General features: G+C 42.4%; 4 protein-coding genes, 2 long non-coding RNA genes and 1 pseudogene across 8 annotated transcripts; 4 read left to right on the top strand and 3 right to left on the bottom strand.

The window, feature by feature from the left end:
• Positions 1–17,772: 17,772 nt before the first annotated feature.
• LOC144466491 (uncharacterized) lies at positions 17,773–31,288 on the top strand. Its single transcript, XM_078173551.1, has 5 exons — positions 17,773–18,127; positions 18,462–18,617; positions 18,735–18,837; positions 19,436–19,443; positions 30,995–31,288. The coding sequence occupies exons 1-5, from the start codon at positions 17,783–17,785 to the stop codon at positions 31,286–31,288; spliced, it is 906 nt and encodes a 301-aa protein (XP_078029677.1). The 5' UTR covers positions 17,773–17,782.
• LOC144466570 (uncharacterized) lies at positions 21,683–23,101 on the bottom strand. The gene is made up of 2 exons (XR_013493181.1): positions 21,906–23,101; positions 21,683–21,873 (listed from the first exon to the last, which is right to left on the bottom strand). It is a non-coding gene; the product is annotated as an uncharacterized LOC144466570 (long non-coding RNA).
• A 20,368-nt stretch (positions 31,289–51,656) lies between the features above and the next one.
• On the top strand, positions 51,657–54,114 carry LOC117253135 (uncharacterized). Its single transcript, XR_004501369.2, has 3 exons — positions 51,657–51,838; positions 52,293–52,471; positions 52,614–54,114. It is a non-coding gene; the product is annotated as an uncharacterized LOC117253135 (long non-coding RNA).
• Positions 54,115–103,241: 49,127 nt separating this feature from the next.
• ddhd1b (DDHD domain containing 1b) lies at positions 103,242–187,065 on the bottom strand. Of its 2 annotated transcripts, XM_033619731.2 has the most exons (13): positions 186,188–187,065; positions 171,708–171,884; positions 171,244–171,372; positions 165,592–165,739; positions 165,382–165,491; positions 134,290–134,396; positions 133,266–133,522; positions 131,088–131,160; positions 127,031–127,180; positions 126,674–126,738; positions 124,881–125,059; positions 105,698–105,955; positions 103,242–104,013 (listed from the first exon to the last, which is right to left on the bottom strand). In XM_033619731.2, the coding sequence occupies exons 1-13, from the start codon at positions 186,921–186,923 to the stop codon at positions 103,829–103,831; spliced, it is 2,574 nt and encodes an 857-aa protein (XP_033475622.1). In that variant the 5' UTR covers positions 186,924–187,065; the 3' UTR covers positions 103,242–103,828. The 2 variants fall into 2 exon arrangements, with proteins under 2 accessions (XP_033475622.1, XP_033475623.1); XM_033619732.2 differs by lacking the exon at positions 171,244–171,372.
• LOC144466580 (uncharacterized) lies at positions 106,098–108,809 on the top strand (annotated as a pseudogene).
• An 810-nt stretch (positions 187,066–187,875) lies between the features above and the next one.
• Positions 187,876–218,209, top strand: cgrrf1 (cell growth regulator with ring finger domain 1). Of its 2 annotated transcripts, none has more exons than XM_033618932.2 (6): positions 187,876–188,013; positions 189,899–190,035; positions 192,345–192,522; positions 196,768–196,915; positions 201,659–201,766; positions 213,669–218,209. In XM_033618932.2, exons 1-6 carry the CDS (start codon positions 187,988–187,990, stop codon positions 214,002–214,004), a joined length of 933 nt encoding a protein of 310 aa, XP_033474823.1. In that variant the 5' UTR covers positions 187,876–187,987; the 3' UTR covers positions 214,005–218,209. The 2 variants fall into 2 exon arrangements, with proteins under 2 accessions (XP_033474823.1, XP_033474822.1); XM_033618931.2 differs by having other exon boundaries at positions 187,886–188,091.
• Positions 218,210–223,876: 5,667 nt separating this feature from the next.
• On the bottom strand, positions 223,877–257,597 carry psmc6 (proteasome 26S subunit, ATPase 6). Its single transcript, XM_033619405.2, has 14 exons — positions 257,441–257,597; positions 256,879–256,958; positions 254,179–254,218; positions 253,365–253,417; positions 240,936–241,003; positions 236,776–236,890; positions 236,434–236,521; positions 232,977–233,038; positions 232,723–232,846; positions 232,077–232,138; positions 225,762–225,882; positions 225,607–225,687; positions 224,363–224,434; positions 223,877–224,282 (listed from the first exon to the last, which is right to left on the bottom strand). The coding sequence occupies exons 1-14, from the start codon at positions 257,556–257,558 to the stop codon at positions 224,164–224,166; spliced, it is 1,203 nt and encodes a 400-aa protein (XP_033475296.1). The 5' UTR covers positions 257,559–257,597; the 3' UTR covers positions 223,877–224,163.
• Between the last annotated feature and the right edge of the window lie 30,761 nt (positions 257,598–288,358).

Here is a 288,358-nt window from a genome sequence, read left to right as displayed (position 1 = left end):
CCACCATTTTTACTGTAATTTATACTTGTTACTGAAGTTACAGTAAGTTACACTGGAAATTCAACTTCACTTTTAAGCTTGCAAACTTGTCTTGTAACAGTTAAGTTCACCTTTTCCTTGATCCACAGTTGGACTGTCACTGTACAGTCACATTATTTAATTAATCCGTTTTATCACATTCTTTTATATGTATCTTCCTTGTGTTGTTGATACAAAAAAACATTGTTGAAATTAAATCATTTTTCAGTAAAGGTATCAATGGAGATCATGTCTGAGTTTGTTTATGGTTTTTATGGTGCATATCTGGTCTAAATTTAAACAACAGCTAACATGTATAGTATTGTAATAATGCAGAAACACATTGATGGCTTTGCTAGAATTTGTAATTAATTACAACACTATTTCTGTGTTAGTTTTAACAATATAAATGATAGAACAAATGTTGCTGTCCTTGAACATTTGACAATGAAGGATAAAACAACAGATATTACAGTTTGTGTTTATATTTTTTCTGACATTTATTATGACACTGCAAAACACTAATTCACCAAACTGTCCTATTGGATAATTTACGAGGCATTTGGTAAATCTGAAATAAACCAGACAAGAGCATTCTGTAGTTACTGAAAAATGCACTCAGTACTGTTAAATCATGGTGGGTTTATTTAAAAAAATCTCTAATTACAAAGGCATTAAACACCTTTTGAATGGTAATTATTGTAATTTGGAATAAAACTAATGTACATATGGTGTACCACGCTGACATCTTGTAGGTCTTGATCAAATGAAAAACATACACGGACATGCAGTATGAATTACCGAACCCAACTGCTTTGAAATTAAAATCGTTAATTGTCATTAATTGTCAAATTTTCATTACACACAACAGAGTTTGTATGCCTAATGCATATTCCATACACATCTATAACAGGGATCACATTTTGCCCTTGGGTGCACTTCTGGTTTGGCCATTTCCAGCTGACCCAGGTCTTCCTCCTGTTGGCACTGGTCATTCAGGTTGTAATAGTGTGGATACCTTTCAAATACAATAAAAGCCAAACACATTTGTTAAGACATGGTGGATCACACTGAATCATATACATATCCCAGCTTGATAGGATAGGGTCATGAATGTCTGCTTCAGCTGAAGACTAACTACCTTGTACAGTATGGACTTGCAGAATTAGGTGATCAAAACTCCCAAATGAAAAAATAGTCCTCTAAACACTGTATTTTACATAATAATGATCAATTAATTTAAAATCATATATTAAATATTAAATCAGTAAGTTGTTTGATTCTTTGAGGTATAAAAAAGGGTCTTTGTACCCTGAGGTTGGCGCTGAAGTGATGAGTCTCAAAATGTTTACAGCACAGACGTGAAGCCTTGTTAGGAGTCCAGTTCTGTCTCTCATGCTGAGCATCCACTGGCCACCTGGTCCACTGGATTACCTAGAGGACAACTTTACACAGAAAAATAGATATGTAAATTAATATGTGTGTGTGTGTGTGTGTGTGTGTGTGTGTGTGTGTGTGTGTGTGTGTGTGTGTTAGGTTACCTCCCTCATAGACTTTTATTTATTCATTTATTTTTTTACATGAAAACATTACCACTTAAACTTCCTTATGTCCAACAGTTAACCACTTCATTTTAGCGTCAAAGAGGTGGTGGAGATCACAGTCTTTGTATTCTATCTGTTGCATTTACACTTATTTTTCATATGTGACAGTCAAATAGCCTACATAGTATTTTCATACCACATTCACTGATGTACAGTGTTGGGAACGTTACTTTAAAAAAGTAATAGGTTATAGTTACTCGTTACTTTCCCCGAAAAGTAACTGAGTTAGTAACTGAGTTACTGCACTATAAAAGTAACTAATTACCTGGAAGAGTAACTGTAGCGTTACTTTTTTATAAGATGCTAAAATATGTCAAATTGCTTGGACACCCCCCCCCTTAATGGAACTGTATGTAATGAAACTCAACTGTAATGAAACTCAACAATGAATATGTTAAATGAATGAAATTGACACTTAATAGAATAAATCATTATTATAAAACATTGTATACTTATCTATACTACACTGCATTGTTGTGTGGGACAACGAGCCATTTTAGTTTCACTGACAGTGCTGGTATGCTGGACAAGATCTGAATGATGAGTACAGAATCTGCATCTGCACAATGCCTTTGAATCGTCCCCTCTTGAAGTCGAGTCTTTTAATCTTCTCTCTTTCTACGAATCTTTATTATATTCTTTCCATATTTCGCCACATGTTAGCGAAATAGATAAAGAACCTCCATATGTAGCACAATTTAAATTTGAAAAGTTTCATTGACTGTCACCTGTGTGTATGCGGAGAAGGAGAGGGGCGGAGGGAGCGGAGCTGTGGAAACATCCTGCAGTCTGACATAGGCTACTATCATGCGTTTAAATAACTTATTAGACGGATAGAGAAAGGCAACGTTTAGAGAGCAAGCCCACAACCCGTGACTACCAATATTTGTAAGCGACTTTACAAAAAAAACAAGCTCAAAGTTGCAGCTGATAAGCGGACCTGACAACCCTGCTTGTGTGCTTGTGCATACCTGCCCTACTCTGCCTCTGATTGGTTTAAGATAAAATTTTACTCTCCCTAAGCCAATCATCATTACTTATGCGGTTGTCTCTCCCTCCCTTCCCCCTCACCTGCCCTCACCAAAGAAAAAGAAAAAACTTTAGAGTTCCGCTAAGAAAGGTCTTGCTTGGGTGAAAGCCGCTTCAGTGAACTAAGGTAAAGCCGAGTAACAGCACGTTTTATTGTGATTCAAGGATTCAAGAAAGTTTATTGTCATTACCAAAACATGTTGGTACATGAAGGCAACGAAAATTTTACTCAGGTCCCGGTGAAGGAAACAAAGATAAAAGCAACAGTAAATCACTAGAGTAGAGAAAAAAAACTAAGGCACTAAAAATAACATTGCAATAGATATCAATAAATAAAAACATAAATAAGTGTGTAAAGGTAGTGTGAGGATGTAGCACCATAATTGCACATGCCCATTAAGTGCATAGTTGAAAGAAAATAAATTCAAAACATAAATAAAACAAAAAATGTAAACAAAATATTAAAAAAAGGACCAGCAGCATTTAAAACCAGCAGCATTAAAAGTTCAAGAGTCTCACAGCTTCTGGAAAGAAGCTGTTTTTCAGCTGGGTGGTTCTTGCCTTTATGCTGAGCAGCCTTCTTCCTGAGGGGAGGTGGGCAAACAGTCCACTGGCAGGGTGGGTGGAGTCCTTCGTGATGCAGAGGGCCTTCCTCCTGCACTTGGTGGCACAGATGTCTGACAGGGTGGGTAGGCTATTGTCCACGATCTTCTGGGCAGTCTTCACCACCCGCTGCAGAGCCTTCCTGTCTGCAGCAGAACAGTTTCCGTACCACACTGTGATGCAGGAGGTAAGGATGCTCTCCACCATACACCTGTAGAAGGATGTTATGGCTGAGCTGCCAAGTCCAGCCTGTTTCAATTTCCTCAGGAAGTAGAGGCACTGGTGAGCCTTCTTGATGATGCTGGCTGTGTTGTTGCTCCAGCTGAGGTTGTCTGTGATGTGCACTCCCAGGTACTTGAAGCTGGAGACCACCTCGACAGCTGCTCCTCTAATGCAAAGGGGAGGGAGGGTGTTGTCACCCCTCCTGAAGTCCACAATCATCTCTTTTGTCTTGCTCACATTAATGCAGAGGTTGTTTGCTCTGCACCAATCCTCCAGATGTTCCACCTCCTGCCTGTACACTGACTCGTCATTGTGGGAGATTAGTCCCACAACTGCTGTGTCGTCGGCAAACTTAACGATGTGGTTACTGGTGTAGTTGGCTGCACAGTCGTAAGTCAGCAGGGTGTACAGGAGGGGGCTCAGGACACAGCCCTGGGGGGGAGCTGGTGTTCAAGATGACAGGGGAGGACGACATGTTGTGGACTCTGACAGTCTGTGGCCTGTTGGTGAGGAAATCAAGGACCCAGTTGCACATGGATGAGCTCAGACCGAGTATTGCCAGTTTATTAACCAGAGTTTGAGGGATGATTGTGTAAAAGGCTGAACTGAAGTCCAGGAAAAGCAGCCTGACATAAGTGTCCCTGCTCTCCAGGTGGGAGAGAGCCAGGTGGACAACAGCCGAGATAGCATCATCAGTGGAGCGGTTCTGTCTGTATGCATACTGGTGGGGGTCCATGCTGGGGTCAAGATGGTCTTTTATGTGGGCCATGACCAGCCGCTCAAAGCACTTCATCATGATGGGGGTGAGTGCTACCGGGCAGTAGTCAGCTCAGTCCATAGGGACTTGGGTTGGGAACTGGAGGGTCACCTGTTCAAGTCCCCGTCCGGACCAAAAAATATGGAGTGTGGTCTGGTAGCTGGAGAGGTGCCAGTTCACCTCCTGGGCACTGCCTGAGCAAGGCACTGAACCCCCCAACCGCTCGGAGCGCCTGTCATGGGCAGCCCACTCTGACATCTCTCCACTTCGTGCATGTATAGGTCCAGTTTGTGCATGTGTGTGTTCGGACCTGTGTGTAATTGACAAACAGAGTGAAAAATTGAATTTCCCCTCGGGGATTAATAAAGTATGTAAAATTTAAAAAAAATTATTAAAATTAAATTAGTCGTTGAGGCAGGACACATTCGCACTCGTTGGGACAGGGATGATGATAGAAGTCTTGAAGCATGTTGGTACCCTTGCCTGAGAAAGTGATGTGTTAAAGATATCCTTCAGCACCTCAGAGAGCTGGTGTGCACAGTCCTTCAGGACCCGGCCCAGGATGTTGTCCGGCCTTGCGGGGGTTGGCCTTCATCAGGGACCTCCTCACCTCCGTTGTGGTCACACTGAGGGGCAGCTCACTTGTTGGTAGGGTGAACCTGGTGCAGGGAGTGGCGTTGAACGCCTCGAAATGGGCATAGAAGGAGAAGAACCGTAAACTACCGTGGCAAATAGTGTGGCCTGCATCTAACGGTTAAATGTTCTACCGCTGCAGAGCAGACTGTTAATGAGGGAACAGTTCGTGCACCAACCTTTATTGATGTATACACAGAGGGCCCCTCCTCACGATTTCCCTGACAGCTGGTTGCAGTCCGCTCTGAACAGCTGAAGCCTGTCGAGCTGAAAAGCAGAGTCCGGCTTGTTGCAATTCAACCGCGTTTCCTTCAGGAGAAGTACACAACAGTTCCTCAACTCCCTGGAGGAGTTCAGTCACAGGCGCAGCAAGTCCATTTTGTTGTCCAGTGAACAAACGCTGGCCAGGAAAAGTGATGGTATCCCACATCTGTTAGTGCTAGCCTTTAGCCTACCTAGCAGGCCGCCCCTCTTGCCCCTCTTCTGCCTGTGTGCACACCACTTCCTCCTGCCTCTGAGCTGCAGTACCCTACTGCGCCAGTCTGCCATCCTAAGGAGCTCCAGCCTGCCCAGTGCTGCACTGAGTTTAGGTGCAAGCAGAGATGGGCAAGAATACATCAAATTGTATTTTGATACAAAATACCCCTCAAATAAATATATCAAAATAAAATACAAAATACTGGTGCCAGAAAATGTATCAAAATAAAATACATGTATTTTGTATTTTCAAATACAGAAAATACTTTTTTTTTTTTTTTTTTTTTTTTTTGGCAGCGACCCGCAGCTCTATAGGTCACTCTGACGGTCGGTTGGTCTGCAATTAGAGACCACAAGTAACTATGCCAGAAATAACAACCATGATTCTTCCATTAATGGCGTGATAGTAGCAAATTTGGTCGCAGCTATTGCAAATTTGTGCTTGTTAGGAACCTCGGCTGAAGGACGTCGTCCGTGGAGGACCCTATTGAAATTGCGCTGCTTATTATTATTATTATTATTATTATTATTATTATTATTATTATTATTAGGGCCCGAGCGACGACAAAGTCATCCGCGGAGGATCCTATTGAAATTGCGCTGTTTATTATTAGGGCCCGAGCAGGTCTGGACCTGCGAGGTCCCTATTGTTTTTTGAATGATTATTAGGGCCCGAGTGACAACGAAGTCGTCCGTGAGGACCCTACTGAAATCGCACTGTTTATTATTAGGGCCCTAGCGACGACAAAGTCGTCTGTGAGGACCCCATTGTAATCGTGCTGTTTATTATTATTATTATTATTAGGGCCCGAGCAACAACGAAGTCGTCCGTGAGGACCCTATTGTAATCGTGCTGTTTATTAGGGCCCGAGCGACGACGAAGTCGTCCGTGAGGACCCTATTGTAATCGCCTCTGAAGCTTGTTTAACCTACATGTATGACACTCGGCAGGCTTATGTAACACTCAGAGACATACAAAAAAGCCTCTTGGAGGCATGCTCTAAACCCAACAGGAAGTCGGCCATTTTGAATTTACTGTGCAATTTTGGTGCATTTTTGGCCATTTTCAGGGGTCATAAATGAACAAACTAGTCCTAGAGATTTAATCTGATCGACTTCAAACCTTGGTCTGTCCCATCCCAAGACCTTGAAGATGAAAAGTTATCAAAAGCTTGAGTTTTCGTCAATGCGTGTGACGGTGGGATGGCGTCAAAGTTAGGGGTCTCGCCACTAAACAGGATGTAGTTTATAACTCCAGCACACATGGTCCAATCTTGCCCAGACTTCACAGGATTGATGACAGTCTCACCCTGAACACGTCTACATGTCAATAATTAGAGATAAACATAGCGCCCCCTACTGGCAACGGGAAATGTCATGTTTTAGACTTTAATGTACATCTCCTACAGAATTGACCAGATCCACCTCAAACTTGGTCAAAAAAGTCATAAGACGTTGATGACGCTTTATTGTGGAAACTGTGAGTCTTTGTCGAAGGGTGTGGCCACGGCCTGGCGGCGAACTTTGATGTTTTGCTGTGATGATAAACGTTGCTGTAACTTGACTCCACATGGGAATATCTTGCCAAAACTTCACACATATGATGACAGTCCAGCCCTGAACACATCTACAGAGGAATTTTGAATCACTGCCATAGCGCCACCTACTGGCAACAGAACGCTACTTTGTACATTCTTTGATGTTCCTCTTCTAGCAGGTTAATCAGACCCACGTCAAAATTGCTGATCTAAGTCGTTGTGTATGTAAGCGTGACTACGTTGTGACCAAAAGTTATCACAGGATTTGCCCAATGTTGAATGGCGCGCCCGCTGCCGAGTGTTGAATCTTGAGGTCTCGCCATGAAAAACAAAATTGCTGTAGCTTTGGCATAAATGGTCCAATCTCCACCAAACTTCACATGATTCATATTAGTCCCGCCCTGAACACATTTTCATTACCATATTGCCTGATACTCATAGACCCACCTAGTGGCTATAGGAAGTAGGTTTCATCAAACACTTATTTTTCGATTTATCTGAAAGTTACATGCTGTGGTGTATATTTGATGTACAAAAACATGATGTACAATTAGTGCGCTCTCCAACTCCCTCTAGTGGAAAGAGGAAGTGATACAAAATGTGAAATATGTCATTCCAGCACTGTATCAAGGATATGCAGAGTCACTCCTGCATGCGATGTCTAACTTTGACAGAAATGAACTGACGCGTCAGAAAGCGTCCTGCCAGCCCCCCCCCCCCCCCCCGAGTTACGTGGAGGTGTGTGGGCCCATTCATCGCTGCTTGCAGCTTTAATTATTATTATTATTCTTTACCCGACTTCGTGCCCCAATTTTGTCCCTTTCCCAAATTTGAAAATGCTTCTAACTTTCCACATTCGTCCGGCCACATCCGAAATTCGATATTTTTGGGCGGTTGCACATGGTCAGTGCGAAATGCCGAATTAGCGCCCCCTACAAATTTTCAAAATACCCTCCCCATTGGCGTTAGTTTGTTGTAGGCAAACAAAATTTGGTACACACATGTATCATACCGAGACGCACAAAAAAGTCGACCATTTTGTTTTGAATTTTTTCATTACGGCGATTTCCACAACTTACATATGAACGAACTTGTCCTAGGGATTTCGTCCTATCGACTTCAAAGTTGGTACAGATCATCCTGAGAACATGCTGATCAAAAGTTTTTAAAAGCTTTTCTCTATGTCAAGGGGTGTGGCCGCTAGGGCGTCACAAATTTTGGCGACTTTTCATTTTCTTGCCATTGAATTTCGAAAGGCTCTCCCGCCCACATACTTGATCCCAGCAGATTTAAACTTGCTGGACATGATGATGGCTCCGCCCCGAACCCCCCGATATGTTAATATCCCACCTTACTTATAGCGCCCCCCCAGTGGTAACAGGAAGTGATCGGTTTTTACTTTAACATGTACTAATGCCACAAACTTGACCGCATCAACTTCATTCCACTTCTAATGCATGCAGAACAAGTTGGTGAAGCTACCTTATGAATGCTGTGAAGCTACGTTTAATGGTGTCCATGTGGCGGCGTGGTGACTATTGATCCCTCGCCACTAAATATGTTTGGCATTTTGATGTCTTCAGCAACCTCATCTCCTCATGAAAATTGATACACAGGTCAAGAATGGCGAGCTCTTCCATCTGATAGGGGCGTCGCCCATGGGGGGGAAAAATGCCTCTATAGCGCCCCCTTGAAATTTTCAAAAACCCTTCCCCATAGGGTTTTTTTTGTGGAGTAGGAAGATGAAAATTGGTACACATGTGTATGTTGTCCAGACGCACATAAAAGTCGCTGGCACCAATGGTCTACTCCAAACAGGAAGTCGGCCATTTTGATTTTGACTTGTCATTTTGGCGTGATTTCCACATGTTGTATTTTAACAAACTAGTCCTAGGGATTTCATCCAATCGACTTCAAATTTTTTACAGATCATCCAGAGACCATGCTGATCAAAAGTTATTAAAAGCTTTTCTCTATGTCAAGGGGTGTGGCTGCTATGGTGCCTCCCTCGCCACCAAATACGTTTGGCTTTTTGATGGCTTCAACGACCTCATCTCCTCATGAAAATTGATACACAGGTCAAGAATGGCGAGCTCTTGCGTCTGATAGGGGCGTCACACATGGGGGGACAAAATGCCTCGATAGCGCCCCCTTGAAATTTTCAAAAACCCCTCCCCATAGGGTTTTTTTTTTTTGGAGTAGGAAGATGAAAATTGGTACACATGTGTATGTTGTCCAGACGCACATAAAAGTCTCAGACACCAATGGTCTACTCCAAACAGGAAGTCGACCATTTTGATTTTGACTTGTCATTTTGGCGTGATTTCCACATGTTGTATTTTAACGAACTAGTCCTCGGGATTTCATCCAGTTGATTTCAATTTTTTTTACAGATCATACAGAGGCCATGCTGCTCAAAAGTTGTGCTCTGCATGTCTGTCGGTCAAAGGGCGTGGCTGCTATGGCGCTGCCATTTTTGATCCATCGCCATGCATATTCAAGCAGCTCTCTCCCACATAATTCATCCAAACTGCTTCAAAATTTCTGTACATGATAAGAGTCCCGACCTCAATGCCTCCATATGCTCGTAGGCAATCTCGCTCATGGCGCCCCCTTGTGGAAACAGGAAATGCCATCTTTTACACTTACAAACACCAACCTCAAGCTCCTGACCTGATGAACTACATTTTGTGGCCACATGACGATCAAGTTGATGAATCTCCACAGTGACACACATGTCCTGTCATGTTGCAGGCTGCGGCAGTGGCGACTTTTCATCCTTCGCCACGGAACATCAGCTTGATGTAAATCCTTCATATATTGTCCGATTTGCTCAAAATTTCACATGTGTGATGACGGTCCACCCCTGAACGCACCTGCCCACATCTGGTTACGCTTGTAGCGCCACCTGGTGGATGAAGGAAACATTGCATTTTTTCGCTCCTGCCAGATTTTTTCTCCCTTCTCGCTTCGCGCCACAGCCCCCACGTGCCTCAGGCCCCGTGGTTATATGGGGGAGCGAGGGCCCGATCACAGCTGCTTGCAGCTTTAATTATTATTATTATTATTATTATTATTATTATCATTATTATTATTATTATTACGACATTTCGTGTCCCAATTTCGCCCCTTTCCCAAATTTCAAAATGCTTCTAACTTTCCACATTCGTCCGGCTGGATCCGAAATTTGATATTTTTGGGCGGTTGCACATGGGTCACGCGAAATGCCAAAATAGCGCCCCCTACAAATTTTCAAAAATCCCTCCCCTTGGGGTTAGTTTGGTACGCACATGTATCATACCGAGACGCACAAAAAAGTGTCTTGACGTCATGGTAAAATCCCAACAGGAAGTTGGCAATTTTGTTTTGAATTTTTTCGTTATGGCAATTTCCACAACTTAAATTTGAACGAACTCCTCCTAGGGATTTTGTCCGATTGACTTCAAATTGGCTAAAGATCATCCTGAGAACATGCTGATCAAAAGTTATTAAAAGCTTTTCTCTATGTCAAGGGGCGTGGCCGCTAGGGCGTGACAAATTTTGGCGACTTTTCATTTTCTTGCCATTGAATTTTTAACGGCTCTCCCGCCCACATACTTGATCTCAGCAGCTTTAAACTTGCTGGACATAATGATGGCTCTGCCCCGAAGGCTCCAACATGTTAATATCCCACCTTACTCATAGCGCCCCCTGGTGGTAAGAGAAAGTGACCAGTTTTTACTTTAACATGTACTAATGCCACAAACTTGACCGCATCAACTTCATTCCACTTCAAATGCATGCAGAACAAGTTGGTGAAGCTACCTTATGAACGCTGTGAAGCTACGTCTAATGGTGTCCATGTGGTGGCGTGGCGACTATCGATCCCTCGCCACTAAATATGTTTGGCTTTTTGATGGCTTCAACGACCTCATATCCTCATGAAAATTGATACACAGGTCAAAAATGGTGAGCTCTTACATTTGATAGGGGCATCACCCATGGGGGGGACAAAATGCCTCGATAGCGCCCCCTTTTAATTTTCAAAAACCCCTCCCTATAGGGTTTTTTTTGGAGTAGGAACATGAAAATTGGTACACATGTGTATGTTGTCTAGATGCACATAAAAGTCTCTTGCACCAATGGTCTACTCCAAACAGGAAGTCGGCCATTTTGATTTTGACTTGTCATTTTGGCGTGATTTCCACATGTTGTATTTTAACGATCTAGTCCTAGGGATTTCATCCAGTCGACTTCAAATTTTTAACAGATCATCCACACGTGTCCTGTCATGTTGTAGGCTGCCGCGGCGGCAGTGGTGACTTGGTATAAATCCTTCATGCATTGTCCGATTTGCTCGAAACTTCACATGTGATGAGGGTCCACCCCTGAACGCACCTGGCCACATCTGGTTACGCTCATAGCGCCACCTGGTGGATGAACGAAACATTGCGTTTTTTTTGCTCCTGCCAGGTTTTTTCTCCCTTCTCGCGTCGCGCCACATCCCCTGCGTGCCTCAGGCCCTGCGGTTGCATGGGGGAGCGAGGGCCCGATCACAGCTGCTTGCAGCTTTAATTATTAGGGCCCATACCCCAAAACTCACCAAACTTGGAATATAAGTCACACCTGGCGAAAAATTTTATAATCTATTGTCGTCCTGAATTTCCACCACTAGGTGGTGCTATTATTAAGGAAAGTGCGTTTTGGCTCATAACTCCCATATACTTTGTCGCACATTCAAAAACCTTATATCCACGCGTTCATTGAATTGTGGTAAATCTTGTGGTATAGGCCACGCCCATTCCCGCCTACCGTTTTTTTCCGCAAATTCACAAAATGTCGCAAACCTACTTTTTCGAACTCCTCCCAGGCAATTTCACCGATTGGCATGAAACTTTGCACACAGCATCTGTGGACCTTCCCGACAAAAAGTTATTAAAAGAATTTCGATTTTCCAAACGATACTTAAGTTATTGAATGCCAACTTCCTGCAGATTTCGTTCTAAACAGGAAGTGCTGCATATCTCCACATTGGTGTATCTGAATGACATGAAACTCCACTTCCCCATGAGCCCCTGAGGCTCTCTGCAAAATTTCGAGTGATGACCGCAAGGTGGCGCTCTTTAAATTGAAGTATTTTATATCTCAACATCAGTTGGGCGGATTAACACGAAACTTGGTATAGTTATTGTCAATGCCCTCCTGAGGATATCTGACAAAGGACTTACTGATCCACCACTAGGTGGCGCACTGGTGGCCGTCTAATTTAATATTTGGCACTGTGTCAACACCATACACTGAAAAAAGTGAACATGGGCTACCATTCATGGAAGGAGGGACTTCTATTTGAACTGACCCAATATAACTATGTTTCTGTCTTTTCTTTGGTTTAATGTATTGTATCACTTTCATTAAATGTAAATCAAGGCCTCCTTGGTTCAAAGTTATTGACTGACTCTGAATCAAACAGTAATTTTCCATTCAAGTGCAAACGTTGCATGTCACGTGATGACACGTATGCACGTGATGTGCGTAGTGACGTCACCAAACTGGCGAGTTCAAGTTTGGATTTTCCGCCATCTTCCTTTCTCGCATGAAAACGCCACGGAAGAAAAGAGAAAGAAATCGGTAAGAAATATAACAGGACCGTTGAATATGTATATATTTTTCTACATCACTGTTACACAAACGAACTTTACGTCGTTGTTTATCACACAACGTCGATTAGCCGTGACTGTTTGGTACGACATTGACACATTATTAGCTAACGTTAGCTAGCAGAGCTATCCAGGTTTGCTAACTTCAGTAGGAATCATAATTTGATATCTTGTCGTTTTCGATGCATGCTATGGTAATGTTATTTATTAAAGGTTGGGTCTGGAGTTTTGTCCGTTTCTGTTTGTAAACACAACATTCAAACTGGGCCCCTCCTCTGGGCTCAACTGTGTAGCCTCCTGCTCCAGACAGCAGTAGTAGCGGCAGTGGTTGTCAGGACCACGTAGGAAGTGGGGTGCAGTCCGGATGGGGCACTGGGGCCGTGGGCTGGTGCCCGGCCGTCGCTGACAACGGGAGCCTCCAGTTTTATGCTCTAACGGGCAGGAGGGCTGTTGTGGTGAGCTGGGAAGCGGGTGTTAGGAGCAGATGCTAACCGCTACCGCTAGCCGAAGTTAGCATCGAGCTAGCTCACCACGGCGGCCCTCATACTTGTTATCAGTCTTGGTTGTCGGTGACGGCCAGGTGTCCGTCCGCGGCTCCGGTGCTTCGCTCGGACTGTGTTTCTTTTCTTTGCGGGTGTCACTGCCCGATTTCCGAAGCTGCCCGATTTGCGATTAACGCGACCATAACAGTGTTTGCTGTTACATTAAATGGCAGGCTGGAAGTGGGGGAAAGACACACAGAGTGTTTGCATGTGTTTCAATGTTACTTTGTTCTCATTAACAAATGTCTCCCTTTCTTCTAGGCCTGAAATGATTGCACATAATCAAAAGCAGCAACTTTTAATTGGTAAGTGGTCATATTTGAATGCCATTTGAACTATGCAGTTGAGTATCAGATGTAAGGTTATGTTCATGATTATTATAAGATATGTATTATTCTTGTTCATCACCTGTGATAGGGAGTTTTATTTTATGCGACTGAATCCAAAGGGGAATTCGAGCTGTCAAAGCAAATTTGTGTGGTAGTGGAATTCATGGGCAGGGTGATATGGTTGAAAACAATAGAAAAAAATCAAAAGGAATTTTTGTATATCACACAATATGGTTAATGTATGCAGTCACATGTTAAATAAACATACCACATGGTAATATCCTGTGTGATGTAAAAGAAAAATCAAAATTTCAAATAGTCCTTAAAATGTTTCATACCTCATTTTGTCAGTTCAAGTGGTAATCACGAGGATTTGCCTACCATCAAAGACAAAATTGTATCCAAATATTACTATATAATCATGAGGACTCTACAGAAAGATGATGATATTTTGTAATATATATTTATAAATTGAGTTTTCAGTATCACCTCATACCAACAAATGTAATTTGGGTCTTTTTTATGTACCAACCCACTCCCCCTCCCCCTTTCCAGTAGTCTGCTGAATGTGGAGATGTAAAGACTGTGGTGTCACCAAATCACGAAGATCAGAACTTCTGAAGCATTACAAACTTCAGCATAGACATTGCAGCTTTGGTCTTTAGAGCACATATTCAACCTGCCCTTGTTCTTTTACTACCTGGAATGCCCTTAAGAGCCATTTGTCAAGAAGCCACTCTCGACTGAACCCACAAAAAGATCAGCAGACAACTTTGAGATGCCTTTTATGTGAATACAAGCAAATTTCAACTCTTAAAGACTACTTGCAGCACTTAGGACAGCATCTGAAAAATCACGAGACTGTAAACTGTATTTTTCAAAGTTGCTCGTACAAAACAAATGGTTATGGATCATTCAGGACTCATAGGTACAGAAATCACAGGTCATCTTCTGTAAGTGATTTAAAACCTGAAATTGCTGCGAGGGTACAGCCAATCCACCATTCCTCTGAAGACAGTAATGCCAATGATTCACACGAGGATGTTTCAGAGGATGAAGTAACTAGTTCTGTCTTGATACACACGGTACTGAAGATTTGTCCAATGCTATAGTGCGCAAAATTGCTTCAGTGTTATTGAAATTAGAGCATGTTTTCCTGGTCCCTAGTGTGGCTATTGATGACCTTTTGCAGGAGCTGCACTATTTGATAAATGTAGTTTCAGTCCCTGTCACCTATGACACTATAATGCAGCTACTGCAGGAATGTAACTGCCAAGTTGACATAGCAGTTGTACAGGAGTTGGCCTCTGTGCTGTGTAAGTCAAATCCCATTCAAACTGCAGTTGGAGATAAAGGTCCTCTCTCTACATCTTGGAAACGAAAGGCATACTACAAAAATCATTTCAGCGTTGTAGAACCCTTAATGGCATGATGATGGCAGTTTTGTGAGATCATTCAGATGATCATTCTCCAAGAGAAGCCACTTTTTGTTGTCAGACGGCTTGATGCGTGGTACACTGAACATTACAGAGCCTATATCCTGACTACATCTGCTAGGGGAATCCAACTTCTTGAACACCACAGTCTTACAGACCCATACCCACTGGCTGACTACATGATTCGGGGGAGGCGCCTGGTGGTTCCAAAAAGATATATCCACGTTTAAGGTTACATTATGACCAATGTTTTATGATTTAAAATGTGCGTTAGATTATACAGTGGAAATTACTCTGAACTCTGCAATTAATTTTATTTCTGGCATTACTGCATGAATGATCTAAAATAGGCTTTTCATGACTTGAAATATCTTATTCTCTTTCTCTCTCTCTCTCCTCCAGAATTTCACTTGTAGCTCCAAGAAGACAGCAACTTCAATCTGCGACCTTTTGTCAGCCTTCTGAAGGTAGATATAAATATATATACTGTATATACTGCTACTACAGAAAGCCAGTCTGACTTGAAGTAATCTTATTCTCTCTCCGTCCCTGTCCCCTCTCTCTCTCTCCCTCCCTCCCTCTCTCTCTTCTCCAGAATTTCACTCCAAGCTCAAGAAGTCAGCATCCTCCCTCTGCAACCTTTTATTTTGTCAGCCCCTTTCTAAGGGTAGATATACAGTATATAATAATTAAATGCCTGCTCTGCACAGCAGAGAAGGCATATATTACTATCTCCCAGGACAGACTTTATTTTGTAATCTTCATCTTCCGCCAAATTTCGGCGCGTAACTAGTCCCGCAGCTTTAAGAAAACCCCAACGAATCATATATCAAAACGTGCGCCCCGTCTGGGAATGGTGTGCTATGACTTTTCTAGGCAATTCGCGTTACCATGGCAAAATAAATCGCAAAAAACCGACATCGCTTATAATGGGAAATCCCACCTGCGAGGTCTCAAAAAGTCCCAAAAGTCACAAAACTCACCCGACTTTGAAGCCACGTAACTTCGCCATACTCTCACCTAGAAAGGTCATTCAAAGTTTAAACGGGTCACACAACCCTCGACATTTTTGGGTCTGATCAGCATTTTGACAGGTGCTATGGTTTTCGGACAATCACAGCTTAAGTTTCATTAAGTTTTTGGCCAGTTTCAAAATTTATAATGAGTGTGTATTGCACGGGATTTTCGTGGCTAGAGCAGGTGATGTCATCGCTAGAGTGAGAAGAGGGGAAAAAAATCCATCAAAAATCTCTGGAAAAACTGTGCCAGCGGCCACAAATTTCACCGCACACACATGAAACTTGCCACAAATGTAGCCACGCTTGTTCACACGCTCACACTACGAAATCTAAGCCAAGACACTAACACAGTGGCTTTGACAGTCACCAACTGCCGACAGTCACCTCGAAATTTCTCCATAGGGACCCATACAAAATGAAAACAGGATTTTCAAAAGCGGTCCTTGTGTTTAACTCGCGACCCTGACCACAGTGTTGGCTCCACGAAAAAACAAAACACATCACTGCATTCCTCAGACTTTCATCTCTCTCACGACATATTAACTGCGGTGATAGGATGTACGGCTGAGGTGTGGTCAGCAGCAGTTCAAGAGGCATTTTTCAGGTTAACTCCCATTCAGATACACAGAGAACCAGACACGCGCGCGGAGCGCATGCTCGCTCACACACACACACACACACACTCATCCATGTAAAGAAGCACATAGACTCACAAATACACACAGATACACAACACACATTCACACAACACACATACAAATAGATGTACACAGACACACAAGCACACAAAAACACATCCACAGAGACACACACACACAGACAATTACACACGCGCGGGAGCGCGTGCATCCACACACACACACACACTCATCCATGTAAAAAAGCACATAGACTCACAAACACAGACAAACAGCCCCACCAACACAAAAATACACACTAAGAAAGACTGTACACAGACATACAACACACACACACAAACACATGGACACACACAAACACATATACACACAGCACACAACACACAGCACACACAAATACATCCACAAAAACACACACACACACAAACATCATCACCATCATCAACGCACCACCGTGAGCATGAAGACAGCATGGCGGTGGCAGATGCACAGAGGAACAGGCATATATTGCAGTTTCTTCAGAAATTGTCTGGTATGTGTATACTGTTAATACTCAAAGCCAGTCTGACTTGAACTAATCTTATTCTCTCTCTCTTTCTCTCCCTCTCTCTTACTCTCTCAGACTCTTGAGCATGGCTGGAAAGAAGTCTGCAAAGCTGTTGGTTTTTCTGAGTCTAGACAACAAAAGAAAATTGTTGCTGCCAAATGGGATTCCAGAGTCTGTGGAGGAGCTTGTTGATGATGTGAGGAGAGCTTGTGGATTGAGTGGGAACTTCAGGATCCAGTACCAGGACAAAGACTTTGGTGATACATTTGTAAATTTAACATCTACTGGAGAACTTCAGGATCTTGGCATCATCAAAGTAATCCCTTTGCCTGATGAAGACACAGCTCCTGCACAGACAGCTGTTCATGTCAGCCTCAGTAGTGATGACGCCTTTTCCACTTCTGGTGAAACTGATGACACGGTGATCCTCTCCACAACCTCTTCTAGTCCTTCTTCAAGGACCAAGCAGTGGCCCAAAGAGTTTCCCATTCCATGCTTTTCATATGACACTGAAGTCCAGTTAGAGAGAGGAAATGCTGCTTTCAAGGCAAATGGAACAAGGTTGAAAGTCAGTCCTAGGATGAAGTCAGACATTCTGGAAAAGGTGTCTGATGAGATCTACAAGTATAAAGCTTACCTGAAAAGCTCAGACTTATGTGAGGTTTCAGAGGCACTGATCAAGAAGCACCCCTGCTTGGCAGAGCCAGGATCTTGGAATGGCTGCTATGGCTGAACACAGAGACTTAAAACCAGGATGGGAAAGCTCCGTACCCAACTGAAGGGACTTGGATGCCCCGAGCTTGCTGTCAATGCTCTAAAGACCAAAGCTGCAGATGACGCCCATCCAGCAAAAAATGTCAAGCGACCTAAACGTGGTGAGGCCAACCATGTGCCGTCCTGTCCAGCTGGCGTGACAGCAGACAATCTTGAGATGGAGCGGCAGGTACTTTTGAAGGACGTGAAGAAACGGAACAACGGGAGGATTATCCGAGAAAAAATGGCCAAGACATTTGCCCTTCGTAGACAAGAAATTGTGGAAAAACAGCCCAGGGTGGAAGAACTCCAGGAGCGATGGCCAGCGATGTTTCAAGAAGAAGAGGTATCAGTTGAATCACTGTCATAATCTGTTAATGCTATATTTTTGTGAGTGTGTTGTACTCTTGTTTTGCTATGAAACTATGTCCCTGAAAAAAAGAAATTTCAGCATTTACAGACAGTAGACATTAGACACTGGAATAGGCTCACTGGTCACTCTTACAGAGCTTCTGTATTCCTGTGCGAGAATCTGACAGAATCTAGAATCTATCATCTCTCAGCACTCCATCCAGTCCAGAGTCCAGTCAGGCAAACAACACTATATTTTCCTGATCTTTTTGCCCTTTGCCAATCATATGCCTTAACATGAAATGTGTTGTCTAATTTGTATATTTCAGATCAATGCTGAATTCCTACGGATCACAACGGTACCTCTACAAGCACGATTCTTGGCCAGTTTGGATAAACAGAGCAGTCAGCTTCTTCAGGTCATTAGGAGAAAAGGTGGAGCTGTCGGTGAGAAAACCAGGGACATCCTTAAACCTTTGGATCAGGTATGAAATGCATATGTATTCCATTTGATTTCCTCTTTTATCAGTTCAGTTCTGTCTGTCGGTGAGTTGAAAGCTGATACATTTATTATCTTTTGATATGTGTCTTTGTTGCTACAGAGTGTGGACTTGAACATCAGAAGAGAGTGCCTCCTGAAGTCCCTCGTGATGTACCTGGGTGAAGATGTGAGCCACCTGATCAAAGAGTACCAGGTACAGTCAGGTCCATAATTATTTGGACAATGATACAGTTGTCATCATTTTGGCTCTGTACACCACCACAATGGGTTTTAAATAAAACAATGAATACCTGCTTAAAGTGCAGACTCTCAGCTTTCATTTAAGGCTTTTTTCAAAAATGTAGTATGAACCGTGTAGGAATGACAAGCATTTCTTCACACAGTCCCCCAACTTTAAGGGCTCATAAGTATTTGGACAAACTGACATAATCATCAATTAAACAGTCAGTTTTAATACTTGGTTGCAAATCCTTTACAGTCAATGACTGCCTGAAGTGTTGGACACATAGGCATCACCAGATGCTGGGTTTCTTCCCTGGTGATGCTCTGCCAGCCCTTTACTGCAGCCGTCTGCACTTCCTGCTTGTGTTTTGGGTGTTTTGCCCTCAGTTTTGGCTTCAGCAAGAGAAACGCATGCTCAATTGGATTCAGGTCAGATGATATGACTTGGCCATTGCAGAACATTCCACTTCTTTGCCTTAAAAATGTCTTTGGTTGCTTTTGCAATATGCTTCAGGTCAATGTCCATCTGCACTGTGAAGCATCGTCCAATGAGTTTTGAAGCATTTAGTTGAATCTGAGCAGATGATGTAGCCCCAAACACTTCAGCTTTCATCCTGATGCTCTTGTCAGCAGTCACATCATCAATAAATACAAGAGAACCAGTTCCACTGGCAGCCATACATGGCCATGACATAACAGTACCTCCACCATGCTTCACTGATGAGGTGGTGTGCTTTGGATCATGAGCAGTTCCTTCCCTTCTTCCTTCTCTTGTCTTCCCATCATTCTGGTAGTTGATCTTTGTTTTATGTCCATAGTATGCTGTTCCTGTAGTGTAATGTACTGATTTACTGAAGACATATACTGTACCTTTTAGTTGACCTTTAAAAAGATATGTGTTGAAGCAATATAATCTGTGCAACTGACAAATTACACACTGGTTTAATATTTCATGTATTCTTATGACACACACACACACTTATTGAGCACTTAAGCATTGAGCACTTAAGCATTGTGGTGGAGAAGTACCTAGGACTCACTGTGAATCATTTCTAAAAATAGCATGAGGATGGGTTCAGAAAACACTAGTGGAAAATTAGGGGAATTACAGCTTGTCCTGAGAATGACCCTAGAGGGGGAAGGACTAAAAAGTGCTGAGTCAGCAGAAGTATGACACCATTATGGTGGAGAAAAAGTGACTCAGCAGAGGTGGGATATCGTTACGATCAGAGCCAAGTGGGAAGGATTAAGGGAAAGAAATGACTCAGCAGAAATTCTACGATAAAAGAGTGAGCGCAAACAAAGAAATTTCAGCCTTGCTCCGGAGCTTGGCTCATTTGGGTTGTGATGTGTTTGTTGCCTGCGAGCACATTAAACTCAGTTGCATCTGATTCTACGTGTCTCCAGTGATTTTTTTTGATCTCTGAGTTTTTGATATCTAATGGAAGATAAAGAAAGTCCGTTTGAGAGGAAAAGAGCGAGGTCGCGAGCTAACTGGCCCGGCTCGGGACCTTGACTTTTTTGCTTCTACATTATTTGGCGAGCCAGCGTAGGAGGACGAGGAGGTCGGATCCTGAGATCGGGGGGCGCTTGGCTGCACATCAGACGTACAGGTGGCCACCAGATAAGGTAAGCAGAGCCTTTTTTCTGCCTAAACCGGGTGCGTCTGAGGTGCAGTTGGGAGCCGCCCAGGTCGGAGGTATTTGACAAATTCCTCTCCTAAAGAACCTAAAATGTGATGTAAAAATTACTAACTAATAACACAACATTGGAACATAGCTGATATATTGCTGGAGACAACTGAATCTAATGCAACACAGTGTATGTGTGTGTGTGTAAGTTAGAGAGATAAACATGGTGAGTGAGTGAGTGAGTGTGTGTATGTGTGTGTGGAATGTGGGGAGTGAGCTAGAGAAACCAAGCAGGCAAAAGAAAGAGTGAACGTGTGTGTGCTGAATGTATGGTAACAAATGTAGTGAGGAATGTAGTAAGAGTAAAGTATTTAAAGTATTAAAAGTATTTAAAGTATTTAAAGAGACAAAAGTGCACAATAAGAGAAGAAAAGAGTCAGAGATACTCAAAAGCATATCCGTGGTTACCGCTATTGACTTGACAAACGCATCCTTTAAATCTGTGAAGGCAGGGGCGTTGAGCCAACCAATAGGCTGCTCGGGCGGAATGCAAAAATAAGAGAGTCAGAGGTACTCAAAAGCGAATCCGTGGATACCGCTAGCGACTTGCCACGCACACCTTTAAGCCTGTAGGGGCAGGTGTGTGTGAGTCAACCGTTGGGACAGCTTAGACGGAGAGCTTAGGGAATAGAGATTAAGAAAAGGCCTAAAGTAAAAAGCTTCTGTGGATACCGCCGTTTTGAGGAAAGTGACCTCCCAGTCAAGAAGGAGGGGGAGTCACCGTAGACAGAACGGGACTGAACGGGCAGAACGCTTAAAATGTTGCAACCAAAGAGATAAAGGAAAAGTAAAAAAGACAAAAAACAAGTCAAAACAGTTAACAGATCGATCAAAAGTGTAAAATTGTAAAAACCTAACTGTAAGCTATAAAGTTGCTGTACATACATTGTAGTATATTTAGAAGTAAGTTGTAGTAAACACAGTATAATCTATTTAGAGTAATGCACGAAGCGTTGTATAAAGTGTTGTAAATACAGTAAAGTGTTAAATAAAATGTAACTGTAAAAAGACTGACAAATCATTGGGAGACTGACTAAACAGAGAGCACAAAAGGAGGGGGTGAGGCATGCAGCCAGCACAGAGTGAGGAACACAGCCAATAGAAGTGGGCTTATACAAAAAACAAAGCTTTGTTAAAATTTGATAGTTTGGTTCTGACCTCTATTGGGTTAAAGGTCATTACAAAGAAAAAAAGACATTTTGGGGCCTGAATGTTTTATCATAATCTGGTATCTGTGTGTTTGTTTTATGTGATTTGTTTCAAAGTTTTGTTACATGAGGTAGTTATTAACAGTGTCTCAGTGAAACAAAACCAGACAAGGGTAACCTAACGGTGTCAACAAATTGGGGACTGGAAACCTAACGGTGCCAACAAAAAGTCCACGTTTCACTGATTGAACCAGTTGCTCGGGTGAACTCCATACAAACTGGTTGGCTGTTAAGGGGAGAATAAAAAAGAAATATCTGTTATTTTAATTTAATTTTATAGATAAATAAAATAAGTGATAAGTATAGTTTCATAAATGAATAGAATAAGCAATAAAATTATAAATAATTTATAAATGATAAGTAGGTTTAGTTTATATGTATAGTTTTATAATAAATACAATAAGTAATAAAATAAAGAAAAAAGAAGTTGAGATCAAGCTGTTAAGAGTTGGATGGAAGAGGGTGACAGCAGTAGTAATGAAATTTGGGCCGAAGAATATTGCATGACTGATGGTTCAGTGGACACTAGAGGCATAAAAAACACATTTTGGGTTGGAAAGAAGCTACATAGACAGCGAAGGGGGTGAGCAGATAGAGAGAATCAAACTAAGCTGTTAAATAAATCAAGTACACAGGCTCCCTGCTGCAACATTGTGAGATCACATTAGGCTGTCTGATAAGGCCTCGCTGCTGCAACATTGGGAGATCAAATTAGGCTGACTTCACTGGTACAACATTGTGGACCAAAGATAACACAAATAGGGAGAGTAATAAGGCAAACACATAAATTTCACCAGTGACAGGTTAAGAGGTGAGGTTATACATAACTCACATCAGAACACCTGAAATAGATGGAAGAGGGAAATGAAGGGGAAGATGAGATTATAACAGAGAGTCATTGCGTCACTGAGGGTCCAGTAGAATTCAGGGGCATAAGAGCGCAATTTTGGCTGGAGAAGAACATACTTTGACAGTAAAGGGGTAGAACATTGGCAAGACGAGCAGGAGATCAAACAAAAACTTTGGCAGGTCACCAAATTTGTTAACTTGAAGAGAGTAAAAGAGTTATTTCCAGGTGTCCCGTGGGAAGTGATTTTGCGCAGACTGTGGGTTCCTTACTCATTAAATCCGCTGCTGCAGAATTTGTGTGATAATCATAAGGACGCGCCAGTAGCTTCACTCCCTCTACACCAGATAAGAAACGAGGTCACGAAGGAGAGACACATAATCCATGGCTGCGGATTGTTGTTGTGCCCAGAAAAGTTGATTTGGGAGACATGAACATTTGGCTGTTTAACCAAAGCCCCCCTAGGAGACAGGTCACATAAATTAGAATATAATCTCTGAAAAAGAAATAATAATAATAATAATAATAATAATAATAATAATAATAATAATATAACAATAAAAAAAAAGAAACTACCGTTACAGTAGAGGACATTATTAGCACTGATAAGCACAAAAGAAACAGACGAGCAACAAGAAATTCCAAGAGCTGGCACAGTGAAACAAGGCTTCAAGGAAAGATGGAAAAAAGGGTCTGACACCCATAGAGATAGTGATGACATAACATCCAGGTAGGAGAAACTGAATCCAGCGCTGTGTGACTAAATGGCACAAAAAGAACATCAGGAAAAACAAAAATAAATAAATAAATAAATAAATCAAAAATCTGGAAAAAAAAAAAAAAAAAATTGTTGGCCTAAGGATGGAACCTTCAACCTGGCATGTTGCGACGAGGTGGATACAGAACTAAATACATTGAGGCAAAAGACACTAAGGTGAGTTATAAAAAAAAGAACAATAGGGTTAAGGAAAGGGAGGTATTAGGGTGGTTTAGACAAGCAGGGGGTAGGAAGCGAATGTTGCAAGTAGTCAAGTCAAGTCAAGTCAACTTTATTTATAAAGCACATAAAAAAACAACTCACATTGACCAAAGTGCTGAACATATAAAAAATAGAAAATGAAAAATACAGAGGAAACACAATAACAAAAAAACCAAAGCCATAGCAGCAACATACATAAATACATAAATCAAGGCACAAATAAGCACAGAGTAGGAGATTAAAATATCATGTCAGAAGAATACAAATGTTTTTGAGAAGAGATATGTTTTGAGCCTAGATTTAACCGAGCCAAGGGAGTGCAGCAGGCATCCACAGGACCCACGGGCACTGATGGATGTGAGACCCATAGCCCCACCCCTACCAGCATCACCACCACCATACCCACAAGACACATCACCATCAGAGACGGGACAATACCCACTGCGCTCGGTGGGGGAGGCAAGAGCAGCAACAACAATGGAAGGCCAAGTGGAGGGAAGGTTCACAGTGACCTTGGCCAGGGATACGAAGGCCGAGAGCAGATGAAAGAAGACGCTCCCCACACGCAGAACACTGACAATCCAGTGCCACTCATTACCACTCCAGAGGTCCCCGAGGTGGCGGGGTCGAGTTGGACCTAGGGGAGGACCGGCAGGCCGAGGAGGATGGAGAGGGGGACTGAGCTTTCCTCCAAGACCCCAGCCACCGCAACAGCAAACCTATCAGCGAGCCGCACCCTATCAGCAATCAGGCTCCCAGGAAATGAACACAGGATTTCCAGGAGTGAATCCTGCAGCATCTAACCAGCTATGCTGGGGTTGTTACCAGCCTGGCCACCGACACAAAAACTGTTTGGTCAACCCATGGGAAGGTCCAGCAGAAAATTTGCCGAAAACGAGACAGGGTGCCCATGGTAGGGTTGCCCGGAGAAGCCTGAGGGGGAAGTAATGTCACCAGTCATTTCATTACAGCCACACGACGAACCAACTGTACCTGTTGTCACCCACGAACAAGCATATCCTTTTATGGTGGACACAGGGGCTGCCTATTCATGCCTAGGAAAAGAGGGCTCTGAACTCCCCCTCTCTAAGTCATCTATCAAGACCATAGGCTTCTCTTTGAAATCACAAGTCATACCATTGACAGAGCCCGTTCCAATGCTTATCGCAGGAAAAGTCAAATTTGCACTCCTACTCTACTCAGCTCATACACCAGTGAATCTTCTAGGCAGAGATATATTGTGCCCTCTCAAAGCTAAGAACATGTGTGCTCAAGATGGACTATATTTAGATTTCCCTGAGGAACCTCCACAAAGCATGATGCCACAGCTGCCCCGTGAACGCCACAGAGACACAATAGGCGTTGGGCTACTGCCTCCAACTGACACCAGAAGAGCCGCACCTTAAACGGACATGGACTCAGTGGGAACCATGGGTCAGGTTACATTTTGACACAGCACATAGTCCCACTCTGCCACTGCATTGCACACTCGTGTATGATGCAGACCAGACTCATGTAGATTGTCAAGAATGCAGGAACACAGTGCTCAAAAAAAAAAAAAAAAAAAACATGCCTGATCATTAGTGAAGACATGTATTCAGCACCTCAAGGTGTGGCGGCAGCCGTCCGCCTCCCAGAAGAATTAGCAGGATGGTTTCAGGTGCCAAATTCTGCACCACACATTACACTGATGATAGCAGAAGGTTATGAGTCTCATCATTTGGGTCTAATGGTCGGATGTGCACTGCAGGTGCGAGAGTGGTTACCCAACAAGAACAAATACATCCACATTTCAGATGACAAACAATACATTAGAATCTCAACTAAGACAGGTGATAAAGCAGTCACAGATAAGGTACTTGTAGATGGTACTACTCCCACACAGATGGCAGTCACAGAAGAACACGCACGGTTCCACCACAGCTATGGACAGCACATAAAACAGACGTAGGCTTGATAAAATCAGCGCAACCTATTCATATCACACTAAAACCACACGCTAGCCTACCATACCAGAGGCAGTATCCTCTGTAGCGGCATGCCATTGACGATATCCAACCCACAATTGAAGGCTTGGTAAAAGCCGGAGTTCTGGTCAAAACTAGAAGTCCCTGCAACACGCCCATTTTTCCAATCAAGAAACCAAATTCCTCAGAAGAGCAGCTAATGCAGTGGTGGAAACAGAGACGCCACATGTGCCAGATTCACACACGTTGCTTTCAAACATACCATCCGACACACAGTGGTACACAGTTATCGATTTGTGTTCAGCCTTTTTCAGTGTACCGCTACACCCAGACTCTCAATATTTGTTTGCATTCACTTATGAAGGTCAGCAATATGACCTAGCTAATTTGAACGTGCCAAGCACTGTATTACAACATGCATATGATTTGCTTGTCTGTAGCTTTTCAAAAGAACAATGTCAAAAAGATTCCATTGCAGTGCTCACAGCATTAGCAAAGGGGGGGACACAAAGGTCCGTAAAAACAAATTGCAGTTCTGCCAGCAGTCTGTAGACTACTTGGGCAGACAGTCGAGTGGGGATAAAAAGTGCATTGCCCCATCTCAAATAGAGGTAGTAAGGCACCTCAACCGCAGGCGGTGGGCCAAATGCTGTCTTTTCTCAGCATGACAGGATACAGTCGGCCATGGATTTGTGACTATGCTATAAAAACTGCTCCACTCAGAGCTTTACTAAGAGCAGTAGGACAGACAAACAACACAGCACAATTGACATGGACAGAGGAAGCTGAGGGTGCATTCCAAATCTAAAAAATAGACATGCAGTCAGCTCCAGCGTTAGGGACTCCTAACTATGCTAAACCTTTTCATCTCTAGGTAGCAGAAAGATCAGGCTTTGCATGTGCCGTCCTGATGCAAGACATGCCCACAGGCCAGGTGTACGGGCTGTGAGGTAATCCTATCAGCCCCTGAATTTAACATTCAACGCTGTTCCACCATCAACCCCGCCACTAAACTGGTGCTGCCAACAGATGGTAAGCCACATGATTGCATTCATGACACAGAGACATTTATGCGTACTAGAGAAGATTTGCACAATCAACCTATCCCAGCTGATCTCACATTGTTTGTAGATGGCTCATGTTTTCGTGACACCACTGGTAGCCATGCAGGCTACGGGATTGTTCAACTTCACAACAATGACCACACCTTTGAGACACTACAATCACATAAACTTGCTCAGCCATGCTCAGCCCAACTTGCAGAGATAAAAGCTTTAACAGCAGCATGTAAATTGGCAGAGGGACAATCACTAAATGTATACACAGACTCAGTATACACCTGTGGTGTGTGCCACGTCCATGCTAACATATGGAAACAAAGAGGATTCGCAGAGCTGACGGCACTCCTGTAACACATGGAGCTGCCATCCTCGACCTGATAGAAGCCATGTTCCTTCCCACAGCTCTAGCAGTAATTAAAATGTCCAGCCCACCAAAACACTGATACATTGATAGCCAAAGGCAATAACTTTGCAGATGAACAGGCAGCAATAGGGGCAGTAATGACACCCTTACTAACCATACAAGACTGTGAACCCCTCACAACCATGCCCTCCCTCATAGCAGCTCAAAACAGAGTTACTGAGGCCGAAAAACGTCTATGGGTAAAAAGATACAATATCATTGGACAATGGTAGCCATTTTGTGTCTAACGTCATACAAGAGACACTGAAACAACTAGGGATCAAACAAAAATTTGGCTGCGTTTACAATCCCCAATCACAGGGAGCTGTAGAAAGAGCAAATGGTATTTTAAAAACCAAAATAGCAAAAATAGTAGTAGATAGTGGAAATAAGCTTAATTGGGTGGATGCTTTACCGCTTGCACTAATGTCTATGCGTTCACAAGCCAGCTGAGTCACGCATCTAACACCGCATGAAATGCTTACGAGCCGGCTCATGCCGCTACCATACTTAAGAGGTCCCCATGAGGGACCGTCCCTGGAACAATTACAAGGCGAAATGTTTGACTATTTACGAAGTCTAACCCGTATCCATAGGGCTATCTCCCAGCAGGTGAAAGGCACCACAGAGGACAGAAGGGTCGAAATCCCAGAAGACCTTCAACGCATACTTCCTGGAGAGTGGGTGTACGTCAAGGTGTTCAAAAGGAAGTGGGACCAGCCACGCAGAGAAGGTCCATACAAGGTCATATTAGCTACACCAACTGCCTTGAAAGTTGAAGGTAAGGACGTTTGGTTCCATCTTAACCACTGCTGCAGAGCTAACAACCCAGAGAGGGTGTCGACAGAGAGCACCTCAGAGGAAAACACCCCTTTCCTCAGTCGCCACCTGGTAGCCACAGGGCTGAGGATGAGGGCCCAAGCGCAGAGAGAACAGAGAGAGAGAGAGAGGGAGAGCCGATTCAGGGTAAGAAATAACCAAATAATTGGCAATAGATTCAGGAAAAATCTTGCTGTTACCAAACCCATACTAACAATCGACTGATTAACATATATAGGTTATCTATACCACAGGGCAATTAGGAGGAAAAGGAAGGAAGTGAATTGAACTAAACAATGTCCTTTCTAACACACAGATTGGTGCAGAGCATGGCCAGCATGTGGAGATCCCTGTATCCAAAGCAGCAGAATCCAGGGTTGGCCTACCAAGAGCGCCCAGCCATGTCAGAGGACCAGCCCCCATTTGAGCCCAGGCTAGGGATGACCTACAGCGGCAACTGGTCAACCACCACGTGCTGCAACAGAAGATTGAGATGCTAAGGGGATCAGGTGGCGTCCTACCGGCGCCTGCGGATGACTGGCACATCCGCCTATGTGCCCGACGGACAGTAACTTGGCAGCATTAACAGCAAAGATAACTATGTACCTTGCTTACTGTACTCTGTATATGTGAAGTTATCATGCATTCACTGAAGAAAATACCAGTAACGACTGTAGTAACAACCACTGTATAAGAATGTCATTATGATTAATCATGCAACAAGAAAAACAAAGACATTATTAGGCTAGCTCTTATACTCTATATACATACGAATTATTCGAGGTGATAATCATGAATTGTGTGTGATACCTACGGATGACAAAATGTGTGACAGATACTGCTGATAATCAATGAAGTATGACTTATGTGCAGCTCTACTGATGTTGATCACTGGAAAATGATTCGTGTGTGATAATAGCCAATCTAAATCTTAATGGTATGGGACTATAAAGTCCCAAAGGGGGGATATATATATTTTCTCCCCCTTGCTGTGATTTAAGATATTATATGGGACTATGGAGCCCCAAAGGGGGGAATGTAGTGTAATGTACTGATTTACTGAAGACATATACTGTACCTTTTAGTTGACCTTTAAAAAGATATGTGTTGAAGCAATATAATCTGTGCAACTGACAAATTACACACTGGTTTAATATTTCATGTATTCTTATGACACACACACACTTATTGAGCACTTAAGCATTGTGGTGGAGAAGTACCTAGGACTCACTGTGAATCATTTCTAAAAATAGCATGAGGATGGGTTCAGAAAACACTAGTGGAAAATTAGGGGAATTACAGCTTGTCCTGAGAATGACCCTAGAGGGGGAAGGACTAAAAAGTGCTGAGTCAGCAGAAGTATGACACCATTATGGTGGAGAAAAAGTGACTCAGCAGAGGTGGGATATCGTTACGATCAGAGCCAAGTGGGAAGGATTAAGGGAAAGAAATGACTCAGCAGAAATTCTACGATAAAAGAGCGAGCGCAAACAAAGAAATTTCAGCCTTGCTCCGGAGCTTGGCTCATTTGGGTTGTGATGTGTTTGTTGCCTGCGAGCACATTAAACTCAGTTGCATCTGATTCTACGTGTCTCCAGTGATTTTTTTTTTTGACCTCTGAGTTTTTGATATCTAATGGAAGATAAAGAAAGTCCGTTTGAGAGGAAAAGAGCGAGGTCGCGAGCTAACTGGCCCGGCTCGGGACCTTGACTTTTTTGCTTCTACATTCCACAACTGTACAGGCTTTTTAGATGGTTTTTGACAAACTCTAATCTGGCCTTCCATTTTTAAGGCTAACCAATGGTTTGCATAAACTCTCTGTATTTATTCTAGTGAAGTCTTGTCTTGCTTACAAGAGCAGCAGGATGAAAGCTGAAGTGTTTGGGGCACCATTATCTGCTCAGATTCAACCAAATGCTTCAAAACTCATTGGACGATGCTTCACAGTGCAGTTGGACATTGACCTGAAGCATATTGCAAAAGCAACCAAAGACATTTTTAAGGCAAAGAAGTGGAATGTTCTGTAATGGCCAAGTCATATCATCTGACCTGAATCCAATTGAGCATGCGTTTCTCTTGCTGAAGCCAAAACTGAGGGCAAAACACCCAAAACACAAGCAGGAAGTGCAGACGGCTGCAGTAAAGGGCTGGCAGAGCATCACCAGGGAAGAAACCCAGCATCTGGTGATGCCTATGTGTCCAACACGTCAGGCAGTCATTGACTGTAAAGGATTTGCAACCAAGTATTAAAACTGACTGTTTAATTGATGATTATGTTAGTTTGTCCAAATACTTATCAGCCCTTAAAGTTGGGGGACTGTGTGAAGAAATGCTTGTCATTACTACACAGTTCATACTACATTTTTGAAAAAAGCCTTAAATGAAAGCTGAGAGTCTGCACTTTAAGCAGGTATTCATTGTTTCATTTAAAACCCATTGTGGTGGTGTACAGAGCCAAAATGACGACAACTGTATCATTGTCCAAATAATTATGGACCTGACTGTAAGTCAGCAAATCATGGCAATGCACTGAGATCAGGCTGTTTTCTGTTAAATGAAACTGTTGGCCCTGGGCGTTTGATCAGACTAATCAATAACTATCCAGGAGAATAGCACCAAGGGTCTTTCCCTCTCCTTGCTGTCTTTCTCTCAATTCAGTGTGCTTTATTGGCATGCCAGTTTACAAACAAACAATATTGCCAAAGCATGTAACAAATGAATCAGCAATTAACCAACATTCTAAAAAGTTATTCTCATGCCCCTCCATATATCGTGCTGATCTGCCTCCACTGTCCACTTCAGTGTGTCTGTGTTTGAGGAAAAATAAACCAGCAAAATATAATGTTAGCCATTAGAAACAGAACTTGCACATTGATATATTCTTCTTAATATTTGTCATCCAACTGTCCCCATTTCTCCCTCTCTCTTTCTCTAGCTCTCTTTGATATTTAAAATTAAAATGTGATCACAGGAGTGCACTTATATATTATGGAGGTTACTGGAGGTTATATATTATATACTACTTGCATGATTTATTGTCTGAGTGTCAGTAATCTTAATCATTATTGAATTTATTGAATGAATAATCCCCCCTCCCCCCTCCCCGGGGACAATAAACTAAACTAACTTAATTGTCTGATTTCAGGTTGTCCAAAAGGAAGAGGCGGAAACAGAACTCGAACATACCACCATGGCCATCTTTGTCCTCCGGGATGGTGACGCTCTCTCCCCTCCAGAGGACATTGGCCTTGTCATCGATGGTGCGGAGGTACTAAACGACTTGTCCTCAATTGCATCGGCTTATGCCATGCTATTTGGCCTGATGTATGCACTCAACTTGAGGTATCCAGTTGAACTCAAATATACCTTTGAGACCTTTCAAAAAATCGGCATGGATATTGAAAGTAGGCAAATGTCAAGAAGGGTTCAGAACCTCTGTGCTAAGCTGCAGGAGTGAGTATCAAGCTTCCCTTGTGGGAAAATATGTGAACTAGCTAAAACTGTCACATTGTTAGTTATGAGCCTTGGTAATCATCACAGATGATTACTTGTTGCTGTTGCAAGAGAAAACATTGTTATTCAGGTTTGCCAGGTTCAGATTTTGTGTGAAATCATCGTGGCCATTTTTCTTGGTTTTAAAATGGACCATGTGTTTCTTGGGATTTAAATGGCACTAGTTTTATAAAGGAGACTAGACTTTTGCCTTGTTAGATGCTGATGCATTTTATATGGTGGTTGGTGGTTGTTTGTGTCTGTAGGTAGTTGTGTGCGTGTGCAAGTAGGTGTGTGTGTGCGTGTGCGAGTAGGTGTGTGTGTGTGTGTGTGTGTGTGTGTGTGTGTGTGTGTGTGTGTGTGTGTGTGTGTGTGTGTGCGCGTGCGTGCATGTATGTCTGTGAGTCTGTGAGCAGGTTGCTGTGTGTGTGTGTGCTAAATGCATGCAGCCTAAATGCACTACCACCATTAAATGAATGGAGTGCCGGACCCAATGTGAATCCAGCCTTACTGCCACCAATTCTCACATCTGTTCTGAGGGATGAGGAACCTTTTGTTGGAGCTGTTTGTTGGGCTTTTGAAAGTCTTATTTATTTTTATACAGTTTTAATATTTTATATAAAGAATAGCCTACCTCACCTCAAAACCATTTTGAGCTGTGCTTTTGAAAAACTGGAGCTGTTTGTTGGGCTTTTGAAAAAGTATTTAATTTTATATTTACATTTTATTTTTTTATAAAGTTTTTATATTGTATCTAAAGAATAGCCTAGCTCACCTCAAAACCATTTAAAAAGGTTTGAATACCGTGATGTGAGAAATTTAATAAAAGAAATGTGAAAATTGAACTGTGTGTCTTTCCATAATTTCATCCAACTTGGAGGAAAGTAATTCAATTACTTGTGACAAGTTGACGCAACTTCATTAGTTTTTGTGAAAGTGAAAAAATACATTGTATTCATACAGCATATTACTTTGTAGTTCTGTAAGATTTTGGCTCAAGTCAGGGTGAAAAAATAAGTTAATGCAAAGCGTAAAAAAATAAAATTGCAAGTAGAAATTATGATTTCACTGTATTTGAAAACTTTCAATGGTTTTAATTAATTTTTTGAATTAACATTACTACATTATTTCCTTTGTTCAAACTATTTTTTTTAATTTGAGAAAAACTAAACCAACTTGCTGTAACAAGTTGAAATTATGAGTGCATTATATTTGAAAACTTTCATTGGTTTTAATTGACATTACATTACACATTTGCTTTGTTCAAACTGATTTTTTTGATTTGAGAAAAACTAAAAAAATTAGGTGTAACAATTTTTTTACTTTGATCCAAAGTAACACTTTCTACAGTGTAACACTCATGGAAATAAAATTGATAGGGGTGGTATAGACTGGCTCCTGTAACTCACACACCAAAAATGACCAGCAGGTGGCGCTATTTTCAATGCAAAAGCATTTTTGGCTAATAACTCCCACATAATATGTCGCACATTGTTAAACCTTCTATTTACGTGTTCTCTGAATTCAGCTGAATTGTGTGGTGTAAGCCACACCCACTTTCGCGGTAACTTTCCATTCGCTAAATCGTGACAAATGAAAACGTACTTTTTCAAACTCCTCCTAGGCGATTTGACTGATTTGCACCAAACTTTGCATGTAGCATCTGTGGACCCTCCTGAAAAAAAAGTTATTAAAAGAATTTTGTTTGACCAAAAAACGCCCAAAATATAAAACAACAAATTCCTGCACATTGTGTTCAAAACAGACAGTCTTTCATATCTTATCACTTGTCTCTTATCACAACACTTTTGCTAATTGTGTTTCATTGCCTGATGAGGGTTTGTGCAAAATTCGGTGCAAATCGGCCAATAGATGGCGCTCTGGTGGCAGTCTAATTAGTGTGAATGGAAGTAAATTGGAAAATCTTCAAATCCTCTTCAAAACTCATCGACTTTCAACCTCTTCTTTTGCCTCATACTTTGAGCTAGAGACACCATGTCAACTTTTAAAGAGTCAGAAGACCTTGAACTATTGGGCATGTATTCAGCTTCTACCTGAGTCTCACCGATGTGAAGTGGATTGCGCTGGTCTCTCCTCTTCCTTGGGTTGATAATCATCTCCTTAGTCTTCACTGCGTTTAAGGAGAAATTATTTGTGTGGCACCAGGACACCAGCTGAGCCACCTCCTCTCTGTAGTCTATACATTAGTAGCTTTAAACAGTCATAAAAATATTGGAAAAATACATACGTGGGTTGTGTGCCTACCTGTATACTGGAAATGTAAGTAAGAGATAATGTTTATTTTTTTATTTATTACAGTTGACAAGACATCTAGGTGCACGCCCTCCGACGGCAGCATGCCCCGACATGCGTGGACTGCGAGGGCCCGTTCATCGCTGCTTGCAGCTTTAATTTCTTTCTTCTTATTTATTTTTTCTTTTATTTTTCTTCTTCTTTTTTTAATCACATCGGGATGGGGGTGAGGGAGGTGAGGGGGTCTGTGGGCGATCTGTTGGGGATGGGGGGCTCTGCTTTTAACATGTAAAGCACTTTGTGCTACATTTTATTGTATGATAAGTGCTCTATAAATAAAGATTATTTGATTGACTGACTGATTGATTGATAATAGTCCCAAAATCCCATCTGCATCCTGTTTATTTTGCCATGGTACACGATTTGATGACCACACACACACACACATACAAACAATAGAGATAGTGGCGTTTGGATTTGGTTGCAGTAGACGGACGGCAATTTGAAATGGAATGAAGCCCACAGACGGCGGACAGTACAAAACAGTAGTCGAATGCGCCACATCCGCCCAAGCACAATGCTCTTATAGCCCTACGCTATCAAAAGCTGGCAAAATACATTTATTTTATTTTATGGCCTTGACATTAACCTGTCATATTGTTGAGTTTTCAAGGACACTTTTGTGTTTTTGTGTGTATACAGAAATGTTAAAGATATCATTGAGGAAAACGAGGTTGACGTGACGTTGTTGAACCAGGGAATCTGTGTGTCCACCACGACAATGCAACCTAATTGACTTTACATTGGCATTGTTTCTAAAGCTCATATGGTTTTGCTATACAGTTTAAAAAAATAAATGAATAAATAAAGGTAAAGTCACCTTAGATTACATTATAACACATTCATGATTTCATCATCTTAGAAATTTCATCTTAAAAAATCCTTAATAGGTTATTCGAAGAGACTCCTGTTCAGGATGATCCTGACTATGTCCATGTCAAATTTCATGTGATTTAACTGTAGAATTTTTGAGAATTGAAACAGAAAGTTAGCTCAAAAATATGTCATTCATATTTACCTCATTTATTTCTCATATTCCCCCAGATTTCATGTGGTTGGAGACAATGTCGAAAGTATGATGTTGTTTGTTGTAATGCTCTATGTCACATTTAGTGTGAATATGTGTTGTTATAATATCAAAGGTTAGGCTGTAAAGGGTGTCAGTGTATAGTGTTTTAAAATAATACTCCATGTGCCCCTTTTTAACTTTGAGCACCTGCCCCTCTACAGCCTTTGGGTCCTATGGGTCCAACAAACAGCTGCTCAGCAATGTGGAGCCAAACCATTATAATTTTTTCTGAACTTAACCAACTTCTTCTTACACCTTTTAAAACTTCTTCTTTCCCTTTTTGAACATGAACAATGTTATCTAAATTGGTCATTTGTTGTTTATATGTTGCTAAGGATTCCGTTTTTGTTTAATTGCTTATACGTTTGATTTTGTGTTTTTTTAACTTGTTCAATAAATTGACCTTAAAAAGCAAAGGGGAGATTAACGTGAAAACCAGGCATTTTGCTGACGTTTTATCAAGTGTACTTGTATTTTACATACACCATCCCACACCATACACCATCCCAGAACATTAACAACAGATGCAAGAGGATACCTAGTGCATCATCTTGTTGAAAGTCCACTGACAGAACAGCAGTAATTAATGTGTTGGGATGAGAATGCATGTGCATAATGTCCAAAAAAAAAAATGCAACTCTTCTCTATAAATTCACAAGTGCCTCCAACTTTAACAAAACAGATGAAGACAAGCATTCTTTTATTTGAGATAAAGTATACAAAAACATACAATATCATTTTTTATTCAGATGACTGACAGGACAGGATGACGGACAGAAATTTAAAATCAAATGGTAATGTCTTGAGGCTTTCCTTGTAAAAGAGACCTTGAGGTCTGAGATAACCTGTTTAAATGATGGTTATATAACATAGCTAGCCTGCACTGCAAAGATCATACAGCTCCACATTAGAGGGAAAGTGTGCATGATAAAATCCTAACACCCATACAATGTGAATGGCATTGCTGTTTAAAAGCCAGTACTCAGCTGACAGCAACCAGCCAAACAATCACAGAGTTTAATTTCCCTGAGAAGCCAGGCTAGTCAGATAAAAGGAAATGTCACATTAAATTACACTCATCGATTAAGTATTAAAATAAAACAAATCTGAACCATATATAACTGAGCTGACGCTAAGCAGAGAGCTTTTTCATCTAATGGAGTTCAGTGAGAGGTTTATCGAAGATGCTTCCCCCGAGAGGGAAACGGCAGACAACAGTCCATCATTACTCAGCAAGCACAGGCCTGGGAATTCAAAGCAAAAGGGACTGTATCACTTAATAATACACTGCATTAATGAAGTGAGTCACTTGCAATAATGGCTGTGGGTTTTATAGCAAAATAAGGCCAACACCAAAATAAAACCTGATGAAATAAATGAATTTAGACAATTTTTATTATTTCAGACACTCTCCAGCAGGGTACTGGCAGAGAAAAGGGTCACTCACAGTGACAAACCTAAAAAGAATTATCACCTGACTTACGGTTTCCAAGTTTGAAGGTGGGTCACTGTCAGCCGGTATTGATCCATCCTGAGCTTAAGTTTGGAAGTGTGTCCTGCTGTGATACTGTACCTTCATTGAAAAGGATTTTTCTAGTTGTTATATTGTTGTATTGTATTATTGTATTTTTGTCAAAAATCCTAAAATAAAATAAAATTTAGGAAAAAAAAACCCAGAAAAGAAACAATCAGACGATAAAAGATCAAGTTAATCCACTTGGTCTTCACATCCTTAAATGACTGAAGTAAATGAAGATTTTTCTGTTAGTTATTGTTGCCAACAACATAACAAATAGCATGCTTTGGTCCCGCCATGTTGCAAGGTCTGGGATAGTGAAGATGAGGCAGAGAATGGGGTAGACTCAGCAGTTACTCTGTAGGTGGCTATCGTCACCTTGCTGGAGAAGGTGGAGGTGGATCTATCACGGAGTATGACTCATATCCAGCATCAAATCTGAACTGCTCGTTTTCACCAAGTGGCAACCTCCAGGGCTGACAAGTGAGGCCAGTGCAGAAGGGCCAAAAACTGCAATGCATCTGCTGGCCACTGGGGGCTGGTTGCAAAACAGAGCAAATCCTCATTGACTCCCATGGTAAAATGCACACATTTACAGCTACAATAAACATGTTTACAGCCTGGTGCAAAAAAAAAAACGGTTTTGATCTCTATGGCTTATTTCATCATTTATGACGAATGTACGGAGGTTGAATATTTTATATCTATCCCGTTGAAATGTTGTTTTGGCTTGAAGTTCTGCATAATCAAGGGCACGGTCACTTTGACTGACAGACTGTCTGCTCAGACTCACTGCAGGTCACTCAATTTGACCTCCTTGCTATGTGTAAGGTGTGGGAGCCTGGCGGAGATTTTTTTGTGCACATACCGGACAAATGAAAAGGCTTGCTGTGTATATAATTGTACCAACTGACCATTCAAGACACCAGGGAGTTTATCAAGACCTACAAGATATCAGTGTGGTACAGTTTATGTACATTAGTTTAATAAATAACGACAGTTATCATAACTACAGTTATAATAACTGAAAAAAGTGTTTAATGCCTTTGTAATTTCTGATGATATCGCCTGTGATTAAACAGCACTGAGTGCACTTTCAGTAACTACAGAACACTCTTGTCTGGTTTATTTCAAAGACTTATAATAGCCCTGTAAACAATTAAAAATTCTAGCAAAGCCATCAATGTGGAAAAAATACTAAAATACTATACATGTTGGCTATTGTTTAAATTTAGATCAGATATCCACCATAAAAACCATCAACAAACTCAAGACATGATTTTCATTAATACTTTTATTGAAAATTGAAAACTGCTTGTGAAAAAGATACTGCAGTGAAAAAGATACTGCAGCAGTTCCTACATGAAGGAAAGGTGTAAAATGTACAGGAGCCATTATTCATTATAAGTCCTTGTGTGTTGGACAGTTAAATTTTAGCAGGCACACTATGCAATAGGCTTGTGCTAATAACATTAGCATGTTGTATTTGTGGTGAAAATGTGTTCAGCAAAAGACAAGTGTTTTGTCTGTGAATCCTGTGAGGTATAATGAAGCTAATTTGTGTGTTTGAAATTTTCTCGATTAAGCTACGTTGAACCCTTTCATGCATGAATTATGACAACCTTAGTCAGGATGTTTTCATTACTTTTCAGGTATGAAAAAAAAAATGAACTTCATTACTTCATTATTTGATCTGTTCAGTGGATATATCTTTTTACAACCTTATTTAGAACCCTACTTTACTACTACTACTACTACTACTACTACTACTTTACGTTGGTGCCGGGTGCACCAACAAGGCTTATGCCTGGTCTTAAGTTAAGTCAGTTGTTACTTGGTGTTCTAAGTCAGACCTAATAGTTACGCCGGTTGCACCATCTAGGCTTAAGCCTTCTTCCCACTAAGACCGGGCGTAAATCTTACGCCTTGTCAAGATCAGGTTTAGGTCAGAAATTCAGACAAAACTGAAGTTATTGTTCTTGGCCCCAAACAACTCAGAGACTCTTTATCTGATGACATAGTTTCTCTAGATGGCATTGCTCTGGCCTCTAGCACTACCGTAACAAACCTCGGAGTAATATTTGATCAAGATTTGTCTTTTAATTCTCATTTAAAAGAACCCTCACGGACTGCATTTATTCATCTGCGTAATATTGCAAAAATTAGGCCTATCCTGACCCGAAAAGATGCAGAAAAATTGGTCCACGCTTTTGTTACCTCTAGGCTGGATTACTGTAACTCTCTATTATCAGGTAGCTCTAGTAAGTCCTTAAAAACTCTCCAGCTAATTCAGAATACAGCAGCATGTGTACTAACAGGAACTAAGAAACGAGATCATATTTCTCCTGTTTTAGCTTCGCTGCACTGGCTCCCTGTAAAATCCAGAATTGAATTTAAAATCCTACTGTTAACTCATAAAGCTCTAAATGGTCAAGCTCCGTCATATGTTAGAGAGCTCATAGTCCCATATTATCCCACCAGAACTCTGCGCTCTGAGAACGCAGGGTTACTCATGGTCCCTAAAGTCTCCAAAAGTAGATCAGGAGCCAGAGCCTTTAGCTATCAGGCTCCTCTCCTGTGGAATCATCTTCCTGTTACGGTCCGGGAGGCAGACACCGTCTCCACATTTAAGACTAGACTTAAGACTTTGCTCTTTGATAAAGCTTATAGTTAGGGCTGGCTCACGCTTGCCCTGTACCAGCCCCTAGTTAGGCTGACTTAGGCCTAGTCTGCCGGAGGACCCCCTATAATACACCGGGCACCTTCTCTCCTTCTCTCTCTCTCTCTCTCTCTCGCTCTCGTATTCTATTACTGCATCTTGCTAACTCGGCCATTCTGGATGTCACTAACTCGGCTTTTTCTCCGGAGCCTTTGTGCTCCACTGTCTCTTAGATTAACTCATATCGCAGCGGTGCCTGGACAGCGTGACGTGTGTGGTTGTGCTGCTGCCATGGTCCTGCCAGATGCCTCCTGCTGCTGCTGTCATCATTAGTCATTAGTCATACTTCTACTGTTATAATAAACATATGACTATTGTCACACATGTATACTGCCAGATATTAATACATACTTTCAACATATTGCACCACAGTAGCCAGAACTATAACTATAATATTATTACTTTCAATAATGTTGTTGTAAGCTACTGTCATTACCTGCATCTCTCTCTCTCTCTCTCTCTCTCTCTCTCTGTCATTGTGTCATACGGATTACTGTTAATTTATTATGCTGATCTGTTCTGTACGACATCTATTGCACGTCTGTCCGTCCTGGAAGAGGGATCCCTCCTCAGTTGCTCTTCCTGAGGTTTCTACCGTTTTTTTTCCCCCGTTAAAGGGGTTTTTTTGGGGGGAGTTTTTCCTTATCCGCTGCGAGGGTCATAAGGACAGAGGGATGTCGTATGCTGTAAAGCCCTGTGAGGCAAATTGTGATTTGTGATATTGGGCTTTATAAATAAAATTGATTGATGCCTTCCATCAGGCTGTCATCCTGGTATTCGATCGACTTTTGTGACAGTGTATCAGCCACCGGTATAGTTTAGTTTAGTTAGTTTAGCTTATTTACTTTATTAATCCCCCTGAGGGGAAATTCAATGTTTTCACTCTTGCTTGTCAATTACACACAGGCCCGAAAGCCACACACATGCACAAACAGGACCTATACATGCACAAAGTGGAGAGATGTCAGAGTGAGGGGGCTGCCCTTGGTGAGGCACACCTGAGCGGTCTTGCTCAAGGGCACCTCAGCAGTGCCCAGGAGGTGACCTGGCACCTCTCCAGCCACCAGTCCACGCTCCATATTTTGGTCAGGATGGGGACTCGAACAGGCGACCCTCCGGTTCCCAACCCAAGTCCCTATGGACTGAGCCACTGCCGCCCCATATGTCCTTTCCGGGGCAGTGGATAATGTGAATGTTGTACTTTTGCAGCTGCAATATCATCCTTTGCAACCACGGTGGTGCTGCTGCCAGCGGTTTCCGCAGTATCGCTTCCAGCGGTTTGTGGTCCAATTCCACAGTCACTCTCCGACCGTACATGTACTTGCAGCCGAAGAGTACTGCGTACAGTTCTTTTTCTATCTGTGTGTAATTCACTTCTGTGCTGTTGAGTAACTTGGATGCATAGGCAATCAGTTTGCCGTCTTGGAGCATGACAGCAACGAGGTCACTCTTTGAGGCGTCCACTTGGAGTGTCAGCTCTTTTTGTGGATCAAGGTATGCAAACACTGGGTGGTGTGTTATGAGTTTCAACAGCTGTCGCAGTGGTGCATTTACCTCAGAGAGCCGCGGTGCGAATCGGGCCAGATAGTTGATCATCCCGAGTATGGTTTCTAGTTCTGCTTTGCTCTGTGGTGGCTGCATTCCTTGGACCGCCTTTACTTTGAGTGGGTCTGGTCTGATGCCTTCACGTGAGAGCTTGTGTCCAAAATAGCTGACCTCTGGAACACAGATACGGCACTTGTCGGGGTTTAGCTTTACCCCCCTCTCTCTTGTGCGGTGCAGCATGGCTCTCAGGTTGTTGTCGTGTTCCTCTTTGGTTTTTCCAGTAACCAGGATGTCCAGAACTATGGCAGCTACTCCATCAAGACCTTCATACGTTTTGTCCACACGTCTCTGAAACTCATCTTGGGCTGAGCTTATCCCAAACGGCAGCCTGAGAAATCTGTACCTGCCGAACGGTGTGTTGAATGTTGTCAGGAGTGATGATTCGGGGCTCAGTTTTATGGCCCAGTAGCCTGATCTAGCGTCAAGAATGCTTAAGTATCGGGCTCCTGCGAGATTTGTGATGACATCCTCTAATGTAGGCAGGGGTAGTGTGGCCTTTGGATTGTCTTGTTGAGGTCTCTGGGGTCCAGGCACACTCTTAACTTGTCCTTTTGGGGTTTTTTTCAACAACCACCAAGCCGTTAACCCATTCAGTGGGTTCTGTCACTTTGCAGATAATGTTGCTTTCCTCCATCTCGTCGAGCTCTTTTTTCAGGCGGCTGTGCAGTGCGATGGGGACTCTGCGTGGTGGGTATACGACAGGTGTCGCATCAAGGTCGATGCAGAGGTTGCACTCTCCTGGGAACTCTCCTATGCCCTGGAACACATCTGCGTACTCCTTCAGCATGCTCTGTGAGTCATTGTCTGGATCTTGTTTAGTCTCACTCACCTCCATTACCACTTTAATCAGGTTCAAAGGGTCAGGATCAAACTGGCTCTCAGTCCGAGGATGGGTGGAGCTTTGGTGTCAATGATGTATAAATCCAGCATCATTGATTTTTTCTTGTATTTACATTTCAGCTTGCACATGCCTTTTGTGCTCAGTATTTGTCCTCTATAGGTGTTGAGCTTGTGTTTGGGTGGCTGGAGGGCAGTGTCTTTAAACAGTTTGTTGAACATGTGTGTTGGGAGGGCATTTACTTGTGCCCCAGTGTCTATTTTGAATGTCACTTTTTGTTTTGATGGGCCAACCTCAATGTCTGCATAGAGTTGTTCATCACTTTCGTCTATGTTTTCAGTTGTGAGGGCGTCGATGTACAGTATTTCTGGGTCATCTGCCTCGTCCACTCTGATGTTCTGCACAGATCTCCTGTGAGGTTTTGTCTCTGCTGGGAATTTTGTTTTGCATGCTTTTGCAAAATGATTTAGTTTTTTGCATTTCAGGCATTGCTTCCCTTTAGCTGGGCAGACTTCTTTTGGGCTGTGGGGTCCTCCACATTTGCTGCATTCCTTGTTTGCTGCATTAAACTCCCTTTGTTTAGCAGGTAAGGTGCCATTTTGCCTTCTTGCTTCTGTTTTTTTGTCCACTGAGTGTGGTCTCTGCTACTAACCATTTCTTTTAGCTGCATTTGTGCTAACTCATGTGAGCGGGCGATATCTATAGCCTTGTCTAACGTGAGCTCTGCACCTTGGCTGAGCAGCTTCTCACGGACATGTGGGGAGTTAGTGGCGAACACGATGCGTTCTCTGATCATTTCGTCGCTGTTTGGGTAACCACAGTCCTTTACTAACAGTTTTAGCTCCGTAACAAAATGTTCAAAAGACTCACTGTTGCCTTGCATTTTCTCATGGAAACAGTACCTGGCGTATATCGGGTTGGACCTTGGTGTGAGATACTCTATGTACTTATGGTAGTACGTCTTTAGAGTCTTGGCTTCGTCTTCTGTGAGCGTCCAAGTATTGTATACATCTCGCCCTTTCTCCCTGATCCACAAAAGAACATAACTGCACTTTTCCTTCTCGTTTTTGTCACACAGGGGGCCCGCGAACATCAGCTCTGCGTGCTGTCGGAAGCGCCGCCATGCCTCCGGCAGGTTCGGTGAATCTCAGTCCATCCTGGGTGCTGCTACGCCGTACGTCTCCATATCTTTGTTGGCAGGTAGGAATACGAACCTCTACTCTGACGCCATGTTGTGTTTGCCCTCTGGCAATCTGGTAATAAAGATATTAACACCAACTTACCCGGTCTGGCGTAACTTTATTCCGGCATCTTGAATCTCATATCAGTAACAACAGGACTCCAATACGTCACCATACTAGGGTGTCCAGGAATGTACACACCGTGCGAACTTTGCATATAAGGATGTTACATCATCCACCATCTGTACAACGAGTGGGCATTTAGACGGGAGAGAGTAATTAGGGACAGAAGCAATCTATTGGATGTATAATGACGAGGAGCTGATTGAGAGGAGCTGCCACTGGATTTACAGTTTTTACATTTACCTGCAGGGGAATCCTCCCCAAATACGTCAACAATGATGTCACTGTAAATTGAGGTTTTCGGGGGAGGACCCCCGCCAATTGGATGATTTTTTTTTTTTGCCTTGCTGAGGAGATCTTTCCACTTCTTCCTAATGTCAGCCTCTGTACGAAGGCAGCCAAAGTCTGAACACGTATTGATGTGCCCCATTATCTCCATGTCCATACTGACTGTTTTTTCTTATTTGTGATGACGTTTGACTGCTTGGCAGAAATATCAAACATAGTGAATGCCGTCGCATTCACACCAATTTACTTTGATTCCTGATGGTAGAAACTGCTTCATCTTGTTAGTATGGATTTCTGAACGGTTTTAGAATGCAAAATGATGGAATTTTATAAGTAAAAAATATTATGATTAATCAAAATTAACTATTAAAATTCAGTGATTAATTGCAATTTAAAAAATGAATCCTTGACAGTTCTAGTTACAAGCCTATGTGGTATCTATAGAAACATAATAGACACATAATATGTCAGTGTAATCCACACGTATTCATTTCAAACAGTCAATACAAGCAGTGTTGTCATGGTAGCTGATGAGATGGGTGTACTAGGTTGATAGGTAGATTACCAAGGAGGAAGTGGGTATACTCTGCTATATCGTCCAGTGCAGTGGCGGCTGTTGGTCTTTCAAGGAGGGGAAGCTCATTTTCGGCCTACATCATAAAATGTGTCCATTTATACGTAAATTCTACCCTCTATTCCTTTTCAAGAAAATGATCAGTGACCCTGTTGTACCAACTAGGCATCTTTTCCAGGGACTTGACCAGTGTCCTTTCAATGGCCATTTTATTTGTCACAGCACTTCCAGTCAGCCAGCTTACTTTGTCATACCAGGATAGCTGAAAAGACCTGTTACTTTTCCCCACCCTTTGCACCAAATCAGTCTGAGGTGTTGATCTGCCCTGCTGTTTAATTCTAAGTTTCTCCTCGTAAGGAAGACTATCAAAAGGCTTCACCAAAATCCGGTCGACAATATTCAAATTGTCTGCCATTATATGCAGCTTGCTAGCTCGCTCGCTAGCTGGGGCTGCTGCGCGAGGCTAGTATGACCGCCTGTGAGTGCTCTGGGACGGTGGAGGGGCTCACAGTAGCACCCACTGCTCGTTGGGGACAGTAACTGCAGAGCGACAGAAGTCAGAGTCTCCAAACATGAGTACAGTCTCCAATAACACCAGAAAAAGATGCTAGATTTGTCGCTAGTTGTTTTTAACAAAGAAAAAGTCACTAAGAGGATTGGAAAAGTCTCCAGATCAACTCGGAACAACGGAATGAAACTTGAAATATGCTCCGGTGGTGGTTTATATTTCAAGATCGCTGATTCGCTCATTTCGCTGTCAATCAAAAAGGGATTCAGCCTCAGACAGATCATCCAATCATCATGCAGAAGCCCAGCGTCCAGGCCAGCCGAGGCCAGCCCACTGCCCCACAGACCCCCAGAGACGCTGCGCGTCCGATGGGTGGGACAAAACCAAGCATTTATCCAATGACTGTCTAGTTTCGCTGCAGTGGAACAACCCACTCTATGCTTCCCCACTGAAGTCTTTGGACGCTGAGTTTCGACACTGTTTAATGCACTGTGACGCTACGGGAATGAATGAGAAGAAAGTCACGTCAGTGACCTGTGATAAGTAGCTGATTCTGAACAAAAGTTGAACGCGTTCTAGCGCATATTTAGTCAATGAAATGTAAACACAACAGTACATATTTGACCACTTATTTTTTGACATTTTAGGGGAAGCTGAGCTTCCTTTGCAGTCTTAGAGCAATCGCCACTGGTCCAATGGCTTTTTGGCTGATCGGAGGGTAGACTGTAAATGGACAGAAAAAGAGGTATACACTCTATATGATTTTTGTTTTATTTTGTGTCATGCACACAAACATGTGCCCGACCCTCATGGGTTCACAAGACACCATCACAATGACTTTTCAGTGAGAAATCCAAAGTACATGTTATTTTACTGCTCAATCCTGAAACAACATATTCGATCCCAGGCCCGGCAAATAAAGTTCAGCCGCAAAAAAGGTTCCCCTCCTGAAACAAAACTTAAATTTTCATCCAACCAAAAGAAATCAACAAAAATAGAGGTCATTTTTCTGAAAAGTACATGTCTTACATGTCTTCATGTACGGAAAAGTAAAACAAAATGAATCTCATTCTGAACTTCATCTAAGTAACACAACAAATATTATGTCCCCCTCTGGGGTGGCGTTAAACCTTCCAGTCTCTAAGGCTTATATTAATGTTAATGATCGCAGCTGTGCACACAAAGATCTTTTTGTTTTGTTTAGATTATACTCCACGTAAGGTTCCACACTGTAGCTATTTTTTTATGAGACAATAAGTTCATAGTTTTGGTTTCTACTAATTGTCAACAGACCATTTTTCTCTAACCGTGCAGAACATTTCACTCCTAATCTCCTGAATATCACAGGTTAACCTGTTCTGGAAAATAAATGAAAAATTGTTCAAATGCAACAATGATTTCAATTCATTCAACTCAATTAAATATCTTTTTAGTGAGTCTCTAATCAGACATCTTCACAAGTCTGTTCCAAAGCCAATTTTAAGCCAATTATCTGACATTTATGTCTAATGTTTGGAGGTCACATAACACCACTAATGCATATACCCTCCACTACACCACTGAACTCAAGGAGTGTGCATGTGTATGTGTGTGTTTTGTGTTTGACTAATTTGTCTTCGTTAGCAGAGTAGGTCCTGAGTGACTGTTGTCCTTTTGCCCTTTAGCTCAGTGTTGCAGTCTCAAAAGCTGAATAAACATCCGTGATACCACTTAACAAAGGAACCGGGCCACATTAGAGAGGTGTGTCAAAGTCAAAGCCAGCAGCTCTCGCCTGCAGGAAAGATAGAGGCCCGAACAAATCAGTCCGAAAAGCTTGTGGGCTAGGGGGGTGGGTAGTGGCAGGGGAGATAGACAAAAGGGGATGGAAAAAAAAAAGGAGAAAGACAAAATAACCGTTTTTCTATAACAAGACCAAAGCAGCACAACTGGCAACAAAGGAGCTCTTAAATAAATTAACTCAATTCCCCAGCGCGCCTTTAGAGGGGAAATTCACCAAACCTGTTCTACAGCTTTAATATTGTGTATTGATTAGCTGCAAATTTAAATAACAGTGAACTCTCTGAGGGGTTTCAAGCTATGTTGAGATGGGCCTTATAGCATCTGCTTTCCTGTCTTTTCTGGCTCTGGCTCTGGCTCAGGGAACTGTATCTGACATGCTGATGTAATGGATGCTGACTTTGCTGCCATGTTAAGTTGAATTAAAAGAGGCAAGAGGCTTTTCATGGCAGGGGAAAGTCTTAGTGAAATGATGACCAATATGGATGTCAGCATTGTATGTAAAAGTATGATTTTAAGAGGAAAAAGCACAAAAATTGCAAAAAACACAGAAACAATTAATACGTAGTACAATGTGAAGAAACTCCAGCATGTACTCCGAACGCTGTGGCACTTTCATGGACCTCATAACCTGAGAACAGAGTTTTCTCTTTCTCTCTTTGAAGAAAATGCTGATCCAGCAGACTGTACCCTACACAGATAGGCAGATCACCCTGGCACATTCAGAAAGACACATGCTGGTCTTTGCTGCTAGAACCCCAAGAGCTCACAAACTCACAGCCAAACAAAATAAAAAAAAAAAAAAAAAAAAAATGAAGCAACACTTGATGAGAAATATGGCCAAGCTCTGAACAGATACAGCTAAACTGATAGATATTCAGATGGATGCAACAAATTGTGCTGCATGTCTCCCTGCCTCTCTGTGATTCGCTCTGCTTAAGAGAGGGGATGCTGTGACTTTGCAGCAAAACTTGCTCATTCAGGTGATGCTTCAGCAGATCACTGCTCTCTCTGCCAGGGCCTTAATTGAGTTCTCTATAGGCTGTCCCACTGTGTACAAACAGCAATGCTGCCGGTGATACAGAGGAGCTACAGAGATGCAATAGTAAAACAACAGGGATTACATGGTGCAAAACTAATATACTGTAGCATGGTGTGTCAGCGTACATCTGCAGGTATAGCTCACTCTGCTAAGTATAGTTTTTTTATTAACCAGCAAGATACTTTTACATGCTGAGCTAGGTACGCCTTTGTGACTTCTAACTTTTATGCTTTCATTCACAGTATATGTTGTCTGAATGGTAACACTTTATTTTTGGGGTCAGGTAATATTGTAATAATATCCAAGTACGTTTCTGTAAAGAACTGAGTAATGTGGTACTAATTATGGTATAGGAAAAACTGAGACAATATTATGAGACACTGTGCATAGTAACTAGTGATGGCAGAATGAAGCCTCATGAAGCATTTTCTTTATTTTCTGAGCCCACTAGATGGCGCTTTTTGTTCAACAAAAGGTTTAAAACACACTGAATTGCTATTCTTTGAGCCTCTCTCTTCAAACCAAGAGTGCCATCTAATTGGCTCAGAAAATAAAGAAAATGCTTCATGAGGCTTCATTTGGCCATCACTAGCTACAGTTCCTCACATTAAGCTGGGTTCTCTGTTCTTGAATTACAAATCCAGTGGAGGAAAAGCCTCTTTCACCAGCTGTGCTTGATGCCAGGATGGTGAAAACATTCCGTGCAATCACTGCCAGGTTTGGAAACATTTAGCATGCTCCTTCCACCGCCATAAAACCTCAAACCTCACCTCCTTGGGTGTCTTGAACTTAATGTAAGCTGCCACCTCATCCTCGGGCTGCAAAGTTTCATTGCTGGAGTCCTCCTTGCGATGACGAATGTGAAGACGGGGTCAAAGGTTTGATTTGTGTTATTGACTTTCAAAATAAAAGGAACTGTAGCTTGATAATCCTGATTTAGATGTCAAAATATTACACAAATACTTTATTCTGAAAAATAAAAACTATATTTATGTTCTCACCCGCTGCATGCAGGTAATTTTTATCCATGCCTGTACCCATGAATTTATATATATTATTTTATTTTATGTTATTTTATTTTGTTCATTCATTCCATTTATTTATTTATTTTTACACAGCTTTTCACAGGTTATCCACAGGTACCTGACCCAGTGCAGGATTCTAAATCACTGACAAACAAGAAACTGGGGAAAGATTAATATTTCAGCAGAAATAATTTCACTTTATTTTGGATTCACACAATTAATTTGTATTGTTTCATACAGTAGTACTGACTTTATTATTGATAGCACTTGAACCATTATTTCATTTATATACTTCACGTGTGCATTTGATTTTCTTTTATATGTCCCTTTAGCCTCAACAGAGAGTAAGTAGAGCTGTGGTGATGTGGCAGACGCAGCTGTGGAGAGTGATGGTGTAAGGTGCTGTGCAAAGTCTTAACTATGATGTCGAGAGAGGATTGGCAGACAGTGCATCCACATATATTCATGTAGACATTGAGTATAAATACTGTCTGTATATTTTGTGTATTAGTAAGACCTGAAGCAACCTATGTTTGCTGTTATTGGAGGGGGTGTTACAGGCGAAAGATGGGTGCGCCCTTTTTCTGTGCTGATTTCCTGTGTTTCTTTTCTGTGTGCCTCTTGAGAGGCAATTTCACACAGAGAGTACAAGCCAAACAGGATGAGAAGTGCTGCCTCATACAGTCATGTATTGATCGGTGATTCATCTTAAACAAACAAGAGCAAGGAATCCTGTGTGGGCCTTTGTTCAACATGTGCCTGTGGCACCGAACAGTACAACTGTGCATGTATGATCTGTATCTGCATCTGTGCTAACAAGTTCCAGTTTGTCTCTCTGCATCCTTTAGGCTGGACAGCTGAGGATCCTATTGGAGACAGCTGATGAGAGAAAGGCCACAGGTTTTGTTTTGACATCAGAGGGACATATATGAAACAGGAGTGTTGGGGTTGATGATTCTCTCTCAGAAAATGTTGAGAGTCAAACTTTTAATTTTCTGCATTCTGGTAATTTTTTATGCACCATTTTGTGCATTTTCTTAATTCATTGTGGAAATGTCTTAAATTTGTCAGAATAAAAGTCCTCTTTCAAAGTTTCATTAACGTGGGGACAAATGCACATGATCTTAATATTTAGGGAGACATGTCCCTATCATCTTTCCTGAAATTTCTGCAAACATGTTGAGAGGACAAAACGGTATGAAAAAGCCATGACGCATGAGAGGAATACAGGTTAAGACTGTCATCTAGTGGTGATGCTGAAAATTACCTCTAGGATAGACGTGACCAAGTGGACACAAAGTGTTGGTTGCACTGCAAGAGTCCTTGAGACAAATCATGTATTTGCATGTAATGATGAATCTCAAGCAGCAAAACATAATTTCTGCATTAAAACACAGAACCTGAAAAGCCAGAACTATGAACAAGCCAGTTAAGAACATACAGCAAATAAATAACACTTAGCGCGAGGCTCATTTTTTCTGTGTTGGTAGAGACAATCAGGCAGGCAATCAGGCAAACCGGTATGGAATAAAGCAGGTCCCAAAGATAAAAGAAAGCTGGTTGTGGAACAGGTACGTAGACAGGAGGAGATATTAAGGGGTGCAAAGGTAGTGGCCCAGGCTAAGCAGGGACAGTGGTTGAATTGGGAAAGTGTAGAGAAGAGGAGGCTTAGTTGGAGGGACCTGTGGAATATGGAGGAGAATCGTATTAGATTAATGGTAAGGGCTACATACGATGTGTTACCAACCCCCCAGAACCTAAAACTGTGGGTAAATGGGGACCCATCATGCCCACTGTGTTCAGGTACCACAACCTTAAAGCATATTTTGTCAGGCTGTAAAGTTAGATTGTCACAAGGCCGGTATACATGGCGACATAACCAGGTGTTCAAAAGTTTAGCTGCAGGCATCGAAGGGAAATAAAGACAGGCAAATTCAGAAGGTTTTAAGAATAGGAGTTTAGCAATTCATTTTGTCCGTGAAGGGAAGAAATATAGAAGTGATAAGTTAGTGAGGAGGCAAGGGTGTGGCCGCCTAGTAGGTGATTGTGTTGCACTCTGGAAAACAGGGATAAATAATCACACAAGTGATGCAGTGTTTCCTCAACCAGAGCTTTAGTGAAGTGAGGCAAATCATATTTTACTACAATACTTTCATTGAAACAGAGTACATCTGCACAAAAATACATCTGCATATACTGTATAAGTATGTTTACAGCTCAAATAATGTGATTAAATGCCACTTTTTTTAAACTGCACATTAATTTAACAATCTAAACCTGCAGTCTTTTAATACACAAATTGCATAATACAACAACTGAATTACAAACAAACTAAATTATTAATAAAATAAAATACAGCATTCCTCAAACGTAGTTTACATTTTCCCTATTAGTTCATTCTCCTCAGTAAATCTGATGAAAAGTAGCTTAGTGAACTCACACCCTTTTCTTATACAAAAGTTGCTAATTAAACAAATAAACTTGAACAAATCAAGTAACTACATAAACAGGATATAAACTGTGCAAAATACATTCACTTTTGTGCATATACACACGTAAACAATGAAGACACTTAGTGTATTTATACAAGATGGCGGCAGTCTCGCTCGCTCGTACTTACTTTTAAATACCCAGTAAACATAGTTTTAACCTACTCAAGCATCATATAAATGTTCTCCTCACAGTCAAAACGTCTTATAAATTTATCGGAAACAGTTTCACAGTTCACACGATCGACCACATACCTGGAAAACAGGGATAAATAATCACACAAGTGATGCAGTGTTTCCTCAACCAGAGCTTTAGTGAAGCGAGGCAAACATTGCGCGCGATATCCCTTGTATGAGGGCGCAGACAAAAATAATCGATCCCCGATCCTGACAGATCTAGACCTCCCTAGTGGAAGACAGAGATTATTATAGCTTAGTTTTTAACTGTAACAAATAAAACAAACAATGAAATGAATAAGAGATTATGTAATATTTTAACCCCTTCTTAAACATCTTATGAGTTTACAGTTTTTAAACCATTTTTTAACTCTTCACATTTACTGTTTTTTAACTCATATTTATAGTGACTTTATGGTCTTTTTAATCACATCTCAGCCCTTTTTTTAATGAATTGTTTCTTTTACCTATATGAGCTTTTTAACTTCAACAGGATTTTAACTTATTGCAGATTAATATTACCTTTTTTAAACTATTACAATTGTGATTGGGAAATGCAAGTAGATTTGGGGGGAAAGCTTGTTGTTCCCCAGGAAATAGTTTGTACCAATCAGAGGCCTGACATAGTGTTGTGGTCAGTCAGTCAAAGGATAGTTTAATTCACTGAGCGAACAGTTCCTTGGGAAGACTCAGTGGAAGAAGCCTATGAAAGAAAAAAAGCTTTGGTATGCAGACTTATGTTGGGTACACATTACAGGATAATCGGGCCAATTTTTGATCCGATCTCCCCCTTCCGATCAAAGCCAGCAAAAGCTCGACTGTCTGATGTTTCCAAACGACATTGTGTCTGATTTTCCTGTGGTGTGGGGTGTGTTAAGAGTGATTTTGTCCAGTCTGATCCGCTCGGAGGGCCTCGGAAGGAGAGATCGTAAATAATGAACATGTTTAATATTTGCAACCAGAAATCCTGTAGTGAGTGAGGTGTTCCAAGAGGAGCCGAGCACGTACAGTGTGTAATGTCACGTGTATCGGACCAACAGCCAATCAAGACGCGAGCTGAGTCAGCTGACTGACAGAAGAGGAAGTGAAAACAAACATGAGACATGGCACCGATGAAGACCAAAGTCTCTTGGACCTCCGAAATGGAGGACCAACTTGTTGACTTGTGGCAACAGCATGAATGCTTGTATAACGTTTCACCCAAAACTTACCGCAACAGAACAGACAAAGAGAAGAGTCGGACCGAAATTGCTACTGCAATGGATGTACCCGGTAAGTAATCGCTAACAGCTAACTTACCACATTTAGCATCATCATAACATTGGCTTCAGGATAGATTAGATTGTGTATGTGTCTTCACCTATGAATCAAAATCAAATTCTAAATTATTCAACCCCTTCATGGTTGTGAGAAGGGTGAAACGGTTCATTAAAAAATCCGTCCCTAACCCTAATTTTCATTGGGAGTTGAATACTTTTAATTGCAACTGCACATGCCAGCAGTTTGAAAAGATCAAATAGCTCAGCGTTTTAATATCAGTTATTTTGTGTGTGTGTGTGTGTGTGTCTGAATAAAAGAGAAATTTACAATAAGATTACAGTATGTGTGTGTGTTTGTGAATAAAAGAGAAAATTACAATAAGATTACAGTGTGTGTGTGTGTGAGAGAGAGAGAGAGAGAGAATAAAAGACAAAATTGCAATAAGATTACAGTATTTCTTGCTCAGTAATTGCAGTGGAAGAAGTAAAGACGAGAAGCACTACATTGAGAACCCAGTATTCAAAGCTCCTGAAGTCCAAACCCAGTAGGAGTGGGGAAAAACCATTAACAAGCAAGCAAAAATGGTTGCTGAAGGCTTCGATGTTTCTGAAGCAACTTGTCACTCAACAGGCAACTGAGAGCAGCGTAAGTGGTATTACCAAATTTTTTGTTGTTGACTCGAATCATTATTGTTACTATTATTATTATTGTTATTATTATTATACACTGTGTTTTTAGTCATCCCGTTATCTATATGTGGAGGCATCACATTATCCTTTTCTTACAGCTTCACCAATCAGTGAAAGAAGCCCTGGCTGCTGAGGACCCCACCAGTGATCTAGATGATGAGTTGGCGACATCTTCAGACTTCACTGTGGAGGTGTCAGCAAGTGCATCCAGCAGTTTGAGGAAGAGCATCATGCTCGAAATGTCACGCAAAATAAAAAATTGCATACAGGAGCTCTTTTGGTGTGCGGATCGCTTTTTTATTTTTTCACGCTTTTGATACTTTGTGATCCAGCACCCAATCCAGTGGGCTTCAGGGATGTGCGTGTCCTAGTTTTTAATCATAGCAAGTGCATCTCAACCAAATACTCCTCTGAATGATGATGAGAGTCTCACACCTCCCACCCATACCAAGAAGCGAAAGAAAAGCCAATCTGCTGATTTAATTGAATATCAGAAAGTCAAAATGTTGCAGCAGATGTCTACCACTTTTCTGGCAGGTAGTAGCAGGCCTGTGCCAGATAGTGACACTACTGTACCTTTGGAGCACAAGTAACTGAGGAGTTGAGGGCAATTAAGGCTCGTCAGGCTAGCCATAGGGCAATGCTAGATGGTGATGAGGAAATAAGACTGTACGGTTTTGGCTGGGTTTACCAAAGGATATTGTTCCGTTTTAGCCAGTCTGTTCTAAATTTGTTGGTATTTCATGGCTGCATTTGCACCTGTGTGTTCTGTTTTTGTGTATGTAAATAGGTGTGTGCCACAGCCCGGCGGTGATTGGCGGATTGATTAGGTCCTGGTTCCTGATTGGCTGCAGCCAAGATGGCGGTTGCCGGTGAGCTAGCAGGCATACCTCACCTTCCTCCTCTCCCAACCGGCCACACATTATTGTAGTGAACCATCATTTTGTATAGATTGTTGAATCGTAGGGGTGGACTGCCAGTTTTGTTCCTCACACTTTTATCCTGTTTATTTAGTTTGGGAGGTAAGCTTTTTGTCATTTGTTTCTTATTATTTGGTTAGGTTATTTACTTACTCCCTGGACAGGATTGTTTTTGTTTCTTATTTTGGCCTTAGTCCACCCTGATGTTATTATTTCACTAAATTCTGTTATTTAAATATTGTTATACATTTGCATTATTGATTGTTCCACATGTTTGTGTTATTGTGGCTACTTGGGACTTGGGGAAGATGGGCCTTTCATGTTGTGTCTCAGACACCCCTAGACTGGGCATAACAACATGTCAGTTTCAAGACACTAGCACTTTATTTGTGAGTCATTGTTTTTTGTTATACTTGAAAATACTTAGGTTAACATTTTTGAAGAATTGTATGAGCAAAGGGAACTTGATATGTCAGTTCAATGCTAACTGAAGCTCTTCATTTACATTTATTTAAGTTCATTTCAAATTCAGTACCTGTTTTGCAGCTTTGAGATTTTCAGGAGACGCTGAATGTTATCTTCAAATGTTACATTTTATAAATGAACAAGAAAAAAATAGCTGGAAATATTTTTTATTCAGTATTTTTATTTACAAAAAGTATTTACAAAAAATAAACAAGCTCAGGTGAGTTGAAGTGTCACTGTCTTTTTTTCTTTAAATGTTTACATTCTCTGAATGAACAAGGGAAAAATGCTGGAAATATTTTTTTCTTCAGTATTTACAAAAATATAACAAGCTCAGCTGAGTTCGAGTCAATTTCTTTTATCTTCAAAAATTTTTTTATATTTTCTGAATGAACAAGGGAAAATGCTGTTGATATTTCTTCAGTGTTTACAAACTAAAACAAGTTCAGTTGAGTTAAAGTGTCGATTTCTTTTTTTAAAATTAACACTAAAAGTAACAACACAATTGTGTCAGTGCTTTAGAGTATGTCAAAACCTCAACTAAGGAAAAAAAAGAACAAAATATTTTAGCTCTTCAAACTGAAGAGCTAACAGGCTAAATGAAGTTATCCTGCCAGGGAACCTGGCCTGCAGGTGTAACAAAATATCTCTTCAGTTTGTCTCTGACTGCTTTGGCAGCCATGGAGTTGTTGCCACTTCTCCCAGGTTGAAGAGGGAGCATAGCTCCCAGGCCATCATTCATCCAGGAACCCTCCATGAGCCTGTGGTCTGCGCCTTCTGTGTCGGCCAAGCCTGGAGTTGTGTATGTCTCGGACCGAACCTCGCACAAGTAGTTGTGGAGACATACGCATGCCAGAACCATCTTTTGCACCTTATCAGGGTTGAGCATAATTGTGGAGAGGAATACTCTCCACCTGTTAGCAAGTATACCAAACCCATTCTCCACCATTCTGCGTCCGCAAGAGAGTCGGTAATTGAAAACTCTCTGCTCATGGTCCATCTGGCGAAAAGAGTATGGCTTCATGAGGTCGATGCGCAAAGGATATGCATCATCCCCTATAAACATAAAAGGGACTTCCATGTCAGAGCCTGGGAGCAATTTTGCTGCAGGAATACTGAGGAGATTCTTGTCAAGCGCTTACTCCTGCATCAGATGCTCTGCCCTGTGCTCCCACGCTGACGTACTTGAATTGGTACTTGGCATCAACTACAGCCATCAGCAACACAGAGAAATGTCCTTTGCAGTTCCGAAAGGTGCTTCCACTATGTGCTGGTGGCTGTATACTGATGTGCTTTCCATCAATAGCACCTGGGGAAACTGCCATCTCTGAAGAAACTCTTCTGCAATATCCAGCCATTCCTTTTCATTTTCACCCAATTATTAAAAACACTGAATAACATTTAATAACTTTCTCAAAGGCTAATATGAAAAGAAAGTGATGTTACATTTAATATGAGTTACGCATTAACTCTGTCAGTGATTCTTTTTATGACTGTAGCTGTGTATTTTTTCCCGGAAGTTTTCTCCCCTGTTGTCGTGGTGAATCATAGTATCGGAGCTCCATTGATGATGGCTTTATCACTAAGATGCTCAAGTCAAAAATGTCTTATCTTTTGACTGCTTGTCTCTGATATCTCCTAACAGTTTTCCAAGAGATTTCTGATATTTACTTTGAAACCGATGCTATATTGCTGCATACTCTGTAGTTCTTATGCACAGAGCGTGGCTGGCAGTGAATGCTTGAAAGACATAGCAACAGTAACCAAGGCAGCGGGGCTTAGCTCATGTTATCCAATGACATTCCGTTTGGAGCTTCCACCTTGTTCCCCGGCGCTGCGTTGTGGTTGTTTGTCCCTCTTCACCGAAGGACACGGCAGTCATTACGGTAAGTGGTAGGAGCTTGCTTGTAGCGTAGTCATTTTGTGAATGTTGCTCGTGCTTCTGACATTATATGTGGGTTTGTATGCTATGTAAACTATATGTGTACCTACATTATATCAATTGGAATATATCGTCACTAGCTCAGCTCAGTAAGATATCGTAGCAGTTCGTTAGCGTAGCCGTTCGTTAGCAAAGCGGCTAGTTAGCGTAGCGGCTAGGTAGCGTAGGACTTACTTAGCCCCCAGCATCCTTCGACTCAGCAGGAGAGTGCGGTATTTTAGGTGTTGCGTCAGCTCACACTGGTTGTTTTTAAACTGTGGAATATTCAGTGATTAAATTGCAATGCTTTGCCATTAGCTTAGTTTAGTAAGCTAGCGTAACTTAGCGGGTAGTTAGCGTAACGGCTATTTAGCCGCCATTGTTCTCTGACTCGGCCAGAGAGTGATGTGTTGTAACTTAGGGGAGAGGGGTGTCAAACGGAACATTTTTTCATATTTCCCTCTCTGCACAGAGATGCATTTATATATAGTAACCACATTTTCATAGTGAACCCAACCATGTTTGCAAAGTTTGGATGAATGAGTCGCACTCAATCTAGCAGGAAACGAAGCTCATCTGCCTGTTTGCCTCCGCATGCAGGGATGAACAGATCCACGGTAGAATTAACCGCAAAACACGTAAATAACTTCATATTACTGGCGTGTAACACTCATTAATGCTTAAGCTGAGTCCTCTGGGAAATGAGAATGTCCAATTGAAATAATCTTCTCATGTTTAATGTCTGAAAATGAATTACATTTGTCCAGTACTCTGTGATATAGCCTACTGTGTTTAACAAAGCATGTTCCAATGTAATTAAAGCTTTATGTGTTTGTGGACATAATTGATTTAATAATACAAGTAGACAGTATTTGAAGAAGAAGTTAGAATGCAGTGTGGTCATGAAACTGTTTGGCCTTGTCAGTCAAAAAAGTGTATCAGTTGTGTGTTTGTGTGTTTGTGTCAGCTACTGTCAATGTCAAATCATTAGTAAATTATCAGTTTGATTTTAATATGCTTAATAACTGGGTCTTTATACTTTTAGATGCCCCGTGGCAAGTCCTACCGTCGCTCTGAGGTGGCTAAGTGGAGGATGTCGGAGCGACAGTTGGCCTCCAGTGACGCTGGTGCATGTATGTGGCGTGCCTTCTTGAAATCAACTTTTCATGTATATCCTTGCTGTATGACTGAGTTGAACTCCTAACTTTGTGTATTTTTATAGTCCTGAAAAGCTCACATATTGATGTGATTGATGATTAGAAGTTTTAGTTGTGTGTTTTCAGCCTAAAAGAAATCCTGTCTTTTGTTCCAGCTTGTTCTTCTTGTAGGGGCGTCCCATCTGCACTCCCTTGCAGATGGGATTGTGCTGATGCCAGAGGATTGCTACACCTTTGGCATCATGTCCACTCCAGGGGCGTGCGCTGACCAGCTCAGGACTGAGGATGAAAATGCTGTTCTTCCTTGGATCTCTGATGCTGTCTGTGTCATGGCCCCTAGGAACAACCTGACGGCCAGCAAGACGCCTAAGCAAGGAGGCATAGCTTTTGGCCAATACCTGGCCACTGTCTACAGCGTCTGGCCGACTGCACAGGTAGGTTATTCATGTATTCTTTTTAATGAGGCTGATGTGTTCAGGTCAATATGATTTTGTCATTAACCATTATTATTTTGTTTAGGTCTTCGCTGGGACCTTGTCCCACACTTGACAGTCCCGGGGGATATCCAAGAGTTTTTCCGGCATGACGCCGCATGTCAGCACGTCTCGGTATGTTTGAAAATAATGATACATGGTTCTAAACAGTTTTATGAAGGCTTATGAGAATTATATATTTTACATATAATTTCTAATATTATACCCATTATGGTTTTCTAATAAGAAAGTTGACATTGCCTTTTTAAAATGTGTTTTTTCGTTTGTTTCTGTTCTTGTTCCTTTTTTTTTAAGGTGTGAAATATTTTCACCACGCTGACCGCTTCCCCCTGAACAACCGCAAGCTGTGGAGCTGTGAAGGTGTAAGTAGAATATATTATTTTCATATCATAAATAGAAAATTATTCAACACAGTATGTTTGACAGTAAAAGTCACATTTTTCAAAATAATATTTAAATTTTTTTTTTTGTCATTGTTTTGTGTTTGTAGGTGCACCCCAGTGACGACATGGGGATGCCTATTCTCGTGGAGTCGCTGTTGGCTGCCACCAAACAGCACCTGGAGATACCAGCACCTAAGTCACAGGTGTTGCGCCCGGTGTCTCCCAAGCCTCTGCCAAAGATGGTTCCACGTGTGATTGAGGTGGGGGCCCCTCCTGAGTGGACGTCTGTACAGTCGGGCAGGAAGGTAAGAGACTGAACTTTGTAAATATGTTTCATGAAATAAAAATAAGGTTGTGAATTGATCCACTTTTTTTTTTTTTTTGCTTTTTGTCATTACAGAGGAACCACTCTGAACATAAGCATGGCTCTGGTTCATCACAGAGATGAGTGGTTCATCATGTAGTATGTGATCTTTCATTTAACCATGATATTTACATAACAGTGATAGTTTGTGTGCATGTCTGTCAACACTGCCTTGCGAGAGTGTTTCATTCATATTGTATATGGATTACGCTTATGTAATATCACATAGGATAGTGTTGGGGTAGTTCCTAGGGGGTAGTCTAGCTGTTCTTAAGTGCATTCACAAGACACCCGAAGAAGCCCATAGAGATACTGTTTGTGTGTCAGAGGATAGTCAGGTGTCTGGTTATGGAAAGTTCAAAGAGACAACTCCGTAGTTCTGGTTGGAGGAGGGTTCCTTGGGGGTAGTCTAGCTGTTCTTTTAAGTGCATTCAATGGCACAAGACATGTTCCTGATCAAATATGTAATGTAATTAATGTATGTAATAATTTGCAATAAAATTGTATGATGTTTTACACCCTGGTTTCCCATCTCACTTAAATACTGAACCATGATACTGAACTGGTACATGGTAATGAATGGGACAGTTTCATCATCAGAAATTGTAAGAATGTTGTAATTTAAGAGTAAAAGTCAAGGAATGAGTTGTTTATATGTAGTCATTGCTTAATAGTAAGACAAAAGTAATTAAGTGGTAATCATGTAGAGTTTCAGTAGTAATTCAAAAGGGTTTGTGTAGAAATAAAAAGTAATTCAATAGTGATGAGTAGTGATAAAACACTACATACGCAGAAGGATGTAGTAATTCCATAGGGATTGTGAAGGCATACAGCAGTAAATGTGTAAGCATTGTGTAGTTATTCAATGATAAATGTGAAGGAATGAGTAGTGATTATATAGTAATTTCCCAAAATCCAATAGTGAGACAGAAGTGATTAAGTGATAATCATGTACAGTTTCAATAGTAATTCAAAAGGTTTGTGTAGAAATGAAAAGTAATTCAGTAGTGATAAAACACTACATACACAGAAAGATGTAGTAATTCCAAAGGGATTGTGAAAACATACAGCAGTAAATGTGTAAGCATTGTGTAGTTATTCAATAATAAATGTGAAGGAATGAGTAGTGATTATATAGTAATTTCCCAAAATCCAATAGTGAGACAGAAGTGATTAAGTAGGGATGTGCAGGGATTTGAATAGGCATCATGTAGTAATTGTCAGTAGTGATCAGTAGTGAAATCACCCAATACATTACTCATTACTATTCAAATCACTACACAAATCACCACACAGCTCAATAGCAATCAAGTAGTGAAACAGTAGTTTATGTGTAAGTATTTAGTAGTAGTGATGAGTAGTGATTCAGTAGTGTTTTTTCATGAGAGCTCTCTGGAATCTGGCAATATAAGAACCATGATGCTGGGACATTGTGTCACTTCACAGCTGTCCAAAACATGTGGTTTGTGCCAGGCTGACATGATTGGCAGTATTTTTTCATTATTGCAAGAAATTCCATTGACTCATTCACAAGTCAAAAATGTGTTTTATCTGAAAGAAACATGCAATATTTACATCTAAGATAATAGAAAAATAGTCAACCAAGTGCAATGATGTCTTCCAAGATAATATTTGTTTTTCAGTTTCAGTTATATATTGGGGGGACATTTTGGGCATTGGTTGGGGGGCACGTGTCCCCCTCAATGTATATGGTGACTACTGCCCTGTCAGCATTTATAATTAGGCTACAGTTGTCTGGGTGCACTAAGGTGAAGTGGCTGGTCTTGTCATACAAAGTTTGATGGAGTGTCAACTGGACAGTATGGAGGTATTTGCATCTTGAAAGCTGAACTACAAATGTGGATAGACAGGGAGAAACACACGCAAGCCTAAGACGTGGTAAGATACCATATTATTCACTATATGAAGTGACTGATAACAAGATCTGTATAATGGATTGTAAAGAAATTCGTCAGGTTTTTATTTTGTAGACAATCTGGATTTATAGCATAATGGGATGACAGCACAATGATGTGTGTGGTATCACTGGAAAGCTCTGCTCCTGCGCTTTCATGTGATATGTGTGGCATTTCTGTGCGAGCCTGCATTCGCCAGTAATCCATCCAAGAGTAATATGTGTGCAAAGCTGTATTTATCATTTTTTTTCGCTGTGAAAACACTGGACTACTGACAAGTGCTTGGCTACAATTCCGCTGTTTCACGTGATATGCGTGGCTTCTCGCTATGACGAACAGTTGCGGAGAAAATCCACAGAGAAGAACAGATGTGAATTTGGACGCACTATGTATCGTTCAGGCCCATAGGGTTAATTACAGGTTATATCATCAGAACCATGAATAAAGTAGGCTACTTCATATCATATGAGAGACGGTACTGAAAATATCTTGGACTGTTTTTACTTACTTAATTACTCCTCTTCATCCCTTATGGGACATAAGGCTTCAATGAGCTCTCTCCATTGTATTCGGTTCTTGGCAGCATGTTGCGCCTCTCCCCATGAGAGGTTCATCTGTTCCAGCTCCTGTGTCACAGTTCTGCGCCAGGTGATTTTGGGCCTCCCAGGTTTTCTTTGCCTGGTGGTGTCCATCTTATGGCAGATTTTGTGATCCGATCCTGCTCCATTCTCAACACGTCCTAGCCATCTCAGGCGTCTGTGTGTAATTTCCTTGGTGATGCTCCGGCTACCTGTTTTCTTGTACAGTTCATGGTTGTAGATTTTATTAGGCCAAAAGATCTGGCATATCTGTCTGAGGCATCCATTGTGAAAAACTTCCAGTCTCCTCATGTCTGTTTTGACCTCTCGCCAGCTCTCTGCACCATACAGCAGAACAGACTTGACATTGCTGTTATACACTAGCATCTTTGTTTTAAGGCTGTATTGCTTGGACCTCCAGATGGAACAGAGTATGGAAAAGGCAAACCGGGCCTTTCCCAGCCTTGCGTTGATGTCTTTTTGTGCCCCGCTGTCCTTACTGACGAGGCTCCCAAGGTACGTGAAATCTTCCACAAACTCAAGCGGTTCCCCGTTCACAAGGATGGGTGCTGTGGGGGTGGAGTTCACATACATCACTTGGGTTTTGGAGGTGTTGATGTTGAGTCCAACCTGTCTGACAAAGTTCTTAAGTCTGTCTGTTTTAACCTGCATGTTGGGGTAGTTGGTTCAAAGGAGAGTAAGGTCGTCAGCAAAGTCAAGAGCTTCCAGCTGGGAGAACAGGGTCCACTGGATGCCTCTAGGTCTATCTGCTGTGGTGTTTTTTGTGATCCAGTCAGTGGTGACAAGGAAGAGTGAAGAACAATAAGACCATTGGACCAGTCTTCAGGGATGGTGTCGCTCTTTCAGATGTTTTGAAAGAGGTCTGTCAGAACTCGTGTTGATGTGGGAATATCAGCCTTCAGCATCTCAGCATGAATAGCATCTATGCCACATGCCTTACCACCCTTAAGGGCCTAGATGGAGGTTCTGACCTCAGCAGAGTCAGGGGGGCTGGTGTTGATATCCAGGATATTGTCTGTTGTTGTGATGTTGGTTGTTCTGGCTCAGGGAGGTTGAGCACTGAAGTGTTGAACCCATCTGGCTGCTTGCTCACGCTCTGATGTACAGATGTTGCCATTCTTTTCCCTAACATGGGTAGTTTGGCTTGTACATTTGTCGCAGAGTCGCTTGGTTATCTTGTAGACTGTGCCCAGGTTACCATATGCTGCAGTCTTCTCAGATTCGCTTGCCAGGTTTTCAACATAGCCCCTCTTGTCTCTCCTGGCGCTCCTCTTCACCTCTCTGTCCTTGTTTTTATAGGCCATCTTGGCTTTCTCAAGGAGTCGTTGGGACTTGTTGTTCAGTGTCTTTGCCTTCAGCTGTTTCTTCTCTTCAATTTTCTGCCAAGTGTTTGCTGAGATCCATTCTTTGGCCCCTTTCTGTTTGAAGCCCAGGACTTTTTGTGCTGTTTGTGAGTAGATGGTCTTGATAGCATCCCATTTGTTGTTTATGGAGGGTTCCTCTTCCACTGCAGTGGCAGCAGAATCTAGTAGGTTAAAGCAATTTCTAAGTTTCAACACAAACTCTTTGTTATTTCTTGGGTACTGGAGTTTGCCAATATCCAATTTCTTCTGTTGCTGGCCTTGTGGGACTGACTTCATCAACTTGCGCGTGATGGTGGCAGCGATTAGATAGTGTTCGCTGTAGGCATCTGAACCCTGGTATGCTCTAACATGATGAAGTGACCTGCGCCATTTACCGTTGATGATAAAGTGGTCTATTTGGTTGATAGTCCTAACATCAGGTGACTTCCATGTGAGCTTGTGGATGTTCTTGTGTGGGAAGAAGGTACTGCTGATGACCAAGTTGTTATTTGTGCAGAAGTCAACAAGGCGTTCTGCATTGTTGTTTCTTTCACCACATCCATGGGTGCCCATTGTCATCTTGTAGTTGGAATTGTTAGTTCCCACTTTGGCATTCATGTCGTCACTTATAAGAAGCATGTCATGCTAGGGTACCTCAGAAACTGCCATTTGTAGTTGGACTGTGAGGCAGTAAAATGTCAGTTGTGTGGGATGAAAACTGATTGATTGATTGATTGATTGACTTCTTTATTGATAATGAACACGTATCAGTACATACACAGGAACACCATTATCAAAAGGATAAAAAACACAATAAAGCTGGAAGCTTATTTCCATTGTGGTCCTTAGGGTGATTGAGTGTTGAGTGTACTGATGGGTGAAATGTTTGGATGCGTGTGAGTGAGTAAAGGTAAGGGTGCATTTCAACGCTGCATCTGTCGACACTGTGGAATAAGCGTGGGTGTGCCTTCCACGCAGGGGCAGGAGAACACAAGGACATACATCCAATACAATACAATACAATACAAGATCGGCAGTTCAGGAGGCAGAGGCAGCTCTTAAGCATGCAGAGATTGTAGGTAATATTCAGTTTGGCCGGGGAGGCCTGGGGCTTGGCTCAGGCAAACCGGTATGGAATAAAGCAGGTCTCAAAGATAAAAGAAAGCTGGTTGTAGAACAGATACGTAGACAGGAAGAGATGTTAAGGGGTGTAAAGGTAGTGGCTCAGGCTAAACAGGGACAGTGGTTGAATTGGGAAAGTGTAGAGAAGAGGAAGCTTAGTTGGAGGGACCTGTGGAGTATGGAGGAGAATCGTATTAGATTCCTGGTAGGGGCTACATACGATGTGTTACCAACCCCCCAGAACCTAAAACTGTGGGTAAATGAGGATCCATCATGCCCATTGTGTTCAGGTACCGCAACCTTAAAGCATATTTTGTCAGGCTGTAAAGTTAGCTTGTCACAAAGCCGATATACATGGCGACATAACCAGGTGTTGAAATGTTTAGCTGCAGACATCGAAGGGAAATGAAGACAGGTGAATTCAGAAGGTGTTAAGCATAGGAGTTTAGTAATTCAGTTTGTCCATGAGGGAGAGAAATTCAGAAGGAATAAGTTAGTAAGGAGGCAAGGGTGTGACCGCCTAGAAGGTGCTTGTGATTGGGAAATGCAAGTAGATTTAGGGGGAAAGCTTGTTGTTCCCCAGGAAATAATTTGTACCAGGCAGAGGCCTGACTTAGTGTTGTGGTCAGTGAGTCAACGGATAGTTTATTTCATTGAGCTGACAGTTCCTTGGGAAGACTCAGTGGAAGAAGCCTATGAAAGAAAAAAGCTTAGATATGCAGACTTAGGAGCAGAAGCTGAGCAGCGAGGATGGAAGACTAGGATTTGTCCAGTGGAAGTGGGGTGTAGGGGATTCATAGCAAGATCAGCTGTCTCGCTCCTGGGGGAACTCGGAGTGCGGGAACAGAGTTTGAGGAAGACAGTGAGGGAGATGAAGCAATTAAATGTAGCCAGTGGATCTATAAGAGAAGAAATAATGTCAGTTGGGGGCCAGCAGTGGGAACTACTAAGCAGGGCACATAACTCCTTGAGATCAGGTGGAGAGATCCACTTCCTCTCAGGAGGAAATCCAGGAAGAGGAAGGTTATTTAAGTGTGGGAGTGGCCTATTTGAATCCATTTTGTTTGAGGCCATGCGGCAAGGTGAGTGTGCTTGCTGATCCTGTAAGTTCATTTAGCTCCTTTAACTTTAGCTTATATTGTAGTTATGCTATGTAGCATGTGAAATAGAGTATGGTGAATGTGCTAGGAAAGGTAGTATCAGCCCTGTTTCTACCTGGAGCTCGCATGTACGGAGCCTGGGTTTGGTTGAAGGTGGCAGTGCTGTTTGGGCTGAGAAAGTCATGTGTAAGTAAGGTAAAGGAGGTTATTGGGTTGGTGCGGGGAGGGGACCAACTAGACGAAACACTGGTGATAGGAGGTTCCCACCCGATGACCCCAAAGACATGCTAGTTATCACTGCTCACTGGTTTGTATAGTTAAGCCTTGCCATATTAGCTCATCATAGGGTTTAGGTTATTCACTGAGTGTTGATCCTTTCTCTAGAGCACAAACTTCTTGTGTTTATTTGAACTCAGAACTAGCCCAGCTAGTGACTGCTGTGAATAGGGCAGCTGACAACAAGGGAAAGACCATGTGACCACTTGGAAAGACAGCTGACAGGAGGGAAAAGACCCCAAAGGTGCTGGCATGGGGTAGCAACCCATAGTAGCAGTGGTGAGGCCTAGCAGCCTTACTACAACCAAAATTAGCTACAGTCAACATAGGAAAAATACCCCAAGAGTCAGTGAGAGCAGGGGTGGAAGATGACTCACAGGTGGATCACACGGTAACAGACATTGGAACGGACATGACTATGCATTGGATCTATGACTCAGTGAATGATAGGGGCACGGACCTATCCACCAGGGCTAGAATTAGCAGCACTCAGAGCAAGGCGAGCGCATCGGTAGAGGATAAAAGTAGCACAGTTGAGAATAATATGCTTCAGGTTTGTTCTTGTGGCTGGCAGAAAGTAACATCAGTAAAAGGCCTCAGAACTCATCAGGGAAAGAAGAAGTGTGTGGCAAAGAAAGGGCAGAGTAGGCGCATTGATCAGTACTTCCTAAGAAGTCAGTCAAGTCAGTCGGATGAAGTCCAGCGGCAGGTAGAAAACCACAGTTCGCAGGATATCAGTAACACTGCCACTGAGGAGGAGGAGGAGGAGGGGGTAGTAAGAGAGGATGCAGGTGACACTGAGGCCAGTGTGCCAGTCAGAGAGAGAACCATGGAGCAAAAGGTTAGAGTTAGATGGCCTAGGGCAAATGACAGTAAAGAATGGGAGATAGTTAATAGAGATTTGTCAGTAATCTTAAGTAGGCTTAGAGGAAATGCAACAGAAAGGTTAGAAAATGGGAGATATAATTTACTCATATGGCGTAGAGAGGTTTGGGTTGCATGAGAGAAAGAGGAGTGAGAGGGTACAGTCAGGTAAGTCTAGGCGGCAAAGAGAAATGGAGGAGCTAGTCAAGGAAAGGAGACAGTTAAGAAAGGTGTGGAGAAAGGCTACAGAAGAAGAAAGGGAGGGAATTAAGGTGTTGCAAGAGGAGTTGAGAAGCAGGCTAGCAGTTCTTAGAAGGGCAGAGCATCTCAGGAAAAAGAGGAGGAAGGAGGAACATGTAAGGACAGGTTTTTTCAGGGACCGTTTTAAGTTTGTTAAAGGATTGTTCAGCCAGGAAAAGGGAGGGCAGCTTAAAGCATAAAGGCTAGAGGTTGAAGAATATTTGAGAAATACATATTCAGATTTAGAGAAGAATAGGATAGTAGGTTTCCCACCCGATATCCCTCCATTAGAAGGGATAGAGCATGAGATGGATGTCAGACCACCTAGGTGGAAGGAAGTTCAGGAGGTGGTCAGGCGTGCAAAGGCTTCTTCGGCCCCAGGGCCTAATGGAGTCCCCTACCGGGTTTATAAAAGTGCGCCTGATACTCTTAAATTTTTGTGGAAACAGCATAAGAAAAGTTTAAAGAATAGTTTGGGAGAAACAAATTATACCAAGAGCATGGCGTAGGGCAGGGGGTGTCCTCATTCCTAAGGAGAAGGAGTCTGTGGACCTTAGCCAGTTCCGGATGATTTCTCTCTTGAATGTGGAGGGGAAGATTTTCTTTAGTGTAGCTGCGCAGAGATTAGCTAGCTACTTAGAAAGGAATAGCTTAATAGATACCATGGTGCAGAAGGCAGGAATACCAGGTTTTTCAGGGTGTTTAGAGCATACTAGCATGATCTGGCACCAGATTCAGGCAGCGAAGATTAAGAAAAGGGACCTGCATGTAGTATTTTTAGATCTTGCAAATGCGTTTAGTTCAGTACCGCATAGCCTCATTTGGAGTGCGTTTGACTACTTCAAAGTGCCACAGGTAGTTGTTAACTTAGTGAAAGCATATTTTCAGGATATTAGGTTGTGTCTAAGTACAGCAGGTTTCACAACAGGTTGGCAGAGGCTAGACATAGGCATCATGGCAGGGTGTACAGTTTCTCCATTAGCATTTACTATGGCAATGGATGTAATCATCAGGGCTTTTAAGTGGGTGGTAGGTGGGGAGAGACGACAGAACGGGTTGCATTTTTTTTTTTTTGTGATCAATTTTTTTATTGGCCATTTTTTCCTTTTTTAAAACAAAAAACACAAGAAAACGAACATTAATACAAGACACAAAAACAATAAGGATACACCAATGACAAAAAAACACAAAAACCACAAACACTTATATGAGCATACACACACATACTAACACCCCCCCCCTCCCCAAATTCAAATTTAACCCAGAAAAATCATTTAATAACAAAATAACTGGAGAAAAAGAAATAGCAACATCCAGCACCACTGACAAGCTCCTAGCAACCCTTTCCCAAAATAATGATACTGCAGAGCATTCCCAGACCATATTAATAAAAGTACCAGGGGTACCCAAGGAACATAAATCACAGTTGGGGTTTTGAGATAATTTCATGAGAAATCGTTTCCGGGTAGTGCAATATAATCTGTGTGCATAATTATAATGAATCATTTGATGATTGGGGTTCCTGGAAGAGAGAGAGGTATTAGACCAGACCATTTTATTCCAATTGATTGCACCGGATGAAATAGAAAGATCTTGATGCCAGCAATGATGTACTTGCAGGGATTTTTCTGCAGCCTTATTAATAAGTGAGTAAAAACTAGAAACCAAGCCCTTAGTGGCTTTAACTGTACAAATTTTGTGGATGGGATGGGTCTTAAACTCCTCTCCCCAGGGGACCCCATATGCACGTAAAGCACTACGAAGTTGCAAATAAAAAAAGAAAGAGTTGCCAGGTAGGTTATAATGAGATTGGAGATCCTGGAATGCCCGAAGCCTATTATCCTCCAAAATGTCAGAAAGAGTGTGAATGCCTTTAACACTCCATTGACAGAAAGAAAAAGGACGATTTTCTATACGGAGAGAAAAATTATGAAATAATGGTATATGAGGATGAAACTTCAGGTATTTATTAGTGTGTGATTCTACAATTCTCCATGTAACAATAAGATGAGAAATTATAGGTCCGAATTTAGATTTACAAGCCTTAAGAGGGATGTTAGAATAAATCACATCTTGAAGCCTGTGAGGACTTACTAACTCCTCTTCTATTGAACGCCAAGACACCTGGGCCTCTGGGTTAAGCCAGGTATAAAGAGCCCTAAGCGTGAAGGACCAGAAATAAAATTTAAAATTAGGAATGCCTAGGCCACCAGAACTTTTTAGTCTCTGTAAAATAGACATTTTGAGGTGTGGGCGTTTCCCTTTCCAAACATATTTTGTAATTAATTTTTGTAATTTTTTTCCAGTAACCAGCAGGGGGTGATATAGGAAGCATGGAACTACAAAAGTTGATTCGAGGTAATATAGTCATCTTAATAGAGGAGAGCGGATTTGGCCCAATTGATTTTGTATCCAGATATATTGCCAAAGTCATCAAAAATAGACAAAATATATTAAGTTGACTGTGCTGCATCTCCTAAAAAAAGCAATATATCATCTGCATAAAGAGAAATATAGTGATCAGTGTTATGTGCTGTAATGGGAGTATGAGTAGACTGACGCACTGCCTGGGCTAGGGGTTCTAGAGAAAGTGCAAATAACAAAGGAGACAAAACACAGCCTTGTCTAGAGCTTCTAGAAACTGGGAATAAGGAAGAACATAAGTTACTGGTCATCACCATTGCCGTGGGAGAGCAATATAAAGTTTGAACCATTCTAATAAACTGGGCTCCAAACCCCATGTGTTGCAGAACTGACCATAAGTAATGCCATTCCAAGCGATCAAAACCTTTCTCCGCATCAAGGGAGAGTACATCACATGGGGTTTGGCTACCAGAGGCAGCGTCAATAATATGTAAGAGTCTACGAATGTTGTCTGATGATAAGCGGGATTTTATAAAACCAGTCTGATCAGGGTTTATGAGCTTATGCATAAGAGGCTCCAGTTGAAGGGCTAACACTTTAGCAAATAATTTCACATCCGCATTCAAAAGAGAAAGCGGGCGATAATTGGCACAATCATTTGGGTCTTTCCCCTTTTTAAGGAGTAATGTGATAGTAGCTGTGTTAACATCTCTTGAAAAAGAACCAGTATTTAATGCATAATTAATCATATTCAAAATTAAATGACCAAGTTGAGGCCAGAAAGTTAATAAAAATTCAGGGGGAATCCCATCAAAACCTGGTGATTTACCTTTGTTCATACTACGTAATGCAGCTTCTAATTCATCCAATGTTATAGGTTTATCAAGGGACAAGACGTCACTGGGCAATAACTTAGGTAGATGAAGGTTGCTAAAAAATATATCAGAATTGGAAGAATCATGTGCAACCTCAGAGCTATATAACTTTGAAAAAAACATGCGAAAGGTGGAATTGATTTGTACAGGATCAGACACTAATTCTCCTTGTGGTGTTTTAATAGAAGAAATATTTGCAAAGTTCTCGCAGGCCCGGAGGCTCAAGGCAAGTGATCTACTAGGACGTGCACCTTCAAAGTAGTGATTTATCATTTATCATTTATTCGGATCTCCATTAGCTGTGACCAAGCCACAGCTATTCTTCCTGGAGTCCACCGCAGACACTGTATTTTATACATTACAATCACATTAACAATGACCACAACACAAAAACAACAGTAACAACACAACACAACACTCAAGACATGTAATGCACAGAACACACTGTGCCTTACAGTACGTAGTCACATTACAAACTAACCCAACAACAATCAAAATAGTACAATACCAACATTCAAGACAACACAACACAGGACCTAGTTCTAGTTAACAATATTCACAGAATGTAGAGGTAAATGACCATATTATGTACAAATAAAGACCAGACAACATCTTGTATTATATGGATTAATAGTACTTCATATTTAGCCAACAAACCTTTTATGATTCCTGATTTAGGTGGCTGCATCCGCTAAACATTAGCAGATGCAGGAAGCTGGAAGCTAGGAGATGGTTTTTCAGTAGGATTTTGAACCAAGTTTTGTTATTTTCTTGAATAATATGTCCAGGCAGATTGTTCCATGTAACCATGGCTCTGTACACTACCGTTCTTTTCAACGTATTTGTTTTCACCTTAGGTAGTTTAAATCTGCCTTCAGTAGCATGCCTGGTGTTATAATCATGTTCATCAGAACTGAAATGTAAATAATTATATAATACCCTTGGTAATTTAGTCACGGAAATATTCCTAAGGAAATTAAGCAATGAAGCAATACATCTGTCTTTTACCTTTAACCAGGACAGACAGTTGTGCATTTCATACACACTGGCTCTGTATGAACACCGAAGTAAACAACGTGCTGCCTTATTTTGAGCGATTTGCAGTTTCTTTATATGTGATATAGCAGCGCTTGACCACACCTCTGAGCAGTAGTCCAGATGAGATAAAACAAGTGTTTTAATAACATTTCCCATTACATTTGAAGGTAAAAAACTCGAGCATCTCCTTATAACAGAAAGACCTCTTCCCATCTTACTGACCACTTTATCAATATGCTTAGACCACGATAATTTACTGTCTATTATTATACCCAGAAGTTTGGTCTCTTGAACTTGTTCAACTATCACATCTTTTACATACAAACTTAAATTCGACTCATTCATTAACAGATTTTTTGTTCCAAATACAATGCTTTTAGTTTTAGAGACATTAAGAACCAATTTATTTGCTGTTACCCATTCAACTACTGACTGCAATTCCTTGTTCACAACACTTTCAAGTTCATCAGCTGTGGATTGCGCCACATATATTGTTGAGTCATCAGCATACATGGCTATCTTTGCATTTTTTAGGGTAAGAGGTAAGTCGTTAGTAAATATGGAATATAATAATGGACCCAAGCAGCTTCCCTGTGGAATTCCACAGCTAATTGATTTTACATCAGAAAAACTTCCATTAAAGCAGACTGTCTGTTTCCTATTTGTTAAATAGCTCTCCAAACAGAGTATTGCAGTCGGACTGAAACCATAACATTTCCGTTTTTGTAGTAATAAATTATGATCAATTATATCGAAAGCCGCACTGAAATCTAACAGCACAGCTCCTACAAAGTTCCTGTTGTCAATGTCTCTGAGCCAATCATCTGTCATCTGAGTCATGGCTGTAGCAGTGGAATGTCCTTCTCTATAAGCATGTTGAAAATCTGTGTTCAAATCATTAACTGAAAAATAGCAATGTATTTGGTCAAAAGCAATTCTTTCCATGATTTTACTCAAAGCGGGCAGCAGGCTAATAGGTCTACTATTAGGGCAACAAAATGGTACAGTTGCATTCTTCGGTAATGGAATAATTTTTGCAGTTTTCCATGCTGATGGATAGACATATTTTGCTAAACTTAAGTTTAACACATGGCAAATTGGAGTAGCAATCAAGTTTGCTACCAATTTCAGTAGTTTTGAATCCATATTATCTACACCTGGTGGTTTGTCTTTACATCCGAGAAGCAACTTTTCCACATTGCTCACAGTTACTTTAGTAAATTCAAATGTGCAATTTTTGTCTGCCATAATTTGATCTTTTATCAGGGCATAAGATTGTATGTTATTTGTTTGGCCCATCTCATCCCTGAGTTTGTTTACTTTATCATTAAAATAATTATTGAGGTGATTAGCAATATCTAATGGTTTGGTTAGAAAATTTCCTTCTGATTCCATAAATGATAGAAAAGATTTAGATTTCCTACCCATAATATCATTTAGAATATTCCACATTTTTTTTACTATCATGCTTAATATTATTTATCACATTTTCATAATACACTCTCTCTCTCTCTCTCTCTCATTGTGTCATGCGGATTACTGTTAATTTATTATGCTGATCTGTTCTGTACGACATCTATTGCACGTCTGTCCGTCCTGGAAGAGGGATCCCTCCTCAGTTGCTCTTCCTGAGGTTTCTACCGTTTTTTTTCCCCGTTAAAGGGTTTTTTTGGGGGAGTTTTTCCTTATCCGCTGCGAGGGTCATAAGGACAGAGGGATGTCGTATGCTGTAAAGCCCTGTAAGGCAAATTGTGATTTGTGATATTGGGCTTTATAAATAAAACTGATTGATTGATTGATTGATCAATCCAAAGGGCTCTGACATTTCTAACAGTTCTCTTTTTCACAGGTGCATGTTTGTTAATTATTTCCACAAATAGTTTATTAAAAGCTTCAACAGCATCATTTGGATCATCCATCATCAACACACTATCCCAACAAATATCTCTAACATCCTCAATAAAATGATCCTCATTAAAGTGTTTGTATGATCTTTTAACAATGATTTTGGGTCCAGCTTTAGGAACCTTTGTTTTCCTCACGATTCCTATTAAATTATGATCACTACAACCTATTGGGATTGATATGACTTTGGTGCAGAGCTCTGCTGAGTTAGTGAAAATGTGATCTATACAGGTTGACGTTTTAGATCCATCTCTTTTTAAGCACACTCTAGTTGGCTTAGTGACTACTTGTGTTAAACCACATGCATCTGTGAGAAGCTTGTTTTTCAGTGGACAATGTAAGGAATACCAGTCAATGTTTATGTCTCCTAGGAAATACATTTCATTAGCCTGATCACATACTTTATCTAACATATAACACAATTTATCTAAGTAAGAGGAATTAGCATTGGGTGGCCTGTAACAACAGCCCACCAATAGGGGCTTCAAATGGGGGATATGTGCTTGAAGCCATAATGCTTCTACCTCTGTTGACATTAGGTCCACCCTTACTCTCACAGGTAAGTGATCTTGAATATAGATGGCGACCCCACCATCATTTGCATTCCTGTCTTTTCTATATATATTGTATCCTTGTATACTTAATTCAGAGTCTTCAAATGTAGAGTCCAGATGAGTCTCCCATATTGCCAAAACATGTATGTTGCCTTCTGATAAGATATTTGAAATATCAATTAATTTGTTTCTGAGGCTACATATGTTTATGTGGGCCACCTTCAACCCTTTCTTGGGTAGTTTAGCTAAAGTCAACATTCATACTAATTTAATATTATCATCATGTTGTCATTTATTAACTGATCCGTCTTAACGCTACAATCTCTACAACCATCCTTCAGATGACACCTAGGCCCACACATACTTAAAAACACAAACACCCACCAACAACTCACATATACATTCACACACATGAAACATCCCACACACCCAAAGTACCAATTGTCTGTGATTGTTGTAAAAGAACAGTCACATAGAGTCCTGTCCTCCCCAGAAAAATAACAAAAAAAAAAAACAAAACTGAGAAACCCCTTCAACATATGTTTAGTAATTCAAATAATTTAATGGGCCGCCTGATGCCTCGGCCAGCATTATATTGTCACGTGACAAAAAAAATAAATAAATAAAAATTCGCCCAACCAGCAGCGTCAACAGTCTGGGTCACATGACCAGGAGCTAAACAACCAAAACAATACTCAGGTGGCTGCTCTTAGCCCAGGTAAAGGATTAAAAGAAAACAAAAGAAGAAAAAGAAGGAAAAAGAAGGGGGCAATAATTAGCCTACCGGAATTATCATGTCACTTAGCAGGAACGTCTGTCCTCGTCAGCATTGTTCAATAGTCAGCTTATCCTCCTCCTGTTTTAGCCTACATCTTGTCTTTGAGAAAGTCCTCCAACTTGACAGGATCTTCAATTAAGTTGTGTTCATGGCCTTTGGATATTTTTATAGTAGCCGAATAGATTAGGAAGACGAGGAAACCAGCCTGGCGAGCCTTTTCCATGACAGGATAGCAGGATTTGCGTCGGATCCTCGTTGCCACACTGTGGTCCGCCGAGAAGCGGACCTCCTTCCCCTCCATCCTCAGCGGTGAGTCCCTTGCTGCTTTAAGCATACGAGCTCTATCTGTATATCTTAGACACACAAAAATCAACACTCTTGGCTTGGACGTAGCGTTCCCCCGAGGGGGTCCAATCCGATGAGCTCGCATGATCTCCGGCGGGGTGTCTCTCAGTGTGGGGAACCACAGTGACAGCTGCGTGTTGAGATACTGTGTGGTGTTAGGGCCCTCTTTTCCCTCCGGGAGCCCATGAACGCAAATGTTGTTTCTCCTGCTGCGATCTTCTAGGTCTGCTAACTTTTCCTCAACTGCCCTTAATGATTTTGTCAATGAAATAGATGTGCGCTCTACCTTTTCAGTGCGCTTTATCAAAGTTGTATGGTCTGCTCTGAGTGCACTGGTTTCCTCCTTGAGCGATGATATGTCCGACAGGAGGGCATCAAAACGTTGCTCAAGACAAATAAATCTTTCCTTGGAGATAGCCTCAGCCTTGGAAAAATGTTTCTCCAGTGCAGCATCTATCAGCATTGACAGTGATTCAGTCGATTCCATTGTTAGCGTGCCCTCTGATGTCGGTGGCTGTAGGCCTACGCTGTTTTTGGTTCCACGCGGCATGAGCAAACAAAATTTCCTCTGAATCACAAGTCACTCCAAAGTGTTCAAGAGAACTGTTACAACTTTAGACAGATAATCCGGAATAAAAAAAACACTAAACCATAATTACTCAGATTGCATTGGAGAGGGGAGATCAGTACGCAGCCACACCTAAGCAGCCATATAGTAGTCAGTTGGTGTGGTCTGAGGTGAACGATAAATAAGAAACTCTGCACGCTGCCTGAGCAAGAAATTCAGCTCATTTCTTATTGAATTCCGTTGTACCAACAAGTCCGGAGTCACATTAGAGTGCATAATTTCTTCAAGATGCAGAAGATTTTGTTCTAGTTCATAAATCCTGCTATATCGAGTTTTATTTAAATTGGATGCAAATGCAGTACAGTTACTTCTAATAAAACCTTTCACTGCATCCCATAAAACTCTAGGATCGTACAGAATGTTCATTAAATGATATAAATTCAGCTAAAACGGATTGGAATTGGTTTATAAAATTGATGTCCTGTAAAAGGGAAGTGTTAAAGCGCCAGCGAGGTGCATGGTTTATTTGTGGAGTCAAATTAGCCCTACAAATTACAGCTTTATGATCCGAGAGAACAAGAGGGATCATGTCAATACGGACGTTATCAAGAAGGTTTTTCGAGGCGAAAATAAAATCTATTCTAGAAAAAGAATGGTGTCTGGATGAAAAAAACAAAAAAATCTTTGACCAATGGATTAAAATCACGCCATAGGTCGATCACTGCAACATCATCAGCCCATTTTCTCAAAGCTGTGGACGCTGACCTCTGGTCACTACTCTCTGCTGAGGCTGTCCTATCTATTGAATGTTCCCATACAGCGTTAAAATCTGCACCAATAATTAAACGATATTCTACCAGATCGAGCAACAATTGGGTTAATTGTGCATAGAAATTATTGTCAAATGTGTTAGGAGCATACAGTCAGGTCCATAATTATTTGGACAGTGATACAGTTGTCATCATTTTGGCTCTGTACACCACCACAATGGGTTTTAAATGAAACAATGAATACCTGCTTAAAGTGCAGACTCTCAGCTTTCATTTAAGGCTTTTTTCAAAAATGTAGTATGAACCGAGTAGGAATGACAACCATTTCTTCACACAGTCCCCCGACTTTAAGGGCTCATAAGTATTTGGACAAACTAACATAATCATCAATTAAACAGTCAGTTTTAATACTTGGTTGCAAATCCTTTACAGTCAATGACTGCCTGAAGTGTTGGACACATAGGCATCATCAGATGCTGGGTTTCTTCCCTGGTGATGCTCTGCCAGCCCTTTACTGCAGCCGTCTGCACTTCCTGCTTGTGTTTTGGGTGTTTTGCCCTCAGTTTTGGCTTCAGCAAGAGAAACGCATGCTCAATTGGATTCCGGTCAGATGATATGACTTGACCATTGCAGAACATTCCACTTCTTTGCCTTAAAAACGTCCTTGGTTGCTTTTGCAATATGCTTCAGGTCAATGTCCAACTGCACTGTGAAGCATCGTCCAATGAGTTTTGAAGCATTTAGTTGAATCTGAGCAGATAATGGTGCCCCAAACACTTCAGCTTTCATCCTGCTGCTCTTGTAAGCAAGACAAGACTTCACTAGAATAAATACAGAGGGTTTATCACAAGATGCAAACCATTGGTTAGCCTTAAAAATGGAAGGCCAGATTAGAGTTTGTCAAAAACCATCTAAAAAGCCTGTACAGTTGTGGAACAGCATACTATGGTCAGATAAAACAAAGATCAACTACCAGAATGATGGGAAGACAAGAGAAGGAAGAAGGGAAGGAACTGCTCATGATCCAAAGCACACCACCTCATCAGTGAAGCATGGTGGAGGTACTGTTATGTCATGGCCATGTATGGCTGCCAGTGGAACTGGTTCTCTTGTATTTATTGATGATGTGACTGCTGAGAAGAGCAGCAGGATGAAAGCTGAAGTGTTTGGGGCTACATTATCTGCTCAGATTCAACCAAATGCTTCAAAACTCATTAGACGATGCTTCACAGTGCAGTTGGACAATGACCTGAAGCATATTGCAAAAGCGACCAAAGACATTTTTAAGGCAAAGAAGTGGAATGTTCTGCAATGGCCAAGTCATATCATCTGACCGGAATCCAACTGAGCATGCATTTCTCTTGCTGAAGCCAAAACTGAGGGCAAACCACCCAAAACACAAGCAGGAAGTCCAGACGGCTGCAGTAAAGGGCTGGCAGAGCATCACCAGGGAAGAAACCCAGCATCTGATGATGCCTATGTGTCCAACACTTCAGGCAGTCATTGACTGTAAAGGATTTGCAACCAAGTATTAAAACTGACTGTTTAATTGATAATTATGTTAGTTTGTCCAAATACTTATGAGCCCTTAAAGTCGGGGGACTGTGTGAAGAAATGGTTGTCATTCCTACTCGGTTCATACTACATTTTTGAAAAAAGCCTTAAATGAAAGCTGAGAGTCTGCACTTTAAGCAGGTATTCATTGTTTCATTTAAAACCCATTGTGGTGGTGTACAGAGCCAAAATGATGACAACTGTATCATTGTCCAAATAATTATAGACCTGACTGTATATGGATGCAAAAGCAATTTTTTTATTGGCTATTATGGTTTTAATAAAAGTTATTCTACCCTCTGAATCTCCCCCTGTACCTAAATTTCTAACTTGAAGGTTACAACGAGCTACTATAAGTACACCTTTAGTTTTATTAGAAGAGGAAGAGGATGATAACACATGTTAATGATTATTCTGCAATCTATGCACATCCTTCTGTACCAAATGAGATTCGATGACCATGGCTATATCCACTTTCTCCCTGCTAAGAACATCCAAGAAACTGGTGCGTTTATGTGGTAGATTAAGGCCTGGGGCATTAAAGGAAAATAAAGTCAGCCTAGTCATTCAAGATGCCATAAACAAAAAGTATAATGGTGGTCAAGAGTCCTGTCCTTTCCCATCCCACCCACCGCCCCCTTCCACCCATACAACCCACACATACTCTCCACATACACACAACATAACAGCACAAACCGCAAAGACAAAGAGAAAAAAAAACACTAAAGCAGCAAATAGACAGTAAAAACCAGACAACACACAGAAGCAAGACAAAAACAGGCAAAAACAAACAACCTGACACGGTAAAGCACAAGGCTTAAATACCATGAAGGCAAAAAAGAAAGAAGGCGAGCCTAAAAAAAAGTCAATGGCCATTAATAATCAGCTTCTCACAAAGATAGATAAATGCTATTGTCAAGAGGAAGAAAAAAAACAAATTTACCAGCATATTTGTCATTTGTGAAAGCATTTAATCAAAAACAAAGAAGCAAGAGTGTGCACAGTTAGGCATATGCCAGAACTAGATTCAAAATAATTTAGCTATGATCAACAGCCCTTATGCTAAATTAGAGAAGTGAGGAAAAAAAAGGGAGGAAAAGACAATTTAAATGTCTTGTTCTTCTTTTTTTGTAGATAACCAAAACCCAAAATACCCATTAACATCGAGCTGCGCAGGAGGGACGAAAATAATGGGCTAATAATAATTGTCCAAAACGGCTCGGGTAAGTCCAGTATAGTAGTTTATGTCCACAAAAAGAAAAAGAAAAAATAATAATCCACTTACCCCAGGCTGCATAGGAGGAGGGAAAAAAAACCTCACTTCTTCCGATTGACCGGGATAAACCAGTAAAGAAGTCCAAACATATTAGGCTACTTAACTCGAGCTGCACGGGAGGAAAAGAGACGCAATTGTCCCACCTGCTCAGGTTAATCCAGAAAAGTTAGTCAATGTCCGGAAATATGGACTTCATTGAAACCGTGGCCGTCTTCACATTATCAAATTTATGGATTTTGTCCTCGATCCAAACCCATAGTGTAGCTGGATCCCAAACCCGGGTCTGGATACCTTTGTCGTGAAGCTGTTGCCGCAGCGGCCAGAATTCACCCCGAAGCCGTCTCCACCGAGCTGACATGTCAGTGGTAATTCTGACAGGTTGATCCTGGTACTTCAGCTCTTGGGATTTAGCAGCTTCCAGGATATCTAACTTCTTTTGGAAGTGAAAAAGTTTAAATATTACCGCCCGGCGCTTGTTGGATTGCAGTGGAGGGCCTATTCTATGAGCTATTTCAATATTGTGCACCTGGATTGGAAATGACAGGAGGTCGGTGAGGAAATTGGCAAGAAATGACACCATACTGTTGCCGGCTTCACTCTTCTCTGGTAAATTCAACAACCTCAAATTGTGCCATCTTGATCGATTTTCCAGTCGGTCGATTTCAGTGAGAGCCTCCTGTAAATCCTTTTCCAGTGTTTGAATGCGTAATTCATACTTGTCCAGCTTGGATGCGTGCTCATAAAGTTCGGCCTCAGTTTTCTCCAGTCTGTTCCCAATGGACTCCACAGACGCCGTCAGACTGTCTAACTTGGAAGAAAGAGTGTCTATTTTGTCCATTTTTACTGTCAGAGCTTGGTTAGATTCCACAAGCGTGTTCAGAGTTTGCTGTAGCTTTTCCATTTCTTTCGTTCTTAACTCATAATCAATTCAGGCCACAGACAGAGATAAAAGAAAAAACACAGTAAAGAGATAAGGTAGCGTTACTCTTCTATCAGTTCATTCTGAGTTAAAGGGTCGATATTTTCCCCAAGAGTCAGACCCGCACGTCTCTACTCGCTGCCGTCCGCCATCTTCCCCGGGTTGCATTTTCCACCAGTTAGGGCTTACATGGATGACATGACACTGGTGACCACAACAATGCCATGTACAAAGAGGCTACTAAAGAAGGTAAATAAGAACCTCAAGTGGGCCAGCATGAAGATCAAGCCTAGTAAATGTAGAAGCATCTCGATACGTAGAGGGAAGTTAAGTGATAGGAAGTTTGTTATAGATAATGAGGAAATCCCAACAATTAGGGAAAAGTCAGTAAAGAGCTTAGGTAGGTGGTACAGTGTGGAGTTGAATGATGAGGAACAGGTGGTGAAATTTAGGAAAGATGTGGCAGAAGTATTGGATAGAATAGATAAATCAGAACTTCCAGGAAAGTAGCAGTAGTAGTAAATTAAATCAGCCCTGTTTCTACCTGGAGCTCGCATGTACGGAGCCTGGGTTTGGTTGAAGATGGCAGTGCTGTTTGGGCTGGGAAAAGCCATGGGTAAGTAAGGAGGAAGTCCAGGAAGAGGAAGGTTATTTAAGTGTGGGAGTGGCCTATTTGAATCCATTTTGTTTGAGGCCATGCGGCAAGGTGAGTGTGTTTGCTGATCCTGTAAGTTTATTTAGCTCCTTTAACTTTAGCTTATATTGTAGTTATGCTATGTAGCATGTGAAATAGAGTATGGTGAATGTGCTAGGAAAGGTAGTATCAGCCCTGTTTCTACCTGGAGCTCGCATGTACGGAGCCTGGGTTTGGTTGAAGGTGGCAGTGCTGTTTGGGCTGAGAAAGTCATGTGTAAGTAAGGTAAAGGAGGTTATTGGGTTGGTGCGGGGAGGGGAGCAGTGAAACCTGGCATTAGGGGAGTGTCTCTGGGACGCCAGAGATCACTGTCTAGTCTCCTGGAGGTGTCGTGGGACCAACTAGACGAAACACTGGTGAAAGGAGGTTCCCACCCGATGACCCCAAAGACATGCTAGTTATCACTGCTCACTGGTTTGTATAGTTAAGCCTTGCCATATTAGCTTATCATAGGGTTTAGGTTATTCACTGAGTGCTGATCCTTTCTCCAGAGCACAAACTTCTTGTGTTTATTTGAACTCATGTTCAACACAATAAACAACACAAGCAACCCTTGTTAAGAAATACAGTTAAAATAAATTAAGAAACAAGATACAGTGCAATTAAACCCCCGAAAGGATACAATAGTTTAAAAGTTAAGTTTAGAACTAATTTAAGAACAACTGACCCATTTAAAATAAGTTAAATGCCCACTTTAATATCCTAAAATAACTAAGGACTATTACACCCATTCTCTACTTTTCCTGATCCAGTTCTTTACGGAGGATTTGAAGGAGTTGTAAGAGTTGATGGATTTGAGAGCAGCAGGTAACCTGTTCCCCAACACTGCTGCTGAATATAAGAATGAGTTTTGACCTGTGGCTCTTTTACATTTAGCTGGTACTATGTCTGTTGAGCTCCCTCTAGTGGAGTGCCTGTGTAGCCCTCTGACCAAAGTAAAATAATTTAAAAGATACTTTGGTACCACATTACTTACTGTTTTGTGGACCATACCTAACTTAATTTGTGTTACCCTTTCCTCCACTCTGAGCCAGCTGAGGCAATTAAAATGAGACTGTAGTAGGTGAGTTCTAGGCTGCAACTGCAAAATTAGTCTAATTTATTCTGTGCTGTCTATAACCTACTTTTCAGAGCCGAAGTTGTGCCGGTGTACCAGGAGGAACATGCATAGTCAAAGTGGCACTGTACTAGGGCCCCTGCTAAAATTTGTAATGCTGACCTGTTTAAAAATGTGGAGACTCTGGCCAGGAATTTAATTCTCTGGTTTACTTTAGTGACTACATGCTCACTCCAGATAACGTACTGTCCAATATGCAGCCCAGGTATGTGACCTGGCTGACCTGGAGATGGCTGACCTGGAGATGGCTTTAGTCTTTCCTAAGTGAAGGGATAGTCTGTTGTCGCTCAGCCAGGAGCTGATCTTTTGGAGCTCTAGGCTGAGGGTTCTCTCCACCTCACCCTTGACCTGATGGGAGACCAGGAGAGCAGCATCGTCAGCAAATAAAAACAAATTACAGTCACAGGCCGACTTCATGTCGTTGACATAAATTAAAAATAAAAGGGGCCCCAAAATGCTCCCTTGGGGAACCCCACATGTTGTCTGGAGTGGAGCGGACATGGTTCCATTTATGTCAACCACGACCCCACAAGTACGACCTTATCCACCTTAATGAAGCACTGTTAAAACCCATAGCCTTAAGTTTAAAAACAAGGATGTTGTGATTTACGGTGTCAAAGGCTTTTTGAAGGCCTAATAATACCATGCCGCTGAACTTGCCTTTATCCACCTCTGTTCTAATTAGGTCTGTAATAAAAAGTAAACAAGTGTCTGTTGAGTGTGAAGTTCTGAAACCGGACTGGTAGTCGTACAGGAGGTTGTTTGTTGACAGATATGATTCGATTTGTTCAAAAATGATTTGTTCCATTACTTTTGAGACTGTGCTCAAGATTGAGACAGGATGATAGTTCCCAGGGTCTAGTTTATTACCTATTTTATAGAGAGGGATAACTCTCGCTGATTTAAGATCAGCAGGAAAATGTCCTTGCTCAATGGACAAGTTCAAAATAAAGGTCAAGCAGGGAGCGTCAACCTCTGCTGCATCCTTTAAAAATCTAGCAGGAATCTTGTCCTGTCCTGTCGCCTTGACAGGGTTGAGGTCTCTAAGTTTTTTGAAAACTGTGTTCTCGGACACTCTAGAAAAAGAAAAGGAATCTTCCCGAATACCTTTTTTTATAGTACCCCTCCACATGCCTCTTGTCAAAGGTGCCAGTCACGCTGGGCAATTTATCTACTAGTTTGTTTGCTGTGGTATTAAAAAATGAATTTAGACTATTAGCTATATTAAAATTTCCTGTGATTACTTTACCTCCTATGTCCAGATTCATGTTTTTTTGTTTTCGTCTTAAGCCTGTTTCTGTTCCCTGTCTGTTTCAGACACTTCCACAGTTGCTGTGGGTTTGACTTATTTTCAGAGATTTTTTTCATTAAAATACTCTTTCTTTGCTATCTTTATCAATCTAGTTACTTCATGTCTGAGTGATTTAAACTCGCTATATGTATACTCATCCCTATTTTTAAAGAGTCATTTCTAGCCTTGATGACTGTCAGTATCTCTGCATTCATCCATGGCTCTGATCTGACTTTAAATCTAACTGATTTTTCTGGAGCAATTTCATCTACTGCTGCTAAAAACAGAGATTTAAAATTGCTCCAGGCTTTATCCATGCACTTTAGCCTTCCCTTTAGTAACTCACTGTTATAGTTTTTCAGGAATCCTGACGGTGTTGTGAGAATATATTGCTGTCCTCTGTACTCTGCGAGAGCAGAATACAATTGAGTGGTCACTAAGCCCAAGATCTATTACTCCACTGCTGACGATTTTAGTTTTGTCAGACACTAACACCAGATCAATGGTGGTTTGTGATGAAGTTGTTATCCGAGTGGGTTTATTAATTAGTTGTTTAAGATTGAAATTGGAGCAGAAATTTAGGAAGGCCTTGTGCAGGGAATGGTCATCATTTGCTACATCAGTATTTAAGTCTCCCAGAAGTATCACTTCTCAAAATCATTATGTTTAGAGCATAGCTCATCTAGCTTTGTGTAAAAGTCACTCTGCTCTGGTGGCCGGTAACACACTCCTACCAATATTGGCTTGCATTTAGGAAATAAAATATTAGCACAGACGGCTTCAATGTGATCTTCGTTTAAATCTATTCTTACATTAAAAACAATATCTCACCTAACAAAAATACAGACCCCTCCTCCCCTCCTATTTCGATCTTTCCTCAATACTGTGTAATTCTCTACTTCAATCTCAGTGTCTGATATTGAGGAGTCCAGCCAGGATTCTGAAATGCAGACAATACCTGCCATACAACTATGTACGAGCTGTCTAATTTGATGAATTTTATTCAACAGACTTCTCAAGTTAAGATGTATATGTAGTCCCTTTACTGTACAAACGTCTGTAATCTTCATGTACGTGTGGTGACTTGCCTCCCCACGGATCTCCTCTGCTGCTATGCTCGTTGCAGTCCGCACAAACCCACAGGGAGTCCACTGTTGATCCGCTGTTGTGGACCACAGTAATGAACCACGGATCTCCTCTGCTGCTATGCTCGTTGCAGTCCGCACAAACCCACAGGGAGTCCACTGTTGATCCGCTGTTGTGGACCACTGTAATGAACCACGGATCTCCTCTGCTGCTGTGCTCGTTGCAATTGGCACGAACCCACTGGGAGTCTGCTGCTGATTGTCTTTCCGCTCGACCTGCTCTTCCCCACTGTGCCGCCTGGTCAGCTGCGGTGGACCACGGATCTCCTCTGCTGCTGTGCTTGTTGCAGTCGACATGAACCCACAGGGACTCCGCTGCTGGCCGTTGTTTGATTCCGCACTCACTGTTCTGCTACCCCGGTGAGTTGACCTGCGTATTTCCGCTGCTGCTAGGCTGCAAGCTGTAAGTGCATACCCACAGTGAGGACGCTGTCGGCTGCTGTTAGCTACCGGGCTAGCAGGCAACCCAGCAGGTTGGTTGTGGTCAACCAACCAACCAACCAACCAACCTGCTGGGTTGGTTGGTTGGTTGACCACAACCAACCCAGCAGGTTGGTTGTGGTCAGCTGTCACCTGAGAGTATTAGGCATAAGGAGATTACTGTGTGAAGATGTCCTTTGCCTCTCCGTGCTAGGGGTCGCCCCACTGCAAGATGTTAAAAATCACCACACACCCGTGTCCAAAGTGTTTGTCCACTGTGATTTCATCCTGGACGATATAAAAGTTCGGGAAGTTTACGATATCTACCCCGACTTGAGCTCTTGTGATTGGGATGCATTGTAAACGAGTTAAAAAAGTTACGATGGTTAAAATCATGAGTAGTCCCAGAGCTGTGTCAGAGGCCAACCTGCGTGCCACCATAGTAGAAAGATGTGTAGCCTACTTGAGACTTACATGACATGTAGGGATAGTTATCCTATATATGACATTAGCATTGAGTATCTTTTGCTTTTTGCTTGGATGATGATGAAACTACTCTGAATATGTCACATGAAAGACTTTAAAGTAACACCAGACTGTTTCTACTACTGAAGTAAAGGTGGAAAAGTAGCCCTGATTGGACTGACTCAACTATCTCATGCCCAACGTTGGGCATGAGATAGTTGAGTCACGAACACAGTGGCAGATGGACAAAGTTTGGAGACAAGTGAAAGACGGCCTAGCAAAAGAAAACAAGCTCCTCTGTCTGGGGAGGCAAAGAAGAGCAAAAAGGAGAGTGATAAAAGAAGAGGAAAAACAAATGCAAACCTCAGTCAGGCGTTTAAGAGATGGAGGGAGCTCCATGACCAAAGAGGCTTCAAAACCGATGTCCAGCTAGCTTTCTTTCTAAGGGATCAGTAAGTAACACAGCTAAATGTTAGCTAGACGAGAGAGGACTGTACTGTACTGGCTGCTAGTTCATTCCTAGCTGGCCAGCATCACAAATTGATGCAACCAGGGACCGGGTAGCGAGTGTTGGTCAGCTGACATCCTCGTTGCCATTCTACGGCAGCCCTCGGACAGTGATAATCCCCTCCCTTCCTTCTGTTCTCTTCTCATGGAGGCAGCCATTGACGGACATCGCCCAGCTAAGTTACGCCCAGCTAAGTGAACACTGAACTTTGTTTCCCATTCAATTTGAGCTCCAACCGGCCGCATCGTTACCATACGGTACCGTTTATTCTAGAATCAGGACTGTTTACATGTACATATTAGTATAATTCCATTGTGTCTACTGTTTGTACTGATACTGTACATATTGCTATAATTTACTGTGAGTTGTTTGTACTGGTACTGTGCATTCTGGTATAATAATGTATTTGCATTACTATTTGTTTTTTTCTTCAGATAAATCTGATAATTGTGGTTTGGTCTCTTTACTCATTTATTTGGTAGAGTGTCCAAACATCTTCTCATTCTACATATACATAGAGGTATACCGGTGGCTTTACAGCCTATATTTTATTGATTATCTCTGATCCCCATGGTCAATTTGGTCATTGCGACAGTGCAACGCAACACCACTGACGTTAGGTGGCACCAAGCTAAAAACAAAACGAATCCTATCTGTTGCCTCTTTGAAGGATCTGGCATTCACAGAAACTTTTGTCAGAGTATATGTACACTATATCAAACAGTTTAATGGGCCACTTCAAAGGAGCTGAACCCAAAGAAAATACTGAAGCACGCAATTCACTTAAATATTCAATAAGTTCCAAAATGACCAACATTTCAATGCGCATTGTGTCTTCATCAGAGAGAGATACTCAACTGCATTAAGTTTGCATGGAAATCCTGTGTTTATTGTCTGTATCCAAAGGGCTTCCCTACTTAGTAATTTATTGACCACATCACTAGTGATGGCCTCATGAAGCCTCATGAAGCATTTTCTGCATTTTCTGAACCCACTAGATGGCACTCTTGGTTTAAAAAGAGAGGCCCAAAGAATGGCAATTCAGTGTGTTTTAAACCTTTTGTTGAACAAAAAGCGCCATCTAGTGGGCTCAGAAAATAAAGAAAATGCTTCATGAGACTTCATTTGGCCATCACTACATATCACCTCTTCTCTGGGATGGAGATTTTTTTTTTTTTATTGCCCCAGAATTTAAGCGAGTAGTAAAGCCACGGTTTGCTTGAGCATAATATCTCACTATTGCATAATCCATGTTGTGATTGTGAAGTGAAAAGCATACTTGGTTAAAGTAATCTGTAATTTCAGATAACGTTTGGCCTGCCCCGCATATACAAATCCACAGGGATATTTCAACATGTATACAGCATGGGTAGTGTTGCAGTTATGACTGAATTTATCTTATGCTTTTTTTCCTGTATAGGGATGAAAAAATATTTAGTGTCAGATCATTTTAAGCAGTGTGTACAGTGTCCACAGCAATAGAAACCAGCAGGGGGAGCTGGCAACCACGTAGTAATTCATCTCTGTGTTAACCAGCCTGTCTTTGAGGGAATGTGGCCTTCTAAAAGAAATCAGCCCCTCTGCTTGAAACGCAAGTGACTCCTTCATCATATGTAAACTATATATGAACACTGATACTTTGACAGTCACCAGCTCATTTCATTTCCACTGGGTGGCCACACCTTGCCGGCTCACAAAGGGGCGTGTCTGTGACAACCAATCACATCTGTTAAAAGAATGCATCATACCTGGCAACAGGGTTAACCACACCTCCTCACCAAAGTAAAAGTTTCTGTCCTTTCCTTGCTCAGAGTTCCTCTGAGAACTTTCTTAAATCACTCTTAAACTAGGACTCCTTACTTAAAAAATGTAGGCTAAGTTAGGAGCACTCTGAGAGAATTCTGAGAATGTTTGTGAATACGACCCCTGAGCTCTAATATGACAGTGTCTGAAAGATACAGTTTATAGTTATCTAATTGTTTAATGTGATCTCTCTGCTGATGAGAGGTTTAGACAGACCCAAGTCATCACTGCTGCAATGTTGCATTTTTCTAGTTTTCCAAATATTTTAGTGTTGTGATCATTTTATTTCTGGCATTATAGCATTAAGTGGGAAATGTGTGTGTATCCTTAATGATATCAACCACACATACTATCCCTGCATGATCAAATCTGCAGCATTTAATTTGCTCACTGTAACCCAGTGTTTGGAGAATATTTCTCCTACCTCTTTCTCTTTCTGTCATTTTCTCCTCTGATTAAGAAACTCTTAAGCCTCTTAAAAGTCCCCCTCCCTTCTCCTAACAGTTTTTCACATTAGTAGCTCTTTTAAGGTCTAAGATACTCTGTGACTAACTTTAATCTCTTAGCACTAGAAAGCATTGTGAATACGGCCCAAGATCATTGCAGGGGTGCGCAATGCCATCGTATCTTGCACTTTACATAGGGCCTCTGTCACTGTGAATAAGACAGACAGAAAGCATCAGATGTATCTGCATGAATGGAGAAGACTGCAAGATGGCACTTTGCACCTTTGCACTTAATGTCAGACAGTAATATCCAATGTAAAAAAGAGGCCATTCTAGTGCTTTCTTCAAAGCCAGACTCCACTGAGAAAACCAGTGATTTAACATTGCTGAACACAGGACCTGCTGGTCTACCACTGCCTTCATCAGCTAGTTTGTTTGTGTTATTGTGTGACTTTGGTTGTTTAAAAGAGTTAGTTTGGATTCACTAAAGTCACACAGTAACACAGACTAACTGATGAATTGAGACAGCAGTAGACCAGTAGCTCTCATGTTCAAAGAGGTAAAACTGTTGTTTTTGTCAATGGAGCCTGGTGGCGTTAACGAGAGCGTAGTTAGGGAACTAAAGCCGTTTAAGGCTTCCACGTCAGAATGAGCTATCTGTCAGAAAGTTCAAGCACTGATAATACTCTCAATATAGCATACACTTAAACTGATATTTTTTGTTTATTTTGATTGTTTTAGGTGGGACTCTTTTCAGGTGGTTAAAAACGTTTTCTGCTGATCCATCTACATCTAGCTTAGCTTCCATGTCAGACTCCAGCCTGCTTCTCCAAACTAAGGGGGTGCTGACTAACATCAACTGTATGTAATATACTGACTATGGGTAGGAAAATTAAATTCAACTTGGTTGTCCTCCATAGTGATACAGTTTAACATGTTTTTGACATAGAAGTAGAAATAGAAGCATTGCTTTCTAACAGCTTTTGGGCAGAAATGACAGTAATAAAAATCTTTTTTTTTTTTTTTTACCACAAAATAAGCTAAGTTTTACATGTTTCTCACACAGATATTGCTTTCTAAGGGCTTTTGGAAAGAAATGGCATCTTAAGTTATGAAAGTGAAAAAAAATCACCTTTTCACTTTGAAATAAGCTTAAATTAACACATTCTGCTCTTGAATGCACCTCAGTCTCTCCCTGACAATCAGCCACACCTGCTCTCACTCTCCTGATCACCCACACCTGCAGCTCATCCCCAGCAATCAAGCCGACATAAAAGCCTCAGTCCCACACTCACCAGTTGCCAGATTGCACTTTGCCATGCAAGACTTTCCAGCGGTTTCCTGCCTGACTCTATGCTTCTGACCCTGTTTGTTCCCGACCTGCCTGCTCTGTCTGATCCCCGGTAAACCACCTCAGCCTTCTGTCCTTGACCACGAGTTTTGCCTTGTCCTCCTGGTTTCTATCTGCCCGACAGGTGGATGTCCACTGCGATCTCCAGTCTGCAGTGCTCTTCTGTGTCTTGCAGGCTTTTGAACTGTGCCCTTGTCCAGCCTGCTTTTTCAGAGACTGTCTTAAGTTCTCACCAGAGAGATCACTCAACTGCTATCTTAAAGACTCAATGAACTGTGCTCTTGTCAGACTATTCTCTGCTGTCTGCCCTGAACCTGGCTGTGTGCTGAAAATAAAAGAAGCTGTGATTGAACTGATTCTGTGGTCCTATGTACTGCTTTTGGGTTCATACCACCCCACTAACATGCAGAATCAGTAGGTAACTTCTTGGGGGGGGAAAAAAAAAAAAAAAAAAAAATCAACCTGTGTTGTCCTGCACAGCTTTCGAGGGGCCATATTCACAAAGCTTCCTATAGTACTCAGAGTTGCTCCTAGTGATGGAATTCTTAGAATTGAGACATTTTCTTAGAATTTCTCCTTAAAGTTAAGACTAGGTTCTTGTATAGATAAGTTATTCACAAAGCAGCTTAGACCCTAAAAGAACTAAGGTGAAAAACTGTTAGGAGCAGGAGAGAGAACTTTAAGAGCTTCTTAAGCAGGGGAGAAAATGGAAGAAAGACATGAGGTCAGAAAAATATTCTTCAAATGCTGGATAACAGTGAGTAAATGAAATGCTACAGATTAGATCTTGCAGGGATAATATTTGTGATTGATCTCATTAGAGATACGCACACATTTCCCACCCAATGCAATAACTATAATGCCAGAAACAAAATGACCACTACACTAAGAAATTTGGAAAAGTGGAAAAATGCAACAGTGCAGTTTAATGTTTGCTCCCAGAATTTGCAGGAATTTAACTGAATCCATTCTTCCTCCTACCTATTAAATGTTTCCTGTGCCACTGGCTGCAACACAAGTCCAAAGCATGATCGATACACCCCAGTTGGACAGGTGTTCTTTTCATTAAATTCTGCACCCTTTTTCTCCAAACATACCTTTGCTCATTGTGTCCAAAAAGTTATATTAACTTCATCAGTCCACAGGACTTGTTCAGATGTTTCATTGCAAACTTCTGATGCTGAATTTTGTGATGAGGGCACTGAAAAAGGTTTTCTCCAGATGACTCTTCCATGAAAGTCACATTTGTACAGGTGAAGCTGCACAGTAACAGTGCACCACCACTCCAGAGTCTGCTAAATCTTTCTGCAGGTCTTTTGCAGTCAAACGAGAGTTTTGATTTGCCTTTCAAACAATCCTACAAGCAGCTCTCTTGTAACATTTTCTTGGTCTTCCAGGCCTCAACTTGACCTCCACAGTTCCTGTTAATGGCCATTTCTTAATTAGCCTATATTATGAGCTGCGGAAACAGCTACCCAAAAATACTTTGCTATCTTCTTGTAGCCTTCTCCTGCTTTTTTTTTTTTTTATTTAGACAAAACAGTACATAAATCACCAAACACAAATAAAAAAAAATAAAAATAAAATAAACAAATCAGACATAGCTCACACTAAAACAAACACATACCTTAACATATATCATGACAATGTATATCAGCAGGCCTAACCACCTAAATAAACAACAAAATCATTAACAGTCGAGGTAGAAAAAACAAAAATAAAACATATTTCAAATCAATACAAACTACTACCAGCCTTGTACATCAATAAACCTGTCCCACCTTTCCAGATGTTTTTCAACATCCCCATTTGCATTTGCAATACATCCTTCCAAAACAAAATAACGTTTAATAAACATTCTAAATTGATTGATATTCAAAGAATCCACATCAATAGCTTCAAAAATAAATCTTTTTTCCAACAAGATAATTAGTTTAATAATATAACTATTTGTTTCAGTTACATCACCTAATATCACAGAAAAAAAAATAAAATTGAAAACTCAAATTCATTGCGTGACACGTCTTTTGAATTTCCCTCCAAAAGACAGACACAACATGACAATACCAAAAAAGATGTACAGTAGACTCAGATTCCATGAAACAAAAACGACACTCATCAGACTCAGCAATACCCCAAATCTTTAACATTTTCCTAGTAGATAAAAAATTATAAATTATTTTTAACTGAAAAGCTCTCATAAATGTATCTACTGTTGTTTTATATATCAACCTGAACACTTGCTCCCATGGTACAGGACGATCAAAAATGTCCTCCCATTTTTGCAGGTTTTATATGGAAAAATTCTTACGGATTTAAAATTTCCAATCTGTTCCTAGAGCAGAAATCAATTGATTATATGTATGAGAAGAGCAGATTGTACCATAAATTTCAATGAACTGATTATACTTCATAAGTTTCCCTTCTTCACACACAATATCATTTATAAACCAAACACCATGATCAAAAACATTCTTCCAAAATACTGTTTTCCCTTCATTTACAATGTTTGAGTTTAACCATATTATTTGCTGTAAGATTTCATCTCGACTTTCTGGAGGATGAAACTGAAAGCATAACCAGCACTGAATCGCTTCCTTTAAAAACACAGATACATTTCCAATTAGATTGGAGCCGGGGGCGGGGGGGCTTTGGACAACCTTGTTAGGACTGCAGCTCTCTCAGTCCCCCCTCCCTTCGCGTTTGCAAGTTTAGAGTGGAACTGTAAGTTTTTTGGAACTGTAAATTGGAAAATTAAAGGTGCAGTAAGTCTGGTCACCCTCGACCACCTTCCCTTCCAGGACCAGGTGATGATCAGCGTTGGCTGTAGTTCCATCACTCCACCGCAACTTGAGATTGGTAACCAGGCTGGTAGCCCGCAGAGCTGCTACGCGCCCCCACAGCCTTCATCGGCCAGTGCCGAGTCCTCGATCAACACTTATTATTGATGACTCCATAATCAGAAATGTGAGTGTCCACAGAGCTCATACCCTCTCTTTCCCAGGCACCACAGTATGAGACATTGCTGATAAAGTCCCGGACATAATAAAATCTTACCCCAAAATTGACAGGCTCATCATACACATCAGAACAAATGACATTCAAAAACAGCAGTCCAAACTGTTAAAACAAGACTTTATCAATCTATTTAACATCCTCAGAAAGTCCCACAGTACAGTTTACATCTCTGGACCCACGCCCACTCTTTACCATGGAGTGGGGCGGTTCAGTAGGTTGCTTGGCATAAAAACATGGCTGTCTGCATGTGACCCCAGCGACAAGCATTTCATTGACAATTTCAATCTCTTCTGGGAACGTGGATATCTTTTCAATGCAGATGTTCTCCACCTGAACAAAGCTGGTACACAAGCGCTTTCTGCCAACCTGGCATACAGCCTCTGCCATTCACGTGCCCCCACACCCACCTGCCTATTACATCATTACAACGGCAAACATCGGCCCAGGGTTGACTGGTCCATCAGTATTTGAAGTTCCCCCGGTCCTGGTTCCTACCACAATGGTTCCGCCATGTACACAGGTGCACTTTCTACCGGGCTCTGACCATTTAATGACATTTAGCATTCCTGTCAGCACTACCAACAGGCAATTACAAATAAATTATATTATAAAATATGTTGATATTGTGCCCTCTGACACTGCATATCATACCAATATGGTGTAATATGCATAGACCTTCTTGTGCCTGTAGCAGTAATCTCATCACAATCAATGTATTTAAAAAATCTAAACATGCCTTATCACAGAACCCTCCCTCTTCTCTGAAATTTGAAGATTTCAAGAGGACAAAAGGACTTGGTCTGATGCATATCAACAATTATGAAGAAAATTTCAAGATTACATTAATATTTGTACTTTCAGCAACAATCCTGACATTTTAGTGCTTTCAGAAACCTGGTTATTAACATCAGTTGGAGATGATGTTATTAACTTAAACAACTGCAATTTATTTAGATGTGACAGACTCACTATGGGTGGAGATATAGCAATCTATGTCAAAAATAACATCAGCACATTCCAGTTAGTATATCTGTGCCAAAACAGTATGAACTATCAATTTTAAATATGGAATTAAGTAAAAATGCTTGTTGTACTGTTGGTATTTATTCTTCCAGTAGTGTACTTCCATTAGATATAAGGGATCATTGCCCAACAGTATGTATGTACAACAACAGAAATCCCAGATGTTGAACTAGCATTAAATTATTTTTCAAATATCTTTAACTCAGTTGTTAACAAGCCATTTGAGAAGTTAAAACTAAAACATATATTAAGCCTTTGATTCACCTCTGAACTATCAAATCTGTTCCAATTAAGGAACAAAGCATGGCCCATAGCTAGATGTTCTGGGAAGCCCTCCCATTGGCTTGCTTTTAGGCAGCTAAGAAATAAATGCACCTTCTTGACAAGAAAAGCTAAATCTATTTTTTACTTAACCTCAATCTGCAGCAAAATTCTGGAAAGTAGTAAACTCAACTAAAAACAATGCTTCCTCTCTGCCCACTCATGTCAATTCCGGAAATATCACACTGACTGAAGAACATTCAACAGACATTTTGTTGCAGCTGGTCACCTGTGTGAAGACAAGTGTATGAGTTCACCTAATTCTACAAATGCATATAATAATGATAATTATGTGCATAAAGTAAACAATGACCCTCAATTTGCCCTCCACCCCTTCAAGCCATTGACTGGAGGTGGCATTGACTTCAAATAACTGGAGGGGGCAATTTGGCTCCCTTTCCCTTTCCCTTTCTTTCAAGCTTGCAGCTCCCATAATTTCAGGGCACATAACACATACTTTAAATTCAACTGTTTCAACTGGTATAATACCAAAAGTGTGGAAGTTGACTCATGTTTTACCTCTGACCTGAACAACTATCGTCCATTTTCAAAACTGTCTTGTCTGTCTAAAATTCTAGAAACATTAGCAAACAATCAACTCAAGTTATTTTAGCTCAATATGCTGTATTAACCCCCCACCAATCTGGCTTCAGATCAGATCATAGCACTATCTCTGCTACTTCCTTAATTTTAAATGACATTGTGTCAGCTGTAGATAACAGGAAGCACTGTGTTACTCTTTTTATTGATTTATCAGCTGATACAGTTGATCATTCTCTCCTCCTAAAAAGACTATCAAATATTGGATTTGATCCACAAGCCATTAAATGGGTCTAAGGACCAGTGCTAATCACAATTGTTATGTTCCGACCTGTCTAGGGAGTTCAGGAGTAACAATAATAAAAAAAACAATACATACTGAGGGAGGGAAAAAAGAAGCGCTGGTAGGGTAAACGTAAGCCAAATATTTTATTAACGAACACAAAACAATCCTCCAAAAACTGGATGACAAGGACTAACCATAAACTGAAAACAGTCCTCTCAAAAGGAGGGACGATAATGCACAATAAATAAAACTCAGAAAAACACTGGATCTTAGAAACTAAACGAATTACAAATTACATTGAATACACTACACACTAGCAGGATATTACACTACAACACTGTGGGTACACTAAAACACTGCGAGGTGGTGAGACAAGGTTCCTGTGAGCACTGTAGCGGTCCACTGACAGCCGGCGGCCTCGGTCCACTCACCTTAATATATCGATTGCTGATTGGCACCAGCTGCGAGGCACTATACTAGAAACACACACCTGTAAAACACACACACACACACACACACACACACACACACACACACACACAAACTCTACGGCACGTAACAACAATATATGTAAATAATATAGTTTTGTTCTTGCAAAACTGTAGTGTCCATTTTTATGCTGACGATACTTTTTCACATTGGGTGCGGTTACATGATGGCTTCTCATTCAGAATGAAATAAATCTGAATGAAATCATTCGGAATTAAAGTTTTTCCAGGTAGTTTACATGGGGAATATTCATTCCGAATGAGGGTTTACACGGGAGATCAGTTTAATTGCCGTTATTTGGGTCTGCGCATGGTTTGGGGCAGGGAAGGTTTCTGATTGGATAAGGCGGGGCGGATGTTACGTGTTTACGTTTACCGGAAGAAAACACTGTAGTCCTCGCTCCGGATAACAAGATGCTTGATGACGCCGTTCTTAATGCCTTTTTCGGGCTTGTTTTGCTTATATTCTTGAAGCAGCAGTACAACAACAACCTTGTTCTGCTAATGCTTCGTCTGTTGAGGAGGAGAAGGGAGGTAGAAGGTCAAAGAAGGGAGATAGAAGACCGTGTTTTGGTGTATGGAAACCGGTGAGTCCGACTCCTCTAACTCAGCCTGTTGCTATGCGCGCTACGTCATCGCGCCAGAAGTGCAAGGAAACCAGCATGCGCAGAAAGAACGGAATGGCTGGAATTGGGTAGGAGGTGTATACAAGACAGAAAAATTCTTCCATCTGGGTTCTGAAAAGGAATATTCCACTCCTGTGCACCCGATTAGATTTTCTTTTGGGTTGGCTGTTTTCATTCGGGCTGAGGTGTTTACAAGGAGCATTTCTATTCGGGTAGGGCTTCCAACCGAATGCAAAAGGAATACATGGCTCCATGTAAACGCACGTATTGAAATCCTGCAGTATTCTTTCAATGTTCTGGAAAATGCATTAATAATCTCAAACTTGTGTTAAATGCCAACAAAACTAAATATATAAGACAAAAACATTAACTATAAGACGCGCTCTAGAGCGCAGAGAGCTGCAGCTTGATAATGGCACGTCTCATCTACCGTCTGTACAACGAGCGGGCATTTAGACAGGAGAGAGTAATTAGGGACAGAAGCAATCCACTGGACATACATAATGACTAGGAGCTGATTGAGAGGTATCAATTCGGTAGGAGAGATCCGTTTGAACTTACTGAAGAGCTGTCACCAGATCTACAGTTTGTGTCGGGCCGCAACGCAGCACTACCACCAGCCTTACAGTTGCTGACTGCGCTCCATTTCTAAACGGAAACGTTTACGGCTTTCCAAAATACAGTCGGTGACATGATAAGTGTCCACAAATCCATTGCCTGTCGGGCCATCTGCGGAGTTTCATTGGCACTGAGCCGCCGCCTTGAGCTTCATGTTCACTTTCCTGCTGAAGCAGAGGCAGTGCTGATGAAGCAATGTTCCGCCAGGCCTCCGGCATCGTGGGCTGCATTGATGGGACCCATGTCAAGATCCAGGCACCATCTCAGCACGAACATCTCTATGTCAACTGCAAAGGAAATCATTCAATCAGCAGATTGCTTGTGATGCCAGTTATAAAATCTTTAATTTGGTGGTAGGATGGCCTGGACCCATACATGACACTTGCACCCTCCGGGAGAATGTGCTGTACCGGGACTTCAAGGCTGGTAGGGTGAACGGGCTGCTCCTCGGTGACAGTGGCTACCCACTGAAACGCTGGCTGATGACACCTATAATTGCTCCAAGGACTGACCAAGAACGGCACTACAATACCATCTACTCAAGAACTAGGTCAGTTGTGGAGCAATGCATCGGTGTCCTCAAGCGCAGGTAAGCTGCATAGGCTAACTTAAAAATGAACAAATAAAATAAAAAATAAAACAATAATAATAATAATAATAACAGGATATGAATTTCATGTCTTCAAATGCTGAATAATTAATTAAACAATTATGTACAGTACAGGCCAAAAGTTTGGACATACCTTCTCATTCAATGCGTTTTCTTTATTTTCATGACTATTTACATTGTAGATTCTCACTGAAGGCATCAAAACTATGAATGAACACATGTGGAGTTATGTACTTAACAAAAAAAGGTGAAATAACTGAAAACATGTTTTATATTCTAGTTTCTTCAAAATAGCCACCCTTTGCTCTGATTACTGCTTTGCACACTCTTGGCATTCTCTCCATGAGCTTCAAGAGGTAGTCACCTGAAATGGTTTCCACTTCACAGGTGTGCCTTATCAGGGTTAATTAGTGGAATTTCTTGCTTTATCAAAGGGGTTGGGACCATCAGTTGTGTTGTGCAGAAGTCAGGTTAATACACAGCCAACAGCCCTATTGGACAACTGTTAAAATTCATATTATGGCAAGAACCAATCAGCTAACTAAAGAAAAACGAGTGGCCATCATTACTTTAAGAAATGAAGGTCAGTCTGTCCGGAAAATTGCAAAAACTTTAAATGTGTCCCCAAGTGGAGTCGCAAAAACCATCAAGCGCTACAACGAAACTGGCACACATGAGGACCGAGTACATATCTCCACATGTGTTCATTCATAGTTTTGATGCCTTCAGTGAGAATTTACAATGTAAATAGTCATGAAAATAAAGAAAACGCATTGAATGAGAAGGTGTGTCCAAACTTTTGGCCTGTACTGTAGGTAAACATGGAGACAGTCTATAATCTGTGTTTTAGGTTTCATTGCCTTCACGGGGAGCTGTGGATGCGTCCTGAAAGTCTGCACCGTGATACCTGCATGCACGGTCCTCTACAACATCTGTGTCACCAGGAAGATCCCTCTCCCCAGGCAGGACTATCAGCTGGTGCAGGAGGACGATCTGCAGCCTGTGGTCCCAGCAGTGCACAGGGACATCGGTGGCCGACTAGCCTGCACACAAATTGTTAACACCTGATAATAAGTTTCAGACAGACCTCTCTTACAGTTTCAAAACATCTCCAACAGCTCCTTGTCATTTGACCATTTCCAATGTATTGCTTCCCAATTGCATAATTCCCATCTAAATGTCTGCTCGTTGTCTTGAAAACAAATAGCTTAGCCTAGGACAGAAAGGAATGCATAGTATACATTTTTGCAAATAAATACTTTATTGATTTCATGTGATTTATTAATAAATGTTAAATAAAATAAAGTTGATCTTTTTTCTCTTTTTAACTGGGGAAATAACAGGCTATAACAATACAACATAACAAATATAGTTGATCTTTTTCTCTTTAATACAACGTACAAGAAATTCAAATTAATTTCATTCAAAGGGACACAAAGGTCTGTTCCCCCTCTTCCAAGATATGTGCAGGCGCAGAGAGTGGCATATTAAGTTGTTGCTGGAGCAACTGAATTTCTTATTTTCTTTTTTCTTTTTCTGGCTCTAACTTCTCCTGCTCTGTCTGTAATTGTTTGGTCTCCATCTCCGCTCTGATTATTTCTTTCTCCAGCAGCACCTGTTGAAGGTCATCCCGCCTGCTCCTTTTCTTTGGTGGTGGTGTCTGGCTGCTGGCATGAGTGGCACTGGCATCGCTTGAGTCTGAAATTAAACTTTAAAAAAAAAACCTTGACAGGTAGGCTACTGGGAAGAGGAAAAGCTGTCTTAGGGAAAATCACATTTATTTAGTTTCACAAGGTGAATTTTCAGATTGTAAATAAATTTAGGAATTGTAAATAATTTAGGAATGCATTATAGGAAGTATTTTTCTCTATAAATATAAGTTAATAGAGGAAACGAGACAAAGGGGCAGGAATATATAGCCTAAGTTTTACTCCTACTTATAACAATGTGTTTTTTGTTGTTTTTTTACCTTGCTAAATAGATAGCTATAGTTTTATGTAGAATCCACACCTTTGCAAACACTGCTCTCCTCATTAAGGTGAACATCCTCTGGCTCTGCCTCTGGCTTGTCCAGTGATGGTGGATTGATTGTTGGATTGCTGCCACTTTCGACGCAATCCAGACCAGTGAAGGCAGGGGAATCCTCCCCAAATACGTCAACAATGATGTCACTGTAAATTGAGGTTTTCGGGGGAGGACCCGAAGTTGGATGATTTTTTTTGGAGGAGACGTCTTTTTTGCCTTGCTGAAGAGATCTTTCCACTTCTTCCTAATGTCAGCCTCTGTACGAAGGCAGCCAGAGTCTGAACACGTATTGATGTGCCCGTTATCTCTGCCCATATGGACTGTTTTTTTTTTTTATTTGTGATGACGTTTGACTGCTTGGCAGTCAACACGTCTCTGTGCTGGCTGTACAGCTTGATTAATTTTCTAATTTCAATATCGGTAAAGTTAACCTTTCTTTTTCGTTGATCCTCCATGTTTTCTTCAAATCTTAAACTGCTCTCATATTTCACTACATCACTGTGCTGCCTGGAGAGCTGCAACACATAACATATGCTCACAGGACCGGTTAGTACTGCAGGTTCCTAGAACTAACACTGACTTGGGAAAGAGTGCTTTTAGATTCTTTGCATCATATATCTGGAATGAATTGCAGTGTACTTTGAAGACTGATACTCTGGTTCCGATGGGTCAGTTCAGAATAATAGTAAAAAACCTGACTAATTTTAACTGTTGCTGTTTTTAACTTGTTTTAACCGATTCATGTTGTATGTATGTGCATGTGTGTATGTATATGTGTTTATATGTATGTGCACACACATACATATATATATATATACATATATGTATGTGTGTATATATATATATATATATATATGTGTGTGTGTGTGTGTGTGTGTGTGTGTGTATATATATATATATATATGTATGTATGTATGTATATATGTATATATGTATATATATGTATATATATATATATATGTATATACAATACAGGCCAAAAGTTTGGACACACCTTCTCATTCAATGCGTTTTCTTTATTTTCATGACTATTTACATTGTAGATTCTCACTGAAGGCATCAAAACTATGAATGAACACATGTGGAGTTATGTACTTAACAAAAAAAGGTGAAATAACTGAAAACATGTTTTATATTCTAGTTTCTTCAAAATAGCCACCCTTTGCTCTGATTACTGCTTTGCACACTCTTGGCATTCTCTCCATGAGCTTCAAGAGGTAGTCACCTGAAATGGTTTTCCAACAGTCTTGAAGGAGTTCCCAGAGGTGTTTAGCACTTGTTGGCCCCTTTGCCTTCACTCTGCGGTCCAGCTCACCCCAAACCATCTCGACTGGGTTCAGGTCCGGTGACTGTGGAGGCCAGGTCATCTGCCGCAGCACTCCATCACTCTCCTTCTTGGTCAAATAGCCCTTACACAGCCTGGAGGTGTGTTTGGGGTCATTGTCCTGTTGAAAAATAAATGATCGTCCAACTAAACGCAAACCGGATGGGATGGCATGTCGCTGCAGGATGCTGTGGTAGCCATGCTGGTTCAGTGTGCCTTCAATTTTGAATAAATCCCCAACAGTGTCACCAGCAAAACACCCCCACACCATCACACCTCCTCCTCCATGCTTCACAGTGGGAACCAGGCATGTGGAATCCATCCGTTCACCTTTTCTGCGTCTCACAAAGACACGGCGGTTGGAACCAAAGATCTCAAATTTGGACTCATCAGACCAAAGCACAGATTTCCACTGGTCTAATGTCCATTCCTTGTGTTTCTTGGCCCAAACAAATCTCTTCTGCTTGTTGCCTCTCCTTAGCAGTGGTTTCCTAGCAGCTATTTGACCATGAAGGCCTGATTGGCGCAGTCTCCTCTTAACAGTTGTTCTAGAGATGGGTCTGCTGCTAGAACTCTGTGTGGCATTCATCTGGTCTCTGATCTGAGCTGCTGTTAACTTGCCATTTCTGAGGCTGGTGACTCGGATGAACTTATCCTCAGAAGCAGAGGTGACTCTTGGTCTCCCTTTCCTGGGTCGGTCCTCATGTGTGCCAGTTTCGTTGTAGCGCTTGATGGTTTTTGCGACTCCACTTGGGGACACATTTAAAGTTTTTGCAATTTTCCGGACTGACTGACCTTCATTTCTTAAAGTAATGATGGCCACTCGTTTTTCTTTAGTTAGCTGATTGGTTCTTGCCATAATATGAATTTTAACAGTTGTCCAATAGGGCTGTCGGCTGTGTATTAACCTGACTTCTGCACAACACAACTGATGGTCCCAACCCCATTGATAAAGCAAGAAATTCCACTAATTAACCCTGATAAGGCACACCTGTGAAGTGGAAACCATTTCAGGTGACTACCACTTGAAGCTCATCGACAGAATGCCAAGAGTGTGCAAAGCAGTAATCAGAGCAAAGGGTGGCAATTTTGAAGAAACTAGAATATAAAACATGTTTTCAGTTATTTCACCTTTTTTTGTTAAGTACATAACTCCACATGTGTTCATTCATAGTTTTGATGCCTTCAGTGAGAATCTACAATGTAAATAGTCATGAAAATAAAGAAAACGCATTGAATGAGAAGGTGTGTCCAAACTTTTGGCCTGTACTGTATATATATATATATGTATATATATATGTGTGTGTACATATATATATATATATATATATATATATATATGTATATATACGTATATATATATATGTATGTATGTATATGTATATATAAATCGGCACCGCATTTGCGAGGCCCCTACAAGAGACCCCTGCTTGAACAACTGCAGATTGAGCAGAAAGACTATATGAAACCATAGATATCATAGATCAATCTGCAGGGAAAAAGGAGAGAATCAAGTCTTGATTGAGTGGTTGAGAAACCAGTGGTGCCAGGTGATCAGGTGTACATCAAAGTCTTCCCAAGAAAGTGGCACGAGCCAAGGCGAGAGGGACCCTACATGGTAGTGCAAGCAACTCCCACAGCGGTCCAGGTCGAAGGAAGCACAATGTAGTATTACCTGAATCACTGCACGAAAGTTCAAGGAAACAAGGGAGGTATTGAGTTAAAAAACAATGATAAACAAAATGACTCTGTCGTGTGTTCTGGAGGTAATGTGCATTTTGATGTGGGTGCCAACAGAAGCAGGAAAATGGGAGGTGGAGAGTCCAGTTGCGACACCAAAGGCCTCGGAGACCAGAGGAACGACAGAGATTCGGCTGCATGAGGGAGGAGCCAAAGCCTATGAATCAGATGAGTATGATGCAAATGCACACACTCCATCCCAGGCAAGCCTGAATCTCATGCCAACACGCTCAGCTAAGTCCAAACATATAGACACTCCATTCAGCTTAATGTATGCCAAAAAAACGTGCTAAAAGGGCATGGCACACTATGTGGAAATGGCATGCAAAAGTGACTATCTCAGTTGAAATAGGCGAGGGACAATTAAAGGCTCTCTAAGTCTTCCTAAGCTTGAAAAGTTTTTGTCACATACAGCAAACATCTCCTCACGATCCGCTAGCTACATGTCCCCTGAATATGCTGTGAAAAAGTCCGGTCTCTGTAGGCAGCCCAGGCTCCGCAAATGGCAACAAAAACATTTTGGTCCAGGCTGCACCAACCAGCCAGCGCGAGACCAGAGAAAGTAAGCGCGCACACGTGAATGCAGTGCCCAGAGAGGCAGTTAGAGCTACAGGCTACAATGAGGCTAAAAGGCGAGCTAGCTCCGTTGTGTTTGATAACATTGTTGAATATAACAGAAGTGAAGTGTTTTTGTTGCCATTTGTCCGCAAATCATGTTTATATTTTGAATTTGTCTTTTGGCCTGTTGCGCCACCCACCGCCGTCTACCAGTCACGCAGTCAGTAGAGTCTCAGCATCAGTTACAGTTATGACTGAGCTACAGCAGCACGGCAAGCAGCATTAGCAGTGTCCCGGTACATAGCATTAGCAGTCTTCTCAGCTGTATCCCAGCAGCAGTGTTAGCAGCAGAGAAGCCAGACTTGCTCGAACGTTCCGCTGGACAACCGAAGATCAAGGGCGCGGCGACGCGGCCCTGCCACGGCAGCCGCCTGTGGGCAAACAAGAGTGAAAACATTGAATTTCCCCTCAGGGGGATTAATAAAGTAAATAAACTTAAACTTAACTTAAACAAATCAGTCTCCAGCGTGCCGCTGTCCAGCAACCTCGAATCTGTAGGGGAGGGGGGGCGGACACAACTCGCGGCAGTATTTTGAATTTGAGTGCAGTAACCGTTTGGGCCACATTCTTACATACAGCGCCTTTAATGGGTTCAGCTGACTATTTAATCTGCAATTTCCTATGACCTGTATCCCAAACACACACCATATGAAACTGTACGTGGGCAACTGTGCACTCAATGGGTATGGACTAGTTAAACTATATTTACTATAATCAGCAGAGATATGCCAATGTCACATCTGAAATTCTTAAAGCATTTTGAGTCAATTACATGCAACAAGCACGATGACTCAACAAAACAGACAGATATTGGAATGGCTAACAGTAGACAGGGGAGTCACATGTTTGGCAAATATTGTTGTACTTTCATTTCTAATAACATTGCACCTAATGGTATATTTTCTGTGGGTATGGAAAAGCTCGCAAAGTTGAGGGTGGAACTGAGGGAGAGTGCTGGTAAGGTGTCTTGGAATTGGTTAGACCAAATTTTAAGAAAATGGGGAGCCGTTTTGGCTAAAGCAGGAATCACTGCATTGATAGTTCTAATACTAGTTTCCTTTTTGGCATGCTGCATCATCCCCATGCTGAGGAGGCAGTGCCAGAGGGCTCTAGACAAACAGATGACTCTCGTGACTGGTCTCCAATGGGCTCACAGGTTGAACATGATGACACCCCGGCAATTAGTGCAAATCCACCTTAATCAGAAGGAGGCAGAGAATGGGGAGAGATATCCAGCTTTGTTCCCCATCCCTGCCTACATGGATGATTCTTGTGATCCTCTGGATACAGGAGATATATCATATTGTACTCTCTGATAATCATGAGTTTGTACCCCTGTTTAATTACCTATTGATGATGCTATGTACCAGTAAAATCACTGAATGTAATATTGATGGGTTCACGATGAAGGTCGCCAGCGGGAGGGGCCATAAGAGAGTTTTCCTGTAAGCAGCCGACAGGTTTTTTGCTCTTACACAGTGTGAACCCTTATTTTGTGTGACCTTGTTTTGTGTAGTTTGCTGTGTTTAAACGAATTACCTGTAAAGAATTTAAGTTTTAAGATCCAATGTCTGTGTAGTGCATTGCACTGGAAAAGAATTCCCTTTAGCCTTCTCTATAATATGACCTACCATAATTTCTAAGTTCTCATCTGAAGCATGATATTATGAGAAATTATGAAACACATTTCACTCGAGCACAAGGCTAGACTTGGATCAAGCACTGCCACTTTCTCTATGGCTACAGTTTCAGCAGCACATCTATGGTCAAGGACCAGCAGAATTTTGTGATAAGACAAGTCATCTCTCACGGAACATCAGTGATACAGCCGGGCTCAGCAAGGGGCTTTGCACAGGAAACAGTTGCTGTTGAGAGAAGACCAGGAAATGTAAGACAGGTATTAAGAAGAAACACCTCACTGAAGGCTAGGTCTGGCCACAGTGTATGTCTGCTGACCCTGTAGCAAAGTTCACATTGAGGTAAGAGTGTGTAAACTGAGAGAAATTTAGATGTAAAAAGAAAAAAAATGTTGGTGAGTTGTGTGTTTGTGTCCATATTGGGTCAGTTCATTTTCAATTCACTTAATTATAACAGTCACTTTAGCCTGCTCTGCTAATGGCATATGGAAGTCAAGGACTGCCAAACTGAAACTGTATTTGTCTTTTGTGGGTGCATGATTCATGACATATTAAAATAAAAAATACTATTTTCTGAAGTTGAAAACTTATTATAGCCAACATCAAAATTTGAAGTATACAAGCAAATACTGTAGTGTTGTGGGCAACACTGTAGTGTTGTGGGGTTTCATGAACATTGCAGCCTTAAGGCTCTTAGCAGGGCTTTAGACTTTTAGTGTTGTTTTTCAAACCTTCTACCAATCACATAAACCAGAAGCAAATAACAAATAATTAAATTGCATCAATCATTATTTGATCAAACAAAATGTAAACATAATTTAAAATATATGTAGTCCAACATTTTGCAGTTCCAAAAACATGTATCTAATAATAATAATAAGTAATGTAAATCTAATAACATATCAAATAATATTATTCATATTTAATATTTCACATTTCAAAAATTGTGTCAAACAGAGAATTCCATATGTTTTATCTCAATTAAGAAATCATCATTTTATGTTCCGTATGTTGGGCATTTAGTTTATGTTTGAAAAGGCGTGAATAGAAAGTGAGGTGACCCCAGTGGTGATGGCTCCATGCATTAGTTTATGAGGTCTCTGAGTTGTCTTCTGCAGGTTCAAGAGACTCTTGTGGTCTGTACATAAAGGTGAGGAGGAACAGCGCCACATCATAGGAGCACCAATAGGCCGTGTGTGAGGTTACTGCTGACCAATAGCGGCTCTCCACCAAGCCCTCCCGCAGCTCAAAGTCGATGCGTCTCTCCAGTTCCACTAGAACAGAGAAAAAGACAGAGTATAGTATCCAGCTGCATAAAGTGTCAAAAGAAGTTATCTTCCGTCAGAGTTCTCTGAGCCCTGGTGGACTGTAGTCATATTGTCTTGAGTGCTCACTGCCAGCATATGTGTATCTTTCTGAATGATTCTTAATGGCAATTTAAAGTATGCAAGTTATGTGCAGTCTATTGGTTAGATACATAACAGATATTGCAGCACTATTTCTTTTACAGGGGCATTACCAGTGCTAATATTGACAGCAAACTCTCGCAGGTTGGCAAATGTCTTTTTTTTTTTTAATTCAACCTGTACATATTCTGTATGTGTGCAATATTAAGCCTTACTACATAATAAAACTAAATACAATCTGTGATGGAAAATTATGGTATTTGACCTTTTTAACCTAGTGTGTTCTGCATGTGTTGTATAACGTTACTTGTTTTGATGAAACTGAACTTCTCACCTAATGATATGTGTTGCTCATTTAACCCCTACTGTGATAGCAGCGTTAGATACAGCAGAGGTCTAATGGAAGTAGGTTAAAGGTTACGAGCCAGGGAGGCTCCCACACCAAGTGTCCTTGTTAGCCTCAAGAGATGTTGTGTCTTAGGGATGCTTACTGCAGAAACCACCTGAGTGCCATATTTTGACTATTGACATGCATGTGTTTTGGGAACTATAAAGATAGCATGGCTGAAGAATATCTAGGCACTCACTCACTGACTGACTGTTCATGTGGTTGTATGTGTGTGTGTGACTCCATTCATGAATGCTTATTAAAACTCAAGAAAGACACCCAACGTGTGAATACCTTTTCTTTAAACTGATAATTAAATAGTTGTTTTGCCCTTTCATCAAGGTGGCAGCAGGCTAAGCAAAGTAGTCCAAACATCCCTCTCGGTGTTTTTCAGAGGCTTTCCTAAACTAGCGGCAGTATTCACAAAGGTTACTAATACAAAGAATGTTTTAACTGATGAAATTCTGAAAAAATTCTTAAAAATTTTGATATTTTCTACAAATTTCCCCTTACAGTTATGACTAGATCCTGGTAAAGATAAAAGTTATTTACAGAGCATCTCAGCCCTTGAGAAAGCTCCTAAGGTTTCCTAAGCAGAGGAGAAAGGGGTGGGAAGACAAAGAGGTAGGAGAGATATTCTCTAAAGTTAATGAACCACTACAGATTAGATTATGCAGGGATGACAATCAACAAGACCACTTTGGATTGTATCCAGATTGATTAACTTGAGTAAGAAAAATCACTCACTATTTGACCTTAAAAATCTGTGATTGGTGTTTCTGGAAACACCCTTTTGTTCATTAGCTTAGGTAAGGGAAATTGGTTTCAATCAGATTTTGTGCTAGCTCCCATTAATGTGTAATTTCCATTGTGCATTTATTCTAACATAGTAGTTTTATTTATCAACAGAAAGAAAGCAATACTTCAGTTCATGAAACTACATAGGCTACAGTCTGATATATCAACATCATACTTTTCTAGCTACAGCCTCAGTGGGTGTTGAGGGCTTAGGGGGACATTGAAACTGGACAAGGGACATTTTGAGAAAAAAAGGAACGTGAGAACATAATGAAACTGACTACAGGAAACAGGCAGATTTAATGGGGTATGATATATTTTGACCCTCTGATAGCCAGCACCAAGTTTCTCACTGAAAGTACTTACAAGAGGTACTGTCCATGACAGATGAGGTGGACTGGGACATGGCAGGCTCTACCTCTGTCCTATCCTCCTCTATTTCTTTGTCCTTCACTTCGGTCTCTGCCACTGGTGCTCCTTCCTCCCCTGATGACACATTTTCAACTTCAGAGGCTCCACCCTCAGAATCTATTGGCTCCTCCTCTACTCCACCCACCTGGCCACTGGAACGGGAAAAACGGGAAAACAGGATTCCTCCGATTCCCTTTCCAAGACTGGCAGCACCTGTGGGGCAGTGAGATCTATGTTTATGATTCATTCATTTCACTTAGTAATGCAGAGTAAAATGTGCCAAAAGTTGGGCCAGTACTAATAGTTTTTTTGTTAAATAATATTTTGACATATCACTAGGCCAAGGCTTGGGCCCATGATCGTCCCAAACACGGTAAAATAAGAGTCCCTGCAGATAAATACACTACCTGGCTTGCTCTCTCTGACCCAATCCGTCTCTCTCTCTCTCTCTCTCTCTCTCTCTCTCACACACACACACACACACACACACGATTTGATTTTACTTTAATTTATTTTATATATGTGTGTATGCATGTATGTATGTTTATATACACACACACACATGTATATATATATATATATATATATATATATATATATATGAAAACACCCTCTCATCCTCTTAGGGTGGTGTCTGTGTCATCCTCAACCTCGAGTCCTCTACCAGATGCCTGGGAGTTTGAGGATTCTGCGCAGCCCCCAGTGCGGGCGCCTGTTACAGAAGCTCCTGCTCACCGCTGAGCTTTTCTCAATTTTTTTTCTTTTTAACTTTCTTACTTTGAGTTTTTTCAGTTTAGCTAGCTAGCACTTATGTTTTGTTTTGGTATGGAGACAAAAACCACTTTCTTCATAGCGGTATTTCTCCTATTTTTCTATGGACATGATCATGTGCGGGGACCCGGCACCCAGCCGTGGCACCCACACCCACTGATCCCCCACAGGACAGCGGTAAGAGGAAAGGAGGAGGGCTGGCTGTGTTTGTAAATGATCGATGGTGTAACTCTGGGCACATCACTATCAAGGAACAGCATTGCTGCAGGGACATTGAGTTGCTGGCTGTTGGCATGAGACCATATTATCTACCCTGGGAGTTTTCTCATGTCATTATATGTATGTCCCCCTGTCTGCTAAAGCCAAGTCTGCTTGTGACATTCTCCACTCTGTTACAAGTAGGCTGCAAAGACAGCACCCCCTGGCTCTCCTTCTGATCTCTGATCTGCAGGGACATTGAGCTGCTGGCTGTTGGCATGAGACCATATTATCTACCCTGGGAGTTTTCTCATGTCATTATATGTATGTCCCCCAGTCTGCTAAAGCCAAGTCTGCTTGTGACATTCTCCACTCTGTTACAAGTAGGCTGCAAAGACAGCACCCCCTGGCTCTCCTTCTGATCTCTGGGGACTTCAACCACGCCTGTCCTTCCACCACCCTGCCCACCTTCACCCAGTATGTTTCCTGCCACACCAGAGACAATAAAACACTGGATTTATTTTATGCCAACACCAAAGAGGCATACCACTTATCCCCCCTGCCCCCCCTGGGAAAAGCTGATCACAACCTGGTTCATCTTCTGCCTGTCTACAAACCTCTGGTGCAGAGGGAACCAGCAACCACCCGCACTGTGAAGAGGTGGTCTGATGAGGCTGAGGAGGCCCTGAGGGACTGCTTCGATACCACTGTGTGGGAGGTACTCAGAGATTCCCATGGGGAGGACACTGACAGTCTGACATCATGTATTATGGATTATATTAACTTCTGTGTGGAAAGCACCATACCCACTAGGACTGTACGCTGCTTCTCCAACAACAAACCCTGGATTACTCCAGATATAGAAGCTCTCCTGAAGGAGAAGCAGAGAGTTTTTAACTCTGGAACTAGGGAGGAGCTGAAGGCCATGTAAAAGGAGCTACGGAGAAACATCAGGCAGGGAAAGGAAGGATATAACAAGAAGATGGAGGAACAGCTGCAGCAGAGTGATGTCAGCGGAGTCTGGAGAGGTCTGAAAACCATCTCAGGACACAAACAACCAGACTCCCAGACCAGAGGCAACCAGAAGTGGGTGAATGATCTGAATCTGTTCTTCAATAGATTTGATCAGTCTGCCCCTCCCCTGGCCCAGACATCACGGCTGCAATCCCCCACATCCTCACCTTCACCTCCCCCCCACCTACACTCCTGGCACACTGCTTCAACACCTCCCCCATCCCCGCTCCCCCGGACATCTCACCACTCCCCACTCCTCCCCCCACCTCATCACCTCTACCCCCCAGCACAGCCCCCCTGCTCCAGCTTGTCCTTCACTACCTGTCAGGTGAGAGAACAGCTGAAGAGGATAAAGACGAGGATGGCTGTGGGTCCAGACGGCATCAGCTGCAGGCTCCCTAAGTCCTGCGCAGACCAACTCTGCGGGATAGTTGAAACCATTTTCAACCTGAGCCTGAGGCTGGGGAGAGTACCACAGCTGTGGAAGACATCCTGCGTGGTACCTGTGCCCAAGACTCTGCATCCCAAGGACTTCAGCAGCTTCAGACCGGTGGCATTAACATTGCACCTCATGAAAACTCTCGAGCGCCTGGTCCTGTCTCGTCTCCACCCCGCAGTAGGCCCTTCAATAGACCCGCTGCAGTTTGCCTACCAGCCTGGCATTGGTGTGGAAGACGCCGTCGTCTTCCTCCTGCATAGAGCTCTTTCTCATCTGGAGAAGCCCGGAAGCTCTGTGAGAATCATGTTCTCTGACTTCTCCAGCGCTTTCAACACCATACAGCCTGCGCTTCTGAAGGACAAACTGGAGCACATAGGGGTGGCTAATCACCTCACATCCTGGATCCTGGATCCTGGACTACCTCACGGACCGGCCGCAATATGTTAGGACCCAGGATTGTGTATTGGACTTGGTTGTCTGCAGTATGGGGGCCCTGCAGGGGACGGTGCTGGCACCATTCCTCTTCACCCTCTACATTGCAGACTTTTCATACGACACCCCCCCGTCATCTGCAGAAGTTCTCTGACGACTCTGCCATAGTCAGCCTCACCACAGATGGGGACAATAGGGAGTACAGAGAACTGAACCAGGTCTTTGTGGACTGGTGCCTGAGGAACCACCTCCAGATCAATGCGGGGAAAACCAAAGAGCTGGTGGTGGATCTCCGCAGGTGCAGACTCCTCCCCCCAACACCAGTGAACATCCAGGGAAAGGACATTGAGATGGTGACATCTTATAAGTACCTGGGTGTCAGTGGCGGCTGCTGGTCTTTCAAGGAGGGGAAGCTCATTTTCGGCCTACATCATAAAATGTGTCCGTTTATTTATACGTAAATTCTACCCTCCGTTCCTTTCCAAGAAAATGATCTGTGACCCTGTCGTACCAACTAGGCGTCTTTTCCAGGGACTTGACCAGTGTCCTTTCAATGGCCAGCAGAGCTAGGCTGCTTAGATGGTTTCATCAAGAGGCATGGCCAACAGTACATTTTATTTGTCACAGCACTTCCAGTCAGCCAGCTTACTTTGTCATACCAGGATAGCTGAAAAGACCTGTTACTTTTCCCCACCCTTTGCACCAAATCAATCTGAGGTGTTGATCTGCCCTGCTGTTTAACTCTAAGTTTCTCCTCGTAAGGAAGACTATCAAATGGCTTCACCAAATCCGGTCGACAATATTCAAATTGTCTGCCATTATGTGCAGCTTGCTAGCTCGCTCACTAGCTGGGGCTGCTGCGCGAGGCTAGTGTGACCACCTGTGAATGCTTTTGGGACAGTGGAGGGGCTCACAGTGCTCGTTGGGGACAGTAACTGCAGAGCGACAGAAGTCAGAGTCTCCAAACACGAGTACAGTCTCCAATAACACCAGAAAAAGATGCTAGATTTGTCACTAGTCGTTTTTAAGAAAAAGTCACTAAGAGGATTGGAAAAGTCTCTAGATCAACTCAGAACAACGGAATGAAACTTGAAAAATGCTCCGGTGGTGTTTATATTTCAAGATCGCTGATTCGCTCATTTCGCTGTCAATCAAAAAGGGATTCAGCCTCAGAATCCAATCATCATGCAGAAGCCCAGCATCCAGGCCAGCCAAGGCCAGCTCACTGCCCCATAGACCCCCAGAGACGCTGAGTGTCCGATGGGCGGGACAAAACCAAGCATTTATCCAATGACTGTCTAGTTTCGCTGCAGTGGAACAACCCACTCTATGCTTCCCCATTGAAGTCTTTGGACGCTGAGCTTCGACACTGTTTAATGCACTGTGACGCTACGGGAATGAATAAGAAGAAAGTCGCATCAGTGACCTGTGATAAGTAGCTGATTCTGAACAAAAGTTGAACGCGTTCTAGCGCATATTTAGTCAATGAAATGTAAACACAACAGTACATATTTGACCACTTATTTTTTGACATTTTAGGGGAAGCTGAGCTTCCCTTGCAGTCTTAGAGCAATCGCCACTGCTGGGTGTTCATCTTAACAATAAACTGGACTGGACTAATCACATAACTGCACTGTACAGAAAAGGCCAAAGCAGTCTCTACCTGCCGAGGTGGCTCAGGTCTTTTGGAGTGCAGGGGGCACTCCTGAAGACCTTCTTTGACATTGTGGTGGCATCAGCCATCTTCTACGGAGTGGTGTGCTGGGGCAGCAGCGTCTTGGTTGCAGATAGGAAGAGACTGGACAAGCTGATCAAGAGGGCCAGCTCTGTCCTGGGATGCTCTCTGGACACTGTGCAGGTGGTGGAAGAAAGGAGGATGACAGCCAAGCTGTCATCTCTGAGGACTAATGACTCCCACCCCCTGCAGGAGGAGATAAAAGCTCTGGAGAGCTCCTTCAGCGATAGACTGATTCACCCAAAGTGCGTGAAGGAACGCTATCGCAGGTCCTTCCTGCCTGCTGCTGTCAGGCTACATAACCAGCACTGCTCACAATAAACTGCACCATGGGCACTTTAGGGACACCATAATAAGCATAACTGCCCCCCTTTTTGTTGTTTATTTGCACAGACAATTTTTCACTTTGCACTAAATATGTTCACTTTATCCATTGCTCACTTTTTATCCACTGCTCATCATTATTTATTGCTGTCTCTTGTATTTTTTGTACTTTTTTTGCATGCCCAGTTTTTTAAGTTTTTAAATTTTGAAATCTTTAATCTGACTCTTTCCACTTGACTGCTGTAACACTGGAATTTCTCAATTGTGGGATCAATAAAGGTGTATCTTATCTTATCTTATCTTATCTTATCTTATCTTACCTTATCTTATCTGTTCCTAGGACTGCACACTTCAGGACTGAGGCTTCAGATGTTGTTCCTGGAATCTGTCGGAGCCACTCTCCCAGTTTGGGGGTCACTGAGTGCTCCTACTACCACGGGGACCACCTCAACTTTGACCTTCCACATCTCTTCCAGTTGTTCTTTCAGCCCTTGATACTTAGCCAGCAGCTGTTTGTCAGTCTGGAAGCTGAAGTCCCACAGGATCTTAGCCCTGTTGTTCTCAGCCACCTTTGGTGGTGTGTCCCATCGGGATTTGGGTACTTTGTGTCCATACTGGGTACAGATGTTCCTGTACACTATCCCAGCCACTTGGTTGTGCCTCTCCATGTACCCTGATCCTGCTTGCATCTTATACCCTGCCACTATGTGCTGGACCGTCTCAGGGGCATCTTTGTACAGCCTGCACCTTGGGTCTGACTTGCTGTGGTAGACCCTGGCCTCTATGGCCCTTGTGCTTAGGGCCTGTTCTTATGCTGCAATGATTAGTGCCTCCATGCTGTCTGTCAGTAGAGCATTCTCCAGCCACTGGAAGGTCTTCTTGATATCAGCCACTTCCTCTACTTGACGGTGGTATGCACCATGTAGAGGCTTGTTCCTCCATGTTGTTTGCTCCTCCACCTCTTTGCCCTCATCAGGTTTCTGTTGTTTGAGGCATTCACTTAGCAGCTCATCCTTTGAGGCAATCTTTTTGATGTACCCCTGGATTTTGGATGTTTCATCCTGGATAGTGGCCCTGATGCCTCTCCAGGATTACTGTTGCTGTACTGTGAATCAGCTTGTTGGTCTCAGTGATGGTCCTTGTAGAGATGGTATTTAGGGCAGCATTCACATCTTCTAGCAGATCATCTGAAGGTACTTGGTAACTCAGCTTCGGGATTCGTCGGAGGCTTCAGGTTTCCACTTTGCTCACTTCTGCTGTAATGTGAATCAGCTTGTTGGTCTCAGTCTCTTACATTGAGGCTGTTTGTTTCTACTAGGGCTTGGTATCCAATCTCGAAATGTGGGGGTGATGATGACATCCCCCTGCTGACCTGTCGTCCTGACTCCCCCTTGCCGTAGCATTGTTGAAGTATTACCCCCTTGCCATAGCATTGTTAAAGTATTTCATTGATCTCTATCTGTTTACATCCTCTACTTCTTGTTTGTTTTATACTGTTTTATTTTCCTGTTTTCACTTGCTCTGTTATCACAGCATTACACAATAAAGTTAAAAGAAAAAACCCACCACACAGTGAGAGTGGGTCAGACGTGATGATTGAGAGGGAAGACCTCTGTTTATACCAAATCCTGCAGAATATATCTTAAAAAAACAAATCAGCATATATTCCCACTCTAAAGTCTACCTACACATTGTCTTTAACACTTCATCCTCAATTTTTTCAATCAATTTTATTTATAAAGCCCAATATCACAAATCATAATTTGCCTCATAGGGCTTTACAGCATACGAGATCCCTCTGTCGTTAGGACCCTTGCAGCGGATAAGGAAAAACTCCCCAAAACAAACCCTTAAACGGGGGAAAAATGGTAGAAACCTCAGGAAGAGCAACTGAGGAGGGCTCCCTCTTCCAGGACGGACAGACGTGCAATAGATGTCGTACAGAATAGATCAACATGATAAATTAATGGTAATCTGTATGACACAATTAGACAGAAAGAGAGACAGAGAGAGATGCAGGACAGACGGTAATGACAGTAGCTTACAACAACATTAATGAAAGTAATAATATTATAATTATAATTCCGGCTATTGTGGTACAATATTTTGAAAGTATATATTAATATCTCATAGTATACATATGTGACAATAATCATATGTGTATAATAACAGTAGAAGTATGACTAATGATAACAGCAGCAGCAGGAGGTATCAGGCAGGACCACGGCAGCAGCACAACCACACACGTCACACTATCCAGGCACCGCTGCGATATAAGTTAACCTGAGAGATAGTGGAGCACAAAGGCTACGGAGAAGAAGCCGAGTTAGTGACATGCAGTATGGCCGAGTTAGCAAGATGCAGTAACAGGACATGAGAGAGAGAGAGAGAGAGAAGGAGAGAAAGTGCCCGGTGTATTATAGGAGGTCCCCCGGCAGACTAGGCCTAAGTCAACCTAACTAGGGGCTGTCCTCTCACTACAATGGCAGGTAACAACAACAGAAGCAAAACAGTTCTCAAACTTCTATTCTGATCTTGCTACTCAGTCATAGGCATGACCTGGTGGTGAAAACCGTGCAGCCCAATACTAAACATTAACTCTGCTTCTAATAACACTGCAGCCTAAAAACTTTTTTAACATCAGTATATTTTTTGCATATGAAGAAATAAGATTTGAAATTCCAAATTTAATCCAACTTTATAAAATGAATAATAAGTTGTGGGGTCCCTTATGGACCACCAAGTAAAGAAAAACTGTCTTTTGAATTAACCTCTCACAATTACCACCATTAATATTAGTACTACTACTAATAACACAAACACAATTAATAATTATTACTCTTATTGTTGTTGTTGTTATTATAACACGTGATCTAATTCTTAAATACAGCTGAATAGTTAAGTATTAGGTGCAAATAAGTAATCTAATTGATATATCTTTTCTCTTTCTTTATTTGTATATTTAGTACTCTGGTAATCCAAAAGTAACAGAAAGTAATCAGTTATGCTACTTTAATGCTATAATCCTTCGCTTCAGTTAACAACGTTTTTAACAGGCAATTAGTAATGAGGGTTTACAACCCGAAGAAAAACCTGGAACATGAAACTTGCCCAATAAATGGAAATGATTTAGACATGCTTCCCAAGAAATATGACCCAAATTGGCCACATATGGTGTTGCTGTAATTAATGCCTCAAGACGTGATATTGTAAAGGCCATGCCCCTCACACTGCAAGTCCAATTGACTTTAAATTTGGGAAACAAATCTAGCTCAATGTGCTCTGAAAAAAATAGCCCCTGGGACAGGCCCCCGGGAATGCTACTCAGCCTTACATAAGCAACCCAAAAAGCTTTTTCACCACAGACCACAATTATTAGACCCCATACTGTCAACAAGGTAAATTAACCTGCACTTGTATAGCACCTTTCTAATCATTTGACCACTAAAAGCGCTTTTTACACAAAAATTACACACACATTCATAAGGTCAGTTATGACTCTTTCTATAATAAATTGTTGATCCATGGAGGTTTTATATTTATAAAATCTCCCTCAAGCCGAGAAAAGCATTTTTAAAATCTGTGACTTCATCAAAATGAAAAGTCTATGAACTCGTGGGTGATGCCAGCAGGAGAAACACTTCTGCACATATTCAGAAGTAAACCTGAAAGCAAAAAAAAAAATTTCTGGCATATGCTCCAGGCGAGCAACTCCATTGGAATGAATAGGTGCCATCTTGGCGTCCAGTAGCTAGGTATTATTGAGTCTCTTAAATCTATGCTCTTGGACCATAAAAGTCTCATAATTATGCTAGTTTGCATAAAATGAAAACAATAAAATGAATAGACCTTTATGAAATGGACAATTCGGACTTTGAGCACCTCACTCAGAATGGGGGCATCTGGTGGCTGCGCCTTGAGCCATGGGGCCTGGTCTGGCTCAGCCTAAAAAAACAACATGGAGCCATCTCCCTGTGGGCCCACCACCAGCAGGGACAGAAATCAGGGTCTGGTGCATTGTGTGCCAGGTGGCAGGCATGGACAGGGCCTTGGGCATGCTGATCCCTAGTGTCGCCGACTCGCTCTGGGTACGTGGAATGTCACCTGTCTGGTGGGGAGGGAGCTGGAGCTGGTGCAGGAGGTGGAGCAGTACCAACTAGATATAGTTGGGGTCACTTCCACATGTAGCACTGGTTCTGGACCCAAACTTCTGGAGAGGAGCCGGACTCTCGTTTTTTCCAGAGTTGCCCAGGGTGAGAGGCACTGGACAGGTGTGGGGATGCTCACGAGCCCCCAGCTGAGCGCCGCTGTGTTGAGGGTCTCCCCAGAGAATGGAGGGTCACCTCAATGGGACTGTGGGTTGCTATGAGAGGGTTTTTGACTGTTGTGGAAAAGAGAGATGAGAGGTAGGAAATTGGGAGGAACAGCCTGCCTGAACTGAACTCGAGTGGTGTTTGTTATTGGACTTCTGTGCGAGTCATGGAAAGGCCATAACAAACACCATGTTTGAGCAGGGGGAGGTTCATTAGTATACTTGGTACCCAAACACCCTAGGCCAAAGATCTACACTGCCTGGCCAAAAAAAAAGTCGCCACCTGGATTTAACTAAGCAAATAGGTACGAGCCTCCTATTGGATAATTACTGCATGGGCAATTATCTTTCAGCTGGCAACAAGTTATTTAACCCCAACTGGTTGCTTCTCATTTCCTAAACAACCATGTCGAAAGACACATCCCGTGGTCGTGGAAAAGATGTTAGTCTGTTTGAGAAGGGTCAAATCATTGGCATGCATCAAGCAGAGAAAACATCTAAGGAGATTGCAGAAACTACTAAAATTGGGTTAAGAACTGTCCAACGCATTATTAAAAACTGGAAGGATAGTGGGGACCCATCGTCTTCGAGGAAGAAATGTGGCCAGAAAAAAATCCTCAATGATCATAATCGGCGATCACTTAAACGTTTGGTGAGATCAAATCGAAGAAAAACAACAGTAGAACTCAGGGCTATGTTTAATAGTGAAAGTAAGAGCATTTCCACACGCACAATGCGAAAGGAACTCAAGGGATTGGGACTGAACAGCTGTGTAGCCTTAAGAAAACCACTAATCAGTGAGGCTAACCGGAAAAAAGGCTTCAATTTGCTAGGGAGCATAAAGATTGGACTCTGGAGCAATGGAAGAAGGTCATGTGGTCTGATGAGTCCAGATTAACCCTGTTCCAGAGTGATGGGCGCATCAGGGTAAGAAGAGAGGCAGATGAAGTGATGCACCCATCATGCCTAGTGCCTACTGTACAAGCCTGTGGGGGCAGTGTTATGATCTGGGGTTGCTGCAGTTGGTCAGGTCTAGGTTCAGCAACAGTATGTGCTCAAAGAAAGAGGTCAGCTGACTACCTGAATATACTGAATGACCAGGTTATTCCATTAATGGATTTTTTCTTCCCTGATGGCACGGGCATATTCCAAGATGACAATGCCAGGATTCATTGGGCTCAAATTGTGAAAGACTGGTTCAGGGAGCATGAGACATCATTTTCACACATGGATTGGCCACCACAGAGTCCAGACCTTAACCCCATTGAGAATCTTTGGGATGTGCTGGAGAAGGCTTTGCGCAGCGGTCAGACTCTACCATCATCAATGCAAGATCTTGGTGAAAAATTAATGCAACACTGGATGGAAATAAATCTTGTGACATTGCAGAAGCTTATCAAAACAATGCCACAGTGAATGCGTGCCGTAATCAAAGCTAAAGGCGGTCCAACGAAATATTAGAGTGTATGACCTTTTTTTTTTGGTGGTGACTTTTTTTTTGGCCAGGCAGTGTATATAAACATTTGCATGACAGTCAGTAAAGAAATGTGTTCCCTTTATTGGGTTTTTACTATTGTGTATTCTCATTAAAGATGACATTTTTCATTTATGATTATCTTGCTTTAGCTTAGAGTTTAGTTTAAGGAATTTTTTTGTCTTTGTCATATAGAGTTTTTTTCCCTTATTAGGTAGTGTAGTTAGACAGACAAGTCTTTTACCTTCTCCTTCGCCATATAGGGAGGGGGATGTTTGGCTTGCCTGTGCTTGTGGCCTGTGACTTCTGCTTGGGCTTTCATCTCCCATGTTGGAGGCTGGCGATACTGGCGTTTGGCTGGTACGGGTGGTACTCGTAGGTCATAAGGTCATTAGATAATGGGGAATTTTCCATGCTTATGGTTTAGCATTTGAATGCTAAAAAGGGTGAAATGTGGTGGAATATTCTGGTATTTAACCATATTTAACCTATAATGTGTTCTGCATGTGTTGTATAACGTTACTTGTTTTGATGAAACTGAACTTCTCACCTAATGATATGTGTTGCTCATTTAACCCTTACTGTGACAGCAGTGTGAGATACAGCAGAGGCCTAATGGAAGTAGGCTAAAGGTTACGAGCCAGGGAAGCTCCTACACCAAGTGTTCTTGTGAGCCTCAAGAGATGTTGTGTCTTAAGGATGCTTACTGCAGAAACCACCTGAGTGCCATATATTTTGACTATTGACATGCATGTGTTTTGGGAACTATAAAGATAGCATGGCTGAAGAACATCTAGGCACTCACTCACTGACTGACTGTTCATGCAGTTGTATGTGTGTGACTCCATTCATGAATGCTTATTAAAACTCAAGAAAGACAGCCAACGTGTGAAGACTTTTTTCTTTAAACTGTTTATTAAATAGTTGTTTTGCCACCACAGGGTCAGGGCAGGCACATAAATAAACATTAATATGGCACTGGCTTCAACAAGATGTAGGTCATGTGACAGGGCTAGAATGTCGGAGTTGCTCTCGTCCGCTACTGAGTTAAATAAATAGGCAGTAACTTAGAGATAACAATTTGTAGCGTATAAACTGGATTAAATCTACTCATTTCCCCAGATGAGCTGATAGGGTAAGCTAATAGCCTGCTAATTATCATAAGCATCTACACCGCAGTCTTGACATTAATAACCTAGCGCCATGCATTATAACATCTGTGATAACTTCCATTGTCACCAAAGACTGCAGAATTGGGAAGCCGAGTCAGGGTGATGATCTGTTCACTCGGTCAAATAGTCTTAATTACGAGTTGTGTGCGTGTGCACAATGTCTCTCAGGCAGAGTAGGAGTGGCGTGCATCCTCTAGCAGGGGATTTTATACATCGACCGACCAAGTGACTGCAATGGTGTGCTCCTGAAAGTTGTAAAAGTGCTTCTCCACAATGGGAAACGCACTCTGGAAACATATGATGCCGGTGACGGTTCTCAACGTACCCTTCTTCTGCAGCCAGCTGCTCAGCATCTCCACCTGGATGGTATGGCGAGAAATTATCACTCAGAACTGTTCGCCAAGATGTTGAAACTCTTGATGGTTTATCTGTCAGTTTTCAGATCTCTCCTGTTGCATACCCTGAGAAGACTTTCACCATCAATCATGCCTTTACTGCTAGTTAGCATTTTCAGAGCATAATTATCCTCTTCTATCCCTTCAAAGAAAATACAAACATCTACTGTACAAGGCATTCCATTACCATCCATCAACAGAGCATCACCACTGGTGCTCATAGGCTCAGATCACATCCATCTTATTACTCTTATTACTCCAGTCAGACTGGGCTCTTTTGGATCACCTACAGCTGCCAAAACGCGTCTAGGATGGACACTTCAAGGCCCCATAAGAGACTTTCAATCTCAAAACTTCTCAGTGCCTGTCCAGTGCCTCTTCACATCCTTCAGATCCCCTGAGGATGAATTGCACTCCCAAGTTCCTGTCTGTGCTGTGCTTGGACAGCCCCAAGTTACTGAGCTGCTTCTGCCTCCTGCTGATCCTGCTGGGCCACAGCAGCCTCAAGTCCCCATTCCTGCTGGGCCGCAGCATCTTCACCTCAAGTCCCCACTCCTGCTGGGCTGCAGCAGCCTCCCAGCTGGCCTCCAGCTCTGCTCCGCCTGTCACGTCGGCCTCTTGGCCACCCCCCAGATCTGCTCCACCTGCCACGTCAGCCTCCCGGCCAGCCTCCAGATCTGCTCCGCCTGTCACGTCGGCCTCCTGGCAGGTCTCCAAATCTGTTCTGCCTGTCACGTCGGCCTCCCGTCCGGCCTCCAGATCTGCCACGCCTGTCACGTCACTTCCACCACATAGTTGCTTACTCAAACTTTGGACTCATTCAAGTTGGAGCCAGACTATGGCAAAGCCATCAACTGGAATCTGAGTCAATCCATCCAATTGTCCTGGACCCTACTCACAATGTGACCAAATTGATCATTTAGGATTATGATGGAAAACTGTATCACACTGGCTCAGAAAGACTCTTTCCAAAATCAGGCGGAAATTCTGTATCTTGATAGGATGAGAGGCAGTCCATCGACATCAGCGCACGTGTGTTTCATGTCAAAAGTGGAGAGGAAAACCAGTCATCCCAAAGACAGCTGATTTGCCTGCTGCTTGTCTCAGGTTACTTAAACGTTCCTTCTACTCCACTGGAATAGACTTCTTTGGACCAAACAATGTCAAGATTGGCTGTCGATCTGAGAAGAGGTGGGGTATAATATTCAAATGCCTCACAACACAATGTGTACATCTTGACCTCCTCAATAACATGGATACAGACTCCTCAAAGCGCTTTTTACACTACAGGTCACATTCACCCATTCATACACACATTCATACACTGGTGGCCAAGGTTACCATACAAGATGCCACCTGCTACTCACCTGCTACACTCACACACCAATGGAAGCATCTTCGGGAGCAATTTGGGGTTCAGTATCTTGCTCAAGGATACTTCGACATGCAGACTGGAGGAGCCGGGCATCAAACCGCTAATCTTCTGATTGGTGGACAACCCGCTCTACCTCTGAGCCACAGCCACCCCTTAATTAAGTTAACTAATGATCATTCAGCCCAGTTCAGACCAAAGATTCGCATCAAGATGAGCTGAAACAGGCAACTACTTGCAATGCGCCGTTCTGCAATGTCGTTATAACCCGCGGGTTCACACCAATGCAACTAGATGAGACGGTGTGTCGTCTCTATGCAGAAACACTCTGTACTTCCATTCTGATTTCCAGCTTTTCAGGCTTATTTTGTGGCTGCATATAATTTGTAGCTTCCTAAAATATGAATGAATGAATGAATGAGGATAGTAATAGTGACATACTGGCCCCAGTTGTATTTGTAGTAGTAATGAAATCACCAGATGGACTGTATTTATAATCAATGCAACAAAATAATATAAATAACCAGGGCAAATTAATCAGTCAATGAGTGTGTGTGTGTGTGTGTGTGTGTGTGTGTGTGTGTGTGTGTGTGTGTGTGTGTGTGTGAGGAGGCATAAGCACATACAGCGAGCAGCAGCAGAAGCTACCCACCGTACGACACCGGCACACCATTAAGGATGGAAACAGAGGCGGGTACGGAGCACCTGCCACAGCAAGAGAACCCACCATCTGCAGTCACTTTGACTTAACCAGTGGACTGCACTATAAGCCGATTGGCTGTTGAAACAGGTGATGTGCTTTACATTCTAAAAACAGCTGCCAGTGATTTGACGAGATGAGTTGCAGATGACACACAGCCAGCTTGAGTCAAGCTCAGACCGACCAGTTCACACCACTGCATCTTACAACGATCTACAATAGTTTCTTCTTGTCGCAAATCTTTGGTATGACCTGGGCCTTAGACCTCAACTAGGATCTCCCCTAAATTTATAATGATTAATTAAATCTCTTCTCTCTCTTCTCTGGTGCTTCCTAAACTCTCAAATGTCTTGATCTATTAAATCCTTTTAATTGTTAAACTTCAAAGATTTCAGTCACTGACTCTACCTGACTAACACCATGGGGCGCTTTCATTTAGAAATTGCTCATCGCTGAATCAATTGTGCTCACTCATATTTCTCTTCATTTATTCATTTCTTTGTCTTTCTAGTTCTTTGTTATGTAGTAGTAGTTTAATAAGCATTTCATTTATGAAGAACTTGATCCTGTGATTTGTGTGTGAATAATTATTAAGTCACTGTACTCTAGGCTAAGAACTCATCCAAAGCAGCTCTGCAATTAACTGATTAACTGATCAACTGATCAATTTTTCCCTGTAACATAAACTAACTGTCTCTGCTTGCTTAAAGGGCCAGAGTGTAAAATGGGTTGAAAACAGTGACATCAGTGATCAAATTCTAAATTGCAGGGCTCACTCACTCACGCCTCCCGTTGGGTAAATGACGGTGGCCTCGTAGGACCAAAAGCCTTGCGCAGACACAGGTTTTTCAGGAGTAGGTCTATCTAGCGACGAGGTGAATATTTATTTAGAAATCTAAACCATGTTACGATATTGTAATGAATCACTCACGAGCAGGAGACCAGAGTAGCGTTCGGGAAAAGGGCCCATTTATTTTAGCACTCCAAAAACTCCGGTTACACTCCAGGGGGTAAAAGACTCCGTCCCAAACTCTGACTCTTCTAGCGTAACACACACACTTCATACACACATACTCACTTACAGTACCCAGCGGGGCAGCCCTCCCCTCTCTGCTCCACCAATCTCCAGCCCGCACACTGACTGACAGCTTACCACACTCACCACTGCAGTAAATGTTCTGTTATATTGTCAGTGTTTTCTGAGTTAATGGCATGTTTGGGATTGAATGAGTATAGGTAGGGGGCGGGGTGCAAGTGTGACGGGGACGAGAGCTTTGTGAGTGCGCTTGCTGGTGTGTGTATGAGTGAGCTGGAGGAGAGAGCAGCAGTACACAGTTGGAGTTACAGCTAAATTCTTGTTTGTTGGTTTTTTTGGAGTGGTTATGGCCAACAGTAACCTGTACTGTTCAGTAATAAACAGTGGTTTTAGCTGTACTGAATCCAATCAGCAGGGTACATAGGAGTAACGTTACTGTTACTATTGTCTGTTATTGACATAAGACTAAAATTTTCAGTACGTCCTGCGCTGTGATCTGTGGAGGGATACACCGGTGAGCAGGCACAGACGTAGCCTGTAAACAAAACTCAGCTGTTTATTTAGCCTAGCAATATCTCCGGACTATAGTAGCTGCAATGGACGACTTTGAACGCGATTTTGAAGAGTTTCTTGTAGTGGACACAGATCCGGAGCCGTACCTGTTTGAGTCGGAGCACACAGATGAGGAACTCCATGTGTTGGATGCTGAGTGGGCAAGAAGAGAGGCTGAATCCTCTGCTCCCATTTTGCTGCACAGAATGGGATTCGGTGCTATATCGTTGGGGAGATATATCATCAGGAGGAAAAGCACCGCAGAGAGTGCATCACAAGGGCCAATAAAAATTAACATTGTAATTACTTCAAAGACTTTTATTATTGCAACAGAGCAAACAATATTAGGCTAGAGTAGGGCATTAACGACTTTGATTTTTTTCAGGTCGACTTATCTGTCAATAAAGTCGAAGTCGAGTCGACAAGTCATTTGATGACGTCATCACATTGACACGGCGGAGGAAAGTGAAGTATCTCCACACATGTGATGTGTGTCTGTCAAGGCCCGAACATACTCGGGTGGAACGTATGCGGAACGGACTCTGCGGAGGTCTGCGCGGACTCAAAGCGGACGTCTGCAAGCCCTGTGCGCGCAAAGCTCAGATTTTACAACCGCGCGGACTCCGCTCCGCGCACCAGTGACTGCTCGGCATGTATTTTTAACATCGCGGGGATTTTTCACCGACATTTTTACAGGAAACTATAATGCGGAAGTGCGCTCGACTATGAAAGCCCGAATGACTGGAGTCTTATAGTATGTTCACTTAGGATAAAGTATCAGTGTAAGCCAATCGGAGGCAGCGATTGCATTCCGTACACAAGCACACAGAGAGAGAGAGAGAGGGAAAAAACACGACTTGTCGACTCCTCCCGGGGGGGTGTCGACTTGTGCCACTGACGTCGACATGTCGACAAATCGATTTTTCTGTTAATGCCCTAGGCTAGAGTAATTTTTACATTAGAAATGTGACCACATTCGAAAGTAGCCTATAATCTTTTAATTGTTTAAGCCAAGAAAATGTGCCTATATGAAAAGCGAATGAGCACGAACGGCTGGACATAATTTAAATGTTAATACAATAACTTAAAGTTTGGCACGGGTTGGGTGTGGGTGCGGGTCTCTAAATTTTAGAAGATAATTACATTGGGTGGGTGACGGGTGGATGATTGATGAGTGCATGAGGATTCGGGTGCGCTCAAACGCCATCCGCACATCTCTAGTATGTATGTATGTGTATTTTGGTCATTGCCATCTTGACTTTTTGGAGCCAGAAGTGACCATATTTGTGGGAAAGGGCGAAGGGGTGGATTTGACTGAAAAGTCGAGGACACTATTCGCAGACAGCCTGTCAAAATGGCCTGCCCTTACATAACTAAATAACTTTATGCCTTAATGAAATGAGCAGATGAGTTATAAAAAATACCCTCTCCATACAGTATGGGAGACCGGGTATGGTTGTAACATGGGTTAGTTGCAACACTTTAAATTTATCCAATCAGGAACAAGTTACAAATCATCTGATCCACTCTGTGCATGCTCAGTTTAGTCCTTACTCCACATGTGAGGAAGTAGCACCTTGTGGCAAACACAGCTAATTTTAGAGGGAAAAAAGTCATTTTGAGGTAAGAAAGTATTTTTTTTCCGCTTCATTTCTTTTTGTAATAGCATTGCCTCCTTTGTACATAAACTCATCAAACTTAAATCATGTTAATTATGTGTTTGTGTAGATATTTTCCATGCAAATTGTTAGCGATAATGTTTTAGTTGTTGGTCTGTAAGACAAGTGAGTTCATGGCTACAACAGTCTGGGTCAGTTGTAACAACATCAGTATGGGTCAAGAAACAAGACAAATCAACTCCCACAAACCAACAACGACCCAGGCTGTCAAAGAAAACATCAGGAAAGAAAAAACAGAAAATGCATAACATCGTGCTACAAAACACAGATTCCTCAGATGATGATGACACTTTTTGCATTGTGTGCATGGAACACTTCAAAAACTCAAAACCAAAAGAAGTTTGGGTTCAGTGTACAGCCTGTAGTCTGTGGGCCCACGAAGCCTGCTCTCCAGGACTGAGGGCCATATATTTGTCACCACTGTGACTCTGATGGTGATAGTGACAAAAATACTTGGCGCGCGCACACACACACACACACACACACACTCGCACACACACGTACACACACACTAATGTTCACTTGTTGATTCTGTTGCATATTTGTGCATTTTGTTGTTTTATAGCTGTGTATAAATGCTAGCGTAAGACACACAGAGAGACAGATGTTCAAGTGAAGCTGGAGCATATTTGCAGAATTTGTTTAGTTTTAATATTATGTTCAAATATTAGTGTAACACATGCGCACACACACACGCGCACACACACACACACACACACACACACCAATTATGTAAGTGTTAAATACAAAGTTTTCAGTATCTTAAGTTCTTGTCATACCCTCTTTTCATAATGTTACATTTCACCCCATGTTCCATTACAACTAACCCAGACTATGGGGTAGATTGTAACATTTCACTCCTTGTGTTTGAGACTAAACCATGGATTTTCTGTTTGTGTTGCAGAGTCAACAACTACACCATTTAATACCTGACACATGTAACTAGTTTGTATCACATTTTGAATGCACTGGCTTAAAAGAGACCTGAGTTACAGACAGAAATGTCAAAAATGTAACAACCATCCCCGGTCTCCCCTAGTCATGAAGGGGAAAATCAACCATAGAGACCCAAACTGTTTTTTGTACCAGGCTGTAAACATTTTTATTTCTGCTGTAAAGTTAGACATTTTAAAACTGGGGCCTATTGGCATTGACTAGTGTCTGGAGCCAGCCTCAAGTGGACTTTAAAGGAACTTCAGTTTTTGACACTTCAGTGCTGGCTTCAATTTTCAGCCCTCTGACGCTTGGTCACCTCACATCATCTGTGTCTCGGCCAAAAAGTTGCTGCTAAACTCACCACAAAGACAACAGCCAACTGCCAATTAACGAGTATGTGCTGCATCTGCATGAGAGGAAATCATTCTGCATACTATCAGGCAGCAATAGTCAGTATTTGTCATAATAAAGGGAAACCGACAGGACATAGGGGGTATTTTACCATCAGTCTCCAATATCTCATATTAACATATGTATGAATTTGATTTATGTTCTACTACATCAGCCATCCATGTAGCCATAACCCTCTGTGCTCACCCATAATGCTGGCCTTGCCCAGGCTGGTGATGGACTCTCCATAGTGCCGTCGGGCCTGGGGCGGGGAGGTGCAGGGACTGGGGATGCTCTCTGAGTCTGAGACAGATGCCGTCTCCTTTGGGGGGTTAAGCAGTGTGGGCCGGATGTGATCATACGGTGTTGGGTTGCTGGTGTTGTACCTGCACATCACATCCACATCAACTTTAGGTCACTGAAGCATGTAGTCTCATTCTGTCTTCAGCTGTGATCTCATGAACCTGGGCATACTGCAGCCTCAATCAAAATTGACCTTTCGCTAAGCCAGCCCCTTTGTGATGGTCCGACAAGGTGTCTGAGTAAGCATGGAGCCCACACTGTAACTACCTGCACTCCCTGAAGAAATATTATCGTATTTGTGGAAAAGTGAATTAGTGATTCCGACAGACAGAGGGGTCTACAAAATGCGCTTTAAGGCTATATCCAGGATGTCAGACTCACTCATCAGCCAAAACAGGTTAAATAGACAAAGTGAACCACCAAACTGCTGGTGATCGTAAAAGTAGACAATGAATATAAAGGCAAACTTTGCCGATATGAACCAGCTGCGTGGCATAACAGTGTATGCAGATGAATGGTGTTTGGCTTCGCCCCCATGCTGCTGCCAGTCAAACAACGTTCATCTGCACACAATGCAATAACACACAGCTGATTCACTATCAGCAAAGTTTCCCTGCTTCTCTTCACTGATTCCTGTACAGATGGGTAGGTCTTTTTTCAGTGTTATAATCATTAAAAAACAGAAGCAGCATGTGTAAACATTCAGTAGCTAGCTAGCTAACCCTACACTTTTCAGGGTTTGATTCTGATTTTGGAACAGGGAAGAAATGTATATCTTTTACCAACCTCTCCAGGTAATGAATATCATTAATACACATGCCACAAGCACAACATTTAGCTTGAAATCCACAAAAGCAGCCTGAAAATGAAGGAAATCTGAAAAGATTGCGTGAGAGTCTATGGAGCACTGCTTTGGTGTTGTTGAGCCCTTCTTTGTGCTGGCCAGCGCTACGCTATGATTGGCCAGTCTGCATTGGAGCGACGGGACTTAGCAAAGGGTCAATAAGGTTACTGGTATATCATAGCAGACAGACTGTAACATGATGCTTATTACTATTTCAAGCTTATGATACTGTAATGAACTGTGTTTAACTCTTCATGCTCCTGCTTAACTGTTGAGTATCATTGTTCAGACAGTCGTCCAATTCAGATAAAATGACTGTTGAGTGAAGCGCTGAGATTTCCAGAGGTCAGTGAAGTAAACATGTTATTGACAGCTTAGATGCTGTGAAGCCTGTCAGTCATGTCAGCTACCTATGACAGTGAGCTGCAGGAGACAGTACACTTGTTATTGGCTGTTGTATTGCTGCTGCTGAAAGGGGATGTCAGTCTTGGGATGCAGGATAAGATAAGATAAGATAAGATACACTTTATCTTATCTTATAATAGTAGTATAGTAGTAGTATAGCAAGCAGCTAGTGCAGAGCTTATGACAGCTATTGCCCTGTTGGTTAGGGTCCACAGAAGCCTGTGTTCAGGTTCACAGCAACACCTCACCATCTGCTCATCGAAGGACAGTACAATACCATCACTCTTAGTGTAAACTGTTCAGAGGAACAAAATATTTCACAACAGACAGAACAGACAGAAACTGTGGATAATGTGAAACCATCACATCACAGCATACACTGCTGTGAGAAATTCACAGAAGAATTCCTTAATAACCAGCATATTATCTGTCAAATACAACCACTTACCAGTGGATTTGAACAGGCACAATGTTACTGTAGTGCTTTAAGATAAGAGGCTCCAATCTGTACGCCTGAAACAAAAAAATACAAATGCAAGAGCAGATCAGGGTTTGTCACAACATTACTTCCTCTAATTTTATTTTAACACATTTTATTTAAATGTAATTTTCCAGCTTGTCATCTAGTTTTTAAGTATTTGGTTGTGTAATCGAATACCAACACCACAAACTTGTATTGTTTTGTTTCTGTTTGTTAGCCACCACTAATCACTAAACATCTGGCAACAGGCTGATCAAAATAGTGGGTGATGATTTTGACCTAAGTGGGACAGTGATACATTCAGTTGTGGGTACTGTGGCTCACCACAGGATCTGTGGGGTGGAATATATTGAAGAGGCGTTTGCAGATAGTTGTGGGCAGGATGTGGTCCTGCACATTATTGTTTCCAGGCCGGGTCCCCCGCAACGCCAGGAAAACAGCGAGAGGAGAGCCCATGCAGAAGAAATTTTCTACCTGCAACATAGAGAACAGGCTCAATTCAACAGCAGAGTAAGAGACAGTCACCACTGAAGGGCTGCCAGCCCCTACCTACAGAGCTGCTCATTGGCCAGTTACATAGTACTGTGGTTGCACAGGACCACTGAAAATGAACATGTTGTAGTTTGAATCATGTGGTTTGTAGTTTAAATTAAAATCTTTGTTGTTTGAATCAGAAGGATTGAAGTACAACTCAGAGGGTTTGTCGTTTGAATCAGAGGGTCTGTAGTTTATCTCAGACAGTCCATGCCACCATGAAGTGACACAAATATACAATCAAAAGAATACTCAGTGCCAGTGTAATTACACTGATAGGGGTCCTAGTACACCTGAAACCTCTGCCACACCTGGAAAATTTCATCCCCTAACACTCATGGGGCATAGACTGTCAAACTCTTTTTCACCTACGTACAGTACAGGCCAAAAGTTTGGACACACCTTCTCATTCAATGCGTTTTCTTTATTTTCATGACTATTTACATTGTAGATTCTCACTGAAGGCATCAAAACTATGAATGAACACATGTGGAGTTATGTACTTAACAAAAAAAGGTGAAGTAACTGACAACATGTTTTATATTCTAGTTTCTTCAAAATAGCCACCCTTTGCTCTGATTACTGCTTTGCACACTCTTGGTATTCTCTCCATGAGCTTCAAGAGGTAGTCACCTGAAATGGTTTCCACTTCACAGGTGTGCCTTATCAGGGTTAATTAGTGGAATTTCTTGCTTTATCAATGGGGTTGGGACCATCAGTTGTGTTGTGCAGAAGTCAGGTTAATACACAGCCGACAGCCCTATTGGACAACTGTTAAAATTCATATTATGGCAAGAACCAATCAGCTAACTAAAGAAAAACGAGTGGCCATCATTACTTTAAGAAATGAAGGTCAGTCAGTCCGGAAAATTGCAAAAACTTTAAATGTGTCCCCAAGTGGAGTCGCAAAAACCATCAAGCGCTACAACGAAACTGGCACACATGAGGACCGACCCAGGAAAGGAAGACCAAGAGTCACCTCTGCTTCTGAGGATAAGTTCATCCAAGTCACCAGCCTCAGAAATGGCAAGTTAACAGCAGCTCAGATCAGAGACCAGATGAATGCCACACAGAGTTCTAGCAGCAGACCCATCTCTAGAACAACTGTTAAGAGGAGACTGCGCCAATCAGGCCTTCATGGTCAAATAGCTGCTAGGAAACCACTGCTAAGGAGAGGCAACAAGCAGAAGAGATTTGTTTGGGCCAAGAAACACAAGGAATGGACATTAGACCAGTAGAAATCTGTGCTTTGGTCTGATGAGTCCAAATTTGAGATCTTTGGTTCCAACCGCCATGTCTTTGTGAGACGCAGAAAAGGTGAATGGATGGATTCCACATGCCTGGTTCCCACTGTGAAGCATGGAGGAGGAGGTGTGATGGTGTTGGGGTGTTTTGCTGGTGACACTGTTGGGGATTTATTCAAAATTGAAGGCACACTGAACCAGCATGGCTACCACAGCATCCTGCAGCGACATGCCATCCCATCCGGTTTGCGTTTAGTTGGACGATCATTTATTTTTCAACAGGACAATGACCCCAAACACACCTCCAGGCTGTGTAAGGGCTATTTGACCAAGAAGGAGAGTGATGGAGTGCTGCGGCAGATGACCTGGCCTCCACAGTCACCGGACCTGAACCCAGTCGAGATGGTTTGGGGTGAGCTGGACCACAGAGTGAAGGCAAAGGGGCCAACAAGTGCTAAACACCTCTGGGAACTCATTCAAGACTGTTGGAAAACCATTTCAGGTGACTACCTCTTGAAGCTCATGGAGAGAATGCCAAGAGTGTGCAAAGCAGTAATCAGAGCAAAGGGTGGCTATTTTGAAGAAACTAGAATATAAAACATGTTTTCAGTTATTTCATCTTTTTTTGTTAAGTACATAACTCCACATGTGTTCATTCATAGTTTTGATGCCTTCAGTGAGAATCCACAATGTAAATAGTCATGAAAATAAAGAAAACGCATTGAATGAGAAGGTGTGTCCAAACTTTTGGCCTGTACTGTACTTCACCTGTAAGTCACATACCAGTCTGTTTAAAACTTAGACTCTGTAATTTTGTCTCCATAGCATCTCATTCAGTAAACTATGACAATCTTATTACTATTACACCCACTACAATCCCATCCCAACCACCCCCACCCTCAAAAGTTGGTCTGCTGAATGTGAGATCACTGTCAAACAAATCATTTATCTGTCAGGATTATATTCTGTCAAATAATCTAGACTGCTTCTTCATCACTGAGTCATGGCTTACCCCTAATGACACATCCCCTTTCACTGAAGCCACTCCCCCAGACGACTCTCACTTTCATCAACCAAGACTACTTGTACGTGGTGGGGTTGCTGATATTTACAGAAAAGGCCTCAAGTGCTCCATTACTTCAATGGCTCCTTTTTCATCTTTTGAATCTTTGGCCTTCATGATAGATGGCACCCCGCCCGTTTTCAGCCTGCCATACAGACCCCCTAAGCCAAATATCAATTTTATTAGTAAATTTTCTGATCTCCTTTCCCACATCCTTTCCCAGCATTCTCTGTAATTCCAACATCCACATTTGTTGTCCCCTTGATGCCATGACCCATGATTTTATAAATTTACTTGAATGTTTTGGTCCTCATGGTTAAATACCAGCAGACTGTCAAAACTGCAAAGCTCAATACTTCTATGATATTATTAACAAGAACTGTCAAAACCCCGGGGTACTTCATTAGTGTCTTAAACTCTGTCACCTCCTCCAGTTCCTCCTCCTGCTTAGAGGCATCTGTCTTTAAATGTGAAGAATTACTTAACTTTTTTAGAGACGAAATTCTCAATATCAGAACTAATATTATTCCATCTGTATATAGTTTATCAATCTCCTCTGAGAACACTGTAGCTCTAAATTCCTTTAACTCAATTACTTAACCAGAGCTCCATCATATTGTCTCTTCTATGAAGATCTCCACCTGTTCTCTTCATTATTCCAACTAAACTAAACTCTTCAAGGAAGTATATTTCATACATGCAGTTGTGCAGCCACTTCCTAAAAAGCATAATTTAGATCCCTCAGTCCTAAATAAGTACAGACCTATCTCCAAACTCCCTTTTCTTGCTAAAATACTTGAAAAAGTAGTTTTTTATTAACAATTGTCGCACTTGGTTTAAAACTGCATTTAAAAAAAAAATTCCAATCTGGTTTCAGAGTTTTTCACAGAACTGAATCAGCCTTACTAAGAACAACTAATAACCTCCTTCTAGCTGCTGACTGAAACCGTACGCTTGCTCTGAGATCTCAGTGCCGCCTTTGATACAGTGGATCACTCTATTCTCATTCACAGATTAAAGGAATGAGAGGGGTTGTACTTTGATTCAGATGGTTTGTAGTCTGAATAAGAGGGTTTGTTCTTTGAACTAGAGGGTTTGTAGTTTGAATCAGAGGTTTTTTGTTTTTGTCTTTTTTTTTGATTGATCTGTTTATTTAAGTGTCAAACACCATAAGTGGTGCCCAGCCCTCATGGGCTTATTAGACAATGAACAATAAATAATACATCAAATAATTCCACGATTACATCTATGATAACCACGTGACATAACATAAAAAAACCTCTGAGAATAGGGACACATACAAATAAAAATAGTTTGTTATACAGGGTACAAAACACTTTGTAGTTTGAATCAGAGGGTCTGTGGTTTCAAACAGAGGGTCTGTCATTTCAAATAGAGGGTCTGTAGTTTAAATCAAAGGTTGTTGTTTTTTTTATTCAAAGGGTTTTGATTTCTCTATATCTCGGACACATGCTGAACATGAAATGTCTGGCAGTAGCAGTTGACAGATACAGTACACTCAAACACTTGCAAACTTTACCTTGAATTTTAAGGCTGGCACAGCACAAGATGAGGTCTGCAGACCATGGAACTGATCCTCCAAGTCCCTCAACCTGAGATGATGGATATTATACAGAGATTACAAAGACTCCAATGCATTGTAGTTACAAGCTTTTTGGGCCGTCTTACATACAATGGGACTTGTTTTCCTAAAACCTTATGCAAGGGCAAATGCAAATGTAAAATAAATCAAACTTCACAGTTAATTCACTTCACTGTTACTTTATTATCCAAAAGTGAAATAAATTTGATCAGAGGTGTTACTCCCCTGCAGCAAACTACTGCAATTATAATGACTATTGGTGGGTGCAATGTACAAGAGAGGCTTAGTAGTAGGAACACATGACCAGCAGGGGGAGTAAGAATAAATATCTGAAATGACCAGTCACATGAGCTCCACTCATCCCCTCTCAGCAGACTGATGAAACGAATGGAGTAGACAGGCTGAGGCCTCTGAGAGACAGGGTAAAAAAAAGTTCAGGACACATTAGTGTTTACACTACAAAATATATATGGTAAAATGCATCCCAGACCATCTCTGCAAGTGGTTTGAGTGAGCAGATCACAAGTCTTGGTGGTCGTTTACACTTGAATTTGTTTTTCAATTGTGATTGGATCTCCCAAGATGCATGTTAATACCAGGTATAAGCACGCTCTATAGGCAGGATTTGAATAACTTTTAAGTATTGGTAGGCAATATATAGAATATAATCAATGTATCAGTGCTTGTTCCTTGTGGGTTGTGTAAAATGACTATATCACGAATATTGAGTGGGAAATGTCACATCATTTTAAAACCCTAAGCCTATTTTATAGGCCTCTGCTCGAAAATTGCATATCCATAATGAAATGAATATATCTCTGCAACCACAAGGTCTATTTGAATACTTTTGGTGTCATGGAAAAGGGAGACTCAACACTTGTGAGATTTGTTAAGATGTGTAAATATCAGTATATGTGTTATATGTGAAGAGTAAATGAAGATGGCACACAGCACAAATGAAACATTTTGAGGTTTGCCTAATAAAAAAAAAAAGCATTTTCAGGATGAGTATCCCTTTGGAATGATGCAGCTGCAGCTCTAAACCTCTATCACATCATAGTACAATATGTGAACATTATCTCTGCAAAGGTTGATTCTGATAAAATGAATAATACTATTATATATATATTATAATATACAATATTAGAGAGGTTTTAGTACAGAAAATTCAGGCGAGCTCTCCAAAATTGCACCATGTCTCCATGTGATTTTTGTCATGTACAATCCTATATCTTTCATTTTTTGTTTCTGTAAATCCCTACTGATGTTTAGAATAAACACATACAACTGTCCGTTTCGTTTTTTTCCTGTATTTCCCACTCCAAACTGACCAATACACACCTACTAAATTTGAAACTGAGTTTCTATTCTGACCTTTGGAGGCCCGTATCTCCGTGATGGCTGGGCCGATTTGAGTGATTGACACCTTGTTTGATTTGTTAGAGCCAATAGAATGACGCTATACCCACCAAAACTAGACTGACAGCACTGTAAGCCAATCAGAGTCAGCTGAACGCATTGTGGGGTGATGTCGGCTGCTGTGAGTGGTCATTGTTATGCTTCCTCCGGAACCTTTTTTTCAGTCCGGACTCATTTGAATGACGGACCACATCCAGTAAACGCGAATGAATCGTGATTCAATGGCAGAATGCGCTTTTCACGGCAAAAACAACAAGGTAAGAGAGATATTACAAAGAAAAGATTTCTGTTGTTGTTCTTTGGCCTCTAGCTCTCTGATGTTTTGTGGTAGAGTGATTTGGCGCATATGTGTGGAAACAGTGGAGTCTCAGCTTTCATTTGAGATGAATGGTGTGTGTTTTAAATAACGTGTGTTCGAGTTAGAGCCCGAAATATACCAAGTGGGTCGGGATATTGGTGCTGTATGGAGTTGTTGGAGTTAGTTGTTGTTGTTGTTTATTTAGTTGTTGTTGAGCTGTGTTTGGGGCATGTAAAAAGGGTTTTTACAGCCACGAGCCAACCAGCATGAGACTGGCTTTGGCTTTTCAGTTCTCTTGCTCTCACCTGAGGCTTCAAGTTCACAGCAAAAACATCAACACAAAAACAGATGTGGAATCAACTTCCTCACCTGTTCAAGAAAAATAACCCACGTTGTACCTGAGGCGTGTGAGTCTCAGCTGCTCCTGAAGGTGGTGCTCCTCATCACTTGCCCAGCGGACTTTTGTCTCTTCCAGGTCTGGTGCTTCTTGATGATGAAAGCGCACAGGGTCCCAGCCTGTCATGATGTCGAAGGTGATGACACAGCCCAGCGAGTGAGACACTATGGACACCTTCCCATTTTTCTCAAAGTCTGGATTTCGCGAGCAGAAGAGTGAGTACAGACGATTCAGCTCCAGAGTCAAACCCTTTGTAATCTACATACACACACAGACACACGACAACAGCACACATATACAAAGTTGTGAGGTGTTTGTCTTTGTCACTATTTTACAGTGTGTCAATAACATTTGGTTAAATTTGATCCCTTTGGGGGGGCGGTGAAACAGGTTTGTTTTAATGGACAGAAGAGTGATATGCAGTTAGTTAAAACATTGGTAAAACTCTGCATTTCCTCCATCAGCTTCTGTTTCCATGGTAACAGACTCTACCTGTAAAAACTGTCCACGAGTGTCAAGTGTTCACATCTCTAACTTTAACCTCTCTCTGATTGGCTAAAAGTCTGGCTGAGCAGTCAGCCAGGGACATCTACCCAAACATGGAAAAAGAAAAGGAAGAGAGGTGAAACTAAACAAGACAAACGGGAAACAGAATTCTTTCAAAGAAAAGAGGGGACAATAAAAATATTCAACTCACTGATGGAGAAAAGAAGAAGATGAAACTGGACTGGGGGGTTAAAAGAGATGTTTCATCCTTCAGAGTCTTGATTAATCGTCAATTCTTTAACACTCAGACCAAAATTTAGTCCAATCTCGCCATGTTGGATTAAAGTACTTTAGCTAGGATTTAGTTGTGCCTGAGGGACATTGATGCAGCCTCCTGGGACTAATGCTCCAGAACTGCCAGCAGCAAAGTGCGGAAACACAGCCGTGAAGAGAGGAGACAGAACGAGACTAAACTCCAGGCTGGGTATGTTCCTTAAAGGGAACTATAAAGCTGTAGTGCAGGATACTCTCAGCCTCACCTCATCTCTGTACAGAGGGCTGGTGTAGTACATGATGTCCATGGCGCTGCTGTTCAGCATGTCTCTGAGACCTCGCACTTTGTCTGGGGTGATGGAGTCCACCGTGTCTGCAGAGAGAACATACAAATATATCCAACACAACTGTTAAACACTGACAGAGAAAAATCTCTTATTTTTAATTCTGTTTCATATTCTAGTAAAAAAAACCTGTGATTCTGGACCAAGATACAGTAAATAAATATTAAAAGACGTACATTCTCCCAAGCTTCCGGTCAACAGTTTTTAGCAGTTAGCACAAAGTTAAACTGTTGCCGCTGTGCCTTTAAACATGATAATTCATTCACTTTGAGCTGGACACAAACTACCACTCTCAAGTTGATAAATTAATATTAGTAGTGAGTCACAGTGGTGCTCCATGGTTGCAAAATACAATTAGATAGTAGCACTATGGAGCCCTGCAGATACAGAACACACACACTATGCCTGCTTATGCTATCATTAAACTCATTAAGTTAAAGGGCTCTAGTTTCGCAGACCGGGCGAGGCAGGGGCGCCAGCGCACCTGCGCTTCGCCAGCTGGGTGTGGCCAGGCGGATTTTGCAAGTTTGGCACACCGTGCGCGCTGGCGCATCTACTCCTCTTTCCCACCTCCGTCCCTCTTACCTGCGCAAGTCGGAAAGAGGGAGGAGAGAAGGCGTGGAGTGGGTTTTACAAAGCCCATTCACATGAGAGTTTACTCAATTCGCCATGGCGGAAGAGATCAGCAGTGTCAGACGGCCAAACTTCTCCCAGGAGGAAACTGATGTTTTGGTCTGGGAGGTCCAAGCTTGCAGTGTCCGAATATACGGAACTGCAAGCAGACCTCCACGGGCTGATGATGCAAAGGTAGCCTGGGAGGAGGTCACCACAATTGTAAATCAATGTTGCCTGGATACACTGAGAACTGTTGCCCAGTGCAAAAAAACGGTTCAATGATGTTAGAAGAAGGGCCAAACAAAAGCTCTCTGAGCACAGGAGGCAGACAGGGGCAACAGGGGTTGGCCCCTCCACCAGTGTGCCCCTCAGCTCAGCAGAGGACATTGCATCCTCCATGCTGTCCTCTGTCAGCATCGAGGACTTTGGTGGGATAGAGGTTGGGACAGGTAAGACAAACATATTTCTCTACAAAGAAAGATATTTGGTGACATGTTTAAACCCAGTGCAACAAATGAGTTGTGTGCACAGATCACAAATACCACGCACAACGAGGATGAAATCAGAACCACCTGTGCGTAAAGCTGTGCCAAGCTCCGTGGCCTGGCCCTAATGTTTGCCTGTAAAATGAACTTGTCTTTCCCAATTGAATTGTGATAATTTTGGCATGTACATTACAAAATCAAAGATGTGAAAACTTTTGATAAAGTTTATTTTCAATAACCAGTTTCTGTGAACAAATGTTTATTTAAAAAAAAAAAAATAAAAAAAAAAAAAGAAGCTTTTAGAACATAAAACTGATCATCTTGTAAGCTCCACAAGCCACGCCGCAGCAGCAGCAGGAGGAGGAGGAGCCAGGCGAGCCGGCCGCACAGCCAGGGGCACAGCCACAGGACCAGCCCTTCCTGGACATTCAGGTGTGTGTGTGTGTGGGGGGGGAGGTTCAGGATGCTGGAGAGGGAGCTGGGCTCTCTAACCTCCCGGGTCCAGGGGTCAGAGGCCCAGCTCCAAGGAGTGGAAGACCGGCTACGGAAGACCGGGGGGTCAAACTGAATGAATGAATCAATCAATCAATTTTATTTATAAAGCCCAATATCACAAATCACAATTTGCCTCACAGGGCTTTACAGCATACGACATCCCTCTGTCCTTTGGACCCTCACAGCAGATAAGAAAAAACTCCCCAAAAAAACCCCTTTAACAGGGGAAAAAAACGGTAGAAACCTCAGGAAGAGCAACTGAGGAGGGATCCCTCTTCCAGGACGGACAGACATGCAATAGATGTCGTACAGAACAGATCAGCATAATAAATTAGCAGTAATCCGTATGACACAATGAGACAGAAAGAGAGACAGAGAGAGATGCAGGACAGACGGTAATGACAGTAGCTTACAACAACATTAATGAAAGTAATAATATTATAATTATAGTTCTGGCTGCTGTGATACAATATGTTGAAAGTATATATTAATATCTGACAGTATACATATGTGACAATAATCATATGTGTATAATAACAGTAGAAGTATGACTAATGATGACAGCAGCAGCAGGAGGCATCTGGCAGGACCACGGCAGCAGCACAACCACACACGTCACGCTATCCAGGCACCACTGCAATATGAGTTAACCTGAGAGACAGTGGAGCACAAAGGCTCCGGAGTAGAAGCCGAGTTAGTGACATCCAGAATGGCCGAGTTAGCAAGATGCAGTAATAGGATACGAGAGAGAGAGAGAGAGAGAGAGAGAGAGAGAGAGAGAGAGAGAGAGAGAGACAGACAAGGAGAGAAGGTGCCCGGTGTATTATAGGGGGTCCTCCGGCAGACTAGGCCTAAGTCAGCCTAACTAGGGGCTGGTACAAGGCAAGCCTGAGCCAGCCCTAACTATAAGCTTTATCAAAGAGGAAAGTCTTAAGTCTAGTCTTAAATGTGGAAACGGTGTCTGCCTCCCGGACTGTAACAGGAAGATGATTCCACAGGAGAGGAGCCTGATAGCTGAAGGCTCTGGCTCCTGATCTACTTTTGGAGACTTTAGGGACCACGAGTAACCCTGCGTTCTCAGAGCGCAGTGTTCTGGTGGGATTATATGGCACTATGAGCTCTCTAAGATATGACGGATCTTGACCATTTAGAGCTTTATAAGTTAACAGTAGAATTTTAAATTTAATTCTGGATTTTACAGGGAGCCAGTGCAGAGAAGCTAAAACTGGAGAAATATGATCTCGTTTCTTAGTTCCTGTTAGTACACGTGCTGCTGCATTCTGAATTAGCTGGAGAGTTTTTAAGGACTTACTAGAGCTACCTGATAATAGAGAGTTACAGTAATCCAGCCTAGAGGTAACAAAAGCGTGGACCAATTTTTCTGCATCTTTTCGGGTCAGGATAGGCCTAATTTTCGCAATATTACACAGATGAAAAAATGCAGTCCGTGAGGTTTGTTTTAAATGAGAATTAAAAGACAAATCTTGATCAAATGTTACGCCGAGGTTTCTCACGGTAGTGCTAGAGGCCAGAGCAATGCCATCTAGAGAAACTATGTCATCAGATAAAGAGTCTCTGAGTTGTTTGGGGCCAAGAACAATAACTTCAGTTTTGTCTAAATTTAACATCAGGAAATTGGTGCTCATCCAGGTTTTTATGTCTTTAAGGCAATTATGAAGTTTAGTTAATTGATTACTTTCTTCTGGCTTCATAGATAAATACAACTGTGTATCATCCACATAACAATGGAAATTTACAGAGTGATTTCTAATGATGTTACCTAAAGGAAGCATATATAGAGTAAATAGGATTGGTCCGAGCACAGAACCTTGCGGAACTCCAAAACAAACTTTAGTACGTAAGGATGATTCATTATGAACGTGAACAAACTGAAAATGATCAGATAAATAAGATTTAAACCAGCTTAGTACAGAACCTTTTAGGCCAATTAAGTGTTCGAGTCTCTGTAGCAGAATTTGATGGTCAATAGTGTCAAACGCTGCACTAAGATCTAATAAAACAAGTACAGAGACGAGTCCTTTGTCTGAAGCAATCAGAAGGTCATTTGTAATTTTAACTAGTGCTGTCTCAGTGCTATGATGCACTCTAAATCCTGACTGAAATTCCTCAAATAAATTATTATCATGGAGAAAATCACACAGCTGGTCTGCGACTACTTTCTCAAGGATCTTTGAAAGAAAGGGAAGATTAGATATTGGTCTATAGTTGGCTAACACCTCTGGATCCAGGGTAGGCTTTTTTAGGAGAGGTTTAATTACAGCTACCTTGAAAGACTGTGGTACATAGCATGTTAATAAGGATATATTGATCATATCTAATATATGAGTGTTAACTGACCTTAAGTGACCTTAAGTAGCCTAGTTGGGATGGGGTCTAAGAGACACGTTGATGATTTAGATGAAGAAATCACTGCGGTCAATTCTTGAAGAGAAATTGGGGAGAAGCAATCTAAATATATATTAGGTCTTACAGCTGTGTTTGAGGTTAGATAGGTACTATCTGAGAACAGGAGGTCATGAATTTTGCCTCTAATAGTTAGAATTTTGTCATTAAAAAAGCTCATAAAATCATTACTGCTAAGGGCTAAAGGAATACAAGGCTCAATAGAGCTCTGACTCTCAGTCAGCCTGACTACAGTGCTGAAAAGAAAGCTGGGGTTCTTGTTTTCTTCTGTTAGTGCTGAGTAATAGTTTGCTCTGGCATTGCGGAGGCCCCTCTTATACGTTTTGAGACTGTCTGCCCAGATTAAACGAGATTCTTCCAGTTTGGTTAAATGTTGAAATAATTTGTTTTGGGTGATTTGTTGTAGCCTATATTTAATGTGATTGAGTAAATTTACACCATAAATGTGTGAATGGATGTACAGGGAAATACTCACATTTAAGGACAGAGCTGTGCAGCCAGGTAGTCTCTCCTTTCCTGTGCGCCCTGATGCTCTTCCTGCTGATTCGGCACATGCAGTTCGGACTCCCTCTGTCGTAAGTCCTGTAATGTCTCCTCCTTGAGGTCAAAGTGGCATCCACGGTGTGTAGTTATGTTGTGTATAACGCAACATGCCTCGAAGAATGCACTGACTTTCCGGGGGCTGTATGTTAATGAACCACCTGAACGGTCAACACATCCAAAACGCATTTTGATCTGGCCAAAAGTGTGTTCGATGAGTGACCGAGCACTACTGAAAACACTGTTAAAATCATGCTGCCTTCTTGTTGTGGGTGTAATGTACGGCGTTATCAGCCACGTTTTCAGTGGATAGCTGTTGTCACCTAGCATCCACCAATCCAGAGGGGGGTCCCCCTGAAAGACTATAGGGATGACAGAATTTGCCAGGATGAACGAGTCATGAGCGGACCCATAAAAATTAGCATACACATGTGTCACCAGGCAATTCGAGTCACAAATCACCTGGGGCCTCATTTATAAAGCTTGCTTACGCACAAAATGGGGCTTGAAAGTGGCGTACGTCACTTCTCACGCAAAGGTTGTGATTTATAAAAATAAACTTGGCGAGAGAATGTGTGCACCGGTACATCAACTTTGATCCTTACGCACAGACATTTTGGAGAGGGGGAAACTGGCGGCACAGATGGTGAGGTGGTGAATTAAAGCCAGATTCATCTCATACATTTAATGTCATCAGACTTATAGACCCGCGTAATTATAAACACCCAAGTTTGTAGTGTTATAGATGTGTTCCTTTAGTGAGCCATTAGGCCTACTACTGTATGCACAATGTCCATATATCATACTTCCATCTTCAAATGATATAGAGCGGTGGATAGCACTGATGGATTAGTATTAAATGTGACAAGGTGTGTAACAATCAGTCTAATTGCTGAGTAAGCATATAAATAGAGTGGTGACACTCGAGCGTAATGCTGCACAATGGATGCGCTGGCACTGCTGGAAGATCATGCAAATGGTAGGATCAGGATGGAGAGAGTCTTTAGGGACCACGAAAATTTCCTGGCCCATGATGATGACTGGCTAATAAGCCGATTTAGATTCCCTAGAGCAGTGTCTCTTGGATCTATGTGCTGAACTGGGCACAGTGTTAGATAGACCCACCCGCCGGAACCGCACCATCCCGGTGCACATACAGGTGCTGACCACTCTGGGGTTTCTGGCAACCAGCTCTTTGCAGCGGGAATTAGTGGACAGATATGTGTTTGATATGATTAACAATATATAATGTTACATTTTCTGTCTAAAGCCCCTTTGGGTATGATATATTACAGTTAAATTCTGTCCTTAGGTCTGGGATATCGCAGCCATCCCCGAGCACAATAATGCCAGCCGTTTTGGATGGCATTATAAACATGACCAGTCGATATATCAGGTTTCCTTACACTGTGGGTGAACACAGTGTAAGGAAACCTTACAACAACATTAAAATGCAATTTGCAGCAATGTCCGGTTTCCCAAATGTAATCAACGCAATTGACTGCACTCACATTGCTATAAGGGCTCCGAGTGAAAATGAATTTGTCTATGTGAACCGAAAAAATGTGCATACAATCAATGTACAAGTTATTTGTACCTCAAACATGGTTTTGACAAATTTAGTCGCACAGTGGCCTGGCTCCACACATGACTCATTCATCCTGACGCACAGCAGTGTAGGGAACAGACTGCAGGCAGGCGCTGCGCGTGATGGCTGGCTCCATACATCATCAAGTACATAAACACCATTGTAGAAATTCTAACCATTAAAGCCTGATTTATAATTACTCTTCTGTTATACCTTGCAGGTGACAGTGGCTACCCCCTAAGGTGCTGGCTCCATACACCTTTCATCAACCCACAGAGCGCAGAGGAGGTGCGCTTTAATGTGGCCCACTCTCGTGCGTGCTCCATTGTGGAGTGAGCCATCGGCCTCCTCAAAAATCGGTGGAGGTGTTTAGATGCCTCGGGGGGCAGACTGCTCTATCACCCTACAAAGGTGTGTAAAATTATTAGGGCTTGTGGAGTTCTGCACAACGTTGCACTGAGGGACGCCATTCCCCTCCCGCCTGGCCTCCCTCCCCCACACCATGAGGACCCCGACCCACAACCACCTCCCTGACATGAGGAGTTTCAACAGGGAGCAAGGCTCCGTGAAGGTGTCATGCAGCGTTTGCAATAAGACAGCAAGTATGTTTCATTTTTTAACAAGATCTTTAATGGAGCTGGCAATGTCAGACATAACATCACACGTTACTCATCACTGCACGTATTTGTTGGAGTTCGTCTCTAATTTCATTTACTGCACTGATGGTGTCCCTTTGTGTTTGCAGGACAGTATCGGTCAGGACCTGGCCACCTCCAGGTGCGCCATGCACTTGGGCCACACTGGTGCTGGGCGCACTGGTGCTGGGGACAGCCAGGCCTTCAGCCACGGTGCCAGGACACGCCGTGCCCGGAACCTCCTCGTCACCCACTGCTTCCAACTCTAGAGTGACTGAGGACACAACACATAAGTCCACTGCCTTTTCACAAGTCTCTGTTAAAATATTCAATTTATACATTTAATAAACAGATTAAACTGTACTTTACCGGTCTCCTCTGTGGTCTCTGCCAAATCTGTGTCTCCTTACTTCTCTGACACTATGCCACACACGCTGGCCGTCCCAAGGACGGAGGCGATTTTGGTGTCCAGCGGTGTGGGCTCGGGTGTGCCCTTGCCCCCACCTGTAGCAGACACGCTGTGACAGTGCCATGCCACTCTCCTCTTGGCCTCCACCTTCAGATCCAACCACTTCTTTTTCACCTCTGCCACAGATCGCTTTGTGGCACTCACGCTATTTACAGCGGTGACTACGTGCTGCCACTCACTCGTTTTTCTTTTATTAGTGATGCCACTACTGTGACCACCAAATAAAATAATTTTTCTGGCCTCCACCTTACACACAAGCACATCTATTTTGGTCTCCATGAAATTTCTCTTCCTTGTTTTCTCTGCCATGATTGAGCGTAAAATGCCATTGATCAGCAGGCTTATTTATATGCAAAAACATTCATGAGGTACTTTGCATTGACCATTCATGGAAAAATGTGGGTGTGTAGAGGGCGGGATGTGAGGTGAATCCACCTGCGCAATCTTCCAGGTGGACTATGATTTATAAAGGGAAAAGTGCTTGCAGGTGTGAAGTAGGTTTTTAAATCAGATTATTTTTTGGCGCACGCCATTTTCAGCTTTTGGGCGCACGTCAACTTTTAGTATGAATCCTAAGCACTCTTTTATAAATGAGGCCCCTGGATATTAATGGAGTGTACTCCCTTACGGTTCACATGCGCTCCACCTACGCTGACAGTAGACCTGGTTTCAGCTAGTGAGCTTTTAGCGCACCTTCGGCGAAGCCTTTTGGCACGAAACTGTCACAGCGCCAAGCTGGATCCATCGACACCTCCCCCTGCTGCACCGCCACACCCATCTCAGCGCACCTCGGTCTGCATAACTACCAAACTGAGCATGCCTCGGGTTGCGCTGCTTGAAAGTAGCTCCACGCGGGGTTCGCCACCCTGCGCCGCGCCGGGAAACTAGAGCCCGAACTGTTACCATGGCACCATTAAACGTGAGGATTTATTTACTGTAAGCTGGAAACAAATTAACAGCTCTCCAGTCCATATATTAATATTGTTTGCAAGTCACAGTGGTGGCTCCTTGCAAAACGTGAAGCCCTGCATATACAAAAACATATGCCTCACCTGCTCACACTATTGCTCACGAGAAAGGGATCTGGATGAGCAGAGGAGTGTGTGTTACATCTATTGTGTGTACATCTATGAGAGGGAGAGAGCCATAGGAGAGAGCAAGAGAACCAAACTACTGAGGTGAGTCTGGGTGGCTTAAAAAAACGACGTACCAATTTATGCTTGATGTTCGGTATATATTCATTTTATACATCCCACATGGAACAAGCCATGATACATCGAGTATGTTCAATATTTTGCCCACCCCTACTGAGGGGGTATCACAAAAAACTAATGACCACATTTTGGTGAAATCAGATGTGTATATTCATTGTCCCCAGATGATGAATCAGTGTTTTGGTGATGCTCTAACTCTTTACAGTTTGGGATATCCACGAGACAAAATATCATCCACATATTTTATTATCTAACTATAACATTTGCTGTGTAAATTCATGCTCCCAAGAAGATAAACTCTTTTCATTTTGATAATCCAATGAACTTTTATCAAGTACCACTTAGGTCAAAATAACATTTTCAGCCCAGTTGTTTGGACGACTCTACAAATAGGCTCATTGGCAATTTCTTGTGCATTCCCTACAACACTTTAGTATTGAACACTGCATCATCAAATATTTATCAGTTCTTTAGTTTCAACTTCACTATAATCATTTCCTCTCAATTGTCATGGCTTGCTTTCTTTGTCTATGCCAAGCCATCAGCAATAACCGCTGTTTGCACTGTTACAATAGCGCAGGTAGACTCCTACAGGTACCTGGGCATCCACATGGATAAAAAACTGGTGACGAAGGTCCATGTGGAGGATGTCTGCTTAAAAGTGCAAGAGTGTGACCAAGAGGGTGCAGCTTCTGTTCAGCCATGCAATGGTGGAGAGCATGGACATCGTTAGACCTGTGCATTCCCAGATCTTTTGGGCTCTGCCCTGGATCTTTTAAGCCTCTGTTTTTGTTTTTGTTTGTTTTTTTTAACTAATAAAGCACCTCGTTTCCAACGGGACGGCAGGGGAGCACAACAGACAGCAGCACAGCAGCGCACGCAGCACAGCAGCACAGCAGCACAGCACACACAACACACTCACTGTCACACCAGCTTACATGGCATATGCCCATATATGCCATATGACTCTTGAGCTACCCTGAAACTAAAAGACTTTCACTACTACACATTTGCAGCAGCAGACAAGTCACTGACTAGCCTCACGTATCATCAACTTGTGTGTGACTGTGAGAAGTAAACTTACCTGCCAAGGAAAACATCACCGTAGGCCCTTCATCCGTCATTCCCGAGCAGTGGTAGGCTACTAGCTGGCAGGAGCAGCTCCTCTCTCTTTTTGCCTGTTCCGTTTGGCTACATTGCAGTCACTTGACATTGGGTAGGTGTACAGTATTCTTGCCAGCTGTGGTAATTAAAATCGGAATGTGTCTGTGTGTGTGTGTATACCTTTTGCTGGGTAGCGTATAGGCTATTGGTTGACTAGGGTTGTGTTTTCGGCCTGGTCATTATTAAGCCATTGCGTCTGCAGTGCAGTGACATTTTGGATGGTCCAATGGGTTGTGTTGTTTTTGCTGCTGACAAGATTGTTGGTAACAGACTCATTACAGTAAGTGTTGAAAGTTGCATTTGCTGCTTTCTTAGCCTATATGATGCGGTGCGTATAGGTCTTACCGTTTTTTTAACATAATATGAGCGAGACTAAGCTATAACATTAGGCACACCTACGCCGAGCCCCCTCCTCCACTACAGTTTTCAGAGGTTTTCTTTACGGGAGTCAGGTAGGAGATGAGTGCTTATTCTTCGTCAAAATTATTTGTCAGAATACTGTTGTGTAAAATTAGCCTTAACTACAAAGTATGATTAAGTATTAATCAGCAGGTACTCATCCACATATTTTAATTAGGTATGGAATATATGCTTGAATCAATGTATTCATTCACACATCTAGTCATGTATTGAATGTATATCACTGTGATTAAATATTTTTAAAAAATAGAGTAGGATTAGGCCTGAACATATTGGAAGGAGAAGTTAGATGCATCTGTTTCACCGTTATGCAGTACACCATTATCTAAGGGGTCATGGCTGGGCCAACCTGGACACCAGTATGTATGGAGGGATAAGGAGTGATGTTCCAACATGCCTGGGTAATACACCATTAGGTTCTGGTCAAAGTGGGAAGGACAAGGAAAAAGAGGAATCTGCACCTGCATAAAAGGCAGAGCACAGAGAGTGAGTCTCCAGTCTAGTTTCGGAGCCTGACTCATGAGTTAAGAATAACTTCATTCATCCCCAAGGGGAAATTCAATTATCTGTCAGCTCATCTATTATATGTCAAAGAATTATAAAGCCTGATGGCTGTTGGTATATAGGATCTTCTGTATCTCTCTGTCCTGCATCAAAGAGAGAGGAGCCGTCCACCACAGTTTTTTTGGTCCATCAAGGTGTTGTGGAGTGGATGATCTGGGTTGTTCATGATGGCCTCGAACATCTTCAGTCTGCATCTCTCCACCACCTCCTCCAGTGTGTCCAACCTGACTCCAATCACAGAGAAAGCTCTTTTGACTAGTTTGTCCAGCCGCCTTTCATCTTTGTGTCTAATGCTTCCTCCCCAGCAGACTGCAGCTTAAAACAATACACTTGCCACACTGATAAAACACCTGCAGCATCTTACTACAGATGTCGAGAGATCTAACGGCCTATTTCCACTAGATGCGTGTTGGTTGCGTCTGCGCTCCGGCACGGCAGTGGAGCCGATAGGATTCAATTCTAGTCAACGTGTGTGTTTCCACCGGCTGCAGCTGTGCTGCATTCCGGCTCCGTCTCAGCTGCGGCACTCCAGAGCCCTCCGCAACAGATACGCAGGACTTCTATTTTTGACGGATGGCGGAGCACGCAGCGGATAACCAGTGCTGCCATTCCTCAACGGACACGCATCCAGTGGAAATCCGTCACTGCCCCAGTTCTGCCCCTTTTTGTAGAGAGCGTCTGTGTTTAGAGACCAGTCCAACTTATTATCCAGGTGTACACCTACATACTTATAGCTTGGCACCACCTCGATGTCCACCCCACAGGTATTCACTGGCTGAAGAGGGGGCTTGGACCTGTGGAAATCTATGATAATTTCTTTGGTCTTTGAGGTGTTCAGGAGGAGACAGTTCTTGTGACTCCAATCACTGAAGGCTTTCATCAGGTCCCTATATTCAGACTCCTGCCCATTCCTGATACACGCCCTAATAGCAGTGTTGTCCGAGTATTTCTGGATGTGGCAGGACTCAGAGTTGTATTTGAAGTCTGCCGCGTACAGTGTGAACAGGAATGGAGTCCGGGGAGCCCCCGTGCTGCTTATTAATGTCCCAGAAACACAGTTCCCCAACCTGACATACTGTGGCCTGCCTGTCAGGTAATCTGTGATCCAGGAGATAAAGGAAGGATCCACTGCTATCTCTGTGAGCTTGTCTTTGAGTATGTTGGGTTGGATGGTGTTGAATGCGCTTGAAAAATCAAAGAACATGATTCTCACATAAGCGCCAGGTTCCTCCAGATGAGCTAGGGCACGGTGAAGCATGTAGAGGACAGCATCATTCACTCAAATGTGTTGTTTGTATGCAAACTGCAGGGGGTCGCATTTGTCTTTGACCTCAAGTCTCAGCAGGCGTAGAATCAGCCGCTCCAAGGTCTTCATGATGTGCAAAGTGAGGGCTACTGGTCTGAAGTCATTAAGTTCAGCTGGACATTTAATTTTTGGTACCGGCACAACACAGGAAGTCTTCCACAGTGCCGGCACCTGCCCCAACTGTAGACTGAGGTTGAAGATCTTGTGGAGAGGTTGACACAGTTGGGCAGCACAGTCTTTGAGGAGCCTTGGACACACACCATCTGGGCCAGCAGCCTTCCCAGAGCAAAGTCTTCCTAGCTCCACATTGCCACACTGGAGTTGTACACAAGTTGTGGAGGTGGAGGTGATGGAGGAGAAGGAGGAGGAGGAGGAGGAGGAGGAGGAGGAGAAGCAGCATTGGAAGTGGGAGTGGCTGCCGTATTGAATCTATTGAAGAACTGATTGAGTTCATCAGCTCTTTCTGTATCACCCACCACTGGCTGTCTTTTCTTACTGTTGTAACCAGAGATGGTGTTGACTCCTCTCCACATTTCACGGATGTTGCTGTGTTGTAGATTCCTTTCCAGTTTCTTTTTGTATTCCACCTTTGCCTTCTTAAGTCTCTTCTTAAACTCATGTTGCACTTGTTTGAGCCGTGCTTTGTCATAATCTCTAAAAGCTGCCTTCTTCTCATTGAGGATTGCCTTTATGTCACTGGTAATCCAAGGTTTGTTATTGTGGAAACAGTGTACAGTCTTTGTAGGTATGACTGTGTCTCTACAAAAGGTGATTTAATTGTACGTGTTGTTGCTTGTGAACACATTAAACTTTGTTGCACCTGATTCTAAGTGTCTCCAGTGACTTTCTGAGTACTGTTTTTTTGATTCCAAGATACATTTTTGGGAAAAAGACGAGTTCAAACAAAAGTGTTGAGGGCGAGGTCCGGAGTCTTCTGGCCCAGCTTCAGACATTGATTTTTACCTCTTCAAGTGGCGAGCCAGCCAGGAGGGTGAGGGAGTCATCCCTGAGTCTGGCGGCACTGGACTGTGCACCAGACATACAGGTGGACACCAAATAAGGTAAGCAGAGCCTTTTTTCTGCCTAAACCAGGTGTGTCTGGGGTGCAGTGCCGGGGGCCGCCCAGGTCAAAGGTATTTGACAACTTCCTCTCTTAAAGAACCTAGTTCTGAAATTACTAGATGAAAATTGCTTAAAAATTTAATGAGACACTGAGACATGACTAACGTCACTGGAGACAGCTGAGTCTAGTGCAACATATGTGACCATGGTGCGGAAAGAGTGAATGAGTGTGTGTTGAATGTGGTCTGTAACAATTTGAAATATTATGGGATATGTTTGGGGTCATTATTAAGAGTAAAAATAAAATAAAAATAGGCATAATTTTTTAGTTTTTATTTTTTTTATGTTATATACTTAATCTCCAAGGGGAAATTCAGTTTTTCACTCTGTTTGTCAATTACACACAGGTCCGAACACACACATGCACAAACTGGACCTATACATGCACTAAGTGGAGAGATGTCAGAGTGGGCTGCCCATGACAGGCGCTCCAAGCGGTTGGGGGGTTCAGTGCCTTGCTCAGGGGCACCTCGGTAGTGCCCAGGAGGTGAACTGGCGCTTCTCCAGCTACCAGTCCACGCTCCATATTTTGGTCCGGAGTGAGACGATAAAAATAATCAGGGGATTTCTGTAACTTTGAATAAAGGTCAAGATAATTCATAAAAAGCTTCTGTGGATACCATTGTTAGTCTCGTGGCGCCTCAGCACAGAGAGCTGGGGTGTTCCACTAGGGGAACAGGTCTACACGGGCAGAACGCAGGTAGATGAATTAAAGGAAAAAGTCGTTAAGGGGCCTATGGGACGACGACTAACAAGATAAAGAAAAGTCGCTAAGAGGCTTACGGGTTGGCGACCGTAAAGATAAAAAAGAATCGCCAAGGGGCCTATGGGACGGAGATCTAAGTATAATACAAAGTTGAGGCGCGCGACACTAAGGGGCCTACGGGATGGCGACAACGATCGATTAAAGTGGATGTAGGAGCCATTATTTGTCTGCTTATTTTCAGTCTGTCTGTTTGTTTATTTTCAAGTTGTCACTGGGTGGCAGTGCAGATTAGGGTGGTGGTTTGGGTCCACGTCATGATGGGTGCAATTAGTATATAGGCTCAGGTGTACTGGGCGGCCATTTTATGCATGGGTGACGGGGAGACTGCACGGTTTTTACTGCTCCCTAAGACACCACTTTGTACCAGCCAGAACCATCACAATTAGTCAGATAACTCCATAAAACTTTTTGCCATGATGTAAACCTGCTCTGAATGTGATGGTAATAAATGGGAACCTCACCCGACCGTGGACGTCACTGTGGACATTCATTCATTCCTCCATTCATTCATTCAATCATCCAGTTAAGCGCGTTAAAAACAAGTCCCAGCCCGCACCCAGCCGAGTGGCTAATTGGTTGCCAGGATAGTCGCTACACAAGTAAAAACCTCTGATCTCACCTGGACAATTGGAGCATTTGGAAACACGGATCGCAACGCTGCTAAACTCATCTGTCTCCCTGGCTGGTAATTGTTCATTAATCTTCATCCATCGAAAGGTAGGAAAAGTTCCTGTCATCAGAAACACGCTCCGGGAGGTCCCCGGTTCGTAGGATAAGTCTGTCTGGATGTAATTGGATCATTGATTGGAAACGGCGAAGCGCTGTATGCGGCAGTGGGCTGCTTTGAACATGATGTCCTGCATTAATGCCCAGATTTGATTGTGACAACTATCTATGAATTCATGCAAAGTGGTGGAAGAATGTGGCATTGTTTAACTGGTGATGCGAGTGTGTTGTTTGGACAAACTGGAGGTGCGCACGCTCTGCCCAGCTGTCAACAAAGCACAACATCGATCCCTGTGAAACCACTTCTCAAGCAGTAATACACATCTGTTGAAATGAGTGATTTGCACCGTGATACTGATGAAGATGACCCTAAGGAAATGCAATGTGATGATGTGGAAAAAAGAATAAGAAAGCCTACTGTTAAAGGACTCATGATGATTGAAAGACTTCAAAAGGAAAGGAATGTGAAGTTTAAAGAAGCAAGCAAGCTAGAAGCACAAATCACTGCTCTCTTGGCTTCCAAAGAAAATGCCTCTGTTGTTCAACAAAACCTAAAAAGATTCAAAACACTGTGTCAAAAGGCCTCTGAACTCCACAACACGTTGCTCACTGAGTTTCCTCTCCCAGAGGAGGAGCAGAGAAAACAGGAAACATGGTTTCACACAAAAAGGTCCTGCAATGATGTGTTTGTCGAAGAGATATCAACATGGTTGAAGGAAAATGGAGCTGATTGTGATGAAAATGCAATTGATGAGAATGCTGCTGTTGCTAATTGTGATGAAAATGCAAGTGGTGATGAAAAGGCTGCTGTGGCTAATTGTGGTGGAAAAGAAAATGAACGTGCTGGTGGCGATGAAAATGCAAAAAGTGAGTGCAATGATGACATCAGTCCTGGGGACAGTGTGTCTAATGTGTCAAGCAAAAGGTCAAGAAAAAGCCACTCTCACAGATCATATGCTTCCAGTGTTTCATCTGCACATTTAAAGGCAAAGGCAGAGAAAGTGGCTTTAAAGGAGAAAGCTGCCGCTCTGCAAAGGAGACATGATTTGGAGGAACAAGAGGAAAAACTCAGACAAGAAAAAAAATCAAACTGAAGAAAAAAAGGAGCAACCGGAGCTTGATGCACAAATAGCCATTGCTGCTGCAAGACTTTCTGTGCTGGAAGGAAGTGATGTTGGCAGTTAATCGGATGGCATGAATTCTTATGTGAGCAAAGGACTTAAAGTGCCAAAACATGAATTCAACCTAAAGGCAAATGAATTTGTGCTGAAAGGAAACACCGCAGCTCTGGATCAAGGCACAACTGTGCCACCTGTTCTCCCAGTACGTGATGTGTGACCTAAAGTTAACATACAAACACGCCTACAGGACCAAGTAGGGGCATCACTAACAAAGGACATGACTTTCAGGCCACAGTTGCAACCAAACACTGGAATGTCTCACACAATTGCCCGACAGCATCAGTCTCAAAATGTCTTCACAGCTTCAACAGCTGCACCTCTCAGGCCGGTAATTACACAGGAACAACACATGTACAAGCATCAACCTGCACAGAATGGAGCATCAGTGTGAAATACAGTGGACCAGGATGCTATTTGTGGAATCATGCAGAGGCAGAATGAAATCACCAACATGCTCGTGAAACAACAACTGTCAGCTACCTTGCCACAAAGAGACATAATCATATTTGATGGTGACCCATTGCAGTTTGTCTCCTTTATAAGAACCTTTGAACATTGCATTGAAGAGAGAACCAGCAGTTATCAAGACTGTTTGTATTTCTTGGAACAATACACCAGGGGGAAGCCCAGGGAGCTGGTGCGAAGCTACCTTCACATGACACCACAACAAGGGTATCAAACAGCAAAATGTCTTTTAAAGGAAAATTTCGGCAACAAACACCGGATAGCAACGGCATACATTAACAAAGCATTTGGATGGCCTGTCATTAAAGCAGAGGATGTTCAGGCACTGCAGGAATTTGCGCTGTTCCTAAGAGGTTGCTGCAACGCTATGACAGAGATACAGTATATGGAGGAGCTGAACATTCCATCTCACGAGGCATGTCTTAATGAAGTGGCCGTACAAGCTGCGGGAAAGGTGGAGGTCCACAGCTTGTGACATACAGGAGCGACGAGGCTACAGGGCCACATTCCCAGATATGGTGTGCTTTCTGGAGAAGCAAGTCAAAGTCTTGTCTCATCCACTGTTTGGTGATATTTCAGATGCACGACCAAACACTTTGAAGGCTGTAAATGCAAGCAAACCGCTACCCAGGAGCAACATCAAAGGAAGCAGTTTTGCAACAACCATTTCAGCAATCGACCATACTGTAACCAAGCCCACAGTGCACGAGATTCCAAGACAGCCAATAACATCATCAAAGGAGTCATGCTCAGAATCCTGTCTCTACTGTCAAGAGTCAAATCCATTGCTCAAGTGTTCGAGGCTGAACAAGCTTCCTCAAAGGGAGAAGATTGAATTCCTGAGAGGAAAAGGAGTGTGTTTTGGATGCCTGAAGGCTGGCCACATGAGCAAGGAATGCAGGAGCTGTCTGACCTGTAGTGAGTGCAGTCTAAAACACCCTACTATATTGCACATCCACAGCAAAGACAAGAACAAAGCATCGGAAACACCTGTCAGTAGTGCACTTGTCTCTCTTCAGGCATGTGGTTGCACTGGGGCTGGAGACGACAACTGTACCCTTTCCATCGTTCCAGTACAGTTGAAGTCCAAGAAGGGAGATAAGGCACTACAGACATATGCCTTCTTGGATCCCAGAAGCACAGCTACCTTTTGCACTAATGGTTTCTTGAAGAAGCTGAACCTACAAGGCAAAAGAACCAACATCCTGCTGCGCACTATGGGCCAAGAAAAGGTTGTGGAAAGTCAGGTCATATCAGGACTGGAAGTATCCAAATTGGATGGAAATCAATTTGTGGAGCTCACAGAGACCTACATGCAGGAAACAATCCCTGTGTCAAGGAGCAACATTCCCACTCAGCAAGACATTCAAAAATGGAAGTATCTGAGAGATATCAGGATCCCAGAATTGGACACTGAGGTGGAAGTCTTAACTGGGACGAATGCACCAAAACTTATGGAGCCGTGGGAGATCATAAACAGCGAAGACAATGGATCTTATGCCGTGAGGACCCTATTGGGGTGGGTCATCAACGGTCCTGCAAGGGGCAATAGTGGTTGTTGCCAGAGAAGCTGCTCAAACGTCTATGCCAACAGGATATCCATCGTCAGGCTCGAGAAGCTGTTGATCTCTCAATACAACCAGGACTTCAATGAGAAGGCATTGGAGGAGAAGCAGGAGATGTCAAGGGAAGGTCTGAGGTTTATGGAGATCTTGGAGAAGTCCACTTGCATGCAGGACAGTCATTACTGCATGGACTTACCCTTTAAAGTGGATGGCATCACCATGCCCAACAACTGGTGCATAGTTGAACAGCGCATTCAAAGTCTCAAAATGAAGTTTGAAAGGAATAAGACCTACCAGGAGGAGTACACAGCATTTCTTACTGATATGATTGACAGTGGATATGCAGAAGTGGTGCCTCAGGACCAGCTGGATGGTAAAGATGGCAGTGTGTGGTATCTCCCTCATCACGGGGTGTACCACCCGAAGAAGAAAACCCTGAGAGTCGTTTTCGACTGTGGGGCAGGATTTAAAGGAACCTCACTGAACTGTCAGCTGTTGCAAGGTCCTGACCTCACTAACTCTCTCTTTGGTGTCTTAACAAGATTCAGAGAGGAAAATGTTGCTCTGATGACGGACATCCAGGCTATGTTCCATCAAGTAAAGGTGTCAGAAAGGCATGTGGATTTCCTTCGTTTTCTGTGGTGGCCCAACGGAGACACAACACAGAGTCTAGTGGAACACAAAATGACTGTGCACATCTTTGGGCAGTTTCATCACCAAGCTGTGCCAACTATGCTTTGAGGAGGACTGCAGTGGACAATAAAGCTGCCTTCAACACAATCCAACCCCACCTGATGGTAATAAAATTGGTAAACCTCGGGGTAAATCCAAGATTAGTTTTGTGGATTTATGACTTTTTGACTAACCGCAGTCATCAAGTTCAATTCATGTGTCTCATTATTAAAAGCCACAAACATGGGGGCACCACAAGGGTACGTTCTGTCCCCTATTCTATACACCTTATACACTAATAACTGCCAAGCAACCTTCCCAGACCACACTTATTTTAAATATGCTGATGATACAGCATTAGTTGGGTTTTTAAAGTCGCTGATGATACAGCATTAGTTGGGTTTTTGAAGTCTGACACTGCATCCCTAGAGGGTTTTGAGAGGGAGATGCAGGGTTTTATTAAATAGTGTACAGATAATTTCCTTGTGGTTAATGCGAAGAAAACAAAAGAGATGGTCATAGATTTTAATAAAAAGGGAATTATAGTTCCACCCTCAAATATCAATGGTGTAGTGGTAGAGCAGGTCTCAACATACACATATTCGGGTGTTGAAATTGACAACAAACTGACATTCAATGAATGTGTACAAAATCAGACTGAAAAGTTGCAGAAGAGGATGTTTTTTTTAAGGAAACTCAGTCATTTTAGAATAGATAGCTGTATTCTTCAGATGTTTTACAAGGCTCTCTTGCAGAGTGTCTTATCCTTTGGCCTTATTTGTGCCTTTGGAAACATGTATATTCAGGATCAGAAGAAACTGCAACGAATAGTCAAAACAGCCAGTAGGATCATTGGAGTTGATCAGGTATCTGTAGCTCAACTGTACAATGACCTCAGTCTAAAAAAGACAAAACAAATTCTAAATGACTTAACCCACCCTCTTCATATGAAGTTTTTAAGAAGTAACAGGTCAAGTGGCAGAATCCTGCAGAGGAAAATTAGGACCACAAGGTATAGCAAGTCTTTTGTGCCTACAGCAATTAGACTGCACAACAATAGATTTAAAAATTCCTAAGCACTTTAAACTATGAGCATATATATGAGCATCCCACTATTTTATTTATTCATACATGCTTGTCATGTCTCCTCAATGTTCTTACTGTTTTGTCTGTGTTGTCCCTGTTTTTCTTTTCTAATGTTTTGTATTTATTGTTTTTAATGCTATACAGTAGGCTGTATAAAAATGGAATGTGTAATGGTGACCACATGAATTTCCCACTTGTGGGATAATAAAGTTTACCTTGACCTTGACCTTGACTTCCCAGAGAAGGTGACAGACACCATCTGCAACAACTTTTATGTGGACGACTGTCTGAAATCTTTGCCCACAGAGGAAGAAGCAATGCAGCTCGTTGAGGATCTCACTGGCTTGTGCTCAAAAGGGGGATTTCAGCTGTTAAAGTGGACAAGCAACAGTTGGGCTGTATTGTCATCAATTCCTGAGTCAAAGCAATCAAAAACAACCAGGCAGCTACATCTGGAGCAAGACACTCTGCCTGTGGAGATGACACTCGGACTGACTCGGACACATTCAAGCCTGCAGTTGAAACACGGCCACACACCAGACGTGGAATTCTTTCAATTGTCAGTTCCATCTACGACCCATTAGGATTTCTATCACCTTTCACCTTGTTACCAAAGCTGTTGTTGCAAGAAATGTGCCAAAACAACATGTCTTGGGATGACCCTATACCCCAGATATTCGCACAAAGATGGACAGGATGGCTGCTGGACCTGGGAAAGGTGGCTGAACTTAAGGTGGATCATTGCATCAAGCCAAAGGACTTCAGAGGACCCATACATGCACAATTGAATGATTTTGCAGATGCCAGTGACTGTGGTTACGGCACAGTGGACAAAACTCTAGACCTCTGTTGCTTGGTTCCTTCGGCTCAGAATGATTCTCCGGGAGCTAAGGAGGAAGAGGAAGGAAGTGGTTGCTTCTTTGACTGGTGCAGGCTCATTTGTACAACCAGAAAGGGTGGAAGAGGAGATGAAAAAGGCCAGAGATGCAGTTGGCAATCAGTTGCTGTCTGTAAGTGACCTCACCAGAGCAGAATCTGCCATTATCCACTTCAGTCAGCAAGCAACCTTCAAGGAAGAAATTTCTCCATTGAAAGGTGGAGCATCTGGCATGAAGAAAACCAGTGATATTTACAGGTTGGATCCTGTGTGGAAGGAAGATTTGTTGAGAGTGGGTGGAAGACTCAGTCGGGCAGCCTTACCTGAGGAGCTCAAACACCCTGTAATACTTTACAAGAGTCAACATGTATCCAATCTAACTCTGCTTGTCGAAGGATAATATGAGACTGCGTGGTCTGTCGACGGCATTGAGGACAGCCCAGTGAACAGAAAATGGCCGACATGCCAAAGGAGAGAATCAGGCCAGATTTGCCTCCTTTCACACATGTAGGAGTGGACTATTTCGGCCCAATGGATGTGGGATGTGTAGAGGACGCGTTATGGTCAAACGGTATGGAGTCATCTTTACCTGCATGGCTAGCAGGGCCGTACATTTGGAGATTGCCTACTCTCTGAACACAGATTCCTGCATTAATGCCATAAGGAGGTTCATGTGCTGCAGAAATCAAGCGACTAGTTTGAGGTCAGATAATGGCACCAACTTCATTGGCCTTGGCTGCCATAGATCACAGCAAGATTCACAGTGCTCTGCTGCAAAAAGGCGTTGATTGGAACTGTCCTACACCAACTATCTTTGGACGATGAAAGCCTTCATACCATCCTGTGTGAGGCAGAGGCCATTCTGAATGACCGCCCCATAACCAAAGTATCCGATGAGGCCAACGACTTGGAAGCGCTCACTCCAAATCACATCCTCTTGTTCAAAGGGAAGCCTATTCTTGCCCCTGGACTCTTTCAAGAAGATGATCTTTACATCAGGAGACGATGGAGACAGGTTCAGTACTTGTCAGATCTATTCCGGAAGAGGTGGACGCGGGAGTACTTGCCACTACTGCAGGAACGGCAAAGGTGGACAAAGCCTTGAAGAAATTTTGTGATAGGAGACCTTGTCATTGTCATGGATCGCACCGCACCTCGTGGATCATGGATTTTGGGAGGAGTGACAAAGACGTATCCGGACAAGGGAGGACTTGTACGTTCAGTACAGTTGAAGACAAAGACAGGGTGCTTGGAGCGGCCCATTTCCAAGCTTTTTCTGCTACAAGAGGCAGTATAAGGTTCGGGCAGCAAAGGTCATGACCCAACGTTGAGTCTCGTGTCTGTAACGCCAGACTCAGAAGGAAGAAGAAAGAAGACAGAGGAAGATTGGACTTTTTATGGCTCTCTTTTTTTTTCTTAAGTTAATTGTTCACACAGTCACAGTTAGGCACCGGTGTGTAGGAGCCATTATTTGTCTGTTTATTTTCAGTCTGTCTGTTTGTTTATTTTCAAGTTGTCACTGGGTGGCAGTGCAGATTAGGGTGGTGGTTTGGGTCCACGTCATGATGGGTGCAATTAGTATATAGGCTCAGGTGTACTGGGCTTCCATTTTATGCATGGGTGACGGGGAGACTGCACAGTTTTTACCGCTCCCTAAGACGCCACTTTGTACCAGCCAGAACCATCACAGTCAGATCACTCCATAAGACTTTTTGCCATGATGTAAACCTGCTCTGAATGTGATGGTAATAAATGGGAACCTCACCCGACCGTGGACGTCACTGTGGACATTCATTCATTCCTCCATTCATTCATTCAATCATCCTGTTAAGCGCGTTCCAAGTCCCATCCTGCACTCAGCCGAGTGGCTAATTGGTTGCCAGGATAGTCACTACAGTGGATAAAACTGTAATATTGTGAAGCGAAAGATAAAATCTGTTGTGAATATATTAAGAAAGAATGGAAAATGTACAAATGTATAAAGACTGACTACACATCAGATCTAGATGAGTGAAGCGAGTGGTGTGCAGAAATATAGTAAAGTAAGCAGTAAAACGAATATATAGGAAATAAAACAAAAAGATAAAAATAGAATAAAAAGGGGGTAATGGTGAATTAAGTAAAATTAGATGGAAGAGGGAGATAGTAGTGAAAGATGAGATTTGGACTGAGGAACATTGCACATTGGAAGGCTCTGTGGAAACCCAAGGCATAAGAACACACTTCTGCTTAGAGAGAACATACATAGACGAAGAGCGTGTGGAGCAGTGGCAAGGTGAGCAGCTAATTTGACTAAAACTTTGGCAAATCACGAAATTTGTAAATTTGGGGCAAGTGCGGGAGGAATTTCCAAGCGTACCGCGGGAGACAATCCTGCGTAGAGCGTGGGTTCCTTATTCATTAGACCCAATATTACAATTCTTGTGTGACATGTATAAGAGCGGACCAATATCTTCACTTCCTCTGAACCAGGTGAGATTACCAGGGGGTTAAGAAGGGGTAGTGGTTGTCCCACGGTTACAGATTGTTGTCGAGCCCAGAAAGGTTGAGTGGGAGAGAAAATTTGGCTGCCTAACCAAAACCCCTCAAGAAGATGGTTCAGAGAAACTAGAATATAACCCGTGGAAAGAAAAGAAATATAAAACAGCTATCACAGTAGGAAAAATAATAGTGCTAATAAGCACAAAAGAAACGACAAACAGCCGGAGATCACAAGGGCAGGTGAAATTAAACAGGGCTTCATGGGGGCCGATCAGGGAAAGATGGAAAAAGGGGACCTAACCCCTATGGAGGTAGTAATGCAGCAACACCCTGGTTGAAAAAAACCCCCCCCAAAAAAAAACGCATTCGACACTGTGTTAATAAATGGCACAAAAGAACATCAGGAAAAAATCGCTGGCCCAAAGATGGTACCTTCAATCTGACATGCTGTGATGAAGTAAAGATGGAATTAAGGCACGTTGAGGAGAAGGGAAGGAAAGGGGAGGGAAGGGAAGGGTGGTTTAGATAGTTTGGGAGTACGAGACAAATGGTGCAGCTGGAGGATAGGGAGCGCCCAGAGGAACCACAAACACACAAAGGAGTAGTCCCCACAGCACCACCATTACCAACAGCACAACCAACCAACCAAAGCAGGGTGACATGGGCCACAGCCTGGACAGAGGGAGGTCGGAGAGAGATGAGAGACCACACCATGAAGAGTGTGAACAGTTGCACCCCAAGGTAGAATGGTCCAAGACTCACAGACTACGCAGGGGTGCAAGTACCCCGATACCAAGGGCGCAAGACAAAGCTGAGTCATACAGGAGGAAATTGGAGGATGACAAGGTCAGGCTGGGAAATTCATTGGGCGAACTGGACCGACAGATAGCGTCAGACCCAGACCCAGAGGGAGAATGTATATGCCCCCTAGTGACAAAAGCCTCAGGACAGACCCAATACGAGCCATGGCCCTTCATGGACATGATAGGTCTGGCTGAGTGTCTCCCAGCCCTTACAGATGGAGCTGGTAAGTGGATAATGGCATCAGAAGAGACCGAGACCAAGGCAGGTATACGTCTGGTGCTGGGAGACGTCAAAGCTCTGCTCACGTATGTGGCGGGGAAACAGACCACCCATGAAATGTTTGTTAAGGCTCAACTAGGCACTGCGGTGATTTGCAACAATCACGACGACCAAGACTTTGGAAGACATCACAGTAGGGTATGGAAACAGCTAAGGAAACAATACCCAGAAAAGAGAGACCCATCCAAACTGGAAGGAGAGACATGAGAGAGACGATGAATGTCCCTCCAGGTTCCTGCACAACTTCCAGTGAAGATGGAAGGAAGAGACCGGAGAGGCATGGAATGCCAATAAAACAACTCAGAGCCTCTTCAAAATGATGGTTAAAAAGGTCATGCCTGAGGATGTGCAGCAACACCTAGATGCCATTGTGGGGCTGATGAAGATGGATTGGCCAATGTTCTCAGAACATATTGCCCACCACGTGGAACTCTACAGGAGAGAGAAGAAAAAACAGAAGGAGGACAGCAAACAGCTGGCCAACAAACTGACACAGCTGCAACTCGGGGAACTGGCCAAGTAAAGAAAGAGACAACGAAAAGTCAAGCCTCTGTCGTTATGGCCAATCAGGCAGCTCCCCAGACCATTCAGCCACAGAATACTCCCCAAACTGTTAAACAAATGACCCCCTCAGGTCCAGATTCAACAGAATATGTCACTACACATCACCACTATGCCTGCAAGACATGAATGCAAGCAACCAAGGGACAAATCCAGCCGTGTCAGATAACGTGTGTTGGGGGTGCGGATGGCTGGGGCCTGCACAGCATTAGCCCAGCAAGGATCAGGGGCGTCCGTGGTAGGGTTGCCCAGAGGAGCCAGAGGGGGAAATAATGTCACCAGTCGTCTCGTTGCAACCACATGACGCACCAACCATACCAGTTGTAATACCAACTGTGAATACCCTTTCATGGTAGACACAGGGGCCACATATTCATGCATTGGGAAAGAAGGCTTCAGATTCCCCCTCTCCAACTCATCAATAAAGACAGTAGGCACCTCTGGGAAATCACAAGTTACACCACTAATGAAGCCCGTTCCAATGCTCATTGCAGGAAGGATCATAGTCGCACTCTTGCTCTATTTAGCCCACATTCCAGTAAACCTACTGGCAAGAGACATATTGTGCCCACTCCAAGCTAAGATCATGTGCACACAAGACGGATTATATTTGGACTTCCCCGAAGACCCCCCCACAAGGCATGATGCCGCAGCTGCTCCAAGAAACAGTAGAGGCACAGCAGGCACTGGTATGCTGGCTCCAGTTAACGCCAGAAGAGTCCCACCTCAAACAAGCCTGGACTGCATGGGAATTGTGGGTCAGGTTAGATTTTGTTACATCATACACCTCCACTCTGCCGGTGCATTGCACGCTCATGTACGACTCAGATCAGACTCACATAGGTTATCAAGAATGTTGGGATGCAGTACTTAACAGAAAACCATGTCTGATCACAAGTGAAGACAGGGACCACAGGGGGCTGCAGCAGCAGTCCGCCTTTCAGAAGATTTATCTGACAGTGACAGTCGCAGACAAGGTATTGGTTGATGGGAACCCACCTACACATATGATAGTAGCAGCCGAACATAAACATCTGCTAAACCAAGTTCCACAACAGTTGTGGACAGCTCACAAATCAGCTCAACCTGTTCACATCACACTAAGACCACACATTAATCTACCATATCAGAGACAGTATCCCCTAAAGCAGCATGCTATTGAAGGTATCAGGCCAGTGATCGAAGGATTGGTGGAGGAGGAGGTGTTGGTTAAATCCAGAAGCCCCTGCAACACACCCATCTTTCCCATCAGGAAAGCAAATTCAACAGACTATTGTCTAGTACATGACTTAAGAGCAATTAATGCCATAGTGGAAGCGGAGACACCACATGTCCCAGATCCACATACTTTGCTTTCAAACATACCACCTGGTACACAGTGGTATACCGTCATTGATTTGTCTTCTGCTTTTTTCAGTGTGCCTCTGCATCCGGACTCTCGATACCTTTACGTTTACATTTGAAGGCCAACAGTTCATATATACCTGCTTGCCACAGGACCGACAGTCCTTCGATCTTCAACCAAGTGCTGACGCAGGACTTATCGCACCTTGCTGTACCAAGTACGGTATTACAATATGCGGATGATTTACTTATTTGTAGTTCCACAAAAGAACAGTGTCAAAAAGACTATTGTGGTACTCACAGCTCTAGCAGAGGGAGGACATAAAGTCAGTAAGGATAAGTTGCAATTCTGCCAGCAATCGGTGGAGTACTTAGGAAGAAGACTGAGCGGTGACAAAAGATGTATTGCACCGTCTCAGTTAGAGGCAGTGATCAAAGCCCCACAGCCGCAAACGTCGGGCCAAATGTTGTCTTTTCTTGGTATGACAGGATACAGGCAACTGTGGATTTGTGACTATGCTATAAAAACTGCCCCACTAAGGGCTTTAATAAGAGTAGCATGACAAACTAATAATGCAGCACAGTTAGCTTGGACAGAGGAAGCAGATGGCGCATTTTGGGCACTAAAAGCAGACATGCAGTCTTGGGATCCCCAAGTACATTACAGTACATTTGGCAAACGACATAGTGTTCCCAATATTGTGTGGCATGTGGATCTATAGAGAACTGGTTGGAAAACTCCACCCTCAGTAATAGCACCCAAAAGGCAGATGAGTTGATCCAGTGTAGGTATGACACCTTTATGCATGCTAGAACTAATCAGGCATGGAATAAAAAGATGTGTGATACTATGGAGAGAGCAAAGATCCAATGCCAGCAGGTGGTAAGTGGTATAACTACCACTTCTTATACCATGCGGCGAAACCACACTCATGCTACTTGGATCTGGATTTACAACCTTAGTAATGATACAGATCCACTGGCAGACATATTTTGGATGTGCGAAAAAGACCGTCAGGTGAAAGTTGTATTACCAACCAATTGGACAGGAATTTGTATTCCAGTTATGCTGACAGGACCAATTACATTAATTAGCTTGACTGACAATAGTCCAAAAAGAGTCCGTAGAGCATCTATGACACGATCACACTGGAAAAAGGATGATAACGTGTACATCACATGGGATCAGATACCACAAGGCGTCCCTAGTGAGCATCAAGTCATAGGGTATGACTGGTAAATGTCGGGGAGAGGGTGGGTTCCCTGCCATTTGCGTGAATCATAATGAACGCCCAGTACATAGGCCGTAACAGCTGCTGAATGAATCATTTATGGTACAATCAACAGAGATTTGTAAATTGGACTATAGACGCCTTAGAGGGAGTAAGCGAACAACTGCATGCCGCATCACTGATGACTGTGCAAAATAAGCTTGTCATCAAGACAATGCTAGCTAAAGACCAAGGTGTCTGTGATGTAATTGGGGAAGAGTGCTGTATTGCCATCCCCATGAATACGGGTAAGGATGGCAACCTAACCAGGGCTTTTGGAGAATATACGTATGTTAAGGGACCAACACGTGCAGCATTCTAATTGGAACACCAAAACCACATCATTGCTAGATTGGCTACAGAGTTTATCTCTGAGAAAGATTTTGCAAACACTAGGGGTACTACTTGGGTTGCTTATCCTGACAATTCTTGTGATTACTTGTTGTATCCTTCCCCTAGTGCAACTTATGATTAAGAGAGCCTTGAAGACAGCAACAGGGCAATTTGCTGTGTTAGTAAACCAACAGGCAATACCCGTCGTAGCAATAGGACTACAAGAGCAAAACACCTCATGTGTAGGCCCCCACAACCACTATGAGTCAAAAAATAACATATACAAGCCAATGAACAGGGCCAGAGAAGGAGAATATGAGATTGTGTAAGGGAAAGTAGACGGGATAGGCATGAACCATCATTTGCCAATAGATAAAGGACAACCTTGCTGTCACCAGACCAAACTAACAACATCTAATCAGCGTATAACACTTGTCTGAGTAACTGAAAGAAAAAAAAGCAATTGAATTAAAAGCGTCCTCTGTAACATCTAGATAAGTGTGTAAGAGTATGGCCGGCAACTGGGAAACCCAATACCCATACCACCAGACCCCGCGGCCGCCCTACCAGCAGGGGCGTCTGGCTGTGCAGTACCATCCAGCCTACACCGAACAATCACCTGTGCCAATCAGCAGACCCCCGTATGTGCCCCCAGGAGGCACTCCTATTGAAGCCCGCTGGTATCACTACGCCCCAATGGCCCCACCAATGATTTACATGCCCCCACCAGTGCAGCCACCACAGATCCAACCCTCAAACCAGGCCAGCTTCAACCCCACTGAAAATCAACAACGCCCAGCACAAAAGGGACACCAGCCCCTAATTGGAACCCCAAGCCCAGGGACGGCCATACCAGGGGGAGACCGGCAGCGCCTGATGCGACACCAGGCCAAGAAACCCCCAATCCAATCCTTAGCGCCCTGCTAGCCCAGCCAGGCCCAAGCCAAGGGGAGAACCCCTGATGGATGCGCCCAGACGATACAGCACTGACTTCATCTCAAAGCATGGTCCAAGTCGCACCTCAGGCAGAGTCAACCTCCCCGCAGCCGGAGCCACTCCAAATTGACCCCTCGGAAAACCCAGAGTGGAATTGGCTGCCACTTAATCCATCCCCTGAGAGAACCTCGTCCTCAGAGGGAGATCCTGAAGTGAGTGCAGAAGAGCATGCATCCTGGTCCCCGACTAGTCCGTCTGTCAGTGCGCCCCCATCAACGTCTGGCCCACCTAAAGTCGCACTGGAAAAGAATACAATGCCTCTCAAGCCGTTGGCTCCCAAACTGAGTGTATATCTGCAGCGGGAATTTGACATAGTGCCCGAGGCAGTAGAGATTGACCTCCGTTTCCTGCCCATCGAGAAACCAACAAGGGAGGTGGAACGGAAGGCTGTGAATAAGCTGAGAGATCTGCTTCATCGAGTCCTTCAGATTCCCTACTGCGGACTGGTGTGTAGTTTCTCTCCCGACCTGCAGATTAAGATACGCCGGCTGAGAGCCTGCAGCTATAAGCTCACCCAAAAGACACGGCGCAAACACCAGCAAGAGCTATATCTTCAAGGTTATCGGGAGCTGAGCAATCTGTGTGTTCAGATCATCTCCCTCCAGCAGCAAGAGATTGAGATATTGCGGGATCAGGTTGCCTCATATCGCTGTCTGCGTATGGCTGGGGTGTCTCCCTACAGTCGGCAGGGACAGTAGCCACAGAAGATATTTCCCATTGCATGTTTTACTAATTGCAGCATTTACTGTGTTCATCATACACTGGAATCAAATGTGATTGCCTATACACTGGAATGAAAAATAGCCTATTGCAATTTACCTCGTATTAGAAGCATAGCCTTAAGAATAACATTTTGTAATCTTTGTGTAATCAGGTATTACTGAAGAGTGTCACCACTGTTAAATGTCTCACCTCTAATTTGCCTTAATAGAATTATAATCGATGTAACTGGATGAGGTTTGCTGTTTTAGTGTTGATGGGACTTTCCAGTCCCAAAGGGGGGAATATATATTTTTGCTTGTGCTCATCTGGTGTTGATGGGACTTTCCAGTCCCAAAGGGGGGATATGTTGTGTAAAATGAGCCTTAACTACAAAGTGTGATTAAGTATTAAGGCACTCATCCACATATTTTAATTATGTATGGAATATATGTTTGAATCAACATACTCATTCACACATCTACTCATCTATTGAATGTATATCACTGTGATTAAATGTTTTCTAAAAATAGAGTAGGATTAGGCCTGAACATATTGGAAGAAGAAGTTAGATGCACCTGTTTCACTGTTATGCAGTACACCATTATATAAGGGGTCATAGCCAGGCCAACCTGGACACCAGTATGTACGGAGGGATAAGGAGTGATGTCCCAACACGCCTGGGTAATACACCATTAGGTTCTGGTCAAAGTGGGAAGGACAAAGAAAAAGAGGTGGAGGTTCACTGGAATCTCCACCTGCATAAAAGGCGGAGCATAGAGAGTGAGTCTCCAGTCTGGTTCCGGAGCCTGACTCATGAGTTGTATGTGTTGTTGCTTGTGAACACATAAAACTCGGTTGCACCTGATTCTAAGTGTCTCCAGTGACTCTCTGAGTACTTTTTTTTTATTCCAAGATACATTTTTGGGAAAAAGACGAGTTCAAACATAGGTGTTGAGGGCAAGGTCCGGAGTCTTCTGGCCCAGCTTCAGACATCGATTTTTACCTCTTCAATACATTAAAATTACGTGTTTAACAGGGAATTACTCAAAATATTCCCGGGGGAGAGACCCCCCCGACCCCTGGGTAAGAAATTGTTCCCACTTCAGGGCTAAAGCCACAGATGTTTTCAACTCCTAGTGACGCCCCTGGTGGTGAGTCTCCTGAGCTGCATTATCTCTGCATGATTTGGTTACCTGACAGTACAGTCAAAGCCTCAGATCACCTGAATCGCACAGACAGCCATGAAGATCATGGGAGTCCATCAACATCTCAGTCCTCAGTCTATTTTTTTTTTCAACAAACTATAATCAAAAGAATCTCATTAGCTGCTCCCCTCAGGTTGACGGTTGGGTTCCCCTCAGCAAGCACCACCACTTCAAACATTCCTTTGTCCCCCTATGCATTATAGCACCAAACACCACCTAGACTGAAATATGAGTTTGCTGTAGCTGTCCTTCTAGTGGTTGTTCACTGTTAAATTTTGTACTATGTCTGAACTTTCTCTGATGTAGATGGGCATTTGCAATTGATAGACTTGATAACTGTTTTGCTGTGGTTTTCCTCTGCAGACCTATGATGTCCAAGGCAAATGTCCTACTGGGACAATAAAGTCTGTCCTATCCTTGTTTGTTGTCTGCCATCAATTAGTGCAGAAAAATGTTATGTTACTGTGCCACTCTGACATGGTCCCCATCTCATCTGTTGTTCTGGGTATTTGTCTGGCTTTACCTAATACTGAATTAATCCCAGTTCTGATCCTGATTCTTTAATCGAAGACAGGACAGACCCTGCATGATACCACTACAGTTCTCCTGTGCAGGATCAGTATTTGTTTTTCATGGTTGTGTGCTGAGGTGCAGCATACCTCCATCGAGAGCTAGTTTTGACCTCCACTCCACAGGAAGGAACTCTACATGCTCTGTGGTGCGATCAGAGAAGTGCTTCTCCTCCATCTTTCTGGCAGCATCTCTCATCCTGCATACCAGCAAGACATGACAAAACAATTACTCCAACAATGATTCTGATTCTTTTCTTAATGCTCTATGCTCCCACTGGAAACCTCTCAATATCTCACATGCTGGTATTCCTGATGATGCGGCCCTGGTCCATCTTCTGGCCAATGCCATGCACCACAAAGACAATGTGTGTGGTTTCAGGAGGGGTGTCCTCAGGTGCTGCCTCTTCCACGTATCCACGATGGAGACGCGTCCCACTGCTGGAGGCTGAGAACATGAGAGGGAGAATTATTACCTGAGGAGATGCATTCCACAGCAGTCTGTCTGTGTTTAGTCACTTATCTGAAATTACTAGCTTTTCGAAATTGATCAAAGCAATTTTTTTCTGAAACCCCTTTATCAATTAAACCATGTAACGTTAATTTACGGCCCTGGTCTTGAGATAACTGTATGCAGGTATCTATATTCAAGTCAGTTCTATAACCTATAAATTGTAGTCACACTTTAATAAATCAATTTGAGGCTCATTTAAGGGTAATTTCACCCTGAAACAACATTTTTTTTCTCTTACCTCTAGTAGTATCTCTCCATGCAGGTAGTTGTGGTGTTATTTGTCCAGGTTTGGAGTTTATCTGTCTCTCAGATTTCTGCCTCCATATGTACATACAATGATTACTTTGTGCTGCTCACAGCATTGAAAAATTAAAGACTCAATAGTGACATCTTTTTCTAGAAACTGCCCCTGTTACAGGCATGCATACTGAAACTACAATTGCTGCTTTGTGGTTGTATGCCATCATGAACCAGTCAAGTTGCAGCTACAGTTTACATCCATGTCTGTGCAAACATGGATGCTTCGCACACATCTATCCCCCAGCAGCATTGAAGATCTATACAATCAGCACAGTTTCAAGGTAGACACCTAAGAGGGGTATCACCAATTCAGTCTCTAACTAAATGTCTCCCTTTCTGTTCCTGAGATATGACATTACATAATGGCCAGAAAAGTGTTTCTGCAGAGCATTATGATGGTACATTGAAGTTGACCTTTGACCTTCTGGATATAAAATGTCATCAATTCATCATTATATCTGATTAAATATTTGTGTGAATTTTTTTCATAATTAGCAAATGAATTATGAGTTATGGCCAAAAATGTGTTGTGAGGTCACAGGGACCTTGACCTTTGACCACCAAATTCTATTTAGTTCATTCTTGAGTCCACGACGTGGACATTAGTGCGAGGAAATTCGAGGAAACTCCCTATAGGCCTCTTTAAGATATTAGGTTCAATAAAGTCCTGACCTGACATTTGACCACCAAAATTCAGTTCATTGCTGAGTCCAAGTGGACATTTGTGCCAGATTTGAAGAAATTATCTCAAGGTGGTCTTGACATATCACATTAACAAGGTCACACTGACCTTGACCTTTGACCACCAAAATCTAACGAGTTTATGGTTGAGCCCAAATGTACTTTTGTGCCAATTTTGAAGAAATTTGGTCAAAGCATTCTTGAGATATTGCATTCACAAGAACGGAATGGATGGACGACTGGACTGGAGTAACGTGAAATCGGAAAACAGAATGCCTCTGGCCGTGGCTACCCTTGGCATGGAGGCATAAAAAGCACTATGTAAACAAACTTAAGGGGCTGCACTGGTGTGTGTGTGTGTGTTACTTTAGGTATAGGTGAGACAAAGAAATACCACTGATTAACGATGTTGGAGTAATAAGAACAATGAGAATACAGGCTGTCAGACAGACAGCATACTACTTTTATAACTTTGGAATGTAACAACTGTTACATTCTCTTTATCCTTGATCTCAAAAAATATTAGGTTAACAGCAATATTAGCCCATTAAAATTACAATGTTAGCTACGATGAATGTGCACTAACATGTACTTGGCCAATACAGTGCTGCATTAACAAAGTGGCCTCATTGCATGGGGGTGCAGTGCTGATGTGTCTGAACACAGCCTTACTCTGAACAATCCAGAGAACATGTTGTCAACAGTTTTCACACACACTATTTCAGAAGAAAAGAGTTTCAATGAAGACTGTTCACAGTGAGGTAGAGCTCAAAGGTAGAGTGGGTCGTCCACCAATCGGAAGATCAGCGGTAGAGTGGGTCGTCCACCAATTGGAAGATCAGCGGTTCAATCCCCAGCTCCTCCAGTCTGCATGTCGAAGTATCCTTGAACAAGATACTGAACCCAAATTGCTCCCGATGATGCTTCTATGATCGGTGTGTGAGTGTGTTAAAAACCGAGTGGCAAGTGGCACCTTGTATGGTAATCTCGGCCACCAGTGTATAAATGTGTGTGTGAATGGGTGAATGTAGTCTCGCTCACCAGACCTTTCTCAAGAAAAGAAAGGTCTGGCTGGGCCAACTCTCACTTTGAGATTGGAGAAAAAAACGCCCCGGCTGCTTTTACTTCTTTCAACCAGTCACAATCGTTCTGGGCGGTGCCACAGCAACGGTGCGCTTGCAAAAATATTGCCGGGGGGAAACAGGTTTTGGTGTAACACGCCCACAAAAATATCGCCTACAGGACGCGAACCATGGCAGAAAAATGGCTACATCCCCGCAAGATCAAACACCACAAAAGTTAGTAAAGGACGTGTTGAAAACGGTTGAAAACTGCTACACAACCGGAGGTGGTAGGGTGGGACTTCTGCGGGTGGCTCGTTCCGCCCAATGAGAGGCTGATCTCTGCAGCGAACTTCCGCCCACTCAGTGCTTTGAGTGGTCAGATGACTAGAAAGGCGCTATACAAATGCAGGTCCATTTACCATTTACCGATTATCCACAGTAACAGGTAAGAGATGTTGCTTTTTATTTTTATCTTTTTTCAAATGTAATTTTTCAATGCTGTGAGCACTACAAAAATGTTTTTTATTACTTATTTGAACTTAGCCTTTAAGGGGCCGTACACATGCAGCGTCTTTAAATCACCTGGAAAACGTGTGGCCAGGCGCTGGGCGCTACTCTTGTACCTACTCTGTGCAGGAGGGTGCAGAGGCAGGCTGCATCTAAGGGGCCGTACACATGCCGCATTCTTTGCGCCCTCACATCTAGTGTTTGTGTATGTAAATGCAATGTAAGTGCAGAGTTACGTACACGCGTTCCTGAGCATTATTTATCTCGGTGCTCAACAGCTGTGCACCGAGATAAACAGAGTTCAACTTTTGGCAACACATGCCATGTGACAGGGAACAAATAATCGCAGCCCACAGATATTTTTCCTTTCTTCTGTAAATATCAGTCTGTGATAAATATGAAGGAGAAGTTGATCATTTTAGTGCAGGGCTGTCCAAGCTTTACATCTGTCCCACGCACAATATTTTAGACCCAACACACAGTTGGGTCACACAACACCTGGAAGAAGATCAGCTCTTCACTCAGGATGTCTTGTAGGTAGGCTATGATACCGTGCTGGTTATGGTCGCTTAGCAACTTCAGACAAAACCTCTCTCTGTACTCTTGAAAGCTCAGACAGCCCTGCACTAAAATGATCAACTTCTCCTTCATATTTATCACAGACTGATATTTACCAAAGAAGGAAAAGATATCTGTGGGCTGTGATTTGTTGTTCCTTGACACGTGACATGCAGTGCCCGCTGTTGCGTTCCAAAAGTCAAACTCTGTTTATTTCAGGGCATAGCCATTGCACCCTGAGAAGATAGGGGTTTGGGAACACATGTGCACCAGGCGGCGTCGCTTTGGTGTTTGAGTGCACCTGCCATGCGTCTACACTGGAAACAATGAATTTGAGGGCGCAAAAGACGCAGCATGTGTACAGCCCCTAAAACAGTTTTCAACTCAGAAAGACACTATTGCTCTAGCCAACCTAATTTCAAAAATGGCTATCAAACATGAAGCGAAACCAGCAGTACACCACAACCCAATGGAATGAATGTGTGAAAGATGTAAAAGACATGGTGTAAAGAGGGTAGCTGTCCCAGGCCAACATTTCTCTCCAGTTACAGAGGACTGCAATGTTCCTGACTGAACATGCAGGACCATGCCCCCTCTGCAATGAGCCATTAGCCCTTTTTAGATAGGAATTGTGCAAATTTGCAGGAAAGCCTAATCAGTCTTTTTTCAGCATTGGCAATATAAAAACAAAATCAGGGAGGGCAGAAAATTGCAGCCTACCTACTTTTGTTTATACAGAATGCGCCTTTTTCGGGGCAATGGGGGGCGTGAGCAAGTAAAAAAACGTGTAGCTCAGTGTGTGACGCAAACAGTGACGTGGGAGGGAAGCTGCAGCTAGTCAGGCGCAGTAGTCAGACGGCGATTCTCTTGTAAATCGGCCCATTCTTCACCATCCCCGTCATCTGACGGCTAATGGCCTCTTCTAGGGTGACCATATTTTGATTTCCAAAAAAGAGGACACGTCCCGGCCACGAGATAGCCTACTTAAATGATACTCGCAGTTTACTCAAAGATGCCTTATAATTTTAATATATTTAAAGTTTATATGTGTGAATAGAAATTCGGTTATATTACAAAATAATATCTCTCAAAGACAGAAATTTAGATAGGCTTCTCAGAGGTTACTCAACTTGCTTTTATTATGCCTAAAATAATAATCTTTTTACAAGTTTCAATTGTACAAAAATAAATATGAATGTAAAATAAATGTAAAATCTCTGGAATTAAATAATGATAGAAATAATGTCTCTTCTGTATTAGAAAAATCAACTTGTAAAATAATAGCTATCTTTTCAAGTCTTACTGGACAAATAAATAAATAAATAAATAATATGAAATAATGTTCTAAATAATACCTCTTCTGTATTAGAAAATCCAACTTTGAGCTCCCCGGCACCTTTACTAGACACAGAATCATATGTGCCAGCTTTGCACACGGTGCACTCAGCCTCCCATATATCCCGACCGGGTCGGGACGGTAAGTTGGGAATTTTTTCTGCAGTTCATCTGTGAAGCTGCACTTGTGCTTCGGCATCTTGGAAGCTCAGAATAATGCTGGTGTCTGCTGCTTCCTCGTTGTGAGTGTTGGAGATCCGCCCATAAGGCAGCCTCTCAGGGATTATGCACACACACACACACACACAAGGAAAACCGGACATTATCATTAATTTATAAACAACCCCCAGACGCCCCGGAGGGGATGTGAAAAGTGGACATGTCCGGGCAAAAGAGGACGTTTGGTCAGCCTAGGCGGCCCTCTTCGTTTGCAAGGGCAAGGACGGCACATCATTCCTTGTCTCCCCAGTCGCTCATCTTTACAGTGTCTGTCAGATTTGCATTTCCCTCTTGTTACTAGCTGCTCGCTAATTCCTGCTATCAGCTGTTTCCTGCTTATCTACCTCCAGTGGCTCGCACGTGTGGCGTCATCAACAGCTCCTCCCATAAGTCTTCAACAGCCTCTCCCATTGTGGAAGTCTGTTTAAACTTAAAGGGTTCCGCCAATATGACTACCCTCCGAGGCGGAAAATTGGGCGCCTTGCCTTTCCATGTCTGTGTGTATAAACACTCGCAGCTGGCCGGCAAATCGGCCCAACATTCTCAGAAAATCTGGTAGTGTAAAAGGGGCTATTGGCTCCAGACCATACACACATTTTGCCCCATCCCCAGCCCCTTTGACCCTTGACCTTGTGTTTCACTCAAGTTGTATGAGACATGTCAACACCGCTGAACAAGTCAATTGTTTCAGAGTGGCTCATGGAATTGAATGGGAACAAGATATTGCATCATATCTCTTCTCTTGTGTACAGCTCGTGACATTTTCCCATATACCTTTAGAGAAGCCCAGTTTCTGAGTGACAGTACGTGCGATCTTGGAGGTGGTGGCATCACTGTACAGGTAAACCTCATCCACACTGTGCCAGTCCACATGACTTCTGCTCAGTTTCAGACTGTGGATGGCTGGGAGACACAGGCACAGTGATTAACAGCAAGTGACACACTTTATCTGACATAATTAATTTACCTTTCCCCATGAGGGTGAGTAGAATGTGTGTGTATGTGTGTGACACATTGAAGTGCATCTACAGTCATGATACAGACTGTACACACACTCAGTGTCTTCTCTCAGGCGCAACCTTGTTCAGAATGGCAGTTACCCCTAACGCACACACAGACACACACACACACACGGCTACCGCTTTCACACACCTGCAGCCTGTACACATGCCTATCACACACACACATCTCTCTAGGTCTACTTTCTTCCACATTCTCTTTTACATCCCATCCCTTACCGTCCTTGCTGTCCACTGTGGTGGTCACCACCTCCATCTCATAGGTGTCCCTCATCTGTTGCCCCCTGAAGCGGGCGAGGTGCTCCATCTCGATGAGGTCACTCTCATCCTCCTCCAGGGGAAGCCACGTTCCATCAATGAACCACTGACCCCTCATCACAGGAATACGGTCTTGCTCTGAGGGACACCAAATGATGTTTACCACACTATGTTAAGGCTGTTCTAGCTTATGCTTGCTTTATTTCCTTACCTATCATAAACAATGTACAGCAAACACATCCACTAACACAAAAGAGAGATTATAAGCAGGTCAAGTGAATAAGACAAAGAAAAAAAAGCAGTGCCACACTAGCATGACGTTAAGTGAAAATCAGTGAATTTGAGTTAGTCTGACTATAAAATCATTATGTCAAAGACACGCCATCAATGACAAGGGGATGAAGTCAGTACAACAGTGGGAGGATTTGCATCTAACCGTACTCTGCTTTAAGTGATCCTCTGTGCTGCAAGAGCAGTAGTACTAAATTCTAATGGTATTTAAACTATTTGGTAAGGCAGTTTGGCTGTATACAACATTATTATTGTTTGTGGGGAAAGCTGCAGAGACACAATTACACAATTACAATTACACAGACACACACACACACACACACACACACATACATACACTTCATTCACAGTTTTCTACCTCATAAAATAGTGTAATTAAGCCCAAATGTGTATTTCCTAGATAAACTTCGGTTTTGGCTGACATTGCCCTGAATGTTTTTCACCTTGCCTCCCAGGGCCTCTATGGCTGTGCCTCAGAGGTAGTGATGACCTCATGAAGCCTCATGAAGCATTTTCTTTATTTTCTGAGCCCACTAGATGGCACTCTTGGTTTAAAGAGAGAGGTTCAAAGAATGGTTATTCAGAGTGTTTTAAACCTTTTGTTGAACAGAAAGCGCCATCTAGTGGGCTCAGAAAATAAAGAAAATGCTTCATGAGGCTTCATTTGGCTATCACTACTCAGAGGTAGAGCGGGTTGTCCACTAATCGGCAGATCACAGTTCGATCCCCAGCTCCTCCAGTCTGCATGTTGAAGTATCCTTGAACAAGATACTGAACCCCAAATTGCTCCCGATGATGCTTCCATCGGTGTGTGAGTGTGTTAAAAACTGAGTAGTAGGTGGCGCCTTGTATGGTAGCCTCGGCCACCAGTGTATGAATGTGTGTGTATGGGTGAATGTGACTCATAGTGTAAAAGCAGTAGTATAGTACAGTATTTACTATAGTATAGTATATTATGCACAGTAGTACAGTATGTACAGTAGTGATGTGCTGGTAAGGGTTTTTAAAACCCTCACCAACCTGACCCAAGCCAACCCCCCTAGTTTCTAGTTACTTCTCTCAAACTGCATATGAAAGTAATTGGTTACTTGGGAAAATAAGTTTTGTATTACTTCTAAATATCTGCTTCATTAATGCACACATAGCTATATTACTTACGTGTTGCTGTGACAGTGTAGGACAAGACAACTATTAAGTTTGATCCATGTACCAATTATCACTATGATAAAAAGTAAGTAGTGAAACAATAAAACACAACAGATATGTTGTGATAGGCCTATTTATTGTAGCCTGGTCAGGCCTTGAAATCAAGCAACACAAGTTGGTTTCTAACACTCTCTTGGCAGAGAATAATAAATAACTATTCCTCAAACATTTGACAGTCATGTCTTATGATAGGCCAAGTAAAATCAAAGTAATAAAAGTTGGTTACAAAAACATAAAACACAGTGGAGCTTTTCATTTCTAACCTTAACAGTAATCCAAATCCAGCCTATAGAGCCTGCTTTTAACATGCATCTTGGGTGGTCCAGTCCCAATTGAACAGTGCTAAATACAAGTGCAAACAACCACCAAGAAGCACGGTAATCTGATCACTCATACCACTTGCAGAGATGGTCTGGGATGCATTGGTCCACGAATCTTTTTCGTAGTGTAAACACTAATGCTTCATGAAGCATCCCTGAAAAGGACTATGTCATCATTGCAGGACGAGGTGGGCGTTTTGATGTTTTTTGTCCATTTTACCATGAGTTGGATGAAGCGTTGCATGACCTTCCATTGCTTTGCCCTGTGGAAGGAGAAATGCTGAATTCTGCTGACAGCGATATCTCCAGCTGCAATGACACAAATCAAATTAAATCAAGTCAAATCAGACTTTAATTGTCATCTTACCAAACATACAACAGTTATACAGGTAGAACGAAACAGTGTTTGCAGGGGGTCGTTGCAACACTAAATTAATAAATACTAATACCATAAAACAGACATCAATAAAATAAAATAAAACCCTAACTATCCAGCAATAAATCACAACTAAAAGTCCAGTATGACAGTCAAACATCACACATCAGCAGTGGCCATTTTCAGAAAAAGTGACAGTTGGCATTTGGCATTTAAAGTGACCATGCGCAGTGCTGTGCAGTATGTAAAAGGTGCATGGAATGGAGAGTCCAGTTTGACTGTTTAGCATCCTAGCAGCCTGTGGGAGGAAGCTGTTAAGCAGCCTACTGGTCCTAGACGTGACGTTGCGGTAGCATTTGCCTGATGGCAGCAATTCAAAGCACTGTGGAGAGGGTGTGAAGGATCCCTGATGATGCTCAGAGGCCTGTCCCTGCATCGGCTCTGAAAAAGTTCCTGGACAGAGGGTAGTGGCACTCCAATGATCCTCTCGGCTGTCCTCACTATCCTCTGCAGGGCCTTTTTGTCTGACACATTGCAGCGGGCATACCAGGTGGAAATGCAATATGTTATGACGTTCTCAACCCCACTTCTGTAGAATGTGGTGAGGATACTGGTGGGGAGGGATGCTTGTTTTAATTTCCTGAGGAAATGCGGTCTCTGCTGGGCACACTTCATGACCCTGATGGTATTCTGGGACCAGGAGAGATCCAACAGCACTGTTGTCCACTCTCTCCACTGTGGAGCCGCTGATGCAGAGAGGCGTGTGCTCAGGCTACAACCTCCTGAAGTCAGCGATCATTTCCTTCGTTTTCTCTGCATTGAGCACCAGGTTGTTGACTCTGCACCAGCCCTCCAGATGTTTGACCTTGTCCCTGTACATGTCTTCATTGTCCATGTGGATGAGCCCCACAACTGTGGTGTCATCCGCAAACTTGAAAATCAGGTTCCCCTGATGTCTCACTACACAGTCATTTGTCTTGGTCTTGTAGTCCATCAGCTCCCAGATAACCTGCCACATTTGCCTGGTGTTTCCTGTGTCACTGAGGTGTGACCCTGTAGTTTCTCCATGTAGGCCCTTTTTGCTCCCTTGATACCCTGTGTGAGGGCGGCCCTGGCTTAATGGAAGGCAGCTGCATATACCACCCTGAAGGCTGCGTCACGGGATCTTAGCAATGAACAGACCTCTGAATTCATCTACAGCTTCTGGTTGTTGCATGTGGTGAAGGACTTGGTGACAGTTACATGACTAACATGACTTGCAAGTATGTTAGTGAGCAGCTAGCGAGATTGTGGGCGTAATAACTGTGCACGGGCCCTTTGACCTTCCAGCATAAGTTACGCAGACAGTGACAACATCTGAACACAAGTGGTAAGCTAGACGCGTATGATAGACACAGGAGTGAACAGCAATGAGTCTCAGCTGTTTACTTGTGTTTGGTTCACCAAAACGCATGTTAATACCAGGTGTAAAAAGGCTCATGGACTACAACGTACAACTATATTTCTGCCTTGCTGTTGAGGACAGAAAAATAAATAATGTCCATTTCCTTAACAGCAAGCTCAAGCAACTGAACTGTCAGCCACTGTGAGCAGTGTCAGTTTAATGCTGACTGATTGGTTGATTGATGTCATTGTTGTGCAGATTGACCGGTTTGGGTTAGATTAGCCATTGCGTACGGTAGTCCATTTTCTATCTGTGATATTCCTATGGAATATTTTGGTAAGAATTACTCAACAGCAATGTTAGAACTGAAATGATAACAAATTTCCTTGTTGGATGCTGAACAATGCTTGATTTTTATTGGTTCGTAGTAGCTTGTCTTCTCTGCTGCAGTCTCAGCGCATATATGAAGTTCACCTACCTGCAAGTAAGCAATCCTGTATTATAGAGTGCTGCAGGGATGGTATTCTTTGGTAGGCTGCAGCGAAATTAGCTTTGCTCTGTTTCCCTTTTCAAAAAGCCAACGAGACTTTCCCATTTGACAGGAATATTGCAGAAAATAAACTCAGTGGCAAACAAAAGTTTATCAATAGCATAAACACAGTTGCCAAAAGTAAAAATTTAACGTTAGGCCATGAACAAACTGCACTGCCATTGCATGACTTAATGTTGCCACCACAACGACGCTGTAAAGCCATGTTCAGCGTGATGACATTATGTAGTCTCATTTAGCCACTTGTTAGCAACTAACTATTTTAAGACACCTAAAACATTTATGAATTCGCGAGTGGGGTATTTACTGACACGTTTGTGTCGTAGAACAAAATGTGAAAGTCTTCTTAGCTTGTGTTAACCACAGACCTTATTTTAGGTACCTACCCAAAAACCCATTCAAAAACCTCCCTGACTTAAAGACAATGGAACCAAGAGTGCTAAAATGCTATCTCATTTCCAGGTTTCAAGGACTCTGTCCTGCACAGCTCTCTGGGTGCATTCATAAATACTTGCTCCGAGTGCTGGAGCACACCAGCACAAATTAAAGCATTCATTAATTCGGAGCACTGTTAGAATGCCCCATTTGATTATTCAGAACACCACACTTTTGGGGCAGCAGAGTGTGCTCTGGGCATTCAGTCTGGAGAGATGGAGCAGCAGAGCACCAAGCAGAGTGAATGTGTGATTAACTTAGTGGTTTGTTAATTAATTTAGAAAGAAAACACTGTTTCTTTAAACAACAGCACTCTCATTTTAGTGTAGAGCCTCACTGATTGCCTGGTTGTTGCTTTTGTTGGTTGGCTAGGTTTAGGTAAGAGGAGTGAGATTGGTTAGGGTATGGATGTCAGGGTAAGTCAATCAGAGGCAAAATAAGTTAAAGTAGGGCGGGTCATACCTTTGCTATCCTACCGAATGCAAATTCACCTCCAGTACATAAAATACTTTACACTACTTTGAGTACTTCGAGTTTGTGGCACGTTGTCCATTGGTGCAGTGATATGTGTGATGTATATTCACAGGAACTCTATTAGGTGCTATGTACTACCCGGACTATAATTGTGGTTGCACCAGATTAGATAGGAGTCTGACATGTGGTCCTCCTGTATGTATGTAACCTGCCCACTGAGCCACGAGTAAACCTGAGTTTTACAAGTTACTACATGGTGTGGTTATTGTGCCTATTATGATTAAGAAACACTTCATGGTGGCAGCGGTAAAGAACTCTCTATGAAGGATGAAGATAGACTAAAAAGATTGTCTGTGGATAATTACTGTCATCATGCAAGTAGGAGTGCGCCAGAGCTGTTAGCTGCTAAGCTAGCTACCAACGCGACGTCATGACTTCGCATCTACCGACGATGAACTGGTCCGATCTGGATCTGGGTGAAGCTATCTCACTATTTAAACAGAAGATGTCTCTGTACTTAGAAGATGAGGAAATAACAGATGCAGCTAAACAAGCAAGGAAAATACAGTACAGGCCAAAAGTTTGGACACACCTTCTCATTCAATGCGTTTTCTTTATTTTCATGACTATTTACATTGTAGATTCTCACTGAAGGCATCAAAACTATGAATGAACACATGTGGAGTTATGTACTTAACAAAAAAAGGTGAAATAACTGAAAACATGTTTTATATTCTGGTTTCTTCAAAATAGCCACCCTTTGCTCTGATTACTGCTTTGCACACTCTTGGCATTCTCTCGATGAGCTTCAAGAGGTAGTCACCTGAAATGGTTTCCACTTCACAGGTGTGCCTTATCAGGGTTAATTAGTGGAATTTCTTGCTTTATCAATGGGGTTGGGACCATCAGTTGTGTTGTGCAGAAGTCAGGTTAATACACAGCCGACAGCCCTATTGGACAACTGTTAAAATTCATATTATGGCAAGAACCAATCAGCTAACTAAAGAAAAACCAGTGGCCATCATTACTTTAAGAAATGAAGGTCAGTCAGTCCGGAAAATTGCAAAAACTTTAAATGTGTCCCCAAGTGGAGTCGCAAAAACCATCAAGTGCTACAACGAAACTGGCACACATGAGGACCAACCCAGGAAAGGAAGACCAAGAGTCACCTCTGCTTCTGAGGATAAGTTCATCCGAGTCACCAGCCTCAGAAATCGCAAGTTAGCAGCAGCTCAGATCAGAGACCAGATGAATGCCACACAGAGTTCTAGCAGCAGACCCATCTCTAGAACAACTGTTAAGAGGAGACTGCGCCAATCAGACCTTCATGGTCAAATAGCTGCTAGGAAACCACTGCTAAGGAGAGGCAACAAGCAGAAGAGATTTGTTTGGGCCAAGAAACACAAGGAATGGACATTAGACCAGTGGAAATCTGTGCTTTGGTCTGATGAGTCCAAATTTGAGATCTTTGGTTCCAACCGCCGTGTCTTTGTGAGACGCAGAAAAGGTGAACGGATGGATTCCACATGCCTGGTTCCCACTGTGAAGCATGGAGGAGGAGGTGTGATGGTGTGGGGGTGTTTTGCTGGTGACACTGTTGGGGATTTATTCAAAATTGAAGGCACACTGAACCAGCATGGCTACCACAGCATCCTGCAGCGACATGCCATCCCATCCGGTTTGCGTTTAGTTGGACGATCATTTATTTTTCAACAGGACAATGACCCCAAACACACCTCCAGGCTGTGTAAGGGCTATTTGACCAAGAAGGAGAGTGATGGAGTGCTGCGGCAGATGACCTGGCCTCCACAGTCACCGGACCTGAACCCAATCGAGATGGTTTGGGGTGAGCTGGACCGCAGAGTGAAGGCAAAGGGGCCAACAAGTGCTAAACACCTCTGGGAACTCCTTCAAGACTGTTGGAAAACCATTTCAGGTGACTACCTCTTGAAGCTCATCGAGAGAATGCCAAGAGTGTGCAAAACAGTAATCAGAGCAAAGGGTGGTTATTTTGAAGAAACTAGAATATAAAACATGTTTTCAGTTATTTCACCTTTTTTTGTTAAGTACATAACTCCACATGTGTTCATTCATAGTTTTGATGCCTTCAGTGAGAATCTACAATGTAAATAGTCATGAAAATAAAGAAAACGCATTGAATGAGAAGGTGTGTCCAAACTTTTGGCCTGTACTGTATGTCATGGAATTGGAGATGAAAGATTAAAAAGACTGAATGCCAGTGGTCTCAGTGATGATGATAAGAAAAAGCCTGCTAAACTATGGGAATTCTTTGAAAACCAGTTAAAGTTAAACGTGAACTTCAGAATTCATAGACTCCACCTGGTGCAACACAGGCAGAAACCAGATGAGAATATAGATGATTTTGTGAGTAGAGCCAGAACATTAGCACAGAAATGTCAGTTTTCAGACGAAGAGCTTAACGAGCGTCTGATTGAGCTTATTATTGCTTATTCCTTAGCAGAGGTTCTGGCAGAAGGAAGGAACTCTGAAGCCCTGACAGCAGGTAATGAACAGTTAGGCAAACTTGGCCTGTCGAAGAGAAAAAACACAAAGAGAAAATCCATGCTGTGGATAGGGGCCGTACATATCATAACTGTGGGAAAAGTCACAAACCACGTCAATGTCCTGCATATGCTTGTGGTGCAAAAGGTCACTGGGAAAGGTGCTGCAGGAAGTCCAAACGAGAGCGCCAGCAACATCCTGGTCAGAGCCAGAGCCAGGGAAGTAAGTGACACCCACCACAAAACAGACAGCACAAACACCAACCCCATAAAAATAAAAAGCAACAGAGTGGGGCTCGCATACATGCTATAGACAGTAGCAGCAAACAGAAAGTGAGGATGAAAGTACCTACCAAAAACAGTTCTGTTCCATCACTATCAGCGAAAATTGCATGCACAGCATAGACAGCAAGCTGCCCAGAGAGGAGGCGTACACTGTCCTGAAGGTGAAACCACCTGACCTACCTGGTCGTGGACACACACTACGTCTCAAGATTGACACAGGCAACACACTCTCATCACGTACCTTCAAGCAGATGTACGGTGAAAATGCATGCACCCAGAGACGGTTGAGAAAAACCCACAAGAGGCTATCTGCATACAGTGGTCATGCCATCCCCTGCCTAGGCACCATTGACATTCCATGCCAGTACAATGAACCCAACTGGATTAATGCCAAGTTCTATGTTGTGGACGTACCAGGGCCAGCTGCAGTTGGTCTGCCAACATGTGAACTGTTAAACCTAGTGACTGTCAACGTGGATGCACAGGGCTTGACGCTAACTTTTTTCCCAAGGAGCACATGTGCTCCTAAGTTGAAAAAGTAAGGAGCGCACAAAGAACTTTAGGGGAACAATGTAAATTGATCAAATAATGTGTTTTCCGTAATAAACGTGATGCAAATAGACATTTACAAGCAAAATTATTTAATGAATTTGTATACAAAATGTACAGAAAGGTAAAATCATCAAGTTTTGAAAAAGTATTGCAATTTAATTTTGTCTTTAATGTTATTATCTTATATATATTATCTTTGCAATATGATTATCTTATATAATGTTATTACTATCCTAAAACATTCTCCAGGTCCTCTGAAACTCTGCAGGACTTATTTCCACCCTGCCCAGCAGCGGTACCGTGGCGAACGGTCCCTAACTGCGGGGAGAACTGAGTAGGCTTCCCCGGAGGTCTGCCGCTTTTCCCGGTCCCTCGTCTCCGCCACACTTTGACTTATTTCCACCCAGCCGACAGCCTGGCCGTGGAGAACGGTCTCTAACTGCGGGGAGAACGGAGCAGGCTTCCCTGGAGGTCCGCCACTTAACCCAATCCGTCTCCTCCACACTTTGACTTATTTCCACGCTGCCAACAGTGGGACTATTCATTGTGCTGACAGTGGCTTGGAAAACCGCCCATAACCATGTCACACGGGGAAGAGGGAAGAGGGAAGGCGGCTGGAGTTCCTCCAACATTTGCGGTTAGATTATCATATTTTTTTTATTGGCAAAAATATAGGCTGCTTTGGCTGATTTTTTTATGCGCACATGTGCCCCTAAATATTTTTTACAATTCGCACACACCTATTTTTAGTCGCAAATGTGAGTGAAATGCTCGCACTGTTGAGCGCTGATGCAGTAACTGAGAATGGAAACGTAAGCCAGAAAAAAACAAAACAGACAAAGACAAAAACTAAAATGAACATAACTAACAGTGCAGACCTAAAGAGAGCATACCCAGACCAGTTTACAAAATTGGTAACTTCAGTGGGGAGGCCAATCTCGTACTGAAAAAGGATGCTGAACCATTCATAGACCCACAATGCAAGTGCAGCATCCACATCAAAGATAAGCTAAAGGATGAACTGAACAACCTAGTCGAACAAGATGTGTTAAGGAAAGTAGAACAGCACACAGATTGGTGCTCAAGTCTAGCATTAAGTACAAAGAAAGACTGTTCCCTTCGTATATGCCTAGATCCCCAAAAGCTAAACGCCAGCCTTAAGAGGTGCCCACACAAAATTCTAACTGTGGAGGAACTGAACCCAAAGTTTGCAAATGCAAAAATATTCAGCAAACTAGATGCAAAAGCTGGATACTGGTCAATACACCTCGATGAGGAGTCACAACTGTTATCAACATTCCGAACTCCATTTGGCAGGTACTGCTGGAAACGTCTGCTGGACTAAGTGTCTCCCAAGATCTCTTCCAGGCCAAGATGGACCAAATCCTGGGGGGGCTCGACGGTGTTGTCAGCATAGCCGATGATACTACAATCTATGGAGCCAGTGAAGAGGAATAGGACAGGAACCTGATCAACCTGATGGTGTCACAGTCCCTGTCTCTCATTCCCCTCCTGTCACTCTGCTGCAGTAATTTTCCACTCTCCCTCCCTCTGCTCCACTCTACCTGCCAGCCACGCCCACCTTATCAGCCCAACTCTGCTCACCTGCCTACACAGCTGCAGCTCATCATAATCAGCCCTGCATATAAGCCTCTCCAGCACTCTCACTCGTTGCCAGATTGTTCTTCAGCGTCATGCGAGACTTTCCAGCATTCATCTCCTGTCTGATCTCCCGGTGCCAACTCTGCCTGTTCCCAACCTGCTCTCCTCGTCTGCCTCCTGGTAAACTCACCTGCCTTCTGTCCCTGACCTCGTGCTCTGCCTCAGCGTTTCTGGTATCTGACTGCTTGGCTGGTAACGACTCCTCCGCCTGGCCTCGTCTATCCTCCTGCCTGCTACCCATCGGTGCCTCTGCCTTCGCGGACTGCTCATCTGGCTACGACCCCCCCCGCCTGCCTCCGACCACTCCTCTGCTCTCTCCCCGTCGACACCTCCGCACGTGCAGCCGGCTCTTCGGGCCACGGAGCTTCCTCCTCGTCGTCATCGGCTGAAGTAAGCTACTTCTCTTCCCCTTCACACCAAAAGAGAACTGAACTGTTTGGAGCCGGGGGCTAAGGAGCTTCCCCTCGGTTCCACGGCCGACTCTGGCCGCGTCTCTTCCCCTCGTCTGAGCCCCAGAGACTGTGAGGGCTTTCAGCCCGAAGAACGAACTTTATTCTGTGTTTATTCTATCTGCTCCGTACCTTGTTTGCTGTGGTGAAAATAAAGGTCATTACCAACTGTTCCTGAGCGCCTGTGTACTGCATTTGGGTCCATACCACACCCGTTTCAGATGGAGAGAGCAGCAAAGACATGTATTGTGTTCAACAGTGAAAAGTGCACAATAAAACATACAAGAATCTCATTCTTTGGCAACCTGTACACAGACAAAGGCATCAAACCAGACCCAGCTAAAATCAGGGTCATCCAAAAAATGCCGACATCCCAAAACAAAGATGAGCTGAGCAGATTCCTGGGGCTGCTAACCTATCTGTCACCCTACATCCCAAAGTTCGCAGACAAAGCACACACGCTGAGGGCGTTGCTGAAAAGTGACGTGCCTTGGACGTGGGACTCTGACCATCAAAAGAGCTTTGAGGACCTGAAATCAATAATCACTGAACATGACTGTCTAAAATACTATGATCCAAGCACACCCCTGACACTGGAGGTGGACGTGTCACAGAAGGGACTGGTCGTGGCTTTGGTGCAGAACAACAGACCTATAGCCTTTGGCTCAAAGACACTGGATGACTGCCAATCCAGGTACAACAACATAGAGCGTGAAATGCTTGCCATAGTCTATGGGATGCAGCGATACCATACCTACCTGTATGGGAAGTAATTTACTGTGGTAACAGACCACAAACCACTTGTGACCATATGCACAAAGCCACTACACGCGCCACCACAGCTACAGTGCATGCTGCTAAAAACACAAGGATACAACTACGAGGTCATGTATCGACCAGGAACCCATATGGTCCTGGCAGACACTCTCAGTCGATTACCGAATCCTGAGAACAACAGCAACATCGAGCTGGATGAGCACATCGACAAAATAGACAGAAATCGAGGATCCAAAGATGCACACTGTTACTGTCATAAACTTCTCTCACGAGAAACAGGACACTCTCCGCACAGAAACCACCATCAATCCCAAACTCAATGCACTGAAAGAGCTGATCCACCAGGGATGGCCAGACAACATCAAAGTTCTGCCAAGACAACTGCGTGCATATTGGTCATTCAGAGATGAGCTTGCAATTGAAGCAGGAGTCATATTCAAAGGCAGACAGGTGCTTATCCCGGACTCCATGACCGACTCTATACTGGAACAGCTACATGTAGGACACCAAGGCATTGAGAAAACACGGCGACTAGCGAGAGAAAGTGTCTACTGGATCAGAATGAACGACGACATCGAAAGAGTCTGCAGGTCATGTAGCACGTGTGGAACATCAGGATGAAAATCGAAAAGAACCTCTCAACCCACACATCACACCATCAAAACCATGGCAGTCTCTAGCTTCTGATCTATTTGAGATTAATGGACATCAGTACTTACTGACTGTGGACAGATACTCCAAGTTCCCTGTATTGGATGAAATGCCCATGCCTGTGTCTAGCCAGGCAGTTGCACAAAAAATGCAAATGTACGTGTCTCTTTTCGGACAGCCTGATGAGATACTTACGGACAATGGACCCCAGTACACAGGGCAAGCGTTCCAAAAGTTCACAGCGGACTGGGGAATCAGGCATGTGACAAGCTCACCCCACTACCCAAAGAGCAACAGATTCATTGAGAGGCATGTGCGACACATTAAATCCATCATGAAGAAAACCCTGAAACAAGGAGGTGACATACACATGGCTTTACTACAGGTCAGAGCAAAACCCATCGACAGTAAACTACCATCACCTGCAGAACTAATCTTTGGAAGGCCAGTCACCACCCTGCTGCAGGGTCAAGGAGACCTAGGAAAGGAGGAACACTGCCTCCACCTGGAGCAAAAAACAGCAGACAGGAGCATCATGACCGCAGCAGCGGCAGGGAACTACCTCCACTCAGTCCTGGACAGAGTGTGAGTCCTAAACAAGGAAAGAGGGACTTGGTACCCAGCCACCATCATACAGAAGTGCGATGAGCCAAGGAGCTACATCATACAAATGCCAAATGGAAACAAAATCAGACGTGGCAGGAGCCATCTGCGTGAAATACACTACCCTCATGCACTAAGGAGTGCAAGGACCCGCTTCACAGAACCACAACCTCAGAATGAATCTCATGGAGCAGGAACACATTCCACTCAAACCTGTGAAACAAACACCAACACAGAAGAATCCACTAGTCCTAAGATAATACACACGAGATCTGGAAGAGCGGTTGCTAAACCAGCTCACTACAAGGACTATGATTAGAGACAATTACACGCAGTGACACACACACAAAAGGACTCTGAATAAGTTTATTGTTTTGTTGTGAGATTGACGTTCCTATGTCTATTACAAGAAATGCACTAATTGATTGATATCTAATGGTGTTTTACGCTAATGTGAGCAGACGTTATATTCTGCACAATTCTAAATAAGGGTGCTATGAAAATGTATGTTGTTATTGCTTGCAGTTCTGTCAAGAATGTTTTATTTACATAGGTTGAAGTCAGTGGGACATCCCAGCTAAAGAGGGGGGATGCAGTGATATGTGTGATATACATGTCATACGAATTACTGTTAATTTATTATGCTGATCTGTTCTGTACGACATCTATTGCACGTCTGTCCGTCCTGGAAGAGGGATCCCTCCTCAGTTGCTCTTCCTGAGGTTTCTACCGTATTTTTCCCCCGTTAAAGGGGTTTTTTGGGGGAGTTTTTCCTTATCCGCTGTGAGGGTCATAAGGACAGAGGGATATCGTATGCTGTAAAGCCCTGTGAGGCAAACTGTAATTTGTGATATTGGCCTTTATAAATAAAATTGATTAATTGATTGATATTCACAGGAACTATACTAGGTGCTATGTACTATAATTGTGATTGCACCAGATTAGATAGGAGTCTGACATGTGGTCCTCCTGTATGTATGTACCCTGCCCACTGAGCCACGAGTAAACCTGAGTTATAAATTACCACACGGTGTGGTTATTGTGCCTATTAGGATTAAGTAACACTTCAACTGGAGAACTCTATCTGTGCATCATGGGAAGGATGTCAAAACATAAACTGAGGAATCATGTGTTGAAAAAAAAAATTAACATCTTATGAGGTTTAAAAAGCTAAAAAAAAATCATAATAAGTGAATTATATCACCACTGTCATTAACTTGCTGAACATTTTGATATTTGAATGGTTTCTGAGCTGAAAGTACACAGAAGTATTTAGCAGAACAGGAGAAGATGACAAGAATGCAATGCTGCTGCTGTCACAGGGTTCACATTAATAATAGATTAATTGATAATGAAAATAGCTTTTAATTGATTACAACAATGTAATGAAAAAAAAAACCCATTGCTAACAAAGTTAGCAGAGTGATATTTTAAAATTGCAACCATCATCAGTATGTAATTGTGGTGTTTTACCACATTTCTTTCCAAGTAAAAAAAATAAAATAAACAACTGATGAACTGACTAATTGTCTAATTATAGTCCGTAAGAGTAGCCTATATTGCAGTCATGGTATGAATAGTTGAATATCTATATCTATATAAATATGGGGGGGGGGGGCTCTCTGAGGCCTCTGTCACCCCTCAAAGGCACAAAATGGTTTAGTCTGCCTCGCACTAAGATTTGTCTCAAAAAGAAGCTAGAGCCGAGTGAGTGACTAGTTATGCTACTGGAGCACAAAGGTACACTGTCATGTCTTCCCCCAAGAAAGGAAATCGGGTTCAAAAAAAAAAAGAAGCCTAACTTAAGGCTGGTGGTGCTCAGACTACCTAGGGGTAATCAGATGGTAGCAGTAGCCTGCACTGTAAGAACTTTATCATAGACATAAATTAATTGACATGCTCACGGTTCCAGTAAACAGGGTAGCATTCCTTCTCCCTGATATCCACTTCATAGAGCCCTCCTCTGACACACACTGCTTCCACGCTGATGTCGTCCAGGTCCCTCATCTCCTCCGACACCGAGTGCTGCTGCCCTCCGCGTTGCTGCACCACCGACTCCACCCGGACACTTCCACCGTCCACCGCTCCACTCTCCGGCTGGATCTCACCAGAACTGGCTGCCTCCTTCCCCTCGGCCTCGCTGGGATCGACGAGGCGTTTGACCTTGTCGGGGTTCTGCTCACAGAATCTCCGATAGACAGTCTCGATTTTTAAAGAGTCATGTCCGACGAATGGCTTCCACGTCCGCTTGTCCTCTTTGTAAAACCAGCGGACCTCCTCTGGTCCCAGCTCCGTAACGATCTCACCGCGGTGCCTGGAGCTATTGGACCGTATGCGCCTCTTGGTTGTGACATTCCCGTCACTTTCGGTGTACTCTGGGTCGATGTCCAGATACGATGTGCCCGAATATTCCTCCCCAGCCAGGCCCAGCATCATGCCATCCTGGGATAACAGCGGCAGGTGTCTGTCCAAGCCGGGTTGCTCTGGGCTCCTGTCCGCAGCAGCAACACCATCTCCCATCGGATTGTCGTCGTAGCCGGACACAAATACATCATTTGCCATATCCCATTCACTACTGCTGACAGAGTTATTCTCTGAGCTCTGCTGGCGGATAGCCGGTTTTTCCTTCATTGTGCTCATGATTTCGCCGCAAATTAGACTCAAAACATGGAGATAGCGTTACAAAAAATCACAACAATATCCCTACCGTCAGACTATTTAGCCAGATTAACGGGTTTTTTCTCCCCAGCTGATAACATCTGTATGTCGAGTTGACCTGACCCCGACAATATTCCCAAACATTATAGCTAAAGATGTAAAAATTTTCACCCGGATTGCTTCAACTAAACATAACCCCCCTGCTATACTGCCCGTGTAGGCCTACACTCCCTGATTAATTAGGCCTACGGGTTTTAAGTGATAACTGCTGAAATATTCAATGAACGCTACGAGCTATGACGGCAATCTCAGCTGCTCCATAATGTCAAGTTAATGACAACAAAGTAAATTTCCTATTCATACTTTCAAAATAAACTCGTATGCACGAGCAAGAATGAGGGACTTACAAAATAAAATACAAAGTATATATATATATACAGTAGTTAACCACTATTTACTATAGCTATACTGTAGCTTGCTACCAGCTTTCAAACTTATTTTTACTTTTATCTTGAAGACAAGTTCATCATATAGCCTAAGCAGTTTGTTTTTTCAAACTTTATTGAAAGGTATAGGAATTTCCATAATAGCAGACATGTAGCCTACTCCTTGCGTTAAGACAAATATAAGTACAGATTCAAATAAATGAGAAGCTAACAAAAGGTATTGCCGACATCATGAAAACATGATAACATCGTTAAGTGCAAAATAAAAATGAAAAAACAAACAGAAACATAGGCCTGCATATTATTCCTCCTTAAAGAAATACTCATATAAGTAGCTACATATCAGTTTTCTCATGCGTGACGTATTTAGGTTACTAGTTTAAACACACGGACGTTAGATTTCGTCTAAATGTATGGTAGTGCATATTGATGACTTTCAACTTGCTTTGTGTTAACAAAAAACAAAAGTAATTTTTTTCCTTTATATACCTTCTGGGCCACCGTAGTCCTCTCTGACTTCCTGTCATGGCCGTCATGGAGAATGTTTCGCAGCAGATTTCTTAAACAACTTGGCTTATTCCGTGACAAACATCATATGAAATGGCAGCGGTCTTCTTGGTGACCTTGTACGAGTATTCCCCATTGTTTTACATTAGTGTGGTTTCTTTGTGTTTCGTTGTTACCGCCGCCATGGTGCTGGGCTGGTAAGTGTTTAGCCACATTAGTTTAGCCACCGACCTGGCAACATGTTTGGAAGGTTGTTTTCACACATTACCCCCACACGTCTCTCTCAAGTTTTGTCCATTTAGGCAACTTTTCCTATTGTTTTATCTTTGCGACTTGGCGTGTAGCCTACTTTATCATCTCGGTAGTAACCATGACATTATAAAAACGTTACATAGTTACATTGCCAGAACATTTGAAGCAGCTACAGCTGTCACTGCTGTAGAGTGCAGTCTTTCTATCGGAGTGTTCACAAACATACGTCGGCCAAATGTATTCACAGGTATGATTGTGAGTTGTTTTAAGATACACGCGCCCTGATTCAAACCGTTTAAACTACAAATTAAGAAAATACATAAATTTCTATCTATTTCGATGCTGTCTAAAATGTAGTCTGACATTTTATTTACACCATAAGTGCCCATCTAATCATTGAAACATTGAAACGTGCACTTCACAACTGCTATCATTAAACATTTATTGGCTAGAGTTGGAAAAACAGTTAAATGTATTTAGGTTAACAGTGGTGGAATATAACTAAGTGCATTTACTCATGTACTGTACTTACGCACAGTTTTGTGGTACTTGAACTTTTCTGGACTGTTTCCATTTTATGGCTGTTGATACTTATACATTTCTACATCTGAGGGAAATATTTATTTTTAAGATATTTTTTGGGGGCATTTTTTGCCTTTAATGAACAAGACAGTTAAGTGTGAAAGGGGGAGAGAGAGAGGGGATGACATGCAGCAAAGGGCCACAGGCTGGACTCGAACCCGGGCCGCTGCGGCAACAGCCTTGTACATGGTGCGCCTGCTCTACCACTAAGCTACCTACGCCCCTGAGGGAAATATTTAAGCAATATCACGTGAGAGGGAGTGCTGTTGTACTGTTTATGAGCATGGCTGTGATTGAGTCATAAGCACGACACTGTAGGCCAAGTGCCAAAGATAATCACAGCTATGCTGATATTCAGTACAGTACAACTTTAAGTGTGATATTGCCTTTATACAACAGTTCTACAAGCTCCATTTATCAACAGTAAGGAAGCTACAACAGGTTCTATTTGACAAATAGATTTGCAGGTGGACTGTATTGTTTCCAAGCAACACATAAACATTCCTATGCACTAACTTACTACTTTGTGTAAACTAGGTCTCCACTTTACCATAGGCAAGCTGCAGTATATAATGTGGGCTTCATCTGTTTCCATTCATTTTTTTGAGCAGTTACAGTAAATAAGTCTGTTGACAGTCGCTTTACAGCCCAATCAAGCCCCTGACTGCCATATTGCATCCCACAAGTTTTATTCGGAAGTAGGCCAAGTGAGAAGACCCCTCAAATAAATGGTTCGATTATGAGATCATCGTTGACAAGTTGGCTAAAGGTTGATATAAGACGAAACCTCATGGAGTGGCTCGTGGTTCCTGAATATGCTTCTCAAAATTTCTTTGCAGTCTGTGCATTCAGTTTTTTGATTTCTTGTGTACGAGTCAAGGTGATTGATTAGAGGTCAGTTGGACACAAAACTATTTTAGAATCTATGAATATCCACATCAAATTCCACAATAATGTAACCAGTAGTTTTAGAGATATCTATTCAGAAAGGAGGTATTGGATAAAGAGTCAACAGGATAAAAGTTTGATTTGAAAAACATTTTCCCCATCACCCAGCCGAAGCAGATCAGTGAATTAATTTGGTGTGATATAGAAAAGAGAGCCTTGCATAACATAGCATAGTACCTTGTGCTCTTTCACACTTTGTTGACTCTGCCTCCTGTCCTGCAGGTTTGGCTTTGATGTCCCAGTGATCCTTCACAGCGCAGATGAGACAGAGTCCCTCCTACCAACCCCTGAGAAGCAAATGGTCCAGATGACCAATCCCTTCATCCTGGAGATGGGCTCTGGGCCGGCATCTGTCACTGGTGAGTACAGCCACCATCAGCAACAGAACTCAGTAACTGGGAATATTAAAGATAGCCTGACTTGGATTTAAAGTGTCTGGGGATCTTAAATGCTTCTTCTGTCTAACAAATGTATACAAGAGAATGACAATTAACCCTTCCTGTTCCAGGGTACTACAGGTAACACACCGTGGTTGCTGTACAGCTCTTATGTGTGGATGTCTGTACCTGAATCAGTATAGTTTCTTGGTACAGAGTACACACTGCTCAAAAAACTTAAGGCATCACTTAATGGTCACAGTGTAACACCAAGTCACTTAAACTTCAGGAATATCAGTCTGTCCATTTAGGAAGCACAAGCGATTGTGAATCAGTTTCACCTGTCTTGGTGCAAATAAGAAGTGACAACAGGTGCAATAGAGAGGCAAAAGCAAGACAACCCCAAAAAAGGGAATGGTTTTACATGTGGTGTCCACAGACAATTGCTCTCTCCTTATCCCTCCTGACTGATTGTTTTCGAGTTTTGTGTTCTGCTAGTGTCCTTGTCATTACTGGTAGCATGAGGTGGTACCTGCAGGTCAATCAGATTGCACAGGTAGTCCAGCTCCTCCAGGATGGCACATCCATACGAGCGGTCACAAGGTTTGCTGTGTCTCCCAGCACAGTGTCAAGAGCATGGAGGAGATACCAGGAGAGCGGCCATTACACAAGGAGAGCTGGACAGGGCCGTAGAAGAACATCAACCCAGCAGCAGGACTGGTATCTGCTCCTTTGTGTGAAGAGGAACAGAAGGAGCACTGCCTGAGCCCTAAAAAATGATCTCAAGCAGGCTCCTGGCATGCATGTTTCTGACCAAACTGTCAGAAAAAGACTCCATGAGGGTGGCATGCGGGCCCGATGTGCACGGTGCAGCTCGATTGGCATTGGCCAGAGAACACCATAATTGGCAGGTTGGTGCCCTGTTCTCTTTACAAATGAGAGCAGGTTCACAGTGAGCACATGTGACAGACATGAAAGAGTCTGGAGACGCTGTGGTAAATGTTATGCTGCCTGTAACATCACCCAGCATGACGGGTTTGGTGGTGGGTCAGTGATGGTCTGGGGAAGCATATCCTTGGAGAGTCGCACAGACCTCCATGTCATAGCCAGTGGTACTCTGACTGCTGTTAGGTACTGGGATGAAATCCTCAGAGCAGTTGTCAGACCTTAGTGGGCCCTGGGTTCGACCTGATGCAGGACAATGCCCACCCTCATGTGGCCAGAGTGTGTAGACAGTTTCTGGATGATGAAGGCATTAATGCCATTGACTGGCCCTCTCATTCTCCTCACCTAACTCCAACTGAGCACCCATGGGACGTTATGTAGCGATGGCAGCATCGTCACAGACTGTCAAGGGGCTCACTGATGCCCTCATCCAGATCTGGGAGGAGATCCTCCAGGACACCATCCACTGTCACATCAGGAGCATGCTCAGACATTGTCGGGAGAGCATACAGGCATGCAGGAGCTATGCACACACTACTAAGTCACATTATGAGTTGCTGTGGTAGAATTGATAAAAGTCAGCCTGTGATTTCATTTTTTTACTTGATTTCAATTCAATCAATCAATCAATTTTATTTATAAAGCCCAATATCACAAATCACAATTTGCCTCACAGGGCTTTACAGCATACGACATCCCTCTGTCCTTATGACCCTCGCAGCGGATAAGGAAAAACTCCCCAAAAAAACCCCCCCCTTTAACGGGAAAAAAAACGGTAGAAACCTCAGGAAGAGCAACTGAGGAGGGGTCCCTCTTCCAGGACGGACAGACGTGCAATAGATGTCGTACAGAACAGATCAGCATAATAAATTAACAGTAATCCGCATGACACAATGAGATAGAGAGAGAGACAGAGAGAGAGATGCAGGTAATGACAGTAGGTTACAACAACATTATTGAAAGTAATAATAATTTTTGGTGTGGTTTTGAATCCAGCCCTCAGTTGGTTGAAGATTTTGTTTTCCATTGTCCACTGTTACATCATTCTGTTCTTAACAAATTATACAATGTACATCAGTAAAGACTTTCAACTTGAATAATTTGTTCATCAAGACCTGATGTGTGATTTAAGTGTTCTCTTAATTTTTTTTAGCAGTGTGTCTGTTGGAAGCATTCATGTGAATATATGACATTCACCAATAATCTATGTGTGCAGTTATTTTTATGCAGGGTTATGAATCCTACCTCCAAATGTCGCAGCCTCTTTATATCCAATACAACCACTGAGTGGTACTTTTACTTTATGTATCCAGGCCATCATAACATTAGCGAACACTCTCTTGCAGATGGTGTGTCAGTGAGGCCCCGCTGTCTGGAGCCTTGTGTCCTGAACTGCTTCTGGGGCTGTGAGGTCAGTGCCCTGCAGGGAGCGCTGCAGGCCCACCAGCATGGCCTGCTGCTCAGCACCTCCCAGTATTTCCAGGAGGCCCTGCACTTCCGCTACCACCACTACCAGAGCTTCCAGTATCCTTTACAGTACTAACAAATACTCATATGCATGTAGGGTTGGGATCCAGATCCAGTTCTTTTTTGGAACTGGGTCCAAAGTTCCGGTTCCGGAACCGGTTCCATCACATTTGGAGTAACGGTTCCTGCAAATGGTTCCTAGATTGTAAAAAAAAAAAAAAAAAATGAGTGCGGCACGGGCCACATATTTCTGTCCAAACTCGACCGAGTCCAACATTATTTAATTACTAAAGCACTGAGTTTGTGTCACACAGTTGTTATGGTTACAGGCTATTTAACAGGCCGGGCGTGTGCTGTGGGTGCTCTGCGGAGAGGGAGACCTCCGTGTTTGAGACGGGAGCGGGCAGCGGGAGGTCTGCTTCCAGCGAGGGGAGAGGGAGAAATATAACAAAATAAGATAAAATAGGAAAACTTGTCTCCCTCTTTTATTTTATATTCAGCGTTTAATCAAAGCGGAGGCGGGTGGCGGGAGGTCCGAGACTTCCAGCGAGGGGAGCGGTAGAAACAAACAGCCAATGTGTGTGTGTGTTCTGTTCAGGTGTTGTCACGTAAATAGCAGTGCCCAAGCATGAATGCATGTAAGTATTTTTTATTACATTGTTGTGGTTAATTTGAGGTAATAGTGTTACTGTAGAAATAAGAGAATCACTTTTTGTTGTTATATATTCTCAGGGAGATGATACAAGCTCTAAATCTGAAATACACACCACACACAAATGTGTATTTTCATCTAATTGTACTGTGCAACAGTTAGAATAAAGTTTTTGTATTTGCATGATAGCATTTGTGTTTATTAGGCTATATACTTGTTTAAGTATAGCAAGTATAATGAATATAATGTAGGAATCGGTAAGGAATCGGACCGTTGAGAAGGAATCGGTAAGGAATCGCAATCGTTAAAATCCTAACGAGTCCCAACCCTATATGCATGCCCATACAGAATCTGCAGATTTTTAAATTGTTTTCAGCAGTGATTCGAAATGAAAATCTGTAGAATTCTGCGGAAGGTTTTTTTTTGTCTTGTAATGTTATAGACGATATTTATTTCTGATTGTGGTGGGGGAAAAATCAATACAGCATAGTATTGCGATATTTTGCATGGCTATCACATGCTTGATGACATAGGCTTATAGCATGTGAAATACCAAAATTAAATAGAAGCTGATACCTACACCTTATACCATTAAAGGTCAGTTGGTATTTTCTCTTTTACTCCTGGTGGTATATGTCCATGCAAATGAACCAAGCATGGGCCAAAGCCAGAGAATCAAACTCTTCTTTTCTCTGGTCCAGATTTCGGTGTCTCCGGAATAAATGTACTGCTTCCATCAGGAAATTCAAATCTGAATATTATTTCAACTTGACGTCTGAAAACTTAAATAACCCTTCTAATTTCTGGAAAACAATTAAGTCGCTTAACCCTACTGCCCCTGCTTCGCTCCCCCAACAAATTATTCATTGTTCTCAGCCAATAACTGATAAGCAATCTATTGTTGATCTTTTTAATGAACACTTTGTTTCTGCTGGATATTTGTTCGATCACTTGTTTCCCGATTTGAAATCCAGTGTCTTGTCCAGCCCTCCCACTGCTGAATAGACTCCAGGTTTTTATGGTTTTGCTTTTGAACATATTTCTACTGATCTGTCCTTAAGGCTTTAAAAGCAATTGACCCTAAGAAGTCTCCAGGCCCAGATGGCCTGGATCCCTATTTTTTAAGACTCTCAGCAGAACTCATAGCTGAAGCCCTGGCTAACATTTTCAGCTTATCCCTGTCCACTAATTCTATCCCCAGATCTTGGAAGGAGGCATATGTTTTGCCCATTTTTAAGGGGGGGGGGAGGGATCCCTCTGACCTGAACAACTATCGGCCTATTTCAAAACTCTCAGTGGTTGCTAAAATTATGGAAACCCTGGTGAATGACCAGCTAAAGGAGTTTTTATTAGAAAGCAGTCAGCTTAGCTCTGTTCAGTCTGGTTTTAGATCAGGTCATAGCACTATAACTGCTGCCTCCAAGGTGCTGAACGACATAATTCAGGGTCTTGATAATAATAAACACTACGCAGCAGTGTTTATTGATTTATCTAAGGCGTTTGACACTGTGGACCACACCATCTTAATCAATAGGCTCCATAATATTGGCTTGAGTGTCAACTCTGTTAGTTGGTTTGCAAATTATCTCACTGACAGGTCACAGACAGTCCTTGCCAATGGTCAGAGGTCATCTTCCAAGTCAGTTGCCCGGGGCATGTCCCAAGGGTCTATTCTGGGGCCTATCTTGTTCACGATTTATATAAACAACATTGGCACAGATATACAAAATTCTGATTCATCTAACTTTCATCTGTATGCAGATGATACAATTGTTTATTCTTGTGCCTCCTCTCTGTCTTGCGCTTTTCAGCACCTCCAAAAATTGTTTAGCTTGATTCAGGCTGATTTTAAAAATCTTAAACTGGTTTTAAATGCTAGTAACACAAAAGTCATGCATTTCTCTAGATCCCACTCCCAGCCTCCTGTTCCTAACATTTTCACCACTGATGGAAAGTGTATAGAACAGGTGGCTTCCTATAAATATCTTGGAGTCTGGCTTGATAAAACTTACTTTTTCTATTCATTTGGATAATCTTGCAAAAAAACTCAGGATTAAACTAGGATTTTATTTTAGAAACAAGCATTGTTTTAATCTCACTGCCAAAAAGAGACTTGTCATGGCTACCTTTCTTCCCATGATTGATCATGGTGATGTTCTTTATTATGCATGCCTCTGCTGCAGGGGTCGCGTTAACTGGATATTTTCGGTCATTGACCGGTTTTTTACAACAATGACCGGAAAATCTGAAGGCCGTCAGTCATTTGACCGGTTGCAATTACCACCCCTGCCCACTTGGCGGCGGAGTGCACAGTCAGTGGTTTAAGTGGCTGCCGTTTTCACGCTACAGAGAAAAAGTCATTCATCTGCTTAATGTAGCGTTGTTAACATAACGGCCTGGACACACCAGATGCGTTAGTGCCGCAGAAGTCCTACGAGTATACTCGCAGGCGCTTGACTGTCCACACAGGCAGCGCATTTCTCCTGTGCTCTCCACGCCAGTTAAACATCGACTCCACTCGTCTGTTCCCATCAGTACTTGTTTTTTCACTTCAACAGGTCATTTTAAACATGGGTAAGTCCATATTTTAATCGTTTTTTATAACGTAATAAGTTAATGACAATTTGTCATTGCATGTCCATGTATTGAGCGTGTTGGATAAACACTGAATGAATAGGGCATATTGTTCTGACCATTTTATTTATGTAGTCTGTAGGCTCAGTGACACAAAATTAAAATTGTAATGAAGTGATTAGGGTATTGAAAAATGTGTTCGATTATGCACTGTTGTGTTATTTTAAATTATAAACATGGTATTCCCTCACGTTCCTCAGTGCATGCTGTTGTTATTTTATTTTGAAAATTGGCCGGATTCTCTCGTCTTTTCTGTGTCCGACTCCCTGTTTGGTACGATCCGCTCTATCCAGCTTGACAGAAGCGCTCGCGGCTCGCGTGTAGACCAGATGCCGAACTGAAGCTTGTTGGATTTATTAAAAACGAACAAATGAAAACTAAATGTCTTTGAATATCTTTATTATCATTTAAAAACGAAAATTAAAATGAGCGGTAAAAATAGATTATGACCGGATTTTTACGATTATGACCGGATTTTTACGACCCTGTCGTTACTATGCTCCTTGGTCCTGGAATCAGCTCTAGAAAATGCTAAAATTAAAACAGAAGTCTGTAGCTGCTTTCTTTGAATTTGATGTGTACTGTATGTACTTTATGTATCTGTGTACTGTTGTGTTTATGTTTTATGTTGTTGTATTGTTGTAACTTTGGTTTGCTGCCTTCTTGGCCAGGGCTCCTTTGTAAAAGAGATGTCAGTCTCAGTGGGACTCACCTGGTTAAATAAAGGATAAATAAAAAATAATAATAAATAAATACAGGAAGTATGCCATTTGAAGCACACTGATAGTCTCCAATATCTGTTAGTTACTTGTGTTTGAAGTGCTTTGGGTTGGATGTTCTATTTACCATTATACAGCAATAAATCAAAGAAGTCAATGCTATCATTTTATCTTGGTAACATAATGCATACTCATGATGGCCGAGACATTTCTTTGGTTTAACCCTCCCTGTTTGGCTGATATACTTTGTTCCTACAGTAGTTCCCAATCTTAGCCTCTTTGACTGCACCCTCTCAGTATCAGCAGTGAAGACACAGTGGAATATCACACACAGATTCCTGCTGACCAGGGGATCAGAGATTTTGGGCCGTTGCCAAGGCAACACTACCCTCTTGTGGTTGTGCTGACGCTGGCAGAGCCGGACGCCAGAGACTCGTACAACATCGTGAGTCTACCTCACATTCAGACATTTTCAGAACTGTGCTGCTGGTCCTTCTTGTTTTTGCCAATGTTCTTCTTCTTCTTCTTCTTCTTCTTGTCCTTCTTCTTCTCCACCTTTTCCTTCCTTCTCTTATTCCTGTGCATTTAATCTGCCTTCTTATGCATAAAAATAAACTAACTTTGCACATAGTTCCAGTCCTATGCCAAGCTTCCTCACCTGAAACTGTGGGCCAGTAGTCCTGATGGTGGCGCTAGAGCAGCTGTCTACAGTTCGAAACTTTGTAATGTCATAACAAATCAGTCATACATGCCACAACTTTGCAGCGTTAAAATATTGCACAAATTAAGCAGAAATTTTCAGACACTTTGACCGGGCAGGAATTATGAAGTATATTACTTTGTTTTTACCCCAAACTGCAAAGCTCTTCCAGGAACACAGAGCTATAAATTAGTTGTTCAAAACTTTCTGTTTCCATTGTCCAGTGTGCTCTATGTTATTATACATGTATTGTTTTCCTTTTGGGCGGCACAGTGATGCAGTGGTTAGCACTGTTGCCTCACAGCAAGAGGGTTTTGGATTCAAATCTGGGGCTCTTCTGTGTGGAGTTTGTGTGGCCCTCCTGTGTCAGCGTGGGTTTTCTGCGGGTTTTCCAGCTTCCTCCCATAGTTCAAAGACAGGTTAATTGGTGACTCTAAATTGCCTGTAGGTGTGAATGTGAGCATGAATGGTTGTCTGTGTCTATGTGTCAGTCCTTTGATAGTCTGGTGACCTGTCCACGGTGTATCTCTCCTCTCACAGCTGGGATAGGCTTCGGCCGCCCACGACCCTGTTCCAGAATAAGCAGTTACAGATAATGAATGAACATTTTCATACGTTTGACTGGCAACAGTAGTGGATGGAAAAGTGCAGAAATTTGCATTTTCTTTTGGCAATTTTTCTGAAAATTCGGTTAAAATTTTTGCTACATTTGGATGGAAACCCAACTATAGTCTGGCACCATAGACAGCAGATAGCTCAACAAGATTATGCGTTTCCCCTGGCATCTAAAGTTGTGAATTCAAGCTCTGAGTGATGCAGAATAAATATAAATTATTAATGATAATAAACTTTACTTATAAAGCACCTTTCAAAACACAGTCACAAAGTGCTTTACAAAGCCAAATAAAAGACAAAGCAAATAAAACAGATAAAAGCAATGAAAACAGAAAACACATAACAGAGTAAAACATGCATTAATAAAGCAGATAAAATCACTGAAAGGCAATTTTAAACGTGTGGGTTTTGAAAAGATGAGACTGAGTTTGCAGCCCTGATCTCCTCAGGCAGGTCATTCCAAAGTCTTTTTGCTCTAACTGCAAAGGCTCTATCACCTTTGTGAATTAATCTGGACTGAGGAACAACAAGAAAAGATGCATCTGAGGATCCCAGGGTCCGAGAAAGAACATAGGGCAATAAAAGATCTGTTATATAACTTGGAGCAAGGCCTTTCAGGGCTTTGTAAGTTATAAATGAAATATTAAAATCAATTCTAAAAGCTAGGGGTAACCAGTGTGGGGAGGCAAGGAACGGTTTGATGTGGTCATGTTTTTAGTCCGAGTCAAGATTCTGGCAGCAGTTTTGTATGAGCTTTAATGATGCCAGAGGGAAAGGAATTAGAATATCTAATTGGATAAATTATGAATGCATGAATAACAGTTTCCAGATGTTTGTTAGAAAGGAATGATCTGATCTGGAGATATTTCTGTGATGGTGGAAGCCTGATTGAACTACTGAATTTACATGTTTGTCTAAACTGAGGGTTTGATCAAAAATGACACAGTGATTTCTGCAGTTATTGAGTGGGACAGAGAACCAAAACTGTTTGATATTTGAATGTTTGCACTATCTTGTCCAATGATCGATGTCTCTATCTTATCAGCATTAGTTGCAGGAAATTTGTGAAGGCAATTTAGCAGGTTAATAGTGTTTTGGTAGTTATTTGTTGGATCATAACTTAAATAATTCTGACTATCATCTGCATACAAATGGAAATTGGCATTATGTCTGTGTATAAGGTTGCCAAGAATGAACATTTAAATTGAAAAAAAAAAAAAAAACAAAGAAAGATATTTTTAATTTAAAGGTCCAGTGTGTAAGATTCAGGGGGATTTGGTGGTGACGATTGCAGATTGAAACCAGCCAAAACTCTTCCAAGTTAGAATTCCTTCAGTGAGTATTTTACCTTAAGCTGAATTATCCACATAGTTCTACTCCTCTCAAATACAAACAGACCAGATGATTTAAAACACTAAAAACAATGCATGAAGCAGTTTCATGTTACAAATCAGTGATTCTCTGACGCTTTTTGGATGAACAACCACCAATGTGTGTCCACCTTTTTTTTTCTAATCCAGATGTTTAGGAAGTTTTTACTTGGACCTGAATTATCCACAGAGGTCTCTTCCTCTCCAAATCAAACAGACCAGGTGATTTAAACTAGTAAAAATACTGAATAAACCATTTTTACATTAAAATGTCAGTGCCATGCCGGTGTTTGGTTTGTCTGTTCTGGGCTACTGTTAGGCCTGAACGATACAACTTTTAAGCATAGCTATTGCAATGCATACGTGTGCAATATTTACATAGCAGGGCTTGCGACATGTGGCTTGCCCTAATTAAATTAAGCATATACGTTGAAATTGCTGAGTGATGCACGTAAAACTCGCTTCCGTTTTAATGACTGACCAACAAAAGTTGTCTAATTTAGTGGAATAAAGAATAAAGGTGTTGGATTTACTAGAATAAAGGTAGACCTACCTGGCAATGCGACTGCGAGACAGGCACTTTCTCAGACACCGAGGCCCACGCAATCAATCAATCAATCAGCTGAGGACCACACACCACGTTTCCAGCTTGGGGGAAAAAGCAGGCGGCTCTCTCGCAAAGTGAAAACTTTAGCTGAAAAATTAGTGAAGAAGGGGAGAGAATAAACCATGGTGGTTTATGACTGCTTATTTTTATACTTAAGATGTGGGAGTGGTTTGAAGCTGTGTTTTTTACATGTGTCATTTTGTTAGAATGATGATACCGTTTTTTTATTTTCAAAAAAGGTTATTGTTCAATATTATTTTAGCAATGAACAATATACATTTTATTAAAATGTTAACAGTTTATGATGTCACTCATGGTTTATTTCATAATAAAGATTTTTTTTTGTAAATGTACTGGTCTTGGATCCATCTGCTTCTCGAGCCCAGATGAACAACATGTATTCATTAACATAATGTTTCAGATAATTTGATTTTTGATTAAACAATATCACTTGACTGAGGTTCTAACATGTCTCCTAAATCAGCAAGAGGAGTGGTGTGGTCTTTAAAACTATTCACATATTAAAGAGATGGTGGTTTCACTGAACAAATGTCTATTTTTTAGCACATTTTATGCTGTTGCATTCAAAGCAATATCAGCCTAATAATTCCAGAATGATTAATTCTCACCAAGTAGAGCTACTGAAGTCATCTGGTGGAAAATAATGCATCCCAAAATATATAAATCGCAATATATATCACTGGGGGCAAAAAAAATCGCAATGTCAATTTTTAAATTTATTATGTTGATCTGTTCTGAATGACATCTATGGCACGTCTGTCCGTCCTGGAAGAGGGATCCCTCCTCGGTTGCCCTTCCTGAGGTTTTTACCATGTTTTTCCCCGACAAAGGTTTTTTTTTTTTTTTTTTGGGTCTTTATGTGCTGTGAGGGTCCAAAGAACAAATGGATGTTGTATACTGTAAGGCAAATTGTGATTTGTGATACTGGGCATAATAAATAAAATTGAATTGAATTTAATGGAATTATTCTCAGGTGATTATACACTAAAGAAAACATGCTTATTATATTATTTGCCATTTCTGCCAATATATAATATATAAATCGAAATTTGTCCTGGCTCAAGACTCCCACAACCTCAGATCCAGCACCTGGTTGAGTTGCATCGTGCCCTCAGTATGGACTGAGGCTGGTCGTAGGAGTCCTATTTTGGCCCTTGCTCATGGAATGACCTCCAAACGCGACTCAAGTTGGCCTCTCTAGTCTCTTTGGAGAGCTTTAAGCAAAATACTGCTGAGCTTTTGACCACTGTTTGCTCTTGCCATGGTGTTTAGTTTGCTTTGATCATCTGCTGCTGTCTTTTATTGTTTTTGTCTTTTTATGTGATCATTCCTTGTGCTTGTTGATGGTAGTCTTTTTCCTCTTTATCACATCTCCTTTGACTGTGGTTTGTATATGTGTGTTTGTTTTCATTTGTTGCTCTCCGACGTTTAACGCTTCCGCCTCTTGGCCAGGTCACCATTGTAAAAGAGATTTGATCTCAATTGGTTTTATCTGGTTAAATAAAGGTTAAATAATATCCCCATAAATCCTACACACTGGACCTTTAAGAAGTTAAAAATAGTTATGATCTGGACAGTTCTGCTGATTGACCCTCCTGTGTTTCTCATTTTTCTTCTCCTCCTCTTTTTCATCTCCTTCTCTTCCTCCTCCTTGTTCTTTTTCTCCTCAAAATGCACGGGCCCTATACACCACTGCGCAGCAGCTCTAACTTGCTGTTTGTTTTTGAATCAGATGACCAGACTCAGTTTCATCTCTGTATTTTCACTACAGATACAGATAAAAAAAACCCTGAGCGTATAAATGAGAGACTTGAAGAAAAGTAATTGAATATTTCAAAGTTAAAGAAACTCATTATGCTGTCTTTCCTCTTCCAGGTGGCCAGTGTGACAGTTATTCATGTTCCGGATGACAAATACAGCCTTTCTGCACGGGTTCTCTTTCAGTACCTCCTCACCTCAAAAAGAAAAATGTACGAGTTAAAGGTATGTCATATTTTGGCTCTGGTAAGTTGTTGTTGCTTTCCTCCCAAACTCACACAGGCAGGTGCTCCATATTGTGTCTACAATCTATTAGCTAGTTTATTTTTAGCAAGGTGACTAGGTTATGACTTCCAAAACCAGTCAGTACGTTTACATGTGTAGAAACATAAATTTAAAGGTCTGGAGCTGGGCTAGAAAGCTCGCGACCTCGTTCCTTTCTTCTCGAACGGACTTTCGTTGTTTTCTATTAGATATCAAAAAAACTCAAATACTCAATGAGTCAATCTCTGAAGCAGGACTGGAATGTCTTTGTCTGCGCGCTCGCTTTTATTGTGAAGATTTCTGCTGAGTCATCTTTTTCTTAATCCTTCCCACTTGGCTCTGATCGTAACGGTGTCACATTTCTGCTGAGTTTCCACTTTTTCTTTAATCCTTCCCCCTTGGAGCTGAAACATAACAGTGTCACATTTCTCCTGTCTCCCCCTGATGGCCGCCTCTTTACTTGCACTCGTACATACAATTGCAATCAAAATTATTCAACCTCCATGCAAGAACAGTTGAAATAGTTTAATAAACTAATATTACCATGGTTTTTATCCAAATTCAACACAAAATGCTACTTTTAATCACTACTGCAGTCTCAAAATTATTCAACCCCCTGTCTCAAGCACACCTGATGCAACTAATCACAATTATTCAACCCCCTGTTTCAAGCACACCTGGTGCAACTAATCAAGGGCTTCATTAGTTCAGGTGTGTTTGAGACAGAACACATAAATACCTGGACTGGCTAGGGTTTTGTTGAGAGTGACGTTTGATTGCATGTTCGAAATATGGCTAAGTCAAAAGAATTGTCCAAAAAGTTCAGAGAAGAAATCATTGCCTTGCACAAACAAGGAAAAGGATACAAAATGATAGCAAAAGCTCTGAATGTTCCTAGAGATACAGTTGGAAGCATAGTTCGCAAGTTCAAAGTTAAAGGAACAGTGACTACACCAGATTCCTGAGGAGGCAAGTGTTCAAAAACCCTCGAGTGACTGCAAAACACCTGCACCAAGACTTGGTGGCAGCAGGCACTGAGGTTTCAGTTTGTACAATAAGGCGCATACTAAACACCGAAGGGCTCCATGCCCGGACTCCAAGACGTACACCACTACTGACCCAAAAGCACAAGAAAAGTCGGCTCCATTATGCTCAAAACCATATAAATAAGCCACAGAAGTTTTGGAATTCTGTTCTGTGGAGTGATGAAACAAAACTGGAACTTTTCGGGCCTATGGAACAGCGGTATGTCTGGAGGAAGAAGAATGAAGCTTATGCTGAAAAGAACACCCTGCCTACAGTGAAGCATGGCGGTGGCTCAGTGATGCTCTGGGGCTGCTTTGCTGCCTCTGGCACTGGAAACCTGCAGCGTGTGGAGGGCACGATGGATTCAGTCAAGTATCAGGAAATCTTAGGTAAAAACGTTGTGCCGTCTGTGAGGAAGCTGAAGCTTGGGCGTCATTGGACCTTCCAACAGGATAATGATCCCAAGCATACCTCAAAGTCCACCAAGGCTTGGTTTCAGAAGAAGAAATGGAAGATTCTAGAGTGGCCGTCACAGTCGTCTGACTTGAACCCCATAGAAAATCTCTGGTGGGATTTGAAGAAGGCGGTAGCAAAACACACACCCAAGAATATTACTGAACTGGAGGCCATTGCCCATGAGGAATGGGCTAAGATTCCTCAGGAACGCTGTCTGAAGCTGGTGTCTGGCTATGCATCACGTTTGCAGCAGGTCATAACAGCAAAAGGGTGCTCTACTAAGTACTGAAGATGCTTGTCATGAAGGGGTTGAATAATTTTGAGACCGCAGTAGTCATTAAAAGTAGCATTTTGTGTTGAATTTGGATCAAAACCCTTGTAATATTAGTTTCATTGAACTACTTAAACAGTTCTTGTGTAATTTGTTTATTGCAAACAGCTGAGAAATTGTATATTTTGCCAATAAGCCTAATATGCAATGGGGGTTGAATAAATTTGATTGCAACTGTAATAGTATCCCCTCTCTCCTTTTCTCCCTTGGAGCCAATTTCACAGTGTAATGCTTTTCTGGGCAGTCTAAGACCGCCTCTTCTTACCAGAGTCATATCAGGACAAGCTGGAATTCCGTTAACTTTCCACCAGTGTTTCTGAGCCCATCCTCATGCTATTTTTAATCCTCGGTACTTCTCCACCACAAAGCTTAAGTGCTCAATGAGTGTATATGTGTGTCATAGGAATACATGAAATAATAAACTAGTGTGTGTCTTGTCAGTGCACAGAGTACATTGCTTCAACACGTATCTTTAAAAGTCAACTTAAAGGTACAATATAAACACTTCAGTAAATATTACACTACACATGACATCAGAGAAAATGGATTTATAGTATTAGTCCAACTGAAATCACACTAAATCGAATTTCTCAAAGCGGGACCAACACACCCAGATAATGCGATTGGTAGTTGAAATATTCCTAGGCGTTCTGTGCATGCTCTCACAGTTTCCGCCCTGGGCTTTGATGTGGAAGTCGATAAGCATTAAATGTATAACATAAGAAGAAGGCGGTAACAACCAGGCGACATCTACATCCAGAGCGTTGTATTTTTTGACAGAAGGAATGTGCAGAGCTGTAAAGAGCTGTAAGGTTATCTACCATGATACCAGTTTGCTAACTTGTTTGTCGATTGTTTGGTCTGTGATGTAATAGGTCAACCAGAAAAAGATCCAATACTAATGTTGGGATTCACAGGACCACAGATGACTTTTTATTTGGTAAAATCATAACTGGAGATTTAAGAGCTTTTTTCTCTGCATGCTCTTTGTTCTCCAAACAAAGACGGCTATGCGACACCCATCTCCACAGGAGATCTCACCTCACACCTCAGTGAGACTCAAGTCCCAAAACTTGATTGGACCTTTACAGCGACATGTGACTCTGTCACGCTGGGCCTGGAACTGCCCAGAGGCCCAGACTCTGGCTCCATAGCCCCAAACCACTAAAGGGAGGGCAGCTGATCACAGACTCTGTTGCAAACACAAGGCCATTGCAACTAGCTTTCCAGCAACAAGGAACTAAGTGAGTTAGCACCCAGCGTCTAACTCTGCAAGGACCCCGAGCGACCAGCTTCCTCGGATCAGAACCTTTGGAACAAAGGACACAACAAAGACTGCAGCTGAAACCACACCTTCCCAGCCTTCTTCTGCCGGCTAACAAAGCAGCATACCACCAAGTGACTCTTTCTTCCATCCATTCAAGGATCGGTAATGTAACAACTGGGCATAGCTTATCACAGCTTTACAGGCTAAGCAAGACTGTTTAACTTGTTGTATGTGATGTGATGCTGTTTACTGAGTTATTGTTGTGATAGATTGCAGTTAGGTCATTGATTATTTGGCTTCGCCAAAGCTAAGTGTTTAGTTTGCTTGTCAGAGCGGTCCACGTCATCTGCTAAGTTATCTTGTAGGTGGAGATACCTGAAAATGCACATAAGTATTCACACAGGTAAGTACGTAAGTTGCTTTGGATGAAAGCATATAAGACACATTTTTACTTGTCATAATTTGTTGTTAATAATAAAAATAATAATGATAATAATATTGTTACCCATGTGAATACTTATGTGCATTTTCAGGTATCTCCACCTACAAGATAACTTAGCAGATGACGTGGACCGCTCTGACAAGCTGTGGAAACTGAGATGGTTTCTCGACTACCTCACCACTTCAGTTTCAGTCACTCTACGAGGTGAATGGCTTTGTGACAATAGATAAGAGCATGGTGAAGTTCAAGGGAAGACTCGCCTTCCGTCAATATCTGCCCCTCAAACCAACAAAATGGGGTGTGAAGGTGTGGGTCATGGCAGAGACCTCCACTGGCTATGTTGCCAACTTCCAAGTCTACACTGGGTGTGAGGGGACACAGGAGAAGGGTCTCGCTCACCGAGTTGTCATGGATCTAGCTACACCCTATTATGGGTCTCATCTGTCAATTTATATGGACAACTTCTACTCAGGGGTGGAGCTTTTCCAGGACATGAAGAGCAAGGGACTGAATGCCTGCGGCACTGTCCGTGCAAACAGAAAGGGACTCCCAAAAAACAAAATGCTGACCAAGCAAACATCTCTGGGCAAACATGAATTCAAAGTGGCTCAGAAGGACGACCTGACTTTCTGCATTTTGCAGGACACCAAGGCAGTCATGGTACTGTCTAATTACCATGATCCCACTGAAAAAGGGTCACTTTTAACCATTATTGGCTATCATCAGACATCATTATCATCATTTCTTATCGTCATTGTCGTTGTTATTGTACTTATATTTGTTATTTTATTCATCATCAGACATTATCATCCTCATCACTTATTATAATCGTCATAATGATCATCATTATCACTTTTTACCATTATTATCTATCATCAGACATCATTATCATTATTTCTTATCGTCATTGTTTTATCTTTTTCTGTAAAGCACGTTGTAACTAATTATTATTAATCATCATTTATTACCATCATCATCATCATTATTCTTACCTCCAGATCATTGCAAATCTGTCCCTTGGCATGGCTTTGGGTACACATGTCTGAAAAAGCCACTTTTTCTGCCGCCAATAGTCTCTTCTGGCTGGCAGCTGAAGTATGCCCATGGTGATACACAGCCCAATGAAGGTTTTCATTTCTCTCACCGTTACCGGTGTCCATTTGCTGCTGGATGGAGTGTCACTCCTGCTTTGTTCTGCATACACGTTTGTCTCCGTCACAAGTCGCAACCACAAGTCCTCCGTGAAAATCTTGGAAAATACCTGTAATGGCGTTGCATTGTCAGGCAGGTTAATCTTTACCCCTGGCTTGCGGCGATACTCACTTTTTCGACGTGGGTGATAGTCCTCAGTTTTCCAGTCATCTTGAAATCCAGCAAAGTCGCCGAAATCCTCCTCCTCGTCATCCGCTTCAAACATATCTCTCACCCACTGAGCCTTGGCTAGCGGGTCAGCATTCACATCATAGTCTGGGTCGTCATAATCTTCTATTTCATTGTTATTTTCATAAACTGCTGTACTCTGCCTCAATGTCGCTTCCCTCGCTCACGTCGTCAGCCATTGTCACCGCCACTGCGCACCTTTAAAAACTTTCTATCCGTAACTTTTCCACATGAAGGCTAAGAGGCTAAAAGAATAACATATCCCATAGTGCATTTCGCCTCCTACACATGTATTTCAGCGAATCACAATGCATTTCATCCATCATGTGTCTTGAAAACGACGACGTCACCTAAAACACACACACGTCGCATCCGGTCTTAAAGGTAGAAGTACACAAATGCTGCACCCGGTCTTAAAGGTATATACACGTAAATGCTGCATCCGGTCTAAATGGGTTAATGTCTCACCCACGTTTCTCAGTGCTGTGATGGTGTCACACTCTGGCCACTTGACTTTTGAAGTGAAGTCAGTTCAGTATACAGGCTTATTACCCTGGGTTTCCCCTTTCCAGCATAATAGTCTCTCAAAATCTGTAGCACTTTTTGGCCAATGTCCACTGCATCTCTCATTATGAGTGACAAACTTTTATCATCCAGAAACTGAATTAATTCTGCATATGCTTCGGCATTTTTGTCATCGTCTTCCTCACCTTTGGCAGGCTCAATTAAAATGGTGTCCTTTAGCCCTTGTAACCGAAGATGGCCCAAAAACTTTGTTTCCTACAGTTCGTAGTTCTTTTCATCTCCGTCAAATCAATCAATCAATCAATCAATCAGTCAGTCAATTTTATTTATAAAGCCCAATATCACAAATCACAATTTGCCTCACAGGGCTTTACAGCATACAACATCCCTCTGTCCTTTGGACCCTCACAGCGGATAAGGAAAAACTCCCCAAAAAAACCCCTTTAACGGGGGAAAAAAAACGGTAGAAACCTCAGGAAGAGAAACTGAGGAGGGATCCCTCTTCCAGGACGGACAGACGTGCAATAGATGCCGTACAGAACAGATCAGCATAATAAATTAACAGTAATCCGTATGACACAATGAGACAGAAAGAGAGAGAGACAGAGACAGAGAGATGCAGGACAGACGGTAATGACAGTAGCTTACAACAACATTAATGAAAGTAATAATTAATAATAATATATTAATATCTGATAGCATACATGTGTGACAATAATCCACTATCCAGGCGCCGATGCAATACGACTTAACCTGAGAGACAGTGGAGCACAAAGGCTCCGGAGAAGAAGCCGAGTTAGTGACATCCAGAATGCATCCAGAATGGTTAGCAAGATGCAGTAATAGGACATATATACATATATGTATTTATATATATATATATATATATATATATATATATATATATATATATATACACACTGAACAAAAATATAAACGCAGCACTTTTGTTTTTGCTCCCATTTTTCGTGAGCTGGACTCAAAGATCTAAAACTTTTTCTACATACACAAAAGAACATTTCCCTCAAATATTGTTCACGAATCTGTCTAAATCTGTGTTAGTGAGCTCTTCTCCTTTGCCGAGATAATCCATCCCACCTCACAGGTGTGGCATATCAAGATGCTGATTAGACAGCATGAATATTGCACAGGTGTGCCTTAAGTGCAACACACACCGCCGCCATACGCCGCGCGTCAAAACGCCTGCCTCCATTATATTCTGTGAACCAACCCACACTGGCGCCGGCCGACGCGCCGCGCCGCTCTGCTTCAGCCCACTGCTCTATTTCCAGCGCGGCTGGCGCTGGAAATGGCGCTGCGAGAAAAGCCTTTTATGTACTTTACTCCAACTCACCCATGAAATCCAAGTTGTTGTTGCCTCAGAGTTTTTCCTCTTCTTCTTCCGTTACTAGCAGTTGGCAACCGTTGGCAACTAGTGTAGGTACAGCCACCTAGTGGGCTGGGGTGGGAAATACACGTCGATGGTGCCGCTGCACACTGCTGCCAGTGTGTGTTGGGGGGCGGCACTTGATGGCCACAGCGCCGCGCCGGCACCTTAGGCTGGCCACAATAAAAGGCCACTCTAAAATGTTCAGTTTTATCACACAGCACAATGCCACAGATGTTGCAAGTTTTGAGGGAGCGTGCAATTGGCATGCTGACTGCAGCAATGTTCACCAGAGCTGTTGCCCATGAATGCTCACATTCAATGGCGTCGTTGGAGAGGTGTTCTCTTCATGGATGAATCCCGGTTTTCACTGTTCAGGGCAGATGGCAGACAGTGTGTGTGGCGTCGTGTGGGTGAGCGGTTTGCTAATGTCAACGTTGTGGATCAAGTGGCCCATGGTGGCGGTGGGGTTATGGTATGAGCAGGCGTATGTTATGGACAATGAACACAGGTGCATTTTATTGATGGCATTCAATGTTGTGCCATTCATCCACGACCATCACCTCATGTAGCAGCATGATAATGCACGGCCCCATGCTGCAAGGATCTGTACACAATTCCTGGTAGCTGAAAACATCCCAGTTCTTGCATGGCCAGCATACTCACCGGACATGTCACCCATTGAGCATGTTTGGGATGCTCTGGATCGGCGTATACGACAGTGTGTTCCAGTTCCTGCCAATATCCAGCAACTTCGCACAGCCATTGGAGAGGAGTGGACATTCCACAGGCCACAGTCAACAACCTGGTCAACTCTATGCGAAGGAGATGTGTTGTACTGTGTGAGGCAAATGGTGGTCACACCAGAGACTGACTGGTTTTCTGACCCCCCCCCCCAGACCCCCCCAATAAAGCAAAACTGCACATTTCAGAGTGGCCTTTTATTGTGGCCAGCCTAAGGCACACCTGTGCAATAATCATGCTGTCTAATCAGCATCTTGATATGCCACACCTGTGAGGTGGGATGGATTATCTCGGCAAAGGAGAAGTGCTCACTAACACAGATTTAGACAGATTTGTGAACAGTATTTGAGGGGAAATGGTCTTTTGTGTGTATAGAAAAAGTTTTAGATCTTTGAGTCCAGCTCATGAAAAATGGGAGCAAAAACAAAAGTGTTGCGTTTATATTTTTGAGTATATATATATATATGTATATATATATATATATATATATATATATATACAGTACAGGCCAAAAGTTTGGACACACCTTCTCATTCAATGCGTTTTCTTTATTTTCATGACTATTTACATTGTAGATTCTCACTGAAGGCATCAAAACTATGAATGAACACATGTTCAGAGTTATGTACTTAACAAAAAAAGGTGAAATAACTGAAAACATGTTTTATATTCTAGTTTCTTCAAAATAGCCACCCTTTGCTCTGATTACTGCTTTGCACACTCTTGGCATTCTCTCGATGAGCTTCAAGAGGTAGACACCTGAAATGGTTTTCCAACAGTCTTGAAGGAGTTCCCAGAGGTGTTTAGCACTTGTTGGCCCCTTTGCCTTCACTCTGCGGTCCAGCTCACCCCAAACCATCTCGATTGGGTTCAGGTCCGGTGACTGTGGAGGCCAGGTCATCTGCCGCAGCACTCCATCACTCTCCTTCTTGGTCAAATAGCCCTTACACAGCCTGGAGGTGTGTTTGGGGTCATTGTCCTGTTGAAAAATAAATGATCGTCCAACTAAACGCAAACCGGATGGGATGGCATGTCGCTGCGGGATGCTGTGGTAGCCATGCTGGTTCAGTGTGCCTTCAATTTTGAATAAATCCCCAACAGTGTCACCAGCAAAACACCCCCACACCATCACACCTCCTCCTCCATGCTTCACAGTGGGAACCAGGCATGTGGAATCCATCCGTTCACCTTTTCTGCGTCTCACAAAGACACGGCAGTTGGAACCAAAGATCTCAAATTTGGACTCATCAGACCAAAGCACAGATTTCCACTGGTCTAATGTCCATTCCTTGTGTTTCTTGGCCCAAACAAATCTCTTCTGCTTGTTGCCTCTCCTTAGCAGTGGTTTCCTAGCAGCTATTTGACCATGAAGGCCTGATTGGCGCAGTCTCCTCTTAACAGTTGTTCTAGAGATGGGTCTGCTGCTAGAACTCTGTGTGGCATTCATCTGGTCTCTGATCTGAGCTGCTGTTAACTTGCGATTTCTGAGGCTGGTGACTCGGATGAACTTATCCTCAGAAGCAGAGGTGACTCTTGGTCTTCCTTTCCTGGGTCGGTCCTCATGTGTGCCAGTTTCGTTGTAGCGTTTGATGGTTTTTGCGACTCCACTTGGGGACACATTTAAAGTTTTTGCAATTTTCCGGACAGACTGACCTTCATTTCTTAAAGTAATGATGGCCACTCGTTTTTCTTTAGTTAGCTGATTGGTTCTTGCCATAATATGAATTTTAACAGTTGTCCAATAGGGCTGTCGGCTGTGTATTAACCTGACTTCTGCACAATACAACTGATGGTCCCAACCTCATTGATAAAGCAAGAAATTCCACTAATTAACCCTGATAAGGCACACCTGTGAAGTGGAAACCATTTCAGGTGACTACCTCTTGAAGTTCATCGAGAGAATGCCAAGAGTGTGCAAAGCAGTAATCAGAGCAAAGGGTGGCTATTTTGAAGAAACTAGAATATAAAACATGTTTTCAGTTATTTCACCTTTTTTTGTTAAGTACATAACTCTGAACATGTGTTCATTCATAGTTTTGATGCCTTCAGTGAGAATCTACAATGTAAATAGTCATGAAAATAAAGAAAACGCATTGAATGAGAAGGTGTGTCCAAACTTTTGGCCTGTACTGTATATATATATATATATATATATATATATATATATATACATATATACTCATTTTTGCCTGTTACACAGCTTTTTTGCGGGTTACCTATCGGCTACCAACGGGTAGTGATGGCCTCATGAAGCCTCATGAAGCATTTTCTTTATCTTCTGAGCCCACTAGATGGTGCTTTTTGTTCAACAAAAGGATTAAAACACACTGAATTGTCATTCTTTGAGCCTCTCTCTTTAAACCAAGAGTGCCATCTAGTGGGCTCAGAAAATAAAGAAAATGCTTCATAAGGCTTCATTTGACCATCACTACCCACGGGTACCCGACCCGGTGCAGGACGCTGAAGTGCCTATACGAGTACAGGGCTCAACAATAAGGATTGCCCGATTGCCTGGGGCAAGTAAAACTCACGGTTGGACATGTAAAGTAACAACTCACTTGCCCGATCGGGCAAGTTGCTAAAAAAAGTAAAAGTTAATAACTAATAGATAAAATAAATGTATTTTAAAACGTGCTCTTCTGCTCTGATGCAGCGGTCTCTCTGCCTGAAGTCACAGACACAGCTGTGTAACAATGTCCTGCCCACAGCCCCCATTGATATTATTTTGCGCGACGGACGCTTCATATAATAACATAACAATATACTATTTATGGTGTTATGTCATCATGTCATTTCTGTCTCTACATGGTCACGCGTTAACAATTCTCCTCTGCTCTCTGTATCGCGAACGGCGGAGTTCCGCCACACACACAGATGAGCACGCTAGAGTGGCTCGGGCCGCATTTTCCTGACCAAACCTGACCCTGAGCCCAGTGCAGTTTGTCAGCTGACAAAGTTATTGAAATGGACAGTGTGTAAATAACCAACAGACTGCTGTTACACACAGACAAACACGCTGCTTGCACAGCAGCTCAGCATTGCACTCATGCTGAGCTTGTGTTGCGTTCAGGCGTTGTCACGTAGATAACAACTTCCAACACTTGAATAGGTTATAGCACAAAACAGCAGCATGTCAAGTGACTTTTTACTTTATTATATTCAATAAAATTGTATGTTCCTAAATCTTGAGACACCTCATATGTAAGCTAGACAGACATTTCACCTGCTCATTACTGTGCACAAATGTACTGTATGTACTTAGTCCAAAAGAGCCCTTCTGGTGCCAGTAGATACATAGAAACATCCCAGCAGGCTGTGCTTTGCAAGCATACAAAAAAGTTTCAGGCATGTGAAAATTATTTTTCATGCGTGTGCTTCACCTCCGCTGCTACAACTCCATCCTAGGGGAAACACTGCTGTGTGCGTTTTGTGCAACAGGTGGATGTGGTAGTCTACTGGTAGAGTAGAGAGAGAGCTAAGTAGCGTTGAAGTAGAGTAGAGCAGGGCAGAGAGATGGAAGCAAAATATATTAAACCCGGTGTTAATACAGCAGAACTGGAGAGAGGGGTGAAAAATACATAGAGGTGGGCATGGCTCAAGTAGGGCGCAAAATTATAGACGGAGAACGATTGACAAATTTTTCACTTTAAGCCCTGACACTGTCATTTTGGTGCAGGAATTAAGCTACAATACATGACATATGTTGTTTTAATTAATAAATACAGTATGAATGAAGATTACATAACATAAAAACAACTGCAGTCTTTGTTATTTGATAGCCGCCTAAATTAAACAATTTTTATAGGGCAAGTAAAAACTAACTTCGGGCAAGTAGATCTCTGACCAACTTGCCCGAGTGAGAAAAAATCTTAGTGTTGAACCCTGGAGTATTTCAGCGGCCAGAGGTCTTAAAAGAATATTGAAATAGAGTAGTTATCAGAACAGTTAACTTTCATCTAATCAATGTCTGTTCAAGGTGGAGCTTTTAATTTTAACATAGTGCTAGATAGTTTAATGAATAACGCATCAAATTTTAATTGTTATATTTTGTAAGTAAAATCTGAATCTACAACGGAACATGTATTGTGTTTTGAGAGAAAAGGAATCTTTTTTTTTTTTTAAAAAAAAATAGATTTTCTAGCCAAGCGTTGAACATCCACAGCAGCATGTGGAGTTTTATTTAAGTGATCAGTTGAATTTGATGGTCATAAAACATTTAATTATGAGATTTTAGTAGTAGTCCCTGTACACAGTTAACTTGATCTTGAAGCACTGTGAAAAAATCCTGTCCTCTGTTTCCTGCAGCCTCTCTTCATGTCAGCTGACAGTGGGGGGGCATCTGAGCCTCCTGCCTCAGAGCAGAGTACCCAGCCAAGTAAGCCCAATGCTGAGGCCACCAGAGTGGAGCAGAGTCCAGTCCTGCAGGAGGAGGAGGAGGAGGACTGGTCAAAGGGGAGGGGGAGAGACTGTGTGGTCTGTCAGAATGCAGCAGTGAACAGGGTGTTGCTGCCCTGCAGACACGCCTGTGTGTGTGACAGCTGTGTGTCACACTTCCAACACTGCCCCATCTGTAGGGCCTTCGTCTCGGAGTCCTTCATCCTGACACAGGGATCAGCTGCACGACAACGACTCCGTATTTAACCACTCAATGTTATTTCATATGCAGCAAGGCAAGCATCAGTGCAGAATAATCTCTGCAACTTCCTCACACCAAATCCAGATCTTGATTGATTGTTTTTACATCAAGCTTAGAAAAGTTCAGCTGGACTGAAGAGATGTAGTATCTCTTACATTAGTGGGTTACACTGCAGCAGCTAGAACCAATACAAATCAATTCACTAGATTGCCTCCACCATTTACCACTCAACAAAACTTCTGAGGTATCTAAACTTTAAAAAAGAAAGTGAGAGAGAAAGAAATTATCTTTTCTGTGATAAATGGTTAATGGATCTGCACTTGTATAGCGCCTTTCTAGTCATCTGACCACTCAAAGCGCTTTTTAAATTATGAGTGAGATTCACCCTTTCACACACACATTCATACAAGGTGCCACCTGCTACTCAGTCTTTAACACACTCACACACCAATGAAACAGCCATTGGGAGCAATTTGGGGTTCAGTATCTTGTTCAAGGGTACTTCGACATGCAGACTGGAGGAGCTAGGGATCGAACTGCTGATCTTCCGATTAGTGGACAACCCGCTCTGCCTTTGAGTAGTGATGACGGAGTAGTGTTTTTTTTTTTTGTCAAATGAATAAAATAAAAATAAACTAACTAACTAAATGAAGCCTCATGAATCATTTTCTTTATTTTCTGAGCCCACTAAATGGCACTTTTTGTTCAACAAAGGGTTTAAAACACACTGAATTGCCATTCTTTGAGCCTCTCTCTTTAAACTAAGAGTGCCATCTAGTGGGCTCAGAAAATAAAGAAAATGCTTCATGAGGCTTCATTTGGCCATCACTACCTCTGAGGCACAGCCATAGAAGCCCTGAAAGGCAAGGTGAAAAATATTTGGGGCAATGTCGGCCAAAACCGAAGTTTATCTAGGAAATACACATTTGGGCTGAATTAGGCTATTTTAAGAAGTAGAAAGATGTGCAGAATGAAGCGCTAAGTGCATGACAGAAAGGGTAAACAAAGTTCTGCCAAATTACAGTGGCATGGAAAAGAGTGGAAAAAAGGAAAGGAGCGCCATGCAAAAGACATTTGAGCTCTCAGACAACTTTTACCAGGGTCTCAGACCTTTATCAGCTTGTTAGGACTATGGCTGTTCACTAGTGATGGCCTCATGAAGCCTCATGAAGCATTGTATTTATTTTCTGAGCCCACTAGATGGCACTCTTAGTTTAAAGAGAGAGGCTCAAAGAATGGCACTTCAGTGTGTTTTAAACCTTTTTACACAAAAAGTGCCATCTAGTGGGCTCAGAAAATAAGGAAAATGATTCATGAGGCTTCATTCGGCCATCACTACTATTCACAGTCATTGTTAGGAAAAGCCAGGTGATGCAGATTTCAAAGCTTTATAAATATTCTGACTCATGAAACCTTGTCCCAACAATCAGCAGCCATAGGCTCCTCTAAACAGCTGCTTAGCACTCTGAAAACTAAAATAACTTGTGCCCACAAAGCAGGAGAAGGCAATAAGAAGATAGCAAAGTGTTATCATTTTGGTGTTTTCTCAGTTCACAATGTAATTAAGAAATGTAAGTTAACAGGAACTATGGAGGTCAAATAAATACAAGACATTAGACTTCTACTTTCTTAGACTGACATTAAATTTTGGTTGGAATGACAGTATTTAAAATTACAATATTTTAAATGTTTAGTGATGTTAGAATTTCATGTTGTGTGGATGTTAATATGGTGACAGTTTACAGATGTTGGGTTTTGTTCTCCAGGTCTACATACATACATACATACAGTACAGGCCAAAAGTTTGGACACACCTTCTCATTCAATGCGTTTTCTTTATTTTCATGACTATTTACATTGTAGATTCTCACTGAAGGCATCAAAACTATGAATGAACACATGTGGAGTTATGTACTTAACAAAAAAAGGTGAAATAACTGAAAACATGTTTTATATTCTAGTTTCTTCAAAATAGCCACCCTTTGCTCTGATTACTGCTTTGCACACTCTTGGCATTCTCTCCATGAGCTTCAAGAGGTAGTCACCTGAAATGGTTTCCACTTCACAGGTGTGCCTTATCAGGGTTAATTAGTGGAATTTCTTGCTTTATCAATGGGGTTGGGACCATCAGTTGTGTTGTGCAGAAGTCAGGTTAATACACAGCCGATAGCCCTATTGGACAACTGTTAAAATTCATATTATGGCAAGAACCAATCAGCTAACTAAAGAAAAACGAGTGGCCATCATTACTTTAAGAAATGAAGGTCAGTCTGTCCGGAAAATTGCAAAAACTTTAAATGTGTCCCCAAGTGGAGTCGCAAAAACCATCAAGCGCTACAACGAAACTGGCACACATGAGGACCGACCCAGGAAAGGAAGACCAAGAGTCACCTCTGCTTCTGAGGATAAGTTCATCCGAGTCACCAGCCTCAGAAATCGCAAGTTAACAGCAGCTCAGATCAGAGACCAGATGAATGCCACACAGAGTTCTAGCAGCAGACCCATCTCTAGAACAACTGTTAAGAGGAGACTGCGCCAATCAGGCCTTCATGGTCAAATAGCTGCTAGGAAACCACTGCTAAGGAGAGGCAACAAGCAGAAGAGATTTGTTTGGGCCAAGAAACACAAGGAATGGACATTAGACCAGTGGAAATCTGTGCTTTGGTCTGATGAGTCCAAATTTGAGATCTTTGGTTCCAACCGCCGTGTCTTTGTGAGACGCAGAAAAGGTGAACGGATGGATTCCACATGCCTGCTTCCCACTGTGAAGCATGGAGGAGGAGGTGTGATGGTGTGGGGGTGTTTTGCTGGTGACACTGTTGGGGATTTATTCAAAATTGAAGGCACACTGAACCAGCATGGCTACCACAGCATCCCGCAGCGACATGCCATCCCATCCGGTTTGCGTTTAGTTGGACGATCATTTATTTTTCAACAGGACAATGACCCCAAACACACCTCCAGGCTGTGTAAGGGCTATTTGACCAAGAAGGAGAGTGATGGAGTGCTGCGGCAGATGACCTGGCCTCCACAGTCACCGGACCTGAACCCAATCCAGATGGTTTGGGGTGAGCTGGACCGCAGAGTGAAGGCAAAGGGGCCAACAAGTGCTAAACACCTCTGGGAACTCCTTCAAGACTGTTGGAAAACCATTTCAGGTGACTACCTCTTGAAGCTCATGGAGAGAATACCAAGAGTGTGCAAAGCAGTAATCAGAGCAAAGGGTGGCTATTTTGAAGAAACTAGAATATAAAACATGTTTTCAGTTATTTCACCTTTTTTTGTTAAGTACATAACTCCACATGTGTTCATTCATAGTTTTGATGCCTTCAGTGAGAATCTACAATGTAAATAGTCATGAAAATAAAGAAAACGCATTGAATGAGAAGGTGTGTCCAAACTTTTGGCCTGTACTGTACATACAACAAATGTTGTAAATACATCAAGATAACATTGGCATGAGATGTTTAGAAGATGTTGGATTTTGGTTACTGAACAACACAACTTAAAACAAACAAAATTTCAACATCGTCTGTCATCATTATTCTACGTCAAATTGACATTGGCAGTAGGCGTTGTCCTGACACTGATTTTTGGTCACAACCTAAACTTCACCAAATATGCTGAACAAGTGGACTGCACATTGTTCTGATGGCTCATAATTCCAAAGCCTCAGTAGTCTGGAAAAATGTCCCATTGAACCGAAAGCCTATGACTTGGACAGCCCCTCATCCAGAAAACAAACACCCATTGCTCCACAGTCCTGTTCCTCTATGGTTTCAATTGTGCTATAGTGTACCCACACATACAGATCCTTCCATGGTTATATTAGACAGGCATAATTTGAAGTAGATCATGTACAGAGGCTAAAGAATGATCAGCTTTGTTGTGTCCAAAGACAGAAAGCCGGATTATTTTTCACTAATTTGAACCTCTGAGGAACGAGTCAGGTGACACAGCGGATCAGTTTGAGACCACAGAGGAAGAACAAAAGTTGTTTTGACATTTGTAAGGATGCAATTAACAGAAAATGTGATCTTGTTTACGTACATACTTGTGTTTACTCCAGTTTGTGAATGTATTTGTTTTTAGAATCTGATGCTTTGACCAGGGCAGTATTAATTGACCACAGCAAATCAGTTCCTAAAGCTTTAATATGACTCTGTGTCAATGCAGGTGACTGTGAAATCATTAAAAATCAGTAAAACTATTCAGTTGCATGTGTTACTAAGGAAGCTCCTGCAGCTGTAAGCACTAAAGGAAAAAGACACAGTCATCAGCATGTGGAGAGTGACTCACATCTAGCAGAAGATCCATCACAAAGGGGATTGGGCTTTGATGACTCCTTATAGATAGATGGTAGTTGTGTATTTTAAAGTTTTTTATTGAAATTGTAGTCTTGCTCAGCCTGTTCAGGATACTGCATCGAGTCACTGGCCAAAATGACATTTGGTAATGATAGTTACGGTGATCTCAGGTAACAGGGTCAGCACCAGCCACCACTAGGACCTGCTGCATCTTCCTACAGGTCAGCCACTAAAAAGCGCGTAAGGTATGTGGGTCACAATGGCTGGAAAGGATGAGAAGTTTGTCACCATGTCTGTGTTGCATGAAATGCTTGAGCAGCAAAAAACTTTGTACAAAGATCTTGAGCAACAAGAAAAAAGCTACAAATCATGCCTACAAGTGATTGTTGATTCTGTGTTTGTCCAAATGGATAATCTTGTTAGAGATGTTTTAAACATTTCAAAAGATATTCATGACCTAAAAGCAAGTCTTCAGTTTTCCCAAGCCGACATAACTGAACTGCAGTCTTCTCTAAAGCGCAACTCTGGAAAAATCTTATATATTTCAACCAGCCTTGCTTCTTACCAACCCTTTATCAATAACCTGTCTGCAAAAAATGATTATCTGGAGAATCAAACAAGAAGAAACAACCTACTGATTGATGGAGTGCCGGAATCGAAATCTGAATCTTGGGGAGACACAGAAATCCTAACAAAGAAAGTGTTATCCAACCATCTAAAAATGGACTTTAAGCTTATAGAAGTTGAAAGAGCTCATAGAACTGGGAAATATGATCAGGCAGGTCGTCCCAGAGCCATTGTGGTCAAACTGCTCCGATATAAAGACAAGCAAGAGATTCTGAAGAGAACAAAACTCCTCAAAGGCACCAACATCTTTATCAACGAGGACTTCTCAGAAAATGTCTGCATTAAACATAAAGAGCTACCACTTCCACTCCGAGAGATGAGGATGACAGGGAATATTGCATTCCTGAAATATGACCAGCTTGTGGTGCACCCTCTGCGACCTAAGTAAATATCTCTAGTTATGTCTGTTACATCTGTTAAATGTTACACATCACTAGAAGGTATTTTCATGTGATTTTCTTGTGAAACCACTATGCATGATGAATATGATCTAAATCCTAATTCATTGGATGCTCATGCCTCTAATCCGTATGATCTAAATGATGATGTGGACACTTTGTATAATGACTGCTTTGATCCAGATGTAAACTTCCTCAAGGATTATGCAATTATTACAATTAAGAAGAATTTAACAAATTCTCTAAGGGTCTTCTAGATCAAGGTCATAATGTTTTTTTCAACTTTTCACTTAAATATACGTAGTTTATCAAACAAATCATTTAACCCAATATTTCTCTAGTTTAAACCATACATTTTCAGTGCTTGCTCTAACGGAAACTTGGCTAAATGATGAAATGGTATGTCTTTATTCAATTTTTCATTATAAGGCTTTGTACTCGTAGAAAAAAAAAACAAAAAAGGTGGTGGTGTTTCAGTCTTTTTAGATAGCAAGTTTCATTTTATTGAAAGAAAAGAGCTTAGCAGTAATTTTGATCAAATCGCGGTTGAATCTCTTTTTGTTGAACTACCTAGTCTCAGTGATTTTGGTAGTAAAAGTGTTGTGATTGGCTGTATATATCGTCCCCCTCATACCGATACTGGTTCATTCAATGATGCATTGTCCTCCACTGTTGAGCAGATAAGTAGCAAGGGTAAGGTATGTATTCTCCTTGGCGACTTTAATATCGATCTTCTAAAAAATGAATCAAATTCATCTTCAGATTTTCTGAATATTCTTCATGCATCCTACTTATATCCCCTCATCTTTAAACCTAGGATAACGTTTTCCTCTGCAACTTTAATTGACAATATATTTACAATTTACTTTGAACATGTAATCAATTCTGGATTATTATTTACTGATATTTCAGATCATTTTCCAATTTTTCAATTTTTTCTTATTAATAATTCAAATAAACCTAAAAAAAATACTGTGTTTTTAACATTATGTGCAAATAAAACTAAACTAAACTAAACAAAAAATTCTAATGAGGCCATAACCTTTCCTCTAGTGCCACCATCCAGGCACACTACATTTTTTAGTTGGTAAGGCTCTTAACTCAGTCGTCAGTTTGTATTTTGGAGAGAAGTAAACACCAAAGTCTCTGTCATGGCTGATGCATCAGGGGTCAGCATAAGCTGGCCCGCAGTGGAGAAACCCCATAGACAGGTTCCCAGGCAGTGTTGGGCAAGTTACTCTCAAAATGTAATAAATTACATATTATTAGTTACTGTCATTTGTAGACAATAAGTTACTTTACAATATTACTCTGTGTAGAATAATAAGTTACTTATTACACAACTTTTGCATTACCTTGACCAAAATGAGTTCAGAAGAACTAATGTTAATTTCAAATGGATGAGGGCCATGTTGTTTCACAGCAGGTAATCAAAGCACAGAAGCTCCAGTTTATTACAGTTCATTTCAAATCCAGTGCTGCACAGGTCTGACCCACTTATGTTTTCACATACAATGGTTATCACTTTGTATTAAAATCCCCTACTCATATAAATAATGGCATGATGATATAGAAGCATTAAATAGCCTAGACCATTGGAAATAAATGAATAGCCTTGGATACAGGGAGGGTCAGGCGGAGGATCAAAGTCTAATAATTATGAGATATGGATAAGTATTTGTGGGCCAATGATATGAAACACAAACAATTGTTGAGGTTAGCAAAACGCATACAATCAGTCACTATGTCGAGCGCAAATTACAGCACCAGGGCTGAAGACACACCTGCTGGTTCCTTTTGTGCTGGCCAGCTACAGCAGCACGGAAGATAAAGTTATGCATAAGAACGGGACGGTGTGCCGGCATTGCTCTGCAGTTGTAGGGGATGTGAATGGAAGCATATCCAACATATAATAACATCACCTTGATGTGTTGATTACCGAGATGAGGAAAAAACAAACCGGAGGCCAGCTTTTTATACCAGCTGCTTTCAGGCAGCCGTAGGATGCAAAAGTAGAAACGGATGTATTGTAGATGTTGCAGATATATTAAGGAAACACATTTAACATGATAATGCACAGTACCGCATGACCCAGATTTCCTGATCACTAGCACCTATCTTGTGGTATATAATGAATGACAACACATAGTGATGGCCAAATGAATCCTTGTGAAGCGTTTTCTATATTTTTTGAGCCCACTAGATGGTGCTCTTGGTTTAAAGAGAGAGGCTCAAAGAAGGGCAATTCAGTGTGTTTTAAACCTTTAGTTGAACAAAAAGGGTCCTCTCCGTTGGTGACGAATGTCATACGTTCAGTTTTCGAATGTGTCGGACTCCTACATGAACACACTTTTGACTGAAGTTGCACTAGTGTGTGTTTTCTCACCTGAGATCTGTAAGTGTTATTACTGGAGTTCTTTACACTGGTTTTAAGAGGGTTGCACTCAGTTGGAAAAAGGTGAAGCTTTGTTATTTGAGGGGCTGTTTTCTTAAGTTGCCAGACCACTGTCACTTATATCTGATCAAAGCACACTTTCTTATTTTTTAATGATAAACTGACAAACAACTAAAGCCCCATGGGGACTGGATTTATGGCTGTAGGGAAGGTGACCTAGCCACGCATTCTTTTATATGCGTTTACAGAGCTTGTGAAGGGTCTCACTGAGGTTTCTTTCTCTGAATTGCTGTTGCATCCCCTCTGACCTAGTGACCCAGTCCACTTATATATAATACACTGCCAGTTTCAGGAAACATTAAGATGCAGCTGCTAGACAGAGCAATGGTCTGTTTAGAGACCAATAACAAGGAAACCTAGCACACACATTTAGATTAAAAAAAAAACAAAAAAACCCAATATCCTGTAATGTGTTTTTTAATTTGGTGGAAGGATTTTTCAGGTAAACAACACAGATGTGATGGGTTATAGTGTGATTTGTCATGCCCGCCCCATTAACTCCAACAGAAGTGACACCAAAGTCTGGCTTCTCAAAAGCTGTCACCAACGCCATCACCTTTCCAAAGTTCTGCACTGATATGCTAGTTTCCAGACTGAACCACAATTCCTTGAAAAATGACAGGTTTTGAGGTACGTCTTGTTTGGTGGGTGTGTCAGAGGTGTACCAAATCAACAGCGACATGTATATAAACCAGATTCTAGTAGATCTTTACCTACTGTAGCCTACGCTTTTTTTTTTTTCATTTCACACTTTTATTGGGAATGTACAAGTTTTCCATGCCAATGAAGTCCCTTTTAAGTGAACTGAACTAAACCCTGCCGTATTAAATGGCAGTGCACCTGCGAAACACAACAAGGTGTTGTGACAACCTCTCCAGCTTTGCCTGATGCTGGAAGTTGGCTGGTGGGTGGAGTTAGAGGGTTGTCTGGTCATAGCTGCCCATCTGGGCAGGGCTCCCAAAAAGCATAAATGGGCTGCTGTGCCTGCTGCATGCACCTCAGCCTTCATCCTCTGTTTGGTTTGCAGCACCAGCCAACACGCATTACTCCATATTTTCACCCACCTACACACTTCCTACATGACTGATTCCTTTCCCACTTACACACTCCACGAGTTAATATGTTTATTAGTTGAAATGTATCATTTTTTGACCGATTTATCTGTGTGTGACCTCCCTTTTGTTGCCAGCCTTGAGCCAGGTTAAGTGTCCAATGCACCACCGTTTCTGTTTTAATAAACATTTTGTTAGGGCTGAATGCAGCCCAGGGAACCCGTTTTGATCACAACCATTGTAATCAAGGATGTGACATCAATGGAGCATTGCACAATGCAAGTAAAACAAGATGGGGGATGGCATTACCTGCCAACTTTGGTTCTGTTATTACAGGCATATTCGTTCTTATCCAAAGAACAAGGGTGTACCAACTTCTAATGAGACCACTACATGCTCTTTTCTTGCCATGATTTCTCACTTGACATCTCTACCTTTGCCTCCATCCTCTCCTTCCAACCTGTAGATATCACATGGTTTGTACTTCAGGTCAAGGAACACCTGCTCTATTTTGGTTCCAGCTGGGAACCAACTTTTTGAGTTTATAACCAATTTTTTTAGTGCATCACATCACTATGTATAATGAATTAAAGTGGATTTTTACGACATTTAGCCTCATATTTTTTCACTGCAGTGTGGCATTGTAGCAGGATTCAGACAACCGTTAAGTTGGCAGGTTTGTCTTGTAGTAGTGGTGGATGTCTTGCACTGTTGTGCACACTAGAAACAGAACATTTCTGCAGCCATAAATGTTTTGGAAAGGAGTAAGAGAGGTGCTGCTTTTCTCTTTTGAGCCCTGTTCTTCCTTCAGCCTGCAATAATTAACAATTTGTAGAAGTGACACCATTAAAAGTCTGCTGTGTACTCATGGATGTAGAGACAACAATCACTGGATATTAGTGAAGATATACTTAAGAGTACTAGCTTTATGGGTGAGGAACAAAGTTTGTTTCATCTGATTTGGACAGTACAGTCACCGAGATGCGGACTGTCCATCACACTCACTCAAAAGGTAATAAGAATAACACAGGACTTTGGTTATAATGGCGTATTTTCAGTACATCTGATTTTATTGGCATGTTTTAAAAGTGTTTTGTGGGATAACAGAATGATCAGCTTTTTTTTATCCAGTGTAAAAAAAAAGGCAGGTCAGACTTACAAGTGGAAACAGAGCTTACTGAGTGAATGTCACTTGATGTTTGTGGGAAGCAACATTAGAAAGAGAACACGGTCAATAAAGTTGCCAACAAACTCTTTTTTCCTGGCCGTGAAGCATGAACACAGTCAATTCATGACAATATAGTGACAAGATAGACACAGAGGGTTTATACAGGCTTGTAGTCCAGCTTGGACTCCAGCTTCTTTGAATCTGCCACCTTCCGCACTGCTTTCATGAAGTCTTCCTGAGTGACATACTCACGGTCAGAGCGGATGGCAAACAGACCTGCAAACAAAGCAACACATGAACAGAGTAACTTGTGAACACCATGGACTGAGGAAATGAAACTAATGAAGATATCAAACCTGCTTCTGTGCACACGTTTCTCAGATCAGCTCCGTTGAAACCGTCTGACAGCTTCACAATGGCTTCAAAATCTGAAAACAACCAAAGGCATCAGGAAATGGACTGCTGACAGAGAGCACCTGTGTGTGTGTGTGTGTGTGTGTGTGTGTGTGTGTGTGTGTGTGTGTGTGTGTGTGTGTGGGTCTAACCTTCAGCTTTCTCACTCTTAGTTGTTAAAGGGCTGGGCAATTAGTCAAATTTTATTTTCAATTACAATTTTGGCTTCAAATGATTATGAAAAAAGATAATTGAGAGAACAGGATTATTGTACTGCATTCTGTTTCACAATGATGATCTCGTTTTGTCTTGTTATACATCCAGTGCACCTCTTTAATTTACAGCGGAGCTCTCAGTGTTGCCAAAGTGGCGACTTTTTTGCTAGACTTAGCAACTTTTCAGACCCTCCAGTGCAGGGCTCATCAACTAGATTTGTGCAATTAACAGTTTTATTGGTGAAAATAAAGAAACACACTGTGTCTGATAATTATTATGAAGGCAAAGTGTGAAAGGAGAGGCATCCACGTATTTGTAATTCCATCCAAAGTCTGACTGAAACTAAAGTAGTCTGTAGACATCTAAAGAAGTCCACCGCTGAACATTTGACTCTTTGTTAATTCAGTAACTTTAAAGTTGTGAGGAGAAATTTAGATTTACTGATGAGCTGTGTGATCATCATCAATTTGTGTTATTACTATTATCAGGCCTTCTCGTTTTTGTCAATTGTCCAAATAGTATAATTATTGTTAGTGTGTGCAGTTCGAGAATTATCAACAGGTCGGAGTTTTATGATGGAGCATTACATTACAGACATTTGTGTTATTTGGTTTTATTTATTCTTCCTTATTGACAACATGCCAGTATTTGAGTGCCTTGACAGTTGTCATGAATGTTGAAATTAGCTATAGAGATCACAAGTGTTTTTTCTGTACCAGGCTGTGAATATATTTATTTCTGCTGTTAAGGTGGACATTTTAACATGGACGTCTATAGGGACTGACTGCAGTTTTTGGCACTTGGCTTCATTTCTCATCCTCAGAGGTTGTGGCTCTGTTGACTAGCAAGTTTAAATGCTACAAAGGTTGCCATAGCAGCTGTACACAGAAAAATGGCATCCTGCTACGTTGATTTGAATGGGAATATCCGTTCTACTCTCATTCTATTTCTATGAAGTGAACTCATGGAGGTCACAGCTCTACTCACTGACCTATTTCTCCGTGCTTGGTGATGGGACTGGAGTGGATCTTGAGGATGTCCAGACGAGCCTGTTCATTGGGCAGTTCGATATCTGCAGAACAGAATAAAACAACAGTTTTTCTGTGTAGTCAGAGAGCTGATGATCAACAGAAACCAGAAGCTTACGGATTTTACGGTCCAGTCTGCCGGGCCGCAGGAGGGCAGGGTCCAGTGTGTCTGGTCTGTTGGTGGCCATGATCATCTTGACTCTGTGCAGAGTGTCAAAGCCGTCCATCTGGTTCAGCAGCTGATAGGACAAATACATACATATGCACACACCATATTAAGCAACTCAATCAATCACTACTTTTAAATCATCTCTCCACTGCGTTACTTTTCTCGCTGCACTTCTGATAAATAATACTCATAAAAGTTAAAAATCTTTGAAATGTAATGCTAATAAAGTTTACATGCCACTATTGCATTTATTTCAAATGAGCAAAGTTGTCACACTGCAGACAGACTGAACTGTGCTACAGGGCCTGCATTCCCTTTTTTAAAAGTCTTTCAAACATTAACACATTGAACACACAATATGTCCTTTCTGTCATTTCTCTAGGACCCTCTCAATCAAGACAGTAACAAAAGAAGGGACTTTGATGATGCCAGAAAGGAGCATAGGATCATGGGAGTTGTTTTCACAGATAATCGACCTGATGTGACTCAGGCAGAAATCATGTTCACTGATGGGAAAATGTATTACAGTTTTATTTAAGTTACATTTATTCATGTTTATTCACATTTTTACAGAGATGGTGCTGAAGAACCGCAACAAAATCTCTTCCTTATGCCTCTGCATTTTTACACACAACCAAACGACAACTGCATCATTCAGCTCCAGTGCGATTATACACTGCCTCATGGCTTTGCAGAATCAAAAGAGGTGTGATTGCCATGACATGTAACATGTCAGCATAGGCCTCTAGTGTGACATGTAACGTGTTTCCAAACAAGGACAATGGCATTTACATGCCAATAATCATTTCCTGTCCCTGTTATATGGCGCCTGATCTCGTCCTAAGCTCGGAGGGCAAGGAGCTCCCAGATCTCACTGTTTTCCCAATTTCAGGGCTCAACAATAAGGATTGCCCGATTGCCCGGGATAAGTAAAACTCACGGTCGGGCATGTAAACTAACAACTCACTTGCCCGATTGGGCAAGTTGCTAAAAATAGGAAAAGTTAATAACTAATTGATAAAATAAATGTATTTTAAAACGTGCTCTTCTGCTCTGACGCAGCGGTCTCTCTGCCTGAAGTCACAGGCACAGCTGTGTAACAATGTCCTGCCCACAGCCCCCATTGATATTATTTTGCGCGACGGATGCTTCATATAATAACATAACAATATACTATTTATGGTGTTATGTCATCGTGTCATTTCTGTCTCTACATGGTCACGCGTTAACAATTCTCCTCTGCTCTCTGTATCGCGCACGGTGGAGTTCCGCCACACACACAGGTGAGCACGCTAGAGCGGCTCAGGCCGCATTTTCCTGACCAAACCTGACCCCAAGCCCGGTGCAGTTTGTCAGCTGACAAAGTTATTGAAATGGACAGTGTGTAAATAACCAACAGACTGCTGTTACGCACAGACAAACATGCTGGCAGCACGGCACTCATGCTGAGCTTGTGTTGCGTTCAGGCGTTGTCACGTAAATAACAACTTCCAACACCTGAATAGATCATAGCACAAAACAGCAGCATGTCAAGTGACTTTTTACTTTATTATATTCAATAAAATTGTATGTTCCTAAATCTTGAGACACCTCATATGTAAGCTAGACAGACATTTCACCTGCTCATTACTGTGCACAAATGTACTGTATGTACTTAGTCCTAAAGAGCCCTTCTGGTGCCAGTAGATACACAGAAACATCCCAGCAGGCTGTGCTTTGCAGGCATACAAAAAAGTTTCACGCATGTGAAAATTATTTTTCATGCGTGTGCTTCACCTCTGCTGCTATAACTCCATCCTAGGGGAAACACTGCTGTGTGCGTTTTGTGCAACAGGTGGATGTGGTAGTCTACTGGTAGAGTAGAGAGAGAGCTAAGTAGCGTTGAAGTAGAGTAGAGCAGGGCAGAGAGATGGAAGCAAAATATATTAAACCCGGTGTTAATACAGCAGAACTGGAGAGAGGAGTGAAAAATACATAGAGGTGGGCATGGCTCAAGTAGGGCGCAAAATTATAGACGGAGAACGATTGACAAATTTTTCACTTTAAGCCCTGACACTGTCATTTTTGTGTAGGAATTAAGCTACAATACATGACATATGTTGCTTTAATTAATAAATACAGTGTGAATAAAGATTACATAACATAAAAATAACTGCAGTCTTTGTTATTTGATAGCCGCTTAAATTAAACAATTTTTATAGGGCAAGTAAAAACTGACTTCGGGCAAGTAGATCTCTGACCAACTTGCCCGACCGGGCCAGTGAAAAAAAAACCTTAGCGTTGAACCCTGCAATTTGCTAACACTTATGGCCACTATTCTTCTTTGAGTTAATTGCTAATTGCTAACAGCTACTTTTTAAATCTCCCGCAATGGGTTGCACACATACCACATTGTCAAAATTTCACACCTGTGCTGCCCATGATCCCGTCCCACACACTCCTGTTTATACAGACACCATTTCAGTGTTGTAACTACTTCCGTGGCAGATTAAAGATGAGACCAGTCTGCCCCCCCCCATCCCGCGATCGTACCTTATACACAGCACGGCAAGGTGACATAACGGCGCAATATTCCCACCTTGAACAGGCAGTGTAAAAGGAGCTATTACATCATTTCATTCTGATAAAATAGCTACAACTAATACAAAGGTTACCTTGCTTGCTTACCGTTAGCATTAGACGAAACAAACTACCAATAAAGCTACTCCAGCTAACGTTATGTGGCAAATTCAATCATGGAGTAGTCCATGACTGTTATCCGTTCGTCTCGCCACCAGACAATCAGAGATCTCCGCCTTCTGATAGTCTGGGGACACTCCTTTCTAAAGTGTGTTTAACACACCGGAGAAAATGGCCGGCAACAAAGCAACGCCTCTTGCATTTTTTAAAAGGACACGCCCTCCTGGAAATGTGCGCTCCCCCTTTTCTCGTCTGCAAGGAAGCAAACACACAGAGAGCTTGAAAATGGATGCCGAGAGATTGAACTCCGTTTTATCAAATGTGTGCTCAGTCCACAAGATTGTGGAAATGAAGGACTTACAGGGACTTTGTTTAAAACTTTTAACGTAGTCGGACTACGTTTACGAGCACAAGAGTTCAGCGAGCCACCAAAGGATCGCCCTGCGGATTTACTATTGGTTCTGCAACGTAGGGAGTTTTTTTAAACTCTGAAATTGTATCCGTCCATCTAAACACAAGATCAGGGAGAAAGACATCAGTCTTTAGTTAAGCAAAGCGTCTAAAGACTGACTTGTGAGTCTAGTTATCCGTGAACAAAAACATCCATTCTAAAAATAACTTTAGGAGTAATGTTGAACAGTATTTCCCTCAGAATTATGTTCTATTTGTGGTGGTAGCCAACCAGGGGAGGGGGGCACGAACCTTCAGTTAGCACCCTGTAGCAACTAAAATTCAGCCAGCGTGCCGCAGTGCCCGTGGGTCTGATCCTGGACTAGGGCTGGTTATCGCCACTGATTTCCTGAATCGGTTCCAAGGTTCCAATTTGACTGGCGATATTTCAGATACAATACAATTTTTTTCTAGAATGTGAAAGAGATTCTCAAAGAACTAATACTGTAAATTTAACAATGAATTATTAAAAAAAATAAAAATAATTCAGAGCAGAAATATAACTGAATATTTTACAACTAAATGTTTCTGGAGCAGCAACACTAATATGAAAACAGCAAAGTCACAATATAAACTCAATAACCCACTGGAAACAAATCTAAAACGTCCATAAAATAGATCATATTTCTGACATCACAATATGACAACTGATCCCTGTCCCTGGCAAATGGTACCACATTTGTACGGAACATGCATTTGTGGGATAAGCAGCAGAGCCATGGGCTGCGCCCATGAAAAATTTGCCAAATCTTCTCTGCCATTGCCAAACAGTTTTTTTTTGCTTTTGACTCTTGTTTGGAGGATTGGCTGGTTGAAGTCTGAAGAAACAAGACATATTGGCAATTTAACAATTTATTCATTTAACAAACAGGAGCCTCAGTAGCATGTGGAAGAACCATACACAGCCACAACAGCCTGGCACCCCCTCCTCATGTTGGTCACCAGCCTGGCCACACACTGCTGTGGGATGGCATCACATTCTTCAACCAGCATTTGTCGCAAGTAAGCCAACGTGGTTGTGTTGGTCACTCTGGCGGGAACAGCACGCCCAAGCTGATCTCACAAGTGTTCAATGGGGTTGAGGTCAGGACTGCTGGCAAGCCATTCCAACCTCTCCACTCCCAAATTCTGGGGATAGTCTCTGATTAACCCCTCTCTGTGGGGGCACGCACTGTCACCTTGGAGGATAGAGTTCGGTCCCAGACTGTGAAGATGTGGGATTTCCAATGGTTGCAAAATTTCATCTCCATATCTCTCTGAGATAGAGATTGCCTCCAATGATGACATGCCTTGTTTTTTCAGTGAGGGAGATGCTGCCCCACACTATCACACTGGCTCCACCAATAGATATTACTGTGCAGGAATCAGCAAAGCATTCTCCATGTTTTCTCCAAACTTTAACCCTACGATCCAACTGCTGTAGACAGAATCTGGACTCATCACTGAACGTAACATTCCTCCACATATTCAGGTTCCAGTGCACGTGTTGCAGACACCAGCAAAAACAGGCCTGATGGTGAAGGGCAGTCATGGCAGGCCTCCTGGCAGCCCTATGAGACCAGAGACTGACTTCTTGCAGTCTGTTCTGTATTGTCTGGGCAGAGAGCCGTCAGCCATATCGCCCTGCAAACCTTGACTGCAAATCTGTAGAAGACTGCCTACGGTACCTAACTGCTGACAGGAGGAGCAAACGGCCTTCTTGTGGGATGCCGTCTTCTTGGGACACCCACTTCGCAGCCTGTCTCTGACATCCACCGTTACATGAAACTTGGAAATGGCACTAGGGCTCACTCCAAATAATCCCGCAACTTGGTTTTGCAGAACACCAGCTTGAAGTTGCCCTATCGCATGGGCACTATCCAGACCAGTCAAACGTGACATGCTGATTCTTGGAGCAGATACCAACTGACCACTGTAGCAAAGCCCAAGCTCACAGGTGCTGACAATAGGCCCGTTTCCACCGCAGGAACTTTGGGGTAATTTTACAGGGCCAGGGCCATCAGTGCGTGTCTCCACCGCAGGAACCACCCCTGAAGGACAGAGTTCCGGAAGTTTTACAGGGGCTAAACAAGACCCTGCCTCAGAGTAGGTACTCAGAACGGCCCCGAGAGACTCCTGGCTGGGACTTGGGGATTACTTGGTGCTGACTGGATATACTCAAGGCGGGATGTGACGTTTTGTAATTACTATGGTTATCGTAGATTAGCTGGGCTAACCATTAGCTGTTAGCCGTTAGTGGTGTCTGTATTAACTCATTACCTCAATATACAGTCCGTGAAAAAAATATTTTTTCCAGCAGATATCTTAGTTACAACATGATTGAGCTAGCAAAGCAGTTTTGTGTTGCTATGTGTGGTATTTATTCAGTTTTGGGAAATCATGATGTCTAGAAAGCATCAGTAGTGGCTGCAGCTGACAGGGAAAGCTAACAGCAGCAGCAAAGCTAACATCAGGACGTCATCTGTTAAAAGCCTCCCGTTGTCGGATACAACATGAAACTTTTTATGAATGAATATGAATTTTATGACATGAAACTTTTTTCACGGACCATTTACTGAGTTTTTGAGTTAATGAGTTAATGAGTTAATACAGAGACGCTAACGGCTAACAGCTAACTATGTCCCTACGTCGCCTTGGTCAAAATGGTCGCGCAACGATTACGTCACATCCAGAGCCTGGTAACTTTACAGGAACCTTCCTCCTACTCCGCTCTCTCAGTGGAGACACAGCAGTTGAGAGGGCCGAGCGAGAGGAGGTTCCTGTAGTAGTTCCTGCCCCCCAAATAGTACCAGGAACTTCTTCAGTGGAAACGGGCCTAATCAGGTGCCAATCAGGCACCTGGGGGTACCAGAAGCTCAAAACAAGAGTCAATAGCAACAGCAAAAAAAAAAAAGCTGTTTGGCATTGGCAGAGAACATTTTTCATGGGTTCCTTATAAATGTGGCACCATTTAAAAGGCAAATAAACAGGCTTTCCAACGGTATAAGATTTATTGCCAAGAAGCATTATTACAACAAAGAAATAATCTACCAAACACAAATATCCTTATTTTTTGTGCTTAGTTTAATTAGTTTAAGGTCAAATGTGTGTTTTGCACCACAACTGTGTTTTGGGACATTTTAGTGATTTAGTTACCTCCATCAAAGTCCTCTGGATCTCTCTATCAGCAGACGTTCCCTCAGAGAAACGACGGCCGCCTACAGAGAACAATACACAAACATGACAGAGAATTTACAGTGACAATTTAGAACACGTTCCAAGTATTTAAGCCCTGAGAGGATGATCTGAACCACTGCACTGATGTGGAGCTCATCCTTAATGAACTAGAATTAGTGCCTCACAGTTCAATACCTCTGCCAAACAGTCAAATTGCAGTTTTCACCCATGTCTGTCCAGACCCATACAACACATGTAGTGAATATTTTGAAGGAATTTAATAAAAGTCATTACATGTATTTTTTGGGAAGTCAGAAGTAATCACTACATTGACATGTAGCCATGACAGTAGACAATGTAAATCAAATTCAGTTATGGAAGTTGCTGCAAAGAAGCTGCAAGTTCTAAAACATGGATGCCTCACACACTTCTTCAACCCGGCAGCACATAAAATCTATAGCCTTTTGCTCCCCTTTTATCAGATGAAAATGACATATGAATTGCAGCTCTATGCATAGTAGATGAGAAAATGCATACGAGCTTGCTTTAAAAATTATTAAACAGAAATACTAATATACAGCCCTAGGAAAAACATAATCCAAAGCAGATCATCAGTGTCACTTACCAATGGCATCAATCTCATCCATAAAGATGATGCAAGGCTGGTGGTCCCTGGCATAGTTGAACATCTCTCTGATGAGCCTGGCACTCTCACCGATGTATTTGTCCACAATGGAGCTGGACACCACCTTCAACACACACACACACACACACACACACACACACACACACACACACACACACACACACACACATTAACTAACTGACTGACTGCACTGCAGTGTGGCAGTGCGCCCTGACACTGGTGATGACACTCACCTTCAGGAAGTTACAGTCTAGCTGACTGGCTACTGCTCTGGCAAGAAGAGTCTTCCCAGTACCTTTGATAGAAGGAATCTCTCATCAAAACAACATACAGGTCCACAACTATACTTGTAACATGATATTTGCAATTCTCGTTGAATTTGAAATTCAATGAGATAACTTGAACCTTACACATTAAAACAAATGTAGTGGTGTTTCAGAAATACCTTCCTACCTGATCAAATATGTTTTTGTTCTCAAATGTGATGGTAAATGGGCTGCATTTCTATAGTGCTTCTCTGGTCTTAGCAACCAACTTAGCCTGAGCATTCACAAGTACCATTCACACACACACACACACACACACACAGGTGGCCGAGGCTACCATACAAAGGTGCCACCTGCTACTCAGATCAACATTCACATGTACACCCACAGAGCCGGGGATCAAACCACCAACCTTCCCGATAGGTGGATGAACGTTCTATGTCGTGAACTACAGCCAACCCAATGATGTCTAAGGGGCTGTACACATGCCGCGTCTTTAAATGCCAGCACTGGGTGTAACCGTTTCTGTGCCTGTTGTTGCTTTCAAGAGCGCAGTGGCAGGTTGTGTCTAAGGTTTCCAAGCAACCTTAACAAGAACTGTATCATAGCCTATTTACTTGAAATTTTGGGTGTAGAGCTGATCATCTTCCTGGCGCTGTTTGTGGGTAAGATGTAGTGCTGCACAATTAATCTAATCGCAATCACGATGTCAGGCTGTGCGATTACATAACCGCATAAAAGGCTGCGATTTGCGATTTAATGTAAATAAATGTTAAGGTGTGTGCCTGTGAATGTGACTACCTCTCCTGCAGTGTGTGGAGTTTGTGCCGTGCATGCAGCAGTGACCAACACAAATGCTGAAGAAGAGCATGAGCACGACCAAGTAAAGTCTGAGTTGTCTATTTTATGGCGATACTTTGGATTCAGGTACGGTGACGTTGAACAGAAAGACGTGCTGTGTAAAAGTTTAAAAGTTAAAGTCGCCATGTCCCGCGGCAACACGATCTGTCTATATAAACACTTGAGACAGCAGAGAGAAAAGTAGGAAGAAAGCATGCGAGAGAAAGCCAAGCCGTGTAACGTTAAAGACAAAGAGACAACTGAAAGTCGCCAGAGCCTCGTAAAACAACTTCCAAGCACAGTTCCGCAAACATTTGTAAGTGTCACGGGGAAATCACGGACTCCATAATAAACTATATAATAACAAATGAAAAACTGAGCATTGATTTTGCTCAGTTTCAGCCCACTTGACATGCTGCTGTGTTGTGCTATGGTGTGCTAGAATTTATCATTTACGTGACAAAGCCTGAATGCAACACAGGCTCGCTCCGCTCTACGTACAGTGCCGTGCTGCGTGGCTGTGCGAGCAGTGTGTTTGACTGTGCTCAGTCTGTTGATGTTTATTTACACTGTCCATAACAATAACTGTCAGCTCAGGTCAGTGCTGAATCAAGCAAGAAGACTAATGATACCATTTTTTTATTATACTGTAATCGCAAATCACGATATTGCGATATCGCGATAATTTTTATCAAATCGTGCAGGACTAGACAGATGTAAAGCTCTGGTAGCCCTGCACTATAACGATTAACTTCTTCTTCATATTTACCACAGACTGATATTTGAAGAAGAAGGGAAACATATCTGTGGGCTGTTATTGGTGGGTCTTTGTCACATGGCATGCGGTGTACGCTGGACCTGCACTCATATAGCACCCATCTAGTCATTCGACCACTCAAGCACTTTTCACACTCGAGTCATATTCACCCATTCACTAGGGTTGGGTCGGTTCTCGGTAATACCAATTCGGTTTGGTACTCCGTCTTGGACCGGGTTTTTTTTTTTTTTTTTTTTTTTGAGACCGACTGCACCGCATACTGAGGCGGAACGTACGTATTTTTCACATTGCGGGGATTTTTCACTGACATTTTTACCCGGAGTCCTCTCCGCTTATAGTACGCCCAAGTCTGCGGGCACCTGTGTCAGTCTCTTCGCCAAGCGCACAGTGAGCAGGAGAGAGAGGGGGGTGGGGGGTGGGACGGGGACTGAGCTAGGGGGTGCGAGTGCGAATGTGCCAAGGCCTCTACTGTAGCCTGGAGTTTGTTTGATAGTGACGGGGAGTCGATAATGGCAGACAATTTAGTCTCAAAGAAATCAAAGAATGCGCCACTATGGCAACACTTTGGCTTTGAGCCAGACAAAGGAGGCAACCCTTGTTTGCACTGATTGAGTTACGGCCTATTTCCACCAGATGCGTGTTGGTTGTGTCTCCGCTCCAGCACGGCAGCGGAACTGATAGGATTCAATTCTAGTCAATGTGTGTGTTTCCATCGGCTGCGGCTGTGCTGCATTCCGGCTCCGTCACAGCTCTGGCACTCCGGAGCCCTCCGCAACAAATATGCAGGACTTCTATTTTTGCCAGATGCCGGAGCACAACGCAGCAATTCAGCACAGAGCAGATTGTGCGGGGCAGGAAATTGTGCACAGAAACACAATAAAACATCCGGTTAATTTTCAAAATAAAATACACAGTGTTCACGGCGGATCATATTTCCCTGCACTACACCTTGAAAACTACATAATGGGCAGAGGCAGGCCTGAAGTCAACAGGTCAGAGGTTTTCAGACGTCATTTCACCCCATGAACACCATGGACGAGGAGATATTAATCATGGCAGTGCACCGAGATGTCTCTGGCGGAGCTGCACCGCTCCGCACAGCAAACGCAGCCGGTGGGAATTGACGGACGGTGGAGCACACAGCGGATAACCAGCGCTGCCGTTCCGCAACGGACACGCATCCAGTGGAAATCCGGCGTAAGCTGCAAAATTTATTTGTAAGGAATAAAAGAAACAACTTGTTACTGTCACTCTGTTGTCCTAAGGTTGTTTTTTATTTTAAATGAGTCAATAGCGCCCCCAAGTGGCGAAAATCCGGTATTACCGACTTGATGTGTTTTTTTTTTTTTTTTTACAAAAACCGGACCCACACACACGCATTTATACACTGGCGGCTGAAGCTACCACACAAGGTGCCACCTGCTTCTCAGTTTTTTGACACACGCACACACCGATGGAACAGCCATCAGGAGCAATTTGGGGTTCAGTATCTTCCTCAAGGACTGAATCATTGATTTTCCAATTGGAGGATGACCCACCCTGCCTCTAAGCCACAGCTGCCCCTTTGGAAGTTGCTGTGTTCCAGAAGTTGAACTCCGTTTATCTCTGGGCGCAGCCAGCACGCCTGAAAAACAGGTGCTCTGAAACGTGTGCTCACCCCAACTGCGGCTGCCACCCATCTACATTAAAAACAATAAATTTGAGGGCACTACAAACGCAGAATGTGTACAACCTTCAACGTGTGTACATGGATGCTACTGATTTATGGCCTTATGAAGACAGGTGTATTTTCAGTGAACTACTGACCTGGAGGCCCATAGAGCAGGCAGCCTTTAGGGGGGATGATCCCCACTCTCTGAAAGAGCTCAGGGTTGGTCAGAGGCAGCTCAATCACCTGCCACCAAATAACAGCAGCATTGTTTTAGACTCAATGGACAGAAAATACAGTCAAAATATATCATCTGGTCTCAGGTCTTTTCTCATCTTAAACAGGAAGCCCAACCACACAACTGTGATCTCATAAAAGACCTTTGGGAACCTGTGCTAAACTACAACACACAGAGCAAATCATGCAAATAGGAATATGAGCAACATCAGCTAAACTGAAGAGTTGTCTCGTGTGATTTTATTGTTGCAGCTTTGTTATACCTCTCTCAGCTCACGGATTTGTTCAGATAAGCCCCCAATCTCAGAGTAGGATACACTACCAGGGTCCTCATGGGACATGTTGTACACCAGAGGGTCCACCTCTCTGGGCAGGTACCTGTGGGAGAACAGAAAACACATGCTGAGCACACACCCATTACCAGCTTGACTTTCACAAACCACTGTGCACTTTCAGCTTTTGTGGCACATTTATAGCTTGAGAAGCATAACAGTACACAAAACTAGGCCTGTCGCGATAAGCGATAAGTCGGTTAATTGCATGGTAAATTAAAGGGAGACGGTAACTTTTCCGGCCGCGATTAACTGCTATATTCATGCATGTTTGTTTTCCTCATCTCTCTCCACCCAAGAGACTGGACGACAAGAGCGTTCACTGCAGTGCATCGTCTGGCAGCCAGGTGAGTTGGTTCATTTGCGTAATGAACGGAGGGAAAGCTCTTGTCATCAAGTGTCTTTGTCTCTGTGTGGGAGGTGGGGCTATGGGCTACATACAGTGCAATCTTCGTGAGGGGGAGATGAGGTGGAGGAAAAAAAACCAGAGTTGAGCGTAAGAGAAAGACACAGAACTTGTTCCTAAATCAAATGCCACGGCCCCTGTGTGGGAGTGTTTTGGATTTAAACCAAATGACAGAGGGGAGCCCAGTAATTTGGACAAGCCGGTATGCCGGGTTTGTTCTAAAACCATCTCAACAAAAAGAGCGAATATGACCAACTTAACTGCACACCTGAGAGTGAGAGAATGAGAGTCTATTTTTTTGTATTCATTTATTTCGACATTTTTACGTGTTATTTCGGATATTTAAATTTTCTTTTCTGCATTTCTAAATATTCTTGTTAAATAAATGTTTATTTCTCTTTAAAAGGGTGTACTTGCATCATTATGCCTTTATTATCATTATATAAGTTTAAAAAATGGTCTAAAAACAGCAAAATTACAAAAATAATAAAAATGGTCTTAAAAAGCACAATATTACGCAATATTAACGCTTATCATAATAATTTCTGACACAATTAATCGCCCAGCAAAATTTGTTATCGTGACAGGCCTACACAAAACTCATGATTTTGCACATACTGCATTCATGGAGTCACTGCTAGTATTTGTGGTGGGCCACCTCACTATTATTAATCATAAAATATGAATCAATATAACCATTTCCGTCAGGGGAAAAAAAAAAGTAGTGTCAGTGTTTCACACATAGTAAGCCATCGATGACATGAGTGTGTCAAGGCCATCTTCTAATAAATAGATGACGAGAGAAAAATGTCCCATGATCTGGGTGGCTTACTACATCAGCTAAACCATTTTACTGGAGGGAAACCCTGACTTGCATGAAGGATAATCATAGCAGGAGCAGTCTGAGCAGATGCTTCAACCCCATGTTCTCAAAAACTGATTCCAGTGGCACATCTTGCTGTGATAAAAAAACGTGGTGTTGATAAGGGTTGGGCATTAATACAGTAATAAGGTATCCCAACGGTATCAGTTTCATTACCATCATTAAAAAAATCTGCCGCATATATAGGCCTATAGGGGGCTGATCTTACTATATAATGATGAAAACTCTGTCTGTGGGTGTGTCTGTCTGTGTCTCTGTTCCACATTTTTCTGCTGACTGACTTGGTCAATCCATGTGAAATTTGGCACAGTGGTAGAGGGTCATGGGAGGATGCGAATGGAGCAATATTACATCAATTGGCCAAAGAGGGGCGCTATAGCAACCGACTGAAATTGCAAACTTTGAATGGGCATATCTCATGCCCCGTACGTCATAGAGACATGAAACTTTGCACAGAGATGCCTCTCCTCATGAGGAACAAATTTGCTTCAAGAACCAATAACTTCCATTTTGAATTTTTTGAAAAACACAAAATCGATCTCTTCCTAGGAAGTTTGACCGATCTGCATGACACTCGATGAACATAATCTAGGGACCAATATCTAAAGTTCCCTCTTGGCAAAAGTTGGAAAACTTACTAAAACTGAGCTTCTATAAGGCAATGAATATTGAGAAGGGCGTGGCTCATCACATAAACCGATCACCACGCTACAAAGTTGCGTGGTGATCACATAAACCGATCACCATGCAACTTTGTAGGCATATGACCACACATCCTGAGGGGACCCCTCCATTATTGACCTGATCAAACAAAATGGGGGCACTAGAGAGCTAATTTCTTATCTAGGCCTAACCGCCATATCGATTTTTACTAAACTTGGTAGATATGTAGAACAGGACGCCTCAAGGTGACTGGAGAAATTTAACTAATTGGCAACTGGGTGGCGCTGTAACAACAGAAAAATGCTTAAAAATGGCTAAAATGAGACCGATTGCTGTGGCTCCCTCGGCTGTGGCTGAATGTTGTTTTTGATTCCTTCTAATTTTTGGTATGACTAAGTCATGGTATGGTATGCTGTACATAATCACGGAAACTGTCAGTGTGTCATTCTGTCTGTCCCATGTTTTTCTACTCACTGACGTGGTCAATCTATGTGAAACTGCACATAGGCATTAAGGATTGGCATAGGTAGAAGGTGACAAAGCTACCAATGGGTATGGACTAGTACAATTAAATAAATATAATTTATTTAATGCCTAAATAATGAGTGTTTGTCCAGCTTCTACTTAATACTATTACAATTTAAAACTAATAGTAGGTTATAATGTTTCTCTTATAACTGCCCTTAACTGTTGTCGGGAGATGACATTTGATAAAGTTTTTGGATGTGACATCGTCACATCACAGCTCGGACGTGAGAAAGAAGAAAAGATGGCAAGCCGCGCATCAAGCGAGTTTGTCCCAAAAAGAAAAACATAATTTCACAACTTCTGCAGTGGCCATCAGAGTGAAGGAGGGAGAAGCGCAACCCGAACCAGCCAGCACCGCGGCCATAGATGTCAATCCACTACGTGCCCTGCTCCAGCCAGAAAAGTACTAAACATACTGTTTCTTCCTGGCAAAAAAACCTTGAATAGTTTTGAAGCATAGGATGCTGCTATAGTTATCATTATACTTTGTATTTATTTCATTTTCAATGAGGAGTAGCCTGTTCTGTGGACAAAATAGTTCAGACTTGGAGAGCTTGAACTTCTCAAACTAAAGGTACGCTCTAAAAATAAACCAGCGAACAGCATTTCCCGTTGCGTTCTCAGGATAGGATTATATATGCCCATTTTCGGTTATGCCTTGTTATTTATTGTTCTGTTTTTCTTATTTGATATGCCCTAGTACTGGATGCTGTAGAGCTGTGCTTTTAAATTATTTAATTTATGTTGATAGATTAGAAAAATAAACCAACAGACAGTACTCGTTGCGGTATATAGCACACATTTTCGTTACTGCCTTTGTTGTTTATTGTTACTTTTTTATTATTTGATAAGCCTATGAGTACTGGATGCTATAGGGCTGTAAATGGACCTGCATTTGTATAGCGCCTTTCTAGTCAACTAGTGACCACTCAAAGCGCTTTTTACACTGGCCGAGGCTACCATACAAGGTGCCACCTGCTACTCAGTTTTAACACACTCACACGGGGTTCACTATCTTGCTCAAGGATACTTCGACATGCAGCCTGGAGGAGCCCGGGATCGAACCGCTGATCTTTCGATTGGTGGACGACCTGCTCTACCTCTGAGCCACATCAATCATTTTAATTTAATGATTTGTGTCGATTACTGTACTGGAAGTGGACTGTAGCCCACAGACAATTTGTTGTTATTTCATTCTGTTTGGTTGACTGCTGCATTTGCACTTTTTTAAATATTTATTAATAAAGGTTGTTAATGTTGTACACGTTTTGTTGTTATTTTTCAGTATTCTTAGGCCTATGTAATGTTTGCTATTGTGTTTCTGAACAGTATAGGCGCAAGCCGACATTTTGGCGACTCCATCTGAGCCCTTCAAAGTGATTTTTAATTAGTCACGGTAATACCATATACTCCGGGAAAATGTGGGGAAGGTTAACGGTAACCAAATTTGGATACTGCCCAACTCTTGTGTTGATTGTTAATCTGTCCTTTGTAAACCTACAGAAAGACATTGCCTGAATGCCATACGTTGAAGGACATATACCAAGACGCAGACCATAATTATGCCGTCAGTGCTGGGCATAAACGAGTGTCCAATTAGATTCAGCTTACCTCATTATAGTGAGTGTGGTCATGTCCAAAGCCACTCTTGTGCCTGGCTTCAGCTGGGACTTGTCCAGCTAGAAGAAAAATGTCACAGGTGACTGCTCACATCCTAAACACTGGTCAAAAAGTAATGACTGCAACAGAATGACAAATTAGTATCTTTTGCTTCTTTCCCTTGAAAATTGTTTGTAATCTGTAATCTGTGTTAACCCTCTGAGACCATCTGGGCCACCAGCAATCCAGGTCCATATACCCGTCTTTAATAGGCTGGAACAGACTGAGTTTTAAAGTGATGACTGCTATAATATGAAACTAGAACACCTAATGAATAGAATGATACCAACTGTGTCATGTTACCATCTCATGAAGAAAGCTATATATAGCTCCAAAATTTAGGCTTAAATATTGACAAGAAAAAAAACAGCACAGCCATTTTTACAGTGGTCCCTTAAACTTTAACCTCAAGATATCTGAATGAAAATGGGTTCCATTGGTATCTATGAGTCTCCTCTTTACAGACATGCCCACTTTATGCCAATACCATGTAGTTTTTGCATGCAGTATTAATGTTATTTTGCCTATTATATTTAAATACCTATTTCTGTACACTGGGCTCCCTTAGCAGTCTTGGAATTGTGTAAGTTGGGTCTGGCCGGAAAGCTGAGACGGAGACTGTGGATGATGTAAGCCCCCATGGTTGCCATTTCACTGTGGTGAGACCATTTCGTTGATATTGATGTCATTGTATAAAATGACGTATAGTGACCTCTAGGGCATTAACGACTAATTTTTTTCAGGTTGACTTATCTGTCAATAAAGTCGAGTCGAGTCGACAAGTCTTTTGATGACATCATCACATTGACACGGCGGAGGAAAGTAAAGTATCTCCACACATGTGATGTGTGTCTGTCAAGGCCCGAACATACTCGGGCGGAACGTACACGGAACGGACTCTGCGGAGGTCCGCGCAGACTCAAAGCGGACGTCTGCAAGCCCTGTGCGCACTCTGCTCCGCGCACCAGTGACTGCTCGGCATGTATTTTTCACATCGCAGGGATTTTTCACGGACATTTTTACAGGAAACTACAACGCGGAAGTGCGCTCGACTATGAAAGCCCGAACGACTGCGGACATTCCTCGCGGAGTCTGCTCCGCTTATAGTAAGTAAGTAAGTAAAATTTATTTGTATAGCACTTTTCACAGAGAGGACTCACAAAGTGCTTCACAGGATTAAAATACAAACAAGAATACATACATACAAACATACAGGTCACATACAGAGACAGAAAACTGAAACAGTTGTTGCAAAACTAAATCACTTAAGACAAGTTAAAAAATGCCTGCCTATACAGGTAGGTTTTAAGATGCTTCTTAGTTCTAAGCCTAGTGCGAGGAACTGCCAACAGGCCATCATCGGCCGACCTAAGTGTCCTACTGGGAATATATACATGCAGCAGGTCAGACAGATACTCAGGTGCCTGATCATGAAGGGCTCTGAATGTTAAAACAAGGATTTTGAACTGGATCCTAAAGCTGACAGGAAGCCAGTGTAGGGAGGCCAGGACAGGAGTAATGTGGCAGTTTTTGGGTGATTTGGTGAACAACCTGGCAGCGGCATTCTGCACCAGTTGGAGGCGATCTACATGAGTTTTACTGAGACACATGAAAAGAGAGTTACAGTAATCTAGACGTGATGACACAAAGGCATGAATGATCATTTCCAATTCAGCATGTGATACAACAGATCTCAGTTTTGCAATGTTTTTAAGGTGGAAAAAGCATGTACGGGTCAACATGTGAATGTGTTTATCGAAGTGCATGGCCTGGTCAAAAATAAAAGATTTCTCAGGTTAGAGCGGATATTTGAATTCAGGGACCCAATACAGCTCACCACCCTAGAAGCAGTACAGTCAGGAGCGACAATAAGGACCTCGGTCTTAGCAGCATTAAGCTGGAGGAAATTGTTGACCATCCAGTCATTAATTGTAGACAAACAATTGTAGTCATGCAGTAAATTCAGACTGTCAGTCCTGTCAGGATTAAAGTAAAAATACAGCTGAATATCATCTGCGTACATATGATAAGATACACCCTCAAACCTGTTGATAATGTTTCCAAGAGGTAGCATAGAGCAAACAAAATTGGACCCAACACTGAGCCCTGAGGTACCCCACAAGAAAGGGGGACGGACTCGGACATAAAAAGACCAGATGCTACAGAGAAACTTCTACCAGAGAGGTAGGAGGCAAACCAGTCAAGGGCACTGCCTGAAATGCCAACACAGTTACTGAGCCTATCTAACAGGATGTGGTGATCCACAGTATCGAAGGCTGCGCTAAGGTCAAGCAGCATTAGGATGGTACATTTACCAGTGTCAGAGGCCATCATGATGTCATTAGACACTCTAAGAAGTGCTGTCTCAGTGGAATGCTGCTGATGGTAACCAGATTGAAATTTGTCATAAATACAATGCTTATTTAGGGCAGGGACTAGTTGGTTAGCAACGACTTTTTCTAAGATCTTTGAAATAAAAGGCAATTTAGAAATGGGCCTAAAGTTGCTAAATAATGAAAGGTCCAGATTGGGCTTTTTATAGTACGCCGTCAAGGATAAAGTATCAGCGTAATCAGAGGCAGCGATTGCATTCCGTACACAAGCACACACAGAGAGAGAAGAGGGAAAAAACACACGACTTGTCGACTCCTCCCGGGGGGGGTGTCGACTTGTGCCACTGACGTCGACTCATTGACAAATCGACTTTTCTGTTAATGCCCTCGTGACCTCTAGGATAATCACAGACTCGTGACCATTTACAGCCACAAACTAAAGACCTTGAGCATTCAGAGATGTTTGGCTTTTTTTTGTTTTGTTTTGTTTTTTTAGGTACATTGACAATAAAGGTGTGTCTCAGCAGTTTCCAGAACAGATGTGCTCACCATTGTATCACTGAAAAATGCCATTCCTACAGAAATCTCCAAAATATCAAATGACGCACGTATACTGCCCCCGTTAGTTGCTACTTCAGTACAAACTCGATGCCAACATGCAAGAAATACGTCGGTACCTGTTTTTTTTTCGGTACCGTATAGAGCTGGGTTGAAAAAATCGATTTAATCGTTTTTTTCTTTAAATGGCACAATATCAATTCATTAATTAAAAAAATCGATCTTTTACTATAACTATTTTCCTCCGTGGATGTGTTGTACAGCCGGTAGCAGACTGCAGCAGCCTGCAGTACTATCAACCCGGGTAGTCTCGCAAGATCAGCATTTAGCACCCGAGGTCATGGCGAGAGATCTTGCGAGATGGCTGGACACTGAATGAAGACAGAGCAGCAAACAATGGTGGAAGCGTGTCCACTGAAGGCATGGGTCTACGGTGCAAGTATTTTCACTCGCATTTTCCCCTAAAAATATAACACTAATAATGTACAAATGTTTATTAAATGCACATTAGTTTCACAGAAAAGATTAAGAAATACCACCAAGCATCAGCACACCGCTAACTGTAGCCTCAGTTTGTACCTCATACAGATCTGCTGGTAAAGTTAACTTAGCATTAGCAAGCGTGATAAACGACGGCAGAGAGGCGACGTTGTGCAACATGACAAACAGCAAGGCTAACGTTACGGCTAACAAGCTAACGTACTGACGCTCCTCAGACACACACACACACACACACACACACATATACAGGACAGCCTCTCAGTCCTTAGCTGCTAACGTTAGCTCATGTACAACACAGGAGGTACCACACAGAAACTTTTACAAAGGGTCATAATGTGCTTCTAGTGACTGTCAAATCACCAGCGAACGTTGTTTACACAGACACGGAGAGCAGCATGCCTGTTCTCATAGGACAAAGATCCTCTGAGAAGAAAGACGGTTCACTCTGCTCTGCCGCCAGGAACAAACTCAGAGGCAAAGATCCTCTCTGAGGAAGCGGGTTCACTTTGCTGCAGGGTTCACCTACGTATATTGTTTCTCTTCTGATACAGTCAATGTGTGCATCACAACCACTGTAGTGTATTGCACAAAAGCTTTATAAGATGGTTACAGGCAGCAAACTTGTGGATGTCCTTTGTTTACATTTTTTGTAGCCACTTCATTTAAATTGTCTGCCTTGTGATTAGATTTAATTTAAAATATTTATTTTGTATGTGTTGGTCAGGTAATGTTAAATAAAAGTACATGATGACTAATGTAACTGCTTTGGTGTCAATTCTTAATGTAAGCAGTATTTTTAATAGTAATGCACCAGGTCAGAGAATTCCTTGTTAAATATACTTTGTTAGTTCTCAGAAAATATCTTAATATCCAAGCAAATTCTGTATCATAATTGAAATATACTTGACTGAATCGATTTTGAACTGAATTGAATTGAATCGAATCGTGAATCGGATCGAACCGAGTCCTTGAAAATCGAATCGAATCGATCTGGAAAATCTGAATCGATACCCAGCCCTAGTACCCTAAGTACCGGATACAACTTTGCCCTCAGCGGGCCGTGTCGATTCCTGTCGGAACTAATGGGGGCAGTATACGCGCGTCAGTCTGTTCGAGCCCGGCCCGGCCCATCCCTTTAACTCTAATTATGAGCCCGAGCCCGGTTCAAACCTGATTTTTTTTTAAGGATATGAACATGGACATTGAAGGTGACTCTCATCTTTCTTTCCATGGCAAGCCTTTGTCATGTGCCTCTTAAGTGTCGAGGTCCCTGTCTTTTGCTGTCATATACCAGCATCGCGCTGCATTTAGTACACTCAACGACACCGAGTAGTTGGTTCCATAGCCTAGGTCTATTATGAGGAGGTGAGTGAGTTTCAATTTCTGTTTTTTTATTTTATTTTTATCGTGGTATCGAATGAATATCGAGAATCATGGAAAATCACTGGTATTGGCATCGACTACTGAAATTCTGGTCTCGTGACAAGCCTATTTCCAGGTTCTTGGCAAGGAAACTATAAAATAAGGAAATGACATGACAAGGACATGGTAAATATCTGCCAAACTAAGACTTGACCGTATGCTGCAATGACTTGCAGATTGCCTCAGTGATTTACATTCCTACTACCGTTAGTTATCTAATGTTAATTTGCTAGCACAAATTTGTCATGACAACTATTAATAAGCTAGAGAGGCTGTAACGGCCTATTTCCACCAGATGCGTGTTGGTTGCATCTCCGCTCCAGCACGGCAGCAGAGCCGATAGGATTCAATTCTAGTCAATGTGTGTGTTTCCACCGGCTGCGGCTGTGCTGCGTTCCGGCTCCGTCACAGCTCCAGCACTCCGGAGCCCTCCGCACATGAAACATTATCCAACGTTAGTCCTGCTGGATATTATTATTAAATATCATTTGGGCTATCCAGATGTGCCATCATTAAGTAATCTTAACGATTCCTCTCATTAACTGCATGAAAAAATAAGACCAAAGAAACAGAAGACCCATGGGGTTTCACCTGGGCTGAACAACAAAAATGAAACGAAACTAGTCAAGGGAACGAGCGATGGAAGAAGGAGGTGGAGGAGGACAGAACTCTACTCAGTCACCTTGGCCATATCTGGGCAAATATATGAGTTTGTGTGAGTCCACAGACAAAACATATATTTAAGTGCCTGCTTTGTCACCCAAAGAAGAAACTTCTTTCAACGTCAAAGACGTCGAACACAAATCTGAGAACCCATATTCAGGTAATGACTGAGAGTTAGATAGCCTAGGCTATCACCCGACTTACACAGCCTATAGCCCAGTAATGAAGGATAATTCAAGGGATTGGTGTGGGGATGCAATATACCAATGTTGGGTAAATGTTCAGCTAGTATAGTTTAGGAGGGATGCAGAAGTAAGAGCAGAAAAGCTCTTTAAAAAAAAGAAAAGACCCTTATATTTTAAAACGATGGTCTAGCCATGATGAATGACTAGCTGTTTATATCACATACATTGATTTAATGTCTATGTATATTTCAGTATTTCAGTATAGGCTACAATGCATTACAGGACTATGCCGTCCATGGCATTGAGGAAAACTGAAACTTAAAATATAACCAATTAACCGATTATTAAGTTAAAATATAACTGATTCATATAGTTAGCAATGCTTTGTGCAAGATATGGAAGAAGAGATGGAAAAGAGATTAAAGCAGGTCAAACACTCTAAATGATGAATTTTGCTGAAAGCCTATGCCTTCTACATGAGATATGGCATGCAATGAAACATGCCCCACCCTCTTCAATGCCATGAACAGTATCCTACATAGTTTTGTAATGTATTGCATTGTACTGAAATACACTGATTTTCAATGGGCTGAAACATGTAGTGCATCCCCTTTCAAGGTTACCATTCAAATTCACATTAGGTGCAATATCCATTAATTTAAACGGGCTTAATTTTCTTAAACCAATTATGTGTACAAGCAGCCACATGAATCAATGTTATTTCTTCTCTAGAGAATACACCCATCCCATATGGCTTCCTTGGAAAAGGAACTGGAGCATGCCAAAAAGAGGAGTGCGCAAGATGAGGTGGAGCACCGTGACCCCCACACACAGGGCAGTGTAGCAGCACAGTTCTTCAGTGGTGGGACATGCCCCTACCATAACCCAACAGAGATTTGACAAGTTGATCCTTAAGTGGGCCCTAGGCCTTTTTGGGGGTATTTTTACTGCCTTTACTTTTAAGCTCATATCACAGTCATTATAAAGGCTACATATACATGCTATATCTTGTTTGTTTTTTTTCCAAGACAATCTGGGGGCTATCGAGATTTGCCATCATTCCATGTCCTTCTATGTGCCTGTATTTTATATAAATTTTTATATATCAATGAAAAAAAATCTGTGTTACTAAATTCTTACATTTTTACATGTATCTCAACATAGCAAGTTGGAAGTAGGCATATTCTGCCATATATGAAGAGGGGAGACTCTAGAATCTGGCAATATAAGAACAGTGTTTCCCATTAATTAACGAAACTATGGCGGCCCGCCATAGTTTAATTTGACCCGCCATAGTTTCTAAATAAAAGATTTAGGCTGCCGAAAGTATTGACTTCTCATGATATAAATAATATCTCGAACGCCGTAGCATTTTGTGCTCATGTGCTCAGGCTGTCAGATCCAGCGCTCGACAGTGCGAGCGTTTCACTCGACTAAAAGTACGTGTAACTGTAAAAAATATTTAGGGGCACATGTGCGCATAAAAAAAAAAAAAAAAAAAAAAAAAAAAAAAAAAAAAATCAGCCGAAGCAGCCTATATTTTTGTCAATAAAAATATATAATAATCTAACCACAAATGTTGGAGGAACTCCAGCCGCGTTCCCTCTTCCCTCTTCCCCGTGTGACACGGTTATGGGCGGTTTTCCAAGCCACTGTCGGCACAATGAATATAAGTCCCACTGTCGGCTGGGTGGAAATAAGTCAAAGGGCTCTAGTTTCCCGGCGCATCGCAGGGTGGCGAACTCCACACAGAGCTAGTTTCGAGCAGCGAAATAAATAATAAAGCATAACTGTATCTCTATATTGACTGTCCCGTCACATCTGATGTCAGATCAAAGGGGATTGGCACCGTTTGGCACGCATAATGGAAACCCAACCTGATTTGATTAAACAGCTGCAAACTAATTAGTTCACACCCCTCTCAGCCAACCACAAACAGCCACAGCATCAGATATGGAGTATATATTCAGCATCTGTCATCTTAGAAAAGTCAAAAGAAAAGAAACAGAGTGAGACTGCGAGAGAGAAAGAGAGAGCACGCGCGCACGAGAGAAACGCATCATTGATTTACAATTGTGGCGACCTCCTCCCAGGCTACCTTTGCATCATCAGCCCGTGGAGGTCTGCTCGCAGTTCCGTATATTCGGACACTGCGAGCTTGGATCTCCCGGACCAAAACATCAGTTTCCTCCTGGGAGAAGTTTGGCCGTCTAACGCTGCTGCTCTCTTCTGCAATGGCGAATTGAGTAAACTCTCATTACGCCTTCGTGCGGCACATTTATGGGTGAGGAGAGGGGCTCATTTGATTGGTGTGATGTGTGTAAAACCCACTCCATGCCTTCTCTCCTCCCTCTTTCCGACTTTTGGAGGGACGGAGGTGGGACAGACGAGTAGCTGTGCCAGTGCGCACGTTGTGCCAAACTTGCAAAATCCGCCTGGCCACACCCAGTTGGCGAAGCGCAGGTGCGCTGCGCCCCCACCTCGCCCGGTCTGCGAAACTAGAGCCCAGAGTGTGGAGAAGAGGGACCGGGAAAAGCGGCGGACCTCCGGGGAAGCCTGCTCCGTTCTCCCCGCAGTTAGGGACCGTTCGCCACAGTACTGCTGCTGGGCAGGGTAGAAATATGTCCTGCAGAGTTACAGAGGACCTGGAGAATGTTTTAGGATAGTAATAACATTATATAAGATAATCATATTACAAAGATAATATAAGATAGTAACATTAAAGACAAAATGAAATTGCAATACTTTTTCAAAACTTGATGATTTTACCTTTTTGTGCATTTTGTATACAAATTCATTTCAATTTCAGTTTACAATGTTCAAAATTTTCTTCCCAAAATCCTGTGGGAAACACTGAAGAACCATGATGGTGGGGCATTCTGTCACTTCACAGTTGTCCAAAACATGTGATTTGTGCCAGGCAGACATAATTGCCAGTGTTTTTTCATTATTGCAAGATATTCCACTGAGTCATTCATAAGTCAAAAATGTGTTTTATTTGAAGGAAACATGCAATATTTACATCCAAGATAATAGAAAAATAGTAATGATATTATTCCTCACTATATGAAGCGACTGATAACAAGATCTGTATAATGGATTGTAAAGAAATTCATCAGGTTTTTATTTTGTAGACATTTGATCTGTATTTACAGCGTGATGGGATAACACAATGATGTGTTTGGTATCATCGGAAAGCTCAGGTCCTGCGCTTTCATGTGATGTGTAGCATTTCTGTGCGACCTTGCATCCATCCAAGATCCATCCAAGAGTAATGTGTGTGCAAAGCTGTATGAAAGCTTTGTTATACATAATTTTAGTGTAACTTTATAATCTTCGTTGTGAAAACACTGGACTACCGACAAGTGCTTGGGCTTGTCGGAAAGCTGCGGTTCCGCTGTTTCACGTGTGTTCTCACTATGACGAACAGTCATGGAGAAAATCCATGGAGAAAAACAGGTGTGAATTTGGACGCACTTTGCGTTGTTCAGGTCCATAGGGATAACAGTTTGAAATTAGAACAGTTATTAAAAACCAAATATATGTGCCCTAACAGCAAGTAGCATTAGCTATCTTGGATGCAACAGGGGCTGAGATGCAGCTGCTGGACAGAGCCATGATCTATTTAGAGACCAATAACAAGGAAAACTAATGTGCATATTTAGATATAAAACGTCAGTAAGCATCACATAATGTGTTTTTTTTTTAATCTGACGGAAGAATTTTTCACTTTAAGTTGAAATAACAAAGATATGATGAGTTACAATGTGATTTGCTCTGCTCATCCCATTAACTCCAATAGCAGTGGCACTAAACTCTTGCTCCAATGCAAAATTAAATTTAGAGTTGTACCGATACCAATACCAGTATCAGAAATGCCTCTGATACTACCTAAAATGCGGCATCAGGAATCAGCAAATACAGCCTATGACCTAGGCTGACCAAACGTCCTCTTTTGCCCGGACATGTCCACTTTTCACGTCCCACAGGGGGCGTCCAGGGCGTCCGGGGGTTTTTTATAAACTGATGATAATGTCCAGTTTTCCGTGTGTTTGTGTGTGTGTGTTAGAGTGCGGCACGGGCCGCATATTTCTGTCCAAACCCGAACCGAGCCCGACACTATTTAATGACCAAAGCACTGAGTTTCTGTCACACAGTTGTTACGGTTACAGGCCGGGAGTGCGGAGAGGGAGACCTCCGTGTTTGAGACGGGAGCGGGAGGCGGGAGGTCCGACGCTTCCAGAGAGAGGAGAGGGAGAAATAAAACAAAATAAGATAAAATAGGAAAAATCTGTCTCCCTCTTTTATTTTCAGCGTTTATTCAAGGCGGAGGCGGGCGGCTGGAGGTCCGAGACTTCCAGCGAGGGGAGAGGTTGAAACAAACAGCCAATGTGTGTGTGTGTGTGTGTGTTATGTTCAGGTGTCACGTAAATAACAGTGCCCAAGCAATAAACAGGACAGACAATAGGATTTTATTTATACACTACATTTTCACTGAAAGCTGACCGAATCCAACCCGAGCCCGAATACAATTTATAGCTACATTTTTGACCAAACCCTGCCCGACCCGTCAGGTACCGTCGGGCTCGGATCGCCACACTCTAGTGTGTGTATGTGTCCCCTATTGGGGCCTATCTGAATTTCTGTCTTTGAGAGATATTATTTTGTAATATAACTGAATTTTCTATCCATACATATACATTTTAAATATATTAAAATGATAAGGTATCTTTGAGTAAACTGCGAGCATCATTTAAGTAGGCTATGTCGTGGCCAGCCGAGTGTCCTCTTTTTTGGAAATCAAAATATGGTCACCCTACTATGACCAATCCGATACCACGTAATGCCTCACGTAATTACGCATACGCACGCTATCGTTTGAACATCGCCAGAAATGGTAAAGGAGGTTTTATGCCTGGTACACACTACACGACTTTTCTGCCCGTTCTGAAAGTCACTATCTCACATTACACGATTGTGGAGTCATAAAACCGTGCCGTGACTTGGCCGACAGACATGACACACTACACGATGGTACACACCAATTATCCCCGGTCGTCTTTCACGACATGTGTGATGTCACTGGGTTATTCTTGTCCTATTTTTATTAGTTTTACTATTATTTGAATCACTGTGTCTGTTCATGTACCAGCTGAAATGTTGTAGTCACCTAAAAAGCACCAGCAGATGGCAGGAGCTACATTTGAAGTACCGTACGTAAACATAAAAGTCACTGATTTCTACAAATGTTTCACAATAAAAGCCTATTTAGAAAATGGAGGGATTCTCTCAGCCGATTTTATAGGGGGCTTTTAATTTGAAACAAGTTTAGGAAGTGTTGAGTTTGAAATGACAGCGTGATGCATTAAAGCTATAGTGCGTAACTTCTACAGGTCTGTAAATGTCCGTTTCACCCAAGCCACTACTAGAGGAGATGACACAATGCTGATTAAGCCGATCGGCTCCTCTAACATCTCGTGTTATTTTTCAATATATATCATTTTTAGTATGCATGTCGACCGGCGACATTCCCGCGCTGGTGCACAGGAAATGCTTCCTCATAACAAGGGAGGGGGAGGAAGAGCGGAGAGTGTCATAGCAAGAGGTAGAGTGCAGGTAGAAAGAGAAAGCAACAAAGAAGCGGCCGAGACACGGTTCAGAAGTGGATCATACCACAAAGAAAAAGCCTGGACGTTCGGCTGAAGGTCTATTAGCAAAGAAGGAAAGTGACCGACGGAGAAGGCAAACAAGGATTTGCATTGGCGTCGCTTTTCCTCCGTGGAGAGCCCTGAAGGAAGAAATTGGGCTGAGGGCAGACACGGATGTTGCCTTGCTGCTGTTGGATAAGTAAGTGACTTGGTTTATAATTATGAGTAGTATGTGTTGCTGTTACATGTACTGGACCTAGTACTTTATTATTTTATTGGAAATGGTGCTATGAACGTTATGTAATGTTAGCAGCCTGGTGTTCGCCACGTTGTGTAGCATCGTGTACACGGTGTGTAGCGAGTGTTACTCTGTTTACACGGTGTGTGGCGACTGACGAGTGTTACTCTGTGTACATGGAAGTGCCACCGGCTTATTAGTTGTAATAACGTGTTATCCGCTGGGAGGCGACAGAAGTTATGCACTATAGCTTTAACTATCAAGGCAATGGGAGCGGATAAAAAATAAAAATATAAAGATACAGAGGGAATGATAAATAAGGGCCCTTTTACAATGTAGTCTGTTTCAAATGAAGCTGGCAGACTCTGCAGTTGTGGTAAGTAAAAGCCCCGCCACTATTTTTTAATTTTCTTATTTTAAGTCATTAAAGTCATTTAAGTCAAATTCTTGTATTTTTTAATATCGCTATATATATATATATATATATATATATATATATATATATATATATATATATATATATATATATATATATATATATATAGCAAAAAAAAAAAAAATATTGCAATGTCAGTTTTTCACAACATCGTGCAGCCCTACATTCTACTGTAGCCTTTAAAATGTCTTTTTTACCAAATTGTGTGGCTGCACTTTAACTTGTCTTGATTTGTGTCAACACTGTATAATAATAATAATAATAATAATAATAAACAAGTTTTATGGCATTCATTCTTATATCATGTTATTTATTTCTTAATATTTTACATAGAGTTTTAGGAGTTGAGACATACAACAATTCATATCCCATCCATTTTAATCTGTTTAGCACCTACCTGTCTGCGGCATCCTACCACATATCTGGGACCATTGGTGGCCTTGACAATGACTGGAATTTGAGAAAAAAAAACATAAAAAAAACATGAGCATCACACATTTGAGCTAATGACTGTTTGACACGTCAGTCACAGGTTGTCATTTAGAATTGTTCATTGGTTTAGCGTAAAATGAGCCTGCCACAGAGCAGTTGCAAAAAAATCAAGAGTGGAAAAAAAGTACAGCAGAGATATGGTTACATGAGAGTGTCATGTTGCACATGAATGCACAGAGCAATAGTTTGGTGAGATCATGATGGACAATGACTCATTCGTTAACTTGACAACAATGAAATGAAACCATCTAAGCTCATGGAGGACTAAGATGCTGGCCCAACTATGCAAGTGGAACGATGTGGTGTAAAATGGTGTAAAGGTGTAAAATGAAGTGGGCTCACCAGTAAGTCCTGCATCATTTCCTCACTGACTGACAACCAAGGCACGTATGCATGCGTATGTATGGTAAGTAACTGATACAGCCCTTAGGCTCAATGGGGATGAAATACCACTGACCAGTGCTACCTGTGACTAGTGATGGCCGAATGAAGCCTCATGAAGCATTTTCTTTATTTTCTGAGCCCACAAGATAACGCTTTTTGTTCAACAACAGGTTTAAAAACACAATGAATTGCCATTCTTTGGGTCTCTCTTTTTAAACCAAGAGTGCCATCTAGTGGACTCAGAAAATGAAGAAAATGCTTCATGAGGCTTCATTCAGCCATCACTACCGGTGACGTGACACTCGTGTCTGTGAGGAATCTGCAAATGAACTTACATTTCTCCTCAGTCAGCTGTTTGAGCACTTCTCCAACAATCTGCGGGGAACGAAGCACACATATGGTTAAAACAGGGTTTCCACACAGTCTTAAACATCAAATCCGATTCCCCTTAAATTGAAAGAAGCAACATAGCATGGTATTAGAATAGATTTACTGTACTGAAATTTTTCATTGAGAAGCAGAGGTACACGCTTTACAGAAGCTCACAGGCAACAATTCAAATCAACTTTATTTTAAATGGCACTTTTCATACTACAGTAACACAAAGTGCCTCACAGAGGTTAAAAACAACAAAGATCCAAAACAGAAAACAAAAAGAAAAGAGAAAACCCAACAATCCCACTCCACATAGCGATACATAAAGACAGACAGACGCTATCACTAAAGAGACACCAAAGAAACATGGCCGAGCACTGAGACCCGAGGCAAGGAAAAAGCCACCTCTGGGGGCCGTCCACACTGAGAGGGCCCACGGTCCATGGCCACAGGGAGTGCCGCCGTAGAGACCACCCCGACCCGGGCAGACAGGAGGCTCCACACCGAGGTGCAGTGCCCTTCAGCCACCCAGGTCAGAGCAGTCTACCGACGGCACCCCCATCAGGAGACCAGGAACAACTGTGGTAGGCCCCCATGAGGAAACAGTACCAGAGAGGCCGACCAGGTGCCTCAGTCTATTTAATAAAATGTGATGGTCTACTGTATCGAAGGTGGCGGTTAGATCCAGTAAAACCAAGACTGTGAGTTTATGGTTATCTGAATTGTACCTGATGTCATTTAAAATCTTTAAAAGGGCTGTCTCGGTGCTGTGGTTCATCCTTAAACCAGACTGATACTTTTCTAAAGTGTTATTTGTATTTAAAAAATCATTTACTTGGGTAAAAACCAGTTTTTCTAAAATTTTGCTTAAAAATGGTAAGTTGGATACAGGCTGATAATTATTAAAAATGTTGGGGTCTAAATTGCTCTTCTTCAGAAGGGGCTTTTAAAAAACGGTGTGGGAATTGGGTCTAAAAGGCAGGTTGTGTGCTTAACTTGGGAGAAAACTCAACCAAGTGTCCTCGCAAAACTCTCCAGTGTTTCCTCAGGTAAAAGCAATGATCCAGGTGTGTCGACAGTTAAAATCTGTTGAGATAAAAGACTGGATCTGATGTCATTGATTTTACTTCTGAAGTGGTCTGCAAAGTCCTCAAAAAGGGCACTGGTTGTTGTTTTAGGCGATCTGTTAAAATTACTGTTTGATAAAATATCAATTGTGGAGAAGAGGAATTTGGGATTGTTGTTATTGTCAGAGATTAGTTTTTTGAAGTGGGAAATTCTTGCCTGTTTGACTGTGTTATTGTAGGTTTTGAGATGTTGACATAATATTTCGTAGTGGACTATTAGGTTTGATTTTCTCCATCTTCTCTCAGCACTCCTGCAGTATCTTTTCAGTTGTTTGACTTCCTGATTTCTCCACCGGGGTGTGGGTTTTGTTATAATTGTTTTGATTAAAAGTGGAGCCACTGAGTCCAGCGTTAACTTGAGTTTGTTGTTAAAATTGTCCACAATAAAATCACAGGGTGCTGGTAAAATCTCTGCAGAAATTTGCAGCCACTTCATAAGTTAGGTAGCGTTTCCTCACTGTTCTCCTCCTGTTGGTTAAAACTGGTGATGTTAAAAAACACACAAAAGTGGTCGGACACAGCCAGATCCACAACAGAGGACACACCCACGGACAGGCCATAGGTTATGACCAGGTCCAGGGTGTGCCCTCTGCTGTGGGTCGGCTGCGTGATATGTTGTTTAAAATCCAAACAGTTTAAGAGGTTTAAAAATTCTCTGGATACTGGGTTTGAGGTGTTGTCAATGTGTAGATTAAAATCACCAGTTATTAAAATTCTGTTGTAGGTGGAGTGAATGACTGATAATAATTCAGAAAAATCACTGATAAAAGGGTTCAGGGTGAAAAAAATTAATTTCCCTTCAGGTGATCTACATTACACTAAAATCTACTGTTGCAGCAGGGTATGAAATTAACAAAATATTTTGGGGGCAATTTTGGCCCCCACAGTCTAAAAAATGGGGGCATTTTCAAAATGTTTGGGGGCCATCAAAAAATTGTAATTATGTTCTAACAATAAGCACATGAAAAGCAAAACCAACTAAGATAGTGTCTTCACTCTTCAGTAGAAACCACTATAAATGAAATAAATAATGGGTTACATAAAGTTATGGTTGCAAAATATCACTCAGATTTCCTATAATTCAACCAGTTTAAATGTGATGATTTAACCATTAATCTACTGATAGCAGTACTAATGTTTCACCACATTACAGTTACTTTTACTGTTAAAAAGGCCAAATTACTATAAATTCCTTAGATGCAATCCTGGAAGTAAGTTAATTTAAAACTGAACATTCATTCTACTTTAATTTTTCATTAATTTGTCATTGTGTAGACACAGATCACCCAAGAAATGGTTAATTTAAACTTATGGTACAGTAAAGCCCCCTCCCCTTCTCTGTCAGATTACTCTCACGTAATCAGTGCAATCTCGTTGATTATGTCTGGAAAATGAGTTGTAGACGTGACGGTAAATTAATTTAATGAAAATAAAATTATATTTGCTAATTTCTGACACTGGCAGCCACTTTATTTGATTTTCAGATGACATCGAAAGAGATTAATGTAAATAAAGTTCAAAAGATATTCTTACCTGACCAACACTTTGCAGAGCCTTTAGGTCATTTTCTGATTTTTCGTACTGTTTGGTTTGTTCTCTCAGCTGTTCTCTCACTAAAACACAAACAGAGTTGTTGTTGTTGTTTCACAAACACAACCAAGAAAGTAATTATTCGTTATAGCGAAGCTCACTCTGCCGAGCAAACTTCATGTCAGCTAATGTTAAGTTAGCTGGTTATAGTTAGCTTAACGTCACACTCTTGATAAAGTTGAAAGATTAGACCAAAAATACTTAAGTAAATGAAGTAATAGCTCCACAGGCTACCGTTCAGTGGATTTTAAAAATTATTATCTAGCCCAACGTTTTTGATTGTTCGGGTACCGTTTACTACTCCGAGGCTAAGATGACACTTCTGCTAACGTTAACCGGATTAGCATTACTTCCATTCATTTCTATAAGGATGCTAACTGCATGACAAAGCACTAGCTAGATGGCCAGCTAGCTGATGTTGGCTACCCAATTATATTTACATAATCGAAATAAACCAAATGTGTGTACGTTACACCACAAGCGTCAACATAAATTTGGTTCTTACGTTCTTTTAACCGCCCGTCAATTTCTTTGTGTTCGAGTAATTTTTTCCTGTAGTCCTGCAGCGCTTTCTCCCTTGTGTCCGCCATGATACCCCACTGAATGCTGGGAAACTGCAGCATCGCTTCTTTTCTTGTTTTTGTTCTTCCTCCTTCCTTTTTTTAAATGGCGAGTTGTATCTTAAAAGTTGCTTTACCGCCACCTACTGGATTTAAACTAAAGTCTCAACTTAATATATTTCAATAACAGTGATAATAATAAGCCCCTCCCATTCAGTTCCAACTCTATTACAGGGTGACGTCAGGTAATTTGAGACACTTTTTGGTAAATCACCAAGAAAACCACCTAAAACTCTGGCTATTACCTTAAGTGTTACTTTTAGAATTTTTATGGGGTCTCTGCTGTAGTTCTATTAAGAAAATATTTTGCAAAGTAAAATAATTTTAAAACTTTGGACCTTCAAACACCGAGAGCCACTACCTCACTCCAATGGTATGTTCAGGTAAAACAGGACAGTTGTGTTTCCTAGTATATTAAATTGTGGCTATTCATTAAAAATTATTGTCCAACTTTTCTGCCATGTTTTCCCTGTCCTTGTGATGCTTGTTTCCGTGGTGCTATATTGTCTACAATGGACATGCATGTTGGTAATTCTGGACAGTTGTGGCAAGCCTCATGAAGCATCTTCTTCATTTTCTGAGCCCACTATGACACTCTTGGTTTAAAAAGAGTGGCCCAGAGAATTAGCCTGGAAATCCAGACCCAAATCTAGAAAGATTTAGGACTCGCTGAGCAAATTCAAATTGTGCTCTCGCGAGAACTCTGGATTTCCAGGGTACCAAAGAATGGCAATTCAGTGTGTTTTAAACCTTTTGTTGAATAAAAGCGCCATCTAGTGGGCTCAGAAAACAAAGAAAATGCTCCACGAGGTTTCATTCAGCCATTACTACTCACTGCACAATATTTTTTAGGTGACAAAAATACTACATGTCTATATGAAATATTATTTGATTGATTTTATGGCACCTGGTATCCTAAAAAAACCTGCTGCTTTCACTTCAGAAAAATATACCATTTAGCCCAATTCTTTGGGCTCTAGTTTCGCAGACCGGGCGCGGCGGAGGCGCAGCGCACCTGCGCTTCGCCAACTGGGTGTGGCCAGGCGGATTTTGTAAGTTTGGCACACCGTGCACCTGGCACAGCTACTCCTCTTTCCCACCTCCGTCCCTCCTACCGGCGCAAGTCGGAAAGAGGGAGGAGAGAAGGCGTGGAGTGGGTTTTACACACATCACACCAATCAAATGAGCCCCTCTCCTCGCCCTTAAATGCGCCGTGCGAAGGCATAATGAGAGTTTACTCAATTCGCCATGGCAGAAGAGAGCAGCAGCGTCAGACGGCCAAACTTCTCCCAGGAGGAAACTGATGTTTTGGTCCGGGAGGTCCAAGCTTGCAGTGTCCGAATATACGGAACTGCGAGCAGACCTCCACGGGCTGATGATGCAAAGGTAGCCTGGGAGGAGGTCACCACAATTGTAAATCAATGTTGCGTTTCTCTCGTGCACGCGCGCTCTCTCTGTCTTTCTCTCTCGCAGTCTTACTCTGTTTCTTTTCTTTTGACTTTTCTAAGATGACAGATGCTGAATATATACTCCCTACCTGATGCTGTGGCTGTTTGTGGTTGGCTGAGAGGGATGTGAACTAATTAGTTTGCAGCTGTGTTAATCAAATCAGGTTCGGTTTCCATTACACGTGCCAAACGGTGCCAATCCCCTTTGATCTGACATCAGATGTGACGGGACAGTCGGTATACAGAGATACATTTATGTGCTGATTGCAGATAGTTACATTGAATAGTGGTTTTGTGGCTATTTATTGCATTGTTAATGTGCCTGACATTCTGGAAACCTGCCTGTAAGGTTTTGGTTACGTGTGTGCACTGTCCGCCGGTCAGCCAAACTTCGGCTTACACTGGCTGCGCTCCGCCTGCGCTGACAGTAGACCTGGTTTCAGATGGCGAGCTTTTAGCGCACCTTCGGCGAAGCCTTTTGGCACGAAACTGTCACTGCGCCAAGCTGGATCTGTCGACACCTCCCCCTGCTGCGCCACCACACCCATCTCAGTGCACCTCGGTCTGCCAAACTACCAAACTGAGCGCGCCTCGGGTTGCGCTGCTCGAAACTAGCTCTGTGCGGGGTTTGCCACCCTGCGCTGCGCCGGGAAACTAGAGCCCTTAGTCTCACTTCACCTGAATGCGTTATGTACTCACTCAAAACCCCTTACCATTAAAATTGAAGTGTACTGTGAAAATATTTTAATTATAAATCAAACATTTAGTAAAATGCAACATCCTATAACCGTTTTTGTTGTAATACCCATATTATTTTAGGTACAGTACTCTTAGTACCAAAACTGAGAAAATCAACATGCCTTGTGGCTTTCCTTACAAGTTTGGGGACCAGTGTTTTTTTTTTTTTTGTATTCCTTGCTCTGCCCATACTAGTTATCTCAGACCAATAAAAAATATTGTTCTCTTTGTAGTATTAATACAATAACATGATCGGTGACTGGCTGTTTAAATAGCCCAAGATGTAAAAACTTATTTATGATGTCCCGAATCACCTGACTTACTTGACCTATTTTCCAGTTGTAGCCCCGCTTCCACCAAGTAGTACAGTATGGAGAGAGCCTGAAAGCTTCTCTCAAAACGTCCTATTCACAAAGGATATTGCGCTAATGATATACCAGCGCAAACACAGTCACAAAGTTTGGCAGCTGAGTGCAGTTTGCCCCTGATTTGCCCCTGATTGCAATGGCAAAGTATAAATGCTGGCCTTGCGCCAAGAACACCGTGGCAGAACAATGGCAGACTTTGTTTGGCAAAGTACTGAATACTGTATACCCTCATGTAGTGATGTCTGCTGGTGAGTCAGTCTAACAGTGTCGGATGGGTTGAGGGTGTGGATTTGACCAAGTTTGACCACTTTATCACTATTCCCTCTCACTTGTAGCTGTTTTTTCGTTATCTTTTGAATTTAATATGAATTATGGAACCGTTTTTGTTCACGTTTGTTTCCCCCGTTTCGTAAAATAAATTATTGAAAGTTGCTTTTGAAGTGCGTGACAGAAGTGCGTTTTGAGAATGACCGCAGACTGTCACCTGTTCAACGCATCAGTATCTTCGGATGCCATTAAAGTAATAATGATTATAATAATAATGTCAAAATATTATTTACAGACTGATTTAACAGACGATCACTGCTGCCACGATCACTGGAAAGTCTGGGCGAGAGGCTTCCACAGAGGAGCGCCCAGTTTGCACCAGCTTTCTAAAGACGTTATTAACTTCACTCAAACTGCGTGCGGCTATTTGTAAATGTTAGGAAGATATTCACAAATGCTTTTCATTTATTTGCAAATTAATTTAATGTATTCACAGATATTTTTTCTATTTGTGGAATGTGTTTTATATTTACAGATTACACATTTACACACAGATTGTTGATCTGTTCACACGCATAATTATGAAACGTGTGCAGATCAAGAAATATTTGTAGTTCACCCTCTGTGCATTTACAGTTATTAATGAGACAAATATAACTCCATACAAAATGACATCTCTCAAAGGTGAAAGGATGAAAGCTCATATTCCAGGTGCTATGGCAAAGTTGAGGAGTTATTTCAGGACTATCGCTGAATATGTCAATGGAGGATGGTAAAAAGGAGATTCAAGGGGGCAAACTAATTGATGCTTCGAGGATTAAGAGTAAGAGAGATGGCTCACTGAAAGAAACTATGTCGGTGATACTGCAGTTCGAGGAAATTCTCCCTAATGCAGTGCAAATAGGATACATGAACTACAATGTGACAGAGTATATTCCAAGACCACTCAGATGCTATGCATGTCAAAGAATGGGGCATACAACACAGCAATGTAAAGGAAAGCTGAGGTGTGCAAGATGTGGAGGACCACACGAGTATGGACAACGTGATAAAGATGTCAAGGCGAAATGTTGTAACTGTGGGGGAGAGCATAGTGCTGCCTATGGAGGATGTGTAGTGCAGAGAGAAGCCAGAGAAGTGCAAAGAGTCAAAATAATGGAAAAAGTATCATATGCAGAAGCAATGAAGAAAGTAAGGGGAACAGGAGCAAACAGTGTGATGATGTCATGGTGGGTCAAAGAAGTGCAGCACAATGGGAATGAAGCATACCAGGAAATTATGTTCAAACACACGCCAAAGTACCTGAAAAAAGTGGTTGTACCCATAAATGTATAGTCAACGATTCCACATTGGTAGTGAATAAAGTAGATTTTGTGGCATTCATCTGTCATACCATCAACGTTGCAGCTCAGTTGAAAAAGACAGAAACAAGACCATTGTGGAGGCTAAAGGAAGATTCCTTGATATAAGAGATTAAAGCAGACCAGATACATGAACAACTGACAACGACAGAGAATGGTCAGGACGACTGTTAAATTGCTATGTATGGTACTCTACAGGGTTTAGTTCTATAAGACATGATAGAGCAATCAAAATGGTGGAGGGTGTGCTACATTGCTCAAAGATGGGTTGGCTTACAGAAAGATTGATTCCCCTGATAGTGTAGAATGTATTATAGTAGAAATTTGCTGTCCAAGGAGTGAAGGAAATATCAAATTGATAAATTTCTATAATCCATGTAAAAATTTAACTGTTGAAATGTTTAAAGAAATTGCAGGGGAGGTACATAGAAAGGAAGTGTGGTGTGGCGATTTTAATGCACACAACAGCTTATGGGGTAGTAATCATACAGACAATAATGGAACTATGGTGGAAGAATTATTGGACAAAAGATCACTTGCGTGTATTAATGATGGAAAAGGCACAAAAGTGGATGAAGCAGCACAGTATCATGTTTGGATCTTACATTAGTATCGGATAATCTGGTCAATGTTTGTGAATGGTATAAAGGACAAATCAGATGTAGAAAGTGATCATTTCCCAGTGCTCACCATAATAAATGAAAATGCATGTATACAAGAAGGGGTTACAATTACCAGATGGTGTTTTAGTAAAGCTGATAGGGAAGCATTTAGAGCACATTGTAAGGAATCAGCTCAATGGCTAACATTAGAGGGAAATTTTTATCCGCTGTGAGGGTCCAAAGGACAGAGGGATGTTGTATGCTGTAAAGCCCTGTGACGCAAATTGTGATTTATGATATTGGGCTTTATAAATAAAATTGACTGATTGATTGAATGTCAGAACTCAAAATAGTCTCAAATTATACTGGATATACAGCTCCAGGACAAGACCAATTATGTTATGCAACGTTCCGTCAACTTCCCGAGGAATCGTTAAACTTAGTGTTGAGAGTTTTTAATAAAATATGAAGGGAGGGAGAAATGGCAAGTAGCTGGAAAAGAGCAATAATACTACCATTCAACAAGCCAGGGAATGATCCTGCTAAAAGTGGCAATTATAGACCAATAGCATTAACATCTCACTTATATAAAGGGATGGAGAAGATCATAGTTCGCAGGTTGTCATATGTTCTGGAACAGAGAGGGTTATTAAGTAATAATCAGAATGGATTTAGAAAAGGGAGGTCCACAATAGATGCTTTAGTTAGTGACTAATGAGGTAGAGAAGACATTAAAAATGAAAGAAGGAATGGTAATAGTATATATTGATATAGAGAAAGCATATGATTCTATGTGGCAGGAAGGTTTGCTCATCAAATTAAAAGTAAAATGGGAATTGGAGGCAGAATATATAACTGGATTATGGACTTTTTAACAGGAAGGAGGTTTAAAGTCAAGGTTGGAGCAGAGGTATCCAAGGATTTTGAAATAGTAAATGGTATTCCTCAGGGAAGTGCAATTAGTCCATTGTGATTTAATATAATGAGAAATGATATATTTGCAAATTTAGATGGATGTATAAAATCAGTGTTATATGCAGATGATGGGGCAATTTGGATGAGGGGAAGAAATGTACCTTATTTGATAGAAAATATAAGGAAAGCAATAGAGAAGGTAGGGAAATGATCTTATGAATGGGGTTTTAAATTGTCAATAAGCAAGAGTTGTTACATGCTGTTTGCAAGAAAGGGTAATATTGGTTCTAATGAGTTAACATTATATGGGCAGCCTATGGAGATAGTAAATGAATTTAAATACTTGGGGCTCTGGCTTGATATGAAATATAGGGTACATATTCAACATCTGGAAACAAAATGTAAAAAGGTCATTAATTTGTTAAGAGCAATAGCTGGATGTGACTGGGGGGCAGATAAACAGTCACTGATACACACACAGGGCACTTATGAGATCAACTATTGACTATGGTTGTATGATATATGGAGCAGCAGCAAAAACAGCATTACAAAAAGTAGACAGACTTTAATATAGAGCTTTACGTATATGTACTGGGGCCATTAAGTCAACACCTATTAATGCAGTCCTTATTGAAGCAGGAGAGACACCACTTGATATAAGAAGGGAGAAGTTGGTATTGTCATTTTGGATCAAATTAAAAGGTAGTGGAGAGGATAACCCTACAAAGGAAACATTACAAAACTGTTGGGAATACACTAAGTTTAGAGGGTCTGGGTTTGGGTGGACAAGGGAATAAAGAGGGAGGACATACGGAATGGAAGAATTAGAGTTTACCAGATTCAACCCAAGTAAGCAATGTCCCTCCATGGTTGTTTCCAGAGGTCAAAATAGATTTCAGCATAGTGGAAAAGAAAAGAGAATGGCATTCAAAGGAAATTGGAGTTAAATCAAGTATTTACTTGAGGAATAGCTTTTATGAATACATTAAAATATATACAGATGGTTCCAAAAATGAAGATGAGTGTGTGGGTGTATTCATCCCTGAATTCAAGATTTATATTTCTAAAAGAATTTCAGATAAACTTTCAGTATATACAGCAGAAACAGTGGCAGCCATTCTCGGATTACAATGGGTGAAAGAGGTTAGACCAGATCGAGTAGTGATATGTACAGATTCAACAGCCGTATAGAGAGTATCCAATCAACAAAAACTCACAAGTCGGTCTTTAGACGCTTTGCTTAACTAAAGACTGATGTCTTTCTCCCTGATTTTGTTTTTAGATGGGCGGATACAATTTCAGAGTTTAAAAAAACTCCCTACGTTGCAGAACCAATAGTAAATCCGCAGAGCAGTCCTTCGGTGGCTCGCTGAACTCTTGTGCTCGTAAACATAGTCCGACTGCGTTTAAAAGTTTTAAACAAAGTCCCTGTAAGTCCTTCATTTCCACAATGTTGTGGACTGAGCACACGTTTGACGAAACAGAGTTAAATCTCTCGGCATCCATTTTCAAGCTCTCTGTGTGTTTGTTTCCTTGCGAACGAGAAAAGGGGGAGCGCACATTTCCGGGAGGGCATGTCCTTTTAAAAAATGCAAGAGGCGTTGCTTTGTTGCTGGCCGTTTTCTCTGGTGTGTTAAACACACTTTAGAAAGGAGTGTCTCCAGACTATCAGAAGGCAGAGATCTCTGATCGTCTGGTGGCGAGACTAGGTGCCAGCACATAAGGGGGTGAAAGGGAATGAATGTGCAGATAAGTTAGCAAAAAATGCATTAAAAAGTGGGTATTTCAAAATACAAAAGTCAGTCATAACTAAGAGTTATAAAGAAAGGAACAGAAGGGATGATATCATCATAACAAGACTCAAAACGGATCACACAGGTCTAAATAGTACAATGGCTTTAATGGGGAAAAGAAACAGTGATAAGTGTGAAAATTGGGGTGTAAAATAAAATGTTGAACAAATTGTAAGAAGTATGAGGAGGAAAGAGAAAAATTTAAGGAAGAAGTAAGAAAGGTACGATGGGAATGGGATCTGATGGGGATACTGGGATCAGAGGGTGATGGGGTAACAGACACTAGGAGGGCACTTTTCATTTTCTTAGGTAGCACAGGATTGATGTGTAGAATATAATAGGAATTTAAATAGTACATTTAGTTGACTATGTGACATTATGATACATAGTCTTATACAGTAGGTGGCAGTTTGTTTGCGATCTGCCATTAATTGAGAGAAGAAGAAGAAGAAGAAGAAGAAGAAGAAGACAGCTGCCGCAATTCCACAAAACAACAACAGATGCACAGCTAACAATGGCAGCTGTTCACTGTTTGCCCTTGTCAACTTGATTGAAGAAACACAAGCCGATAGACTCCGAGGCCGCTTCGAAACTAGCACAGGAGCCGTACGTCTCTCCTCAGTGGTAAGTTTTTATTTTGCAGCAGTCTAATATTTCAGCTATAACATGATAACTAACTTATCTGACATTATGGTAACAACTGTATGTCTGTCCTCTGACTGAATGAAGTTGGAAATGTCTGCAGAGTACAAAAGGTTTCTAACAATAGAGTGTGCCAATAAACCCAGAACTCCGTTAGCACTTTTAGCACTTCCGGTTCTCTCGTGTAAAAGTCAATACGTTTTTTGAATGGGATTTTGGTAAAATGCCTCAAATAAGGTCTGTGGTTAACAAAAGCTTAAGCGAGTTTCAGGTTTTGTTCTACGACATAAAACACGTCAGTAAATACCCTACTTGTGAATTTTGAAGCTTTTACGTGTCGTAAAAAAGGCGGTTGCTAACAAGTTGCTCAATACGACTACAAACCCTGTCGGGGACATAAAACGTCATCACCCCCAAACAGGCAAGAGTGCTGGCAGTCCGGGGGAACATGGGGGGATTGCACATGCGCAGTAAAATCTGGTCTGCACTTCCTCAAAGGCTCAGTAGATGGCGTGAGACCGTGGAATAAGCATGCATGTAATTTTCACAGCTTATTATTGGACTGTCACTGGTGGCCTGCGTTGTGGGTGAGAATGACAGAGATGCAATTCCGACAACTTCAGGCAGCCGCCGTCCAAAAGTCCAAGCAGGCCGCACCAAGTGCACTCCTTGATCGCCTGAGTGGATCCTGCGCTTTTTATCTAGCGCCCCTGCTGTCACCCTCCAGCATTGCAGCTCAAGTTACACTGCGCATGTGCAATCCCCCCATGTTTGACCCAGTGTCTCAGCCTTCTCTTGAATAGCCTTGGAACCAGCGCGATGCTAAACTTCTGGGTTTTGACGTCAGTCCTGGCAAACTCTATAGCTGTGTCCCAATTCAGGGTCTGCATCCTTCGGAGGACGCGGCCTACGCAGCCTCTGAAGGCTAGTCTTTCGGAGGTGCCTTCGGAGGACGTGGCCTACGCAGCCGAAGGACTCGTCAACCATTGTTAATTGGGACGGTCTAGCCTACGGAGGATTTCCTGGTTGCGTCACCACGTCATGATTCCTGTCGCCCAAGCTCGGGAAAAACACAACAGACGGCAGCAACAAACGGACAAACCAGCGACAGAATAGAGCTAGAATTTGTCATTTTGTTTATTTAATTTACTTTTTGTTAGAGGAAGAGAGGCGGCTCCGGCGACACCGGTGGCTCGTTTATCTCCAGCTGGGAGAGAGCCGTGGCGAGGTAAACCTGTTATTTTAACCCACATTAATGTATAGGCTGACCAAATGTCCTCTTTTGCCCGGACATGTCCACTTTTCACGTCCTGTCCGGGGCGTCCGGGGGGTGTTTATAAATTGATGATAATGTCCGGTTTTCCGTGTGTGTGTGTGTGTGTGTGTTAGAGTGTGGCACGGGCTGCATATTTCTGTCCAAACCCAACAGTCATTCTGTTTTGTTATATCCGAAACCAAACCGAGCCTGACATTATTTAATTACTAAAGCACTGAGTTTGTGTCACACAGTTGTTATGGTTACAGGCTATTTAACAGGCCGGGCGTGCGCTGTGGGTGCTCCGCGGAGATGGAGACCTCCGTGTCTGAGACGAGAGCGGGCGGCGGGAGGTCCGAGGCTTCCAGCGAGGGGAGAGGGAGAAATATAACAAAATAAGATACAATAGGAAAAACCTGTCTCCCTCTTTTATTTTATTTTCAGCATTTAATCAAGGCGGAGGCGGGCGACGGAAGGTCCGAGGCTTCCAGCAAGGGGAGAGGTAGAAACAAACAGCCAATGTGTGTGTGTGCTCTGTTCAGGTGTTGTCACGTAAATAACAGTCCCCAAGCAATAAACAGGACAGACAATAGGATTTTATTTATTTTTACACTACATTTTCACTGAAAGCTGACCGAATCCGACCCGAGCCCGAATACAATTTATACATTTTTGACCGAACCCGGCCCGACCCGTCAGGCTCAGATCGGGTAGCCACACTGTGTGTGTATGTGTCCCCTATCTATAGGGGCCTATCTGAATTTTTGTCTTTGAGAGATATAATTTGTAATATAACTGAATTTTCTATCCATACATATAAACTTTAAATATATTAAAATTATAAGGCATCTTTGAGTAAACTGCGAGTATCATTTAAGTAGGCTATCTCGTGGTCGGGCCGAGTGTCCTCTTTTTTGGAAATCAAAATATGGTCACCCTATGTTCATATAGCTAGCATAGTTCATGGTAATTAATATACCCGTTAATAAACTACAGTACAGGCCAAAAGTTTGGACACACCTTCTCATTCAATGCGTTTTCTTTATTTTCATGACTATTTACATTGTAGATTCTCACTGAAGGCATCAAAACTATGAATGAACACATGTGGAGTTATGTACTTAACAAAAAAAGGTGAAATAACTGAAAACATGTTTTATATTCTAGTTTCTTCAAAATAGCCACCCTTTGCTCTGATTACTGCTTTGCACACTCTTGGCATTCTCTCCATGAGCTTCAAGAGGTAGTCACCTGAAATGGTTTTCCAACAGTCTTGAAGGAGTTCCCAGAGGTGTTTAGCACTTGTTGGCCCCTTTGCCTTCACTCTGCGGTCCAGCTCACCCCAAACCATCTGGATTGGGTTCAGGTCCGGTGACTGTGGAGGCCAGGTCATCTGCCGCAGCACTCCATCACTCTCCTTCTTGGTCAAATAGCCCTTACACAGCCTGGAGGTGTGTTTGGGGTCATTGTCCTGTTGAAAAATAAATGATCGTCCAACTAAACGCAAACCGGATGGGATGGCATGTCGCTGCAGGATGCTGTGGTAGCCATGCTGGTTCAGTGTGCCTTCAATTTTGAATAAATCCCCAACAGTGTCACCAGCAAAACACCCCCACACCATCACACCTCCTCCTCCATGCTTCACAGTGGGAACCAGGCATGTGGAATCCATCCGTTCACCTTTTCTGCGTCTCACAAAGACACGGCGGTTGGAACCAAAGATCTCAAATTTGGACTCCACAGACCAAAGCACAGATTTCCACTGGTCTAATGTCCATTCCTTGTGTTTCTTGGCCCAAACAAATCTCTTCTGCTTGTTGCCTCTCCTTAGCAGTGGTTTCCTAGCAGCTATTTGACCATGAAGGCCTGATTGGCGCAGTCTCCTCTTAACAGTTGTTCTAGAGATGGGTCTGCTGCTAGAACTCTGTGTGGCATTCATCTGGTCTCTGATCTGAGCTGCTGTTAACTTGCGATTTCTGAGGCTGGTGACTCGGATGAACTTATCCTCAGAAGCAGAGGTGACTCTTGGTCTTCCTTTCCTGGGTCGGTCCTCATGTGTGCCAGTTTCGTTGTAGCGCTTGATGGTTTTTGCGACTCCACTTGGGGACACATTTAAAGTTTTTGCAATTTTCCGGACTGACTGACCTTCAATTCTTAAAGTAATGATGGCCACTCGTTTTTCTTTAGTTAGCTGATTGGTTCTTGCCATAATATGAATTTTAACAGTTGTCCAATAGGGCTGTCGGCTGTGTATTAACCTGACTTCTGCACAACACAACTGATGGTCCCAACCCCATTGATAAAGCAAGAAATTCCACTAATTAACCCTGATAAGGCACACCTGTGAAGTGGAAACCATTTCAGGTGACTACCTCTTGAAGCTCATGGAGAGAATGCCAAGAGTGTGCAAAGCAGTAATCAGAGCAAAGGGTGGCTATTTTGAAGAAACTAGAATATAAAACATGTTTTCAGTTATTTCACCTTTTTTTGTTAAGTACATAACTCCACATGTGTTCATTCATAGTTTTGATGCCTTCAGTGAGAATCTACAATGTAAATAGTCATGAAAATAAAGAAAACGCATTGAATGAGAAGGTGTGTCCAAACTTTTGGCCTGTACTGTATACCGTTAAGTGACAAACTCTAGCTATATGTGATTAATGTCATAAAACTTGATACAGGGTTCATACAGGTGCTTAAAATCTTTGAAAATGCTGTAATTTTAATGCCGTATTTTCAAGGTCTGAAAAATGCTTGAATTGGACCTAGTAAAATATGTACGAACCCTGTAAATAGCCCTGACTTAATTTCAATATGAAAATGTTTTGTCATTAAACATCAAAGCCATATTGAGAAGCCAAAGTGGATAGATGGCGAGATATAGCATTATTTATCCAAGCTATAGCATTAACTAGAATTGTCTTATTAACTAAAATTAAATAGCTATTGTTGCTTTGATCATTTATGTACTCCTGTCCTTACATCCTTTCCCCATCCAGACCAGGCCCCTGTACTGCAAAATAAACCTGGCTGTTCCGGTGCTGCAAAACTTCTTTAATCATGGTGACACAAGGCAAGATTTCAGGATGAGCAGAGAGTCCCTGGAGGTGCTGCTGGACACGTTTTACATAATTTGTTCTCTGTAAATAGTGATTTTTGCTTATCTTCTGTAGTTGTACATGTTAAGAATGCAAACTTGTAAATTTGCAAATAGTTAGAAATGTTCAGATTGTATCTTTGTAAATACTTGGTTATCAAAGAACAAAAATAAATTGTGTTGTCACTGAGAAGTAGTTCAAAAGTTCACTCTAGCTGTAAATAAGAAATGGAACCGATAATGTATAGTCCCTCCTGTCACTGGCCCTGGCTGCCTCTCCTCATCCTCCTCCTCATGCTGCTCACCCACTGCAGCACCTGGCCCTGGTGTGTCCTTGGGGATGGAGGCAATTAGGACAGGAGGGGCAATGGAAGGCCTCTGTCCTAAACCCTCATCCATGAGGACAAACCAGGGCCAGGTGGCAGCAGTGGGCTTCCCGCTACCCCCTGCCCTGTCCCTGGATTAAGCCATGGTCATATAAACCTTAAAAACACAGTCCTTTGACACGTTTCGGCATCAAACCTTCATCAGGAAGTTAAACAAGGAATAAAGAATAAAGGCATTTTAAAGGGAAAGTTCCGTTTTTTACAACCTGGACCTTATTTCTGGCATTAAATACGGTCGTTTACTCACCCAGATAAGTTTGGTGTCATTTGGAGTCCTTCGGAAGATATTTAGATCCGCGAGAGCCACGTACATCCATATAGTGGGAATGATCGGGGCACCGACAATGAGGCTCTAAATAACACATTATCTGCCGCGAAACTCGTTCATTTCACCAATATGTTTTTATGAATCGCTAGAGTTGCTTGTCATCATCATCCGGGTCATTTAAACTGACCTACTAACCTCTGACGGATGATGTCATCCAGGTGCGCGCCGCCACACACCCGCAGCACGGCTCTGTTTACAACTGGAATTTGCTACTGTTAGTTTTTTGAAAGATGGCCGAATATCTGTCAGATTTTGAGGTTGTGGATGACGACTTTGAATATGATGGACGTCCTTACCGTTTTGAGCCAGAGTATACGGATGAGGAGTTCTTTGAAAGGAGGATGCGGAGGCAGAGAGAGGAACAGCTGGCCAGAGAACAACAAACCGCTGCACGTCCGAGAATAGATGCTAACTGGTGGTGTTCTTGTGGACAGTGTTCCACTATGCCAACAGAGGAGGAATGCCTTTGTTGCTCCGAGTGGGATTTGAGGCCAGGAGATACACGTCTGGATGTCTCCAGAAATGACTTGTCTCACAACTACAGAGGATTTCACTTCTATAATCAACCAGGGTGTTTTTTTTCGTGTCCCGAAAGTAAACTGGAAGACCCAGCCAAGGCCTGCAGGACCGAACGGGCAACTTCCAATTGAGTAAGTAGCCTACACACATGCATGAATTTGTTTGCTTGTTAAGTAAATAACTATGGGAATTTACATTTCTTTAGTTTCTTCTCATCGCTTGTGTAGAACGGCCCGCACACTGCACAAAAAGCAGAGACACTTCTTATGCAAAACGTGAATTTATTATTACATAGTGCTCAGTGACAAAAAGTGAGAAACAGAAAGGTGAATGTTTCGGTGGTAAAGAGGACTGCCTCTGGGTTTTTTTGTTTTTTTTTTGCAGAGGTTAGTAGGTCAGTATAAATGACCTGGATGATGATGACAAGCAACTCTAGCGATTCATAAAAACATATTGGTGAAAGTTTCGTGGCAGATAATGTGTTACTTAGAGCCTGGTGAGTAAACAACCGTATTTAATGCCAGAAATAAGGTCCAGGTTGTAAAAAACGGAACTTCCCCTTTAACTATGGGAGAGTGCCTTGGAGTTTTTTCTATGTTTCTTTATCAAAGTATTAACTTGGGTAAAACAAATGTAGTTTCCATATCATTATCCAAACCTGCACATACATTAGTTTCCATATCATTATCCAAACCTGCACATACATTATTTTTTATTTTTTTTAAGTTCCACTTTTTTCACCTGTTGAGGCTCCACTTTCCCCTCCAGGCCCGTTTTCTGAAGGATTGTTCTAAACAAGAGAGAAGCATTACAAAAGGTAAACACACAAGATCACAAAAGGGGACATCTGGGGTCCGTTTCACAAAGCAGGTTTAGTGAAAACTCGGAGTCTGTTAACCCTGAAATGAGGGAAACTCTGAGTTTTCCATTTCAGAAAGGGAGGTAACTCAAACCAGAAAAAGAGGGGTAACTCTAGCCTGTTTCACAGAAGCTCTCGGTCACTATATATACAGTACAGGCCAAAAGTTTGGACACACCTTCTCATTCAATGCGTTTTCTTTATTTTCATGACTATTTACATTGTAGATTCTCACTGAAGGCATCAAAACTATGAATGAACACATGTGGAGTTATGTACTTAACAAAAAAAGGTGAAGTAACTGAAAACATGTTTTATATTCTAGTTTCTTCAAAATAGCCACCCTTTGCTCTGATTACTGCTTTGCACACTCTTGGCATTCTCTCCATGAGCTTCAAGAGGTAGTCACCTGAAATGGTTTCCACTTCACAGGTGTGCCTTATCAGGGTTAATTAGTGGAATTTCTTGCTTTATCAATGGGGTTGGGACCATCAGTTGTGTTGTGCAGAAGTCAGGTTAATACACAGCCGACAGCCCTATTGGACAACTGTTAAAATTCATATTATGGCAAGAACCAATCAGCTAACTAAAGAAAAACGAGTGGCCATCATTACTTTAAGAAATGAAGGTCAGTCAGTCCGGAAAATTGCAAAAACTTTAAATGTGTCCCCAAGTGGAGTCGCAAAAACCATCAAGCGCTACAACGAAACTGGCACACATGAGGACCGACCCAGGAAAGGAAGACCAAGAGTCACCTCTGCTTCTGAGGATAAGTTCATCCGAGTCACCATCCTCAGAAATCGCAAGTTAACAGCAGCTCAGATCAGAGACCAGATGAATGCCACACGGAGTTCTAGCAGCAGACCCATCTCTAGAACAACTGTTAAGAGGAGACTGCGCCAATCAGGCCTTCATGGTCAAATAGCTGCTAGGAAACCACTGCTAAGGAGAGGCAACAAGCAGAAGAGATTTGTTTGGGCCAAGAAACACAAGGAATGGACATTAGACCAGTGGAAATCTGTGCTTTGGTCTGAGGAGTCCAAATTTGAGATCTTTGGTTCCAACCGCCGTGTCTTTGTGAGACGCAGAAAAGGTGAACGGATGGATTCCACATGCCTGGTTCCCACTGTGAAGCATGGAGGAGGAGGTGTGATGGTGTGGGGGTGTTTTGCTGGTGACACTGTTGGGGATTTATTCAAAATTGAAGGCACACTGAACCAGCATGGCTACCACAGCATCCTGCAGCGACATGCCATCCCATCCGGTTTGCGTTTAGTTGGACGATCATTTATTTTTCAACAGGACAATGACCCCAAACACACCTCCAGGCTGTGTAAGGGCTATTTGACCAAGAAGGAGAGTGATGGAGTGCTGCGGCAGATGACCTGGCCTCCACAGTCACCGGACCTGAACCCAATCCAGATGGTTTGGGGTGAGCTGGACCGCAGAGTGAAGGCAAAGGGGCCAACAAGTGCTAAACACCTCTGGGAACTCCTTCAAGACTGTTGGAAAACCATTTCAGGTGACTACCTCTTGAAGCTCATGGAGAGAATGCCAAGAGTGTGCAAAGCAGTAATCAGAGCAAAGGGTGGCTATTTTGAAGAAACTAGAATATAAAACATGTTTTCAGTTATTTCACCTTTTTTTGTTAAGTACATAACTCCACATGTGTTCATTCATAGTTTTGATGCCTTCAGTGAGAATCTACAATGTAAATAGTCATGAAAATAAAGAAAACGCATTGAATGAGAAGGTGTGTCCAAACTTTTGGCCTGTACTGTATATATATATATATATATATATAATAACGATAATAACAATAATGCTCCTGAAGCTAGCTCTATATTCAATCTAAACGTTTAACGTTACAGTTTTACAGCCTAGAAATACAGCGGGGCTCACAATCTAGCCTATCATTAACTTTATATTTGTTAATTGCGGTGCGTTTATGCACCTGATGTGAGGTATAAACAGCCTACAACATCTCTACAGTTAAAATAACATATAAGTCACCCTCCGAGCTTGTAACAACTGAAAGTGAAGGGGTTTTAGGCTTTACCGTTAACGTTACTTTTAAAGGCTAACTGACCTCCTCCTATCAACAGGTTAGCCTTAAGCTAACAGCCATTTAGAGGTTTTAAGGCCCCTTGAACTTCTGGCGTTAAGTAAAAATCCGTTACTTACATTTTAAGGTGTATTCGGTGCTGCTGCCGGTGCCGGTGCTTGCCGCCATTGTAAAGAAAACTCCGGGACTGCATCCAAAAGTCTCTTAAAATTACTGCTAACCACCTTATCTAGCCACCTTATCTAACTGTTTAGGCCCTCCCACTTAGGAAAACATGCAAGGAGTGAGGAGCGAGGATTGTTGATTATGAGACATGAGACGGCCTTACTCTAAAGCGTCACGTAAAGCGACGTCCTATTCTGATGATGGCGGCACAGCTGGATCTGCTGCATAACGGAGCCAGCGTTTGGCGTACATCCCAAGTCCCATTATATTTGTTGATCAAAGCCGTACCCCCCCCCCCCCCACAGTCGTCATGACTTTGGTCACACACTATTACCATTGTTATTGAGTCATTTGCCGAAGTTTGTCGCAATTAAAAAACGGTCTGTAGCCCTACCACTGTCACTGTGATGGGTCCATGTCATTGGTTCGACAGCCCATTGGTTCGACATCCCATTAGTCCGACTGTCCGCGGTGCTGAACGGCTCACGGCGGGCGTATGGTGCGCCGCGACCGGCTTGAGGCGGAGCAAGCTCACGGCTTATGTGTTTGCCACTTTCTTTTTGATTTTAACCCACACCATGATCTTTTCCTGACCCTAACCAAGTGGTTTTTGTGCCTAAACCTAACCAGACCTTAACCACAGGGCGTCATGATGATTTCGGAACAGACTTCGGAACAATGAGTTTAATATGGTTGGAACAATGGGATGTCGAACCAATGGGCTGTCGAACCAATGGGCAGTTCCCACTGTATGAGCATCATTATCATTATTATTATCATCATCATTATTATCACTATTATTAAATCCACTCGCAGCTGACCAGGAAAACTCCTCAAAAAAAAAAAACCCTTTAACGGGGAAAAAACGGTAGAAACCTCAGGAAGAGCAACTGAGGAGGGATCCCTCTTCCAGGACGGACAGACGTGCAATAGATGTCGTACAGAACAGATCAACATGATAAATTAACAGTAATCCATATGACAGAGACAGAGAGAGAGAGAGAGAGAGAGAGATTCAGGACAGACGGTAATGACAGTAGTTTACAACAGCATTAATGAAAGTAATAATATTAATTAATATTAATATTAATAATTAATATTACCTACAGGCTATTAAAAATTATTCCATTCACATGACATGCAGGACAATTAATGATGGGCAAATGTGTTTGTGTGTGTGTATGTGTGTGTGTGTGTGTGTGTGCGTGCGCGTGCGTGGTGTTATATCAACATGTATGGTTCTGGACATGAGCAACTGCACATTTAACAGCCACACATCACCGACAGTCCGCTGATCAACGCAATGGGTTGTGAATGAAATAAACTTAATTACAACATGACAGTCTTGCAGGAAATATCATTAACGTTACTCTTTATAGTAGGCTTGTAGGCATGTGGATTGCAGCGTTTCATTGTAAAGAATGCATGTAATGGATACACTTCACCGCCATCTCGTTCAAATGAGCCAGATGTAGGGGGCGGGTATTTATACGTCAAAGCCTCAAGCTGAAAAAGACTTCCTGTTAGGAGCCTCTCGTGTTTCCTTACTCATCGCACCTAACAGATCCCTCCTAACTCCTAACGCTAACTCCTTACTGGCAGGAATAAGAGACATGAGACGGCCTTAAAGATGGCAGACCCCAAACGACTTCCGGTTCAAGTCAGGAGTTAGGAGTTAGCAGTATACAATTAAGAGACTTGGGATGCAGCCCGGGTTGAACAGAGGCGCGCAAAGGAACTTGGGATATGGGAGGCCGCAAAGGATAGTAGCGGTGCATCCTCCGAATACAGGGAAAAGGAGGGCGCATTTGTCGGCTGCATTTGGAGGAGCCTTCGAATTTGGACAAATTGGGACAGCCTTCGCGCAGCGTTGTGACGTAAGCGGCCTTCAAATTCACCCTTCGAAGGATGCAGACCCTGAATTGGGACACAGCTTATATAGTCAGTTACTACATAACATGTAAACACCAACAGCAGCACTCAGCTGTTGTATGACGTGGTGTAAAGCATAACTCCTGTTTTTTTTAAATCTAAGCAGCCTTATCTATGATCAGACTAATGTAGCGTGTATTGGGTAATAATACCAAAGTTATTACAAATTCTGCCTCTAACACATTCCCCGTTATAACCGCAACAGTTTTAACCTGTGAAAGCATCAATTTTACCACAGCAGATTGAGATTAGATTTCTGTATTATATGAAAAAACAAATTAATAGAAATAACTGGTAAATTCAGTTGTCTTAGCTGTCATGTTTACTGAAACCATTCTACTGAAATGTAGCTGCATCTTATAATCATCTTCACCTTGTGCTTGTAATCAACAGTATGTACAATGTACCAATATATCACAGTTTATCCACATAATTTATATGAAATCAAAGTTTCATAGTAAAACACATGTTGCTTCCTGGATCAATATTTGTTCTATGCAGTTTTGTTGTCTCCCGAGTCTATATTTGCTTACTTGACAGCATGCCTTGTGTCTTTTATACCTATTAGTTTTGGGGTAATGAACCACGTTCCAGTTCATTCTACATATTTGATACACCATCCAAGCCTGGAGCCTGACTGTTTGAATCTGTACACCCCACAGAATATCCGCAACATTTACAGGTATGCCTATGGACCCTTAAGGCACAGAACTGAAGAAGACATTTTTATGACATGCAAAGAGATACAACTTTGTAAACCCAATTCTGAACACTTAAGTTTCATTATACCAAACAACCCCACTTATAAAGAAATGACAAATAAGTCTTTTGTCCAAAAAACTTTATATTTAGCAAATATAAAAAACAAAATTACAAAAAACTTACTAAATAATATACAATAGTAAGATATATAAACACAGCAGTGTTTTTATCTGCAACACTAATAGTGTCCAATTCTTTCCATTCAGGTGTCCATCCCATTCTGTGTTGTACTCCAGGAGTTTCATGATCCGGTGGTCAGTGTGTTGGTCTCGTGCTGCCCCTTGGCTGAAGTGAGAGACGTATAAGGCAACCACTTCCTCCTTTGAGGGTCTCTGATACTGGGATGCCAGGCCCTTTGGGATGGGAATTTTGGGGAAGATCAGCCTCATCAGGTCATCTATAGTCTGTAAAATATTGAATTTGAATATTGAGTTCCTTGTGTTTTTAAATTAAGTGTTTCCCTGAATCCACCTTTCTTGTATATATTTCAAGTGTTGCCACAACCATTTCATGCCTTTTATCTGATGTTATGTTGGTTATAACAATAAAATTATTTACATTATTTGCATGTAGGGTCTGTTTTTACAGCCTTTGCTGAGGGTAACACTAAACTAAAAGAATACAATTTTGCTCAGAATCCTCTGTAATAACAGAGTCACCAGGGTTATATGTTTAGTCATGAATCAATCAATCAATCAATTTTATTTATAAAGCCCAATATCACAAATCACAATTTGCCTCACAGGGCTTTACAGTATATGACATCCCTCTGTCCTTATGACCCTCACAGTGGATAAGGAAAAACTCCCCAAAAAAACCCCTTTAACGGGGAAAAAAAACGGTAGAAACCTCAGGAAGAGCAACTGAGGAGGGATCCCTCTTCCAGGACGGACAGACGTGCAATAGATGTCGTACAGAACAGATCAGCATAATAAATTAACAGTAATCCGCATGACACAATGAGACAGAGAGAGAGACAGAGAGAGAGATGCAGGTAATAACAGTAGCTTACAACAACATTATTGAAAGTAATAATATTATAGTTATAGTTCTGGCTACTGTGGTACAATATGTTGAAAGTATGTATTAATATCTGGCAGTATACATGTGTGACAATAGTCATATGTGTATAATAACAGTAGAAGTATGACTAATGACTAATGATGGCAGCAGCAGCAGGAGGCATCTGGCAGGACCACGGCAGCAGCACAACCACACACGTCACGCTGTCCAGGCACCGCTGCGATATGAGTTAATCTGAGAGACAGTGGAGCACAAAGGCTCCGGAGAAGAAGCCGAGTTAGTGACATCCAGAATGGCCGAGTTAGCAAGATGCAGTAATAGAATACGAGAGGGAGAGAGAGAGAGAAGGAGAGAAGGTGCCCGGTGTATTATAGGGGGGGGTCCTCCGGCAGACTAGGCCTAAGTCAGCCTAACTAGGGGCTGGTACAGGGCAAGCCTGAGCCAGCCCTAACTATAAGCTTTATCAAAGAGGAAAGTCTTAAGTCTAGTCTTAAATGTGGAGACGGTGTCTGCCTCCCGGACCGTAACAGGAAGATGATTCCACAGGAGAGGAGCCTGATAGCTGAAGGCTCTAGCTCCTGATCTACTTTTGGAGACTTTAGGGACCACGAGTAACCCTGCGTTCTCAGAGTGCAGTGTTCTGGTGGGATAATATGGCACTATGAGCTCACTAAGATATGATGGAGCTTGACCATTTAGAGCTTTATAAGTTAACAGTAGGATTTTAAATTCAATTCTGGATTTTACAGGGAGCCAGTGCAGAGAAGCTAAAACAGGAGAAATATGATCTCGTTTCTTAGTTCCTGTTAGTACACATGCTGCTGCATTCTGAATTAGCTGGAGAGTTTTTAAGGATTTACTAGAGCTACCTGATAATAGAGAGTTACAGTAATCCAGCCTTGAGGTAACAAAAGCGTGGACCAATTTTTCTGCATCTTTTCGGGTCAGGATAGGCCTAATTTTCGCAATATTACGCAGATGAAAAAATGCAGTCCGTGAGGTTTGTTTTAAATGAGATAAAAAATTCACATCAAAGATTTATTTTTATCTCACATTTATTAGTCTCTAACATCAAATTGTTCACTGCAAATTTTCGGGTGACCTGGCTTGAGGTACTACTAGTTCTGTTTCTCCCACTTTCTCCTCCAACTTCACATGAGACATCATTTCAGTATTGTAAAATATTTCCAGGTACTGAATCTCAAACACAAAAACACATAATTTCTGTGTTACATACCTTTGCTTCTCTGGCTGCTCAGTCAGAGTAGCCCTGTACAGGTGTGTGCTGATCACTACCATCTTTTGAGATGCCACAGACTGTGTGCCCACTGAAACAGTTTGTGGAGAGCCTGTTTGGCATCCTACATCCTGGAATCTGACTGTAGTGGAGAGATGTTGGGCACCAGGGCCCTGCTGTGATGTACTGTAAAAGACAAAAGACAGTTAAGTATTTTAAACTGATATTGCACCAAATGAAAACGGTCAACATTAGGGATGGGTATTGTTAGGATTTTATCCAGACTACTACTTTTATCAATACTCCTTATCTGTTCTTTTTCATTTCTAAATAATTGCTTTTTAGAAAATGTATTAATTTAAAAAGAAGAAATTCAGAACAGTATAATTCAATATTTTAAATAAAACTTAGTCCATATAGCATAGACCACATCTTTTAATCAAAATGTCTAGGCCTGTATTAATTTTGTACCTTGGACATGCCCACACTGGGGGAAAAAGGAGTCTTTGGATCTACATGACTAAAAGATGTGACACACAACACACACCACACACACCAGGGGCGTAAATCAGAATTCGCCTGACAGCCGTTGCCTCTCTTAAAAACGCTGCAACACTGGTAGTTTGTGTTGACAAGAAAAATACTCCCCTTTCTCCTCTCCTCTTTTCTGCTCCCCTTCTTCCAGAAATTTTGAATTCAATAAATAATGTGTTCTATTTGAATGAATTTAACTGTCTTTTAGTGTCTTTTATGGGATTCACTCATAGATTTTTTTTCATTGTTAATTTAAAATCACCAGTGGCATTAAACGATAAGTGCATATAGATGGTTGATGACTCATTTGAAATTTGAATCCTTTATAAATTATCATACTCGAGGCCTGCCACATTGGTGCCCTGTCCCCCATCAACCCCCATCCCTAAACCAGCGTGTAAAAGTTCATTTATACTTCTGCGTTGAATCAACACCGTAGCTATGGCGTAGGCTCCATGTCAACGTAGAGCCTATGCCATAACCTACGCCATAGCCTGACGTGCACCTCCCCAGAATTGTAACAGTAAAAGGGGATTTATGGTTGTGCATAGACCCTCTGCATGTAGCCTATGCACGTCGCCTATGCCGTTGTGAGCATCTTTACTTGTGCGGTGGCATGTCTGTGTGGCTCTGCAATGACACCTCCAAAACACTAGTTAACAGCACAGGTTTCTGTGAAGTGTTGTTAAGTTTAGTTGATTCAAAACACACCCAAAACACACATTAAACATGGCTTAATAGAGACAATTTGAAAAACAGGTACACAAATTGGCTTCACTACAACTCACAGCATTCACAGACAAACACTTGTGTTAATCCGGACACATTTTCCCCACAAATACAACATGCTAACGTTATTAGCACAAGCCTATGGCATTTTACATTGAATAAATTAGCCTAGCAACTAGCGATCTTTGGGGTCATCTCTATGTTTCCCGGGTTCTATGTTTCCCGGGTTCTATGTTCCCCACTTACCACCCAAAAAGGTTCTATGTTTCCTGGATAAATCCCGAAGTATAAATCTCTGAAGGATAAGTCACACACAAGACTTAAAATGCTATTTTAGTGGAGGCCTTACTGTCTTTGCAGTTTCTTATCTGTGAACTAAAAGTAAATGCAAGCTCCGTTTCCACTGAGGGAAATGGTGTCAGTATACAGCGACAGACAGGAAGTCTGCGTCACTACGACGTTAAGTTACAATTCTGGGGAGGTGCACAGTAGGTTACCGTGAAAACTATAGAAAAAAATACAAAAATTAGAATCCATATTTTTCTACAGTCATTTACAGAACACAGATGATAAATTTAATTAAATAAAAGTAGTCACTAAATTAGACTCTGACAATAGCTTTTCTTAATAATGCTAATGTCCAGTTAGCAAATGTATACACTCAATCAATCAATTTTATTTATAAAGCCCAATATCACAAATCACAATTTGCCTCACAGGGCTTTACAGTATACGACATCCCTCTGTCCTTAGGACCCTCACAGCGGATAAGGAAAAACTCCCTCAAAAGACCCCTTTAACGGGGGAAAAAAACGGTAGAAACCTCAGGAAGAGCAACTGAGGAGGGATCCCTCTTCCAGAACGGACAGACGTGCAATAGATGTCATACAGAACAGATCAACATAATGAATTAACAGTAATCCGTATGACACAATGAGACAGAAAGAGAGACAGAGAGAGAGAGAGACAGAGACAGAGACAGAGACAGAGGGAGATGCAGGACAGACGGTAATGACAGTAGCCTACAACAACATTAATGAAAGAAATGATATTATAATAATATTATAATTATAATTCTGGTTATTGTGGTACAATATGTTGAAAGTCAGTAGACGAAAGGGTTGCGTCCCTGTGCCTGCGGGTCGGGGAACGGGTCCTGACTGTTGTCTGCGCTTATGTGCCGAACAGCAGTTCAGAGTACCCGCCCTTTTTGGAGTCCCTGGGATGGGTGCTGGACAGTGCCCCGACCGGGGACTCCATTGTTCTGCTGGGGGACTTCAACGCTCACATGGCAATCACAGCAGGACCTGGAGGGGCGTGATTGGGAGGAACGACCTGCCCGATCTGAACCCGAGTGGTGTTCAGTTATTGGACTTCTGTGTGGGTCGCAGTTTGGCCATAACTAACACCATGTTCGAGCATAAGGATGTCCATTGGTGCATGTGGCACCAGGACAGCCTAGGTCCCAGGTCAATGATTGACTTTGTAGTTGTATCATTTGACCTGCGACCATATGTTCTGGACACTCGGGTGAAGAGAGGAGCAGAGCTGTCAACTGATCACCACCTGGTGGTGAGTTGGATCAGGTGGCAGGGGAGGACGCCGTGCAGACCTGGCAGGGCCAAACGAGCAGTGAGGGTCTGCTGGGAACGCCTGGCGGAAGAACCTAGGTGGTCTCCCGGAGCTCCGGGAGAGCTTCGACCTCGTCCCGAGGGCAGAGGGGGACATTGAGTCCGAATGGGCCTTGTTCCGCTCTGCCATTGTCGAGGCGGCGGGGGCCAGTCGCAGCGGTAACCCCCGAACCCGCTGGTGGACACCAGAGGTGAGGGGAGCCGTCAAGCTGAAGAAGGAGGCCTACAGGGCATGGTTGGTCTGTGGGTCTCCAGAAGCAGCTGACGGGTACCGGCGGGCCAAGCGGAGCGCAGCAGCGGTGGTCGTGGAGGAAAAAACTCAGGCGTGGGAGGAGTTCGGTGAGGCCATGGAGAAAGACTATCGATCAGCTCCAAAGAGGTTCTGGCAAACCGTCCGGCGCCTCAGGGGGGGAAGGCGGCAACTTGCTCACATTGTTTACAGTGGGGGCGGGGAGCTGCTGCTGACGTCAACTGGGGACATTGTCAGGCGGTGGAAGGAATACTTTGAGGAGCTCCTCAATCCCACCAGCACGTATTCCAGTAAGGAAACAGAGCCGGGGCGGGTCGTCCAATTTCTGGGGCAGAAGTCGCTGAGGTAGTGAAGCAACTACGCGGCGGCGGAGCCCCAGGGGTGGACAAGATTCGCCCTGGATATCTCAAGGCTCTGGATGTTGTAGGGCTGTCCTGGCTGACACACCTCTGCAACATTGCGTGGATATCGGGGGCAGTGCCTCTGGAGTGGCAGACCGGGGTGGTGGTCCCCATCTTCAAGAAAGGGGACCAGAGGATATGTTCCAACTACAGGGGGATCACACTCCTCAGCCTACCCGGTAAGGTCTACGCCAGGGTGCTGGAGAAGAGGGTCCGGTCGATAGTTGAACCTCAGATTGAGGAGGAGCAATGTGGTTTTCGTCCCGGACGCGGAACCGTGGACCAACTCTTTACCCTCGCCAGGGTGCTGGAGGGGGCATGGGAGTTCACCCAACCAGTCCACATGTGTTTTGCCGATTTGGAGAAGGCTTACGACCGTGTCCCCAGGGGCATCCTGTGGGGGGTGGTCCGGGAGTATGGGGTTGGTGGCCCTTTGCTAAGGGCCATCCAGTCCCTGTACCGAAGGAGCACGAGTCTGGTTCGCATGGCTGGCAGTAAGTCGGACCTGTTCCTGGTGAGGGTTGGACTCCGCCAGGGCTGCCCTTTGTCACCGGTTCTGTTCATAACTTTCATGGACAGAATTTATAGGCACAGCCGAGTGGTGGAGGGTGTCAGGTTCGGTGACGGGAGGATCTCGTCCCTGCTCTTTGCGGATGACGTGGTCCTCCTAGCTCCATCGAACAGTGACCTCCAGCTCTTTCTGGGACAGTTCGCAGCCGAGTGTGAAGTGGCTTGGATGAGAATCAGCACCTCCAAGTCTGAGGCCATGGTCCTCAGCCGGAAAAGGGTGGATTGCCCACTCCAGGTCGGGGGGGAGGTCCTGCCTCAGGTGGAGGAGTTTAAGTATCTCGGGATCTTGTTCACGAGTGGGGGTAGGATGGAGCGGGAGATTGACAGGCGGATTGGGGCGGCGTCAGCAGTGATGCAGGCGCTTAATCGGTCCGTTGTGGTGAAAAGAGAGCTTAGCCAGAAAGCAAAGCTCTCGATTTAGCAGTCGATCTACATTCCAACCCTCACCTATGGTCACGAGCTCTGGGTAGTGACCGAAAGAACGAGATCGCGAGTACAAGCGGCCGAAATGAGTTTCCTCCGCAGGGTGGATGGGCTCAGCCTTAGAAATAGGGTGAGGAGCTCGGACATCTGGGAGGGACTTGGAGTAGAGCCGCTGCTCCTCCACATCGAGAGGAGCCAGTTGAGGTGGTTCGGGCATCTGGTAAGGATGCCTCCCAGACGCCTCCCTTGGGAGGTGTTTCGGGCATATCCAACCGGGAGGAGACCTCGAGGCCGCCCCAGGACACGCTGGAGGGATTACATCGCCTGGCTGGCCTGGGAACGCCTCGGGGTCCCCTCAGAAGAGCTGACGAAAGTGGCTGGGGAGAGGACTGTCTGGGCTTCTTTGCTGAGGTTGCTGCCCCTGCAAACCGGACCTGGATAAGCGGAGGACAACGAGTACGAGTACGAATATGTTGGAAGTATATATAAATGTCTGATAGTATACATATGTGGCAATAATCATATGTGTATAATAACAGTAGAAGTATGACTGATGGTAACAGCAGCAGCAGGAGGCATCTGGCAGGACCACGGCAGCAGCACAACCACACATGTCACTGTTGCGATATGAGTTAACCTGCGAGACAGTGGAGCACAAAGGCTCCGGAGAAGAAGCCCAGTTAGTGACATGCAGTACGGCCGAGTTAGCAAGATGTAGTAACAGGATGAGAAAGAGAGAGAGAGAGGAGAGAGAGAGAAGGAGAGAAGGTGCCCGGTGTATTATAGGAGGTCCCCCGGCAGATTAGGCCTAAGTCAGCCTAACTAGGTGCTGGTACAAGGCAAGCCTGAGCCGGCCCTAACTATAAGCTTTATCAAAGAGGAAAGTCTTAAGTCTAGTCTTAAATGTGGAGACAGTGTCTGCCTCCCGGACCGCAACAGGAAGATGATTCCACAGGAGAGGAGCCTGGTAGCTGAAGGCTCTGGCTCCTGATCTACTTTTGGAGACTTAAAGGGATAGTGCACCCAAAAATGAAAATTCAGTCATTATCTACTCACCCATATGCCGACGGAGGCCCTGGTGAAGTTTTAGAGTCCTCACATCACTTGCGGAGATCGGAGGGGGGAGCGGCTAGCACACCTAATGGCTGATGGCGCCCCAGACTAACGTCCAAGAACACAAAATTGAAACCACATCATATCATCAATATCAACATGCTCATCTGTAGTGATCCAAGTGTCCTGAAGTCGCGACATAAAAAGTTGTTTCGAAAAACGTCATTTGAACTTACTGTAGCCTGTAGCTCTGACTGCTTCTCTGTGCTCCGATGTGAGGACTCTAAAACTTCACCAGGGCCTCCGTCAGCATATGGGTGAGTAGATAATGGCTGAATTTTCATTTTTGGGTGCACTATCCCTTTAAGGGACCACGAGTAACCCTGCATTCTCACAGCGCAGTGTTCTGGTGGGATAATATGGCACTATGAGCTCTCTAAGATATGACGGAGCCTGACCATTTAGAGCTTTATAAGTTAACAGTAGGACACTCACATGATAGTTGAGGTCAAGCACTCTCTATACAAACATGTACTGAGGTCAAGGTTCAAGGGTGAATGGCTGAAAGCAGGAGCCATGCAGAATCTTCATACTGACATATGTATCCAGGTTGAGACCTTTCCAATTATGTATTGGTTTAGCTCTACGACAAAGTTTTGATTTTTTCATTTTGGTTCGCTGGTTCTGTGGTGCTGGCACTGGCGCTGGCTTGGGGTCTGCTCTCCCCTGGTGGAGTTCCTATCTGGTTCTTCCGTGCTCAGCTTTATTTTTTTCTTCTTATTTGTTTATTTATTAGTGGCATTTGGATTCGGTTATGGCAGACGCATGGCAATCTGAAATGGAATGAAGCCCACAGACGGCAGACAGGAGTTACAAAACAGTAGTGGAACGCGCCCCATCCGCCCACAGCACAATGCTCCTAAAGCCCTACGCTATCAAAAGCTGGCAAAATACATTTATTTTATTTTATGGCCTTGACATTAACCTGTCATATTGTTGAGATGTTAAGGACACTTCCGTGTTTTTGTGCATATAGGGGAATGTTAAAGATATCATTGAGGAAAACGAGGTTGACGTGATGTTAAAATCAGGGAATTCGTGTGTCCACCATGGGAAAGGATCATTTCAACCCATAACATGCTGCCACCACGGAATACAGTGTTAAGAGGTCGTGGTCATTTCACGTATTTCTGTGAGATCAGGTTGGGACGACACATCGGCCCTTAATTTATAAGGTCTGACAAATGTCAGCCGCAGGGGCAGATATCATAGATATCACATACAGTAGATACCTCGTTGATGGCTTCGGCCCATTTCAGCGACACGTCAGCGTCGCCGCCATCATGGGGAGGTCACGGCCGGCTTGCTAATACTGTTGTGTATGGAGGTAAGTCTTCAGCAGACTTGGTGTGCTCATTCAAAAGTCTCAAAGTGCAATTGGGTCCCGGTCCAAAAAATTACAGCAAAGCAGAAAAACCCGACAGCACTGACTGATAAGTATGATATTTTTTAATATCATGGATTGTACAGCAGCAGTCAAACGGACACGTATCGCTCATAGCCGTCTTCAGCGTTAGGAAATAACCACTTTAGAATGAAAATACAGACAGTACTACTGACCGTCATGCAGACAAGAAGTCCAGTGTAGTTTTTTAATCCACAAAACCGGATAACAGGTAGGAGTGCTGTATTAACATGGCAACTCACGCGAGACTAGCTGATGGCTAGTGGTGGTGCTATTTCTCGAGTCTTGCGCGAGTTGCCATGTAAACACAGCACTCCTGTAGGGCAGGATAACTGATCGGAGTGAGAAGTTATGCTATAAAAGTGGAGTAAAGTATGTCTTTTCAAGTCAATTTTGCATGCCTCGGCTTCAGGGCACTTGGAATACGACGGACGAGCTGTTCTGACATTTTTGAAATGCATTTGCGGAGTTTTATTACATTTTCAAAATGTGGGTTCCGTGCATTTCAAGTGTAGCTGTTATTCCGGCTAGCTGTTATCCTCCAATATCCCGAATGAGTTTTGTGGATTAAAAAACTACACTGGACTTCTTGTCGGCATGAGGGTCAGTACTGTCTGTATTTTCATTCTAAAGTGGCCATTTCCTAACACTGAGGACGGCTATGAGCTGAAACGCATCCATTCGCCTGCTGTTGTGCAATCCACTATATTAAAAAGTATTATGCTGCTAGTGAGTATTATGCTGCTAGTGAGTGCTGTCGAGTTTTTCTGCTTTGCTGTAATTTTTTGGACAGGCACCCAGTTGCACTTAGACTTCTGAGTTTGTTGAAGACTTATCTCCATACACAACAGTACGAGCCAGCCGGCCATGACCCCCAAGATGGCGGCGACATTGACGCACAATAGCCACAGGAATGAGTCATCTATGATTATATATATTATGGTGGATGTCTTCAAATTTAATACTCTTTTGTCCCAGCTCATCAAACGTCTCTGTTACGTCGGCTTTGGATCGGCCCATACCTGCCTACATACGGAAGTCACCACGGAAGACAGAATTTCATCTCCGCGGTCTGTGTTTGGAACTGAGCTCGCAGGTCGCAGCATCTCATCACTGTTGGTTTCAGGTAAGCTAATTTTAATAAATTGGCAGAAAATAGCTATGTTGTTTATTCTGTGACTATTAAAAGAGGTTCCTGGTGAGGCATGACTGGGTGTACAGCTTAGCACAGGTCCCAACCAGCTAACGTTATCTTTTGTTAACTGTTAGCTAGTTTAGCTCATGTTAGCTAACACGCTACAACTGTGGTGTTTTCATTTTATTTTCCCTAGTTGACGTTATCTGCTTATCTGGTTATAGTGAGCACTCATTTTGGGTTAAAAGTGGAAGTGCCCAGAGCTCCCACCCGTGGACCCAGGCAGGGCTCGAGACTTAGGATACACTCATAGTGAAGTTTAACTGTGTGTTCACACCAAAAGCTGTCAGAGCTGCAAAATAGCTGAATTCGCTCTAGCAGCGCCGCCGGTAAAATGTTTGTGGCAGCGAAAGCAGCTCAAGTCACTCATGACGTCAAATTCTGATTTGATTATGCTTCTCAATTTAAAGGAGCCGCAAAGCAGGTTCATGCATTTGCCTGACTACAGAAACTTTCACATTTGGACAATGAAAACAGAATAAAAAGTCTAAATAGGTCTGACATTAGACATTAAACATTAAACACACATAGCCTGTGTTGCATTCAGGCGTTTTCACGTAAATAACAAAATCCAGCACTTGAATAAGGCGTAGCACAACACAGCAGCATGTCAAGTGGGCCAAACCCCCCCAAAGTTGTAAACCTAGGGAAACACAGTCAATGGTTTGGGTTCGAGTGCCTACAGTGCGGTTAGTTAAACTAATGGTAAGGAGAGCAAATGAATTGCATTCCTGCTAATAACAAGCGTTCCAGAACACAAAGAAATTGTATAAGAATGTGCGCTTGTCCA

The sequence above is a fragment of the Epinephelus lanceolatus genome, chromosome 13 (assembly GCF_041903045.1).
Source record: "Epinephelus lanceolatus isolate andai-2023 chromosome 13, ASM4190304v1, whole genome shotgun sequence".
Lineage (NCBI taxonomy): Eukaryota > Metazoa > Chordata > Actinopteri > Perciformes > Serranidae > Epinephelus > Epinephelus lanceolatus.
This window is presented reverse-complemented; position numbering and strand designations above follow the sequence as displayed.

Excerpts from the sequence above, each read along its gene's own strand:
- LOC144466491 (XM_078173551.1), top strand. The coding sequence starts at position 17,783 with ATGGGAAAGCTCCGTACCCAACTGAAGGGACTTGGATGCCCCGAGCTT. Across the intron at positions 18,128-18,461 it reads CGATGTTTCAAGAAGAAGAG|ATCAATGCTGAATTCCTACG; the intron begins GTATCAGTTGAA and ends TGTATATTTCAG. Across the intron at positions 18,618-18,734 it reads TCCTTAAACCTTTGGATCAG|AGTGTGGACTTGAACATCAG; the intron begins GTATGAAATGCA and ends TTGTTGCTACAG.
- ddhd1b (XM_033619731.2), bottom strand. The coding sequence starts at position 186,923 with ATGAGCACAATGAAGGAAAAACCGGCTATCCGCCAGCAGAGCTCAGAG. Across the intron at positions 165,492-165,591 it reads ATCATCAGGAATACCAGCAT|GATGAGAGATGCTGCCAGAA; the intron begins GTGAGATATTGA and ends GCTGGTATGCAG. Across the intron at positions 125,060-126,673 it reads GTGCCTGTTCAAATCCACTG|GTACAACACCAGCAACCCAA; the intron begins GTAAGTGGTTGT and ends TGTGATGTGCAG.
- cgrrf1 (XM_033618931.2), top strand. The coding sequence starts at position 187,988 with ATGGCAGCGGTCTTCTTGGTGACCTTGTACGAGTATTCCCCATTGTTT. Across the intron at positions 188,092-189,898 it reads GCCGCCATGGTGCTGGGCTG|GTTTGGCTTTGATGTCCCAG; the intron begins GTAAGTGTTTAG and ends CCTGTCCTGCAG. Across the intron at positions 201,767-213,668 it reads GAAAAATGTACGAGTTAAAG|CCTCTCTTCATGTCAGCTGA; the intron begins GTATGTCATATT and ends TGTTTCCTGCAG.
- psmc6 (XM_033619405.2), bottom strand. The coding sequence starts at position 257,558 with ATGCTGCAGTTTCCCAGCATTCAGTGGGGTATCATGGCGGACACAAGG. Across the intron at positions 254,219-256,878 it reads CTCTGCAAAGTGTTGGTCAG|ATTGTTGGAGAAGTGCTCAA; the intron begins GTAAGAATATCT and ends CGTTCCCCGCAG. Across the intron at positions 232,847-232,976 it reads TAGACTGTAACTTCCTGAAG|GTGGTGTCCAGCTCCATTGT; the intron begins GTGAGTGTCATC and ends TGTGTGTTGAAG.